A 243,793-nucleotide genomic window follows, 5' to 3' on the forward strand; every position below is an offset into this window, starting at 1 on the left:
ACACTGCATCTCTTGGGTCTCGCAAAAGCTGAGCTGAGGAAGCAGCCTATCTATCAGTCATTACCAGCCGTGCCACTCTCCCTTGGCTGTATGCTCACAAAAACAGCAGAACTCCTTAGCTCTGGGACTTAACTCTGCCCTATGTCCCTGGGAGGAAGGTGGAGAAGTGGAGATGGAAGCCGCAACAAAGCAGGATTCTAAGAAGTCTTGGGTAGAATGAGCTCTAACATTTGTGCAATCACACAAATCAAAGCATTATGTAATAATTACAAATAATTCCATTAACAGGTAGGCATCTGCATCCTGAGCACCAGGTACTCAGCTCCAGAAGACCAGCACGTCCCTGGGACTGACACAGGGGCTATTCTGGCTGGCACAAGGCAAGGATGTAGTCAATGGAGCACTAAGCAATATCATTCATCATAAATGAGGGTCTCTGGGACTCCTGTGGCTGCATTTACTCCAGAGCTTCTTGCTCACAGAGGCAGCACAGTTCATACAGTCATCTGGCCCCTGCCCAGCCCCGCTTCTTTAACAGGAGTACAATATGTATTCTCCCCTTATGTTATTTACTCAAAACTACAGATGTTGACATAACAAAGAGCTAAAGACAGACGGACAAAAGGGGAATAGTGTTGCAGTGCAGACACTAAGGGCTCTATTCTTTAGAAAAGAGCCACTGACTTCCCCACCCAGCTCTGCAATTCATTTCCAAATCATCTGGGCTGTTGAAGCCTGCTTTCCTGTCCTGCAGGATAGAGATGAATGTAAGTGAACATCATCTTCGCTGTTTGTCTCTGTGCTGAACTGAACCCTTATAAATCCACAGCAGAACAGAACCATTGTCTAGAATCAAGTGGGTACAGCTCGTGGCTACACTGGGCAGCATGCAGCTTTGCCTCCTGTTGACCTGTCCCTATCCAGGAGCTGAGCTGAGCTTGTTCCTGACACTGCCTTAACGGAGCCAGATTGAAGGGACAGATTTAAAGGGGGGAACAGCACTCAGCTGTTGTAAAGCTTCCCAACCACATTAAAAAAAAAAAAAAAAAAAAGCTCAAACAGCAAAATAAACATTTTGAAAATACTACCAGGAAAGCTGGGAAAGGGAAGATAAGAGCATAAGAGCAGAGGTCCTGCTCACATCCCACCCTCAGCTGCCAGATATCCACAGCAGGGCTGGAATCTGGGGACAGAACTGGAGAATCCAGAGCCACTTTATGAGCATTTCTCAGTGGATATGAAGCTCTGCATGACATTTTGGAAGTGGCTAGTGGTGGTTTAGCTGCAAGTCCCCAGCATGATGCCTGCATGGCGTTCATAAGGATGGAGACATCCTCAGAAGGCAGACAGAGGGGCCAAACAGATGCTATCAAGGTTGTGCAAAAACCATTCCTCAGCTCCACACTAACTTAAGGGTAATTATGCACCAATGCTCCCCTCTTTCAGCTGACTGTTTGCAAACCAAAATAACAAACAAGCTAGGGAAAAAAAAAAAAAAAAAAAAAGGAAGATTTTTTTTTTTTAAAGAGTTTCTTTTTTTGAGATTCTCATGCAAACTGAAGTTCAGATCTGACACAACTGGTGGGAAAAGATATTATTGCCTGGAACTATGCCCAGAAAAGCCCAGAGCTGAGCTCCCAGCTCCCTCCTGCCTGGTTCAGCAGATGCCATCTGCAGGCTGAGGGCAGTGGGACAGCCAGCTTTCAGCAGGGCAAAACTCAGGGGATGCTCTGCAGTGAACACAGCCCCCAGATCAGCAAACAATAATTCACTGTGTTTGTTCTGCCTGAGGATTAACATCCCCGTTGCACCCAACTGAATCCACATACCTCGATGACTCGTGTTGGACCTCATGGAGGATGCAGGCACCAGTTAAATACTGCTAATTTTGCTACTGGCCCCACTAACTTGGTTCCAGCCACAGCACACAGCCCCCAGCCCAGAGCTGCCCAAAGGGGCTGCAAAGGGCCTTCAAGAAGCAGCTAACTGGGCTGACCTCATAACATTAGGGAGCCAAAAATGAAATAGGACTGAGTACAAAACAGGTCTGCTTGGAAAGACCCAGCGATGGTGCTGTTGTGTGCTGTATTTCCCTAACCAAAAAATAATGAACGCATTTTCCCTAGAAAAGTGATGACTGAGTGTTGATCTCTGGATTCCCTGCAGCTTACATGCATCTCCCAAGGAGCTGAAGCAGGATCAGCATTGCTCTGCCTCTCATGTGGTGTTGTGCACATGGAGTCGTGCATCAGGGCGCAGAGATCTGACCCTTCCCCACCTGGGAAGTTGGGTCTCCCATGGCTGCTCCATTTTCCTATCCCTTCCCAGCATCTGCTGGAGGGATGCAGAACCACAGGCAGGCACACGCTGCTCACCCAGCACCAGGACAGCCAGAAAACACAGGGCTTGAGCAGCCACATTCCCATGGATGTAGGCAGTTCTGCCCTCACCAAAGCAGCAGGAAAGCTGCTCAGCATTCTTATTTCTGGAGGAAACTCTCAAGATTTTTTTTTTCCTGATGTCCCTGAGGATAATCCAGGCCCGCAAATTGATTTACAACAGATAAAACCAGTTTGTCTCCATCAGTACACAGGAAAACATGTTTCCGATAGCCACCTGGGAATACTTGAGCCTAAAGCAAACAACCCCCAAATTTTACTGAAGATATCCACCAGCATGAAGCAAAGTAGACGGCAAAGATTCTCCCCCTTGCATTTACTTCGTTAGAGCCTTTCTAAAACGGAGAAGATGCTCGAGATGCCGGCCCAGCCCGCAGCACAGGACCGAGGGTCTATCTGGAGGCGGAACAACGCGAGCCCGAGTGTTGCGGCTTTCGGGCAGCGTTTTATTTCCTTGTGCACATTGCCACCGTGTGGCTCGCCTCCAGCTTTCCCGTTCCGAGCTACGAACGCCGAGCTCTTCGGAAGCGATTCCGTCCGCTCCATCGCCACCTGCAGACAGAGGAACGCCGGGCTGCGGAGCTGTGCCAGCACCTAACTCCATAGGAACACCCCTCCTGCTGCCAGCTTGCAGCACCGAGCGCTCAGGCAGCAGAAGAAATGAGGGAGCTAAAGAATAAAGCTAAACAGGTATGTTTGCCGCATAATTATTTGTTTGCGGATGAGGTCGACACGGGTTTACAGAGTACAGACAACCATGTAATTCCTCCACAGCGACACAGCAATTATCGCGCTATTATAGAGTAATTAAACATTCAAATAAACATCACAACCAGGATTCCGTATGGGCGCTGCCAGCAACTGCGGGGCAAGAAACCAAATGGTAATTCAAAGTGCAGTGCACCATGGTGGTACCCACTGAAGTGGGCAGTTAAGCATCTATCATCTCCTACACTACCCCTCTGTGCTGGGACTTTCCCAGTCCCTCTCTAACACTGGAGTTCAGCAGTTTGTTTGCTTTGTTGCTTTGTTTGTACTGCTGCCACATTCCCATGGATGTAGGCAGTTCTGCCCTCACCATAGCAGGATCCACAGTAGGCAAAATGGGCTCAGGGTTGAGGAACACCTTGAGTATCAGAGCTCCTACCAAGTGCTATAGGTGGGCACAAATTTGTTCCAGGCACGTTTTGCTTTGTCCTGCACCTGGGTGACTTCAGGATGCAAAAAGTCAAATCAAAGAATCATAGAATCGTAGAATCGTAGAACCACAGAACCACAGAATCATAGAATGGCCTGGGTTGAAAAGGCCCACAATGCTCATCCAGTTCCAACCCCTGCTATGTGCAGGGTCACCAACCAGCAGACCAGGCTGCCCAGAGCCACATCCAGCCTGGCCTTGAATGCCTGCAGGGATGGGGCATCCACAGCCTCCTTGGGCAACCTGTTCCAGTGCATCACCACCGTCTGGGTGAAAAACTTCCTCCTGATATCTAACCAAAATCAGGTTTCATCCAACTCATTGCTGCTGATGGATGAAACCTAAATGCTCCCAACTCACCCCAGAGATATTGCCAACCCGTTCTCAGATTTCAAGACATTCCTGCAATCAGTGTAATGTCGCAATACCTCTGCAGTGGAGCTATTTAAAGGATTTGAAAACAGAGGCACGGAGTAGGAATTTTGCTGTAAGTGGCACTTTTTGTTTGGCACTTTTTGCTTGGCTTTATTTATATTACAAGAAACCTAGCAGTTCTGTGCTTGATGCTGATACCCATCAGCTACAGTGCAGCCTGCATCCATCCTGTGACTTGCCATTGGGAATGTGGTTCATCCAGGACAACTGAGCCATTTCCTTACTTGGCTTGTGATCACCAAGTCCTACAAACAGCCCTAAAATCTCAGCTTCTTTACAGGCAAATCTGCTCATTTGCAATGCGAAATCAGACTGGAGGGGTTGAAACCCATGAAGCCAGCATTCCATTTCACTACTTCCACAGTTATGGGCTCAAAGGTAACTTTCCCCATTGCTCTGCACATCCCTCACTGAATTTTTAAAGCCAGAAACGGATCCCCAGGCCTCTCCTGACCCTCCTTAAAACCAATTCCTTAGGCATGCATTGAACTTGGCCACAAGCAGGGGGTCAAAATGTCTCAGAGACACATGAGCTGGGGTGGGAGGTGAATTACTGCATGGAAAGCCATCCGGTGTGAGCTCCCATGAGCTCATCAACACCCCAGTGCTCTGAAATGCACCCAGTCCAGAGGATCCCTTATTTATTCTGTTCTTCAGGCATCTTCTACAATGTTCTTAAATCATCCCTCTGCCACGGCAGTACTTACTGGCATTATAACACCAACAGGCAGCATGAGCAGTAAGGTAAGTCCTGCATTAAATGCAGGAACCCCAAAAGTCAGGTGGGACTCTTCAGGCATACTGCTGCATCTGTTTGGTGCTCCATCTTTGCAGCTTACCCCGAAACATAAGCAGCAAAGATGCAACCATTTGGTTGAAAAATAGATATATTTCTGGTTCATCACAGCATGGAAAAGTCGTGAACAGATGGCAATTTCTGCTTTGTATTTATGCAAAGATCCTTTTAGGGAGAGAGGTGTGTGTAAGAATGATCCATCCCTTTGGACAAACTTCTCTCAAACAGGTTGCATACAGAAAAAAAAGAAAACTTCAGTGAGCTGTGGAACAGAGGGGTCAGCTATAAGAAGGAAGACAGGGGTAACACAGGAACTGCCTTTGAGAAACAGCATGCACAGAAATGTATTCTCAAGGGGCTGCAGTGCCCAGTGGGACAGATAAGCATCCATAAATAAATGAAAGTAAAGACCCAAGTTTTATCTAAGTTTGCAAAGCAAGTGAGCCAGCCTGCCTCAGCAAGGCCTCCAGCTCCACTCTCCTTTAGCAAGGAGCTGTACTGCACAGCACAGCTACACGAGGAGTTAAGGGAGCTCTCACACATGCAGTACTTTTCCAGCCATAGATTTCAACATTTCATGAAGGCAAACAACACCAAGCCAAAGGTCATACCACAAATCATTTAGGACTGGAACCAAAATGCAGCAGTTCCCATTTCTTTGCTCAGTTTCCTCCAGTGGGCACTTTGCACAGGCTCCAATCCGTGCCTGCCTGAGCTGAGCTCTGCTCCATCTCCAAGGAAATTGGACCAGGTCCCACATATTCAATGTAAAGGGACAGATTAATGAAAGTTTTGACTTGGGCTGCCTGAGAACCCAGCAATTAGCTCTTCCTTTTAAGTTTCCACTCACGTGCTGTTATTACCAAAATGCATGCATCCATTTAAACCTTGCAAAGAAAAGTCTCCTTGCATATTTATAGGGTGAGCAACCTTCCTAGTGACCAACAGGAATTAAAAGATTTCTTTGAACATGGACAGATGATTTCTAACACACATACCAAGGCTCACAGTTCCCTTATTGGAGGTACATACAAGTAAATCCTTGTCACACTGAGAAGCTGCATCATTTTGGAAGTATAATTTCATTACCTTGAATGCATATATTTGTTAGGGTAGCAATAATACTCACAGCTACCGTTATCCTTTCCTTGCCCCCTCACTTAGCAACCAGTCTCAGTGCTGCCAGCATTATTCTTGGCTTGCCAAGGAAACTATTTCTGCTCCTTGAATTCATTTCCTAGCAGAGTTTAATTTATACTTGGTTGTTTTATGGTTGTCATGAAAACCAAGATCCTCCTTCCTCCTGCCATTAATTACCAGGTATGCTGAGATCCCTTCCTCCCACACAGCAGACACCAGCAGTAGAGGGGCTGCCCCCAGCCTGTCATTAGCCTCACGTTGGGAGGACTGCTCACAAGTGCACACAGAAGTATATCCTGCCAGATTTTGTCCCTAGGCATCTTGAAAGACACTTCCCAGCAGAAGGGAATCTTTTTTACCTTTACACTGAAGATGAATTAACTCCCAGAAAGTCCAAACGCCCTGCAGAGGGAGCAGGTTCACCATCCCATCGCATCCAGGATGCTTTAGGAACAGCCACCAGATGTGAATGGGAATATCACCTTTCAGACAAGCCTGTGCCACCGCTCCTCTGGCTTACCTGCTGAACTTGACCATCTCTGCCAAAGCAAACTGCTCTTTGAACAAGAATTATACAACATTTCTGACTCAGTCCTCCAGATTTCCTTATTCAGCACTGCTAGCTGAAAGTAAGCCTGCGGGTGCATCCCAGCACCAAGAATTAAGAAATAACTTTCCCATGTTGTTAAACTGCTGGAACATTGGTCAGGCAACTCTGTACACATGCACAGCTCAGGTCAAGCCACTCTGCAGTGTCAGGCATGCTCACTGTCCCCTGAGGATGACTTTCATAAGGACACACTGCTTCATTTGGATCCCCACAAGAAAACCTTTCCAGCAGCCAGAAGAGAAGGAAAACGCTCTCACAACATGAATTCTGGGCTGAAGAAGCCCTCTGATCATCCTCATGTCTTTCCCCAGTTGAGGTCCCAGGCCTGGACACAGTCCTCCAAATGGGGCCTCATGGGGGCAAAGCAGAGGGGAACATCCCCTCCTTATCCCTGCTGCCACCCCTCTTCTGATGCAGACCAAGACACAGTTGACCTTCCAGGCTGCAAGCACACACTGCTGACTCACACTCAGCTTTTCATCCATCAGAACCCCCAAGACCTTCTCTGCAGGTCTGCTGTCAGTAAGGAGGGCTGTGGTGCTGGTCAGGGCAATCAGGGCTCACCATCAGCTGCAGCAATTTCACACACTGCTTTGAAAGCCCCTGCTTCCTGTTCAGCACAAAGTGCAGATGAAACTGTTGTAAGGCAGAAGGAAAATGAAGCCTTTTCACCTAAACTACAGTTTTCTCTACGTGAGACATGACTAGGAAGTACATGCTAATAATTTGTCAAGCACTGGGCTGAAACTGTGGATAAGGATCATGCTTTTTCTCTAGAAAATCATTTGAAAATGGAATGGTGTCTAAAACTGTACCTATTACACAGTACATTATCTTGAAGGGCTTTGGTATAATATAGATAAAATACCATATCTTGTATTTCAGAAATGTCAACATCATTCTAAATGTGTGCTTTTCCATCTGTGTTCAGGGAAAGCCTTACCACTTTGCAAGCCTTTCTCCCTTGTTCTCTCTATTTTCTTTTTAAATTGGCAAATGAGTATTCCGCCTCTGAAAACTTCTGGTGTATTTTTGTATGTGGGGAAAAACGTGTGTTCAGAGATGTCCCTGAGTGGCTCTATTATATATGTTATCAGCTGCACTACACTGCCAGAAATAACATTTCTACATCTGGATGATGCACAGAAAGGTTAGGTTTAAATGTGAAGTTTTGATTTGATTTTCAAATATCTGTTATTGCTGAGGGAACTGCTTGTGACTGCTCAGAAATGATACTGCCCACTTCTTTGCAAAGCTCTGCTTGGTTTAGGAGGAGACCCTCACCCAGGAGCCTGGGATATCCTCCTCCTTCCTTTCCATCACAACAACTCTCTTCCAACCCTGGGAAGGAGGAAAATGCCCAGACTGGAGTATGAGAGTGTCCATTTAGCCATGAGAACAAACTTCTTTATGGTTGTTCAGTGTTAAAGATGCCCAAATCCAGCTGGGGATTGTCTAGGATGCATGCACTGCAAGGAGGCTGGGATGGGCTCTGTAGAGGTGATGGCAATGCCAGCCCTTCCGTGGGTCTTTGTTTTGTGTAATTAGCATGGATTAGGATGGAAAGCCTCTGGTCAGAATTCAGGCATGTTTCAGACCCACTGCTAATTGCCCTCCAATAGTTTTGTGCTGTTCCCCCAGGAGAAAAACCTCTTCTGCTGGGAAGAGGAAAGCAAGTGCCTGGACAAGGTACTCTATGAGCTGGTAAGGAAGGAGGAAAGGCCACGCAGGCAGCCACCTCAAAATGGTTATACTTCCAGCTACCTCCCTGCAGGCAGCCCTGCCTGCAGCCGTGTATGTAGCACTATTCCAGATCCCAACCAAATCAAACAGCATCGATGTTGACAGCTGCAAGTCTGCAGCTGTAATTTACAAGTTCATTAACAGTGTCCCTGCAATTTCATTCATTTATTTATTTATTTATTTTAACCTGGCACCCTAATTAGCAATGAATTCTCATTATTTTTCATTGAAATCCCCAAGCAGCTTTGGCACGTTCTCTTTGTTCTTTTGAAAAGTGGGAGGTGGAGAAGCCTCGGGGAGATAAAGAAACAGCAGATTACATGCTGGGGGCAGGGTGTTTTACTTCTAGAGCCATTCCTTCCGTTTAATACATTTTGCAGCAATTTGGCTTGTTATTTTTATAAGGTGAAGAAGTAACTGTTTCCATAAAGAAGCCTTAACCTCATCCTGGACCATCTGTCTGTTGGGTATGGGCATGCTGGAGGTCGGGTTCCTTTCTGTTCCATTGGGCAAGCACTTTGCTGGCTTCAAGAGGAAAGTGGCAAGTGCAAGGGCACCAATCCAAGCAGCAGCCATGAGAAAAAGCCCAGGGTCAGCCCGAGAAATAGCAAGCATCCCCCACAATTAGAGTGCAGAGAAGTGTCATCAGTCAAGGCTTCATTAACACCAATGTGAGTGGGACGGTGGTTGATGGCACCAGTAGCTGTGCTCAATGTACAAAATGATGGAGGAAACACTTGGGGCTCCTGGCGGATTCTCAGATATTCTTTTTTCTGAGAGCTGGAAAATCATGACACATTGATTCCCCAGTCCTCCTACAAAATAATTTTGATAATAAAGGCCCACCTGTGACATTAAGTACATTTTAATTACAACATTGTCTGTAATGCATATATCTAATTGCAAATAATTATTTTATCATATTTTGTCAGTATGTCTGTTATATGCATCAGATATTATCTTCTGACTCAGTGGTACAGGTTAATTAAAATTTCGCTTTTAATACTGTTTCAAAGCGAACCACATAATTTCATCTGAACACCAGCTGCGTTATTTTTTATTATTTTTTTGTCATGCTTGTATATGGAGGAAAAATCAAGCCATTTCTGAAGGCTGTAATTATTGCACTGCTCTCCACAGTAATTTACTTGGAAAAGGGAAGGGAAGGGAAGGGAAGGGAAGGGAAGGGAAGGGAAGGGAAGGGAAGGGAAGGGAAGGGAAGGGAAGGGAAGGGAAGGGAAGGGAAGAGGAAAGGGAAGAGGAAAGGAAAGAGGAAAGGAAAGAGGAAAGGAAAGAGGAAAGGAAAGAGGAAAGGAAAAAAAAGAAAAAAAAAGAAAAAAAGGAAGAATCTCTGTAACACCAATGGCTTTTTGTGATTTTGGTTAATTTTGAAGTTTTTTTGTTCTCTTGTGTAAAGAACTCAAGGGCTTGCTTTCAGAAGGAATTAACATGTTATGTAGCCACGATTTAATGGATGTCTCAGTGGTATAAACTGGGGTTAAGGTGATCAGCGTGGTCACTCCTGATGCTAACAAAGCATGTGGATGCCCCATCCCTGGAGGCATTCAAGGCTAGGCTGGATGTGGCTCTGGGCAGCCTGATCTGATGGTGGGCGACCCTGCACATAGCAGGGTTCAAACTGGATGATCATTCTGGTCCTTTTCAATCCAGGCCATTCTATGATTCTATACCTCCAGCTTCTTCTCCTGCTTACAAGCTAAGCAGCACAGAAAGGCTTCTACATGACAATGGGATCTGGATGTTTCCATTTGGGAGGTATCAAGGGACATGCAGTCCATGTTCTTTCTATCTGATTTTTTTTTTCCATCCATAAATTCTTGCCTGTCCCTTTATACAGATTGCAACCCAGACAGAAGGAAACCTGGCATCCTTTTTGGATGGCTTTTTTTTTCCTGACCCCCATTTTTACTATATGAATGATATTTTGATGTCTCGGGTGCTGCAAGAAACTTTGTGTTAGAACCTTTGCGCTAAGGAAATGATTATCTCACCTGTATGTTATTTAGGAGGCAAGTTTCCTTATTTACCTTTCCCCAACCTTTTTTTTCCAGGACCATAATGAAGCGTGGCATTGACACAAGTAAGAGGAGAAGTTCCGTAATTCAATCTGTCATTAAAATTTCAGCCTGCAGAGGAAAAGCAGCCATGCCTGTTCGTCAGGTCTGTGTTGCAGAACTGCCCACCCTCACTGCAGAGAGCCAACGAGCCACACTGGGGCTTGTCATGATTTTCATTACAGCTGTATTCCATGCATTTTGTTACACGTAAGGGTGAGCCCCTGCTCTTTGGCTGTTAGAATGTCATCGGCGTGATGTGAAATTTAGAAAACATGCATGTTCTAAAGATTGTAGAAAGTAGATCCGTAGCTCTCAGCTCCCCTCCAAGGCAGCTCTGTTGGAAAACCAGAGCCTATGGCAGCAGCCTGGCAAAGCTAAAGGCGAGCCGTGAGCCACCTCCACCCACAGCAACAACTTCCAAGCACACAGAGTGATAAGAGATTACTGCTTTGTCTCTTTGTTTGCCTCCTTACACAATTTGCTTTATATAGATTTTACTTCAGATCCTGAAAACTGAATGATCTAATCGTTTTCAGGAAATTCATCTATCTCAGGCACCAACTTTTGGAAATGCATCATCTGGTTTTCTGGGCAACTGCAGCTTGGCGCATGGTGAGAAAAAACATAAGTCATAGGATTTTATGAATGGTTCCCCAGTACAAGCTGACATAATTGCTGCAAGTTTATTGTGATTTCTGTTTTCCATTATTCTACATCAAATCATAAGCAAATCCTTTGAGAAGTTGTGTTTCATGATTTATGCAAGCATTATTGCACATAATCACTGGAACAGGTTGCCCAAGGAGGTTGTGATGCCCCATCCCTGCAGGCATTCAAGGCCAGGCTGGATGTGGCTCTGGGCAGCCTGGTCTGCTGGTTGGTGACCCTGCACATAGCAGGGGTTGGAACTGGATGAGCATTGTGCTCCTTTTCAACCCATTCTATGATTCCATAATCTTGAGTTCCTACAGGTATGTATTATTTGAATCAACTTGCTTACCTAAAACTGAGAGGAGACATTGTTTAACGTTCTTTCTCCTCCATGTTGCACCAACTGCTAGTTCTTTATAGAAGACAAAGGATTTTTACACTGTGAAGATCAGCAAACATGTGGGGATGCAATTACAAGCAGCAAAAATATTGTGCTCATTGTATTCCGTGTGGCACGTGACATGTGGAAGGAAATGGGAGTTATACGATCCAACGTTAAATGCAAAGACCTAAAAAATAACTGGGAAAAATTGTCTGACATCTCAATAGCTTCCAATTCAAAAGAATTTTAATAGCCTGTGTATTTCCAAGTAATATAAATTAGGTTTAGAATCTACTTAGGAGCAGTCTGTCATCACATGCTGTATGGAAGTGCCTTAATTTCTGTGACAGGTTTTCCTTCAGTGAATAATGTGTGTTTGCCTCTTTACCAATCTGCTTATTTCTTATTTCAGAAGAACCCCAGCCATAAAGAGATCAGATTTAGCCCTCACTCAAGCAGAAAACACGCTAACATTTCACTGTAAGAGCAGCTGGTTTGAACTTGGCCCACACGCCCTGAGTGTTCAACACCAAGAAGTGGTCTGCAAACCTCAGCTGGCTGCTCACAACACATCCGTTCAGCACTGTCCCCAGATACAAACTTCACACCCAGCAGTGAAATCACTTCCTGCCACCTACATGCAGCATTAGAGGCACTTTTTCATCTCTTCACTTCACCGGTGCACAAAGACTGAGTTCAAATAACCTTAATTCTATGATGAAAGGACACAATTAAAAACGAAAACAAGCCCCAAACCCTCACTAATTATGATAACGTTAAGCTCTGCTGAATCACAGCTTTTCATGTGACCACGTTTTCCATCTTCTAACAGGGAAAGGAAGGAGTGTCGTCCTGGAGCACTGTGATCCAGGTCATGAAATCTATATTCTGTGGAGCTCGTCAAGAGAGGAATTCCTGGCAAACTGTCCATCAGTGAATGCCTAACGCTCTGCAGTTAGGTGCTAGGCACCAAAATGATTGCATAGCTATCACAAATGTCTCAAACATCAGAGCAGCTACATAGCTGCAGTAGCTTTAAAGTCACAGGTTGTTTTTTTTTTGTTGTTGCTTTTATTTTGTTTTTAATAAAGTAGAAAAAGATGAAAGCACGGAAAGGTCAGAAATTGCCAACAGAGACAACCAGAAAGCTCTTGTTTTAAGTCAGTTAAAGCAAAAGGAAAGAGGGGGAAAAAAAGAAAAAAGAAAAAAAGAAAAGGAAAAAGCGAGCCAAGATTTCAGCCCTGTGCTTCCTTAGCCAACTGCACGTATTGATTTGTGGCAATGAAAGGGAAAAACTGGGATGGCTTCATTCGCTCTTCTCAGGAAGCTGCGGATATTCAACTTGCAGCACATGACAAATAATTTCAGACAGATTTACAGCTGTTCCAGAAGGAGACATTGTGTAACAGCGTAGGGGAAAGATACACACTCTGAATTACTGTAAACCTTAAGTGGGCTCCAAGACAATAGACTCTTGAACAATAATACATTCTCTTTTACTGATGGCAAGGTCATGCTTTCCAACCTTTGTCTTTAATGAGGATTTTTGCTTTGTTTAACGCTTGTTTAAAAAAAATTGCTGAGTTCCCCTTCCTGTACGCCCTTCCCAGCAGCACGCTTTGGTGGCCAAGAAGGCCAATGGTACCTTGGGGTGCGTGACACAGAGCGAGGGCAGCAGGGCGAGGGAGGTGATCCTTCCCCTCTGCTCTGCCCTGGTGAGGCTGCACCTGGAGCACCGTGCCCAGTTCTGGCACGAACGAAGAAAGACGGGGAGATCTGGAGAGAGCCCAGAGGAGGGATAGAGCGATGTGAGGGGCCTGGAGCAGCTCCTGTGCGAGGACAGGCTGACACACGGGGCTGATTAGAACTGAAGGCTGAGAGGGGATCTTACTGCACTCATCGGACGTGCGGGAGTCAGGCGGCTGGGGGCGGATCTTTGCAGTGGAGGACGGGACAAGGGGCAACGGGCACAGCCTGGGGCACAGCAAGTTGCATAGTGACACAAGGAAGAAGTGACAGAGCATAGGAACAGAATGCCCAGAGAGCTGGTGATCTTCTCTGGAGATACTGAAGACCTTCTGGACACACACCCTGCTGTAGGGAACTGCCTTAGCAGAGGGATGGACAGGAGGATCTCCACAGGTCCCTTCCATCCAATTCCGTGATGCTGTGTCACTCTGAGATTTACTAAAGCTCACTTTTCTGATCAGGATATTACTGACAGGCCTTTCACTCAAGCCCTGTTGGGTTCTGATTCTGAGAAAAAAACCACAGTTTTGCTGCTGAACTGCAAATCTGCCCAGCATTTGTCTTTACTTGGACGCCACACACAAGACCCGCCGTGCCCCACACCGCAAACTCACCCCGCGCCGTGCTCCTACACGCGCTCAGCCCCCTCCGCGGCGCGGTGACGTCAGCGTGACGTCACGCAACAGCGCACCGCCGTGCGCGAAGACTACAGCTCCCGGCGTGCCACGCGCGGCGCTCCGCCACGCGCAGAGACCGCTCCCGCGCGATGCACGCCGGGAGTTGTAGTCACCGCGCGCGACGCCAGGCCGCCGCGGCTGCGCAGTGGGGCGGCGCGGGCGGGCGGGAGGCGGCGGGTTCCGCCTCGTCACGCCCACCCACGGCGGCGGCGGAGGGTGGCGAGCCGCGGGGCCGGCGGAGACGCTGCCGTCGCCTCGCTTCGCTTCCCGCTCCGACTCGCTCTCGGCCGGGCCCTCCCGTCCTTCCCGCGGAGCCCACCCGAGGGGCTCGCCATGTTCTCCAGGAAGGGCCACGCCGACGCCAGGAAATCCACGCAGAAAGCTCTAGACCCCAAGCGGGACGTGCTGACCCGCCTCAAGCACCTCCGGGCGCTGCTGGGTGAGTGAGAGCCGCCCCGCCCCGAGGGAAGCGGGCTGCGGGCGGGAGCGGCTGAGGGAACCGTGCGGAGCCCCGAGGGCGGCGGCACCGCGCACAGCCGCAGCTCCGCGCTGCGACGCTTTCAAATCTCCCACCTCACAACAAAGGGCTCGGAGCCGGCGGGGCTGCGGTTCGGCACCGGGGGGAGGGAGGGAGAGAGCTGGTGCGGGGCGGCGCTGCCCGAGATTGCCGAGTTGGCGAGGCGACGAGTGCCTGCGGGTTGCGGAGATGGCTTGTGTCGTTTGGTGGTAAAGCGTTGGGAGCTGATGGCTGTTTGGGGTGCGGAATTGCCAGCAGCCCCGCAGGATGTGTCTTCGGAAGACCGGTGCGTCCGGGCTGTTCTTCACTCATCAGCCTGAGCCCAGCGGGATGAGCCTCACCAACCCAAGCGCCGGGTGCTGCGCTTTGGCCACGGCAGCCCCACGCAGCGCTGCAGCCCTGGGGCAGTGGCTGGCAAGCTGTGCGCAGGTAAAGGCTGCGGGGCCGTTAGCTGACAGCCGGCTGAACGTGAGCCAGCAGTGTGCCCAGGTGGCCAAGGAGGCCAACGGCACCCCGGCGTGTGTCAACAGCAGGAGGTGACCGTCCCTCCGCACTGGCACTGGGGAGGCCGCACCTCGGTGCTGCGCTCCGTGCTGGGCCCTCACTGCAGGAAAGGCACCGAGGGCTGCAGCGTGTGCAGAGAAGGGCAGCGGAGCTGTGAGGGGTCTGGAGCACAAGTGTGATGGGCAGCGGCTGAGGGAAGCGGGGCTGTTCGGTCTGGAGAAGAGGAGGCTCAGGGGAGACCTCGTGGCTCTCTGCAACGACCCGAAAGGAGGCTGTGTGAGGTGGGGTCGGCCTCTGCTCCCAGGGAACGGCCATAGGACGAGAGGGGATGGCTTTAAGCTGTGCCAGGGGAGGCTCAGGTTGGCTGTTAGGAACAATTCCTTCTCCAGAAGTGATTCTGCACTGACACAGCTGCCCAGGGAGTGCTGGGCTCACTGGAGGTGTCCCAGAGCCATGGGGATGTGGCTCTGAGGGATGTGGGCAGTGGGCACGGTGGGATTTGGTTGTGGTTGGTGATCTCAGTGGTCTTTTCCAACCTCTATGTTTCTAATTTGTCTATTTATTTTAACTTTAAGGAGCTTGTAGTGTGGGATATACTTCCCTTGTCTGTTGCAGGGCTGAACCTCTCTTCAGCATCTCCTAGAGCGGAAGTCTTAACGCCTCTCTTTTTATTCAAAACATTGAAACCTGTTGCTGAATTTTGATTGTAATCTAAGTCTTGTAGGGTTTTGGGTGGCCTTATGTTCTGCTGATGAGCAAACAGCAGCAGGAAGTAGCTGTTTTAAACGCTCTTGGGCACTGTCCTGGTTTAGAGAATTAATGGTGGTATTAATACTTGTTAACCTCATTTTGGTTTACTTTTTGAGAAACAAGGAGGAAAAAGTGATGCACAAAATTTCCGTTTCTTGTGTATTCTGCTCATTTTTTGAGTCTGGTGGCCCATCTCAGCCGCAGCTGACCCTGTGTGAGAGCCTAAGAGACACCTTGTTAGCTGCGAGACTTCGGTAACTGGTTGCAGGGAAGAGCACGAGATTAGTGACTTTTCAAGAAAATTAAGTCAGTCACTGTGTCCACATTGCTCTTCTTGGTCACTGCACATGCTGGCTGTCAGCACTGTGGGATGCAAGAGCCACTGGTACCATCTAGGAGGAAGCACAGGCTTTGTGGAGTCCTCCCAGTGCTCTGCCTGCGGCATCAGGCTGCATGGGGGAACCTCACTGTGGTCTGCAGCATGGGTCAGTGGGGCTTGAGGTTAGAAGCCTCTTCCTGCAGCATTTCAGTGACGGGAGAAAATACATAAGAAGCTTTCTTGATGTGCTGTAGCAAAGTGAGCAGCTTTTGTAGTGACAGTGCTGTGTGTGGTTCTGAGTGACAGTGCTGGGTCTCCCTCAGGACATTGCTTTGAGATAGCTGTGCTCCATGAGAGTGCCAAAATGAATGAGTAGAAGTCTCTGATAGGTTAGCAGGTTGTGGACGTACTTGTGTTGGGTGTTTTTTTTTTTCTTATAGGTTTAATCCAACTTCTCTGTGATTTAAACATGATACTTCCCATGCATTTAGCGAGCTTATCTCAAAAGAGATTTTTGGGGGTAGTTAATAAGTGGAAAAAGTGCTGGACAGATGAGTAGGTAGTCTCATATTATGCTCGACAGTTGTTTTGATATGTATGTATTTTTTATCCTCTCTGGAGACCAAGCTTGTGCATTTCTTGGACTAGAGGTGTATAAAATGTTCTGTTTGCTTGGTTTTGTTTGCTTATTTTTAAATCATACCATGTATCTTCATCTGCCTTCCAAAATCCTTAGGCAGTGCATTATGATCATGCACTGCAACTGTACATTTAACTTATTGACCATGTGCTCCACAAGCCATACTAAAATAATTTCAAGTTTTGCTTGAAGTAATCTGGGGAAGTGTTTTCTTTACCAAATGAGGTTTTAGAACATGTTGTGAAACCATCCTAAAGAAAGATAGTTCTAAAAGTCAGGGCTTGGCAGACATTACATTTTTTCCTTTTCCTCTCCCATCACTAAAATAAGCAGGCCTGAAGAAATCCAAAATACGGCAGCTTTCAGTTCGTGTTCCCCTTTCAGCACTTGTGGTTATGTGGATGAAAAGTCCAGAGTTCAGTCAGAAGTTACAGCCCTTCTTGGGTCGTCATTCCCTGCCCTCCTCTGCTTCTCTCTGCCCACAGTGGCACTTGTTCTTGGAGTAACAGATGGATGGAGATGTCATGGTGTTGTTCTTTGTTATTTCACAAATTCAATTCTAAGTGAAATGGATTTACTTTTCTGAGATGCTACTGATGTAGGAGGGTAAAAATAAGAGGAAGGAAGATAATAAGAGAGCTGGGAGGGGAAAGAATGTTTATTTCCTTAAATAAGGAGTTGTGTGAGCAGCAGAAACAATAAAACCCGTTTCTTGATTGATTCAGGTCTCTTAGCTGTCATCCGTGGAAGTTTTTATCAAAGGAAATCTTCCCTTCAAGTGTGTTGCTTATAACATCCCTCAGGTCTCTTGAAGAATTGAGGTCCTGCTTCTGTGAGGTGTGTCCCTGTGTTTGCTGGGTTGTCACTCAGTGGGACGGTTGTTTGTGGACATGACTATGTGATGTCTGGAATGAAAACCTTACTATTGTCAAGTGGGTGGTCACTTGTGTTAGGTGCAATACTAAAGAATTCATTTTTTTAATTGCTGCGTAGATGTTGTAGCCTTCCTGTGGAATTTTCATCTGTCTTCAAGAATAGATGTGTCACAACACAGTATCTTTTATGAATATGGTGCTGTGGGGGCAGTGACCTCTGTTTACCATAGTGCTCTTCATTAATCAACATGGGACCATTATTTGTTGGTGCATACAAGTGGAGGGGATATCACAGGGCACTTGAGCTTTGTTTCATACTGGTGGGGAGCCTCTTCTTTGTGCTGGTGTTATTCTTGCTGATTTCAGGGCATGATTTGCCTGAGGGCTGCAGCACATGCTTGGGTCTTCTTGTTTCTTGTAGGCTGGAAGTTGTCAAGTCAGTGTGTGGGTAGGATGATCTCTGGTGATTTCAGTTGGCTGCCATCCTTCACATAACACTTAGAAAATGAAAACTTTCCCATTGCTGCTTGTGAATGTGCTGCAAGCTGCCCGAGAGGTGGTCACAATAATACTGACTCAAGTGGCTGAACTTCAATTTTTTTTGTACTGACAGATGTAAGAGATGATAACCTTGTGGTTAGGTTGTAATGGCTTAGGTTGTATTGCTCGAATGGTGGGAGCTTGCTAGTAACATTATTTTAGACACATCCAGAAGTTAATGCTTGCAAATGTCTGTGTTTAGAAAAGCTGTTGCTCCTTGGATTACCAGCAACACTTGATGTTAAAATTATTTTAGAAATTGCTCTAATTAGAATTTATTTTTCAGTGATGGCCTTTTAGTAATGGTAACAGTTTCCCTGTGAAATGGGAAAAATGGGAAATTGAAAAAAAGAACAAAACTGATCTTATAGGCTTTTACTTAGCATTTAAAGCTCTAATTTGAAACAATTGTCATTTTTTTTTTTTCCTGAGGCAGTTAGTAAAAATAGCATGAAGTTTGTGGGGTGAGGCTGATCATAAAAGTTTATCATTAACCAGAGCATGACTGCAAAGTCATCTTTTCATCTCCTTTACTTCTTTTTAAGTACTCGAGACAAAGAAAATCCCTGGGGATTGTGAGAGCTATATATAAATAACATAAAACCTCACATAAAACCACCTGACTCTGGAAGTTCATGGAATTAAGGGAGGCTTTCTCACAGCTTAAACAAATGCGGTAACACGTCATTGTTAATACAGAAATAAGAGGAAAACTGGTGTGATAAGGGCACAATTATTTATATATATATGTAAAGAACCAAGAAGAGCACTGAGCATGCAATGCACTCAAATTCCTACTAGATGGTTCCTGGATAGTTAATTTCCTTAAATTTTAAGGTTAAGCTGTAAGAAAAGTGCGGGTGACTTGCCATCATCTAATGAGTTGATTTTTGTGTTTTCTAGAGAAGGATTCTCACATACACCCTCCAGAATGTCCTGCTGTTTCCTCCGTGTTGCTGTGAAAGCTGCAGAGTGCTCGTGGGAAGCATTAGCTAATGAACCACCTGACCTTGCATAGGGAATGGAGTCAGGTTATACGTGTTCTTGGAAAGGCACCAACTGTCTGACGGCTGGTAATGTTTGCCAGCTTGCCTTAGATTTTAGTACTCAGTTGTGAATTCATAAGGTGGTTGTTTTTCACCGGTAGTAATGTGAGAGTTACCTATCAGTCAATATAAATAAAAAAAAAAATAGAAAAACATAACCTAACACCCACAGTTCAGCTTTGCTCTTTAATTTTCCTTCAATGCTTGTGTTTCTTCAGTCAATTCGATGCAGCAAAAGTCAGTATTTAACCTTAGGATCTTTACTGAGAAATAGTAAACGACACTTTCTCAAAAATCATCTTGTGAAGGACTCTTTCTCATCAGCTTTTGTTGTGGTGATGGTCTCTGTGAAAAGGGCAGAAGCAGTGGAACTGGGGAGGAAGGTGGGCAGAGCCCCAGGTGTGCTGTGTGTGCTGCTGCCTGCCCAGAGGGGAGCCTGGAGGGGGGGTTGCTGCTTTGCTCTTATTAGGGGAGCTGAGCAGTGGTGTCAGGATGACAGCTTGCTCACACAATTGCAAGAAAGTCTTACTTTCAGAGCCAATAGCTTGTCCTAAGGTAGCAAATGGAGGTGTTGCTGATGACTTTTGTGGTTCAGAATTCAGAATCTTAAATTTTGAAGTGTAAGGTTTATTCTCCGTATTCTCCCAATTTATTCTCCATATCCTGCAAAGGAGTATAAAGAACAAAGTAGTTCAGTAGGGAAAGGATGTGACTGAGAATGCATGCTTATGTCACAGTAACAGATGAGTCATCTCCGAAATGCCACATTTATAGAATAGAGAATTTACTTTTTTTTTTTTTCTGATTAGGCAGCTCCTTTCTCCTCCTTTCACAATTTAAAGGGAAAGTTTCCTTAATGAACTCATTCTTTCATATGAATGCCTTGTAAATGAAAGCCTTGTTTTCTCCTAGAGTTGTGTTTAACAACGCATTCATAGAGGGGAATAATTGCACTTAACTTGCAAATTCAACACCAGTAGCTTGAAGGAAACCAATAAAACCAATACCATGTAAAAGAGTTTCCATGCACTAATTGTTGCCGTACTGCAAGCATCCAAACAAAGCCTTATTGCAGAAAAGCTATCAATTTATTGTTTTGGGGGATAAAAAACCATGAAACACCAGTGCTGTCCAAGGCTAACATCAATCTTTTGTTGATGTGTGATGTTGTTGGTTCTTCTTGTATTCAGCTTTGTTGGCTTGATTAATGAATGGCTTTCTCGAGAGGCTGTTAACAATTCTTACACTTTCTCTTCTTACTTCTGGGTGGAATTACATCTTTCCTTGGCCAAATCAACTGCAGCAAAGAACAAGCGTAATTAAAGTATGGTTGGCAAATGTCATGTTTAGAAAATGTTAGGGTTTTTTTTTTTTGCTTAAAAAATAATGTTATTTGATATCTTAACTCTACGCTAAGGCCCAAGGTAGTGTTGTGTGCATGGGCTTCCGTTTTATTTTTTTAAAGAAATTGGGAATATGTTGATTTGTTTTATTTGATTAATTACCAGATAAATTTAACAGCTAGATTTGCAATTAACTTCTGGGAATGATTGCTGGCATTTCTTTTTCTCCAGAAATACCTGCTTGTTCTGGTGGTGCAGAAACAACGTAGTCAGATAGCTATGCTGGCATCAAAACATACCTTGTAGAATATTGTAAGTTACTTTGAAATTGGAAGTGGTTTGGAAACAGAATGAAAACTGTAGATAAGATACAGCTCATGTTTTGGAAGTATTTCTTGCGAGCAGTGGGATTTCCAGAAGAGGAGAAGAAATGTGGTAGGAGCAGTCAGTCTTTAGCCCAGTGATCTCTGACCTCTGCTTCTAACATTAGCTGTCTTGTGTGCTCAAAGTACTTTCCTACAGCTATTCTCTAGATTGCTTCAGTTTGGCCTGGGTAGGCTTATTTATTTACTAAATAGTTCTGTGACTCTTTTAATGAAAACTCCAGCTTTTACCCTGCTTCCCATCCTCCCCAGGTAGGATGGTGTGCAGGTGGTGTCCCAGCTGGCACAGGGCTGATGACAGGCTCACCTTCCCTTGGTATCTTTTAATTTGTCAGTATTTGATGTAATTTACAAAACTATATCAATTCCTTTCTGGAGTTGAGTGCTGTTCTGATAGAACTATTTCTAAATGCACATTAAAATCCATGCGAAATCTGATTTCTGGTTGAGCAGTGCTGATGAACATCTTCAGATAGCAATATTTGCTGATGCCACAGCAATGCTTCAGCAGCGTATTTATCTTCCTCCTCCTCCACGTCAGCCTCAGGCTGTGTGTTTGTGAGCATTTAGTTTCTAGATCTTGAAATACGGGACAAGAAATGTCTCTAGCCCCTGCATTGTATATCTTTTAGAATTAGTAGACCTTTCTCTGATGATCTAATTTATTTCATCTTACTGGCAACGGTAATTTAAATCTGCTTGGTTGGACTGCTTGGCACTCAGATTTTTATTTATTGAAACAATTGACTTTGTGATACAGGTTTAACTCCTGAGAGAATCAGATTACTGGATTAAATTCGTAATGAAGGTAAAAATAAGCTTTCTTCTGTCAAGCAGCAACACACTATAAATTTCTACAAACGCTCTTAACTCTTTTTTCTGTAATTAAACTTGAAAATTACAAACAATTATAAATGGTAGAGAAATCTGCAGTTGTTTCATTATAAATGAAAATGTTTCAATTTGACCTTTCTTTTTAACATCCCATTATTGTTTGGTATTCAGGCAGTCACTGTGAATGTATCTTTGGTCTTTTAGAGCTGTGTTTTAGCCTTCACTTGGTCTTGCCCTTTTATTGAAACTTCCTGTGCAGACTTCCTCTACTCAGTGTAAAAGGTTGATTTTACCCCTGGGTGAAGGTTCCATGCAATTATTATTTTTTTTAAAATGAATTGTTTTGAATTCACTGAGGATTCTTAATGACGTCTGGAATCTTTGCAGACAGCTACAGGATGGCTGCTGTGTTGTATAATTTTCCAAAGTAATTTAAAAAATTGTTCATAAATGAACCAGTGGTGCAGTTGGCTATCAGTTGGGCTAAAAGCTAGTCCATGTTAATGGCTAAATCATTTAGCATCTTTGCTATGTTTGGGTTCAGTCATGTTACTTCATGCTTTGGGGCATGTGGAAGAATTTCTAGCAATGTACACTTCTGATGATCCGAAAGGATTGAGTTCAGTGTATACTTAATATAACCCCTATTAGGAGATCTGCTGAATTATTTTGATGACAGACAGCTTTCACATTTGTTAGTAAAAAATATCTCCTGTGGATTAAGAATTGTTATGGAAGTGGTATGTGGGTGCATCCTGTCTTTCTTTTTTAAGATGGAAAACAAACCTAAACAACATGCAAACTTAGAAAAACTAAGTAAAAGCATATATTTTTCTATTTCATTTCTACTGATGGAATCACAATCTAGTATAGAATATTTAATGAAATCACTAAAATTGTTTCATAATGTACTTCATTCTCCAGTTTGCATGAAGAAAAGTGTTTCCAGGTTTCAGATGCTGTGTAATAACTCAGTTTGTTCTTCTTGCTAGATATTGTGGATGGAAGTGACCTGAAGCAGTTTTTTGAGAACAATTATTCTCAAATTTTTTTTATCTTCTATGAAAACTTCATAACACTGGAAAATAGCCTGAAACAAAAAGGTAAGTGTTAGGTTTAGCTGGCATCTTAATTTTACGGTATCAGTAGTGATGATCATAGAATCACAGACCATGGGAAATTGCTGCTTGAAATATTGTAGGTAACTGACAAGTTGTAAATACGTGTTTATGGTTTTAAGCATAATTTCTACACCAAAATTAGCTCTTGTACAATTTCATGCACATCTTCTCATCTTGTTTTGAAATATTGATGGCCTGTATCCTACACTTAAGTATGTGTTTGTTCAACTGAAAAATATCAGAAATCCACAGAGCAAACCTGAACACTGAATGGAATAACTGGTTGCTCCAAGGTGAACCCAATCACGTTGCTTTGCAGATATAGGACTCTTAACTATGCCTAAAGAGGGGAGAGAGACTGAAATTCAGAAACATCCTCCCCTTTTGATACTAGATGAATTAAACCAAGTGCAGCATTGTTGACTTCAGTTGAGTAACAGCAGTGTATTTTCTCCATCCATTTCATCACACTGTGTATTATGTCAAATTATGTTGTTTTCTCTCTTGCAGGGAATAAATCACAGAGGGAGGAGCTGGACTCCATTCTCTTTCTTTTTGAAGTAAGTTTTCCTTATTAGGGAACTATTTCTGTCTAATTGTATACATTCTTGTCATTATGTGCTTGCTGCCACCTTTACAAGGTGAGGTAAAACCTGACATCAGTCAAAATGACAGTAGGTGTCCCTGACTGTAAGAGATAAAAGGCAGAAAAGAACTAGGGTGTGCGCTGTTTTCAGATACAGCAATAATAAAAACAATTATGCCACAGAAATATCTGGCTTGAAAGAGTATCCAGAGTTAGATTTTATCAAAGACAAGTAAACTAATTTAGTTTGCAGAGTAGTCTGAAATGTGGCTCTGGACAGTGTCATATTGTTTAAGTACAGTTATTTTATTAATTGGTACCCTTAGGGTGGTAGACTAGGTTGGTTGAACCAGAAGTAGAGAGGAGGACGTGTGAGGGAAACTTCCTCAAACTTTGAGCCTTGGCAGTAAAATTTTAAAGGAAAAATTAAATTTCATTCATTTTAGATCATAAATATTTTACAGGTATAAAAATGTAGCTGCTCAGTTCTGAGAAATCTTGTGGTGAATTTGAATGCCTTACTGTATTTAGTTTCCCTTGCAGTACTTGAATGAGAATGCATTCAGAATATAAGTAGTACATTGCTTCTTAATTGTAAATCATTCTGATTTGCTGCTCTTAACTTTTTCAAGTTACTGAGCACACTTGATAATGTGGTAGTTCATGATACACAGAAGAGAAATTTTAATTAACATACCCAATCAAAAAAAAGTGTAAATAGGAGTACATCAGAACTTCAAGGTGGATTGCTTCTTGGTGAGAAGGTATGGCTCGAAATCTTGAATAGAGCAACTATTACATCCTTGCATTACTTTTCTGTAACTTAAGGAACAGCTTGAGTATATTTGTCTGTGTATTTGTCAGGTCAACTGCAAGTAATGTCTGTGAAGATGAAAAAATCTCTCGTTGCTAAAACTAGAGTTGTCTTTTGAAATACGTTAGAAGGAAGAATTTAATACACTGCTTTCTTTGGTACCCTTGCAACATGTTCTTTTAGATTTCTTAGATGTGCTACTTCGACTTCAGCTTTCAAAGTTGTGGGGTAGTTTTTCAAATTAGTATTCTCTGTTTTTGAACAATAAATTCTGACATCAAGGAAGTTTGATCCAAATTTGGGATTTCAAAGATGATAAGCTCAGAAAACAGGTGACATGTAGCTAAGTCTTGTTGTGGGGCTTTCTGCATGAATTTGGTAATCACATATGCTAATGGTTTGTTTTCAGGAGTATAAAAGGAAATGTATCCTTCTGGATACCGTAAGATATTGAAAATTGTGTCCACACGAGGCAGACTTAACAGACTGGAAGATGCTTCCCATCACTGTAGAAGTATATGTTATTTCCCAATGTATGATTCTTCCACTAACAAGCTGAGGCAGCAAGTAACTAAGGGATGACAGGAATAAGTGAAGAGGGAAGTATTAATACAATAGTCTCTCTCAGAAAACTTTTTTGATTATATTCAATTTGCAGTCAAAATTCCTTCAAATGTCAAGATCTGTCATCCTATTTCCTTTTGAAGAGTGAAGACTTAATGTGAACAAATCTAAACAATTAGGCAAAGGAATCCTGTCATTCATGTAACACAAGAGATTTTCCTTTTGGGGTAAAACCAGTTACTGAAATGCTGAAGCAATAGTGCAAATGTAATTTTTCTTTAAATCTCATGGCACTTCTTATAGTAAGATTTTTCTCTTCCATTTTACTATACTTTAAAACCCCCAAACCTGAAAGGTGTCATTCTTGTTACATGATAAAAGTAGCGTTGAAATGTAAGAAAATCTTGAAGGAGTCAAGAAGAGCAGCCAGGAATGGGGGAAAAAGAAATGACAAGACAAGGTTCGTTTTCACGTTTCAAGATGAAGCAGTATCTTGGCTATGTCTGTACTTCCTCTCCAAGTGAATTGAAAGCTATGTTTTTGAAGAAACAGGATCAAGTCTCTAAAGATGTCTATTATTCCCTCTCCTTGTCTAAAAAAAAAAGAAAAAAAGACTTTTGACAGCTTTAATTTAATGTTTTTGCTTCTGTAATTCACGGGAAGATTAGTTCAAGGCAACACAGTGGAAGTTGCTCTGAAAGTAATGCCTCCTATTTATTTCCATTGAGACTACAGCAGATAAAAAGAGCACAATAACACTTTGATAGAGCACATTCTCTGCTACAGAACACTATTTTTCAGCATAGTCACCACCGTTAGCTGTGCATTCTTGTCAGCAATGAACAAGACTGCTTACAAGACCAGAACATGGCTGGTCTTTCACATCACTGTTGCCACTTGCTCTTGTCAGACTTTGTGCTGTTAGTGATTGTAATTCATCAAAATGTTGCTGCAAGGCCTCTCTGCCCTTAAAGGAGTTAACATCTCTTCCCAATTTAGTATCATCTGCAAACTTACTGAGTACGCGTTTGAGTCTTGTGTCCAGATTATTTATAGAAACACTGAAGAGAACTGGCCCTAAAATGGAGCCATTTAGAACCCCACTAGTGACTGGCCACCATCCTAAGGCGGTCCCATTTACTGTGACCTTTGAGTCCAACCTGCCAGCAAATTGCTCACTCATCTTCGTAGGTATTTATGGACATTTTGTCCATAAGGATGCAATGAGAAACAACGTTGAAAGCTTTTCCGAAATCCCAAAGGATTACATCTGCTGTCTTTCCTTAGCCATCTTGGCATGTAACCTTGTTATCAAAGGAAATTAGGTCTGTTAAACTGGGCTTTCCCCTTGTGAACCCTTGCTGGTGGCAACAATGACTACATTGTCTTTTAGTTCTTTTTCAATAACTCTCAGAATAATCTTCTCCATAATTTTACCAGGTGCCAAGAGAGACTGACAGGCCTGCAATTACTAGTGTCTTCTTTCTTGCCCTTCTTGAAAATCAGAACGTTTTCTGTCCTCCAGTCAACGCTGGAACTTCTCCAGATTTCCAAGCCCATTTAAAAAAAATAATAATTGAGAGAGGTCTCATGATAACATCAGGATACTGGCTGATAGGAATTCTCTTGGGTCCCCATAGACTTATGTAGCCAGCTGGAATAGCAAATCTCACCCAAGGGTTGTCTGGAAATTTATCATTCCTGCAATCGTGGTCCTCCAGCTCAGGGCTCAGGTGGTACCAGGAACCATCATCAGTGCTGAAGACAGGTGAAGAAGGCATTTAGCATCTCTGCTTTGTCTATATCCCTGTTTGTGAGATGGCTAACTTCATCAAGTAACAGACTAGCATTTTCTTTGGTCCTCCTTTTGTTGTTAACTTATATTAAAAATGCCCTTTTTGTCGTCCTCTGCCAGCTTCAATTCCAACTGAGCTTTGGCTGTATTAATTTTCTTCCTACAATTGTAAACAGCATTGCTGTACTCTCATGCACTCAGTTTCCCTTCTGAAGTCCGTATGTTTTACTTTTCCACCTGAGCTCAAGGAGATCCCTGCTCAGGAAAGCTGACCTTCTGCCCCACCTGCATGACTGCTGATGGTGTGGAATTACTTGCTCTTTGCTCTTAAGAGGCGGGATTTAAAAAGTGACCAGTGGTGATGGACCCCATTGCCTTCAAAAGTACATTCCCAGGGGCCTTGCTAACTAATTGTCTGAGCAGCCAGCAGTTTGCCCTCCCCATATCCAGGGTTCAGGTTTTGCTGGCAGTTTTCCTCCTGTCTGAAGATTTTAAACTTCAGTATGTCATGGTCATTGTGGCCAAGACTGCTACCAAGTGCTACTTCACCTATGAGACCCTCTCTACTTATAAAAAAATTATATCTAGGAGGACACCATTTCTAGTTGGTTCCTTTTTCTGCTTTTATTTCTTTATTCCCAATAAAGCATTAGTAAGAATCTGATGTAGGATTTTGTTTAAGGCAGCATCAAATTACACAGGGTCTTACATGTGCCATGCCTGTATGAGTAGCAGGAGAAATTCTTTTGTTCCTCCCTTCTCACCCCCAAGTGAGAATAGGTATCACCTCATTTACTGAGCAAGGCTGTGCATTTTAATTGCATCTCATTAATACACTTACTCTGTGGCCTTGAATAAGTAATTAAATTTCTGTGTCTATGTTACTGAATAGAAAATAGCTAATGCTTACTCACCCAGTTAAAGTGAATAAATATGTATTCCTGGGTCTTGAAAATGTGTGGCTAAAAACCAACTCAGTGTGGCTTAAAAATATCAGGAAAGTATAATACATGAAAAAAAAAAGAAACAGTTATATATGAACAAAGTACTGCTTTGGTTCCGAGTGAAGAGAATGATATTTTAGCTCAGTGAGGAAACAAAGAAGAAATCATTCCAGATTGGTATGAAATTTGAGGTGATTTCCTTCCTGGTGTTAATGTACGAGAAGTAACTTTGCAATCCATTTATGCCTCTGACACTTAATAACTTAATGCTTTTTAGGAGAACAGCCTTTTCTAGGGCTCTTTAATGCACAGAGCAAGAATATGTCAGTCAGAATACAGGACAAGAAGAGTGTAAATGCCAGGTAATTAAACATTCATATTGTCAGCCATAGGAAACAGAACTAATTGATTGTTAGCTTACCCCATTTAATCTGTTGTCAGCATGAACCAGAGGTTTCCTAGAGTTTTCTTCTAATTAGCTAAGTAGGTAATTACTTAGGATTGAGAAATCCTGAATCCAGGTGGTGGGGGTTAGCTTTTTGAAGAGTCAATAAAAATATTTATGAAATAATTTGACTTATGCCTTTTTCTGGTATAGTTTGGTGACTGTTTTGCTGCTGTTCTTGAGTGACACCTAGTGTGTATGCTAAGCAAAAGTGCCATCTGTTTCCACAAATGCTCTGAAAACTATGTTGACTCTGTTGTAGTTTACTGAAATCTTAATTTTACACATCACCCGTGTAGTTAGGGCTCTCAATGGTACAATAAGCAATGTATGAATCAAAGAAGAAATAATAATCGAAAAGCAGTAATATTAACAGTAATTTTAGTTAATTTAATAGTGCTTTTGCAGTTACTGTTTTCTGTGGTATCAGATACTGATTCCTGTGACGCAGACCCCTTTTGCATCTGTGGCAAAATAGGAGCATACTATTGGTTTTGATGTATTATATAGGTAATTTATTTCCATCCTCTATAATTATACTTAATTAATTAAGAACAGCCACATCTCGTCCTGGTGCAGTCAGCCCTGATTCAGTGTGCTCACTGGATGAAATATTTTATTCTTAGTTTCATGACTTCTCCTTCTAAAGCAGTAAAGCAGATCACTTGATCAGAGTAGCCTTTGTTGAAGTTTTTCATATGCTGCCTGTGTCTGAAGATAAAAAATGTACACACACAGGTGGATTTAAGTGTTAAGTGGATGTAAAATGTAAGGAATGTGCTAATAGATTCTATAGTATGCCTATCTGTGATAGTGTACACCCATATTCATGGTCTGCTTTGGCCTTTGTACAAGAGTAAGCATTTTTCTGGAGGTTATAGTCATAGAATCCTAGAATGGCTTGTGCTGGAAGGGATCTTAAAGATCATCCACTTCCAACCCTATGTATGAGCTGGCTGCCCCCCACCAGCTCAGGCTGCCCAGGGCCCATCCAACCTGGCCTTGGGCACCTCCAGGGATGGGGCATCCGCAGCTCTCTGGGCAGCAGTGCCAGGGCCTCACTGCCCTCCCAGTGAAAGATTTCTGCTTGGCATCTGTTCTGCTCATGAAGAAGCAAAATCACTTCTGAGAGGTTCTGGGCAGTACCAAACAAAGTGTTTGTACGTAGACCAATAGTCATATACAGAAGAAAGAGTCAAGCTCGCCCATCCAGTGGAGGGACTCTCTGGCAGTACAGCACTCCTTCTCAAGAAGCAGCCTACTTTTTAGAGATGCTCTCCCTTCAGTGGCCTTCCTGGCCATGTGGGCACACAGCTGGCTAACATTCAGTTGGCTGTCAGCTAACATTCCCACAGCCTTTACCTCCATGCAGCCAAAGCTGTAGTTACGCATGGGGTAGTTGTGACCAAAGTGCAGGACCTGACACTTGGTCTTGTTAAGCTTTATACCATTGGCTTCAGCCCATCAATCCTGGCTGTCCAGATCCCTCCATAGGGCCTTCCTATTCTCAGGCAGATCAACACTTCCCCTCTACCTGGTGTTGTCTGCAAACTTACTGAGGCTGCACTCAGACCCCTTGTTCAGTTCTTCAATAAAGATATTAAACAGGGCTGGCCCTTGTGACGGACCAGGTGGAGCAGCAGGTCTTTAACAGTTTCCATCTGAATTGTGGGGGTTTGTTCTGCTCCCCATCCCTGTCTTCCAGCTCAGGGGTCTGAGAGCCTTGAGGATAACTGGCCTGACTGTTAAAGACAGGTTGTAAAGAAGGCATCGAGAATGTCAACCTCTTCTTTGTCTTCAGCACCAACATTCCCTACTGTGTCCAATAAGGGTGGGAGATTCTCCTTGGCCTTCCTCTTACTTTTAATATATTTGTAAAAACATTTTTTATTGTCCTTGACAATGCTAGCCAGATGAAGTTCTTGCTGGGCTTTTGCCTTTCTAATTTTCCTTCTGTATACCTTAGTGACATCCTTATATTCTGTGGAATTGCCTGATACTTCTTCAAAGATTGTAACTCTCTTTTTTTCCTGGAGTCTCAGCAAAAGTTTCCTGTTCAGCCACACTGGTCTTCTTCCCACTGCTTTGTCTTACAGCACAGGGGTACAGCCTGCTCCTGCACCTTTAAGATTTCCTTCTTGAGGGATGTCCAGCCTTCCTGGACCATTTTGTCCTTCGTGACTGACTCCCAAGGGATTCTCTCTTCCAGCGAACATTCTAAACAGTCAGAAGTCTGGAAGTCCATAGTGCTTGGGTTCCCAGACCTGGATGCAGTACTCCAGGTGGGGCCTCATGAGAACAGAGGGGGAAAATCACCTCCCTCTCCCTGCTGTTACCCCTCTTTTGATGCAGAATGGGATGCTGTTGCCTTCTGGGCTGCATGCCTGTTAATCCACCAGAACCCTCGAATCAGTTAACTGAGCTTGCCCATACTTTGGGCTGATAATTTTATTGCAGTAGCTTCTGGTTATAATACAGCATTGTTGTTGTCAGAAACATATCTTGGTGTAAACTGCAAGTGGCCACATACTCAGAAGATTAAGATGTGGATTGGTCTGCTGTCAGAATCTGAATGTAATGATTGCAGAAGCAGCTGTATAGCCTAAATTTATTACTGCAGATGTGCACGAGTTACTTGTTCCACAAAGCCTGCTGATAATTCAGCATAGGTTTATAATTGACTGTAGTCTGTTAGCAACCCTTTTGAAAAGTAGATTACAGACAATATGCAGTAAATACACTGCATCTGTCAGAGGAACACCTGCTGCAATGGTGGGTGCCCAGTAGATATCAGCATCACAACCACAGCTTAGGAATAAACCCTTCTTTTTTAGCACTGTCTAGTAATGCAGTCAAATCAGTTAAAAAAAATATGTAACTTTGCTTCCTTCTAGACTAAGAATGCTGTGATTATATTAAGTATTGAGCTCTGTGGTTGCACTGTAGGTCTACTTTAAATGGATTATTGCATGAATTAGCAGTATTGGTTAAGCACCTTAAAACAAAATGGGATTTTTCACAGCTTAGTCTCATAAAAACCTGCATCAGTGAAATGTGCAGTAGTTTTTCATTCATAGCTTTTTTTTTTGGAAGGCTTTAGAGCTGTGTTGTTAATTTTATTGATGTACAAAAATATGTTTTTCTAATATCTCTAACATTTCCTTAGGGTGCTTTGCTTGTTTTAGGATGTTGCTCCTAATGACTTGCTACATTTTGGTTGGAATGAAAAAGTGATTAAAATTGAATTCTGCAGAACTAAATTGTGTAGTGAAGCTGGACAGTATAAAAAGTAATTGTAAAATTGTGTACAGGGAATAATTAAGTTATTATTGAGTTCTTATTGCCATGGACACTGATTTCTAATTTCTTGGGGTTATCCCTTTTCTGCAACTTTATTTTTACTATTTAGATTTTCTTCATGTCTGTACAGGTAAGTGGCTTAATTTTCACCCCTGTAGATTGTCTTACCATTGAGAGTTTCAGCTTTAGATCCAGGTTTTAGGTTCTGTTCCAGCTTTTTACTTGGTTCTCTTGCTGTGGTGACAACTTTCACTGTTTAAAGTTGTCTGTCACCGACTTGGTTGGCTGATTCTCAAGCTCAGTAGATTAAGAAGGGTTTATTTTTTTTATAACAATAAAATTGCTCCTTTCTAACATATATAGCTTTATAACATAATAGCTTTCTGAACAGTCTTCAGTTTATTCTGCTGTAATTATGATTGATTCATCTATTATTGTAATAGCATTAATGTTATTCTTCTAGCATTCTGTTTTAAATCATAAATGTACACGATTGTGTACATTTGGGATGATCTTTTTGTATAGTGTTATGCCTGGGGAAGAATATGTGTCTTGCTTGCTTTGGGCAGATATTTTCCCACTATAAATAATTTATGGATACAATAAATAGGGTCTCCCTTTATGGAGATAGAACTGCTGCAGGCATACTAACTTCATTGAGCTCTTGGCCTCACCTAAATCAGTGAATAAAAGCAGAAAAAATTCAAAATTATTGCAGATTTTAATAGTTGAACCTTCTGAAGCTACTGTACAGATAACACCAAATAGTCTTAAATATAAAGACACAGGAGAGCTGTTCTACATTTGATATGGATTAAAGTAGGTACACCTGCCAGCGGACTAATAGGAACTCCTCATTATGTACAGGCTGTATCAGGAAAGCTATTTTTTTTTCCCTCAGAATCCATTCCCCTGGAATGAACATTATTCTGAACTTGTCATTGACATCGCCTCTGAGAGCACATTCAATCAGCAAGAACACATTTGATTTTGTTGCTGGTTAATAAGATGCTCTGCATAGTGTTTTACAGAGCAGAAATGCTTATCATCTCACTTCTGTGCAAGTGAAGCTGGAAAACATCAGGGCATAGGGATCTTTGGCGTAAGATTTGGTACAGCCTTGGCTTTCTCTGCATTCTCCTTCAGGGCAGTGTGGCACACTGCAATAGATGCAGAGCTACCAATCACAATATTACTCAGCTAAGCTGGCAAAAATAAAAGCCTTTTTAAAAAGAAATTGCAGTTTTAGTATAGTCAGGAGGAATCTGTTTAAATACAAACCTTGGTGTTTCTTATTGTTCTTTGTTAAAATGAAGAGAGAGATCTTGCAAGCATCCTGTGTAAACTAAGATTTAAACTTAACATTATTCCTAGTCATGCAGGAAGTCGGGAAGAAAAAGAACTATGGATAATCAGTTAAAAGAACTGACAGATACCCTGATGTGTTGATCAGTAGTAATACCTAATTTCTATTTCAAGTGTGCTATAATGGATTACCATATAGATGCAGCAAAGCACTAAGCATTAAATAGATCTATGTGTTTTCTGAAAAAGCAATATTATTTCACACTGTGGGGTTTCTTAAAATATTTCTTATTAGTGTACTGAGAAACTACAAGCAAGATGTCAATAGCCAGTTTGGATTCACAGCGGTGTTGCTAAAAGTCTAGGCTGGAGTGCAGGAAACTATCATTTGTTTTATAGAAATGGCAATATGAGTTTTTGAGAACCCCAGGGGTTGGGAGAGTGAAGAATATATTCTTGGAAATAGCAAGTTGAAAGGACAACGACCCGTGCACGTGCATGACAGAATATTATGTCATGCTGTAGCACTATCCTTGTCTTGTGGCTAATGCACATATGTGAAAATTACCAATCAAAAGAGTGTTATAGCCTTAACTTTGAATTTGCTTGTAAGATTCCGAAGTTTTCATTTAGTGGTATAGACCTTTAAACATGCTAATGCATATTTGCACTGCAGGAGCAATTGTGCCCTCTGAATTTAGATGAATTCTGTTCATTTCAGTCTTCTGCAAAGCTCTGATACCTTCCAAAATCACTGTGATGTTAGTAACCTAATTTGATTTTTAAAATGACTTCACCTTACTGTTTGGTCATCCTGTGCAAATGATTAAATGCATCTTTGCATTTTTCCAAAGTGAACACACATTTTTTCCTGGTTTTGAGATTCTGAAATGGAGAAAGGTGTGAGAAACAACTGAATGTCCCAATTTTTGCTGTGTCAGGAGATGTTGGGATACTGACGCTTTCCCCAGGCAGGAACTTCTGTCCTCTTATTATTTTTTTCAAACTTTAAATTGTTTTGATTCAGTCACCTGACAAAGATGCTTTTATTTTGCACTTTATTCTTATTTATTTATTATAGCTACTTTTTTTTTTTTTTTTGAAACCACAGGCATGTTCTTTCCTTCTTCCTCTGTCCTCCCAACACTGTGCAGTTTAAAGTATCATCTAGCTTTTCCTGGTAGTTGTCAGACTCTGCAACAGTATTTTTTGTGACAGAGTTGCTTTCAACAGGGCTTAAAATCAGCTCAGATGCCAGAGTTATTCTTTCTCAAAATAGGTCTGAATTACGCATCTTCGACACATTGTCAGCTTATGCAGCTTACACCTTATTATAGTTAACTTTCCAGAAGTGAATTTCACTCCAGGTTTGGGTGAAATTTTGCAAGATACCAGGTGCTCATGTGCTGCATGCTGTCATGCCTCTGGTCTTTCCCAAATAACAGTTAATGTGCTCTGCAGCTTGAAGAGGTGAGACCTCGCCTGCCTCAGCGTGCTGTTGTGTTCAGGCAACACAAGAGGTGGTTCTTCGGTTCAATTCTCGATCGTATGGGATGTTCAGACTGGAAAAAATGACTCTAAGAACATTGTTAAAGCTATTGGGAAATGGTTATTGTTTCTTTTTGCAGCTAAGGAAAAAGTTTCTATGTCATCACATTATTTCCCCAAATTTTTGCTAATAACAAGTGAGTATGGCGTGCCTGGTGTTCAAGTGTATTTCAGATTTATTCAGTGAAAGAGACATATTTTGCAGGTGTATTTTTTTTATTTATACAGAAATGCTTCATTCTTTAGAAATTTAATCCAGTTGTTTCTCAGTAGTCAGTGTTCTGAAACAAATGAGAGAGAATTTCTATCTGAGGACAAGCTGAAGGTATCTTGCTTAGGGCGGCCTTTGTTGCTGTGATGATTGCTGTACTTCTTATACTGATGTAAAAAAAATAGAAATAAAGTGCATTTATTTATTTGTTTCTGAGATGAATGTGAAGGCCTCCCTGTGGTGTATTGTGGAATTCAGTGAGCCTTTGGTTGCTCCTCTCTGGGAGAGTTTTCCCCTGTGGCCTGGTGAAGGAGCTCTGGGGGTAGTGCTGAAAAAGAGCATGGCAAGGGCATGAGAGGGATGTGCCTGATTTATTTATCTATTCACTTTTAGAAATGCCAAATACTATTTGGGGAACATGTGCTGTGGATGTAAAGGAAGAGCAGTCTGTCTGTATGAGCCGAGGTCTGGTTCCCTAAGTCTGTGAATTGTCATGACTTCCATCTTCTGCCATGGAGAAGGGAATGCTCCATCTTCTAAAGATTGTGACTTTCAGTGTTGTATACAGTTGCTGCAGCACTTTGTTGTGAAAAACAAAAGACTGTCATAATCCATCTCTCAAGCACAGTGTTTTTAACAGCAGTAATGATTCATGTGTAGGCCATCTCTGAAGGATGGCCTAAAACACAAATTGTTGCTTTCTTGGCTGTGACGCTTTATTTCTTCTTGTGAGCTTTTATGTGCAAAAGACCAGCAAATGGGTCACCACTGCTTAAATTACTTGTCATTCATTGTGCATCCTGCATGTGGTTTTTCTGAAGACTTGATGGCATTTCGTTATGCAGAAATTTATTCTGGTGGTTTTGTTTGATGATTAAACCCTGACGGCTAGTCATGTGTGGGATTGTTCAGTTTTATTTTATTTCCTAAAGAAGGTGTCAAAACTATTTTCCCATTTAGATATGACTTCTAAATTTCATATCCTAGTAACTGAAAAGTTGTAAGTTCCAGACATTTTTTCTCTGAAATCTGTACGAAAACACGTGCGTTCTCTTGCCTTTTTGGGAAGCTGAGCATCAGTAAGTTAGCTGTCCTCTACTAATAGTACACCTACTTGCCAAGTCCTAGTGTATTATGCTAACATATACACATATATATATATATGTGTGTCTTGAAACTTGATTTAAACACTAATTAAAAGCCATGTTTACCAAAATTAGACCCCCGGGTAGCTTGAATTTATCCAAATTATTTAATAACATTACCATCCAGTAAGCTGACAAAAAATGTTCGGTAGCCCCAACTGTTCTGTGCAACTGGTATTATAGGACTCCATTCAGGGAGGCACTTAGGCATATGCTTAAATTGCTTAGCTTTGTGGATGCTCTGTTGAGTAACAAAACTGAGGGGAAATGGGCTTGACCAAACCTTTTTCTTTGTTTGATCTGCCTCTGTTAGCATCAGTCGGAGAAAGATCGCCGTGTATTATTCCACATAAGTGCTTTATTAACTGCATGTGCTATGAATTAAATTAGGCTAGCTTTGTGTAATTTGGCTCGGTTTCACTCAGCAGCTGAAAACACAGGTAAATCATCTCACGGTAAAAATAACTGCCCTGCTGCTCATCTCTGCCTTAGCTGGGAGATAGACCCCATTAGCTGATGAAAAGGCAGACCTAAGCCACCCAATCTCAAAATCTGGACTGTATCAATCTAACAGTAGTTATTACCAGACACTTCAGAAAAATGTAACCCAAAGTGAGCCTCTTCGAAGGAAATTCTATCTGTAACGTCTTCATTAGAAATCAGTTTATATTCTGAAATGCTAGGGCATTCCAGGAGAGGGGGAAGGGGAAAGAGGCTTGTGCCAGTGTTATGGCATTTATTTAGAATTATTCCACGCATTTTCCTATGTAGCAAGGGAGTAAGTAATGGTGAAGAGTTCTAATTATTATAGCTATCTGCTTGCTGTTGTGTTTTCTCTCCCTATATACAACCATTTCATTTATGTTTTGTGTATCAGTTTATCTGTATCCTCTGAATGAGCCAGTTTATTATGGAAAATTTGACTCTGTAGTTTTCTTTCCTGCAGAAAATATTGCAACTGCTACCTGAGAGGATTTTTTATCGATGGCATTTTCGCAGTATAGGTAAGAAGGAATGGTTTAAAAATGTTCTAGTAAAACTAAAATCTGTGTTTTCTGTAATCACTTCCCTGGTTCTACAAGTCCTTTAAACCACTGAATAACATAGTTTTGCCCAACACACAGATGGTACTTATATGTGAGATTTGCATCTGAAAATTCTTGAAACATCTGGAAAATCTTTTTACCTGTCAAAATAGCTCTGTGTGTTCTTTGTTTTGTGTGGTTTTGATTGCTTGCTTCACTTTTATTTTTGCATGAAAGCTCCTGGAATTTTTGTATTCTTGGATTTACCATGGTCCTCTTTTTGTCTCTTTCATAGCTTTTAGAGCTTCAAAATGGCAAGGGATCTAAACCAGTACACCTTTTCCTAATTGTGTCTCCATTTGCATTCAGAGACTAAGTCCAAAAATTAATATTGAGAAGAGTTGTGGAATCTGTGTTTGCTCTCTTGCAAATGTGCATTGTGAAGTCTTTCACAAGTGATGACAGACAAGATGTGCACGCAAATTTGTTGTAATAAAAATTGTTCTTTGCCTACGTATAGATACTGTTGAACTTGGTCTCCTTTTGGAAATATATTCTGATACATTTCTGCTTTCCATTGGCGACTGTTGAATAGTTAAGCACAAGTTACACTAAATGTGGATCATTGGGCTGCTACATCACATAAGCATTTAATTTCTTCTGTGGTAGTCCTGTGACATTATTCTCTGTACATTTTAATTCATTAATGTTTGTGAAGCACTCGCTTACCACCAATCCGTGAGAATTAAAAGAGAATTTCTGTTTCAGAGTTGGAATAGTGAAACAAAGAAATAAAGGACAAAAATTGAAACTTTTTAAATAACTTTGAGTGGCCCACAGTCTTGTTGGCCTGTGTATGTGGAATTCTGAATGCACTTCTGCAAGTTTGGCCCCAGCTATCTTTCACGGATTCTTCATTCAGTGTAGGATTTGCCAAGCCAATTGATGCTGGCCATTTCAGGCACAAGAACCAGTGGATGGCATTTGTTTGGTCAAACCAAGAGGCTCTCCATTCTTTATCTGCACTCCATGATATTTGCAATACCACACTGGCTTCTGGAGCAAGGGGGGGATAGGAGGAGCACAGGACAGGAGCTGGTAAAGCTCAGCCTTTTTTCCTTAGCTATCTGTCCATTCTGTCTGTTTGCAAGCAGGTATTTTGCAGAAGTCTTGATAAGCATAGAACTGAACATTGCCTTGCAATTATGCCTAAAAAGAAAATAATAGAGTTGTCAACTTAGAGGGCTTGGCTTCAAACTTGATATTCTTCTGCTAGTTGTTTACCTTAAAGCATTCAGATAACAAGTATCTAATGGTTTGGGTCACTCTTGAATACTGGATTACTGAACTTTTACTGATGAGTTTTTCAGCAGGCAGTATAGGGATTTCAGGTGTACCTTAAAATCAGGTTCTAAAAATGCTATTGAGAAAATTGTTTAGCTGTCTTTATTTTCAAAGAAGTTAACTTTCTAATTATTTAAATATTTCCTTTGACCATCCCTTATAATCATGTGCAGGAGACAAAGAAAACTTTATTTTCCTCATTTGACCAGACTGAATAAATTACAGTCAAGTGAGGGGAAAATACTTCTATTTTGATAGTCCAAACAACTTGCAGTCCACTGAACATCTTTGATTCATTAACAACTGTGAAAATTCTACTTCTGAATGCTTCCAAGGTGGTCACAATATTTTCTTCTGCTGTTTGTTGAAGTAAATTGGACAGTGTATGCTGCTTTGGGAGGGGAGCAAAGGGATGCATTTCTTCGTTATAGTTCTTTTTTATTGGTTGCTTGGTTTGGTTTCCAGCACCATTTCATCAGCTGTAATGTTGTTGTCCCAGCAATGTATTTGCTGCTGCAAAAGAAATAATGAGTGGAAGGTGAAGGTTAAGGAAAGGGCTGTTGTCACATTTCCAGTTAGCACTGAGAAGACTAAAAGGAGATGTCTGCTTGACCACTTTACTTCCATTTCATCTCAATGAGTCCAGAAAAAAATTGCTTTTAGGCAGTTGCTTTAGAGCTAATGTATTTACGTTCTTGCTCCCTTTGAACAGCTGTATTTGGCTAAACTTATAGCTGCGTTCGATAAATGAGCTTCAAGATTTGGTTGCAGTTATTTAAAGTGCACCTCGTACTTTGTTTTTTGCTTGATGTTCATGTGTGCTAATATGCAGGTGTTATATATGTTAATAGCTTCCATCTAAAATTTTGAAATGGAGAAATCTCAAAGGGTCACTTCAAAGCAAGGCTGTAATTCTCAAAACCAGGTGAAATAACAACTGAGTTGTACGTTCCGTTATTTTGTGAGGAATTTGACTAAAAACATCTTTAGCTGAAGAATTTGATATGTATGATCACTCTAATTTTAAGCCAGGCATTTGGAACAAGCAGTTGACCTGGTGTTTTTAAACATGAATCAAAGTATTTTGCAACTTCAGTATCTGGTTGTTTGTTTGTTTGTTTGTTTTCTTAAATAGACATGAGTATCATGTCTGTCATTTTGCTTTTTATCCCCCAGAAATTTTCATCTTTTTTGAAGACCAGTGTAGTGACAGCACAGGAATAGCATCAAAGTAGCCTTTTCTGTAGTGTTTTTTTTAAAAAGCATCTTAACATCTGATACGTGCCTGTTTCATCTTCCTAATCCAGGGTCGATTTTGAAGAAACTTTTGCACACTGGAAACTCTCTCAAGGTATCTCTCTTCCATGATGTATTCTTATTTCTTTTTCATTTAATTTGTATGAAGCAAATTATTTTACAGATTTTCAGTATCGACAGTTTTTCAGATCACTGGGCTTTTCCATTCACCTTTTAATTAAAAGTTTTAACTGTAGGCTATTTTAAAATTCATGTTCCTCAGCTGTGCTGCTCTAATGACCTTTGTAAATCTAGCTAGAGAAGCTAGCAATGTATTTGCTTAATGCTTCATTTTTTCAGATCTCTCTGTCTGAAGTACATTATATTACATGTATAGGTTTCTTGGTTTTGCCAAATAGTTTTAAATCCATTTTTCTTACTCCAACATAATGGCTAAAATCAAACAATTTATGAGAAGCAAGAAGGCAGACTTACAGAATGTTCTGCCTTGGGTGGTTTTGTTGCGTCTCAGTTTTCTTGGGGATCTTCTGCTCCTGCTCACATTGAGGACAGCAGCTTGCATGTGCATGGAGCTGGCATTCTGTAATTGGTAGGACAGAAGCAGGTCAGCTCCTTGTCCTCCAATGGAGGTTGGGGCCATCATACGCACTGTTTTGGTACAGCTCATCTGTACCAGTTAACCAGTTAACCCTGGTTAACTTAGCAGTAGGATTATTTATGCTATGACCAAAAGACTGACTAGCACAGAATTGGAAGTGTACTTGTCTTACACTTTCTTAACTACTCAACTACATTACTATACTTTCAAATTTGTTTTCATATTTTTTTCTACAAAATCATCTCCATGTAGATAAGATGTGAAGGAATCCGACTGTTTCTTCTCTGGCTTCAAGCACTTCAAACTAACTGTACAGAAGAGCAGATATTAATATTTGCATGCCTTGTGCCTGGATTTCCACCCGTTATGTCCTCACGAGGTCCCTGTACACTTGATAACGTCATTAGTCCTCCTAATTCACCAGATGGTGAGTAAACATAATTTCTATGCTGGATGCTTCACCTTTTCCCTTTCCCTCAAGTCACTGTGAACCTGGAAAGCTGCTTGCAGGGACAATGCTGTGTGATTAATACTGTTTGTAGCTCAGAGATGGCCTGCATCTGTCAAGCTATTGACATTTTTTTTGTAGTGTTATGGCCTTCAGGTTTTGTCATTCTGAGTTAAGAACAATTTTGTGGTTATTTTTTTTATACTGAGGTAAAAGTATATGAACACCTTACTGCAAAATAAGTTAGTGTGTAGATTTACAGCTTATTTGTTAACCTGCAGCAACTGCTTGTGTTAATCCTTCCAGACTGCACTAAAGCAAAGGTTGGTCCTGTCCTCAGATATCTGTGAAGATATATGGGAAAACACAGGAAGTCCAAACAGTTTTGGCTTTGCACAACTTAGTAGCACTTTAATAATTATCAGCAAATTGATTTTTTTATAGAGAATATTATTTATTTCAGTATTTTCAGATTTTCTATGTTTAAAGCATTTTCTCTTTATTCTAGCTAAGATTTTTCCAGAAGAAATTACCCCACTTTTGCCAGCTGTCTCTGGAGAGAAAATTGCTGAAGACCAAACCTGCTATTTTCTTCAGTTACTATTAAAATATATGGTAATTCAGGTGCGGAGGAGATGTGTTTTTAACTATTCATATTGGGAGGATTGCGTTCGAATGAGCTTTGTTTCTCTGATATGTTAAAGTCATTCAAGGTAGTATTTCATATTCTTATTGTGCTTTTTAAAAAAGTAAATAAATTTGGGGCCATTGTTTTTTCATCTCTCGTGTTAAAGTGCAGTTGTTTATCTTTCTCATTAAGTTGTCAACAGGGAATGACTATCAGTATAAAACATGATCTCCAAGCTTTTTGTTTCTTCCTTTCTTTTTAATTCTGTGGCAAAGGCTGCAAGCTTGGAGTGGAAGAATAAGGAGAACCAAGACACTGGTTTTAAGTTTCTCTTTACCTTGTTCAGAAAATACTACCTTCCACACTTGTTTCCATCTTTTACAAAACTAACCAACCTCTACAAACCTGTTCTAGGTAAGTAGCAAGTTTTGTCTTCTAAGTTTAAAAAAAAAAAAGTTCTTTCTTCCTTAAACAAAAAAAATAAGCATCAAAAGCCAAATAAAAGAAAACAGAGTTGTAGCTGTGAAATAAACAAGCTAGTTTGTGTTGCTGGAAGCATCTATAGGAAGCACTTCTCAGGAATTAAAAGCACATTATTTTAGTAATGCTCACATTTTCTTTAGACTTTCTTCTAATATTCTACTGAATTATGTATTAGAGTCAATAGGAGCAGGGTTGTTAACACTCACCTGATACACTACAGCCTCTTCTTTGTCACTCCTCTCTTCCTTCCTCTGACTTCTAACTCCTGTCTTTGCAATTTGCTCTTAGTGTCTGAATTCACCTCAGTGCCACTTCAGTCACGTTCACAACTGGAGCACAACCCTTTCCTGTATTTCAGCTGTGTACAAGTGATTTTCTCCCCCAAAATCTAAGCATCTGTGTTAATTGTGACCCAACTTATCTCTGTTTGGCATTCTTCCGCTTTCTTCCCATGTGTGTTCTCTCTTTTATTTCAGCTTCTGCAGTGCTCTTTGCACCTGAGTAACATCTCTTTCCCATATGCTAAGTATCCTTAATCTTTTCACTGAGTGTTCCTGAGTCATCCTCTCTTTCTCATTCTACCTTACTAATAAGACCCAGGGAAATTTATAAACTTAATTTTTGTTGCAGACTCATGTTTGTTTTGGATCTTGTCTTACTCTTTGCAGCTCTTCTCTTTTGCTTTCCTTTCTTTTGCCTAATACAAATCATAGCCTTCGTGAAAGATTTGTGCTCTTGTGTTCTTGCTTTTCTTTAGAAGTAGTAAAGTCATTAATACAAGTGTTAAATAATAAAAGCGGTCAGTCACTGCATCTGTTATTTCACATGGAGAAAATGTTGTTGGTGACACGTTCTATGCATTTAAACAGTCTGGAAGCAAGTACAATTTTTTAAGATTAGATTTTTTCTGTATTTTCTCTTTTTATCTCACCAGATATTCCTGATACAAGACCAAGACCTGTATACATTACTGCAACACGAAACAATGAAAATGTCTATAGCACAAAAATTCCATATATGGCAGCTCGAGTTGTATTTATTAAGTGGCTTGTTACTTTCTTTCTTGAAAAGAAATACTTAACTGCTGTTCAGCATACAAAAAATGGAGGAGAAATGCTCCCTAAAATTATCCAGGTGTGCTTTCAAGTTTACCTTTTTTCTCTTTGGATGTGCTAGAAACTTGCAAGTGATTGCAGCGCGCTGACAGCTGCAGCAAGAAAGAAATGCAATCCCCAAATGATTAACTGATATACTTGTAAATTGATTATTTTTTCTTTTTTGAAGGAGGGAGTCTTCAAGGGAATCTCTTAAGTAATTAACTACATTTTTTTCTTGTATATGTTTGCCTTACTTGCCTTATTTCATTGCTATTATCTTTGGACTTCTAGAATTTAATCTGTAAGCTGTCAAACTTATTTGAGGCACAGACCATCTCCCTGTAGCATCAAAGGCTGTTTTGTTTTCCTCTTGATTATAGCAGCTGTTTATGATGAGATACTAGAAAAATATTTCACTTTTAAATTCTGGTTGAGGTTTCTGTAGAATTAGGGGCTTAACGTGAATTTTGTGGAAATAAAATGTTTTAAGAGACTCTCTAGTTTCCATTAAAAATCTAGGATCAATGTCAATTTTAGATTTTTCTCTTGAATTGTAGGTCAGTGTCAAATCTGGCTTGAGTGGAAAAACATTCACTAGCTATGAAAGTCAAACTGTATATTTTCATGTTAATTAATTTTGAAGTTCTTCACTGAAGAGTTTTAAAGCCTTAGAAGGGCTAAGTGTAGCTTACCTACTGAAAGTGCTTTTTAGTAACCTTTTCATTCTCATTGGAATTTTCACCTTCTGCCTAAATACGTGCTGTGTCGTTGCAACAGGCACTGCTTGGAAAATGAAATCTTTTCATTTAAAACTGAATTTTATAGACTACTGAGACCAATTAAATATTTAGGCTATATAAAGATATTACTGCCTTCAGGATGGAACCTTGTAAAAGTTATCATTTAGCTGAAGCCAAGTGTCAGCTTTTGGCACACATTGACTTCCTAGTTGTTAGAAACCTCAGTGCCTGTAGCCAGTGCCTTGTTAGTATGGCAAAATTTTACAAGTAAGTTTATTATGAGAAGCAGTAGAGACATTATTGCTGCTCTCTTTGTCAAAGAGATGGCAGCCTTGTTGAAGTAAATGTAAAGCCAAACTGCATTTGGGTAATGCTTTCAGTTAGTGTAAGTAGCATTCTTTGTCCAGCAATTCAGATGCAGTTTTATTCACTTTCTTCCAAAGTCTTTGTCCTCTGTCTTCCCTTGACTGAATTATTTTAGCCAGACATGGTTCAGGATGAAATGTTGCAAAATAAATGCAATGCCACGCCAGAACAGTATCTGACAAAGAGCTGTCGGGAATAATAATGCCTAAGAATATGCACCATGTATAGTGATGTGATCCTTCCTTTCTCAAAAATCCAATGGATTTGGAGCTGCTTCTCCCTTGTGCCTGCCAGCTCTCAGTCCCACCACTACACCCCTTGCTCTTTCTTTCTTGGGGAGCAGACAAGTCAGTCAGCTGTTCTGGGCTGCAGGGGACCCATAGGGAGTATGCATCAGATAGCATATAGGACCAAATTCCTTGTTGTTTCAAAAGGTAGATTGAAAATTGCTCGTCCTGACAGCTGAGATGCCTGTGTGCTTTCTGAAAATGAATGCTGCTGTCTTGAGTTCTGAGTAAGTATCACAGATTTTTGGTATGCAGCTCTTCAGTAATTCAATTAGCTGTATCTTTTCTTCTGTATAGACTGTTGGTGTTGTAAACCAAGATAAAAACCCTGAACTGGAAACCAGCATGTCGTATGCAAGCGAGCAAGAGAGAAGCCATTCCAATAGCAGCACTTTGTCTGACCGAAGGCTCAGTAATTCAAGCCTCTGCAGCATTGAGGAGCAGCATCGGACTGTCTATGAGATGGTGCAGCGGATCCTCCTGTCCACCCGAGGATATGTTAACTTTGTTAATGAGGTGTTTCGGCAGGTAAATGTGCTTGTGTGTGTTCAAAGTTGTTATTTATTGCTTCTACTAGTGTTTGTCTTTATCTTGATATCTTTTCAATTGTTTGAGATAAAAATGCATGTGGGCTTACTCTGAATTCCCAGTCGTCTTCTGCTATGTTGTCATGGTAGAAATTGGTTGAAACAACAGTTCCAGGTCACATAAATTTATAGGAGACACCCTCTAGCAGCAGAGTAGCCATGCATGCTTTATTGAGAAATGTTCTGTGTGGCACAGTTAAGGAACTCCCTATACCACTGCTTTTTGTGAGATGGATGTCATTGTGACAGGAAGGAGTGATTTTGTGTGTTGAGAACCACTGTGGTGTGCTGCCCTCTGCTGGTGTATTTTCAGAGCGTATGTAAAGTTATACTGGCTTCTGGGGAACAGAAAGTGACAGAATGCAGCACTTTTATAAAATATGATCGGTGTTCAGTAATTAAAGCAGATTGTGGCACTTGGATCCTGCCTGTTTTTATCTGTCCCTTAGAGGAATCTCACTGGTCACTCTGAATTCCTCTGTATTTTTATTTTTCTTTTCTTCCTACCCTACTTTTCAACCTTCCTGAAAGCATTTTGTGTAGTAGCCATTCATCCCACTGCTTTACTAATAGTCTCACAATTGTCATCAGACTTCCAGTTTCCTCATAACTTGGAGAACAACATGCTTGTTGTGTGGCATATTTAATCTGGCTTATGCTAACTCTTCAATTTCTGCAGACTAGGAGTTGAAACTCCGTCTAGCTGTTGGATATTGTGCTTCATGCTGTCTGGACAAAAGGGAGCATACTATATGGTGCATAGATTTCCCCCAATCTGAACAAGATACCCCTGTAATGTTTTTGCAGCTAAACTGACTATTGGAAGATATGCTATGAATGTTTGTTCTGAAATGCATTTCTACAGCTTCTGTTGCTGTTAATTGTGAAGAGTGAGTAATCTCTTCATAGGCAGAGCAGATTTTTTTAATTTGCAGAATGTATTTTAGTCTTTCTCAGTGAATTTGTAATATAATGCATGCGATACCAAAGCAGGAACTTTTTCTTTCTTGGGAAAACAAGGTGGATATTTTGATACCAGATAAAATTTCTCTACCTTGGTTTCTGTGCCATTTCACTGTTGTCCAAAGATTTTCCAACAGTTGATACTAGTTTGTAGTTAGATTTCATTTTCAGAAGTCTATAAAATGTTCTGTAATAAAACTAACTTCATACCACTGCAAGGGGTAGTACTTAACCATTAAGAATATGGTAGACATCACCTACATTTTAGTGAGCATGCAGTTTCCCAGGATTTATAATACTGCAAGAGTCTAACACACATCACTGTATTTTTTTTAGATGCCCAAGATCTCCAGAAATGTGGGGAAACAGGCAGTTTTGCCTTTGAAGGTTCTCACAGTGAACATCTTTCCAGAATGTTAGAAATACTGACCTGGGGTAGCACGTTGAAAATAAATTCATTATGTTGATTTTTGAAAATGTTGTCAGGAAGAATTGATTGCCAGTCACTGCTACTCTCATCACAGTTTAATGTCTTGCCTTTACCCACACTTGCTAAAATGGCATTTCATATCCTATGCTAGTGATGTAATTTGAAGTCAGCTTCTACAAGAGTAGGGTAGAACCCAAGTTTAAGTCTGCCAGACCTCTGTGCCTAATGATGACTGTGTGATGAATTCACCTTAATTTAGAGAGCTTACAATGAGCAGAAGCACCTCTTTGTGGTTGTCTGAACAAATGCAACGTGGAAATCATTTGGATTTAATAATTACAGAATTGAGAGATCCCACACAGGAGTAGATCTATGGATATATTGTTGTTTAACTTCTTGTACAGATGTAAAACATATGTTTCCTTACTTTATTTTTGATCTGTGCTATTTATGGCTGGTTATGATGCATGTGTATGTTTGTATATGCATGAATTTCTATGCCCCATATATCCAGTAAAATCAGTTAACTTTAAATTTAGGCATTTTTGTTGCCTTCCTCTGATATATCTGCAACACGAAAAGTGGTTAAGGTGTACCGAAAGTGGATACTGCAGGAGAAACCTGTGTTCATGGAGGAGCCAGACAAAAAGGAAAACAGTGAGGATGCTGCTATCAGCTTAGAGGATTCATCAGCGCAAACGGATGGTAAACATGTATGCTATCAGTGTTATTTACATTATTCTGTCTCCCTGCAATATGTTATTTATCTCTTAAACCTGCTTTGAGAGTGAGTAAAAATTTAAATTATATGGGAAATCAGGATTTAAAAGTGCTATATGTAAGGGCCAGAAATATAAATCATTACTGAGTGTTTGGTAGGCCTTACTGAGTGCAAAGAAAGATTGCAGCTCTTTGAAAAATGCAGCTTTCTTCATTATTCTTTGTCTGTAGTGATATGATAGCAAGAACTTAATGGAAGTGGTGGTAATTGCTTAAGAACTTGAAATATCTACTAATTTGCATATACTCTGTCCAAACTTTGGATCTGTAACTCTAGGAACTTAAATTGTAAGTAAAAATTCTGTGATGTCACATCTTTTTTTCATGTTCACTGTAGTAAATATTGACTTAAATGTTCACATTCAAAGCTACTTAAATAGAAATGTTGTTATACCGAGAAAGATGGTTGAGTTGTAAAATCAGAATCTGCAGTTATTCCAGGCATGAATTCAAATGTACTACAAAATGTAAGATAGAATATTTCAAAATACCATAGTTCTTTTAAGTTTTATGAGCCTTTAAATTCCACATACTATCTGTTTGCTCTGAGATATCAATGATAGACATGACTTCCTTGTCAAAATGGACATAGGACACAGTAGTTCCCTCTTCTTGCTTTTGCCATTTTAATTGATTTTGAATAAATATGGACATTTTCCTTTCTCCCTGGTCACTAACTCAGTGATGTTTTTGAAAGCTTTCCTCTGACCACTCAGGACATAAGCGCTCATCCAGCTGGGGAAGAACGTACTCCTTTACCAGTGCTGTTAACAGAGGATGTGTATTAGAAGATGAGGACAAAAATGTTAAAGCTGGTGCTCAAGCTGCATTACAGGTGTGCTGTATTGAAAGGTTACAAGGCTGTAAGAGTCGTGTAACTTATACTACACATTATAGAACACATTAATATAGCCATATTAAATTTTATGTTGATTTCCAGATTAGAAAATTTTGGGAGGGTTCTAGGCTAGCATTACTGAAAATAATACTCTTCTGGCTTACATAAACTATAATTTCCTGTTTTGGTTTAAGAACTTAGATAAAGCCCTTTCTGAAATTAAAACTCTGAAATTAAGGAAAGAAACTAAGGGGAGTTGATGGTTTTCATCAGATATGATTTGAACTTCATTTATAACTATAAAAATGTATGTTAAGCCATGTGCTCATGTCTCAGACCTGGATAACTATTTAAAGGTATGAGGTACCTATTTTTTTTCCCACAGTTGTTACAGTGAGTTAGAACTGTACATATGCTTTTACTGTACCTCATTAATTGGAAATGGTGGTGTTTGCTTAAGCATATAATGTTGGGAAATGAGTAGCTGGAGGAAAGGCACTCCTACCTGACCAAATAGAAGAGGTACCTGCAAGACAATGGACTATGTGATGTATGCCCTTGTTATCATGTAATGTCATCTGACTTTGATTTAGAATGATTTAGAACAATAAAGTGCTAGATGAAATGTGAAGCTTGCTCTAAGGAAAATGAATGATTTAACTAAGAGAGGACAAGTATTCCATTATTCTAAGTCTTGACTTTTTTTTTTCTGGCACTGTGTAAACTGACTGTAAATACCTGTGTCTTTCAGGTGTTCTTGACAAACTCTGCAAATGTTTTTTTATTGGAACCATGCATTGAAGTCCCTGTGCTTCTGAAGGAGCAAGTTGATGCTTGTAAGGCAGTTCTCAGTATTTTTAGGCGCATGATAATGGAACTATCAATGAATAAAAAGACATGGTAAGTTTAATATATTCTATATCTAAGTGAAGAATATTCATATTTAGCTGTTACAGGAGAATTATTAGGAAGGAGAGAGCGAGAGAGAGCACTTACTCTCTCAAGTAATTTGACAAGGGATGGTCCTTGTTACATATGCCACACTTACAACTTGCATCTCAGTTGATTTATGAGGTTATAGGTTCTGCTGTGTCTTCATCAAAGTGCTTTTTGATTTCAAAGTTCTGCTCATTATTTCCATTCTTGAATTTTTCTTCTCAAAAATTAAGTTTTACAGCCCACTGTCAACTGGTGTTATTTTGCAGAAGTTCTGTTGAAATCTCTGTGTGATCACATTCTCAATGTGCAAAGTTTACTGAGAATTAACAGGTTTTTTTGTTGCATGAAAATTAGCATGAATGGTTAATAGAAACTGTGAACAAAAAGTACAATTTTATTTTGGAACCAGGGAGCAGATGTTACAGATACTCCTCAGAATAACAGAAGCAGTGATGCAGAAGCCAAAAGAAAACCAAATAAAGGATACATTTGCTCAGAGCATGTCAGGATTACTTTTCCGAGTGAGTATTTTCTCTGAGTTTGGCACCAGTTTTCCATGCTCATAGTTTTGCTTAAGTACTATTGCACAGTACTATGCAACGTATTTGTAAGAAGTTCTCCTTTGCAGTAATACAATTAATTGTTTTATGAAGACAAATTCCAGGTGTCAGAAGCAGTTATCTGTTTTTCAGGGCTGTGTTGCAAACTGTGCTAGAGCACAGGCAGATAGTCTAATTGTGGGATATCTTCAGTGAATAGCTCTACACTGTAAGCTGTATGCAATTTTTTGTAGAAGTAAGTTCATCTGGCAAGTGAAAACTAAGTCACACTTAAGAAGATGAAAATCTGTGTGCATCTGTTTGTACATGATGTGTTCAGACCTGAATGTTACAGGCATAACTCAAGCTATATAATCAATTGAAAGGCGTTGTGATGATCAGTGCTGTATTCTATTCTATTATTACTGCTGTATGAACAATATATTAGCTTACCAGGAGAAATACAGACCATCTGAAGCATCTGTTTCAGAATTTTTAAATTTCCTTGGTCAGTAACTTTTATGAATATCCACTTTTATGAATGTCCACCAGTTTCTGGGAATGTTTTCTGATGAATAGTAACTATGTATCTGTGTGTCACTGATAATCAACACTAATATGCAAGATGGTGTTGTGTTAATTTCAGCAAAGATGTGTGACTTGTCACTTGTTTATTTCCTCTTAGACCCTCATTGTGGCTTGGATCAGAGCAAACCTGAGTGTCTACATTTCTCGGGAGCTGTGGGATGAGCTGCTTAGCGTTCTGTCTTCCCTGACTGACTGGGAGGAGCTCATAAATGAGTGGGCCAACATCATGGACTCTCTGACAGCAGTGCTAGCAAGAACTGTGTATGGGGTGGAAATGACTAACTTACCCTTGGATAAGCTCAGTGAACAGAAAGAAAAAAAGCAGAGAGGAAAGGGTTAGTCCCCATGCTTCAGTGCTTTTTGTATCAAACAAGTTAAATATTCAAGTTTAAACTTTAAAAGATCTAACATTAAATACCTCTTAATCTTATGTAAGAACCTGATTAATCAAATATGAAGGGCTTTGGATTTTTATGTTCGTTGTGCTAGGAAGGGTAATTGGGGTCAATAGATGGTAGCTGGTTAGTGGCTACCATGTTAATATGTGCTCAAAATGATTTTTTTCTGTGCAGCAGGAACAAATCGTGATTTCTTGTGCTATATTCTGGCATAGTCATCAATGTCAAAATTCTTTTCCATGTAATTTTATTAAACTTTATGAATTACATATTCATAAATATCACAGTGTTTCAGCTGCATTCATATGCTGCTTTGCAATTGATGCACATAGTTGAATTTTTACTATGATTATAAAGCAATTACTACATCAGTGATTTGAAGATGAATTTTTTTTCCATGTTGGAGTGCCTGTAAGTTCATTCAAATCTTAGAAGAATAAATGACAAAGTTAAATACAATACTACATGCTAGAATACTTTTGTTTTTTCTTAGGTGCTGTTTTAGAGCCTCAAAAGACAGCTGTAGTGGGAAGATCTTTTTCATTAAGCTGGAAGAGTCATCCTGAAGTTGTGGAGCCCATGAGATTCAGAAGTGCCACCACCTCTGGAGCTCCTGGAGTTGAGAAAGCAAGAAATATTGTTCGTCAGAGAGCAACAGGTTAGATCTTTACTAGATATCTTAATCCCAAACATCCAGTAACACTCAAGTTTTATATCTGCCTTTGAGTTCTGACTTCCAAAAATAATGCAACTAAACTAAACATAGATGCTTACCTGAGTCTGGATGTCTGCGGGGCTACAAGTATGAATAAAAGATCAAAGTATTTTGGAAAATACTTTGTGCATGCTCTTAAATGCATTATGGTGTATCAGTCATATTTAGTTTCTAAACTTCATTGCTGCTTGCTTTTTACTGTAATCACAAGATAAAGCAGGTATTTAAAAAGCATCCTTTCTTATTTATTTACCTTCTTCTTAATGATGTAACAATATATAGCATCTCATTTTCCTTTTTTTCCTCTCATGTTTAATTCTGGATAGAAGAAGTGTAGTGGGAGACAGAAGGGAGAATGGGGTTTAGGAGTGATGAGGGAATGTCAGAAACTCCAGGTGTTGAAAGAGATACCTAATTTTTTAAGTATATCAGAGGCCTGAATTTGGTCTCTGTTTTATAGTAGTGAGTCTCTGTATTCTAACTCAGTGGGCTATGGATTAAAACTCTCCACTGAAAGTCTTCTCTGTTTTTTTAATAGAAGATGTTTTCCTATACAGAGTTTTTCCTCATTCATAATAGATCAGTTGTGTTTCTTACCAGCAAAATACGAAGGTGAGCCAGTATGTCTTTTCTGGCTACAGAGAAGTTTATTTGGTGGGCAGTAGGTTGGTTGTCAGACTAGAGGATGAACTTCATGTGTAATAATACTCTGGTTTCATTTTGTGTCTTACAATCAGATAAAGCTAGAATTATTCTGGCTTTCATAGGATTTCTGGTCATCAGTGACTCCCAAATCAGCAGATATAAAAACACCTTATATTTGCACATGCAGATATAGCAAATAATGATTTTAAATAGTCTGATGTCTATCTGTTTCCTAAGAGTAGGACTTTCTAGGAGAACGAAACTCAGCTACTAAAATTCCAGACATTAACTTTCAGAAAGAATTGTAGCATCCTTAAAGGAATTAGAGAAATAGCCAGGGAAGAACTTTATGTAGCAGAATGGAGGTTTGGGGAAAGCATCTCCTGCCATGGGGCTTCTATTTTTTTCCCCTCCCTCAGTGAAAAACAACAGGAAAAAGACCCCACACACCTACATCAACATAACAAACACAAGAATGCCTCTTGCTTCCAAGTAAGACTTTATTTTGATCTTCTGCTTGTACTGGGAGTTAAACAGTTAACAGCAGGGTATTAATGCAGCAGCCCACCATCCTGCTTGAATATTTTTTCCTTTTTCCTTTTTTCTTCTCTAAGTATCAGCATTGGTGTTGTTGTGAACAAAAAGGGAAACAGCACAGCAAATGCCTGATTCATTTCTGGTACAGTTGGTGAAAAATTGATGCATTTTTCTAAAGGAGACTTCAAGCTTATGACAACTGGATGTTAAGCATTAATATATTTTAATAACTTGTCTTAATGATGATAGAAATCCTCTAAAGCATTAGCTACCTTGGAAGGTGTTTTTTTTTTTGTGGCCTGAGAGCGTATTTAATGTACAGGTTACAAAAGGGACACTGCTCATCTCTCTTACAGATGATGAGAGAAGCTGCCAGCAAAGTAATACTGGATACAACGTTTAACACTTTACTATCTTTGAGATTATTTTCTCCTTTTGCAAAAGTGCAGAGGTCCAGCAGTATTTTGAGTGCTCCTAGCTTCAATATTGACTGAAGAATCCAAGCCCCATCTCATAACTTGCATGTTTCATCATCCTGTTCATAAGTGGAGAAAGCAAGTATGCCAAAACCAGCATCTACAGAATAATTCAGGATGTAAGCTACTTCAGGTCATGAAGCACCTGCTCAAAGCAGGGTCAGCAGTATTGTCAGACAAGTGCACTCAGCACTTCATCAAGGCTGGAGCAATGATCCCTAGTTGAAAAAAAACAACAGCCTAACAGTGGTAGCTGTATCTTTAGATTGATTTTTAAGAGGCACACTGTCCCACTTCTCAGATCAGAATGCATTGTTTTTAGCCAAGATGAGTGAATGGAAGAGGTAGCTAGTTTTTGGGGCAGGAGAGAGCATTGCTAGCAGAAAGTAAGCTGAATAAGTTTTCCAGTTTTTGTTTTGAGCTGGATGTACTGCTAATGGTACTGCAATGAGAAGAAAAAAGGGTAAGTCAAATAAGCTGGTGCGTAGTAATCAGAGGCTGACAAAATGAAAGATTCCATGTTGTATTTTCAGTGGCTGAGATACATTGTATGTTATTAACTTAGGGATAGCAGGAAATATTGCAGAGCTTGACATTGTAAGATTCTTTCAAAAGCTTTGTTTTTTGTTTGATCATGACATTCCAAATCCAAATATTTTGCTGTTTTCTGACATAATTGTTGCTTTATTTTCTCCTGGAAGCTAAGCGAAGCCAGTCTATCAGCAACTGTGTTCATCTTTATGAGGCTTTGCCAGCTACTAAAAGTGTACCTCTTCTGCTTCACACTGTGAGCTCTCTCTTACCTGGTATCTCTTACACTTCTTGCTCTCACAGACTGTCAGGTACTGTACTTTAAAGTCATCTTTTATATAAATGTTCTTTATATTTTTAAGCTTTTCTGTCTGCTCTCTTTCTGTCCAGTTAATTATTCTTAAGGAGCGTGGAATGAGATGTTTTGCACTGGTTCTATTTCTCTTTCCTGGATCTGTCCCAAGCACAGTGTTGAGTGATGGTGGTTGCCAGTAGGAGTTGAGCAAATTCAGTGGAAATGTACCTTGTTCTTTTTCAAAGCAGGAAAGGGTTAAAAGAAAACATGGTCACTTTTAGTGGTTTTTGTTGTTCTGTCACTGGAACTGTATTCATTATCAATGTAAGCAACCTTTTCAGATGAAAAGAGGACAGGAAGGTCTTCTCAAGGAGCTGCAGTAGAAACTAGTTGTGTACACGAATGTATGAGGTATCACAAGCAAAATGTGCCAAAAAAGAAGTGCGGCTGGTTGAGCTGCTGGTACTTGATTTTAAAAGAAAAAACTCATTCACTCCGTGTCACACTCAGTTACAAATCAGTGCTTACAAATGTGGATCTTTTTTTCTTAAAGAATTTTTCCTGTAAGTATTGATTCTAGAAGCAAATATGAAAGGTTTGTCTGTGCCTCTTAGCTTTCATGTAGTATCTGATTTCTCTCAAAAGTACTGCAAGCAATGCTGGTTTTGTTCATTTAAATATTAAAAGATTAACAAGAATTACAATTTTACTGGGTTTATATTTCCTAATAGTAAAAGTAAAAATTCCTAGAATTACTGAATAAATGATTTTCTCCATGTTTTCATTTTCAAGTACTTCATTTACTGAAAGTTCCCATGCAATGGATACCTAATGTACAAAGAGTTAGGAATGCAGAAACCAAAACTAGAGAAGTTTTGCACGTGGTGCAAATTATGGCTCTCTGGGGATTCCTATTCCATGAAATATCTTGAGTGTTTTTCATCCCATGTTGTTGTTTTTGGTCATAATGTTGAAATTGTTCAAGCTAGTTGATATGGGCATTGACCTGAAAGATGGGCTTTCGTGTATTTGTTGCTTTCAGTAAAGCTTTGATACTGGCAGTGATACTTTAGGGTCAATAAACACCAGAACATTTGGGTTTTGCATGGGTTTGTGAGAAGAAATAGAAATGATGTATATTGTAATATGGGTAGTATCTAAGCTCATTTAGTGTAGATTCAATAAAGGAAACATGCTGTCCTCCTCCTGCATGCTGCTGCTGCAGTCAGTGCAGGTAGGTGTGCAATCTTGTACCCTGGGGGGCTTTGCTTCTTGCTCCTTTCTGCATAAGGATAGCCTCGAAGTCAGTGCATACAGACCAACAAGGAGGTAGGAGGCAGAGCAAAGGAAAGGAGAGGAACAGAATATAGAAAGCTGGTGGGCAGGTCATTTTAGTTTGTTTATTGTGTAGTAATATGCAGAAAGAAATGTGGAGGATTCGATAATTCAGCCCATGATCCTTATTTAAAAAACAGAAATCCAGTGCTTCTCCAAGTCACCATGTTGGTACTGAACCATTTCTTCTAATATTTTGAGAAGGAAAATAGCATTGGATGTGTGGATTGACTGCCCTGAGCAGTCTGGTGGTGGTTCTCCTGGGTCGGTTTGATGGGGGACTTGTGGGCCAACTTTCTGACTGCTTTCCAACAGAAAAGTCAACAGTTAGGGTGGGTGGCATTAACCCACCCAGCTGTGACTGAAAGGGTCGATACCAAAGGGGAGAGTTCTCCTGATCCCAAGTAAGAGTGCCACATTGAAACCCCAAAGTAATATCTCCATTTTTTTCTAGGTCTTTCATGATTTAAACCGTTAATACATCTCTCTCTAAACTTTGCTTTTCTAAGGATACTTTTAACTTCTCTGACTAGGGGTTAAATTCTAGTTTTTGTAATTTGGACTTTGAAGTACTTGAATGGCTCACTTTTTCACTTAGCTTTCATGACTGAGGAGTTAGAATATGTGTTTAATTCAGAGGTCATACAAATATATTTTTTTAATTAAATCAACAGAAGTTGAAGAATCTCAGCAGTCGGAAACTTTGGCAGGAGCAGAAGCTACAGGACTATTTGTAGACCAAGAGCAGCAGCTCACTCGAAGTAGCAGCACTTCAGATATTGCAGATCAATTTCCATCTGATTTTTTTCAAGGTAATTGTGATGAAGCATAGTAACACTACACACATGAAGAAGTGCCAAGACTTCTTGAGCCTCACTGATGCCACCGTTACCTTCTTTGGTTTTCAGCCACAGTTGTAAAATGTTTTGTATCCCATTTTCCCAGTAAATCTGTTTTTAGTAACTTATTGAAAAAGATATTTTTAAGAAGTTCTAGACCAAAAATGGAGAACACAACTTTTAATAAACAAGGGCTTTATTAAATGTGTGCATTTGCACTGTCACTGTTTAAATTTATCAGGTGCGTGCTTATAGTTCATGTTTTCAGATGAACAGTTCTACTTCTGTTTTGATTGTGCAACTATGTTATGCTTACGAAAGATTTGTCAGAGCATCATGTGTTCTATTTTAATAATTAATCTGTGAAAATTTTACAATTTGTTACCTTGCTCTGCTGTAAATATAAGAAATGTATATGTAAATGTAACTGATACTTGCTTGTAATTTGCTATGTAATTTTTCCCCCCACATTTTAATACTGTTTCCCTTCTAAAATTTGTAGGCAAAAAGGCTGGGAGTTCTCATAATTTGACCACTTTAGACTCCAAATCAATTCAGGAAAATAAGGAGTGTATGAAGAAGGAACATGAAGCTGAGCATGTAAGACAAAATAGATAGTGATTATTGACGAGATCTTGTTTTATGTAAAATAAATGCTCCGTTAATAAATAAAATATTTTATTGTGTATCAGATGGCTTTTCCTATTTAAAAACTATCAACTGAAAGAATGAATATTTGTTAGTCACATTTCTAGTGTGGAATCAGGAATTAAGCTTTAGTTGTCCCTTATGCTGTTTGCTATGATCAGTCTGTAACTTCTGATACTGTAAGTTGCCAGTGCACTTTGACATGATTTGCCATGTACTATTCTCATAAAAGACTTCTGTGTTTTTCTGTATTAATAATAAACAAGTCCATCACTTTTTTTTTCTTTTTAAATAATTAATGTTTTTTTTAGAGCTACACTACACTGGAGTAAATGTTTGATGGTTTGAAGTGCTGGGGAAAATACTTCCCTTCAGCAAAATTTGTAGCACCAGCTATTTATTGTGGATTGTTTGCCTAAGTTAACATTTGGACAGGCAAGCTTTGTAAATTTTTAATGCAGTTTTGGAAAAAAGCAATAGAAATAATATATGACTTCATCTTTATGGAAGTATAATGCAATGCTCCATGGAAGACTGCAAGATGAATCTCATCTCTGGTTGTTGGTTCTGCCATATCTCTGGTCTTGCAGTACTGCTATGCTTTGTTCTAGAGACAAGGCTCTTTCTGAGAAGTGCTCTCATTAATCGCTTCAAGAATAACAAGGTGTGGTGAAGGTGGGAGGGAGAGAGATGCAGGCTTTGTAGTTGTGGGGAATTAAAAATTAACCTGGCTCCCTATTCCATTGTCATACGTTCATTTAAATATCTTGAACTGAGTTGCAGTTAATTTATAGTAACTTTCCCTGTGTGCATTTGTGTATCTTGAAACTGCAAGAATATGATGTCCTCAAAGTTATAGTTAATAAACTGAGATTGATGCTTTTTTTTTTTTCCTCTGTAGGTACCAGTACGAAGGAGCAGTAGTACAGCTGAATTGGATTTGAAAGCTGACTTACAGCAAACACATGGAAACCATAGGGAGAGAGAAAAAAGTGAGTTCCAACATGGTAATTTTTTTTTTTAAGTGTAGCAGTTGAAACCAGTGTGATCAGTTTGTCTTGTTAGGTCATGTTACGCTAATGCAATCTTTAAAAATAGGATCCATGATCTTTATTCATCCTCTGCTTGCTTTAGGTGAAAGTGTTAGCAGTGACACATCCATTGGGTATAATAATGAAGTAGAGATTGCTCTCATCCCCTGGCAAGCCTCTGAAGAAGATCAGGAAGTTAATGCATCAACAGATGTCTGTGTGGATCCTGATGCACCTCGCTGGCTTCAGCTTAGTCCTTCAGATAATGCAAATTTAACAGGTATTCTAGTCCAGAAATTATATTTTAGATTTTTATTTCAAAAAGGAGTTCAGTTTGCGTGTTAAAAAAAAACCAAAACAAAAAAACGTTTTTAGGCATGTTGCCAAGCTTTGTTCAGAATGTTCTGTCAAAAACGAGATTTAAATGGACAGAGCTTAAAGAATTAAGATAATGAGAATGAACCTGACATAGATGAAAATAAACTGTAATCCAGGAAGTGATCATATACTTAAAAACGAGTTTCTTACTGTGTCAAAGTAATCAGCTATATGATAGTTGATCACTTGTGCTCTCTTAGCTTGCACTAGCATTCAAGTGAAAGGATTGAATTTAATTTCTGTTAAATTCTGTTTTCTAGATTTTTTTTTGTAGCAGGATATTCTGAGAATGTGCAGTAGGTTCCTTACTGTTTATTTTGACTGATAGCAAGTAACTGGTTAATTCACAGTATCTTAAACTGTTACCCTCCTTATTCCTCCTTATTTGTACTTCAGCATTGCCTGTATGCCAGTAGGAAGTCATGAAGTGTTGTTCTCAGAAGAGTTTATTTGCAAGTAAAAGTCTTTTCCTTTTTCATTTTAATTCTAATATCTTTGACATCTACAAGAATTGCAGTTATTTACTGAAATATTTTGGTTCTCTTCAAGATATCTTCCCATCTAATATGTAATAAGCAAGTTAGGGTGGGTGTTATATCAATAACTTGATACTGTAACGCATGAAACTATTTGCAGCCTTTTTACTGATGAGCTGTATAGTTTCAAGGGTATATTTCTGTGATCACTTTTTCTTTGAATTACTGCTGATTTAAAGATCCAGCACACCCAGTTCCATCCTTCAGATTGCCATTGTACACAAGGCAGTGTGTAGAGCTGTACCCAGCAAGGATTATTATGCGTGATAAACTCAGCACTTTCTTTGCCTGTGATACAAGAAGTTGATCCTATGTGTGTACAAACAGAATGAGTTATATAAAATAACTTCGGAGATTAAAAAGAGAAGTGGAGTAATGAATGCGTGTAAGTTACTCCAGAAATAATGCCTCCTGCATATTTCCACAGAAAAGACAACCAGCATCCACCTCTGATGTCCTGGGTCAGCATAATAAAATAAGAGGCATTACTTTCAAAGCAGTCCTCATATGGCTGCCTAATAGAATTGGCATGTTCCTAATGCATTTACTGGTTCTTGCCAAAGTTGTTTGTCCAATTGTCCACTCACTGCTGTGTGACCTGCATACAGGCCAGAGTGCAGCTCAGAGCTTTCTTCTGTTTGTCGTGTTACAAAACCTCAGTAATCACTGTGGTGAATACAGCCCCATCCATCTGCACGGTAAGAGAACATCTTTGCCCTGTTCCCAGTGGCATACCTGTCAGAGCTGCTTCTGTTTGTTGCACGGTTGTTACATGGAGAACTGCAGAAAGTGTGTTGGAGCCCATGGCTGGTGGAGGCACTTGTGAACAACGTCAGCTGTAGTAGTAAAAATATGTCACAAGCCAAGCCTCTAGGGCTTTGATGTGTCATTTGGTTACTTGCATTAATTTGGATGTTTCAGCTTAATTTTCTTCTTGAACAAAACAAAGATGTGTTTGATCTTAGGATTTGGAGGCTTTCTGAAACAAAACTTTGTTTTTCTTTAGAACCCTGAATGGTGCAGGGCTAAAAATACTGCGTTGTCATCACCCAGACAGCATAGATACATGAATTTCCCCATTGAGAATCTTTCTGATATGCTTAAAAAACAACATTTTAACTCTTCAGAAATTCATAATGCTGCCAGAAACAATACAAAGGAAGCAAAAGGGAAATAAAATCACAAAGTTAAAAAAAAAACAAAACACACTGGATGCTGAGCACTCAAAGGCGCCCTGTGGGACCATAGCCCTGATTCTGCCTGCAGACAGGCTGCTGCATAGCTTTCTCTGCTCTGAAGATAATTGAACAGCTTTTATCATTAACATTTGAGCTTCAGTGTGGAATATTTCATTTACTATTTAGGTATATTAATTCCATTATCATGCCCAACTTCAGAATCACAGAGTCACAGAATCACCAAGTTGGAAAAGACCTACAAGATCATCCAATCCAACCATCCACCTATCATCAGTAGGAAATAGGAGATGCCTGCATTCCTTCTCAGTTTGTATCCAGCTACCTCAGGAATTGCTTCTGTGTATAATGATAGTGGCAGAGCATATTCTTCATCTCTCAGAGTGCATCATATTTAGCTCCATTGTTCAGTTGTATTTTCAGGTCATTTTATACTATGTGATCTTTAAAAAAAAAAAAAAAAAAAAAAAAAAGGCAAGACTCTTAGCAATGAAAATATTACCTGTGAAAGCCAGTTATTGATTGAATACATCTTTTGGAGTACACAAGTTTCAGACATGCACAAAGTACATTTAACTGCATTTGTTTCCCTGCTATAAAACCTTGAGTGAAGGCAGTCTGTCATACCAAACTGACACATAGTTGTGCCATCTCTATATGATAAGCCCTTTAGCCTGTGTTTTCTTGCCATTTTTTTCTTTGAGCCATGTGTTCCCTCGAGCAGTGCAGAAGGAGGAGATGATTTGGTGAAGAGAGTGGTTTTTAGATGGATCGTTTGTATAAAAGTAATTGGTCTTAACAGCCTTATTGGTTTAGTCTGGGAAGGACGTCACTGTGTTCTTCCCCAGTGTGTGGTACTTGGAGGCCACATCTATGCAGGTCCATCATCAGCAAGACAGGCTCCCTGTACTTAGGACTTGTGGGTCTGGGAATATGCCTTCACTATTTTGTTTGGTGTGGATTTTTTTCTTTTCTGGTTTGTGTGTGTGCTAGACCAGGAAGACCAAAGAAGTGTCCATTTATGAATAATTAACATAGCTCCTGTCTTTTTTGCTTAGTAAACTTTCCAGACTTCACAATAAAAACCTTCCTTAAAAGAGTTTCTTTAGAAATAATGTGCGTCAGAACCGAAACTTCATCAGAAGTGAAACAGAACCTTTTAAAATTTACAGACAGCAGTGAGTTCCTTGCTGATGACTGCAGTATAATTGCTGGTGGAAGCCTCATCGGTTGGCATCCTGATTCTGCTTCAGTGTTATGGAGGAGGATCTTGGGAATTCTTGGAGATGTGAACAATATACAATCGCCTAAAATTCATGCAAAAGTTTTTGGGTATCTCTATGAGCTGTGGTATAAACTTGCAAAGGTATTGTATATAATATTTTCATCTAATGATGATGATTAATTTTTTTTAAATTCTGCTTATATTTGATCTAGGATTAGCATCTGCAATATAAGCATGATATATGGAGGATTCTGTCATAAATTTTGTCAAATTTTTGTTTGATTTCCTGTAACTATCCCCTGTTGAAAATATTCCCATTTAATAAGAAGAATTTAATTAATTTAGGTGGCTTCATAAAACAGTAGCAAAGAAAACAGAGGTATAGGATAGAATGCTACAAACACTGTTCTTAGTGCAAAAGCTAATGGTACAACCTAAAATGCTTGAGCTGTATAGCACTGTAGAACACCTTTTCCTGGTAGTGTTGGCTTGAGTAGGAGCTCTCTGTGTAGTGCAGGGTGTAGTGCCTTAAAGTAAAACAAATAAACAAACAAACAAAAAAAACCAAGCAGAGAAGTAATAATGTGAAATAACATTAATAAAGTGAACTATTTTTTTTTTTAATAACTCTCTTCTTTTAAAAACACCAGATAAGGGATAACCTTGCTATAAGCGTGGACAATCAGTCTACTCCTTCTCCTCCTGTCTTAATTCCTCCTCTCAGAATATTTGCATCATGGTTGTTCAAGGTAAGTTATTTCTCAACTTTCTCACGTTAGTTATTTTTTCTTTGTTGATAATAAATGTGTGGATGCTCACTTGCACTATTAAGTTTTGCAATCACTGCAGGCTGAGACAAATATTTGAACTCACGTCTATTTTAAGAAGTACAGTAGATTTGGTTTATGGAAAATCTGCTGAAAATACAGTTTTGCATTAGTGGACTAGTAGAAAAGAAAATATTAATACATGTCTTTTTTCAGGCAACCACCCTGCCAAATGAATATAAGGAAGGCAAACTTCAGGCATACAGGCTGATCTGTGCTATGATGACGAGACGTCAAGATGTTCTGCCGAATTCAGATTTCCTGCTTCATTTTTATTTTGTGATGCACCTTGGTTTAACAAGTGAAGACCAGGTAAAAGCTTTACTTGAGGAAGAACCTCTGTAAGTTGCTGTCTGCTGATGGAATTGTCTGTATTTTCATATTTAAAAAAGCAGAAAGGAAGCAATGCTCTGCAACAAATTATTGTGTATAGTATTATGTAGCATAGTCCATTCCACACTGTACATTACACAGTCTGAACTTTCTCCTTACTCTCCAGTTTTATTTTGTCCTACTAGCAAAGAGCTGCTGTTGAAACATTCTGTGTCTGTAGATTAATGTCATTTCTAGGTCTGTCTGCCATGGTTTGGCCTAATCAATAATGCATTCAGTGGGAGATGATGAAAAGGCTTAATCTGTCAGGATGTAAGAGGATTATTGGACCTCGGAAGTAGCTAAATACTCATAAGTACTGTAAGAAATACACTAAGCAAAAGAGAGGCTACCTAGAAACATGTCTGTGTTTTTATAGCTGTCGCTGTAAGTTTTCATCCTTAACAGAAATACTCTGATGAATACAGTGGTGAGAACTGTGCTGCAGATGCCAGCAGAGGGCACACAGACCTTTTTGTAGAACCCGTGTTGGTTATTTGCTGCTTTGAGGAGTCATTTCTGGTGCCTTACCAATCCAGAGGGAACAGACTTGCACAGATTTTGTTGTGCTAGTTGTTACCAATCTTTGTTATTCTTGCAATCCTTGAGAAGGCCTGTCCTATTGCTTAGCTAGCACTAAGTTGCTGATGTGTTGTTTTTGACCTGGTGAAGCTGCACTTAGCTGCTTTCTGCTGCTTGGACTGTGAATCTGGGTGCCTCACCATGGCTAGCTCAATCCCTCTCTGCGTTAGCCTATGCAACCCTGCACTTGGAAATTTCACGTGTCTCTGTTTTGCAAAAGCAGAAGTAAAACCATCTGCCATGTATTCTCTGCAAACTCTCCACCTGCTATTCCCAGATGCTTTTGCAGGGAAAACGGAAAAGGATTAATGGCACAATATTCTTTGATGTGTGCTTCCTGAAAGCAAAACACAAATATAATGATGTGTGCCAAAACATCTCCCTTTCAAAAACCAAGACATCCAGTTGGGATAACGTGAATTCTTCTTTACACAGTCTCACAGTATTGTCTTTCTAGAAAGCAAACTGATTAGGTCGTTTGACTTCTGTTACTGGTTTCACTTGACTGTGTCTGTGTTACTTGTTTTGTGATCATGGAGAAAAATCCTGGAAAAGTTTCCTAAGTAGAAATTCTGCAATTTTTAAGTGGTGGTTTTGGTTCCTGATGAGCTGCTTTCTCATTCTGTTTGTGTTGTGTTTTGGTGTTAGTAACAATTCCACTGATTTTAAGCCTGTTGCTTTGTTGAATGTCAGATTTCAGTCCTTGTGCAAATTTGTGGTCTAGAAGTTAAAATCAAGAAGTGAAGACTGTCTGGTGAAGGCAGACTCCACATACAAATCATTCCAGGGATTTCCTGATGTTTTGCATGCTCTTGCTGCTCCACCTTGTCTCTCTCTGCTTCTTTTGCCTCTTGGTGGCACACTTGACCATGACTTTTCTCCTGTAACTGTCCTTCCAGTTTTGCTTTCCCTAGCTACGAAGCTGGTTGATGGGAGTTGTGCACTCACCATGCTTTGGAGCTTGAATTCTCATACAATGGATTGATGTAAAGCATGTTCTTTATACTTATTTCCATATTTACAGTTTTATTAGCATCACGTTGCTTGATGGGTGTTTAGACTAGCTCGATGCTGTGCACAGTGAGGGTAGTGTACAATAAATACTAATTCAAGAGTGCATTGTACAGAAGCACAGTAAATCTAGTATTTATTAAGATGGGTCATGGATGAGCTTTTCAATTATTTTGGTGGGGTCAGGGAGTCATTTATGCCAGATCCCATCTGGTACCCTACTGACTGAACGCATAGTCCTTCTTCCACAGGTAGATCAGTGACACAGGCAGAGCATTTCACCAGCCTCTTATCTTGCCGTTAAAAGATGAAAATTCTCAGGTGTGTAGGAAATCTGATCTGGTTTGTGTGAAGCTGCTGGAAATCGGAGATCTTGTAGTGGAAAGAAAGATCGATCAGATTGTCAGATTGTTTTATTTGCTAAGCATGAGCATAACTTTTCAGTTTCATGGAACATTAACAGGAGAAAGAAGAAGGGGATTTTCTCATGGGGGAATTTTGTTCTGTGTATGTGACCAGTACAACTTTCAATTCATTGGGAGAAGCAACAGAAACGTACAACTCCAAGAAATCACGTTCTGTTGATGTAGATGAGCTTTTTTTGTGGCTACATAACTTGGTAAAGTTATAGTCAGAAACCCTTGTAACCTGAATATGATTGTCAGTATTTTTGATAGCATCAAAAATGATCATTTTTAAATATATTTCTCTGTAAATAAAAAAATAAATTAAAAAGTTGAATCTTGTATTACATGAGGAAAGTGCAGTTGTGCAGTTAATGGTGAAGATAAATAACTTGCACTAATTGGACTTGCTGAGTAGACACTAGTTGAACAGAAATGTACCTGTATTTATTTCAGTAGACACAGATACATCCAGCTATCTGGCTGAGAAAAGCTTTCTCCCAGACTGAGGAGAATGCAAACCTTCTGCTCAAATCTGTGGACTGTTTTCATTCCTTTTATCCTACATTCCTCAATTCTATTTTGGCTCCTCCCTTAACAACACGAATATACAAAGTTACTGCTTTCTTGTCTAGCTTTTGGTGTTGGTAGAAAACAAAATAATACATGTTTGAATGCATTCAGTAATTAATACATTGTTATTTATGGCAAGTGTAACCTTTCTGCACAAGCTTGTCTTGTGGAGCGTTTGAAAGAGCAGTGTGAGAGTATATTTTATAAAAAGATCCCATGGCACTCTGAGTTCAAGATTTAGCAATTAGCTCAGCTGGTAAGAAAGGAGATAGTGATGTAACTGAGCTGCATCTCATTGTCAAGTGGCTAACAACAGCACCTCTGTAGGAAGAAGTGAACAATTATCTGTAGCAATTGCATCACCTTTTCAGGTGGGAGAAGCAAGTTTACAGCCTGGCACTGGGAGCTGCTTCCAGTGTGCCATGTGCCCTGGGATCAGGGGACAAATGATTGTGTGATGATAATTCTCTTCCCATACACTTAAGCCAGTGGTCTTAAATTTTACCATCATTTTTTATGAAGTTGACTGGAATTCTGCACCTTCACTTCCTGACAGAGAAAAGTGAATTGATGTTTTGTTTTTTACATGCTGTGTTCACAAGATAGTGAAGGCAGTGATTCTGCTTGCATTCAGAGCTTGACTGAAAATCCTGAGATGATGATGTATCAAGCATCGCTCAGATGGGATGCAGGAAATGGCCTCAGGACTGTTTGTATTAAATTCAGCCCTTTTACCCTTTAAATCACTGAGGTCTGTCAGCCTTGAAACGCCTTCAGGGGCTTTATAGCATCACACCTGTGCAAGCTGGACTGAAGTGTGGTATTTCTTCCAGTAGCTCCTCAGTCAGGCAGCAGTGGCAAAAGGAGCAGTTAGGTCTTTCCCAGCAACAGCCATTGCTTTGCTGTGTCACTCAGTCCACAGCTTCAGGACGCCATCCAGGTCGTACTTACAGTTCTCCCAGTTCCTGGTGTAGGTTGCAGACAATTGTGAAATATTCTTGGGAGGGGAATTTTAGAAGATTCCAAAGGAGAACCTACTGCATTTCAGGCAGTAACTGTGTGTGACGCTGCTGGGTGAGATTAATGGTTGAGAAGCCTCCAGCACTTGTAACCATTAATGTCTTTTGAGTTGGATGATGCATACATACACTTTATAAAAATGTCCAGTATTGCAGTGCACAAATTTTACAAATGCCTGCATGTAGGAAATAAATGCATTTTATTATTGCTGCTGATCACTTACTGTAGCAGAAATTTTTGGCTTCAGGAACTTGCAAAAGTATATAGGTTTCTCCTTGTTTTACAGCTTCCATTTTTTTTTTCCTGGAAGAAGTACTGAAACACTATTCCAAAATTCTACTTATGCTGCTGAACCCCTTTCTCAGAAAAAGAAGCACTGAGAGAATTCTAGTTAATGAATTGCTAATACTTTTGGTAGTTACAATCCTTCCAGTATATCTTTTTTTCCTAAAACTTTGTAGATTTTTCTGCTGACTTCTTTCTGTCTAAATGTACATCTTCAGATGGAGAAGAGCTGCAGTGAAAGTTGAATGCTCACCTGTGCTTACACTGTAGAAGAGGAGGAAATCATCCAAAATCTCACCAGCTTTTCATTTTTGGGAAGAGTCTCATTCTGCTACCAGGGCTTTGGCATCAGTTAACATGCTTGCTGTAATCTGTTGACAACATGTGCCACCACAGTTTTGGTGAGTGGAGGTAGAGGCTGTTATCTGAAAAGCAAGCTAACAGGATAGTTCTAGCCCTGGCTTTTGGAGGGAGCTTTAACGATTAAGTTTAATACATTTACAGGTTAATTGGCTTGCCAGCATATCTTTGGAACAGACTGCTTTGTAAAAAAAATATTAAGGAACACAATTAAAAATACATACTTCAGAGATTTTGCTTGTTTGTTCAGTGATATTAAGTGCAGGACTAACCTTAAATATGGAAGGAAAAGCCCAGATCTGAATAGGCTGACAGATGTCCTTGGTGATTAAATTTCAACACACAGACAGCGAGTTTTCAACCTGTAGAACAGCACGAGCCCTCAGCACACAGCACAGCTGACGATGGAGAAGTTAACAGCCCTGCTTTTAGCTCGATTCCATTCAGTGGTAAAAGGGAGAATACTTTATCAGTAAAGTACTTTATGCTAGTCTATAAGCCTCTTAATTTGTTTAATATATGCTGTTGCTAATTATGGAAAGGAAGCTCCATCATTTCCACAGTGAGCATATGGAGAAACACCGTGTACAGCAAGAAGCATGCTTTGTGTATGATTGCTGATTTAGAATATGAAACATTTTATATTAGAGTTGCTTCTGGAGAAGAATTACCTGCTTATATTAACACTGATTTGAAGTTAAAAAAGAAAAAAAGTCCTTGTAGACTTTTCAGTGTTTCTGTGAAGCTGTTGCTCTGTAATGAGGAGTGGTGTCAGCCTGGTGACTGCAGAGTCTGAGTGCTGTGCACAGGAACATGCCATGTCTGTGTGGCATCATCTTCCAAAGGCACAAGAATTGAGCAGCTTCACTTGTACACAGTGCAGTAAGTGCTTCTTGCCTGGATTTCTGCCTGTGATGTTTCACATGAGAACCTTTGTACAGCATTTCAGAAACCTTAACAATTTTAGATTTCTCTCCAGGCTGCAGTTTTATTTAAAAAAAAAAAAAAAAAAGATAAATCATAATATAGTCTCTATGTCGTAAGACTTAGATTCACATATTTTAGTTTGCTGTGGCTTTCTTCCAGTAGATATCATAATTTTTACCCTCTTGTAATCTCCCTCCCTTTCTGTGGGATGCAGCATATACCCCACTGCTCACCCCCATTAGAGTGCACTGCTGGTATTGGAGCAAAACAGTTGTAGGGATGGACCAGAGGAAAGGCAGACCCAGGTAATGCCCATGTGAGGAGCCATGCTTTCTGCTAACAGAGACACCTCTTCACCTTCCTCTCCTTAATGCACCTTGCCCTAGGTGGCTCACTTCTGCGCTGCTGCCTGGTTTTATTTTTTAAATGTGACTTTAAAAGAGCTTTCTAATGCTGTTCAGAAGAGGAGGAACAATTACCAGCAGGTGATTTACACAGTAATCTGTCATCTGTTTTCTAAATTGAGTTGTTCCGGTTTTTAATCTCTCTTTCTATTGCATCCAGTCACAAGATGTCACCTCTTTGGTGGTCAGATTGATCAGGTTTTTAGACAAGCAATATGCTTTTGGAGTGTGTCAGGTTGCTTCGTAACTTTTTGTTGGAACTTAATTTTTGACAAGTTAACACCTAAAATGTAACATTACTTGGAATAAGTGAATTGAATTGTTTGTTTCTTCAAAATAAAGGAAAATGAAGGATTTGCCACTTTAAGTCCTGTTTAAATGAATAATCTTCCCTGTGCTGTAAATGTCAGCCTCTAATGAGGTGTGTCTCAGGGAAGAACAGAGTGAACTTTAAGAGGAAAATCCATGTTGTTCCTGTTGAGGGACAGCTGGAAACGTGAGGAAGGCAGATGGCAGGCTATTTAGTTACACCTGTAATCTGCAAAACCTTGCACAAAAATTAGGTGAAGAATATTTCTGAAATTGACCTTCTGGTGAACTTGCATCATTTTCTTTCTTCGCTTACTTGCTGGATGTTTATGACCTTACTATTTGGATTACTAGATTAGCCTATATTGAAATACTATGCCTTTTATAGGGTTAATCCATTTGAGAAGGACATGCATGTGATTGCTCCCTTCTCTTCCCTCCTCCTCTTTTTTAACGCTACAGAGCATCGTTTTGAATTGAAATAGTCTATAATGGTCCTTTTTTTCACTTTTCTTTAACAACATGAACACTAAATTATAGCTGTGCAATTATGTAAACAATGGAAATGCTTCCAGAATGAATGCTTCCTTTTAAATTTTCATTTTGTGTAATTGCTGAAAGGTTTGGAGCCATAATAAACCGAAATTATTTTACACATTTATCGTTCTAAAGGTCAATTATGAAAGAAGTAAAGAAACAACGCTGTACAGAATGAGTAAACCAATTTCTATTGCCATCACCATATGTTTTTCTTATTGCTTGTGTTTTTCCAGTTACTGTGTACATAGCATTCAATTAAAGTGATTCATTTACTAGGCTGTACGCTGCTGAACACAGTTTACATTTATAGAACTGCGCTTCGAAGGGAAGGAAGCAACTTGCCTGTGTTTGAATTACCTGATTTTTGCAATATCACTGATAGGACATATGTTCTCACTTGGTTGCTTTCTCATAAACCCGAATCTTTTGATAAGCTTGCAATGCTACTGAATTACTACGTGAAATCACGCTTCTCTTGTTAGCTGTGTTGCACAGGAAAGCGTGCTAATTGGGAAATAGAAGAAAATTTGTCAGATTTTACCAGTAAATGCCTTCCTGGGGTGTGGTATCTTTCCAATCTGTTCTATTTGGAGTAAGCTCAAGTAAGGTACGAGACGTTCAGGACATATTCTGTCCTGTTTGAAAGGAAACAATTGCCATCTTTGTGCGGTGCAGTGAACTCACAGGTATGAAGGTGTTAAAGCGGGGCTTTGACTGACATTTCTTTATCCTCATTTTCTGATATTTCCATTCAGTGCAGTGGCCGGAGCTGACGAAGCAGGGCAGTCGTTACAGCAGTATTTAACAGATGGGATTGATGGAGCGAGGACAGGAGTTAACGCACTTGTTTGCAGCAGCTCTTTGTACTTCCTACGTTTTGTTACCTTTTAAGCCAGGTTAGCCCGGGCTCTTTTATCGTGGCATATGTCAACAGCAGTGTACTCCCATCTGCCGCTCCGTAGTTTGATGCCCAATTATTCAAGAGACCAAACACATCGCAGTACCTGGCTCTGGTCGTAATTACAGGTGTGTTGTGCTGCAAGGAGCGTGGTGCATTAATCAGCCCCTTAATTATGAAAAGGTGGGTCTTTTGTTCTGCTCCGAGCAGGAGTTTACCACCCACTTTATGAGCTGCCGCATCCATCTGCTCTCTCTTTTTGAATGTTTGCGTTGACTGATATTGACTTTAAAATGTATCAAAGGAAGTGATTAAAACTAGTTTAAACATTAACTCGAGTGGCATTCTAGCTAATTCGGGAAAGTGGAAGCATTATGTGGTGCTGCATTAAAAACGAATGATATTTATCTGGTAGCATTTTAGATATGTAACGCTATTATTTCATAGGATGTTGCTGCTGTAAACACTCAGTCAAACCATAGATGCGTTTTGTCCAGGTGTTGAAGTGCTTGCAGAAAACACTGCTGTGGCTAAAGCGTATCTTCAGACAGAAAAATCCGTTTGATTTCTTTAGCTTCCTATGTAGAAGTTTAGCATAAGGACACATTCTGGGGCTAAAATTTAAATCTTCACTGACACACCATGAAAGCAGTAAGGGCAGATACAGAAAATTGTTTTTCCTTTGCAATTTTTCTTTGAAATTTTATCGAGAACAGAAATAATCTGCTAATCGGTATAGAAATAAATTTATTATTACATAATAAATTAAGTAATGCAGCATGTGAAGAAGATACAGCTTTTCTGCCCGATTTCAGATCTCCTAAAAAGAAAATCTCAACTTAAATACGGGACTTGTCTCTGTCTGAAGTGTCTGAAGAATTGAATGAAACCTGGGGAACGATTAAAGCTGAAATGCTTAGCTCTGGGTCTGTGTCATAGGGTGATTATGAGAGTGATCTGTTCCTGGTGGTCAGAGATGAAGTGCAAGCTTTAAAAAGAAAAAAAACAAAAAAAAAACCAAGTAAAAGTAAAAAAGACTTTCATCAAATGTTCCCTCCCCAAGGCTTACCCATGCTTGCTATCTTAATTATTTAGAATAGTGGATTATAACAGTCTAGTTAGCACAGGTTTATCTGTGTTACTGTGCTGAGTGCAGTCGCTCCATGCATCTGACATCACTATTTCTCAACTTAGCCCAGAGGGGCTGAAAAATCCCTGACATGCTAGAGCTGCCAGCAGTTGTAAGCTACCTGCTTTGAGCTCCTTTGGGAAAAGGCAACAGCAGTTTGTGTCATTTCATTATTTTTATGGCCACAGAACTCAGAGTAATGTGATTTTAGGAAAAAAAACACCTCATTTGGAATGGGGCAAAACATCCATCTTAAATTGATTAACAGCGTGGTTGTCTTCAATCCAAAGCCTTGTATCACAAGAGAACAATTGTTTTACACTTAGAAATGGCAAGTGTTTGTTTTAATAGGAATTTCAGACTCTCATTGTCACGGTAATACTGAACACACTTTTTCTACTGAAAGCACTTGTATCATTACTATGGGTGGCTCAGTGAAACATCACTTTGATGAGTGTGGGAACGGTCAGTTACCAACTTAAATCTTCTCCAACTCCTCCTTTAGGGTTTTGGTGGGTTGTTATTTTTAGGCATTTCTTTCTCAAGCAGGTAATTTCTCTTCATTTTTCAGGATATCTTGAATACTGTCATAAAGCATTGCCCACCTTGGTTTTTCTTCCTGGGCTTGCCTGGCTTTACAATGCTGATAGGAGACTTCATCACAGCAGCAGCCAGAGTGCTGAGCACAGACCTGCTGGAGGTGAGCATGGCAATGCCCAGCCTGGGAGCCCGCTTGCTAATGAGCTTGGGATGTCTGCACTCCAACAGGTGTGGGCTCATTAGTGCAATGCCAGCCGGGGCTCTTGGGGCAGATACCATGGCAGCTGATGTGTGAAAGTGAGGGGTAGGGTGACACGCTAGTATTGCAAAGGTGTTTCATCAAAAGGCCAAAGTGTGAGAAATCATATCCTCACCAACGCTGCAGCATGTTTGCATGCTAAAAGCAGGGCTTAGATTTCAGAATCCCATTAGTGTTTTTTACTGAATATTGAAAGCACGGAGCTTGTTTGGCAATGCAGAATGTTTTGCCAAGTATCAACACTAACAGAAATAGGTTTATAAATGATTAAATTAATGAAGGCAAATAAAATAGCAAAGTAAGGACGGAGGCCAAAATAAGGGTAATGACCTGACAATCCTGGAAAAAGCAGGAAAGTATTGGAACTGCACTGGAAGGAGACCTTTCTGTCAGTTTTGATCTCATGTTTTTAGTGCTGCTCTGTGCTGCTGAGCGGATGGCTCAGGGACACAGACCTCTCGGGTTTCAGCAGAAGTGAAGCAGTGAGCCTTGCTACATTGTCCTTCAAAACACTTACAGATGTTCATCTATTGGCATCTCTTTAAAAAAAAAAAAAAAACAACCTCATAACCTGATCACTGAGAAAGCTTAAAGTGCTAACAAGGAATGAAAGCTCCACTTTCCATGGAAAGTGTTCTAAAAAAACCCAAAACACTCAACTTATCCTGCAAGCATAAAGCTTAGTGTGTGATGTATTTTCAGCAGGCCAAAAATGTACAAGTGGTGCCAGATCTATGCTGAAAGAAGAAAATATTTTCATTTACTTTTCCATTTGTTAGGCTCCCCGTTCAGAAGCCCATACCATCCTTGGGTCTCTTGTTTGCTTTCCAAATATCTATCAAGAAATCCCACTATTGCAGCCCATTTCAGAAGCTGGTGAGATCATTGCGGGGAGTGCCGACGTAAAGGTAACTGCTTTATTAGGAGATCTCTGTGTAGCCTAACCCATCTTTCTTATTTAATCACTTTATTTTTACTGCACACTTTTCGTTTAAATAAGAAATCTCTCCTCCAAACCACAACAGCACACGTATGTACTTACTTGATAAGCATTGCTTTGCTTAACATGCACCATAAGATTAACAAAGCTTAGATAGTACAAATTACATTTTACTTTCAAAGAGAGTGAATTGGCTATAATCAAATATTATGTTTTCCAGCCAGATGTCTGCAATGTCAATTCATTAAATGGTGGTGGTGGTATTATTTAAAGTGTCCATTCAGTGCATGTCTGTATATTAGCTTGTCCTCTAAGAAATGTGGGGCATGCATAAGGGGGAAACAATTTCTGCCTCATTGGCATTATAGTAAAAACGTGAAGTAAATTCCCCAATTAGACAGAACCTGTAGCTTTACATGAATTGTCTTTGTCCAATAAGTAATTTCAGTGAGATACCCTGGGATGTTAATTGTCCTACTGGATGGAAAGCTTTGTAATTCACTGACTTTAGCAAAAACAATCTTGAAGGAGAAAAAAATACACACTCTCTCCACCAAAGACCCCGTCAAATACGACCTGGAGCATCATTTGCTGGTGAAACCCGCTCAATTAACCTTGTACTGGCCTCCATAAACTTGAGGCACTTTGCTAATCCACTGCAGAAAATTAGGTAAAGGTAAGGAGGAATCTCTGAATCCCTTTTGTGGCTTTTGAAGGTAAAAATGGAGAGAACACAAAACCTTTAACACATACAGCTCCCACTCTTGATTTCTTCATTAGGCCCCAGACTCTCATCAGAAGAATGTTAAAGCAGCCTAGAGTTTAAAAGTCTCTTTTCTGTATTAGAGAAGACACTGATTTTTTTCAAAATATGGCTTCCTTAATGCTTGAAACCATTTATCATATTAGGAAGTGCTGAATACTCACAGTTAGTAAATACCTGTCGACTCTGAACATGAACTGATTTCCATCTCGCTGCCTGTGCATGATTTTGAGTCGATTAGATTTATCCACAAGGGTCTGGATGCCTGAATTATAATGAGTAAGTAAGTAATTCTCCTTTGACAAATTAAACTTGTTGTGTAAGTACTTTAAAATAGCCTGAGACTTAGAGTTCATTTTGTTTGTAATTACATCAAAATTAAACAATTATAAATAAAGTGGATACACGAAAAAGTCACTTATTCTAATTTATTGTATTGTTTTAGTGCTACCTCATTAATATTTTACTGAAGAATGCTACAGAGGAGCCAAGTGAAGCTGCAAGGTAAAATACTGAGTAAAGTAAAAAATGGGAGTATCAGAGTCTTTCTCCCTGCCTATTTTTCAGTCTTTGTACAGCTGAATTTTTGATACCTGCCTTGTGTTTTGATCTGTTGAGTTCTTCAGCCCTGTTGAGATAAAGTCCATTCTGTGCTGTTTAGATCTTGACCTGGGAGAGGTAAAAGAGATCTTTGTACATTGCTTCCCCCATCTTTGCTCATTGTTTTTGCAGAGTCTGCTTATATTTTGTGTAATTTGAAGAAAAATTGTTTCCCAAAGATGCCATATATTGTGGTTAAAGTGCCTTGCACTTCCAAAGCTCTCTTCTGTTTAAATGTACTTAAAATTGGAAGAAATCATATCTTAGGTGTGCTGGGCTAGTTGATTTGTTTCTATTTTTTTTTTTTTCCGATTGATTGAGGAATAGTGTTTGACAAATTCCTTCAAGATTCTTTGTTAGTAACTATGCAGTGCCAGTGTACAGTGATAGGTATTGTCTGATGGAGGAGTGGTTCATTCCAAAGTGCAAATTTGGAAAGAATGAAGGGTAAAGGAAAACAGGACTCTCTTAAAACTTCTGACAAAAATATTGTCTCTTTCAAAAAAGATGCATAGCCATTTGTGGCCTTGGAATTTGGATGTGTGAAGAACTAACACAGTGCACAAACCACCCTCAAGTGAAGGAAGCAATCAATGTCATAGGTGTGACACTAAAGGTAACACTGCAGCAGTCTCTGTAGTTAATAAACATTTTGTAAAAATGGTACTTGAAGTTTTGAAACAGTTACTGATTGTAGCAGCACAGCATGCTGGTTGGTCTTTGTTGCTTGAAGAAATGTCAGGATGTTACTTGAGACTCTTTGCATAATGTAAGGAATATGACATTGGCCATCATCTAGAAGATGCCTTCTGGTTCTGAAGCTTTGCATATACTTAGTAGTTTATTATCTCTGGTCAGAGTGGTCCAGATTCTTACTGCTCCTTTGAAGTTGCTAAGAAGTAAATGTGCAGTTCTTCAGTGGGGCAATTGTGACATCCTGTATAAAAATGCAAACTTAAAAAAAAGAAAAATGACATGAATATGCAGCAAGAGACTCCTATATATAAAATAAGAGAATATGATTTTATAATCTTAAGACTATGTAGTCAATGTTGTCTGCTGTTTCCTAATGCTGAGTGTGTGATTTTGTATTGTTTGTACGGATGGAGAATTATTTGAGAAGTAGAAAAACAAATAGCATTGTATCGTGCCTACGTATTTATTTTGCTTTTAATTACCTTTTCTTCTCTTCCAGTTTTCTAATAAACTGGTAGCTCAGGTAGCCAATGATGTTCTTCAGCTGCTTGTTTCTTACTGGCAGAAGCTGCAGGAGTATGAATCATCCCTGCCCAGAAAAATTACTGAAGTACGTCAGTTTAAGATATTTGTATGGAAATCATATGTAAAGTTGTCTTAATTCCTCACTTGAGCTACTGGAACCCCAGCTGTCTGTTAACTTTCTATTTCTTCTTCAAGTATTGTTAAGAGTTTTACTTGCTGTAGTTGGAAGAGCAGCATGCATTTCTCATCTTTTATTTTCAAAATGCTTAGCAAAACTGTTTCACCCGTATGTTGATTTACAAGGGCAGCTAAATGCTTCTAAGAGTCTTTAACCTTTTTCATGCCCTGTTCAAATGAAGTTTCTTCTCTGCCTTTATAGTGAAAGAAGTTAAACGTCTTTCTCAAATTCTGCTTCTTTTAACATAGATCCTTGTGGCCACTATTGCTTTTCTTCTGCCAAGTGCTGAATACTCCTGCGTGGAGGCAGATAAAAAGGTATGTCACTGAAGTGAGGAGTCTCTGTTCTTTCTTTGTGCTGTTTGAGCAAATCATTGAGTGAAGTGGCTTTGAACCAAAGTCTTATTTCAACCTCCTAAGCGCAGGCATTTAAGCATGTGTGAATTTGATAGATAATACCTAAATACTGTGCTACGTGTTTCTGTTTAGTTTATAGTTTCATTGCTACTTTGCTTGTTGGATTGGTGTATGGCATTACCTATGAAAATGCTGCTGGAGCCGGTGTCTGCTGGTGTCCTTGAAGATCAGCATGCATCCAAAGCTCCTTTACTGGACTATATTTACAGAGTGAGTATGAGGAATGAGCATGATTTATTATGCCTGAAAGTTTAAAGATGCTTTTTGCAGATCCTCTTAGGCACAGGAGGATTTTCAAGCATGCTGTAGAGAAGCATGAATTCTCAGGGTGTGGGCAAAATCGTACAGGTGGGAAGTCAAGAATTTAAAATACTAAGACAGTAAGATCGATGTGATGGATCTTGTAAAGAAAAGTGGTTTATTTGAGGTAGAGACATGGAACACAGAAAATGATGACAAGAGAAAGGCAAAACACTCAAAGCAGTGATCCAGAGCAAGTATCCAGCAGAAGTATGTGAACAATTTGGAGTGGCCTGTTAAAATGCGTAAGTTATTAAATACAGAAGAAGTCCTGAAGTGAACTATTAATGTACAGAACAAGCAGCAAAAAAGAGAGTTATTGTAAAAGCACCGAATTTAGACATGGATATTTTTGTAGCACATGCTGGCTTTCTTAACGTAAAATTACAGTGGGTCGCTCCTTGCAGTGTAAGTTGGTACTTCTGACTGTTCTTCATCACTCCTTCAATCCCACGCTTGTCTGCTCACAGGTTTTGCACTGCTGTGTGAACGGCTCCAGTACGTACACACAGCAAAGCCATTACGTGCTGAGCCTTGCAGATCTGTCGTCGGCTGACTATGACCCGTTTTTGCATCTGGAGAATGTCACAAGCTGTGAGCCAGCCCAGTGCCACTCTGCCACCGATCTGGGCAACCTGCTCACTGTTGCTGAAGGTAGGAGAGTTCACAGAGCGTGATGAGGACCAGTGTGTCTATGCTAGGATGTCAGAGTCAACAACTGAGATTAGCTCTAAATTGGGCTTCTTTTGGGAGCATGCAGCTTTCTTGAATCTTTTATTAGAAATGGCTCCACGATTTACCTGTTCTGAGCGATTTCAGAATGGCATGTGTGATTTGAACCAAATTCTGCAGCTGCATAAATGCAGTATTCCTGCTAACTCGCAGTGCTACCAGTGTCAAAAGTGAAAAGAGATTTTTTGGATCTGGCTGCGTCGTGTTACACACTCCTTAAAAGCAACTTCAGTATGCATCCAAACATATCAAGCAATTTTTGTTTTAAGTGTTTTATCTTAGAAACCACCTTTATTTCAAAAATTTTTCAAAGCAGTGGCTGTTCAACTATGAATTAAATGTTATCATGTATTAATGTGCTTTAGTTAATTTCTGCAGAAGAATCAAAAGTGAAGATACAGTGTTAAGTAGTACGAGCTATTGTTGGTTTTGAAATGTTGCTTTAAAATAGAGTGTTCAGTTTTTGATACTTCACTATTTTTGAGTCCTTCAGCTTTTTTATTTCTTTTTTTTCTGTATACACGTTTTCAGTTTTAACTAAAAGAAAAAAAAGGAAACACAAAGACCTATTTTACAAAGATTTCTTGCTGAGGTGGGGCATTGTGAATAGCAGGAAGATAAGGGTCCATATCAGGTGTGTTTGTTGTTTTAGTTAGTACAAGATGTTTCTCATCTCAGAGATGTTAGTGCTCTACAATTGTTTTGGTTTAATTGTTTAAAAAGAAAAAATTCAAACTAGAGCAGGCAGAGATTTACTACTGGGGAGTTCAGGGAAAGAATATGGAGCCTGTTTTTCTGAGGGGGAGGCTGAAGAATTTTTGGAGGCCAGCAAAGTGAAAGCTGAAAAGGGATATATATACCTGTTGCCTAGAAGTATATTAGAAGGTATAAACGCTAAAGAAGGAAAAGAAACCACTGTAAACTGAAGAAAAACGAAGTTAAGCTGAATATGAACAAGGTTACCATAAAAAAGAGAAAAAATCTGAATATAAGTGAGATATAACTCTGGAACAGTGCTCCAGTAGAAGAACTGGGGGCACAACACAACTCCAGAGCCCTACTGGTTTGAGATAATTGTGATGTATTTGCCTGTGATGAGGGCCTGTTTGTGGATCCAGAGTGTCTCCTACCTGATGCAATGAACTTTACCACGATGCTCTTTTCAAATGACTGTTGCAAGTGTAGAACCATTGGTTTTTAGTTGCACCTCTCCATTACTTTTGCTTCTTTTCCCCTGTCCCTCTCTTGATCTGACTGCTGTGGTGATGACTGTGGGAATGTGGGAGGTAAGGAGGAGCACCTTAATGTGCCAGGTGAAACTGCAGTGATAGCAGTGTTGTGGGCCCCCTGTGCAGTGCTGTGTGTACTTCTTACAAATTGTATGAAGACCTGGATGTCACAGAAAGCTAAATTTCAAAGAGTGTGTTGAGTAAGGATGTGTGGTGGGTAGAATTGTTTGGGCAGTGGTTGTAAATAGTTTCTTGAAAAGGAATGATTTTGAAAATAACCAAAGCAAACTTCTAAAACAAGTCAGAAATTTGCAGATGCTATTTTTAATTACCTCTTGTTAGTTCTACTAATCTGTTACCTCTATTGATTGTTTTAGAAAAAAGGAGAAGGAACTTAGAACTAATACCTTTAACAGCACGGATGGTTATGACTCATCTGGTGAATCATTTGAGCCACTACCCACTCAGTGGAGGTCCTGCCATCCTCCACAGTCTCCTTAGTGAGAATCATGACAACTCATACGTGGAATCCTCTGAGCTGTCATCAGAAGTCTTCCGGAGCCCCAACCTTCAGCTCTTCGTGTTTAATGACAGTACTCTTATATCATACCTCCAAATTCCTGCAGAAAAGAGGAAAGACACTGAGCCAGCAGTAGCCCCCTCGGATGTAAGGGTAATTGTCAGAGATATCTCAGGGAAGTACTCTTGGGATGGCAGAATATTGTATGGACCTTTGGAAGGCTGCCTTCCACGGCAGAACACAGCAAACTCATGTGTGATTTCAGGCAGCTCTGAGCACTACTTCAGTTCCCAAAAAGACATTTCTCAGGTGGAAGAAGGAGAAGATGCTCTTGACAAATTACTGGAGAAGATTGGTAACAGTAGTCCTGAATGCCTTTTACATCCCCAGCGGAAGCTGAATGAGCCATCGCCACCGCCCTTTGGTATGAGCTGTGACCAAGAGAATGCAATCACTGAAGCCCTGATGAGGCAAAGTACCCAGGAAAATGAGTATATTTTAAAATGCAGCTCAGACTTTAGTATGAAGGTGGCCCGTCAGGAAGAGCCGCGTCCTGCTGAACCTCAAGCATCCTTTTATTTCTGTCGGCTGTTGCTAAATGACTTGGGAATGAACTCCTGGGATAGAAGGTAGGAACAGAGGGCTCAGGACACGTTTACTGTGCTTTTGTAGCTTCTGACCCCCAAAAAATAATCCAGATCCACACACTGTCCTCCCCTGCTGTAGCACTGCTCTTGTGACTTACAGTCATCCCAGGAAGATTTGTTAATCTGAAATTCTATAACTTACTTATGAGTCTGATGATTTTCAAGGTAAATTTTGCTCACTTCTACTCTCAAACGTATGCACACTTAAAAAGGCAAGAATTGTGTAGCTGGTTGGTAGTCAGAGCACAGTTTTGAACTTTTACATATACCTGCATCCATGAATATTTTTAGTAGACAACTGCAGATTATTTAGAGTAGAAAGAAAATGAATTTTCATTAAGTTATGCTAAATTGACTCCCTTCTCTTAGAATTTGAATGAGAAAATAGAGTCTGTACCTTATTGCATTTTCTTTCCTAATTATTTTTTAATATTTACAGGAAGAGCTTCCACCTTCTTAAGAAAAACTCAAAATTACTGAGAGAACTGAAAAATCTGGATTCTCGCCAATGGTAGGTAATGTTTACTAGCTCAGGGTTTCAAAAGAATGAGTAAGTACATCACCAAAACCAATCACTGAAATTGCATATGCTAGCAGTACAAAAACTTGTATGAAAACACAGAATTTTCTAAAGAGTTGCAGCACCTGAATGGACAAGCTGTTTTCAATGGTACTATCTACACAAAATTCAAAATAACAAGCAGTAAGACACAACAGCCTGTTTCCTGCTTTCTTCAGCTGAGAGGGGAGGGAAGAAGTTGCAAAATTTTTGATGACTTTGCATTGACTCACCCAAAGGAATTTTCTGCAGATTGATCCCTCTGTCAAGAGCAGTACTTTAAGGGATAATCTTCATTCCACTCTTTTACAGCCAGGTAGAATAGAGTTCTGAACATTACGTTTCATTTTCATTCCTTGGCACGTTTGCAGAATTGTAGAGTTCTGATTTTCTTGCATTCCAATAATTTTCATACCAGATCAGTTGTAACCATCAGCCTAGTAAAACTCATCCCAGGAGCTAAAAGTCAGTACATGCTTTTTTCTTTCTCATATATCATTACTCCATAATTAAAGTTCTGTTGGTCAGATTTTACTCTCATTAACAGCCGTGCAATATTACTGTCTTCAGCAAGGTTGCACAGATGTAAGTGATTAACCCTGTAATTCGAACTTGATCATCAATTCTTTGGCTGATGCACAGAAAGAAAGGCCCTTGCTCTGCTCTCTGAACAGCAGTGTCTCTGCAGTGTGGTTGTGGGGAAGAAAAAAAAAGGTGAATGTACATAATTCTAAAGTTAAGTGATGTATTTGTGTGCATCAAAGGAACAGGCATAGAGTAAAATATGGTTTTAGAGTGCAGGTGATATAAAGAATAATTTGACCTCTACCACTTTTCATAATTCTCATCTCTCATTTTATCCAATTACAGCCGTGAAACTCACAAGATTGCAGTGTTTTACATTGCAGAAGGACAGGAGGACAAATGTTCAATACTGTCCAATGCCAGTGGAAGCCAGGCATATGAAGATTTTGTTGCTGGACTGGGTTGGGAGGTAAAATCACAAATTTAGGCAAAATCATGATTTGAAGACCTATGAAAATCGAGTGTAAGCCAGTTAAAGTAGGTAAATGGAGAACAAACTGCTTATCTACCTGCTCATTTGTTAATTCTCGAAAAAGAAAAGTAAATTTTAATATACGGTAATATTTAGCAGTACTTTGAAGGTCATTTTATTGGCAGAATTCTGTAAATCCAAATGTTTTGCATGTTCACATCATTTCTACAAGCTGAGATATATTTTAGGTTATTTAAGACTTCTGTTAGCTATCAGAAACGGGGAAACAGGAGAATGTTGAATTACAGAATACAAAGAGAATGCTTTTTAGGCTAATGTGTGACATGGTCACGTGAAGCTGGAAGTAAACATCTTTCCATTCTCCCTGCTATAACAGATGCTGCTTGGAAGGTGAATTTAAATCCTCAGGCCTATGGTGTCCCTGGACTATAGTATTTTAAATGAGTAATGTTTCCCATGTTCCTCAATTTCCAAACTCTTAAACTCTCAAAACCATTACTTATTTTATTCCCCTCCTTGCTTTTTCTCTGCCTTTTGGTCAGATTTTTCTAGCCACCATTAGCTCAGCCAAGAGAACTGGAATGCTTCAGTGAGTTTTCCTAGAGCTTCTCACCAGGTTGCAGTGGAGGTCAGATTGTCCCCTAGCAAAAGTCCTGAGAGCCTTTGTCAGAGTGACTGAAGAAGGAATTCTTCCTTTTCTTTATTCCTTTCCCCAGCAGGGTGTACAGCACTTTTTCTACCTCACTTGTTTGCTGTGCATGCTTAGCAAGTACAAAGTGCAATCCCTTATAATATAATTTCATAATTTATTATCACTGTTGTTGCACATCCTGTTTCTGATGGGCAGGTGGTGCTGCAGTGGTCATTTTAAGAATGCTTTCTGCATTGTTAAAAGCTGTAGCTTAATTTTACCTTATTTGTAGCTCGTTTTAGCTCTTCACGTGGTTGGGTCACTTAGCCGACCAAAGGAGTGCTGCACTAAAGGCAAAAATATTTGAGTTTAGTTTGTTTTGGTCAAATGGTATGTTGGTAACCTAAATGGCATTGACATTTATGCTTTTGGAGGGGAAATACACGGTAGCTGTATTTCACATCTAACAATTTAAGAGAAATAAAGTCTACAAGGAGAGGTAGCATCCTCAACTTGACTGATGCAGATGAGAAAAAATATATTTTAGACACAGAATTGTCTTCAGATGGGCATTTTCTCTGAATAACCTTTTAGAATAATTTCTTCTAGAATGTTTTTTAAGTATGGAATTTCAATTTCTTCTACAGATATCCTTAGTGCTTATGTTTTCTCTGCACTTTTTAATTAGTTCTCGCTGTGTATGCTTTGGGTGGGCTTACTGAGCCACATGTAGCCCTTACTGTTGTTCCATTGCTGATAGGAAGGTAGAATAGCCTTAAAGATAATCACTCGGTACATAGTTAAGAGTTGTTTATCTTTAGTAAATGTCAGATACAAGAATGGGAAACCAACAGATCTAACGCTGAGATGACAAACCTGTACGGAAAGATTTATCTTCCTTTGGGATGGTTACAGTCTCACCAGCTGTTGATTTGTAAATAAGTAGGGTTACTCATCAGTCCTTAAAAAAAGGCAGATATTTCTAATTATGACTGTCAATCATTTAGGTTGATCTCTCCACACATGGTGGGTTTATGGGTGGCCTGCAGCGCAATGGCAGCACTGGACAGACAGCACCCTATTATGCTACCTCTACTGTGGAAATCATTTTTCATGTGTCTACAAGAATGCCATCAGATTCAGATGATTCACTGACTAAAAAGGTAAGTCAGTTGCTGTGTATGTATTTCAAAACATTCGATTTAGTCTCCTTGTGCTTAAATGAAGGTTTACACTCAGAGCAGATTGTGCTGACTCGTCCTAGCAGGCTATCTTTTCTGTGCCACATGGTGCTCTGCAGCTAGATTATCTGAATTAAATGGCATCTAAATTCTGGATTCTGCAACACAATTAACATTTCCATGGTAGCCTTAAATACCACCATTAGTAATAATATTAGCAATAATTTCATTTGTGTGTTGTCTGCCTGCCAAAACTGCTGTAGTGTGGTAGAACAAAACAACCAAATGCAGCATAATAAAACTTTACAGATGAACCGTCTAGTGTGTACCAGAAAAGAAAAGAAGTGAAAGAGAAGTGACATGCATAGTAGTAAAAGCAGCCAGCTGATATTTAAAACCATTATCCAGTTATTCACAATTGTGACAAGCAGACTCTGCTTCAGAGATGGCTAGAAACCAGCCCAAAATTTCATTGGTATCAGTACTTAATGGTTTCTCTTTCCTAATGACTGATTTGAGATTATGGTGCTTGCCAACTGCTGCTTAGTCAAAGATTTTAGGTGCATAGCAAATCTTTGCTATTTTAATTAGGACTGGCACCTTGTCCTACACAGGTTGTTAATGTGCATTAATGCTACTACAGCCATCCAGTATACCACGTGATACTGTTATGCTCTGGAAATTAGCTATAAATACCACCAGATGATCTTTATTTGTTCTTCAGCTAGTTTTGAAATGATCTTTTCCTCGAAATAAAAAAGTGGAATTTCCAATTACCACTCCTGAAAACTTGCCCAGTAAAGATGGAGCTTTTCTTTTCTTCACATACCTCATTAAAAAAAAAAAGTCAAGAAAATTACGTGTTGTTATTTTCATGTATGGATCTTGTTATTTACATATTAGTAGATTTACAGAGTCATCAGAGTGCTGCAGGATAAGGAGGTAGGGCTGTGGTACACATGAAGAGACAGAATAGTCTATCACTGAGCCATGGTAGGGCTGTCCGTACTTCACTGCCTGCACGGGAAGGCTTTATAATTTCCTTCAGCAACGTACTCCAAGGCCTCACTTTTTGCACCATGAAACTATATTTTGTATTATCTGCTTTACTTCGGTTTAAGCCCATTTATTCTTACCCTATCCCACATGGTTCTAGAGAACAGATTACTTTGCAGCAGACTTACTCATGTTTGAGGTCTGCTTCCCTCTCTTCCCCAGTCTTTTTTTTTCCTGGACTAATTGTGTCATTTAGACTTATCTTCCCTTCTAAGTCATATCTTCTGGATGTGATGGATACCTAGCTTAGACAGTGAAATATCTAGTCTAGCTGGTGAGTAATGTATCACCTGGAGAAGGAAGAAGCGCATTCGAGCCCAGGGGAAAAAAATGGGTTTTACTGGAAAATAGTCTGGTTTACTAATTCCTCTAATTTCTGTTCACATTAGTAACTAACCACAGAGCCATGGAGATAGTCTGGTCATTCTATTTAGTTGTCATCCCTAAATTTACTCTAAGAGAGTTTCTTCTTCATGAGAAACAAAAAGTGAAAGCATTTAGTATTTTCCCGTCTTCAAGTCTTGAACTGTTAGGAAACAAGGCCAGCTCCAGTACACGTTATCCAAAAAATACACCTTGAAGTAGTTGCTCTAAAGCTTAATGAGACCTTAAATGTGTTGTAGGAATAGAAATCCTGCTGGGATCCAACTCTATTCCTGTAAGGCAGGACAAAGCTTTGGGCAACCCAGTGGAACCTGGGAGCTGGCCCTGCTGTAAGCAGTGATTTGCTCTGCATGACTTCAGGGTCTTCTTTAATGTGGGATCTTCCATGATTCTTTTGAACAAAACTTTATTTAATTTGCTGTAGCTGTTTGGTAAACTGGAATTCATTTCTGCACAAATTAGCTCAGGCTTCTTAACAACCTTTACTGAAATGCAGCTAAGAGTGGACAGCAATGTGCATTTCAGAGGCACTGTGAAATTTCTGTGGGATTGATAGATCTCTAATTTGTTGGTAGGGCTGATGGATTAAATAGCTCACATTTGAAACTAGTGCTTTAAGCATGATTATGTATCCAGACCATTTCTAAGGACAGTATTAAACATAGTGCAGGTTAAGAGCTCTTACCACCTCAAAGGTAAACTGTGATATCTGTTTCTGAAATTTGACTTGTGAATCTTGGCAGCAAAGAGGCCATATACTGAAGTACTCAAAGGCATATAGTACCTGTTCCATTTTAGTTTTTGCTACAAAAGAGATATGTGGTGTTAGAGACCAGTATTACTGAGAGAAGAAAATGTCATCGTGCTCCCATTTGGGATGCAGTGGGGGGACCATAACCTTTTTCTTGCCTTCCTTGTGCTTCCATCAGATAGCATTGTGTGGATGCTGTTTGGAACCTAACCTCTCTCTTATCTCCTCAATCTTTGTCATTTCTGTGATTTCTTTGCTTATTTTGCCTATAGACAGACAGAAAGAATTCAATACCAGTCAGTTTGCTTGGCTCTTGAGATCTGGAGCTGAACAGAAGGTCCTACCACCTGCTGGCCAAGGAAGTAGTACAGCAGACCACAAGTTTTGCAGGCTAGGGAATAGAGCAGATGCAGTAATTTTGCTTAATACGTTATTCTGGTCCTTTATTTTTATTGAAAATGAGGATAAATTCATTTCTGTTATAAATTCACAGGGATAAGTGCACTTCCACTGAGAATGAATTCAATCCCTTATTTTTGTGCATTAGTAATCTGTGCTTTGTATGCCTTGATATGAAGTATAGGCTGATATATTGTTCATTCAGAAGACTGAACATAAAACAGAAACACCACCAACAACAGAAAATAGAAACCACCCCAAGTCACTCCAAATAAGACAGTCCTGCAAGAAGTAATTTCTTGTACAGTTACAGAACAACAAAAATTCAGCTGCTATCTATTGCTGCTCCTAGGGTTCAACATCACTGTTTCTAAATTTTTTTATCTGGGTTTCTCGTGGTAAGAATGAAAATCAATCACAGTAGCAGCATCCTACAGTCCCCCATCTTGTTCTAACTAAATTGCATCTAACAGTTTAAAGATGGGCTGCAAAATTTTCAAGTGATTTATTCCATCTTCCCCCATTGTCATAGCAGAACTTTTTCAATTCAGAAATCTGCTTGCAACCCCATACTGAACTCTTGCTCCTTCGCTGCAGAAATTTGTTAGCTGGAGCTAGATTAGATTTTTAGCAGCTAATCTAACTGCTGTAGGGGTTTGCAAAGTGGGGACAGAGCTGTGCTATTGGATTTGTCCAATTCATTTGACTCCAGGACTATAATTGCACTTATGTCTTACAAGGCTTTTATAGCCTAGGGCTGGCGAGCAGCAGAAAAACAAATTGGCAGTGATACAGTAAGAGTGAAAGGGAATGAAAGGCACACATTATCAGTCTCCAGGCAGCACTGTTCTGGCAGGAAGTTTCTTGGTTAATTTACAAATAAAACTTAGATTTTAGGATGGGCGCACTGTCGGCCAAACAATGGGGATGTCAGGCCTGACTGTTTCTTAGCGAAAGGAGCAGCCCTGCCTCCCCACAAGCAGGAATTCTTCGGGCAAACAGACGACTCCTCTCTGGAGCCAGCTGGCTGGGTAATGCAATTAGTGGGGAGAGGGGGTCAGGCCGAGGTGTGTGCCGCGACCGGTGCTGGCCCTCGCAGCCACGCGTGGCGGGCTGGGTGCGCGCCGAAACAATCGGGCTGCTTCTCCTCACTGGGGATTGCGTTGGGGTTTTGAGACAGATTCCTTCTTCCTTGACTGCTGTGGGCTGTAAAAGAGCGGGTTCTTTTTTTCCCACCTGCGCGTGCCCCTGCTCCAGTCTGTGTCCCTTTGGCCTTTGGAGCAGCCCTGCGTCGAGGACATGGAGGCGAGCGTACAGCCTGCGCTTGGAGAGAGCCGCCCCAGAACACAGCAGCTGCTGTGCTGCTGCCAGCAGGATCGTCCTAATGGTTTTTATCAACGGAATGATCTCGTGAGAACAAATAGTTTTGATGGGTGCCAGTTTAATGTTTATGTAGACGCAGTGGTTAAGGATGTGTGATTTAAAAACAAAGACGGTAACACGCGCTCTTCTGCATTTGATGGGGATTGCAGCAAAGCCAGTATTTTATTAACATCTCTTCCTGTCCCGTACAAGCACAGATTGAGCTAACTTCTTGTTTACCAAGCTTTGCTTTCCTCGGTGTGATCAAGTTTTAAAGTGTTTGGGGATTTTTTCAGCATGAAATGTTTGATTATTAGCAAAATGGTGAATTAAAAAGCGGCATTTGGATTTATTTTGATTCCTGTTTTGGTAGCTGTGTGTGCCTTGTATAATTCCCAAAGCACTAGGAGGCGAGGCAATACCAACCCTTATCTTCCAGATCTTCTTTTTGGAGTAAAACAGATCTGTCTTCTTTATGAATTTTCCTTTACAGCTAGGTAACATGTTCAGGATGGCCATGGCAGCTGTAGTTCTGGCTAATTTTGTATGTGCAGGAAGCTCTAGCATTACTATTGTTAATGTATCCACATTTCTTACAGGTTCAGATTGCTTGCATTTTCTTCAAACAATTAAAAATGTCATTTATTTATAGCTTCAAATAAAATACAACTGTCTTCTATTTCATTTAAAACAAACTGAGAACCTGAGTCAAGTGTAGCTTTATTCTACTCCTCTAGAGTACTAAGCTGTAAGCAACACTTGTGGCTTTGAATCCCTGTCGTGGTTCATGGGTTTGCACATTTCTCTTACAAGTAGGGTGTGTTTGCCTCTCAGCCTTGTGGGATTGAAATTCTTTACATTAAAAGGCTCTACCTGGTTCTGAAGCAAACAAGTGCTTTGGCATAATATCAGCTAATACAAGGCTTCTGCGGATGATTTACCAATGAAAACTTTGTTCTTGCACAGAGCCAATGCAGAAAGCAGAGTTGTGCTTTGACTTTTTGGTTAGGTGTGTAGTACAGTTTGTTCAGAGCCCTGGCACCAAACTCAGGTAGTGTTCTTCTAAGGTTTAAGTGGGACTTAAATTCTCTTTATGAATTGGGCTGACATTTTGCACATGGATTAAATTTTAACTTTAAAGCTTACAGTTGGAACTATTGTGTATAGCTTGTATGTTATTGCCAAATACTTCTTACCATCTGTTAGGTCAGCTCCACTTCCTCCCATCACAAAGCAAGCACACAGTTCTTTAGATGGATTTGGGGTATGTCCTACTCAAAATTTATCTGCATTTTTTGCAGCTCTGCTCCAAATAAAGTAACTTCCCCAGTATTTCACATCCTTGTGTAGTTTGAGTGGTCCAAAACATCACGCTCACATTTTCAAACAAAAGCCCTCTCTGGACACACAGACAGCAAGAAAATATTTTTTTAATGCAATAAATTGAGAAATAGTCGTTCGTGCTGGGAAGTTTCTTGACATCCAGAGTCAAGGCATTTCTGTCACAGCCACGTTATTTTAACTGACAGTTGTTGTTCTTGTATTTAACGTTTTATTCTAGCAGCTCTGATTCCCATCTTAAATTATTGTATATAATGTACATTTACATATCATTTTAAGGGCCAGCTTGATAATTACTTAATTAAGCCGTCGGGAAACAATGTGTTCTCAATGAAGCGAATTATTTAGCTGATCTCTTGATGAGCAAATGGAGAACAACAATATTTTAACTTTTTTCCTGTAATGAAATATTTCTAGTATTGAACATTCTAATTCAATTTGTAAGCCATGACCCCTCATAAACTGTTGTTATCACTCTGATTAATAAAGAGCCAATTTGCCGTTGCAGCTTCGTCACTTGGGAAATGATGAGGTTCACATCGTCTGGTCTGAACACAACAGGAACTACCGCAGGGGCATTATACCAACAGATTTTGGAGATGTTTTAATTGTTATTTATCCGATGAAGAACCACATGTTTTTCATAGAAATAATGAAGAAACCAGAGGTACGTTTTGAATGCTTTATTGAATCTGTCGTATCTCCTGCACGATTGACTGATAGTTAAAGCTCAGTGTTTTAGAGTTTGTTTTTCTTTCTTCCAAGCCAGAAATGCAAATAGCAATTGAAATATGCAACTAATTTCATTATATTATGCTCAGTGCTTAAAGAACCACTTCGGAGTTCTGATACCATGGAATTTATTGTGCACAGAGGTTTAAATCATGATGAGTTTCCAAAGTGAGCCAGTAGTAGCAAAACAATAAAGATTTAAATTCCACATTTGATATTGATCCACCTCATAAGATGTATGTACTGCTGTACATATAGCACTGTGCATGACCTCACATATTTTCAAGACCCTAACCAGAATCTGAGCCAGTGGGGTAGAGTGGGCATTGAATATTCTTACACCAAACAGAGCATTTGAGTCTGTGTGCCATGTAATTCATTGTTATGCAACCACATTTTAAGATATTTTTTTAAGCAGTGGATTTCGTTTCTTTGGAAAATGTCAAGTGTGTGCAAGTCCATGTCTATAAACATAAAAAAGAACCCTGATCTAATAGCTGCTGGTGTATGTAGTATATACTTTGTGAAGTAACCAATGTGATAAATACTATTTTCCTTATGCGAGGGACGCTGTTTGTCCAAGAAAATAACCAGCTGTGGAAAAGTGCATCCATCAGGTGAAATATTCACCAGCTGTACGCAGTATTTTTTTAGATAGGGCTATTACATGTTAGCAACTAGAGGCTTGCCAGTAGACATTTCAAACATGAAAATCTTTTATACACTGGAATATTGGGTTTCTTTTCTTTGCACTTGATGTTGGGTTCTGCAGTTTACTACTTGGAATTTTTAACTTTGAGTCTTCCATAAGGAAATCCAGAGTTTGGCTCTATGAACATGCTTGAAAATTCTCAGAATCAACCCGAGAAAGGCTGTGTCATCTTGTATATTAGTCAAAAATACCCAACGGGCAGAAAGAATAATAGGTAACTGGAAATTTAGTGTTATCCCTACATTTAAAGTGCAAACCATTACAATGTAATAAAATTAATCCAGACATTTCCAGGGCAAGTGTGGCTGACCTTTTGTTCACCAGCTACTGACCCCAGGGTGAATGAAAGAGGCTTGCAGAGAGAAATGTCTGTTGTTTGGCTTCGGTCCCTGGTATTTAAATTGCATTCCCTAATCAAATGAAAAGGCTGTCCTCTCTATCAGGTTACAGAATCCATGGCAACATTTGGCCTTTTATATACATAATGTTAGCCTTTTTGTTTGCATCTAAGTAGAGACACCTGGAGCAATGTTAACATTAACCGATTTAGCATTAATAGCTTCATTATATAAGAATTTCTGATCAGATAGCTGTTACTTTTGTTATATTGCTTCAGCTTGTATTGTTTTCATTTTTTATCTCCCTGCTTGGCAACGGGGCAATGATTTGCAAATTTTTTTTGTCTTGATTAATTAAGCAATATAATTATCAGGAACCGTGATGCAGTCTTTGCTCGACAAAGCTTCTGAGGGAAGACAATAGTAAGTCTGTTAGTGTGAATGCATTCCACGCGTCACAGATGCATGAGGATATTCTGAACAATGAGACGAAAAGCTGCCTGCAAAAGAGGACAAAGAATGCCAGGCAGACTCTACACACTGCACATACCGCCAGGGACATACTGCGGGTTCCCTGGGACACAGATGCCTTGTTAGATTGCAGCTAGTCATCAGAGATTAATTCTCAGCCATTTGGTACAATAATTTACCCATTCCCCAGTCTTTTAACTAGTGCTGCTTGCTATAGAACTGAAGTCTTTGTGCTCAAAAGGTTTATTTAACCTTGCCTACTTTTACTCTGTGCAACAAAAATAATTTTTTTTTTTATCCTGGAAATTATAATGAAGCAGGTGTTTGCAGTGTGGTGAATATTAATTTCTTGTCCGTGGATGACTTGCTTTGACATTTTTGGTAGCCTAGGAGTGGAAGGATTTTTCAATTGACTTTTTAAAAATATTTCATTCCTTCCTAAGCCTAATGTATGTATTTTTCTGTAACCATTTGAAACAGTTCTTTTCTCAAATATCTGGTTAAAATCTGGCTTGCAGAAAAGCACTGAGTGGGCTGTGTGCTCCCATGCATTGAGTTCAGCTGTCCCCTTTCCCTCGTTACGGTGGGCTCTACGTATGGAGCCTGATGATCCGTGGCATCCCACTGACTTCGATGACCCTGCTCTTGGTTCTGGTTCTGGTTACATCTCGTCTTGCTTTGGCAATCATTCACACTCAATAAAAAGTTGCTTCCATCATCCGCATTGTTGCTCTCTTTTCCCATCAGAAAGCCTACACCAACTCTGCTTCGTGGAGAATTCTTGACAGGGAATGTGCTTGGATCTCAGTTCTTCAAGTAATCTGGCCTGCTTCTTAGAAAAGAAAGTGTGTTTCTTCATTTCCCCAATTTTTATTTCTTTTAAATAATCACATGCAATTAGCCAGGTAGTGGAGTTCACAGCTGTAGTGTGCTCCCATTTTTATTGCTCTTCTGGTGGCAGTGCTGTGGCTGGGGGCCAACCAGGCCAAGCAGGGCTTCTCTGCCCATGTGCCCCACAGGCAGGCAGAGCAACCTGCAAGGTTCAGCAGGGGGTTTGTAGTAGAGAAAAGTGTGGTTTATTGGAGTGTGTCTATTTAACTTGGAGACATCAACTGCCAAACTTTTTGTTTCAAGAATTCTGACACATTGGGGATAATTTTTTCGGAAAAAAAAAAATGCTGGAGAAATTGCTCAGTGAAAGACTTTTAGAAATATGAGCATAGTTAAGTGTTTACACACACACATATACATGATGTACAAAATGAACACACTTCATGTGTATTTTTAGTGTATAAATTCAGTAATCCTGTGTTAAGACAATTAGCTGCACTGCCTAGGCTCCAGGTGTTTCTGAAATACTGTAAGTCCAGCAAGCAAAAATTGCTTACAGTCAAAATGAGAATCAATTCCTCTGTATTGTAGCATATGTAACATTGCTAATCCGACTTAAAACATCCAGCATTCACGTGTGCATATAGTTTTGGTACTAATATGTACTTCACTTGCTTGTTCATACTCACATAAAAATGGAGATTTACGTTTTATCTCCTTCTGTCAATACTTGAAAGGTAGACTGTGTTAAAATGTTACTGCATAAGCTGGAGAAACTTGGTGCTGTGGAACATTATCACTTCCATGGCAAAGATTTTCTTCCTGTCACCTTTCTTTCCAGCTGGCCAATTAATTAGTAATGGTAGCATGATGAAATAAAGCAAAACGCCATGCAAAGATTTTTCATTAATCTTTTTTTTTTTTTTTTTTGGAGGTAGGAGGAGGCAATATTTTAAGTAAAGGAATGACAAAATAACTGTGAGAAGACAGCTGTCATTTGCAGATGTTATATTAAATCCAAATTTCTTCTGTAATTCATTGCCACTTCTAATTAGAGGAATTCCCTAGATGCAGGGGATTTATATTATTCTCTTTGTCCATTTATTGAATGACTGTCACAGTCACCCACGAGCAGTTGCAGAAGAATAATGGAGAGTATTTATTTATGTGATAAGCCTCTGTACAGATGGAAAAAATCCATAGCTTAAGTATTGGTAATTGCTGCTAGCTTCTGCTTAGATTTTTTTTTCATTTTGAGTTTGTGATAGGGAAGTGAGTTTGACTACTTGTCAATAATGAAATTTCCTACGTGGTTAATCATTATGTTTTTCTCTGTTCTTGACATGGCAAAGCATGTTATACCTACCTAATTGCAGGCGTTTTTCACTTTTATAAAGTGTTTGGGCCTTTTTTCTCTTTTTCCTAATGTTGCCTTTGTCTGAAAAGCCATATGCCACCAAATGATGAGAAGTGGTGGGCTCCCCTGGAGGTAACCCTGCAGTAACACAGCTCTCACATCTTGACACTGCCTCTGCCCACTGTACCTATGGGGCACTGCCTCAAAGACATGCTATCTTTTTGCATTTCCTGATCTTGGATCAGCTCAACTTTTTTCTCTTAGAAAAGTCCATGGAAGGAGCTTATGGAATAATATCTGAAGCAAAAGCTTCTGCCAGTGGAGGATTCAGTCAGTGAATCAACATCCTGCTGAGATGCAAGGCAGAAAACCTCGCTGAGTATCTGCTCCAAATGGAGCATTAACTTCCAATTCATAGGCAAATTTTGCTAATGTATATAAATAAGTTCATGTTGAATATACTGTGAAGTGTACAAATACACATCAAGCATACTGGCCATAATTACAAAAGATTAAAAACTTTAAAAAGTAGGAGATAAGTATCATACTACAAATGTCAGTATGTAAAACAGTGTGCTTATAGTGTTTCCTGGCAAAATACTTTAGTAGACTTTTATTGTGGGGCTGATGCTTATTTTTCCAAACGTCAATAATCTGTATTTATATAATGCAAGATGCAACATGTGCTACCAAGTGTGGCACCCAACCTGCCACGCTGACTCAGAGCCTCTTTCTGTCTGTGATTTACAGAGGAGACTGTGCAAACTATTGCTGGTAATGTAGCTGAATATCTGAAGTGCCTCGAGCTGTTCAGGGTGAAGTCTTCCTCTTCTTGCCTCCCTCTCACCTTCATCAAGCGGCAGGTGCCTTGCTGTGAAAATCCCATGGGAATCAGGCATATTGTTTACTGTTTCTGTTTTTCATTTTGGAACTTGCTCCTGTGCTTCCTTTAGCTTCCCTTGGCTCAATTTCACATGTGCTGTTTTTATTTTGGGGTCTGCAGGTGCCATTTTTTGGTCCTCTCTTTGATGGAGCCATCGTGACTGCAAAGCTGCTGCCAAGCCTCATTTGTGCCACGTGCATCAATGCCAGCAGAGCCGTCAAATCGCTTATCCCTCTCTACCAGAGCTTGTATCCTTTCCTATTGATGATGCAAAGTTTCCCTTGGTAGGGTTCTTCTGAATATTCTGCTGCTAGGAGGTAAGCATTAGTGAAAATACTTACTGGAAAAGGTCAGAGCTTTCTGCGTGTCAAGCTCAATTTTAAGAGTCATTCACACCCTGCTGCTTAAAAAAAAAATAAGATCACAAGAATGTTCTCAGCAGCAGGCAAACAAGTGGATTTGGACTTACTGATGCTTTGAACAGTAAGTAGTGATAACATTCCATTTTCTTTCATGGTAATAAAAGTTATCTACAGTGTACATTAAGCTAATACACAGATATCAGTTGTGTTCTTATCTGATATAAGAAGGCAGTCCAGTTTGGTTGGCCCTGTTACATTAGTAAGACAGATGGGATTTGGCTTCCGAGACAGATATTTCGGTTCCCTAATTCCATTTTTAATCAAACACTTTCTGTAATTGGGGATTTTCAGAATGTGTTTTCTTACAGTTGCTGGAAGATAGTTAGATGGTATCTCTTCTCCAGATTGTAAGATAAACTTTTATTCTTACATGATACACATACTAAGTGGATTATTCTTATATGATATGCAGACTAACTGGTTTCACTGTTTTTAGGATTTTGTTATAATGCCATAGCTATGCTAGAAATGTTTTATAGCTCGTTTTGTTAATCATATTAGTTACGTCAGTAACAGCACTCAACTTCACTTAGTTTTCTTTGGGGAAGGTTTTATTTGAGAATGTTTCTACTAGTAGGAGTTTGAGAAAGAGTTTGGAAGTGCTTTGATCTTTGAAACAGTATTGATTAATTACTTTGAGATGCACATTTTAAAAACACAATATTTTCCAAATATTCTTTGTTAAAAAAAATGCTGAGTTTTATCCCATACGTGCTGCAGGAAATTAAAAGTAGCACTGTAGTTAAATAAACTCATTCTGATTAACTCCATTATTTACCCATTTCGTGTGTAAAGCAAAGCCAGTTGGTGGTTGTTGCATAAGCATTTGAATTCAGTACATCAGTTGCAAAGTCGTGGCTGCACTTAACAGATGACTCAAAACTTGCCAGGTTTTCCACTTCTCTTTAATGAGAGAATTCTAGCTAATGACTGAAGTTCTTCTATGCAGAATCCAGCCTAATCCATCTGCTTATATAGGTAATTTGTAATAATGAGATACCATGGTAAAAGTAACATAAGAAACTGCACTCACTAGAATGAAGAGATACTTGTTTGAGTAATCCCACCACCAACCTCTGGTTCCTGCATCCCGCTCGTCTTTTGACTTTTCAGTGTTTTGTCATCAGTTTGCTGTGCTCCCACTTTCCTGCAGGGTCCCCTTCTGGGCCCTTCATTGTCTGCAGTGAAACACGAGCAGCACGAACGTGACAGCACATGCCACTTCTCAGCATATGTTTGAGGAGGTTTATCTGAAACCATATCTGTCCCCAGATTCTTGTTTTCCTTTTTTGTATCTGCTTTTGTACCAATGACATCTGTAGTGGATTGACTGCTACATCTCTATTTGATGGATGAAAGAGAACTGAGGGATTTCTGAAACAGGACAAAGATATTATAGTGGGAAGGTCCCATCAGGATGGCACTGGAGCAGGAGAAAAACCGCATCCACAACTTTAATTACTGAAAAGCTCAATAGTAGTTGTTCCCTATGAGAACAAAGATACACTAAATATTTTTGTGAGCCAGAAGGTATAATGTAAATTTGTACGTGCCATAAAGGAGGTGTTTGAATCTGCAATGCACTAACAGTGCTTTGTAGCTCCCAGAGTGTGCAAGCTCAGTGAATGAGTTTTGCTCCCTGATGTTGCTTTGCTAGCTGTAACTTGCAGAAATGAGAAAAGCAGCCCCAGAAATGTAAAAAGCAACTAAAAGTGTTCAGTGACTTTGTCGTACTGTGAAGGAAAATATCTCAAAGGTGAAATAACTCGCAAAAAATAGTACGGAAGGGAGAAATAAGAAGCAATAATCCTAGCAGAGGTAAGGGTGATGTTTGGCAGCACTTGAGACATAACTTTTGTGGGGTCGCGTGCTGCTGGGTCTGGCAGCATCCTGTCAGTAGTGACAGCTGAAGTCACTTGTAGGGAAGTCCGCAAACTCTGGTTCCAGCTGCCCTTGTCAGAGGCTTTAAGGGAAGTGTAATCAGCCACAGAGATTAATTTGCATTTCAATTAGGAAAGAGTCAGGAGGAAGCGGTGAGGTCTGTTGCTGGAAGGTTGGGGAAGAAATCTCATCAAGCACAAAGGCTCTGAGCTGGGCGCTGCAGTGAGCAATGGACAGCATCTGAATCCAGTTTCCATGGGGACCAGGACCACAGAGCTGCTTTGCACTGTAATCCCTTGGTCACGATGACACGAATTCCAGTGTTGTACCCAAATACATTTTTCTGTTGGAAATACCTTTGAAAATGAGAAAGGTAACTACGGCAGAGCACGCAAGGTTGTTCGGTCTGGTTTGTGTGTGTGGGTTTAGGTGAGTGTTTCTGTTTTACGGAATTCATTAGGGTGAGAGAAATATTCATTAAAAAATAATTAACTATACTTAAACTTTTGTTTAAGGCCGTTCTGGCTACAGGTTCTTTGTGTGTGCCAAATGACGTGTGATGGCATTGCAGGCAGGCAAAAGCAGCGTAGTTACACATAGCTGAGTTGTCTTGAATGCTTAAAGCTCAATTTTCTGTGCCACTGCTGTAATGTTTACATGTTAATGGATGATTGTACATTAGTATATGTTCGAAATGATCATTTTTTCAGGAGCGCATTCATTCTTGGTGCACTGAAGCATTGAGGCTGAGTGGCCGCAGGCCGTACTAATTGGTGCTCTCACTATCCTTAAGTAACTGTTGAGTGCAAGGTAATGTGTTTCAGCAGCTTCACCAGGCTGCTTTTTTAGGCAATAATTGTTATTTTGAATACATTTGTGTATTTTGTGGAAATCACAAACAGTAAGGTGGCTTAAGATTGCTTGGGAACACCAAAAAGTAATACTTAAACTTTCTTAAAATGATAGGGTGAAAATGTGTACATTTGTCTATGTTACTGGCATCTGAGCTGAGCAAATGGTGTGAATAAGCCTTGGCTGCACCAAATGGACCCCTCGAGTTTCTGGTGGAAGCTGGGGGGTGATCTGCAGGACCAGATCATATCATTGCAGCAACATCACAGCATCTGGGGACAGGAGAGAAGCAACAAGTACTGAGGCAGAACACTGAGATTCTGGCACTTGCAGTGCAGTGAGAGTGCATGCCAAGGATGGAAGGCAAACTGCTCAGGCAAATGCAGCTAGAGAAGGTATCACTGATTGCAGCCAAAAGATTGGTCTGTTGAGCATGACCTGCTGAACAAGTGTCCATTCAGGCCCCAGTAACACTGAACGTTTCAAAAAATGATGGAGGTTCTGATTTTTTACTTATAAACTACATCTTTCATTTTTTTTTGGTTTTTTTTTTCATTTAATATAAAATTAGTTGTATGTCAGAAAAGCATTTCTGAACTTTTCTCCATTCTGTACTCCCAGTTGTCCTGAGTTGCACAGTCTGTAGCAGAGTACATCACTGAGAGCTGGTCTTATCTGTAAAGATAAATGCTGGGGAAAAAAAAACAGGGTTTGTACTTAATACTTTATTATGAGTCTGTGCTTTATTATGAGTATAGGTGCTGTTTAAGATGACAGTTACATTTCCACATTTGGAGATTTACTTGCACCTTAGCTTAGAAACTAAACCTGCAACCACTTCAGTGGTTGATCTGTAACTTACTGCTCCAAAAAGATTTTGGCATCAAGGGATAATGGTGTCTGAGCAAAAAGAATGGGAAATTCTGTTAACCTGGGGTCCACACTGTATTTCAAAGGATTTTGTCATTTCCTTGCTCCTTGAATTAAATTGTTCCTGCTGAGAGTTTTATAAATTAGTCTCAGGTTTTACTTACAGAATGTTATAACCAGGATGCTTATTCTTTCCCATCTCACACATTTCTTAGTAACAGTAGTGGTGAAGATCCTACTTTCTTATTTCCTGTTTTCAAAATGATGATAATAACAGTAATAATTGTGCAAACTTATCTTCAAGACAGGACAGCTGTTCTTCAGATCCCATTGGCTAAAAGATTATACAAGACCTGGTTTATCTTAGAAAAAAGTTCTGAGTGCATCCTCACTTGAAAGAAAAGCTTGGCAGAGTTTGAGAAATGGTCACAGCAATACAGAGATGTTGGTGGATTGCTGTCACAGTGGGTGAGGTCTGTGAGGCAGACCTGTGTGCCTGAATGTACATGTGCACATCTTTGTTTTCACTCTTCACTCAAAAAAAAGTTTAATTGAAAAAATAATATTCTTATTCTGCCTTTTGATTCCTATTTTTTTTTCGTATTCTTCTGTAGCATCTTGATTGGGGTATGGTGTTGAGATGCTCTTTGGGGAAGAAGAAATAACTCACGGGAGGGGGGGCATGCAGACTCATCTGCTCGTTTTCTATCAGAACAATGTTTCAGGTAGCTAGAAAAGTGTTCTTGCAGATGTAATCCTTTCAGGAACAGCTAATAATAATAATAATAATAATAAGCTGTGCTGCTTCTACCTTTCTTTCATCAATAGAAATAGAATTCCGTACAGGCTGATCCCAAATACGCTTAGTCTGGCAAGCAGGAAAAAAAGAGAAGACATCATAATTGCAGGCTGAGATATTGTTTCCAAAGTTGTCTGCTTTTTTTTGTTTGTTTGTTTGTTGCTGTTCAGTCGTAGAGGAAAATCAGAAAGTGAGATGTAAATTCTTCCTTAGTTTACCTTGGACGTCCTCAGTGCATTGCTGCAACATAATACATCTGTGCCCTGGTGCATCTGTGCAGCAGACGCTGGCCGTGTCTGTGCACTAGAACAAACAAAAAGCACTAGGAGGATGCATATGCTTTACATAGTATCTGAGCACTGGATGTCAGCATTTCCCTGCTTAAGATTTGCAACCCTATGGGCCAGGAGAAAACAGCCCATACTTTGGAGAGGTAATTTGCTGTGTGAATAACTCGTAAAGGTTTATGAACTGTAGTCAGCATGGCATGCCTGCTTACCCATACCAAATGAGCAGCTCAAGAGGATCAAATCAAAGACCATCTAAAAATGTAATAATAACAAAAATACCCCAACACTTTAACTCCTTACATTGTATCCAGATATGATCATATCTACTATACGTTAATATCTAGAATATCGAGCTTAAGAGAAGATCGTCAGCTTTGACTTCAGAATGAATTGCTTTTGTTGGCTTAAACCAGTTTATGATTAACTTAATGTGGAGTGATTGATCTGAGTGGTCAGGCTAAAGAAGAACTGTTTGCTGTGACTGAGTCAGCTGTGTAAATGACTGTCATTTTTTTAGGCACGTGTTTGTAAGGTGTCTGAAAAGATGTTTTGTGCACTTTTCCAACTGCGTTTTGTTGAGCTTTCCTTGAGAGCTATATTCTGGTTATAAAGAGGTGCTCGATTGCACCATGCAAGTGAAATGGAAAGCCTGTTAATCTTTTTAGAGAGGAGTTCATAATTTGTTCCCCTTCTTCCATCCAAAGAAGTCATGCCCTTGGGCTATGTAGATGCTGTTAGAAATGACTATGAAATTCTAAAGCATGTGTCACGAGAGCTGTGACAATTTATATGACACGGCATCTGACAGTTTTCTGCCCAAATGATGGCTTCTGGCTCGCAGGCAGATCTGTGGCCGCTCCTGCACTGCTTTGTCTGGAGAGCAGCGTGCTTGCCGTGCTGCTGGTCCCCAAGCCTGGGCTGGCAGAAGCGCGCAGACCCCTCGGAGCAGTGCCGATCGATGGCCGACCGCCTCCCTCCTCTGCCTCCCCTGCTCACAGCACAGCCCTTCTCCGGGCAGCGATCGATGCCTCTAATCTGCCGCAGCCCGTAATAAGTCATGCGAGGCAAAGCTTTTAGGTGGCATTACATGGGATTGTGGAGGTGGCTCTTCAGCTCGTATTCATAGTGCTCTTCATAGACTGGCGGAGAAATCTACTGCAGCCCACTTGTGAATATCTAAGGAGTGCATAATGCTTCCACAGGTCTGAACTTTGCACGTTCCGTGGTGACAACGGGTTTAAGTTCCTCTATTTGTGTGTATGCATCTTACATACCCATCCCTGCCCGTGTTCCCTTGTAACGCACACATCTTGCATCCACATCACTGCTAACTGCTTGTTTTCTTCATTTTACAGAAGGGAAGGCAGGCAGTAGTGAAGGTTGCATGGTGTGTAAGTAGTTGATTAAAAAGTGAGTTGAGCTCCGGACGGTGCAAGAGAAGGCAATCTTTTCTTTATTCATGGAACTTGTATTGCAGCAAGAACTCTTGCCGTCCCAGCTCCCTTGGTCCTCGTGTGGGAGATTCCCACTAGAAAAATAATGGTTATCACAATTTGTTATCCACACCCAAACCAAATTCTCTCCTTGCATTGTTCTCAGCTAGTCCATTCCCACCAATCACTGCTGAAACTCTGCTTGGAGTTTCCAAGTATTTTCTCTGCTGAAATATCCCTTACCCTTCCAGAAGGGCATTACCAGACCAGTGCCCCCGAGTCTCCCCACAATTTTGCATGTCTTTGTAATTTCCTCATTAATTTTTGTGCTGTAACACAGAGCATTGTTATTCTTTTACACGTTTACTGCTGCTCCTGCTGGAGCTGGCCTCTGTTCAGTAAAAGTCAGTAAACCCCAACAGGTTTAAAAGCTTTTATCTGCCAAGTGATTTGATGAACAGTCCTAAAAAAGAGCCTGCGATTCAGTGACATCATGAGCATAATGTTCTTTAAAATAAGAAGTGAAATCAGTGTGTCAGAAACACGAAAAGTGAACTTTGGGCATGTTAAATAATGTACTCATACAGTCCTTGAAAGCCACACAGTACACAGCTGTATCCCTGCTAAAGTCTGGAGAGTCAGGGGTCTTTCTGGAGACAGCAGTGTGTGAAATGCAAGCAGCAGGCCAGGGTTTGAATTGGGAATTGGAATCCTAACTCACTGCCATGGAGGAGCTGCTGCTTTGGATGACGCTCTTGTTACTGCCAAAGAAATGAAATAAAGAAAACATTTTATTTGCACATGAATAATTTTGCAGAAGGTGGGGTTTTCAAATGCTTCTTTAAACTCTGTCCTAAATCAATCCAGAGTTGTGCAGAAGGGTTGCTGGCTTCAGTTCAAGTTGCAGTGGCAGATCAGTGTGGTATAGTATTGCTCATAACTGAGAAGCTCCTGTAGTCAGGTGTGAGTTTGAGAGATGGACAGGGCCCTGGGTGCTGCATTCTGTCACACGTCAGCACCTGAGCTGTGGTTAACCAGTGCCTCTTGGGCGAGGGGGAATGGTTTTAAACTGAGACAGAGGAGGTTTAGGTTGGATATTAGGAGGAAGTGTTTCACCCAGAGGGTGGTGAGGCACTGGAACAGGTTGCCCAAGGAGGCTGTGGATGCCCCATCCCTGCAGGCATTCAAGGCCAGGCTGGATGTGGCTCTGGGCAGCCTGGTCTGCTGGTTGGCGACCTGCACATAGGAGGGGTTGGAACTGGATGAGCATTGTGGGCCTTTTCAACCCAGGCCATGATTCTATGATTGTCTTCCTGTGGTGACAGCAGCTGAAATAGATAGATTCAGGCAGACACTTCATTTAAACCTACGTTCTTTTTCCGTGCGTACAGATGAACAGTTTTGGGCTGCGTTTTCAAACTAAGCGGTGCTAATTTGCCTGTTAACATCATTAAGTTGATGAAGATTTGCGCGGCTGAAAATCTCCGCTGCATCTTTCAGTACTTCATTCCCAAACGCTCACCTGCACTTCGGGTTCCTCGGGGTGTCTTTGTTCGCCTTTTGGCCGTTCCATCGGTGTGGCCGGGATCCCTCGGAGGAGCAGAGGGTCCCAAGCCACGCAGGATGCGCGCAGCGGCCGCACGGCTTTGTGCACGCTCATTAGCATGCTGGCTGGGCGCCGGCGCTGCCTTTGCTCGCTCGGCGAGCTCCACTAGCTTACCAGCTGTTCCTGCTGCTCGCGACAATGTCCGGCGTGTCCGGATCACCGGGTTCCTGCGCCCGCCGCCGCGCACAGACAGCCTTTCCGCTGGGGATGCCCACGTGGCCGCCCGGCAGCAGCGGCACCGCATAAAGTAGCAGGGCCCTCGCATGGCATATGGTGTCTGGATTCATACAAGATGCAAAACTATTCTGCCGCTAATGCACAATGACTCATAGCATTGCTAATTTTTCTAACAAAAGCCCACTTCCACACCCACACTTTTAACCCCTCGGGCTAAAAAGCCTCCTCTTTAGTTTCAAAGCTTTGGAAATGTAAGGAGGTGGCTTCTGGATCAATAAATGAAACCCTATATTTATTTAAAGCGTATGCAAGTCCTAACGGTTATTTTAAAATGCTGTAGAATGCTGCTCTCAAAACGCTTCTCTGACATGCAGGGATCTTCTTTTTGTTCCAGAGTGGATTTGTTGTGAGACGTGGGGACTTTTTTATTCTTTGGTACTGACGTAGTAGAATGGTAGCCAGAACTCGGTTCGGATCATAAAAACTCATTCTGAATTCAAAAAGAATCAAACTGGTGTCCAGCAGCTGTGTATTGCAGTGCGAGTTACCTAGCCATTTATTGCAATAGCTTTTAATATCTGGCTGTGTTGCCCTTATACTTTTTGGGAAGAAAAATAACTTGCTTTCCAACTAGAGGGAGCTGCTGGTCCCACTCGTGCTCATTCTTAGCCCTCCAGACTAATTCCTTTGTGCAGAACGTACGGCAATCATTCCTACATTTTAATAAAATTATGTGAAATTACCCTGTGTAATTTAGATTAAGAGAATAGGACTTAATTTTTACAGTGTGATCATCCAGTTAAATCACAAAACTCAGGGAAAACTAAAGCAAGTACTGCTTGCATGACACGTGGGTGCTCTGTGTGAATGTGAAATTATATAGGTCATGAGAAGACTCGTTAGAGGAGACTGAAAAGCTTGGGCTTCTCCACTTTTGTTGCTCAACACAAAGCCTGGCAGAGGCACGTGTGGTGGGGCAGGAAGCCCTGCGCTGCTCCATCACAACAAAAGAACAAAGGGACGCAGGAGGAGGTGTGGAGATGGCCTCATCCCAGCTGGACTAACTCCTTGGGAGCTGGGATTGTGCCTGGAGAAGCCCTGGGTGCTGATCCAGCTCCTGTGCAGGATGCTACTTGTAAGGAGAGTCCTGGCCAAAGCACTCCCACCTGGGAGACACTGGGAGCTACAGGGGGGCAGGGACCACTGCTGGCCTGCTGTGGGCACCTGATGGCCACTCACCACTCCTGAAACCTTGCTACCAACCTTAAATCCTCAGTCTCCATCCCACAGGGCAGTCTGGAGTCTCTGAGATGTGTGTGTGCATCTCCGTGGGTCACAGGGTGCAGACCACCAGCTGGACATGCATCTGTGCATCCTCGTGGACACATACCCAACTGCACAGGAACTTGAAATACTGCAAATATACAATCTTCAAAGTATTTTTGTATTCTTTTTGTCAAACTTCTCCTGTTTTTTCTGAAGAAAACTTGTTTCTTGTGAGCTATGTGTGCTGTAATAATTCATTCAAAAGTTAAGAAATTGCTTTCTCTACAGGAAGAATTTGAAGCGTAGCTTTGAATTTTTTTAATTGGTTGGAATTTTTTTAATGCATCGTTTCCCTCTGACCAAAAGTGAGCTTCAGCATTCAGTGCTGACCACACTGTGAGGAGGTGAGACCAGATCTCCCCCTGGCCTCCCTGCAGCCTGCTGTTCCTATGAACCTGACATTCAGAAAATGGGGTCCATGATGTAAATGGTTATTTTGCAGATGTTATTGTAACGAGCGTCTCTGTAATACTCTATCATTCCTTAAAGGAAGTTTTTCCTTCTACAGGCAGTTGAAAAAGTTGTGAAATATCCTGTTATTGGAGATGTTTTTTTATGTGGGGGGTGAAAGCTTGGAGACAGAACCAGAGAGGAATAGGAGCAAGATGCTTTTTCATTCTGGGCTCATTGGCATATTCATCTTCATGTTTTCTTTCATCAGTATTATCTTTATGTGTGTATTTTAAAGTAACTGTAGTTGTCTTATAATTTTTAATAATTTCTTGAATCCCATACTAAGTGTTTAGTAAGCATACAGCATTTTCTGTTAAAAAAAAAAAAAAAAAAAAAAAAAAAAAAAGAACTTCTAGTTCATTTTCAGTTTTTTAGTCCTGTCTTGCAGTTGACCTGGACCAAGTGTCTTTTAGAAACCCTAACTTCTGCTGCACAGCTGTGTTTATCAGTACCAGTTTAGGATATCCATCTCGTTCTTTGTCACCTGTTTAACAATGAGAATGATGTGCAAAACCTTGCTAGTCTGTAAATTGTTGGCTTTGCTGGCATTCCCCTGCCCACCTTTCAGTAGTATTGTTTCCATAGCAGTGATTTCACTTAGAATTGTTTGCATTATCACTGAACCAAGCCTGGAGTTTGCTCAGCTTTTCGTTGCTATAAAGCTGTGATGCCAGAAGTGCAGCATCATGAAAGTGAAGTCATTAAAATATATCACATAACCTCAAGCATTTTTTTTTTCCCTCAAGCTGAAAGATCTTACCTTAATTCGTGTCATAGCCGTGACTAATGAGCTTCCTGGTATTGGAAGTTGGCTTCTGGAGTGTTTGGGTGCTGTGCCACCCAGAGCAGCACTATTAAGGGGATGGAAGGATAGAAGCACCAAGAAGGTTATCACACAGCTGTGCCTGTTCCTTGGGGGAGTGAGCACTGAAGCTGGTGCTTGGTGGCTTTGCACATCACAAGCAACTCCTCCCCTCGCTCTGAATGTCTGTCCCCATCCCAGCCTTCCTCTCCCCAGCACCTGGCACAGCTGGGACACTGGGCTCTGACATCGCTGCTTCCCAGGGCAGATCCAGGGGTAAGAAACAGAAGGGGCTGCGATCTGTTTTCTGTCCTTAGCTGTTAAATATGATCTGTTTTCTGTCCTTAACTGCTAGATACAACTCCATGTGATTGTAAAGGTTTGGCGCTACAGAAACAGCTGCTGCACTGCACCTAGCAGCTTTGAAGAACCTCACCCCGGTGTTCCAGGTAGCTGCTGATCGTTGTTTCATTGCTCGGGTTTTAGGCAGGCTGTTTACCTGCCTTTTGACATCCTCATTTCACATTAAGATAAAAAGACACATCAGTGCCTTTATTTTCAGTAATGTATTTAATATGTGACAGAAGATTCCTGCTCCCTTCATTTCCTTAGCCAGTTTCAGAGCATTGCCTGGTTTGCTTTCCTTGTGCTAACTCGTTCGGTGCTGTCCTCCCCTGCACTCTGCTCAGCACTTCTCCAGACAAAAGAGAATGATGGTAGAACTCTTCCAGTTAAAGCAACCGACACGTTTGTGGGGTTGGCAGTAGGGAGGAATTGTTCAAATCCATCAGAACTCTTTTAAAGCAGAAACATTTTCCTGATTAGCTTTTGCAGAGCCTGCTGCTTTTTGTGCTCCCGTGTTTTATGACTTGTTGCCATGATAATTCAGCTCATCTTACAGGTTTCTCTAATTGTGATTGATGTGTAATCATTCATTTTATTGAACCTCATTAAGGTCTGCAAACCTCTGTACCAACTTACAGTAATTAGAGCCCAGATAGCCATTCCATCTGTTCACAAGCGCTGTTTAATTAATGAACTTTTAACGTGTTCTTTGCCTTGTAAAAGCTCTTAGTATTCTCAAGTTGTTGAATAGGGTAAGATTTGCATGCCAGCATTTCCTTTTTTTTTTTTTTTTTTAATACCACAGCAATGTGCATTTTGGAATCCCAAAAGTCAACACACAAAGTCCTCGGATCTCAGGAAGAAGAGTAGAGAGATTTTATTGTGGTATAATTTTTTAGGTATCGGTTACAAATCTCTGCAGTACAGGCGCTGCAAACGAAAAGCTCACGTGGACTTTATCATCCTTTTTAATGCCCAGGACAACAGTTTTTAATCTTCCCTGGTATTGTTGAAGAAGGCATACAGAGACCAAGTAAACAAAATATTGTGTTTTTCTTATGTTTAGCACTTAATGGAAGAAAATGAGAAAGACAGCGTGGGCAGACACACATTTTCTTCCCCTTGTGTTTCATCTTTTTGTTGCATTTAAAGCACCAGGACTGAGACAGCTTTGTTACTTTTTTGTACTAGTCAGTATAATGAGATTTTAGGGCTGAGTGGATCTGCCAGTGCTGCTGGAGGTATCACAGGGACTGTGGTAATAATGGTCCAGAGCAGCAAAGAATGAGAAAGCAGTAGGACAGAAATTCCTAAATGCTTGGGGTGTTTCTGCTGCGCTATCTGGCTGTGCAGGACGTGGTGAGGCAGTGATTTATGCAGAAGGAACAAACGGTTTTTAAAGATGGAAGTAAATTTCTTCTCCCTGACCAGAAAGAAAAGGCTGCATTTCAAGTGTGAGGATTTTTAGGAGAAGCAGTGGTAGAAGATTTCTGTGCATGAAGAGAGCGTAGCCAAATAGCTGTACTAAATTGGAACGTCAGATTCCTCTCACGAGTAACTCTGGAGCTCAAGTAATTAATAAGACAGAAAAAAGAATACCTTTTCTTGCATTCCTGGCCCATTGCTGACTCTTCTCTGTCATACAGCATTGTAGTTCTGTGGTTGGGCTTTGCCTCAAATATTCGGGAGGAGAATGAAGTCATACCGCTCAACTCTCAGAATCCCTTTCAGCATCCCAGGGCAGGCCATCTGTCTGGGCCAGGCCCTCTGTTCTCCTGCAGCACGCGTTTCAGCCGGTGCTTTGAGTGAGACCGTGCCCTAGAGAAGGGAAACATGTAGTGAAACAGAAGCCTGGGGCATGGGGCTGCAGCTGCAGTGTTTGGAAAAGCGGGCTGCATCGCCTGCCTTCTGATTTCACGAGTTGGTTTTGTGGTTTATTTGTGGGGGGGCTTTTTTTTGGTTTTCGTTTTTTGTTTGTTTGTTTATGATGATGAATGTCTAAGACGGGGAAAAGGCAACATTTTCTATTTTGCTGGAGTTCCCAGCCCCCACTGATCTTTTACTGCAGGTTTTCTTTGAGTCACCATCCTCTTTTGGACCAGTCTCAGCTGAACACTGAGTGTTTCTGAGGTCCCAAAAGAGAATGCTCCCAAACATTTAGCTTTAAATTCCCTTTAAGACTCAGCTATATGTGTGAGAAGTGTGTGTGTTTTGTTTGGGAATATGTTGATTTGTGCCAAGGATGGGTCTAAGCTCCTCTGGCTCAGCCTTTTCCATTTGTGATGTTTCCTATGTTGAGTGTTGTGATTTATTTGCCTTGTTCTGAGACATCGTTCCAATAGCTGCGATTGAGTCACAACCCAATGAATTAAATTTTTTAGAGAAGGGAGGAACAAATTCACTCATTGTGTGCATTTAGCAAGGCTTGCTTGTAAAGCTGTGGCATTCCTTTACAAGCATCTAGTTAGGAGGATGCAGTTTTGTTTACAGGAAGAAAGCTCTGGGATATAGTCGCCGTGCTCTCTGCAAATGTTTGAGCCCAGCAGTTCAGCCTGTGGTCAGCAGGAAAAAACTGCACAGATGACCTCGGTGAAGTTTCAGCAGTAATCAGAGCATCCTGGTGAAGAAAGGAGCTGAGAAAATCGTGCCTTTGGCTTGTTTTGCTTGTCTCCTTAGTTCCTCTCCAGGCAAGTGCTGATCTGTGTGGCTGTGGGGAGAAGAGTGAAGGGCAGAAATCACTGAGCTGACTGCTGCAGGATGAGTGTGATTAGTGCAAATGTGTGCTGCATACATGTTCTAGCAGTATCGCCTTTTAAACATGTAAACACAAGTCCTGTTCTGCCCTTAGCTAAATAGAAGTGCTAATTAAGTGAATTACATTTAAGGCTGCTCTATGGTGGGTATCTGATGTTAAATAATAGACATTTAGTTGAAGACTGTAATATTGCTTGTATTCCATTCGCTAGAAAATGTCTTAGAGTGTTTTTTAACTCAGCGTATAAGTATTTCTAGCATTCTGTCAGTATGTCTGTCACCTGTGAAAAGTGTTTTTACATGATTTGGGCTTATTAAGAGAGACAAGAAAGAGGCTGTTCTCTCGCTAGTTAAATATTATTGCTTGTTAATCCATATTTTAAAAGTTCAAAGACTGTGCTAGCATGTCCCTCCGTGTTCTTTTTGCTGTTGGTAAAGATGTGCTCGTATCAAGCAATTCACATTTGTGTGAGAAATAGAATTCAGTTCAGTCCGTGCATAGATTGTCAGAAAGATTAAAGTGTGCATCGCGCAATTTTTCTTCTTTCAGCACAGGGCCTTTGATGTGCTAATGTTCACTTTCTCTCTTTTCATTCAGAAGTGCTGGTCATTGTTTTGAGCTGCAGAACAGTATCTGCCTCGTATAGGCGGATTCTAATACCCTGGAAGCCAAACCTTGCTCAAGGTAGCAGAATATAAATATGCAGTAATATTGATGGCATTATACGCTGGGATCAGATAACAGTGTGCCTGCACAGATAAATACCAAGGCAAAGCCAAGGCATTTATCGAAAATAATGTTGCAAAAAGCCCAAATATTTAATTGTAAGTAATCCACGTAGGTGGCTGCGTTACTGCTGTTCTACTGAGTCATATAATCCAGTTTTAAAATAAAAAAAAAGCTTGCTGGTGTCATGTGCACTCTTAAGTCCGTTACAATAACTCTCAAAGACAAGCCCGTCATGTATTTCCAAAGTTAATTAGCAAGTGAAATTATTTGGACGGGCTAATTGTGTTGCAGTGGATATTTTCCAGCAAAGAGCTGCCGTTTTGCAGGCTGCTCGCAGGGCCGACTCGCAGCTCACATAGCAGGGATGGCTGCAGGTCACGGCACAGGCATCCTAGCAAATCTGCATGGAGAGACGTGCTTACAGCTTCTCCCACCTCTGCCAAAATATTGATTCTTCTTCTGTTATTGACTGCTCAGAAATAGTTGGCTGAATCCCCCGTGAGGGTAAATATGGGAAGTGTTAGCGTGCAGTTGTGTGGGAGTGATTTCAGCAGTGACTGCGCTTGGTAGAGGACAACGGAGTGATAAAAATCTTCCTTATTAAAACTGGGGGAAATGTGGTGGTTGAGTTTTGAGGGAGTAAGCTGGATAACCACAAAGTGCCCTCTGCAGATGGATACTGTAGGAAGTGTCACCTATTGCACTCAGCAGCTTCTGCCTCAAAATTCAGAACCGTTGCGTTTCTCAAGCAGTAGAAAATTGTAGCTTTGAAGAAGGTGTGATTATAAAAATAAGATGCAGATCAAGCCATAAACTAGGTAGCATTCAACAGCGTTTCTCATGTAGTTTCTCTTACGTTAATTAAAATTGAAAATTGAATTAAAAGGTGTTAGTTGATGAAGGTTTTGGCTCAGCAGGTCTTTAACCGATAAAATGATGACTTAACAAAAACTGGAAAGCTAAGTTGAGTTAAGATAAATATGACATAAGCCTGCTCTTGAAATATTAAATATTTTCTTGCTGCGCTGTGGCTTTGGCCCTGCATCACTGGCCCTGTTCTCCTTTGCTGTTTACTCCAGCAGCTTTGATGCTTCATTAAAATTTTATCCTCTGCTTTTCCCCTTTCTCGTTGGGATCCCCATCATCTCCTTTTATAGCTGAAATGACTCAGCAGTGAGGGACTTCAAAGTCGTCAGAAAATCAACTTAAAGGATGCTGTCTTGAAGAAATAGCGTTAATATTCAGAAAACAGTGTGGTTTAACGAAAACTGGGAACAAAAAGAAAACCCTGTCAGTGATGAGGGCTGGGGAACCTGAGCACCGCCGAAGGCTTTCCTCTTTGTACCCTGAAAAAAAAAAAAAAAAAAGAAAGGAAAAATACTTTTCTCCAAAAGCAGTGATTCAGCTGGGCGTCCGGCAGCCCTGCACGCTGGTTTGTGTCGCCTCGAGCGAGCTGTGTCCAGAGGGCTGGCAGGAAGCAGATGGACTCGGCTGCGCTGAGCAGAGCTTGGCTCTTTTGCTGGGGCTGCTGTGTGATTTCGGATGGCCTTGGGGGAATGGCTCCGAAGCGGCACGCTTGTCAGCAGCGCTCATCCTGCACGCTGCCAGCTCGCAGAGGAGTCACTTCCCACTCCGTATCGTAGCCTCCTCAGCAGCACTACTAGCTCACTCGTTTGCCTTCTCAAATCAGATTAATTTTCCATTTTAACAAAGTGCTGTCATTGTGGGAATCAGCCTCTAATCTCATCGCGGTAGAAATGCACACTTCATAACCCAGGCACCTTGGTGATGGGCAGGAGCATGAAGCCTCTGTCAGTGCCTCGCTGCCTTTGCAGCAGAATTGCTGACGTTTTCCCCTATATATTTGTGCAATCCCATTCTGAGTTCCTGGGGAGCTTTGCACTGGAGATGATCATCTCTCCTCTGTACCCTGTGATGTGCCTCTTCCGTACCCCACACTTGAATTTAGAATGTGGTTGTTCCAGTGCTCCATCATGCAGTTCAATCATTAATTCCTGGTTTTGCTCCGTAAATAAAGGTGATGGTAAGCCACTCTGGCAGACTACACTTACTTAAAATCCATTGGGAGTGGAAGATGTTCTAGAGACAATAGAACATTTTAGGAGAAATTAGAAGCCGTCTATGGGCTTGCCCCTTTGTGAAGGAGTCCCTTACGTTTTCGGTTTTGCTTCCTCCCCCACACCTCCCACCACTCAAGTGAAAAAGCAGATTTCACAATCATGCACCAGAATTTTAATTTACTCCTTTGGGGAAACCGAGAAACATCCCAGCATGTACACTGGCTGAGCTTTGCACTGAAAGGGGAATCCGTTCTCCCTACTGAGAGGTCACTTCCAGGGAAGAAAAAAAAAAAACCAAAAAACACAACAACATTGGTTTAAATGCTGCCTTAATCATCTGCTTTTGGGAATCACATTTTCACGAAACGAGTGTGCCCACGACAAAGCTGGGTGAGCAAAAAGCAGTGGATGCCGACTGCTGTACCTGTTGCAGTCTGTGCGTTTGAAAGAGTATTTTAATTTAATGGATTTTAAGCAACATTATTCAAAGATCAACAAAAGGCATACTGTGTTATATGAATAAAAGATTTCCTCTGGATCCTTGTTAACCCTACAATGCCTAGCTGATGCAATTGAGGCGCAGCCACCTGGCAGGGAGATTTTGCTGTCAGCTGCCGGGCAGGGCCCCGCACGGCAGGGCCAGGTGCTGCTCAGTGCCTGCCCCACAGTGCTGGGCATAGGGCTGGCACTGCTGCAGGGATGGGGGTATGTGTGCATAAAGCCCCGTGCCCGTGGGTCCCTCATTCCATCCTCAGCTCTGCTCCGCTTGGGACATCTGTAGTGATTGTGAAAAGCCCAGATTATAATGGTAACACATACTTTTTTTTTTTCTCTCTCCTTTTTTTTTTTTTCTAATTTAAAGCCAGGACATCCCTACTAATTTGCCCTTCCTAATGTGCTCTTCCTTCATATCGTCTAAAGCAATTTCCCAGCCTGTATCACTGCAGCAACAAGTCTGTTTAGTGTAGAGCATCTTGCAAATGGTGTTGCTGGTAATGGATGTGATAATAAGCCCCACGGTTACCTATCCCTGTTTGTAATGAATGTAAATTATCAAGTATAATAGAGCTGAAACTGAGCTATTTAGTGTTAGGCCCAGAAATAATGAAAAGATCTGTAATAAACTGGAAGGGGCAAAATTATTTTGTGTAATTACAGTCAAAAGCTGTCTTGCAGCATGCCTATTATTTGACATGAATCCTATAGATAACAACAGTATCGTGACTTGTTGGCATATATGTACCATTTCAGTAACATCTGTAGCATCTTGCTTAGAAATGTGAAATGCAGACTTTTACCAGCAGATCTGTAGTTGAATGTAATCTCAGCTGATTGATGAGACTGCTATTGGGAAAAAAATACCCTGAAGTTTCTATGTGCAAGTGCACAATCAAACATTGACCTTCCCCATTTGACACAGGTTTCTGAGATAATTTTTCCATCGCCTTTTCCCACCATCCTGCAGGGCTGTGTGTTTACCTAGCAGGTACATTAGTAAGCAATGCAGAGCACTGTGGCAGGAGCGTTACACATTAATCATGCCCTGGTCAGATGGTTGCTTGCAGACTTCCTCTGCTTTTCCATGGGTTTGCTGGGCTGTGCACCCATGTGCTGCTGCACCCAGCTAAGTAAACCAGATTCCTCTCTTCAGTTATTTAAACTATTTTGCAAGTATCCTCCTGCCTTTGCACTACTCATCCTATTTAACCTGTCAGTAATTATCCCTTTTTCAACTTTTGAGCCATCCAGATTTCCGAAGTGTTTCTAGAAAATATTCTAGAAAGTATTTTGGTAATTTCTGCAGGCTTTCCTTTATGATTCAGGTGCAATGGTGAGATAAATATTGGCTTCTGATTTACAGAAGCAAAGTTATCTTGCAGGTTACTGAATTGTCTCATAAGCCAGGCAGTAGTTTTGAATGATTAATCGGGCATCATCTTCCTCTTCCCACCTCCGGTTGTTTCATTTTCAAGGCTGAGAACAACTTGGGGAAGTTCAGATGGTCAGCGGTTTGGAGAACACTGTTATCATGGGAGGCTGTTCAGTACGCATTCGCTTTGATGCTGCTGTGATGAAGCTACAAAGTACTGAGTGCAAGGCTGTGCTGTGTCCTGTGTCCTTCCTTGAGCTGCAGAGCAGAGTATTGAAGCTTATGTATTTGAATTAGAAGTGTGTATGTGTTTGTATTTGTGTGTGTGTATTTTCATATATGCAGTGATCAAAAGACAGCATTTTTGAAGATGTCTCCTATCCTTACAGGCTATTCACTTTTTTTTTATTATTAGAAATTTTTGAGATCCAAGCAACTACCAGCAGCATTTTGTCATCGCTGACATGAGTAAACCAAACCCACAGGCCTTGAGGTCCAGACTTCTCTTTTCCTATCAGAACAGGTAAAAGCTGGAAGATTAGGTCCATAGCTGAGTGTCTCCCCACCATCACCTGTGATGTGGGGCTGCCCTCTGGGATGTGCCAGCGCTGGCTGTGGAGTATCCCCATGCAAGGAGCTTGCCTTTGAGCAGCTCCCCACGAGCAGCATCCCTGCATGCATCCCCTTCCAAGGAGCATCCCTGCAAACAGCTCCCAGCAGCAGCAATCGCTGCCGCGCTGCAGCCCGGCGTTTAAGGAGAAGGCGCAAGGCTTTCACTTAGCCCTGCCACCACATTTATTTTCTGGTTACGGCTCCAAGTAAACATTCCAGTGTCTGCTGCGCGTGGTTTGCGACCAAATCGCATTATCTGCCTTGTCCAGAGGAAGTTGCAGCCATATAGTAGAGCCATGTGATAAACAGCACTTGTAATTCCTGCCTGCCTGACTCACTTATCTCCATCAAGATTATTAATATTTCCAGCATGTAAGCAGTTTCCAGCAGCTGTCAAATATAAACAATAGGCTACCAGAAAACCTGCTTCTCCTTCTCCCCCTGAACTCAGTTCCCCACATAACACAAGTACAGGCTCTGAAGCTAAAGGTACTGAAGTCCAGCATTACCAGTGGCTTGGGTTTGGTTGCTGTCAGCTATTGCTGCCAAAAATGTGTGCTTCATCTTAAGAGATTCGTTTCTAGCTTTACAAAAAGGTAGTGTTACTTGATGAAGAATTTAAAACCACAGGATTCCTGATCATAAAAAATTCTGATTTAAGTCACTTTTTTGTTTCTAAAATGCTTCAGTTAGTAGAAGTGTTTTATAAATACACCAGTTAGATTTTTTTTTTTTAATTTTCCAAGCACTTTCTACTGAGAAAGAGGCAAGAAATCTGTTCTCTAGTTTCTTAACCACAAAATCATCCTGTATAACTTCAAAATACATTCTCAATCTCTCCGTACCTCTGCCCCCTGTAAAACGACAATAATCTCTCAATCTGAGAGGTTTTCTCTCTTCTTAAAATGTATCTATCCTGCTTTGGAAAGCAAGAAATGTTAGCAGCACGAATGCAAGGTGCTCTGTACTGAGATAGGTGGAAAGCTAGAGCATTCCTGGGCATATTGAGTTTATTTGTGTGGACACAGCATATTTGTTTCTCACTTAGCACGTCCTGGCCCCTCTGTTTCCATTAGGTCACCCAGGCAAGCAGCGAGGGTCTCGCACTTGGATCAGGCTGAATAATGCCCACATGGCTTGGCCATCTGTAAGTGGTGAATTAATCACAAGCACGGGTGGACAATGTCTTTATGTTGCACGTTCGGGTAAGCTATATTATGCGATAGCGCACACCAGGTTTGACTTTAATTAAATATTTGGTCCACACATGCTGCAAAAAGGAGTGAGTTAGCAATTTTCTGCTTAACCTGACACACACAGTGCAGGCTCTGAGCAGGCACCCGCATTAAGCAGCCGGCAGCAGCACGACAGATACAAGCCCTGCTAGCAGTGTTTTGTGGCTTTCGTTTTTGTCGCTCCAAAACAACACTGCGGTCCCCAAAACAGTCTCTGAAGTGTCCGGGCGCTCGGTCATTCTTTTTTTCCTTTGAAGAAAGAGCATTGCAAACGCCATCCGGTCAATGCAAACAGAGCCGGCTCTTTCTCCGCAAAGTTTTGTGAAGGCTTTTAGTGCAGCACAATGTCAGCCTTCTGAAGCCGTCATTTCTGCAGCCACTTGAATGATACCTCTGAAATGATTACGTGTTTGGAAGGACATTGGTTCGTAGGCTTGCATCTGTCGGTCGGTCTTTATTGCTGTTATAACGGAGTGGAAGTTTGCAAAAGTTCTCCCGATTTGCCTGATAAAAGCTGTCAGGAGGTTTGCCATCCCTCCCACAGGGCAGCCTGGGCAGCTCTCAACTGCTGTGAAAACCCTGTGGCTGTTCTTCCCCAGCAAAAATTACTAGAATGCTGTTTCAGTGCAAAAATACTCATGCTTTCCAAAAAAGCCTCCCCGTCCCTGCAATGTGTGTCTGCTATAACACAGATGCTAATAACAACAGAAGGGAATAGTATTGCTGCTATGCACTTAACAGCAGTAGACCGAAGGTGGTATATTGTGTCTGTGTGTTCAAGCAGCCAATTTGAAGGAACTGGAAGGCATAAGGAAATGACAAATAATTGAACCTTTGTACCTTTGCTCTTTTTCTACGATACCCAAAAGTAACAGCTCATTAGCAGAGTTACTGAAATAGGTGCATTTTGTTAGTGTTTGAATAAAATTAAGACTGCAACAAAGCACAGGGGAAGCATTGCTCGGTAACATGTGACCTTTCCTGCAGTTATTTATCCCTTGATGATCACCCGGTTTGTGGAACAAGACAGATAATTGCAGGACACGAGCATCGGCAGCTGTACATACACTGATAAAGTGGGACAGCCACTGTGTTATAATGATCTCTGTGCAAATCCAAGCTAGGGATTTGTCCTCTGCCACCACTGGGCAGCTTTCCTTCTAGACCTGTACAATAAAGCTGCATGGGCAAAGGGAATGCCATTCCCAAATGGCAAAGCTGACCGAATGGCTGGGTTCTGCTCCCTGTGAGATTCCTCTGGAGGTTCCTCTCCTGAACAGGTCTCCTGTGCTCTCTGTGCCTCTCACATCCTTATTATTGCCAGCTTATTTCCCTAGTACCATACCAGGGGAAGTGGCTGGATGATAGCTCACCCAGAGCCCTCAGGAGAGAGAACCTTTGCATCTCCCTGCTTGGAGACATGGGGAAGGTAGCTTCCAATCTTTTAAGGTATTTCTTAGAATGGGGTAGGGAACTATATGGGAGCTTCCAGAGAAAACGTATTATGCCTCACTGATGGGTTGGCCATAAACTTGCGTGACGGAGCTCATCTCAGCCCTTGCAGGATAGGTGTTTTTCAGAGAGAGCACCTTAGTGGTTAAATCTTTGTGTGCTCTGCAGTTAGGCCTTCTGCTGCAGTAACTGATACAGGCAGTTGTGGCATCATTTTAATCAACTGAAATATTGCAGTCATTCTAACCAGTGTGGTGGTGCCTGGAGCACAGCTGCTAAGTGGACTTTGGCTATGCAGAGAACTGAGTATACAGTACAGAACTCACCACGTGTGTTTGGTGGTTTGCCACTGTTTTGTGCATCGCTGCAGGATTGCCTTTCTTCTGTCTTAAGAATGATGTGAATTAAAGCAAAGCTGATAAAGGAGACATTGTGCCTTTCTAACAATTTCTTTCAACAGAGCAGGTATCTGCACAAACAGAATACCTGATAGGACATCATTACAAGTACTCTACATTAGCATAAATGAAGCTTAAGATATGGATAAGCATGAGTTTAAGTATAGAATTGTGTCATGTTGGGAAAGCAACCCATTGCTTATTCACTCCTACCATTACATGATTGGTCTATAATGGCAAGATGTATCTGGTCCCAAGGGCTTGCTGTGAGGAAGAGTAGTAGTAAATTAAGATGAAAGCTTGTTTTCCGCCTTATTCATAATAAATGCAAAAGTCTCCCCTGCAGCACTTGCCATGACTAATGTGCCACAGATCACTGACATCCCAGGCCTGAAGCTCACAGCACAAGTTGGGCAGCGCCCTGCCATCGGCTTTTGCTGCGACATGACTTCATTTCCAAGGAGCTGGTGTCAAGCAACGTGAAACACAACCTTGGCGTTGTTCAGTTTCACCTTCCTTTGGAAGGTAGGGATCATCTTTGGGGAAACAACTGTGTCAGCACATTTTGGAAGTGCTGTGGAAGTCTGCTGTGCGACCGAGCAGCTGCAGGTAATTTGTTGTTCTGTACTGTGGTTGAAGGCCCATCTCCATCAGTGCTTTGTAAGTCCCCACATCCTCAGGGCTGGCGTGGGGCACGGGGCCAACTCACTCGCAGCTGTTGCTTCGAGTTGGACAGTTCCATAGAGGCAGCCTCTCCTGATGGTCTCCCATGTTATGCTAACAGTTCTTAAAAGTGCATCACTCTCTAATTAGCTTTAATCTTAGCTACTTTGGTTGAAAAAGAAAAAAGAAAGTAAATCTACAGTTGCTGACAGGTACATTTTAATTGCACCTGTTCAATGAAGGATATATGTTACTAAAAATCCCCCAAAAGTTTTCAGTTAAATTTATGCAGTGGTGACAGCCAGTAGCCCGTAAGTGACTGAAGAGTATTGAGTTTCACACTGCAATTACCCATCACAGCACATTAAAAGCATGGTAGCTCTGTAGTATCCAGAGCTGTGAGGAGAACAATTAGGCATATAAAGGTCATCTTACCACCACATTTGTTAGCTTCAATTTTATGGCCCCTCTTCTGTTCTGCCTTGGTAAGTCCCAAACATTTATATTGGTGCTTGTTTTTCAAACTGCTGTCATTGTGGCAGGAAGAAAACCTTTTTATGAAACCATATTTGGTTCTCATGGTGCAAATTAAGAGGATATTGAAATAAAAGTGACAGTGAGAAATACTTATCTGTAGTTCTTTGGTACTGAAATCTTAAAAGGATGGACAGTAAAACAGAAGCTTACTCCAGCACCTTCCTCAGCCTTAGAAAACTATTTGCAAAATGGATTTTCTGAGTGTTGCCTGCACAATACCTGTGTAGTCACCTGTATGAGCATCCGTGAAGCTGGAAGCTCCTGGGGAGATTTGAGAAATGTACTTCTTGCATTTAAGAAGAACATTCCAAGAATTTCTCTTTCCTTCAAGTCTCCCTGTGTGGTTGGAAGTAGGAATTGACGTGTAGTCATGCATGTAGTCTTGATGGGCTGGAAAGAGCTGTCTGCTTCTATCCTTCCAGCTTCTCCACTGGCCAGATGCCCTGAAAGCCCTTCTCGGGGTAGGATTTGCATCACAGATGGGAATTGCAATCAGTTCATGCCAATAGTCGGCATTAACAATCCCTCTGGAGCCAGAGGAACAGTCGTGTTAGCATGTGCTCCTCGTGCAGCCGTTGGGTCCTGGTGTGGGATGGAGCCCCTTGGCACTGGCACACCACAAAACAGCAAGCTGTGAAGGGTCGCCCAGCAGTTCTCACTTTGCCTGTTCAGAACCCACTAAGCATTTTGGCTTTTGTTTGCATGAAAAGAGTGCTATGACAACAAAATACGTGATTCTTCCCATAGATTAGCAATATGAGAATGTTACCAAAATGATTTTGTTCTCCAAAAATGGTGTAAAGAAGGAATTGCTGGCCACTGCTGTCAGTAGTGATCAGTACCTCATATTTTTCCTTGAGGTCAGCACAGAGTTTAGGTTTTTGTATTTTCAGGATCTATTTGAGTAATTATTTTCTGCATTCCTTGTTTCTAAATGCACCTTTATGATACAACAGGACGTGTGTGTCCAGAGAAAGAGATGTTGGACAGGTCTGGACCTCAAGTTGGCTCTGTTCATCTACTGAACATAGACAACAAGGACTGTGGAGGTTCTTCTGTCACACAGCTTGCATTATACGCCTGAATGGTTAAAATAACTGATCCAGTGATAAAATATTTATAAAAACTCATAATGGTCAAATACTGAGATTTGCCATATTCAAATTGGAGATAAATTCCTGCTGTCACGCATTCATATATATTTATGGCCATGTGTGCCTTCTTGTGGCTCTCTGTGCCATTCAGTGTATGGATATAAATAAATGGAAGTGTTTGTGCCTATTGAAAGCATTTTGCTCTGGAGTTTGTCGTGGTAGAAGTAAAATGTAAAATAATGCAATTGTGTAAGAGATGGGTCAAATTGCCATACATATTAAAAGAGGCTGCTTTTGATCAGCTTCTTTGAATGTCTGGTATAACCCCATTTATCTGGAGATCTCAAGGGACACCCAAAACCTTCAGATAAATGGGGGCTTAGTTAATCAGGGAAGCCAGCTGTCCAGCTCCTTCAGCGGTGTAGGGTTCAAGATCATAACCCATCTCTGCAGCCAGGCCATCCCCAGAAATGATTTGCATGCTTCACTTCAGCAGTCTGGCCTTGAGGCTTTTGCAGCACCGCCAGCCAGGCACTTTAGGCTTTCTCTTGGCCCCGCTCAACCCGTGGCATAGCAATGAGCTGTGAAGGTTGGGTTGCTGATACATGCAAAGCATTTTTTTTAGTAAATAGTAGTTTATACAGCACTGTGCAAGCATTGGTTTCATCTGAATAATATGGCCGGGCTTCATGTTGGGGGGCAGCTTTACATCATGTGCACACTGCAAAGCTGTGACATGAATTTCGCGTTAAACAGATCTGGTTTAATCTTCCAGTGTGTTTAAGTAAGTAAAATCAGGTCCCTGGTCCTTCAGGGTGAAGGTGCAACAAAAGTGCAGTGGCTGCAATCTTAGCAGCACGGTGCTAGCAGTTACCACAAGGGAGTCAGGCTTACATGGTGATGGAGAGGAAGCTTCTTGAGACTGATGTTTTAGGGACTGTTTCAGACTGTTGTGGTACAAACAGCCACAGATTGCTGATCTCCAAGCCTTCTTCTCCTCATCCACCTTGTACTGGCATTCTTCGGATGCTCTTGGATTCCCAGAATGCATTAGAATCATAGAATTGCTCAGGTTGGAAAAGACCTTAAAGATCATCGAGCAACCTAACCAAACTACCCTAACTCTTAATGTCTGTCTGCTAAATGATGTCCCTGAGCACCACATCCAAATGGTTTTTAAGCACGTCCAGGGATGGTGACTCAACCACCTCCCTGTGGAGCCTGTTCCATTGCTTAACAAGGAATTTCCAGGTACTATGGAGCTCCATCCTTTGGAGCTCCAGTGTATCTGACAGCCACCTAATGTAATGACGCTGAAATAGTGAAGTAGCAATTTTCCTTTCAGAGCTTGTGATGTCCCTGACGAAAACTCCTGAAGTTAGGTAAAATTAGAGCTGGCTGCTGTCCTGCTTGGTCACCTGGAGGATGCTGAGCTGCGAGGGATGGTGATGAGGGGGTGCATTGAGTCTGTATGGCTGTGGGTGCTGGTGTACCCAGCTCCCAGCAGTGAGTTTGAGTGCTTCTCTTGCGGTTGCCCATCTGAATGGCTACGGTCCTTTGCTTTTTATGGGCTCTAAGAGACATGCCCCGAGCATCACCGAAACCCTCTGTTTTTCCACACGGTATTCAGGGAAACCGGTACAAAGTCGCGGTGTGTCAGCAGTTGTTCGGCGCATTGCCGGCTTATGTGCTCGACGTGCGAGGCCTTTCATTAGGCAGCGGGACGTCATTAGGCGCAGCGCAGAGAGCCTTCCCGTCCTCCCCTCCCGGCTGGAAGCGCGGCCCGGAGCAGGCCGCAGGGCGCACGGCAGGCCGGGCGTTGCGGACGGCGGGGCGGCGGGCTCAGGTGGCCGGCAGCCGTCGGTTTGGCCGGAGCCTTTCAGCGATTTGTCACGCCTCGCTCCCTCCCCGCTGCGCCCGCACGTGCCAGCTCCGCGGCGGAGGGGCTGCTGGCCAGACGGCCGTGCGGCCTGCGCGTCCCGCTGACAGCCCGAGCGTGCGCCGCACGGCCCTGGCAACAGCCGAGCGCGCCGCGGAATAAGCATCTTCGTAATGAGAAGTGAATGGCATCCGTCAGTCCCTTTAGAATAGGGCCCAGGCGTGTGCCTCCTCTCCGAGGAAGTTTGGCAGCCTATTCATTAACAAGAGTCATCAGGAGTTCAGCCCATAATAGGGAGGCAGCCCCGAATGCAGGCGGGCTAATGCTTGCGCTATCAGGAATGCGTTCTCCTGGGCTTAGGGGAGAAAAGGGAGCACCGCTAAACAAATAACGCTGTCAGCAGGTGCACGCTCTGAAACGGCATCTATTGATTCTCTTTCTCCGGGCTTCCACGGGAAGTTTGTAAGAAGATTTATCGCATATCTGCCCTTCTCCACTAGCATGAGAGCCAGCGCTGCCGTTGTTTCCTTTTTTTGCCGTCGCAGCGGCTCTATCAACTGGCACGCCATCGCTCCCCCCAGTGAGGCACAACACTACGGCCACCGCCTCCCATTTCTAAGTGCTCCGATTTTATTTATTTTTTTTAAAGCCATTTCAAAGCATTTTTGTTAACACAATGAAAGTCGCAAATGGCACTTCAGTATTAATTAGTAATGCTTTTCAGTTCTAAATACCCTCACCTGCGTTATGTTGTCGCTGGCGTTCCACTGTACGCTCCTCGTTTCTAAATTTAAATTGCCCTTTTCTCCCCCCGTAGCAGCCCTTGCAAACTCGTAATGCATTTCCACACAACAGAAACACAATGGGGATCTGAAAACTTTTGTTTTAAATGAGGAAACGGAGAATGAGATGTCATACGGGCGCCTGCGAGCGCTAATTCATAAAGTCATACGTGAGGTTCTTCAGCCCATTGTAGGTTTGTTTCAGGCGTTATCCCGTTATTGGAAGTGTATGATTCACCTTCTGAGAAAACAGAAGCTGCACACAAAAGGAAAAGATTTGCTTTCTCCGCTCTGAAAAGCTGCCGCAAGCAGGGGTCCTATTAAGACAGCTGGAAAGTTGCTTCAGCTTGTTACGCTTGTAAGTTTTATTGGTGACTGGTTTTTGATTACACATTTGAATGCTGTGTGTTCCAGGTTGCCGAGTTTTAATTAAAAGGCAATAGTCTTGATTTTAGATTGCTTTGTGGTCTGCATTATGCAGACAATAACGCGTGCAAGTTTTTTTTGTGTGTGGTTGTTTTGTGTTTTTTTTTTTTCAATCCGTGTCGTTCATTTAGGATACATAATACTACATCTGCCTTAAATATCAACTTCGCGCCCCGGGGATTTGTGTCGCTTACTGTTAATTTCTTTTAAACGCATAATGATCGAATAAACATGGGGTTTTTTTTCTCCTCTATCCTGCAGCTTTCCTCCCCTTCTGATCATTTCTTCTAGTCTGACAGGGTTATTTTAACAGGAATACGAACTTCCAGTACGCCTAATTTCTCTTAAAGTTGGGTTGTGGTTTCAAAAAGCCTGCACTGGGGAAGCTGAGGTTTCACCCTTTGGTAACTGCAGCATCTCACCGGACCTACCAAGCTGCTCCTTTTCACTGATGAAGCTAAAAGTATCGTCTGTAATTTCAAGCAAGGAGGCTGCTTGCGTTTAGCAGCGTTAAGCAGTGTAGTGCAGCTCGGGTCCTCTATGCCAGTGTGTGGCTTTGTTAGTGTTTCAGTGGGTTTGCACGTCACGTAACAGCATTTTATTCTGTGCACACAGTTCCTTAACCTGGCTGTTGCAGCTACGAGGAAAGAGCTCTGTATCTTGAAGCAATAATCCAGAACCACAAAGAAGTAATGACATTTGAGGATTTTGCCGCTCAGGTCTTTTCTCCCTCTCCCAGCTACTCCCTGGGTGGAACTGGTGAGTCTCTACACGTTATTCTTCTCTTTCGCACTAAGAAGCACTTGAGCAGCAGATGTACACCTGTTTTTTGTAGATAAATGCTTGCAAATTTAAGAACACCATTCTTCCCCTGAATCAACTAATGAATATCAAAAGGAATGATGACATTCATTTTAATTTGTTTTGCATCAGAGCTATTCACTCTGTTCCTTTCTTCAGCTATCCTGTTAACCCTCGAATCTAGCAAGGTTAATGAACTTTCTCTCAGTAATGTGCTCCGGTTCATTCAGGAGTGCAGGTTTCTTGCTGAGCTGGGAATATGCTGTTCAAAAGCTTTGCCTGAATCGGTGCTTACTTATCGAAAAATAGTTCCTCGCAGTAGAAGCCGTTGCTACTAATGCTAAATGGGGATTATGCTGCTGAGATACCAGGGTCAGGGATTAATGAAAAAGAAATGTAAGAATGGTGTTCCGTTGGAAAATCATAGCCGTGTGCGGAACGCTAGCATTTGCCTTCAATACATATGAGCAAATTGCAGGCTTTCTTCCAGCACCTGGCCTGGAACCTGTTCAGTTCTTTCATTTTAATATGTTAGGTATGGATAATTCCGCATGTGTGTGTATACACACCTTTATGCTGGCAACCATTCATCAGCCCCATTGAAAGATGAACGTTTAATGCCTGTGTGAATTTATTCCTTACATGTCCCATTGAGATCTTAAGTTAGCATGCAAAATCCAAAGAGCCAAACTTCGCTGTTTTAATTAAGTTTAAATAAATGTGTCTTCAAAGGAAACATTGATTCTAAAATGCAGATTTCCAGTGCCCTCAAGATTTGCTTTTCCAACCTCAAGATGTGTATGGTCACTGCCTGTTGGATTCTTGAACAAAGATTCCTTAATCCTCTTTTTACACTCCTTGGGTGAAACTGGCACTTGCTAATTATTTCCCACTACACTTTCGGGTTGTTTAATAGATTATTTCAGACCTGTATAAATGTTGAAGAACATCTGCTCTATTTCTCTCTCGCCTGACTTGTTAGCAAATATCTCCCATCTAAACTGAAAAAAAATTGAAGGAAGAAATTAGATTTCCTAAAATAAATCAGTTACCAATAAAATCAGCCGTGCATCATTGTTTAACATTACTGGCTCCAATCCGTGCGTTTTCAGAGCTTTGTTGGGAGATAAGAGGTATATGCATGTCCTTGCATTGGTCGCCAGTAGCAGCAGGCAGAAGGCTTTGGAGATAAGCAAGCTGGCAGAAGTAAAGGGGAGCCAGTGCTATTTACATAATCGCGCCTCTGCTTCCTGGAGAGGCGTCAAGAAACACAGGAATGGCCTCTATTGATCTTTGTTGAACTGGAATACTAAACAACATTAGAAAAGCTTATAACTTAAAGCTTTGATTAATGTTTTCTACATTAAAAAGTAGAACAGCTGTGAATTAAATTCTTTTATACGCTGTGCCAAAAGTCTGAGACAAAAAGAAATTATCAGTTTCAATAGAAATGTAGATTTCGTGCCCAGTGTTGTTAGCACTTTGAATCATTTGTCTGTTGACGCATCAGGAAAAGAAGTAGACACCTCAGTATATTTTAGGTGCGTTGCTCTGTTTCTCACTTTCTCTCACAGCACGCAGAGATCTTTCTCTGGTGAAATTTAGTTGGGCAGGCAAGGACAGATTCATTTGATAATGCAGTAGTCACGCTTTCTGAATTAGGTGATGTATCTGATATGCAAAATTACTTTGCTGATGTCCGCTTACGTTTCTCAGAACACTGTTAGATAATTAGTACTTGGACATCAGTTTATGATGTCATGAGTTTATGTTTTTATGACCTGCCACTCTCGGGTCCTGATATACAGGCTCCAAATGTTAGGGTTTTCTTCCCATTGGAGAAGCCAGAGTCTGGTTGTGATTTTTGGGGTCAAAATCTCCACCTGGTGCCAGGTTATCGGTCTCCTAATTCCTTCTTGGCCAGTGATGGGCAAGGATAAACAGCCACAGTCCAGGCTGCAGCCAGGGACCGTGCAGGAAGCTTCACACAGCAACCCAGTGTTCCTCTCCTATGGGCTCTGTAAGTGATTGTGGGGCAAGAATGAGTCCAGAATAGCTCCACTGGTGTGTAAAAATAGTGTTTTCGTAATGGGACGAGTCCTGGCAAGGATGTGAATCCATGCCTCAGGGTGTGCTCTCTTTGAAGGAGTCTGCCCAAATTGTCTGCTCGTTTACATGCATATTTAGTTGAGTGTCACTAAGAGTTGTGTTGGTAGCTGCCCTGAAGATAGTTACATAGTGCATAGTTACACCAAGCACTGACCATGACACACTTCAGTCAGCCTGGAGGCAGCGGAGGCTCCCCATGGGCAGGACACCCAGCCAGGCGTGTTCTTTGTGGGTGCTAACAGGTGTGCCACCAGCATCCAGAGGAGGGTAACCTGTAGCTTGCTGACTCTCAGTATGGCCCTGGCACTCTCAGAGCTGGGAAACACCTGAGAACAGAGCCCCAGCAGCACCCTGTAATACTGAGTACTTTCTGCTTTGTTTCCCACTCTGAGCTCCACGCACAAGGCTGACACTTTGTCTAGCAGAGGACGAGGCATGCTTTGATCTTTCCTTAAACCACGGTATGTTTCCTTTGAAATCCAGAAGCAACCCAGGTGAAGTCTGGATACATTTGCAGCCAACTCTTCACCCCGTCAGTGATCAGACAGGGCTGCAAAGCGACGTGCTGGTGGGATGGCCGAGGGGAATGGCTGTGCAAGTGAAGTGAGGGAAGAGGGAAGAAGTGGCTGGTGGAGGAGTGTGTGTATGGAGCTGGCACAGGGCTGGATTTGCTCTCTTTCTCCCAGCTGAAACTGCCAGCCCTGCCTAGCTTTTAAACTTTTAGGGTCAATTTTAAGGTTATTTCTTCTCTGATCTCATTCTGAGTGCCACTTCTTTCTAATCCTGCCATCACTGCCTGTACTCCTGCACGATAAAAAGGGTCAGCAAGTACACGTTTATTAAAATTAAAATTGGTTTAAGCAGTCAGTGCAGTACAAGAAGGAAACCAAAGCGATTATATGAATTGAATATGTGGCTGTTAATGCCACGTGTTTTTGTAGTGTTCCTTGACTGAGCTGTTTTTCTGTTTCCTGAGGCTGTCTCCAGGGATGCCTCCCCTAGGTTCAGACGGGACGCGGGCTTCTTAAAACACGCCTTTGCTTAGCCTCCCATATCACACATAATCCTGCAGGTGCTTGGCTGTATGCACGAAAATAGCTCCCTTGCTGTTTTCAGGAACAGAGCTTTAAAGTCCCTCTACGTATCACAGATAGCCCTGTCCTTCTTATACGCTGCACATGCAGGCTGGTGGGCAGAACGGGCGTCCCTGAACTCATTTAGGGGATGTGCAGATTAGGAACAAAAGATGAGAATACAGTCCTTTGTTGTTAAACTGGTACATTACATGCTGTATTTTAATTAGGCTGGGTATGAGAGGCAGCCCAGGAAATCCTCAGTAATCCAACACTACTGAATTATTCTTATCCTTTCCCTCTGCAGATTTCTCTCCTTTTAAAGGATGGGTTTTTAAGCTGCTATCTTTTTCTGTTCTTGCTCCCTCAGCCAAAAAAAAAAGGAAAACAATTATTCAGCGAAATGCTTGCGTATGCTTTAAAAAGGAATAAAAACTGAACAGGTGCAAACAGATACAAAACGTTCCAACTTCAATTACCTCTGGTGGCTAAAAAGCAGTGGCTTTGTTCATTTGAGACTGGGATCCAGAACTGTGTTAACTCTTAGAAAATGGAAATAGGTGGACGTTCTGGAAAGGAAAAGAAATAGCCCTTTGACCAGAGAAACCCTCATACTCAGCATTGTTAGGCTCGCAAGGGCAGATTTCTGTTTTGGAGAGAACCTCCAGCCCTGCTTTTCAGCACCGTGGGCTTGCAGTTGGTGCTTCAAAGGGTTAATTGAAATGGGCACACTTGACTGCTGAGAGGACTGATCTAATCACTGCCATATCCAAGTGCATCTGTTCACCATGAGGTCATTCTTGTGCATGCTAATGATTTGGAAAATAAAGCATAACGCTCAACGTTATCAGAAAGGATATAGTGTAAATCTTTACTTTTTTAGTTGCTAATCACTACTGTGGGGCCAAACAGCAGGCAAAAGAATCCCGGATTATCGCTTTCCATTTCAGGTTTTGTCTCTTAAGCATCATTTTCAGAGCAGTGTCAGGAAGCCGTGCTGGAAAACTCTGACATGTGGTATCTGTTGATAAATGAGTTCTTTAATGAATATTATAGTATTGCCCAGGAGCAACACTTGAGTTGAGGAACTATAGACGTTTTCAGCATTCCCCGGTTTTAAAGCCCTGGGAGCAGCGTGTGCTTATTTACATAAAACTGAGATTTTGCAGCCTTTTTGTTGAGAAGGTGACACATGCTTCCCTTTTGTCTCTGGGCTTTTATAGGCACCAAATTCTTGCAGAAAACACAGGAGAATACAACAGAAAAGATTTGTTTTTTAATGCTTTTTGCTCAGTGCGGAGCTTTACGTTTCCCACTTTAAAACAACAGGGATATTCCAAACGTGGTAGAAAACACATTTTTGACAGAGGCAAAAGAAAACCCAGTAGGGTGACTCTGAGCATGCAACCAGGTACGTACTGGGGTTATTTTTGAAGCTAGTTGAGCAGCGACTCTTTCTGACGAGGTTGGGCTTTGCTGTTTTTTTCATTCTGACTCGTGGAATCAGACTCCACAACCCAGAGTTTGATTATGAAGCAGGTATGTTTTAATCAGTGCTGCGCAGGAACCGGGTTCAAGGGGGATATTTCTGCCTATCTTGCCCAATGTAGGGCAAAAGCTTGGTACAGATATAGGCCTAATCTGTACCAAGAACTAATACATAACCAATGATTTTCCCAGAATTCCTATCCTTCTGGTGCTCATGGGATGAAGGCTCATTGTCTTCACCAGAAGTAATCCCATCCTGACCCATTCCTTGTGTAATGTTTCTTCAAGTTCACAATAGAGTTTTGAGATGTTCTTTTCTTATCTGGCCTCACATCCTGCTTACCTGCATTCCTATACAGTAGTTAACCCTTATCTTGTCCTCTCCTTACTCACATTCCTATACAGTGGTTAACCCTTATCTTGTCCTCTCCTTACTCACATTCCTATACAATTGTTAACCCTCAGTTTGTCCTCTCCTAACTCAGTCCCCCCTTTTTCCTGAACCTAGCAAATTCTTTTGCTAGATTACTCCATTCGGGAAAAGGGAAGTTTTGAAATAACTCCCACTTTCTACTTTCTGCCTTAGCTTGTGCTTTTTCCATTCTCATAACTATCCCCAGAAGTATTGCATATCCATAATACACATCTCATTGCAATACACATTAAAATGAGCAAGATGATTATAATAATATAAGCCAGAAAGAGTTGCTTTAGCCATGCAAAATTAGGTAACCAGCTGGTAAGTTTTTCCCACAATTCTGTGAATCCGAATGAGGTATTGTCCATCATTACCTGATGAATTAATTTAGTGTTTTCCCATATTGCCTGTAGATCAGTCTCTATCCTTTGAGTCTTGTCTACGTAAGCACAACAGCTCTGATTAATTATCACACAAACCCCTCCCTCTTCGGCTGTTAGGAGATCCAACGCCATTCTATTTTGTAATACAACCTTACTAAGCATTGAAATCTCAACTTGTAATGCTTTGATTGCATCAGCAGTAGCGTTCTCCATTCTCTCTAGAGTGGCCAAAATATTAACGATTCCAGCTCACTTACTCCCAGAGATGGGATGAGCCATCTCACAAAGCTGTGGAAATCAGTTGGTTTTTCTACCAAGGGATTTATTACTCTTCTCACCCATCTCCAAAGGATTCTCAAGAGTCCCCATGGTATTTCCTCATGCACCATGGTCTGAGGTACCAAGTATCCTGAAGTGCATGTTCCCATCCAATTTGGACGCAGTGCCTTTCGCACCTGTCCATCCCCACATAACCACCAGTATCTATAAGGTAATCTGCATGGATTAGACATACCCTCTTGTTGGGTAAAAGATGTTCGCATTCCCACAATCCCAAATACATTCTTATCTATAGGCCAAGATGAATTTTTACTTGTTCTAGGATCGCACCCTATGCCCTACTTCCACCTTGTAGTCTCACTGAGTCCTGATACTGTCCCCGAATTCCCATATTCCCAACTACATCCTATACCTGTTAAATTTCGCCACCCGACTTTCACACTAATTTCACTATCATTTTCCCTATCCACAAAGATCGACTTAGAAGAATTAATAATCAACTGATCGAACTTCAGGCCCTTTTGTAATTTATCCTCTATTCCATACTTACATTCCCCATGTTCCACCCAATTTGGAATTGTCCAATTAAGTGCTACTAACCCGTAGACTGACACCCCCCCCCCTCTGGGGAGGGCCGTACATATCCAACAACTTGTTAGGTTAAAATTTTGGGCTACTACCTGAGTAACATTTAGGTAGCTATTACCTTCCCAGGCTAAAGCAAATCTTATAAGGTTAATTACAACGCATAATTTATACATTTTTCTTAATTGTTAGTCAGAGGGGTCCTTTTTCCCTCACAGTCCACTGCAGTCAGACAGTCTTCTTTAGGCAGGTGTAATGTATCCATGGTATCAATCCTTCCACCTTGATTGCCCTGTGCATGGTTAGGAGTACTTGATAAGGTCCTTCCCACCTTGGTTCTAGAGGAGGATCTCAGAGGGATTTAACATACACATAATCTCCAGGCAATACATTATGTACCAGACCATCCAGGCCTCGTGCCCTGCTATTAAACACCACCTTCTCAATATCCTTTAATTGTTTTTGCAACTTAATTACATATCTGCTCAAAAGTTCCTCCCCTATTTGTGCAGAAGTTCCTTTTTGTACTGGGTGAGGTCTCCCATAAAGGATCTCAAGTGGACTTAGTCCTTCCTTGGTTTGGGATTTTGTTCGAATCCTTAATAAAGCCAAAGGCAGCACTTGGGGCCAGGGTATTCCTGCCTCCTGGCCAAGCTTGATTATCTGTAATTTTAACAAATGATTCATTTTCTCTACTTGTCCACCTGACTGAGGTCGATAAGGTGTATGTAATTGCCAATCAATCCCCAATATCATGCTCACTTGTACTATTCTGGCCACAAAGTAGGGGCCTCAGTCCAGGAATTCTGAGGGGGTTTCTTTTGGACCCTGCCTAATAGCATATAAGGCAGACCAATTGGTTGTTTTAGGAATAGCCCTTTCCATCTCTTTTACCACCCATCCTCGGTAGGCTTCTAAAAGATCTCGTTCTGCTCCTCTGTGTGGGTCCCAATGAGAGTCCTGCAGAGGGAAATGATCTTTTATGTCCACATTTCCACCCCGCAAAGTATCCCCAGCCAAATTCTGGGCTGTTTTCAAAATTAGATCATTTTCTGTCTCTGTCATGGAGACTAGTAACAACTGGATATCACTCCAGTCGGGATTGTGTTGCTTAATCAAATACTGAAACTGCCGTGTTACTCCCTCCGAGTCACTTTGATATTCCTTAGCCACTTTTTTCCAGGTTTCCAGATCAAAAGAAGAGAATGGGACCTTTATTAAGATACGTGTCCCATCCGGTCCCACCGCCTCCCTCAGATGGGGCTAAAAGAACACTTTATTGCCTCCTAGTTCTAGAGGCTATAGGGAAGTCTGGGAGAGTTTCAGGGGAAGAGTCCTCCCTTTTGGAATGCTCCCTTTGTCCAGTGGTAGGACTCCCTGCCCCTGATGCCTGATAATGGTCCAATAAATAAGCAGAAGTCTTAACTTCAGTTAATCTAGTACACTGTTGTCCTGTACTGCATGTGGAGCAACGGTGTTTTATCCCTCTACTTCCTGCTGCCCACTGATCCTTTTCTAATGCTAACACTAGAGGATCTCGTGGTGCCCCCATCCCACATTCTCTTTGCCACTCAGGATGATTCCTGAGGGTAAAAAACATACAGCGTATGCTGCCTCATCCCATTTACCTTCCCGTCTCAGAAACAGCATCAGTTGCAGAATGGTATTGTAGTTCAGCGTCCCGTTCAGGGGACACTTTTCCCCATCATCCAATTTATACAGTAACCACCATTGATTACAATATTTTATCAGTTTTCTTACTTAGAGTGCCCCCACGTCCCCCTGCAATATTTTGCCACTGTGCCAGAATACCTCTGAGGGGTGTTCTTTTAGGTATTTCCTTTCCCCATGAGCCTCCCATGATGCTGTCTCACTGGTTTGTTATTGCCATAAGGTTAACCCAAGTAACTCTTCGTACTCTAAAATTTCCCCACTCTAAAATTTCTGGACACGAATGACACCACCAACCCCGATATATTTCTTCACACGCTAGACAGCACATAATATAAATGGGGCAACACTCATTTTCCAGATGGAACACACACCTTTTCTCAGGCCCCTCTTCCCAATTTATAAATTCCCATCACTGTCCCAATCTATAAACTTCATACAAACAGACAAACACGTATGGACCGACAAATGACACAGAGAACAACTTTTTGCTTCATCCATCTCTGGCCGTTTCCCTGGTGGGAGCACGGAACCACAGATCAGGACTCCTCTCTCACTGCGTGGCTTAGCTTCATCTCACCACACCACATTCACACAACGCCGGCTTAATCAAAATACGAGTTTGAAATTCCTTAGCTCTAATTTCCCCAGAGTAAAACTCAAATATTTTAATGGTATTGATTCGGATACACGGTACCGAACATTTACAACAGATGGTAATAGCAATTATACAACCTATGACTACTGCTGTTACTATTACAAAAATCCACGTTACCATTTGACCGTTATGGGCCCCCTTTGTAGGAACTTCTCCAAGTTTTCCTACCCCAGCCGGCAACCTAAGCTGTGAGCTCACCTCCCAAGGGGCAGCACGAGCAGCTGTACCCTGCGTAGGACGTCTCACGACTTACAGGCTCCCCTTATTCCCATTCACATACCTGGTCCGCCAATGCTCCTTGTCTGCTCCCGCAGTGATCGGATGAGGAAGGGGAGTCCTTCCAGTAAATCTCTGGGCGTGCCAAAGGCATTCCTGTTCTCAGCCAGTCCAGCAGCTGAGCAGAGGATGTCCCATCTGGGGTGCCAGATTGACCCATGGAATCAGACTCCACAACCCAAAGTTAGGTTATGAAGCAGGTATGTTTTAATCAGTGCTGCGCAGACACCGGGTGCAAGGGGGATATTTCTATCTATCTTGCCCAACATAGGGCAAAAGCTTGGTACAGATATAGGCTGAACTAATACATAACCAATGATTTTCCCAGAATTCCTATCCATATTCATTGCATTTCCGAGAACCATCAGCATATGGTCCCTCCCTCTTGCACTTGCGCCCTGGGCAGTGGGGGTCTCCTTCTGGTGCTCACTGGATGAAGGCTCATTGTCTTCAATAGAAGTAATCCCATCCTGACCTATTCCTTGTGTAATGTTTCTTCAGGTTCACAATAGAGCTTTGAGATGTTCTTTTCTTATCTGGCCTCACATCTTGCTTACCTGCATTCCTATAGAATAGTTAGCCCTTATCTTGTCCTCTCCTTACTCACATTCCTATACAGTGGTTAACCCTTATCTTGTCCTCTCCTTGCTCACATTCCTATACAATGGTTAACCCTCAGGTTGTCCTTCCCTAATTCAACACATGCTTCCCTTTTGTCTCTGGGCTTTTATAGGCACCAAATTCTTGCAGAAAACACAGGAGAATACAACAAAAAAGATTTGTTTTTTAATGCTTTTTGCTCAGTGCGGAGCTTTACGTTTCCCACTTTAAAACAACAGGGATATTCCAAACGTGGTCAGAAAACACATTTTTGACAGAGGCAAAAGAAAACCCAGTAGGGTGACTCTGAGCATGCAACCAGGTACGTACTGGGGTTATTTTTGAAGCTAGTTGAGCAGCAACTCTTTCTGACGAGGTTGGCTTTGCTGTTTTTTTCATTCCTTGTCTTTGCATTTTGCCTGAAGATCTGTAGGATGTTGAGGCAGTTCTGCCTGCTGGGCAGAATAAAAATCTCTCTGAGTTCTCTCTAACTCTTGTGCATCATTTTAGGGAATATTTTTAGAGCTGAATATTTGGAAATACACATCTGAAAGCAAATAGCCGTGCCATGATACTGCTTACAGCAAGCATGGTGTGTGCCAGGCATTGAGTTCCAGCAATACGAGCATGCTGCCTGAAATTGAGCAAAGGAGGCATGGCTGCAATCAAGATGTCACAGAGGATGCTGGGATGCTGAGATCTTGCCTCCCATCATCTCCAGTTACAGACTTTGAGTTTGGATTGGACCATTCCCTGCTTGGCCACTTGTAAATGGCTTCTTGTGTGCTCTAACAAAACATGTTTCACACCTCTGGAGCCCACAGACACTGAAGCATCATCCTTCCTTTGGGTAAAATGCTCTCCTGCTGCTTGATAGCAGAGAATCAAAAGATGCCAGGTGAAATTCCCAGTTGAACCAACCTAACTTAATCTTGGGGGGTTCTGCAGAACTTCACAAGTACTGTTTCTCCCCAGAGGTGCCTGTCAGCAAGGCATGGGGGGAAAATCCATCCTACATACAGCACTCCCTCCCTTCTTCTCACATGCTGTCACCCAGGCTGCAGGGCAGGGGAACTCCACAACCTCAGCACACCACTGCTGCTCCCATGGCAGCTCAGACCCTCCGCGTTTTGCAGGATGTGAACTGTGTGTCTCTTGGCAGCGTATGCTCATGAAAGAGAAATACTCTGTCTGGTGGTACTCTCTCTTTGCAGAGGCATCCCATCACCCATTAGTGTGCATGGTGTGTGTGTGCAGGGGATGGGTTTGTACATAGAAGTTACTTTTCACTTGTATGGCCCGGTGGTATGTATGTTGTTCACACTGTGATTTTTTAACCAGGCCACAGTGTAATAGCAGTTCAGCCCTCCAAGAAGCCTCAAATCTTACCTGGTTTGAGATTTCATCTACTAACAATGTTGCTGAAATAAGAGGAGGCTGAATGCCTGGGCTGCCACATCTGCACGTTTGGCAGAAGCTGAAAAGGACTCATTTTGGGCACCATTTCCTCCCCATACCTGACCAGCAGCACACCTCGGTCACCCTCTGTCCCCATGTCCCCCCAGTTGGCTCCTGGCCCCATGTGCACCGTGGGTACACTGCTCCTATATTGATACCATTTTGTGTTCTCTCCCTTTAGATTAGAGTATGTAACGGTCTCGTTACGCTAATTGCCGCAGGTAAGAGCCATGCTTCCCGCAGGCCATGCGTCGCGCTCCATCACTAACGCTCTCCTCCTCCTCCTCCTCCTTGTGCTCTGCCCTTGGGTTCGGGCTTTGTCTCTGCCTCTCACTAAGGCTGCCCGCTGCCCACAGCAGGGCTGCACATCTCACCTGGCTCCTCGTGCTTTGAGACCCCCCTGCTTGCTTGAGTTGTGAATTTGGAAGGGATCAAGCCCTCCGGTGACCCACCTGCGAGCCAAAAGGAAATCCATTTTAGCTAACAACCAGCAAAGCTGCTTGTTGCTTCTTACAACTTCTAATTCCATACTGCCTGTGTACCCTCTGGAGCAAACACAGCCTCAGAAGGGTCAAAAAAAAAAAAAAAAGGGTGAATCCTTCAAAAAGGCCCTTAGCAGCACCTCGCCCTCCAAACAAACTTGCAGGCTTCCCCTGCGAGGAGGCGAAGCAATTAGAGTTCGTGCCAGACGGCTTGCAAGTGGAATTATAATATTTGTATGAAAGCCTTTATCTTTTGTGGTTAACTCTCGCTCACTCTGCAGCTGCTGTCTCCCTATCAATCACAGCCAGAGGCCGCACGCGCAGCTCAGGACTCGCCGGGGGAAGGCTGGGACTGCAGGAATGTGCGGGGCTGTGGGCTGCGGGGCTGCGGGATGGACGTGGGGCTGTGGGGATGGGAGCTCCTGACCCAAACCCTGCCTGCAGCCTTTCACTCACAGCGAGGCATTGTGGGGAGCGTGCATGAATATTGCTCCAGCTCGTCCTTTTGGGGGAAACTGTATTATTTTGACCATCTGCCATGCCGCTTGACTGCAGGAATGTAAAGTGTGACACCTCCCTCGCACCCCCTCCTCCCCACGCTGTGAACAACACCGCAGGTTTTCTTTTGAATCCTGAACTGACAGCTCCACATTTTTCACAGAAAATGCCTTTGCACATTAAGTCATGTTTTTCACCTTTTTTTTTTTTTTTTTTTTTAATGTGGTATTTCCCTTTCAGTCAGTTGTCTTGAAATATAAATCTGGGACTGAAAGGTTCCATTTGAAATGCCGACGTCAGGTTGTAAACCAGCTATGGGATTTCAAAGGAGCAGAGTGGGCTTTGGCCCTCAGCATTACGGGGTTGAGTGCCTATTCGCCAAAATACCCACAGTCAGATAGAGCAGGGCCCTAAGATTTAATCCTTTTAGTAAGGAAGCAAAACAAAGCTCAGCCTGTGCTGGACACTGTTGAATTTCCAAGCCCTGAGTAGTTCCAAGATTCATGCAGGCTGTCCCATTATACTGCTGCACTTCCAACACAGCCAGAAAACCCGGCTGGGAGCTGGTAGACAGAAGGCAGAGCCCACTGCTGAGCTGGAAATAGGTTTGTGCTGCAGCACACGGCCATCAGAGCGCAGAGGTGCTCGGCCACAGCCATGAGGTTGGGCTCCGAGCACTGCTCCAGGCTTGCAAGCACCGGGACACAGCACTGTACCTCCCCCTCCAGGAAAAAACACAAAGAGACTTAGTTACAACAAGATTTAAAAATACTGCAGCCCAGGGGAGCTAATGAAATAACACTGACACCGAGAAATGCCTTGGGATGGGTGGAAACCCCAGCAGCAAGAGCAGCGCTGTGTTGCAGCATGCGTCGGTATTCCCCGTGCGCGTCTGCACCAGAGCCAGGCAGGAGCTGCACACACTCCAGCTTTATCCACTGCCCCATAGCCGTGATAGCTGTCCCCTCAGCTGTTCTCATTCAGACAAGCCATTAGCCCTGACCTGCAGCCATAACCGCCTCTGGGGAGGTGCTGAACAAGGAAGCCCGTGAGCATGGTTCTTGATGGGCATCCGTTGTCCGCTTGCAGTAGTCAGAAAGAGCCGAGGTTCTGTATCTGCAGAGCGGCTGTTGGGATGCGGACATGCACAGCTTGTCCCTGTCCTCAGCCCGCCTTCCCCTGCCCGCTGTCTTTTCCAGGCTGCCTCACCGCCAGCACCAGCGCCGACCTCGCCGTCCCCGCAGGAGCAGAGCCAGCAGAGCTGACCTCAGCGCCGCGCAGCGCCGGGAGCAAAGCCTGCGGGAGGCTCCGCCGCTCCGCCAGCGCGCTCAGCAAGGCTCCCAGCTGACACCCAGCACCCACCGGGGAACCCCTCGCCACGCACCAGGCTCTGCTCCTCTCCTAAAGGACCCCCACTTGGGATGGGCGCTTGTTGGAGGGGGTGGGCAGCAAGCACTTTTCCCCCCACCTCATCATCGCACGAGGGCACGGAGCAGCGCTGATGCCCGTTGCCTCACGTCGTCTCAGAGCACTGATTTCAGTCATTCCGTCCAACGAATTGCGAACCAGGGAGTTGTGACAAAGCAGAACTGACTTTTGTCATGATGAGGCACGTGCTGAATGTCCTCCTCTGAAGCATGGGCAAGTGATTGGGTGCTGCTCAGCATCTGTTCCACCTCTGCTTCCGTCCCGTTTTCAGCAGCCATCCGAGGCAGTTGTTGTGCACGGAGCAAAGAATTAGTGATAATCAGAGAGACACATTTATCTGAAATTCAGGAGGCTGCTGCCAATTTCATAGAATGGCAGCACCTGCTCTGAAATCGCTCCGTTTACCCGTGCTATCTTGTTCAGGGTCATCCATCACCACCTTTGTGGAGCATCCATCCCCACACTGAGGATGCTGTGGCAGTGCACAAGCTGGGCTGGAGCTTGGAGCATGGAGAGCACCATGCTGCTGCACCAGTGCAGGGTGAGCTGTCCCCTGCCTCTGTGTGGTTTGGAAAGGAGTCCTCTCCTCAGCCCTGCCCCCAGGGCTGCTTCATCCTTCACAGCAATGCTTGCAGTGGCTGTGCAATGTGAACTGCTGTCCACATGTGGAGAAATACCCAGCCACGTTTCTTTCAGAAGATGAAATGCTGCACATCTGCACATCACCAGGGTGTGACTCACTGCGGGACGGCGCACTCCCCACGTCACCACTTTGCCTTTTCACAACACTGGGGCAATAATCTGCAAGGGGAAGCATCTCTGATGAGCTAGGATTCAACATATCTGAACGCTCCCAAGGAAATGTAACGTCCTGATGGCACTTTGTGTAGTGAGCAAATCTTTTGGACGGGAAATGTATTTCACTCTGCATGTATCGCAGGTTTCCAGGGTGAAAACTCATAACTCCTGCTCTAGCTTTGGGTTATGGATGTTGTGGACACTGGCGTGTCTGCCCAGTTCCTGGATGTTGCATCAGATACCTCTGGCCTTCCTCGTCCTCCTCAGGTCTCACTCCTGTTGCTTTTTTGTTCAACTGTTGTTCAATTTTTGTGTTTTTGGATTGTTTTTGTTTTTGTTTTTTTTAAATGCCACTTAGCCTTGAAGCGCACACCTCTGAACTCAATGTGATGTATCCAAGTGATGGGAACTGAAACAAAATGCTCCGTTGTGTCGTCTGGTTTTGCACTTCCCACACGTTAACACGAAGGTCTGCTGTCGTGCCACCACTCCATGCTGCTGCCGGGTAGATGCAGAAGAGCACTCCAGGCACTGATGGTGGCAGCCCTTCCACGTGGCTCCATGCAGCAGTAAGGTGGTGAGGCACACAGCTGGGGTTGGGGTGAGCTTGGAGTGCCGCTCCGCCTGCCTGCCTCACCCTTTGCTTTTGTTCTCTGCTGATCGAGGGGGGAAGTTGGAAAATAAAATGTGTATTTTAATTTATTTTGTTTTTCGCAGCGGAATACGCGAGGCTGTCTTGTTCTTTAGTTATCCAGTGGTCTGAGATCATTTCAAAGGCGTTCTGAGTAAAATGAGCCGTTTCTCTTTGGAGCAATACTCATCCCTCTTTAGGGAAGAATTAATAATATTTTCCTGATGTCAAAACGACGTTGACTTGTGAAAATTCAGCCTTGGTTGCATACTGTGCAGTCAGACATGGAGCTGCTCCCTTCTCCCCTCAGTGCCCTGAGCAGAGTGAAGCCACACCGTGATGCTGCACCGTGATGCTGGAGCTGCCATCCCAGCCAGGGCAACTGGGGGAGAACAGGGAGAGCTTTGCTGGGCTGAGACCTGCAGAGCTGCTACTGAACGTTACTTCTGTATGGCTTAGGGACAGCTAACTCAGAGGATTCTCACCTCTTCTAGCGAATAAAAATTGATCACAGAAATGTGTTTGTCTGTTTCTGTCACCACCTAAAGGAGAGGTTTTGTTTCTCATAGGATCACAGAACGGTGAGAAGGGACCTCAGCATCAGTGACAGCACCATCGCTGGCTTCTTCAGAAGGGGCTTGGAAGCTCTCACTAATAGTAATTACAGAGCATTACCAAGCCCCAGAAGACATTACTTCTATACCATTCATTGCAGGAGACGGGCGATGACAAGGCTGCCCTTCCTAAACCGTGTAATGCCTCATTGCTGGGAATTTGCATGGGCATTAGAAACAAAACCTTTCTAACGGCGATTTCCTGCTCTGCGGAGACATCGCTTCAGAAAATGAAGGGGGTTTGTGTGCTCAGTCATAATTATGTCAGGGGTGCTTAGGCATTAACACCCGCTTATGCCAGCGGGAATGATACGGGATTATTTGGCAGTGGGAAAAGCTGCTTTGAGATATCTCTCTCTTTTTCTGAAGTTCTCACTTAAATTATTCTCTCTGAAATAGAGAATTAATCCTAAGGGCTCCAGAGAGAGTCTGCACTGGTCCCATTTGCACACCTTACCGTGTCCATCAGCTGGGCAGTGGGAGCACAGCATCGCCCCAGTGCTGCACCCAGCATCACGCTGCCAGCGCCGGGAGGGACAGCCTATGGGATGTCATAGAGCACATCAGCTTTGTCATGATACACATCAATTACACATGAAAATATCATCAATTGTATATGTAACATATATATTGTGTGTACCATGTAACAGATAAGCAACCTGATCTAGTGGGTGGCAACCATGGCCACAGCAGGGGGTTGGAACCAGGTGACCCCACCATTAACACTGACCCCAAGTCCTAATCCTAAACCTCACTCATAACCCTAACCCTAACCCGGACCTATGTTTCAACACCCGATGCCAAGCTGTGACATTCAGTCTCAGGTTTTGATGCCTGCTCCCACATCACGACTCCCCATGCACAGGGCCATGCATTGCCAGCACTGCAGGATGCTGCCATAACAGCAGGAATGTCCGACAGCCCCGCAGCTGCTTTTCCACTCATTTATTATCAGCAGGTTGAGGGGGAGGAAAGGAAATCCGAAGGCAAAGTTCTGTGGGCCCACTTATGGATGATTTTCTGCTTCCCATCTCCCTCCTTTCAGCAACCCATTGCACCCAGTGCTGCTCCCAGTGAGCCTCCCGGCGGGGCAGCCGACGGCTGTGGGAACGGCTGCTGGTCCCAGCACTGCTAAAAGAAACACACTGAGCAGTGGCACAGCAGAGAATCTCAGCTATTCCCCCATCAGCCGCCCGCGCTGACGGCGCCGTGGGGAGAGCTGCGCGGCGCATCGCCCACACAACACTGATGGTGTTGGAGCTGCGTTTCTCAGCACCCTGAAGGTTCCCATAATTAACCTCCCCGCTTCTTTTCAGTTTGCAAACAGTCCATTTCAGACCATGTGTTCAGCTCTTTGTGCGCTCCGACAGGGGCCGGATCCAGCCTTCTGCACAACAGGCAAACAGATCGGGCCGTGCACACAGCACAGCCTCCGTACCTGCGCTCCCACTGCCTCAAAAATGGGAAATTGCCTTTCAGGTGGGATCAGCATTTTCTGATGCGCCCAAACCTGTTCTCTCCAGCTGAGCTGCGAGCCCTCAGCAGATTGATTTGTTAGCTGACAGGAGGCTTTGTTTGCACAGCGCCGGCCGCTCCTGGCTGCCGGGTGGTGAAGAGATGGCACCGGGAAGGAAACACCTGGTGCTCCCCGGGGCTGCGGGGCCACATCGCGTGGGGCTCACAAGGGGCAAACCCCGGTTTTGGGGGGGATCTGTGGCAGAAACTCGCTTCCCCAAACCCTAAAGTTGCCCCTCTCCGTGCTGCTCCCCAAACACCAGCCCCTACCAGCACATCCCCCTGCATCCAGCACAGCAGCTGAGCTTTACCTCGACATTTCCCTACCAACCACAGCAGTTGATCTGATTTTATCTCTCTCCTACCAAACGAGGAACATGTTTTCTTGGCTATTGGGAAGCCAGCAGCAGAACGAAGCAGCTATTTTGGTTGGATGGTGCCGCAGGATGGGATGCTGCCCCAAGATGGGTGGCCTTCAGGCCTCACCGAGGGGCCTCAGTGCCCAGCAGGGCTTCGGCACGGGGTCAGCTCCTTCTCCTCGAGAGCTCCAGGATCGTGGCTGCCCAAGGGAAGCAGCACAGGGCGGGCAGCCCCAGAGCAAAGCAAAACTCGCCAGCCCCATCCCGCCGCCCGCACTTTGGGTGCTGCTGGGCCACGTTCTCCTCTGCAGATCATCAGCTATGACAGCTTCGCCCAGACCTGACGTCAGCCCCTCGGTTTCCTAGGAAGCACAGCACGGCAGCCCGCTGCTTTCGGTGCTTTTTAGCACTTTTTGGCCCAACCCTACAAGGAAACCCAAACCAGAAAGCAACGACGGCAACTCTTTTTTGCCCGCACAGCTGCTGCACACAAACTCCACTCTCCCCAACAGCCACAGCAAAGCTCAGTGAGGGCATCCCTGCCCCACACCGTGGGACACAACAGCACCAGGCACCTCCAAGCTGAGCAGCCCTGCGCTCCTTCCTTCTCCCACCCTCCATCACTCCGTAAGGCAGGCAGCCGAGCGCAGCGGGCAGGCAGAAGGCAGGTGTGAATTGGAAAATACTTTTATTTGAATAGTAAATAATTATACAGTCGAAACAGTCCTATCGAAGCAACTCTATAAATAGCTAACAGGTACGAAAATAATGTGTGTAGAAAAAGAGATTGCATCTAGGAGTGAGAGCTGTCGGCGGCGCGGGCGGACGGGTTAAGGTCACGTGGTTTATTTCCAGGTATAAAAGTTAAAACCTTTATAGAAAAAAAAGAAAGAAAAAAAAAAGAAAAAAAAAAAAAAGAGATCACAGTGAGATGGTGGAGCCGGGGGAGGGAGGTGGGGGGGGGGGGGAATAAAAAAAGCGCGTTAGAGCATCTGCGATCAAATAATATCCATCTTCATCATTAATATAAATAAATAAGGAATAAATAATAACGCGAGGACTCGACCCAACATATACAGACGGCGCGGCGCGGGCACGGCACGAGTTAAGGCAGTTCTACGCGTCCCGGAGCGGAGCGAAGGCGCCGGCGCTGCGCCGACCGAAGCCTCGCCTCTCCTTCGTCCTCGAGCGGAGCGGAGCGCAACCCAAGCGGCCGGGGCGGGGCGGGGGGGGCGACGCGGGGCGCAGTCCGCGGCTCAGCAGTGCGGCCGCAGCGGCACCTGCAGCAGCACCACCTGCCTGTTCTCGGACGGGTGGCACTTGTTGATGTGCCGCGTGAGGCCGGGCGAGCTGTAGAAGGTGGCGGGGCAGTACTTGCAGGGGAAGAGCTGCGCGGCGTGCAGCAGCCGCAGGTGCCGCTCCTGGCTGCTCTTGCTGGGGAAGCTCTCCCCGCACACCGGGCACGGCCGGGGCTCGGCGGGCTCCGCCGCGGGTTCGGGCGCCGGGCCGGGCGCGGCGGGGTGGCCCAGCAGGTGCTTCCTTAGGTAGGCCTGCCGCCGGAACCGGCGGGCGCAGCGCGGGCACTCGAACAGCCCCTCCTCGGAGCCGGCCTCCGAAGCGCCGCCGGGGCTCGGCGTGTCCCGCTCCGCCGCCGCCGCCGCCGCCTCCTTGGGGGGCTCCGCCGCCTCGGGGCCGCTCTTGGCGGGGGGCCGCGGTTTGTGCCAGCGGCGGTGCGAGGCGAGGTTGGCGGGGCAGGAGAAGACCTTGTCGCACTCGGGGCAGCGGTACTCCACGCGGACGATGCGCGAGCAGCGGTGCTGCGCCAGCGCGAAGGGATCCCCGTACTCCTCCTTGCAGAGCTGGCAGATGAACTCGCCCAGCGGCCGCGCGCAGCCCCCGCGCCGCGCCGGCGCCTCCACCGGGCCCTCCTTGATGCGCAGCCCCAGCACCGGGGACGTGGTCACCTCGTCCTCGAAGGTCAGCTTGCGGATCGCCTTCGCCTTCTTGCCGGCCGCGGCCTTCTGCCGGCCGGGCTCGGCGGGACGCTTGGCGGCCGGAGCGCCGCCGCCGCCGGCGCCGCTGGGGTTGGGGGGCGGCCGGGCGGCCCAGAGCTTGAGCTCGGCGGGGCCGAGCAGCAGCGGGTCCATGCTGCTGGGCACGGCGGGCGCGGGGAACGACTCGGCCGAGACGGGCGAGCCCAGGCTGAAGCCGCGCTCCAGCAGCGCGTCGCGGCTGACGGGCCGCGTGGGGCTGCGCAGCGCCTGCACGGGGCCATCGGGCGTCCCGAAGGGCACGGGAGGAGGAGGCGGCGGCGGCGGGGGAGGAGGGGGAGGCGGCGGCGGAGCGGCGGGCGGAGGGGCGCGGACCCGGTAGGACACGGGCGTGGGCCGCCGGCTGCGCTTCACCAGGAAACCGCGGGGCATCTTCGGGCGGGCGGTCCGCGCCCGGCGGCGGCGAGCGGCGCTCCCTCCCTCCTCCTGCCCGCCGCCGCCGCCGCCTTTAAGAGGGCCGGGGCCATTGTTCGGCCCGGCGGCGGCGGGCGCGGCCAATCAGCGGCGGCGGCGGGCGGGGCGGCGGCACCTGAGCCCCGCGGCCGGCACACGCCCGGCCCGCCCCCGGCACGCGTGGCCCTTTGTGCGCGCGGGGCCGCTGCGGGCGCCGGCCGCGCTCTTTCTTTCCCCGCTCGCGGCTCGAAGGCGCGGGGCCGCGGCCGCTGGGCCGCGGGCGTCGCCGAGCGGGAGGCCGGGCCGCCACCTGTTAGCGCCGCGCCCGCTCCCCCGCCGCCGCCGGTGCCCGCCCCGCGCCCCTTTGTCCCCCGGCCCCGCAGGTGGCGGCGCGGCGGGGGAGCGGCGAGCAGCCGGCGGGGACCCCCCCCTCCCCACCTCCCACCCCCTGTTCCCCCCCTCTCCCTTCTCCTCCCCCTCCCCTCCCCGTCCCCCCGAGGGAGGCACGCGGGCGGCACGCGCTCGGCCCCCCCGAGCCCCCCGCGGCCGCCTTTGTGCCGGGCATTAGCATAAAGCTGCGCGGAGCCGGCACAAAGGGGCGGCGGGGGGGGCGGGGGGAGGAAGGAGGGGACAAAGAGAGGGGAGGGGGGCCGGGGGTCGGGAGCGCGGGGCGGGGCGACCATTAGCATACAGCTGCGGGCACGCGCCGCCGCGCCCCCCCCCCATCCCCCCCCCCGCCGCGCCCCACGCGCGGACCCCCGACCCCCCCCCCCAACCCCAACCCCCACCGCAGTCCCGGGTCGGAGCGGCCGCGGCCGCCAGGCGGAGCTCAGCGCCCCGCTCCACGCTCACCTGCCGGCCGGCCGCGGGCGTACATGGGCAGCTGCGCGCCGTGCCGCAGCAGGTAGCGCACGGCCGGGACCGCGAGCGGCGGCGGGACGGGGCTGTCCTCGGTCTGTCGCTCCGGGGGAACCTGCGGGGATAAGCGAGTCGGGGGTCGTTCGGGTGCGTCCGCGGGAGCGCTGCGCTTCCCTCCCGTCCCCTCCCGTCCCCCGGGCTCCTTCCGAGGAGCCGGCGGAGCAGCGCGGCGCTTCGGGTGGGCGCCTTTCACATAGCGGCCCTCCTCCGGTCACCCGCGGCCGGGAGTTCCGTGGGGTGTCAGCCACAGCCCGTGGTTCGATATGGTGGTTTGGGTTCGGAGGGGAGCTGTGGGACTGTGTGGCTCTGCCTGCGGTGTAAGGCTGCAGGCAGCATCAGCGAGCATTTGGTCCGTCCTTACTCAGGAAATTCACCGACGGCTGTGAAAAATCAGTGGCTTCACTCTTTCATCTACGAAAGCCATTCGTTCCCTATGGGGAGGTGCTGAGAAACCCGCTGCCCGCAGGCTCGCCTGAGACAGGTTCGGGTTGGCATTCGGTGTGTTCCGATTAGGAAACACCAGGAAGGTGGTAAGTGAAGAAATGAGGAGGGGATTTCTTGTGCTGCGTGGGAAAACAGAGCGACTTGGTGGGAAGTTGGCAAATCTGAAAACGTGGCAAAGACCGAGAGGCACCGACAGGGCAGTGGGGGTGGGATCTGTGCGGGAAATAGCTCAACAGCAGCACAGAGCTTTGGGAGAAAGATGGGAGAAGGAACTGAAGTGAACAACATCGCCAGATTACCCGAATGATAACGTGGCATTTCTCTCACCTGCTCTGACAGCAGGATCTGGCGCAGCTCCTTCTGGAGATCGATAAAGCGGTCGTGATAGATGGCCATGGACCACGGCTCCCTGAAGTAGCTGGTTAAAAAAGAAGAAATTCAGTTATCTCGTGAACCTCTCATTAACCGCTAATAAAGTATTTACCTGCTTTTTCGCCTTTATAAATGACAGTTCTGGACCCATCAGGATCGTTTGTTCGTGAAATGCCTCTCGCAACAGCATGGCCAATCAATTCTTTTAATGGATGTTCCTGATGTACAGCCAGCTCCAGTAATTACATTTAAAGTGGCTTAATTCAGAGCTGTGGCAAGACCCAGTGAAGAATCCTGATTTTATCAGAATTTAAAAGCCCGAAGACCTGTAAAGAACGGTGTCTCCATTATCTGTCCTCATTTGAGAAAAGCAGATTGCAGGATTAACTGAACTGCTGCATAAACAAATTAAATTTGTGTAGACAATGACACAAATGTTGTTCATCATTAAGGTTTCTGGATTAATAAAGGCCAGAAAAACAGGCCACCGCAGTGTTGCAATATGTTCCTTGCAGCAGTGTGCTGAGGCTCACTGGTAGTTACTGATGCTGTTACAAACGCTGTAAGGTTGGATGTGAGATTTGCTCGAGCTGAGCCCTGCTCCAGGTACCTTTCTTTGAAGCATGACATGCCTGTAAGGCGTGGGAAGCAGGAGAAGAGGATATTCCCCAAATATTTAATCAAAGTTCCGTTTCGGGAGAAAAATCCCATCCAACCCAACCCTTCAGCTCAATGTTAGCATTAGGATGATCACGCTGTGTTGTGTTTATGTTGTTTACTGTGTTGCTGCTACCATCACCGGCACAGCACAGCCAAAAAAAGTGCTTTTTTTTGTGCATGTCAGCATGCCCACGTGTTGTGGAGCTCCTTCCCTTCACCTGAAGAAATGTGACCATCCAAGTGCTTGATGGAAACAATTCTCACTTCCTTCGCTGGCCCTGCATTTTCTTTCTTCCCGGTTGGAATCACCTTTCTAAAGGAACACATGGTGCTTTGGAGGAAGCAGATCTGCATATGGCCCTTCAGGTCTGTAATAATGAGAAAAGCCCATCTGAAGCCAAACCAACAAGTCGACTTTGGGAGGCTCGTTCTGAGTTTTATTGCCACTTCAGCAGCAGTCCCTCAGGGCAAGCCGGAGAAAGCTTGAAAGTATAATGCTCTTCAGTATACAAGCTGGAGCTGGCATGCTACCAACAGAGGCTCAAAGGCTCCTGGGCTATCATGAGAACGGCATCTGCCACATGTGTTTGCACCATTTAGTCTTTCATAACTTGCCAGAGTGATCAGGCTAAATATGTACAAGATGACAATGTTTGCCAGGAGCATAACGGGTTTTCAGACTCCTGGTCACTTCCTAACGGGGATCCCCTGCTGGCAGACTTTTGTATCGGCGGAGGAGATCAGGGGAAGGAATTTGTAAGGAGATGGGATGAAATGGTCTCCTTTTGAAGACAATAAGTGACATCCTTTTTGTTGCTAGGAAGCTCCTCTTGCCTTTCACTGACAATCAGCGTTTAAAGTCTGTTCTGCCTCATTTGTGATGTATAGCCTATATGAGATGAAAGGGAAGGAGAAAAACATTTAGTGGCATCCTTTACAAAAGACAGGGGATCTTCCTCTCGCGAAGAGATACAGCAGAACAAAAAATGGATCAAGTTGGCCATTGCTAGCAAGCAGAAACGGAGTATGCGTGGAAATGCTTTCAGTCTGAAAGCTCCATTCTCCATTTCATTTGCAGCTGCACACCTTTTGTCTGCTTCATTCTGAAGCTGCCACACTCCGCTGATGGGGGAACCGGTGATGGGGGAACCGGCCCCAGCCTCCGGCCGTGCTCCCATCCTAAGGCAGGTGCAGCAGAGGGAGGACACATACGAAGAGCAGGGAATTCCAATGCCAGGGAGTGTGGAGAGGAAACTACTGAGATGGGCTGGGATGGAGCAGGCTAGAAGAACTGTCCCGTTTTGCCAAGAAAAGAGAAGATGCATCAATCTAGGGCTGGAAATTGGTGATGTTTCCTAATTTTGCTAGCTTGCAGCTGTTGTTGAGTTCTCACCAAGCTGCTCTTTACACTTTCGAAACTCTGTGCTGTTAAAAAAAGCGTTGCATTCTGCTCTGAGAGAAAATTATTGCTGACCCCGAGGAAAGGTTTATTGCATTTCTGCACACAGGACTATCCCACGTGTAATGCATGATGAAAAACAATTAAAAGGAAATTAAACCTGACTCACATCAGCAAATACGCTGCGTAGAATGGTACAATCACTTCTCTATAATTACTTGTTTATGACTTCAGAGCTCAGTCATTCATAATGGCTTGTGTAATTATTAATATGAATCAGCAGTGTTGGACCACAGATCGGTGTGGTAGAATTCAGCTGACCAGCCTTTACTTACTGATTTGGATGTGGGGTTTCTTGTTGCCAAGTCAGCTGCACCTTAGAAACTGTATTAATATATAAAAAAGGAAAGACATCTAAAGGGTTCTACCATTTACACTGATTTGCTATCAAAGCACAGCTTTACCAGGGTATCTTGGGGTCAGCATTTAATTCCAATATGAAAAATAGCTGTTGGTGCTTTGATATCCCTTCACGTGTTCCTTTCTCCTTACGCTGTCCCTCTTTTCATAAAAAGCACACGTTTTTTCCTCTAATTAGGCTGCCAAGTGTACTGAGCAGCATTAGCCCCTCTCAGCCCTGCTCGCTACCTGCCACATTTTCTCTCTGCTTTTTTTCATCCCTGCAGAAAATAAGTCTCACTGCCTGCGGGATGAACAAAAGCCTAAGGTGGAATCCCTTCAATGTGATCGCGGTGTGCTAATGGTGTGGGACGTGGCCAACCCCACACACAGCACTGCGTTGTAGTATTTCTCTTAATGAACAATCGCCCTTCATTTTTTGAAAGCCCTTTTTAAAGCCAGCCTATGTATGGAGCATGTATTTCATGCTTAATCGCTCACCTCGTCCTTTGAAAAATTGTACTGCACACATCAAATGCTCTTTTTCCTATTTCTTCAGTTATGTTGTGAGGTTTATTAGAGTTGAGTCATTAAACGGCGTGGTTGCTTCTGCTTAAGCTCTCATTAATGACAGTGATCAGTAAACCACTAAAACTTTTAGCTTCGTGTAAAGAGGGCTATGATATGTGAATGGAACTTAAGCAGAAAAAGCCAGGTGGGGATGTGGCACTGAGGGATGTGGTCAATGGGCACGGTGGGGATGGGTTGGTGGTTGGACTGGATGATCCTAGGGGTCTTTTCCACCTTAATGATTCTATCATTCTACACATTAGGAAACATTACAGGCTGCCCAAAGAGGTTGTGGATGCCCCGTCCCTGCAGGTGTTCAAGGCCAGATTGGATGAGGCCCTGGGCAGCCTGGTCTAGCATTAAATGAGGAGGTTGGTGGCCCTGCATGTGGCAGGGGGGTTGGAGATTCATGATCCTTGAGGTCCCTTCCAACCCTGGCCATTCTGTGATTCTGTGATTTCAGATAGCAGGAGTGGACGGACACCATCACTAGATGTGTTTCAGGTTGTTTTTTTGCTGATCTCACTTGGACCACCTCTCACATGGGCCCACAGACAGGACACCAGAGTGCTGCTGGGCTTCATCTGAAAGACACTCAGCCTGTGTATGCTGAGATGGCTCTGGGATGCAGATTAAAGCAGAGTGAGTGCAGATGGCTAAAACACATTTCTGGTAAGAACTAAATATAAATGCAATATCAGTAGAGCACTTTGTACCCTGTGTTTTGTGTTACTCAAAGCACTTTGCCACATTGTGCATTAGTCTACGCTTTGCAATCTGGTGAATACCAGAAGTGCTTAATATACAGCAGTTTACTAACTTCAGCATTACATGTAGGGTAAACGTGGTGAATAGAATCATCACAGAGTGGCTGGGTTGGAAGGGACCTCAAAGCCCACCCAGTTCCAACCCCTGCCATGGGCTGGTTGCCCAGGGCCCATCCATCCTGGCCTTGAGCAGCTACAAGAAAAAACTTCTGAAAAAGGATGGCTAAGCAACACAGCACTTCAGAGGGTGCCTTTTAGAAACTGATCAGCTTAATCGTGCTGCCTCTACCAGGATTATTTATCACTGCCAGCCCAAACACATGCTGTTTCCTTCAGCACTGCGGCCTTTGCTTCACTCTCTATCATGCAGTCGTGGTGCTCCTTTCCTCAGCAGCACTGTCCCATCCTTGTTAACCAGCATTTTCTGCAGGTCATAACTAAAGACAAGTTCATTAATACAGTATTACAAATTTGGCTCTCATTAATGCCAAATGAAGCCTATACGAAGCGCTTCTATCTCATGCTAAAGGCACCATGCCAGTTGAGCATCCATTTGGAGCCCCTCCAATGATCTGTTTTGTACTCCAGATGCAGTAGAGGGATATTCCACTGCTCCAAGACACGTTCCATAACTCAGCAACTGCCTTACAGGAGAATACAAAAGGGTATGACTGGTTGGTTGCATTCCCCTTTTGGGAAGCAAGTGTGGAGCACTGGTGACCAAAACCAAACCCACAAGCTTGAAATTAAAGAATATTTTGGAAGTTTCTCAGGTCTCCTTCTTTTATCTGCTGCTGTGGTGGTGGAAGGGATTGGAAGGCTTTCAGTGAGTGTGGTGCAGGGAACACTGGTATTAAACCTACTGGAATTTATGTTCTTTTCCACTCAAGAAAAATCTTCCCTATCAGGAAAGAGCCTCGCTCTCAGGTGCTTAAATTCCACCTGAGCCTTTTCAAGATGCAATCTTATAGGAAATCAATAAAAACTACAGAAACTCCTTCCTGAAGTGGATTCCAAATCTAGGAAGTAAAGCTGTTAAACAGTCAAGGACATAAAAGGTCCGTACACAGAACTCTCAGCTTGAGAATACACTGCATCTTCGGTTCCTATGGCTGTGCCTGCCCTGATAAGGGCATCTTAGCACTTCCCTGCTCAGGAATGCTGGGCTGCAACCTTCTGATAGTGCAGGGACCAGGGAGGAGACTTCTTTTGCTGCCCTACCCCTGCCAACTTGCCCAGCAGACATTGGCATCCCATGAAGCAGCCAGGGGGCTGAAGTGCATCCCCCCGTGATGCGGTCGGTACAGCCAGCTGTCTGACTGCTTGTGATCATCTTCTGGCTTAATGGCCTATTTCCTCAGCTGCTCTTTGCACAGCTACAAACGAAAACATTGGCTCTTAATCTCATGTTTAGCTAAGGAATGGTTTGGGCAGCTCAGATACTCCTCTACACGAAGCTGTGGTACCTAACACATGGTAGAGTCAGGCTGCAGGAGCTTAGCTATAGGCAATTGCTATGTCCCTGGTAGCATGTTTCTTAGCCAAGTGACTATGGAACTACAGTCAGATGATTTTATGCTGTTTTTCCACTTATTTCTTGCTAGGTTCCTAAATTCACAACCTTAGTTTTTAAGGGTGGCAGTCTGTGGACCCACACAAGCAATATTGGGACCGGGGACAGCAGTGGCCTTACAGATTAGGGGGTCTGGCATGAGATGGGTATGGGGCAGCATCACTGCAGGACCCTCCAGCAGGGGGAATGGAGAAGTGATTTTCATTGTTCATGGGGCACATTCTGCAGCTTTTAACAAGTGTTGAAGTCCTACTGAAATCAATGGAACTTTTCTCTCAACACAAGGAAATGTTATTTCTCTCCTTATTACCATTAGCGCCAGGCACGCATCCGGAAGGGGTCACTCCTTGAAGTTAGCTGAATCTTGAGGGCCTGGTGTTAATGCTAATTTGAGAATGGCAACTGGCCCATTATGGTCAGGAAATCCGGTATCATGGGGTTAACCTTCAGCCTTTATACCGAACACAAATCAGTGAGGAAATGCTCTGCTAGGCGCAGTTTCTAATTATTTAAAAGACAATTTGCATGCTACACAGAAATAAATTGGCTCCCAGGTGACAGCTGTTGCACAGTGTCTTTCCCCAAAATACAGGCAGAAAGGTGGGAGGAGGGAATGAATGTTTCAAACTAGCAAGTTCATAAGCTTAACTACCAAACTGCAACATTTTCAGTCCTTTTTTTTTTTTTTCTTCACTAAGGGCACTTTAAATTTTGATGGAAAATACTGCGAGTACAGGTGTAACATGTAGTAGGATGTCGTCGTTTCTTTTTCTCCCCAAAGAGAGAAATTCAGCCTTTGCATCACGTTTGCAGTCGGTGATGTCAGGTCATTACAGACCATGAGAATATCATCACCCAAAATGCTTTTTCTTATTGCACGCAGAGAAATCACTGAATGCATTTTTTACTGCTCCATGCCAAAGGAACACCAGACACCACTTCCCAAGAAGCATCAAGACGATCTCACAAGAGATGCCCAAACATTTTTCAGTGTAATGACTTTCGAATGGACAGTCTTCCAACTGCTACATTTCACATTCTGTATTTTTGCATATTGTACATATTATGTGTACACTACATTGTATGGAATATAGTGCTGTATTACACAGGATCCTCACCTTGCCCAGCTCCAGGTCCTGCTGCGCTCCCAGGACTTTTTTGGCCACTAAACAGTGCTGGCCAAGAGCAGAGAAGATTCAACCAGCCTTCTTCAGGAGATGATGGCCACTCCATTGAGCATCTAGGGCATCTGCTAAAGCTGCCCTTCTTGTTACTATCATATAGACCAGGCTGCCTCATCCTTTTAGCAGATCATCACTGGAATCTCCATCTCTCTTGAGATTTTTTAAGAATCTTTGTGGATGTTTAGAAATTGATCTTACTTGTAATCCCCAATGAGCATGCATGCTCTGCAGGGATCCCATCACCATCACGGCAGCAAGGGAGGATGATAAACTCCTAATTGCTCTCACGAAAAACTAAGCTGTTCATTCAGATGTCTCCTTTGTTCAAAATCTGTGTGACTATCGTGTAGGCAAGTGCAGCTGCACTGAGGCACATACAGCAACAAAGTGTGAGGGAGCAAATGGTGCTTTGGTCAAGGTCTGGAAAATACTGGCACTGGGGAGGCCGCACCTCGGTGCTGCGCTCAGTGCTGGGCCCTCACTGCAGGAAAGGCACCGAGGGCTGCAGCGTGTGCAGAGAAGGGCAGCGGAGCTGTGAGGGGTCTGGAGCACAAGTGTGATGGGCAGCAGCTGAGGGAAGCGGGGCTGTTCGGTCTGGAGAAGAGGAGGCTCAGGGGAGACCTCGTGGCTCTCTGCAACGACCCGAAAGGAGGCTGTGTGAGGTGGGGTCGGCCTCTGCTCCCAGGGAACGGCCATAGGACGAGAGGGGATGGCTGTAAGCTGTGCCAGGGGAGGTTCAATTAGGAACAATTCCTCCTCCAGAAGTGATTCTGCACTGACACAGCTGCCCAGGGAGTGCTGGGGTCACTGGAGGTGTCCCAGAGCCGTGGGGATGTGGCACTGAGGGATGTGGGCAGTGCTGGTGGTAGGTGGACAGTTGGACTGGATGATCTTAGTGGTCTTTTCAAGTGTTAACGATTCTGTGATTCTAAATCTCTGACAACGTTTGTGGTTCATTTTAAATATTAGCTCACAGATGTGCTTGCATATTGTAATAGCGTGAGAAAGACTGATACCTTGCCACAACCTGAATATTGAGTTTCTTCCAGTGCTCAAAATATATTAGCTGATCAGCACCAGCTGTGACAAGAAAATTATCTGCCATCTTAGCCCATATGTCATACAATTGTGTCACCTCCCTTCAATTTCTATTTAACACCTACTGACAGTAATACTGTTTCTGTGAACTTTACGTTTGCTCTGTGCCGTTCCTCCCTCGTAAAACAAAATCAACATTTTCTGTAAATCATTGTGCCTCTCAGCAGAGGCATATTGGATTTCCTGAAGTGAGATCTGTAAAGCAGCATTTTTGTCCAAGAAAATTTTAAACCGCATAGTTTGCATTCGTCCCGTCTTCCTATACGAGATGAGGAATAAAAAGAAATGGAGAGATAGGAAACATTTACAATGAAGAGAGATGGCAGGGATAGGGCTGTAAAACATCAGCTCGCCCAGCCTCGGTGACGTACCACGTCCTTTTCAGGAGAGCTCGCCCTTTGAGCCGACAGCTGATACCACTGTTCTCAAAACACAGCATACAAACCAATCCTTTGTCATTAAGTGAAAGGCTTGATAGGATTCCCTCCCTCCCCCTGTTTCAGCAGACATTCTCATTTCTCTGTCCTCAAGCACATACAATGCCTTATCCATATTCTGGCAGAGCTTTTTGACACTGAACCAGCAGAAGGGCAAAATCTAGAGAAAGAGGCACGGGAATTTTGAGGCTCCTAACTCACTGTCTCAAGGTACCAGCTTCTTCATTCCTACAGAGGCATGTAACTATCAGCACATCAATGCAACTTAAACCTTCGGAGGAGTTTGATATCAATCTACAAATTCCCCCTTTTTTTCAGATTAGCAAAGTGCTATGATCATGCTTTTTTTTTTTTTTTTTTTTCTTGGACCACAACACATCCTTTACATCATAACTAAACATGAACTAAATGATATTGTTCAATCTGAAAATTGTAGCACCTTTCTTCAAATCAGCTATAACCAAATCAAGCCCAGAGACTTTTAAGGCAGCTTTTGATCAGTTTTGTATCATGATGAAAATTTCCTGTTTGGTTTTCTCCCTCTAAAGCAGTTTATGGAATGCAGTGCTTCACTTTTCTATCTGATAATTCATGCTCCCAAGTCAACATTTGTGAGGGATTTTTTTTCAAATGAAAATCAGACTAAGATGCATCAGCAGGTTCTCTACCACCTACTTCAATTACATGCTCAAAGAATTCTATCACATGAATGAAACTCAGAAGGGTTTTTTTGCCAAGCCTGAATTCGGAAGCACTGATTTTATCTAAGGAATATTATATAAGGAATAAACCAAGTTTGAGTTTTCAGGCCACGTATCTTTTAAGGTATGAAATTCTGCAGAAGTAGCAGAAGATTAAAGTTAAGAGGCAAGCTAAAGAGTGCGACTGACATCATCTGTGATTTAGAACCTCCCTGGAAACATTTGGCTTAAAAATCTGATGTAAAGTCATTAACACGCTGACTTTGGAAAGTGACTTCTGAATATGAGTTCTTAGTAAATTAATCAATTAAAAAAAAAAAGATTCTTCAAACTCAGCTTAATGAATTAAGCCTGCTGACTATGCTAAGCAAAAGTTACAATGATACTGAAACGTTCTTTCAGATGAAAGCTATTCAAGCAAATCACATCTCATTTTCTAAACAAATCTCAGAGACACAGTTCTTTCTAGGAAGGTCTTCAGGACTTGCATCATCAGTGATAATTTTACCAAATAATTGAAAAGATGTTTTAAAATCTATCTTGAGTTCCAAGGGAAAATAGCTAGAAGATAAAGCATAGTAAAAGAAAACTAGATTTTTTTTTTTTTGCACAATGCTAAACTTATCTTACCTGTAAAGGTCTGTGATCTGCCCTTCATCCCAGCGATAAGAGAGGTCATTAAGAAGACGCTCATGCTGTCCATACAAGCAAATATAGTTGGAAGCAGGAAGGGGCTCCTTTGAAAAGCAGGTGATGCTATCTACCATACTGTATTTGTTGATGTGCATTCTGAAATAATTCCCATCTCTTGCTTTTCCAGTTACAATCTCTGTTCCCTGGAACAGGAAATAAAAGGAAAGCAGGAGAGATGGAGTTAACACCTGGCATATGGCCAGCACCAGCTAAGGTTTTCTTTCTGATATTTGCCATTTCTCAAAATCCCAAACCTTTCAAACCAAGAATATCCATTCCTTGTAATAAAGTTTATACAAAGAGCTCCCATGGTTTGGACACAAAAGTTTTCTGTATGGTTTAGATCTTGGTTAGCTGCATAGAAACTGTGAAGCATACAACTGAGAGGACAGCACAGGCTTTGGTTGCCCATGCCTGTGTGGCATTTGAGGCACCTGTGGATATCTGGGACATTCAAACAACACTGGCAGTTATGACACAGGACACATGGAAGACTTGTGACCTTATGGAGCAGCAGCTGGAGGTCAGGAGAGACAACACTTAGATGCCTTCAGGCAACTGAATGGAACCCTGTTCATCCTCATTTATTATATGGTGTCTATATGATTGCATACACGTGGCTTATCATAACTTAGTCTAAGATGCCATGCTAATGAGCAAAGAACACACTGCTATACTCTCTCCAGATTTAAAAGTATAGCCATATATATGTGTGTATACAGGCAGTATATGTGCAGAGTCCAAATTTATGGCACACTGTGGAAGCTCTATGACTGCAGTTGATAGTAACACATTAATCAGTTACAAGCAAGCTTCAGTGTTATACACAGTGTTGTAGAGAAGTGTTTGAGTAGTCCAAGGTGTGATGTATTGGAACAGTCTGCCAGCAATAAAAATTACCACTGAGATAGACACTGTCCCGTTCTAAAACAGAACTTTAAATTTTATAAATGGCCACCCACTAGCAGGGCTCCATCTCTTCAGGCGTTTCCCTCAGGCCCGTGTTTTACACTTTTTGCTTCTGTTTGGAGTTGTTTCCAGTGACTCCTTCTTGCCAGTTTAAAGAGGGTTGCTGACTGTTGCTAACACTGTCATTAGAATAGTGGCACTGAGTGACAGTTTATGGGCACGGTGGTGATGGGTTGACGGTTGGACTGGATGATCTTAGAGGTCTTTTCCAACCTTAGTGATTCTATGACACTATCCAGAAAAGAACAGTAGTGTTGGATGGTTATGGTCAAACAGCAGCATTTCGTTTCAGCGAGTTAAATCAATTACTTAATAAAAGACAAAAATATAAAAATGTGTCTCAAACCAAACATTGCAGTGGGATGATAAAATAGCTTGAGGCTATTTTCTAATGCTGTATTCATGTTTCAGTTTTATTCATCTTTTAAAACCTGTTGCTAGGCTGCAGTAACCTTTGTTATTTCCGTATCTCTCAGCTAATCCATTTCACTAGCTTCTCTTACTACTTTCCTAGGAAATTATTTTAGGATTTACATGCAGGAGTAGCTTTAAAGGTATTCCATTTTCAGACAACGGGAAATGGAAGGTACAGCAAGAGAATCCTTATCACATTCTAGCAATTTGGCGTGACAAAATCAGTGTTTCCTCTCTCTTATAGTTCTATTTGCCTCCTAATATGAGCTGCTTTGGACAGCTCATGTTGGATCTGCAAAGCTGGAAAACAAAGTGAGCCATGCTTTGATCTCCACCCCCTCAACCACCCAAAAGCATGGACTTCATTATAAAATATTTCTTTCTATGGACCACTGCTATCTAAGTTTTAAAATGAACATCAGCCTAGTCTTTTAAAAGACACACTGTACTACATACAAGAATGGCCTTGGGGTGGAAATCTCTGAGGAAAAAGGTATAAATCTGTATGAAATAGAGGCTTGACTAGGTGCATGGCCCTTTCTGGTTTTAAAATATGTGAATCTAGACTTCTTGTTTCATTCCCCAGTAAGAAAAGCATCTCTGCATTTGTGTCACAGGAGAATCTCCTGTGTAACTTAAGTATGTCAAGTGCTTCCCTCTTTTCTGCTCAGAGAACGAAGACTCTTATTGTACACTGTCTGTTTTCTAGCAGCAAAGTACAGAGCATCCCTTCTGGAAATTATTCTTTTCCTACTAATCTAGAAATCAACAGAGTTCCACTGATAGACTGTGGTGTTTCGTTGTCTGTATGCACTCACGGCATCCTACTGTAGGGAGGAAAGAGTGAGATTTCAGTGATGCTCCTGCTATTCTATCTCCTGTTTATAAAAATGATGTACCTCTTGAGAAAGCCAAATATCTGAAAGGATGGAAATGAACATCTCAGAGGTTCAGCTTTGTGCTGTTCACCAGCTGTTCACCTGATTTATACGATACACCCTGGCTTAGCAGACTCCAGATTTGTTCTTACGCAAATATCACCACTATCTTGATACATGTTAACTATATACTAAGAATTTCAGAAGCAATGTATTCCATCAAGAAAAATCAAGAGAAAAAAAAAACCATCCTGTTGTGGATGCTCCATCCATGAAGGCATTCAAGGCCAGGCTGGATGTGGCTCTGGGCAGCCTGGTCTGCTGGTTGGCGACCCTGCACACAGCAGGGGGTTGGAACTGGATGAGCATTGTGGGCCTTTTCAACCCAGGTCATTCTATGATTCTATGAGAAAGTCAGCACTGAAGAAAAACAAATATTGTAGCATCCCAACAGTGTGCTGAGAGAATTGAGTCTGGAGCCAGATGGGCTCCATACTGAGCCACCAATTCTGACAAAGGTGTCAAGGAGTTGAGCTGCAGTGCCACATCAGGGAGCTGTCTGAATCTGAACTGCTCCAAATAGTAAGAAAGAGCTCAGAGCATTAAGGCTCAATGACTACTTCTGCCTTCAAGGACAAATAAACCCTTAGGTTTTGGTTGATTTCACGGCAAAAGAAGTAGGAACTGAAGTAAAACTGATCAGATATTCATATTCTACGTCTAAAACATTTACATTGAAATAAATACAATTTACATTGAAATAAATTAATAATTGAATTAAATAATCACAGATTGTGGTTTGTTACATTATAGACTTTTTTGATGACTCCCAGCTCCAGGAGTTCTCTAATTACATACTTAAACCCATCCTTACTCTATTTATTTATTCTTAATATACGTGGTACTTTATGAATGTTCCTGAATAGGAGCATTTTTCCAACAAAGATAAAAGGAAGAAAAAAAAGAAGGATAACATAAATAACATAACTTACATGATCAGACAGTGCCAGTACTAAGTCCAAGCGGATGGGGACTTCTGGTTTGGAAATGTGCAAGTAATTATAGCCTCTGGGAAGAACACCTCCTGCCATAAATGAAAAGATGAGGGTTTACTCAGTTGTAAACAAAACCAAAGTATTTCTCGCTCTTCTAAATATATATTTTAACTAAGTGGCTAAAGAGGAAAAATTATTTTGTTTTGTGGCCTCACGTTCTGTAGTACTGTTATACGTAGTGGTGCAGCAGCCACACCTTGAAAAGTTCTGATCATGACTGCAATATAAATGAAAGCATAACTTTGTGTATTATTAGAAAAAAAACCCTTCAGCATAAGTCTTTTGTTGTTTTTTTTTTTTTTCTCCTCAACTCCTAGACAAGACTATGGAGCTAAAGACAGGTGAAGAATGGTAAGTATTGGGGTATATTTAATATTTAATATACAACTCTTGTAAATAGTTCATCCCACCTGAGATACCTCTCAACAGAGAGCATCAGTCATTTTTTCAGGATGCTGCTGTTCCCCTCACTTGAAAATAGAAGAAGTCTAGCACAGATCAGGCAGAGCTCTTAAATGTCTTGAGCTGGGACAAGGAGAAATGGATCCTTCCATGAATGCAGGCAGAGTTACTCACTGATGTCACCTCTCCACAAACTATAAAGGGAGCTTTGATGACTTCACTGCCATTAGGAGGCTACTGAAGTGAAATGGACCTACCTGCACTACATAACAGCAAAAAGACCAGCGAGGGTATGGAAGTATGACTGAGCTCCATTTTCACATACCTTGAATTTTACAACCCTTATACATGGGGATGAGGCTATCCGTGTCTTCTGGTGGCTTCGAAAAGGGCTGAAGGGTTGGATCAAAGAGACTCAACATAGATGCAGCAAGTTCAAAGCCAATCTGTTTTGAATTGAAGTTGCTGTGTGTCCATTCATCTGCATAATATCTCCTGGAGTACTTTGTTAAAGGACCTGCAGCCCTGATACTGACATCATTAGTGCGGAATTCAGTATCAATCACAAGCTTTCCATCAAAAACAAGGCAAGCATCATTAACTGCCTTGAAGGTTTCATAATCCACTCTCTTGTAGGCAAAGCTGAAAAATGCCTAAGAAGAAATGTAAGCAAGCACAGGTTATTAAGCATTAGTTACCGACTAATTTCATAAATAAAACCCTATTCTGAATGTTATTTATTTCAGAAAACAAGAACATGAAATACAGTTTGATTTTATACAGACAGATAAATCCTTCTGATCCAATATTTATAGCTACTAGAATGAGAGCTATAAATATTGGATTAGAAGGGGAGAATTACAAAACCAGACTCATTTACTTCTGGTTAAGTAGATGAATTTTATTTTAAAACTCTAATGTTACGTTATGTCCAATAGTCGGAGTGGATGCGCACATTTTAGAGTTGAATTCTTTATAAAGTTGTTTTTCTTCTTTCAAGTGCTGAAGCTAAATTGAAAAACTCAGTAATAGAAAAAGTACAACATGCTTTGTATGTTAGCAGGATAACCATATGTTGCAAATATTTTTCAAAGTGTTATGCCTAACTGTTTACCAGCAAACTATGCTATCACAGCTACTGGCACAGAGATATTCAATGAAATTGAAAGATACGACATTCAGATTGTTCAGAAGAGATGTCATGCTCATCCAAAATATTGAATTGAAGCCAGTGGAAGCAGTGGAGGCCAAGAAGATTGTGAGAGGTATTAAGAAACTGAGTGTTTACATGAAAAGGAAAGCATTCACATTTATTATACTTCAAATTCTGTAGAGTGCATTCAAACTCTGCCAGATCTCTTAACTATTCCAGACCTGGATGATGCTTGCTTTAGGAGGCAGATTGCTCAGCACATCCTTACTGCTCTCAGACATATGGCACAGGTGTGGATGGACATCAGACAGACCCATGGATCAGCTGGGACAGCCCAGAGGAGACTGTGTCTAAATTAAATCCTTGGTCCATTTGGCAGGTCATTTCTGAAGCTGGTCATAAGCAGAGCTGATGGATATTCAGCACATTTTAGTTTGTGGAACGAAAAGAGACACGACTTCCATTCTTTGTAAACACCAGCTCGGCTGTCCTACTGCTCAGCTTAAAGAAGTGGCCCTGAGGTAGGGATTTATCCTGAGCAGCAGCTACCGAGGCCGTGAGCTCGCCTTCCCCACAGGAGATTTCAAGGGCATTGAAAGAAAATAGCCCTAAATCCCTAAATTCCTCCTCTAGGTCTCAAAGAAAAAGCTAGTGATAATTCCCTCCTTTTGTCCTCCTGTGGCATCTGCCTGCACCCTCTCCTGGGACGCCAGCGAGCAGATGAGCCCTCCAGTCCCCAAAATGGGAGCTGAGGCAGCACTGCTATGTCAGGCAGCACAAAGCAGGCATGCTGGAAGCAGTCTCATCTGAGGCGTGAGGTGCTGGCATGGAGCAGATGTGCACGCAGCACGTCCTGCAAAATCTACTGGATGCCCAAGGAGCTGCTTTGAAACCCAACGTGGGGTGAGAGAGAAGGCTGGGGGGTGTGCTAGGCTCCCCCCCCCCCTTCAGTCTGCACGTTCTTTCCAGGCTCTCTGCATTAATAACAGCAGGTTTCAAACCCAGCTAAAATTGTGCACCAGTGCTGGAGCAGAAGGGATGAGGTGCAGGGAAGCAAGGCTGGGTCACTACAGCTGGAGCTGGGGCACGAATCCAACCAAGCTCTACCCCATGCCTCCACCTCTGGCACAAAGCATCAGAGGCAACAGAAGTGCAAGAAGCTGCAAGCAGATCTTCACAGGTGGCTCTTACAAAGGATAAACCGATAGCTGGCCGGTCCCCAAAATAGTATAAAAGAAGGGCAGAGAGTGGGTACTGAGGGTTAAAAGTGGTAAGAATGACAAGATATGCTTTGAACAAGATCAGATAGTGTGCAAAGGGAACAGATGAAGACTGACCATCTTGTTGCTGCAATATATATTGTGGAGCTCCAGAGCCTTTAAAAGGAGCTTTCCCCTTCATCAGTGCCCTCAGCTTTTAAAATGATTACATGACAACAAATGCTCCCGTCCACCACCAAGAAATATTACTGCACAAGCTGAGAAAAGGGTGAAAGAAGTCATCAGATGAGCGTGCGTTACCTTACTGCCTTCATCTTGAACAGCCTGGGATATACATCAGAGTAAGCAGTGTCAGTAATCTGTCTGTTGTTTATAGGCAGCCTCGGGGAGGCTGCGACTGTGACCCAGGTAAAGGTATTACCCAATTAGACCACCAAGGAGCTGTGGACTGAATGCAAGCATCAGATGCTCATGGCCGGGAGGAAAGGCACAGGAGAGGGAAGCCAAGAATCACAGAATCATTAAGATAAGAAAAAAAACACTAAGACCATCTAGTCCAAACCATCCCCACCATGCCCACTAAGCCACTGGCGAGGCAGGCAGGAGCAGAGGAGCCATAGGCTCTGTGCTTTTTTGTATATAAACCAGGTAATGAGCACTGCATAGTTAATACCTAACCATCTAGTAGATCCCAAAGCAGGGAAGCTCTGCCTGGTGTCCTGCCTGCTGACAGGGAGGGGAGGGAGGGGACTGCTGCAGCCTCCAGGCTGGGAGCCATCTGTCAGCCTAGGAGGGGAGGGAGGGAGGGAGGCTGCTGCCTTCAGGAAAGAGATTTTCTCCTGTTGTTTTTCTCCTGCAGGACCCAACAAATTAAGACCCTAAGAACTGCCAATCAACAGTTGATATTGGCTCAAATCCCAAAAGGTCCAGCGTGGCTGTAGGGCCGATTCCTGCACAGCCTGCTTTCTGTGGAGGCTGTTCTGGACCTCCTGTCCTCCTCGGAGCCCATCTTTCCAGGTGGCTGGGAGCCTTGCAAGGCAGCTGAGCTGGATTTGTAGAACAGAGGGATGCTGGCATCAGAAGGGACTACACGTCCCTCATCTTTGAGGCCATTAAGGATAGGCAAGCAGCACAAAAGAGCAAGAGAAACAAACCAGAAGATAATGAGAGTCTTGAAGGAATGGCACAGGCCACATGGGAAAGGTGATGGAGCAGAGAAGAGGTATAGGTTTGTGAATGGGTATTAAAGTTACAAAAAGCAGATTCTCATATCCATAAAAGAATAAAAATAGAGGGATTTCAGGGAAGGAAGGGACAAAATGAAGTGCTGCATACGAGGGCAGAGCAAAAGGAATGTCACTGCTGTCACGTGTCAGGTGAGCCAGTGGATGCAAGGTCTTCACCTCTTTCAGGAAGGGCTTAGCTATCTGCATGTTGAAAAGAAAAGGACTAGGAAAAAAAACAAAACTACAGTGTGTGGCTTTCCAGCTCAGGGGAGCTGTCTGGGAGTAGCACATGGTCCTTCATTCCCAGATCTACAGCCCTTATTGCACAAAGGAGCAGCCAGTGCAGTGAGGATGTGCTACGAGGGCTGCAGGGCTTCTCACGGACACACATTTTGAAATGACTCTACCAGAAGCTCACTCACACAGATCAGCCCAGTGATGAAAACCAGCACTAGTTTTCCCATTAGGAAAGGTTAAAAACTGTCCCATATCTCACAGGAGCACCATATGTGTGAGTGTGTGTGCACTGTACCTAGATAAGCTATCTATACTGTAGATGGACAAAAATGCAATCAGTAATGCAGAGGGAGAAAAATCTGTTTAAAACGTATTTTGATAAATATGTAGTAGGCCTCTATCCTAAAATTCTTGGCTGCTAGTATGACTTAATGAAATCTTAATCATATGCACATAACTATAGACAGGAGTTACTGTACGCATTTAAATAATAAAAGGATTTCTAGAATGATGTAGAAAATGAATTGAGAGCATTTGTCACTCAACAGCAAGCAACTACTGGTGAGTCGGCTGACTAAAAGACATTTAAATCCAAATCAGTCGGGGAATTAACAGTAGTATTATTTGGATTTTTGCACAAAACAATCCTTCAGACTAACAATCGAATGTTAATTCTTCTGGAGACAATGAGAAAATAGATAAACCGGCAAGGGACTATCAGGATTTGACGGCCTTTGTCTTAAAAAGCAGACTGAAGGAAATACAATGAAAGCATATACTTACTGAGCACTGCAATTGGAACGGTTTTCTATTAGTAGTGAAAGCAGCGCGTGTGATGAGGTCTGGGTCGTCGCCTTTGCTCCACTGTGCCAGGATACTGTCATAATAAACAGACACGCCAGCCTCTGACAGAGCCTCCTGAACAGCACTTTCGATTTCGTTGTTGTTAAGGCAAGTAACGTTTGAGCTGAGTGGAGGCTGCACGAGATGGATGCGAGAACCATCGATTCCCAGAGATAAGAAGGTTTCTACCGTGGTGTAAATGTCAATTGTATTCCCGTAGACAATGATGTTCCCTAAGGGGGAAAAAAAAAAAAAAAGGGAAAAATTTCTAAGATGCACAATGAAAACCTTATTAGTGTAACTCAGATGATAATAACACGAAATTGCTCTCTTTGACCCTCTTATTTCTCTGATGCTATGAAGCAAACAATGTTACCTAGCAACAGTAGCTAAGATAATTTAGTGAAGAATCTGTACAAAACATCCCACAAAGTAGGCAAGTACTTAACACAGAAGTATGACATTCATTCTGACCCTGTAATTTGAAATTATTCTGATTGAAAATCCTCTGGGGCCAAAAAAAAAAAGAAAAAAAAAGAAAAAAAACACCGCATTCTATTTTGTTCTCTTCTTCCTCCTCAATTTTGCTTATATTCAAAGCACTTACTGGGCAGGCAGGGGAACAGGAGCAAATTAAATACATTGTGCAAAAAAAGGGTAGTGGAACTGGGAAAGAGCAAGTTGGATGAGACAAGCTGTTGTGCAGTGCAGGAGATTGCTGGCACTGTTGCTTCCTTTTGCAAAAGCTCAGTCTGCAAACAAGGGACCTGGCATACACTGGAGGGCCTGTGTGCTTTATGTAAGGATGTTTAATATAAAACACATCAATATTCCTCTGTGCAGGGCCTGCAAACTGCTCCTTTCCTTCCTGTTCTCTCCCTTGCTCCATAGAGAAAGCGTCTTTCTGCCCTCTGATCCACTCTGCCTTCAAGTAAGCCATGCAAAAAACCACAGCTCTTGCAGGATGGACTGAGAATTCCTTTCCTGGTGGGAATGAGAAGTGCTTACCAAAGGCCCAGCCTAGCGAAGGGTTACTCTGACTGTAAGCTATGTGAGCCTGGCCAGCACAGAGATCATCACCATTTGGCAGAGCCGCTCTCTTCAGGGAGGAGTTTGGTGGTTGCATTACACGTTGGCATTTCTGTATATACGAGATCAGATTCAAGCCCGGCATTTCTCAAGGAAAATTAAAATTCTGTTTTATATGGTAATATTAAATACAATTACATTACATTAAGGAAAGCAATGTTCCTTCGCTGACCTCTTGTAAATCAACAATTTGCAGTTTCTGCTTATGACAATATTAGGGGCTTTTTAGATTACAGCACTGGTAGTCTAGGAACTACCGATATTCATTATGGACTGAAATTATGTTCGCTGGACAGATAGCGATTCCTCAGGATGCTTTTATTATTTAACTACATACAAATGTATCTATCGGTGAGTAAACATAATCATCTTCCATGGAAAAAAGCAGCCATAAATAAAGATCGTTAGCGTGGTTTTATCATTTATTACTCGAATGTCAGAGTTCTACTGCAGAGCAGGCTCGTTCATTTTCCACAAGTGGAAGGACAAGATTTCAGTGATCCCAGGATGACCTGAATCTTTTTAGTTTGTAGAAGCTAAAGAAGAAAACGTTATGTTTGCCAAAGCATCGGCAGCTCTGGTTGTTGATTCGAATGCTGGAATTTTAATTTGATAGTATTCCTACAAACATGCTTTTAATAAGGCAGTAAACTGTGTTTAGGTAAAGAGGAAAAATAATTGCTCCATTTTGGGCCATTAAAGCGGTTTTGTTTCTTTCTTTACTCCCATCCTACTTTTTATTTTTGTGGAGAGTGCAGCGCTAATAGGAGATGATTTCAATTAGTTACAATTACAGTTTTAATAGGTTACACGCATGAGACAGCTGGGTTTCATCAGGGAAGCCACAGCCCCAGGACTGAGGCTGGTGCTCACCCTGCTCCAGCCCCAGGCAGCAGGAGCCACCAGGCACCTCTCTGCTCCCGTGAGGAGCCCATGGTGGAAGGAAGGTGGCAGTGCCATGGAGACTGCAAACTGCTTTTGGTAAAAGTAACAGATGAGTGAAAGGAGGATGCAGCAAGAGAAAGGTATATGGAAAGAAACTAGCTATCCAGCAGCCCTGTGGACTGGGCTCATTGGGAGCTGTGGGTTTAGCATATTGCTAAAGACAGGATAGTGCCTAATTAAGATATCCACCTTTACATCACACCAAAAGCCAGCAGCAGTGCTGAAATTATTAATACTAATTTAGTATTAGTAAAGGTGCCTCGGTCCCAAAGGAGATGAAGTGCCAGACCTCCCTTTCACCTGAGCAGTGATTGTCCCACTCAGATGTGTGCAAGCACATTCCAGGACTGGGCAACACACAGTTTTATAAGAAGGATGAGCAGTAACAAACAGGGAAAACTAACCACCTCATCTGTTTCTACAAAGGCAGCTGTGCCTGTCAGCTGGACACCACGTAAAGCCACGCAGACTGCTCTAGTGACATGCTTGAGGCTGGGAAGCTGTCTGAAGAAAACGTCAGCTGAGACATCACCATGTTTAACTGCCTCCCATCCTGATCACAGCAAGACTGGGAAGGTGATAAAGAAACTTCTAGTATCTCAAGAACTTCTTTAAAAGCCTTCCAAGCAGGACATGAACATGGCAGACCACAGCTATCCATGTTCATTGGTCTGCTCTGTGCTGAGGAAGCCAGTTCAGCTCTATTTTCAGGTTTTGCTTCCAAGAGCTTTTCTGCTCTCAACTCTTCCCTGACTCCAGTCTGGCACCAAGAAGACATGATGGGTGAATTCATTTACTGTTTGATCTCCTTTCAGTTGTGGAAAGGATTTAACTTGGAATTCTGGATGACTCTAGGTATTTTCTACAGCATGCACATTCAATGAATATATATGATCAGTGTGCACATGAACAGATATAATGCACAAAAATGTGACCTGAAGAGTTAAAAAGACAATACAGAGAGACTGCAGTTCTATGTGAAAAGCTGTAAACTGATGTAATGGAACACAAAGATGACAGAAAAGGAAAAAAAAAAACCATCATCTGATTTAGATCTGTTTTCTTTGTGTTACGCCTCAAATCTAAATGTTCATCTATAAGAGAAAAACACGCTCACTAATTAAATTATTATTTAATTGTCTAATTAATGACTCCAACCAGATTTGCATGTGGGACTCATTTTGTTTTATATAATAATTACAGATGATTAATCTATCTCAAGATTTTTTTTTTTCCTAGATAAATATGCTGGGTATCAAAAATGACAACAAATTGTAAATTAATCTGGAAAACAAAGCACAGCAGATGAAAGACTTTGTTCTCATTAATTGAGCATCAATTATACCATGGAGTTAAGGAAACAATAAGCTTAAAGAATATTTCTGCAAGTGTGTGTGCCCAAAACCCTTACCTTCTGAGTTGATAAAATTTTCCTTCAGCCATTCCATTGCCTTTAAGCAATCCTGATCATCATTGAGAGTAAAATGATTGGAAGGAATTTTCCCTGTGTATCTTTGTGGCCGTTTACTGGTAACTTCTTTATTAGTTGCAAATGTACTGATATCTGCTTCAGTAGGGGACAGGACCTGGAACAAATGGATGAATAGATATATATGACATATATCTTCAACTACTATTAAGATTTGTTTTTGAAATAATCTCTTTGTAATAAAAAAAACCACACGATTAAAATAATTCCTTTTTTTTTTTTTTAAGAGCTTGAAGGTGAGAATAGATGATATTTTCTTCTTGAAAGCAGATAAAAGCTAAGTCTTCCCATGCTTCCCTTATCTCTTCCTCTACTGTAGTTATTTCCCACAACTTATTTTACAAGTCGGGGTTGCATTTGAATATCTTTTTTCCTAGGAGCACTTAATCACAATTACACTTACAGTACAACACTGGAAGCAGCTTTTGTAGTACAGGAAGCTCTGATTCTACAGCAGGACGGAGCACTTGGTTCCTCTCTGCATAGCTTCGTGTTACACACACTATTCAGAGGTCTGTGCTGCTGCTGTAAGCTAGGGGAATGGCAACACTGCTTCAGCAATCAAGGCAAAAACAAAGAACCTCAGCTGGAAAATCAGTCCTTTTCACTTCTGTCCTCCCACATACTGTGAGGCTGCACTGAGTATCATAGGCCACCTGACCTCACCTGAAGCTTTACCACGTGCTACAGCAATACATAGCACCATGTATGTGCCCAGGAGAGCTCATCACGTGAATCAAGTAATTAATTTGAAAAGAAATTCCCTCCACGGCCAAAACTAGGTCAAATGGTGTTGCACCAGCTGGAGTTAAGTCTCAGTGGCTGGGGCCACGTGTCAGTTGGATCAACTCTTCAGCAGGTTTGCTGGTCACAGTGGCAAAAATACTGGCAGCTCTGCTTAACATCTGATCCTGAGGTGATCCATTGCTGGGAGAAAAGTTTGTAAAACCTCCCTCTCCTCTGCTGCGAGCTGTAGAGATGCACGAGGCAGTACGGCCTGCTGGCTGCAGGCCGCAAACATTGGTTAGACAACAGCTAAGGAGCATTCTACTCCTTTGCTAATTGCAGAGACCCCGTTTACTGTAAAAAATGATAAAAGAAGAGAGGATTTTTTCACACTGCACACAATCTTACCTGATAGTTCTGTCCTGTGCAGAGAACAAGGTAGTCGTACGGTACTTTCCTCTCCTTGGAAACAACTACATATTTGGCAGAGCGATTTATGCCAGTCATTTTACCAACCACAACGTTAACCCAGGAACAAAGTGACATCTGTGCATAATCTTCATCATTAAAACAGTGGCTGTGAAGAAAGAATATCTGTAAGTGACATTTCAGCAGCTGACAGCAGGCATTAATTAGACATCTGGTGAGTTAGCCAAAGTCCCCTAGTGGTTCAAGTCTGTTCTCTTGCTGTGAGTTTACTGCAGCCTATAGTAAAAGATTAGTCATTATGAAATACTCAGTTACAAATTGACAACTTTTTGCTAAAACCAAATAATCCCTCCCAGTGCTGGGCCATATAACCACATAATTTAAAAATGAAGTCAGGGGGGAAGAAAAAAAAAAAGCAAAAAAAAAAAGCTTTCCTCTGCTTTTTGTTTGTTTGCAGGTTGATGCAGGGAGGAGACTTTTGCACCTGCAAAGAAAATGTTTTGATCTTTTTTGTCTGATAAAAGATTCCTTTTTATTATTTTGTGCAATTGAATTACTCTGCAAAATTAAGTGAATATTAACAGAAGCAATGGAGGAGTTATCATGTTGGCTATCCAAAAGAAAACAAAATTAGCAAGCATAGGAGAGAAAGGGAGAGAAATAGTGCAGGTATGAAAAATAGGAATGTTCATTGAGAGCTCCAGAAAGGGAACCACCACCACCCATGTATTTTGCTTCTAGTACCAGGATATACATTCTAACACACCAGAACTGACTGCTACACATTAATTGCTGTTCGTGAGTTCCCAAAACTGTCCTAGAGGATGATAACAATAACAAATAGGAAAAAAAAGAAAGAAAGAAAGAAAAAAAAAGGTTGTTGCTGCTGTGGCCTGTGAAGAATTTTAGAACTGAATGTTCGGGCTCTCTGAGGTGCTCTGCATCCTCTGTACTCACAAATACCAGAGGGAAATAAAGAACGGAAGGCACCCACTGTCAATTCTAAACTGTAATCATGCAGAAATCTATAAATAAAATGGACATCAAGGAGAGATTAGGGTTTTCAAAAGCACCTTTATAATTGAGGTGCACAGCTCCCGGGAGACTGACACTCCAAAATCACAGGGATGCTTTCAAAACCCATATCCTGCAGAGTTCCATTTTCACTCTTAATTTGCTTTCAGATTTTAACAGCTAATTCTGGCGAGGCAGCTATGAACAGCAACTTTCCATCAGGGTGGATATTTTGTTATTGTAAGTCTTTTCTTACAGTATACTTACGAAAAAGTGCACATGCTTTTGTGTGAGTAGAGAACCCCTCCATTTTCTAGACCTGTACTTAAAAACATCCCTTTCTACAATAGAAAAAATAATTCCCTAACTATTTATCAAAAAATTCCCTGATAGGGCAAAATTCAGAATATGGTAAGACAGTTTTAAACAGGTCAACATTGCACTATTTTCAGGTCTCTGTAGACATTTCTGGTTTAAAGTTCAGCAAGTAGACAATGAGTTGTTTTGTGATTTAAAGAGCTGGCTCTTCAGGGCATTACTGAAGTTACCACTTTATTAATACTTTGTGACACCTCCCTAATAATAGGAATATTGAACTCATTTACAAGCCATATGGATTGGATTGTTTTGAGACTATGTTCATGTGTTTCGAGAAAAAAATTTAGGACCAATTCACAGAAAATCACAACGTCGAAGTTATTGAAGTGTTTATATATTAAATCGAACCTGTGAATTAAAAATCTTCTATGCTTGGATCCTGGTAGGTCTTTTCCTGGAAGGCCATGAGTTGAAATCAAGGTCAGATTGCTGAATTTCAGGTGTGGACTATGGAAAGAAAAACAAAATGCCATAGTAAAACCAGCACGAGTTTGCTGAGGGTTCTGTCTGGTACAGCTGCAACATGAGTGCACTTTAACATATAGCAGTGTTGACAGATAACTGATTCTCCCCATCCGTTCCTGTGGCTTTAATTGAGGTGTAGCACAAGGTTGTCTCAATCCTGACACACGTATTTAAATTCTTTCGTGTCACTGACAAACTCTTTCCTAAGAGCTTATGCAGGACTAAGCTTCCCTGACTACAGTAGTTACTGCAAGACCACCAAGTCTTTGCTCAAATGCCAGCATACGGTGTCCCAGGAACAAAACATACCAGACAGACTCAAATCACATCCCTCCTTGCACGTGTTTGGTTAGGAAGCAAGTAGGAAAAGCCTTGTCGACAACCACAGTGTTAACCACGCAGAGAAGGGACTGTGATTCTGTGATGCTATTTAAGTGTCCTCAGTGGTCCCAGGTGATGTAGAAACAACATTTTTGAATCGTAGAATCGTAAAGGTTGGAAAAGAGCACTAAGATCACCCAGTCCAACCCCAGCCCACCGTGCCCACTGCCCACGTCCTGCAGTGCCACATCCCCACGGCTCTGGGACACCTCCAGGTGAGCCCAGCACTCCCTGGGCAGCTGTGCCAATGTCTCACCAGCTTCACTTCTGTTGAGCACCCAGAGTTTCAAATAGATACAGCTGAGTGCCACTCTGAGATTACTGGGTTGTTCCTCACTACCTGCAGACTTCTGTCCCTACCCATCAGCTTTACTGACTTGTACAGGACAAGGATAGAGCCCTTGCCACTTTCATTTTCCTCTGCCTTCCCTCTAAACACACCTGCTCAGGAAGTCTCTTGCTCTTCCCCTCACGCCTGAACCCAAGGAAAATAGGCAATGGGTAAAATAAACTTTCAATAAAGAAAAATGAAATCCATTGCTGGTGAGCATCACTAATTCCAAACGTTTTGCTTAACAAGACTGGATTAAGAACATGCTTTGGAACCCTGCAGAAGTACAGTCAGGAAGCACGTACAAAAACATACAAGCCATGATGGAAACCTGCAGTTACTCAGACATCTGGTAAGAAACTCTGTGCCATGATCATTTTCATGTCATTTATTATGTGCTACGAGATGTTAATTTAATCCTTTAGGAGGACATAGGAAGTAACTTCTTTACACAGGCCAGGTACAAAGTGTTTTGCCATTTTGCTAAGATTCACACATCTTTGGACAGAAAAATAAGAATTTCCAACATAGTTTCATTAACACCAAAGGGTGGGGGGTGGGGGTGGGGTGGGAGCAAGACTGACAGTATGTTGAACTAAATGTGATCTGACATTTAAAAACAAATAAATATTATGAGTGATTAAGCCTTCTAATCTTCCAGGCTTTGTGTAAGTTAAGTATGGATTGATGCAAATGGTACAAAGGAATCAGAATGTTTTTTATCAACCAGTGTTAATTTGTTATTCATACACTTAAAAAATATATTCAAACAAAGTTAAAGGTCATACTTAAACCAAGGAATTTTGAGGTTATGGCTGCCACTCTCAAAATGCATATTAATAGTTTAATTCTGGATTATGGATTATCTATGGTAAATCTCCATGCATACCCAGGCCAAGTGCAATGTAATAAATAACCTTAATGTAACAGAGTGCATATATTTATACAGATTATGGGCCTGATTCTCGTTTAAATTAAGGTCACTCTGCAGAGGTGGGTGTAAATAGAATCTGCTCTTCATTTATGGCCACATTATGTTGGCTGCGTGATACAAAGTGGTCTTAACGTAAACAGAAGTTTACACTGAGCTGGATTTGAAGTGTGCAGCATGCCATTTGCACTTATGGAACACTTCTGGTTGGTTGCAAATGCTAGCAATTGCAGTTCAATGTACACACCAAAATAGTGTGACTGCTTGGTGTTTAGTTTACATGGAATCGTGAGGAAAAGGGCTGCAACAGTGCACAAACATCCCAGACATTCTTCTATCACTAAAGGTTCCTTCCAGCTCACAGCTGAACCTGTTCATTTACTGCATGCCCTCTTGCCAATAGGTCTCCAAATCCACCTGCTATAATAACATTAAGTTTAAATTCTATGAACAGTATTTAGGATGAAAATGTTGCAAGCAAGCGTCAGAAAAATGGTAGAATAAAAGGTTCCATGCAACAATAACGTGCCTCTTTTGCATGACTGCACTGTGATGCACTTCACTGATCTGATCACATACTATTTTCTTCTCTAGAAGCTCTACCTTTATCTAGTCCATATGCAGTCATCCATTATTTCCACAGTCATATGGTGTTTGGTCAGTTCTTCCCCACCAAGTGGGAGGCTTTAATTTTGAGCTTTCACTCTGTATAATTTACTATTTACTGCTATTTCAGCACTCCCACAAGCATTCCCATATGCCCCAAACATTAATGAATTGGAAACTAGAACTAAATCAAAATGTTGATTAGCAACTCATTAGAATACTACGATGACATGAGTAATATCTTTGATTCCTCATTTACACTGAAAAAAATCAAGACACAAAGCAAATTGGATTAAAGCTATCCAAAGGATGTGCTGATGTCAGAAGCTGAACAGAAGAACCCAGAGCTGGTATCTGATGCTGCCTGTGCTCCAAGAACAGGCACATGCCCTTCTGGGACCAGGATCTCAGCTTGGAATCACCACAAGTGATCCACGAGCAGCTGCAGAACCAAGCTTGCTGCATTTCAAGAAGCATCTGGACAACACAAACACCACAGTATTTGAATTTGGGGTGTGTGGAGCCAGGAGTTGGATGATCTTTGCAGGTCTCTTCCAGCTCAGAGTGTTCTGTGATCCTGGCTTTGTCACCAGCCCTGTGGCACTGCAATGCAGATCCTCCACACGTATGTGTGCATGGACCAGGGCACACAGTCAAGCAGCTCTGTGGCCACTAATCTCACTGCAGTTCACACTGCAAATGGCACAAACAGTATTTCTTCTGCAAAGAAAAAATCAAGGTAAGCTGTTATCTGAGCAACAGTGGAGATCAGAGGCGAGCAGAGTGGAAAAGTTGGGATGGCAGCAAACTTGTGAGCAGAAGGTGGGAGCCAAACTGATTTTTTCAAGTGACTTCCACAAAAAGATGAACATCAAAGCCTTTACATTAGGAGACAATCCTCCCCCAATATTTGGGCTCCCTGCAACACTTGCCAGAGCAAGGAGCTCTGATGCACACAGCAGTTCATCACCCCACAGTGCTGCTGATGGCTGCAGGAGGACGCTTTTCCTCAGCGTGTTCTTAGGCTATCAACTTGTTGCATCTGTGCAGGAATGAAAGACTTCACAGTGGGAAGACATTCCTGCAGAATTAGCAGTTCTAAAACTTACTGCAGTGATAGCTTCAATCACTGCCTTCAGCTTGAAGGACTGAAACGTAGGATTAGGTGCTTGTGATATTCTGAAAATATGACAACTTAGAATCATAGAATCATAGAATCATTTCAGTTGGAAGTGATCCTTAAAGGCCATCCTTTCCAACCCCCTGCACTGCACAGGGACACCCACAGCCCCAGCAGTGCTCACAGCCCCATTCAGCCTGACCTTGGCTGTCTGTCTGCAGGGATGGGGGCATCACCACCTGTCTGTGCAGCCTGTGCCACTGCCTCACTGCCCTTATGCTAAAAAATGTCAAAACCTTCAAAAAAAAAAAAGCAAAAAAAACCCACGTCAGGTAATAGATCATCATTTCTGTCAATGCGTTCTGTCAGTGCAAGCAATTTTGGTCACATTTGCAAACAGCGAGGTAAAATTCCTCATCAGCTAAGATCAAAATTTGTTGGGTTTAAACAAACTGGCATTGGTGAAAATTATCAGAAACTTTAAATGTGAAAATAGAAGCAAAAAGTAGCCTCGTATATGACCAAGGTTGATTTGAGAACTGAAGTAGCTATGCCTCAGGTTAGGATTTTAAACCTGTATACAAGCATTTAAATACGAGCCTGAAAAACACAGGCAAGCTGTAGATGCTTAGCCATGGTTACTACTGGCACAGAGAGGGGAGATAACAGTGCTGAGCATGTTGTCAGTGTCTGCTGGGCACCTTACCACATCATCCACCACTTCTCTCCACACAGCACTATTATTTCCAGGCCAACAAAAGGATGGTTTTATTTATGACGGCTGTCGGTTCCCTACTGCTGCCTAAAAGCTCTTAATAATATGAAAACAAAGTAGGCTCTAAGAAATGGGTAGTGCATATAAAGGAAAATGGCTTCCCTGCCTCTAACTTATATATTGATATGAAGTATGGTAAAAGCACATGTTCCCATTTGGTGAAAAAGTCTTCAAGAGAAGAGCCTGAGCCAGTGCAACATTAAACAACTGCACCTACATTATCAAAGTAAGCAGTTCCAGCAGGGATTCATGTTGCTGTGGATACAAAGGGAAGAACAGCTCAAAGATACTGGTAAAGCAGGGAGGGATTAGAGTATCTAGGGAAATAAGTAAAAGGTATTGAGTTTCATTGCACAGTTCTAGAGGACGGCTACAAAAGCAAGTCTAAACACCTTCGTCCTTGAAATAAAACTGCATCGCCAGTTTGTTGTGAGCACAGCCAAAGGAAGAAACAAACAAAAAGTTTTATACCAAATTTAGATATGTATCATTTTTATACGTATCTGCTAGCATTTGCAAATTGGTTCCAATATTCCTGCCTCGTTTTTCTGAATTTTTTGCCTGCTGGGTTTGCTTTTTTTGAGTGCATGGTGCAACAGCAAAGGTTTAAGTGGTTAAAAACTGCCTGGACAAATTATGTAATTAACTGCTTTCATTAACCTCCTCATTATCACAAATAATCAGTCATAATTATGCTATAGCCTCAACTTTCCTGCAGCACAGAACTTCATACTGCACCTCTGAACAACTCTAAAAATAATAAAAAGTCATCTGTTTTCAGCACTACAAATAATTAGGTTGAGAAATTCTTGCATGAGCAGAAATTTGAATCAGAGTTTTCCCATGTTGCTCTGCAACCAGAAATGAGCCATTTGAATTTTAGGGGAACAGAGGAACCCCAAATGGGAGGTGATGCTAAAACCCAGAGGCAATACTGTTCAGGGCACAGAAACTCAAGTGCCCAGCTATACGTCTCATGCTAGAAGGCAGGTAGAGGCAAAACCTTAATAATAATAATACCACGATTTATCCAAGTTAGGTTCTGTTTATTTTTAAAGGGAAGATCAGCGCCCCACACATTTCGAGAACAAAGTAATCAGGATGTGACTTGGAGTGCAGACATCTCCAAAACAAAATGATCTGCTAACACATTTTGCAAGACTACAAATAAAAAATGTCAGCTTAGTGCAAACAAAAACCAAAATCGCATGCTCATGCACATTTTAAGTGATGAATATATTGCTTAGTACTACAGAATTCCTTTATGAGGAACTTTTTAAGAGTAAAGTGTTTCCACACTGCTTCCTTGGGCAGAACTAAAGCAGTCTCTCCCTTTCTACTTTCACTCTTTAGGCACCTACATTTAATTCACAGAATCACAGAATTGCCAGGGTTGGAAGGGACCTCAAGGATCATGAATGAGGAAGATATATGAAAATAAAGATGGCAAAAGAGTTTCCCTGTATGGTGCTACATGATGACATCCTAGTATTACGAAGGCTCTGCTGCCTATATTACACTACTGGTTGGTCAGTAAGAGGAGCAGCAAGGGGTTACTGTTTGCAGCCACAATCACCAAAAGCCTCTGTTCTCAAGAACCAATTACAAACCTCCAAACGTGGTTTTAGCTTAACTGCTGCCCAACAGATGTCCATCTAGAAGTTATCCCTCTTTAATTACAAGTAAACAAAGATGAGCCAGTTCTCCATTGGATCAGCCCTAGGAAAAAGTGTTAAGATTGTGAATGAATTTGCTGAATGAAAGAAGTGTCCTTGCTGGGGCACCTTTCAATGCAAGAGTCCAGAAAGCGGCTTTTCACATTTTTGTTTCCCTATAAGCTGTGCTTGTGATAAGCCTTCCTCCAAAGACCGGTGGCAGACGTGTCAAGAAGAGCACTGGTAAAAATAAAGCAGTGAATCCCACTGCCATTAGCTCACATTTAATGTGATCAACTCTTTTGCATACGGGGAAAGATAAGTCAGTTGATTGCTTCAGTAGGAAAATCCCCAACTTTTTCTTGCCAGAACAGGACTGTTTCTATTCTGGGATGGACCACAATACTGGAAATACACCATCCACTTCAGCTTCAGAAAATACTCTTTAAAATATTTAAAGCAGAGAGAAAGAGGAATATTGTATGGATTTATGAAATATGAAATATTTCAAGATGAAATTTATTTATTTTAAAAGTTTTTTTTTTTTTTTTTTTTCCTAATGACACTTCAACAAAATGTTTTCTCATGTCTCCCGATACTCCTGATATCAACATAACATTCTCCTTGGGGGAAAAAAAAAAAAAAGCAACCTAAAATTGAACAGAGCAGTTCTTTTCAATAATATACAGACTTTGCTTTTTAGCTTTAGTGATGACTGACTGTGTCAGAGTCAGTATTCTAAAGTAAAGCAACCTACAAGGCCAAGCTGTGAAAACCATGACCACCGATTCTTACATCTGCTGCAAGAAACACTTTAAAAAGCCAAATTATTTTTACTTTGACCCATGAGCACCGTCCTTCAATGGCACTGTGAGCATTTCTGGCTGCTTTTCCTCATCAGGTCTCTCCCTGCAAACTTTGCATCTGATTAATTCCACCAGGATTCGAAGCACCTCCTTATTTTTGGAGTCTAGTGCCCGCTATCACAAAGCCAAAACACTTTCCATAAAATTTGCAAGCATCATCTTGGAGACAAACACCATTTTTGCCCCCTCCATGCTTCTTTTTCAGAGTGATAATTTTCTCTAACGTCTGGTCCAAATTCACTGGGGGACAATATTTATCCACCTGGACTGCATAAGGATGTTAATCATGAGCTTAAGCAGAGGTGGGTGTTTTTACCTTCACATTGAAGTCTTATGCTGTAATGCTTCTCTCCCCTGGGATTGCCAGTTCACCTCCTTTTGTTCAGTAAATACTTTCTGCTTCTTCCTTAGCTTTCACTAAACCTGCACTGCTGCTCTGACCCCAGCTCATGTGCCAGCTCTCACAAGGAGTGATCACCCTTCTTCAACATCCTGCCTCTAAAATTGTTCTTTGGTTAAATCTCACATTCCTCTGCTGGGGTAGATGAACCAGTCTTCTTTTTTTATCTTAATCATTCCCCCTCTGAATTGCTATTCCTAGATTCTCTCCAATTGTCTAATTTTAATACCTGCATTTCTTATCCCCTCTGTGCCGGCCTTCTTCCTAGACAATACGATTAAAAACATGCACAACTCTGCTGCATTTCAATTCTCCCATTAATTTCTCGTATTTACGCATCTCTAAATCATCTTGATTTCTCCCTGAATGTTACCAAACATGATTTCTCCTGAATGTTACCAAACATGCCCTTTTCCACTCTCTTCTTTCAAACTCCCACCCATACCATAACTCATTCTCCAAAGCAACCCAGCCAACCTTTTCCTGTCCCCGCTTTTATCTTCCTAACCACCTCCCACCTCTCCAGCAGTGCTTTTGCTTTCCTCACCTGCGTCAGCTCAGCTTTTCCTATTCTTTTTTGCACTATTCTTCTCTATTGATTGTGGCTCTCAACTGTAATTCAGTTGAGTCTTTTTCCCTTTGTTAGACTAATTCTTTCCCGTACTTTGCTTCTCAACCCAGACTGACCCTTGCAATTTTACAGCTGAGCTCTGCTCCATCCTTTAACCACTTCTTGTTAAACTCTTCTCTCACTGACAGCATCTTGCCAGCACTTGCAAGGAAATACACCAGGCTTGAAATATGCACGCCAATTAAAACAGGTAACATTCAACACTGAGTGGTGGGCACTTGATTACTTACATACTTAGTGCACAAATTGCATTTTTCCAGCAAGTACAAGCTAAATGAAGACTGGTCAGAACCCCCAACTACAGATTTTTTTAGTAAGCCCTCCAGAAAACCATCATTCACACAACATGCGTTGTGTTTCCAGAATGCTGTCTATTAGATAAAGGATGGCAAAGCCCCAATGCTATCAACTGTTATATGGCAGAACAGAAGAATCTGAAGAGCTCTTTTCTTGTCCCATACAAGATGCATACCTGAATCAGACACATGCACACACCTATGCAGGAACAGCCTCAGCTACAAAGTTTACACCATTCGTGCCATCATCCCAAATGCACACTGGTTTTGAATTACATCTGCTAGACAATTTCCTAAATAAAAATTCAATTTTCATTCCTTAAACGTTTCAGCATTGTTCGAAGCATAAAACGAGGCAATCATCTTTCTAGACAGAAAATAAGGGATATCCAATGATGGCCCTGGTAGTTAGAGTTTCTAGTTATTTAAATATATCCAGGTGAGATATCAACACACTGTCCACAACAATACCATAAAATGGGATGCAAAATGTGGCTAAGGTGAGGCTGTTTTGTGTGAGTATTTCAGCAGATTTCCTATAGTGCAAATTCCAACTCGTTAATAAAACAATTTTAATATTACTGGACAATAATTAAAAGCAAAAATAAGTTGTTTTTATTTGTGTAGCTTGTACTTATCCCATGTTAGTCCATGTAATTGCCAAGGTGATTAAAATTTTAACCCAGTGACATTGCTAGGTGCAGATTTGGCAATGCTGCCTTCACCTACAAGAGCTGCTCCAGAGGTAACGCCTCCCATTTTAATGGTGGTGACTGTGTTGAAAAGTAGTGTTTTGTAGCTGAGAGTTTGTTCTATCATTTGTTGTTGTGCTCTTTGTACCTTGTCGCTTTCATGGAAACAAATACAAGGCATTACTTTTGGAGCGACCTACATAGTTGAAAAAGCATGCCCAAGTCTGCCAAAAGAGAGATGCCCCTTGAATTTGACGGGCTCGAGATCTGCACCAACGTTTCTCCTCCTGGCAGCAAGAACATGCAGAGAGAGAAGCAGCTCATAAAAAGCACCGCATTCTGTTGACAGAAAGCTGGCAGTGTGCGAAGGATCGGGACACAAATTTCCTGGTCTCTAACATCTGCATGTAGCAGCTGAGGACCTGGGCCCTGCAGCACCTCCTGGCAGCCTGGTGAGCACAGCTGCCTCTCTGAGATGGCAGCCCATGCAAAACCAGCTCAGGGAGAGACAGCTGTGAAGTGCCCATCTCTAGCAGGGCGGCGTGATGCTTCTCCAGCAGATCCTTCCCAAATGACCTGTGCCCTGTGGCACACAACAATCCAAAACTGTGCTCGGTTAATGCAGATACCAGCTCACAGAATCATTAAGGTTGGAAAAGAGCACTGAGATCATCCAGTCCAACCCCAGCCCACCGTGCCCACATCCAGCAGTGCCACATCCCCACAGCTCTGGGACACCTCCAGGTGACCCCAGCACTCCTTGGGCAGCTGTGCCACTGCCTCACCGCTCTATAGGAGGAGGAATTGCTCCTAACAGCCAACATGAAGGTTTGGGTAGTTCCACCTCTGCAACAACCCTGGGAAACAAACTTGAAAACCGTGAAAAATAATACGAGCAGAACGGAAAGTACATCGTCTCTATCAACAGCAAATAGCTGAGAAATGTAAATGCGGTGTTTGCGCTCGCAAGGCTTCTTTATTTGCTTTGAGTGCATTGATGAGAGAGCTGCCAGAGCTGCTCCAGGTAGTCAGGTTACCAGGCTCCACACGGAGTTGGTGACACAGCCACGCTCATGTCACACTCAGTCACCAGGCAGAGCCCAGTAAATAGAACTGCATAAACATTCTTCTGGCTCACAGCAATTTTGAAGCATCCCTTTTATGAGGAAAGCACTGATCCCAAGATCAGTTTTAATATACAAAAAGAAGTGATGAATATTCACATATGAATATTCACAAAATGAAATGCACAGATATTGCAAAGCTGGAAGAGTGAAAGAACATTTGGGGCTCAGACACGTCTTTACACACGTTTAAAGAACAAGTACGGAAAGTTGAAATAATCTTATCAAAAATTGAAAACCGTCTCTAAAGTAAGAATATAAAATGCAAAATAATGGAATATCAGTCCCATCCAGCATCGCTTTTTGGCAGAAGCATGTCAGATAGCTGTTAGGAAGTGGACCCATATCCTCTCCCCTAGTTTTTGTATCAGTCACCGACCGCTCGCTGTGTTGCTGCCTGCCCAACAAGGCAAGATATGACCCACTGGATTCATCCCTGCCCCATCTTGATCTCTATTCAGCAGAGATGATGAAAGGCAGCAACATCTGAAGGATGCGGGGCCAGTGACACCGAACACATGGTCGACTGCAACATTGTTCAGTGTTTGCCTCGGTATGAAAAAACAGCAGTCAAAAGGAAGCCCATGTATATCAATTCATGTGGCAAAGATAGATAGTATGAAACAATGAAGATCACTAAACCATTCATTCCGTGTTAGCTCTGTGATCAGCAAGTAAGCACTAACTATTTAATTAGTCAACTAATTAGTGACAGGCAACATGGAAGGCTTCAGATGTTCTCAGACAAATGCAAAGATAAAAAGCCTAATTAAACAGCAAGCATTATGCTAACTATTGCCAAGCAGGACAGATGTGCAGGATATTGTATAATACTGCGCTGCCAGATAACGGCAGTTGTAGCTGTTCTGTCAGAAACTGTGCTTTCAAAACCATCTCTATGCTAATCTGAGATAAACCCCTGCGCTGGGTTCTAACTTTACTTAAAGAGAAAACTCAGGGCTTTGACAAAACCCGCTGTAACACATTTGCTTTTTAACGCGACAACCGCTTTTAATGCATCCAAATTGAAAGAGAAATACTTCACATTTTCATACAAAGCACCGTGGTCTTAGCTGCCATTCATTTATTCCTGTTTTGTGCAATACATTATGTATATTTGCGATGTCCTCGGAGAGTAAGCCATTGTTTACACCAGAGGTTGGATTAAGAAGGTTTTCGAAATCATGGATTAAAAAGGGTTTTCCCTATAATCACAAGACAATAACGCTTTCCACAGCTATATGCAAAGAGGTGGATAAAAAGCTAATTGGTTCACTGCGCCGGGGCCAATGACAAGATAGTCCTGAGCAAGGCTTTTGGCGTTCCTGCAGCCCAACTTCAATCACCTGCTGTCAGAGAGCACTAGTTAGCACGTTGCTCTGTGAATCCTGCACCGCAATTACCTACAAATGCTGTTTGCAGAACTTTTTTCAAGCGTCTCAGGATTCGTGAATAGGAAAAGATTAAAGTGTTGGGCTGAAACTGCCATTCTTCAGAACCGACATGTAGAGAATTTAACTGAGATCTGTTCAGCTTGGTATTTCGGATTCAGGCAGTGTTTGACATCAGCTATTTCACTGCATTTGCTCTTCTTCCTGCTGAAACTCACCTCCAAGAACAGAACCCTGATTGGAACCCACCTCCCGTTCTGATACACACAGGTACTGACGTTCTGTATTCACAAAAACAGATTTTACAGTTCCAAATCATTTTCAGATGTGATTTTCATTTAATGTTTGCAAGCTGAACGTTTGAGACAGCTTTTTCACCTATAAATTAAGGATAGGTGCAGTTGATCTGCACGAGGACGACAGAAATGTAACTTTAAAAACTTCCATTAGTCTTAAATCAGACTCCCTGTTAGGGTCATTATTCATGGTAATTTGACAGCACTACTGAATCAGCATCACCAATTTGAGTGAAGGCCACGTTTTTGCTGCAGTGTCTCATAAAAAATCTTCTTGTTATAAATATATAAAGTTTTTTTAAAGCCCAAGTCACTCAAGGGAAACTACAAAAAGAAGAAAGCCTGTTTTCAGCCTAGCCTTCCTTTGGATTCACTCCAGGGCTCAACTGCCTTTCTCTCCACATCCACAACAAAGGAGAGGCAGCAACAACAGTTTGGAGGGCAGGGAACAATAGAGGCAAAGAGAGACTGTGTGTTGCTGGGCTGAACTGCCTTCTCACAATGGGAATATTCCTTCAGTTGCTACTTTGCTTTTAGGACTGGCCAGCACTCTGAACTTACATTGCTTCCACATACGGTTGGATGGTGCAGCAATTTGTGTGAGCTTTGTCTTAGCGCTGGAGAGTGACCTAAGTCCTGGCTTTGTGCAAGGGGAAGCATATAATTGCACTGCCCAGGAGGAGCCTCATGCAGGAATTGTGGGAATTACAATTCCTTGCCTGCTTGCCACGCTCCTGCGGGGAAGTTAATTACTGCAGCAATTTATGATGCAACGTGCTGCCCTCCTCCTAGCGCCTCAGATCCGCTGCCCGGCGTGCTGCAGATCCTCATGTGCCCGCCAGCTGCAGCAGAGGTGCAGCCCGAGATCGTTGCCACCTGTACCTCCTGGCATGAGACGGGCAGGCTCAAGGCTGCGGAACTGCCTGATGCTCCTCCTGCACTTGGCCATTCCTAGAATATGAAATCCTATCGAATGCATCCTAAAGAAAAGCAGCACTATAGCTTATGGCACGTCTGAATGCGATTACACTCGTGAAAAAAGAAATCAGCAGGAGATATTTATGTGAATGGTGACACATGACTAATGAGCTCACCTTCACTGACCTAGCATTACATTAAGCACAACGGAGGCAATTCTCCAGGGCTCAGGGTACCCCGAGCACAAGAAAGAATCCTCCCCTACTAGATGGTCATTCCGTACACTCACTTGCAGCAAGTTTTCCTCTGCCCTTTGAAATAACCAGCACTGATTTGGCCACGCCAGCACTCTGACCTCGACTAGACGATCTCAGCGGTCTTTTCCAATCTTAATGATTCTATGACCTCTTCAACAAACTCTCCATGCAAACTAAGGAGCCAGAGTGAAGGACTTGCAGAAGCGTTTTGTAAAACAGCAGTTCACCGCCGCTCCGTTGCAGCAGGGTTTATAAAGTTCCTTCTCTGCCCTGGTGGAGAAGCCTGGTGCCCACAGGCAGACTGGCCATGAGCTACGGTGCTGCTGGCACAGAACAATGGGACCAGGGCAGCTGTCTGCACAGCTCCAGGGAGAAGACAGTTCTTATTGTTATTTCTCTGTCCATTGAAAAATCTATATTTATTCAGTCTCAAACAGGTTGAAAACACTTGTAAAATCTAGTCCTAATAATTGTTAGGTAGGTAAGTGAATTACATTTGTGTGTTTCCATGGTGACTGATAATGTAAAATAATTAAGTATGAAGAATAATGAGGAGAAAACCACTTCCTCTTTTTAAGGATTAGGGGCTTACAAATTGATTCAATCTAGCTATTTTTAGTGCATGTAACCTTTGCAAAGAGTATTAGAAAATTATGAGTAAATCAAACTAAATTGTATTAAAAGGTCTTCACATCGATCAGGAGATTTTCTTTAACTGCTGCTGCTGAGAAAGTTAAAAAATATTTCCTAAACTTATACGTATGTTAAGACAAATTCTGTGACATTTGGACTAAGTACTGCTTGCTTTTTGCATTCTCAGAGCAATACTCAATTTTTCATAAGCATTCCAATTGTGCAGTGCTGAAGATGAGTGCTCTCTGGTGTACAAGAAGGACTTGTTCTGCACAAACTCTTACTTAGAATACGGTTCAAATAAAACTTCTGGCTGAGGTGTATCAGAGGTAGAGAGGATTTCCCAACAATATTGGTTCTACCTGTGTGTCCTGTTCACAACAGGAGGAGAGCTTCTGGCTGAGGGGGACAGATTTGGTTGGTTCACATATTTTGTAATGCTCTCAGACATTTCTACCATGTATTTGAATCTACTTGGAGAAGAACAAGTGAGTAAGAATTGCATTCTTGCACACACAGACCAACCTTCTGAGAGCCCCAGACAGAGGGGTAAGTGGTGAGATAGCAGAGAGGGTCTCCCCTTCCTCACTTTGGAAAGCCTGTAGAACAGACCTTTCCCACCAGTTTCTCTCTGGTTAGAGACTGGGAGGTATAAAAACAGCTGCATACATTTATTCCCCTTCAAAAACAGTTTATACAGTTTTTTTACTCCAGTTTGGATAACTCAAGGTAAACGGAACAATTTAATTGATGGTTTTACTGCTAAAAAATTCTGTAATGTGGGCATTCAGCCTACCCTCTTGGTGGATCATTGGGCAGGTTTGTGACTGCTGGAAAGTCCTCTCCTAGCCCCTTCTCACACTCTACAATAAAAATGGCAAAGGAGCCAGAAATAGCAATGCTGTGGTTCCCAAGCACTCCCCAGTACCAATATCAGAAGCAGAAAGATGCTGCTTCTCCTTACAGGCAGCACAGAGAAATGACAACTCCAGAAGCTCACATGGGATGTTCCTACACAGCTCTGGAAACAGCACCACAAAGAGGTAGAAGAACGGAGGAATTCAGACAGTGATCTGTGATTCTAATAGGCAAAACTAGCTTTAAAGATCAGCAGTGCTTTGCACACCATCCAAAAGGCTATGGACTTAATCTTTACTTACAGTATTTACGTATAAGAACAAAGGTCAAAGACACGAGGTATGTGGAATTCTCATTTTCTCCTGGCCTTCATTTTGAGGATCTACAAGGAACCTTGACAGCACTTTTGAAAATCAGAGCCTGTTAGGAGACACCAATCTTACTACATCTGCAAATTAGACACTCAGTTTTAATGGTTCATACTTGGACATGGATCCAAAGCGTGTCTTTTTTTAATTATTATCTTCTGTGCTAAAGGAAGAGTCCGAGATGATTTTTATATGGAGGAAGTAAGCGCCTTCAAATAAAGGTAATGTATTTTCTCAGTAAAGGAAATCAAATAAAAACCTTACCAAAAAACAAGTGTTTCCAGAAATGAGATCCCAACATCAGATGCACCGACCACCACAATTCTACTGTTGACAGACACTTTAGATTCCATTATCAGCTTTCGATTTATGTGGTTCAGAGAATACCTTGGCTGAAATAAATAGGTAAATTAATTAATTGAATGAGTGAATGAATAAAGTTCAAAATGACATAAATATACCTGAAAAATAAGTGGAAGGTCTGCTAAGAATCATTGCACTATCAGCCATGCATTACCTTGCATTCATGCAAAACTTATTACAGGTCACTGACATGACTAACTTTATGATTTTTCCATGCACACGAGTTAACACAGAAGACAAAGAATACGAAAATGGTGAAATATATGCATGCTTAAAAATTCACAAAATAATTAGCAACGTTAAAAATTAACAACAACAGCAAATTAACGTTCTAGCTTCTCTTGAAAAAGACACCACAGGAGAGACACTAATAGGAATGAGGATGTTAATAAAGTTAAGTCCTCTAAACTCATCCTATACCATTACAGGGGAAACATTCTCTACATATGAATTGACAGAGTGCAACAGATGAAGAACAAGCACTTTATTTTAGAGCTATGCTACTGACGTTGACCCGCTCAAGAAGAACATGACGTACTGAGAGCCCCAAACAACGTCATCAGTGATGGAGACCTCCAGCTGAGATTTCAACAGTCCCACTACCAAAGCTGTGTACCACACGACAGCACTTTCCCACACCTTAAGGAAGGATTAGGGCTCAATTATTCGCACGCTGTCATCGTCACGTAGCAAACAATTATAAATGTGGCAAATAAATGCGTTCGTTGGTCATGTTATATATATTTTTTTTCTGCCAGATAAATGATCTTCTGACTGCAGTTCTACACAGTGCAAGGATGACATCCAGTGGTAAGTGAGATTCATCTCAGGGGCTGGATGCCACTAAGAAAATTCCAGAAGATATCTTCAAAAGTATACCAGCCTATGGTGGCTGCTTAGTGGAGAAGGCAAACGTGTGAGGCTCAGTTATGTGCCTGCAGTCTCACAGTCACCAAGGAGCTCTTGCCAGGAGCAGCTGCAGCGCTGCTCGGATTGTCATTATATAAGACATCTCCAGATTTCTGTGAACAAGTGGAACGATCTAATCCAAAGCCAGTGCTTTTTAACCTGCTAAAACACCTCCTACAGCAAGATCTGCCACTAAGAAGAGCATGATTGTGAATGAAACGTTTCAGAAACTGAAAAAAAACTTCTGTATCTCACTGAACACGAACGTGTGCTGATGTGCAAATCATTGAAAAGGATTTTAGGAAACGGGAAGAGCAGATGAAGATTATTGAAGTCACCCCTCCACCTAAAAGTGCTGCTCAACATAAAGCTTGCACTCCTGCTTTCATAGCACACTAACTGGGTAAGCTCTACCTGCAGTACTTGGCATGGTTCTGGGAGGGCTGACACGGCTTTTAACAAAACTAATAATATGGTAATAAGGACATGAAGAGAATCTTCTTCTAATGCATCTAATCAACCAAAATAACCAGACAGGAGCGTCAGTCGCTAATAGGATAAACTCAATAGTCCTCACAGCAATGCCAAGTTCAAACATCTCCTTCCACTGCAGTGCTTTTATTTTTTACTTTTTAATGTACTCCAGCAAAGAAATATAAGGCAGTAATACAATTTTATAGGGAAGAGTTGTATCTAATTTATGAAATGGCTTCTGTACCAATGACACAAAGGCAGCATATGAGCAGAATATAACTGTTTTTGTACACCACACAATGGCCTCAACACCAACAGCTGTCATGCTTCAGAAATCACCTTTCTAGCAGCTAAGTACACTAAATGGCCCCAGGGAGTAAGGAATTAGGTGGATTGGTCCCATAATACCACCTTATTTTAACAAAATGTCAGGACAAATGACTACATATGTTCCCCAGAGGAGTAATCAGACATCATAATTGATAGGTCAATAGCAAGCTCTAACTTGTTTATTTTCTATCCAATTTATTAAATAAAACTGCAATCATTAACTAATATAAGGCAGAAAACAATTATTGCCATTGTTAGAACAGGTACACGTAGCTCAGTGAAAAATCCTTTTGTTGATCATCAAAATGAGGGGTTTTTTTTAATTTCTTTTCCTCTGTTTTCCTCTCCTATCTGCCAGCCTTTGCCACCGCACCACCTGTCACATTGCTTCCACCTGGGAGGGCAGAGGGCCCACCTACAGCTTCCATTCCAGCTGCTGACAGAGACAGCTTCTCTTGATTAAACCTTGGGGGATGTTTGTTCACGTGGTCATTGCCATTCACTTAAAGGCCTCAGACTTCACCTTTGATACTTCGGGATTTCTAATAGAAACACAAATCCTGCACATAAATCATGTCTCACCCATCATCTCATAGCACAATATGCACAGCATTACGATTTCGTGCATCCTTCTACACCAAGTGAGCAGCTGGGGAAAAAAAAAAAATGAAATAATGGCTTGGTTTTAGCAAACACGTTTGAATGCACATCTTCCTTTTTACTTTCAAAGCAGGTGAGGGAATATCACACATCCATTGGGCATGCCCAGATCCACCCACTCCGTCTGCATACTGCCTGGGAATGTATTGGTTGTGTATTTACTGACAACATACATTGATAAACAGCAATGCAGTGTTTTCTAGCTCCTGTTAGATTTGTTTGTAAGCAATGGGCCCTGGAGCTATGGGACTCTTTGTAGGATATCTAAATGCATTTGCTGCAATTGTTTCTAAAATAGGACTGGTCTTATATCAAATTCTATGTTTGTTTAAACAGAAATGATGAAAACAAAAAACAAAACAAAAAAAAAATCCCAAAATGAAAAATGAGTTGGACTGAGGATTTTAGCTTTGACAGAAAGAAGCAGTGGGATGTTCTGAATTGAGTACTGGTAAATGCATCCCAGTAAAGCGTTCAAAGTGTGTCAAGGAGAGTTGCTACAGCCATCGCTATAGCTGGTCATGTAAAGGCTCTATAAAGCCAAGGCTTCATAGAATCCTCATAGAATGGCCTGGGTTGAAAAGGCCCACAATGCTCATCCAGTTCCAACCCCCTGCTGTGTGCAGGGTCACCAACCAGCAGACCAGGCTGCCCAGAGCCACATCCAGCCTGGCCTTGAATGCCTGCAGGGATGGGGCATCCACAACCTCCTTGGGCAACCTGTTCCAGGCTTGGGCTTGATTTTATCACATGCTGAGTGCCTAAGCCCTATTCAGCCAAAACCAATCAAGTGTTTGCTAAATGTGGAAATGCCACTGAATTCAGAAGGGCTGAACTTTGAATTAAGGGCAATAACAGATGAACATGGAACCAATTCACCTGTGTAAATGGCATCTTGGCAGATCCTTTACTGCTTCTAGAAGGAACAGGAGAACCTCCGCTCAGCAGCACCTTCCCAGTCCTGTTTTCTGTGATTCCATGCATCCCTGCAATGCTTTTAACTGAGCACTTGCTCAGAGAAATCTGAATAATAGCTATTGCCATACAGGATCTACATAATTTGGGCTCTGCTACTTTAAAAACCATCAGGAGTGAAAACAATCAGCAGATCTGTTCCTAGGCTAGTGCCGAGATTAGCAATAGTGGTAGGCAAACAAGAAAGTGAACAAACAGACCTGTTTTAATTTCAAGCTCCATTAGATTCATAGGAAAAAAAACCCACCACCACAAAAAAGGCAGCCTAAATAACTTTAATTCTTTGTCAAAGAAACCTTCTTTAGAGCAACTTGGCTCTATAAAATGGTTTCTGGAAGTAAAGATACTTAGCTTTTCCATAACATTTTTCATCCATAGATCTCAAAGGCCTTTATGAATCAAGTCATTCTTATTATTCCCCTTGTTTTCTGGGTGAGAAAATGCTGATCTTCAGCTTCTGGATAAACCACAAACTGTACATTCCTGACAATCCCTGCAAAATCAGGGATTTCCTATCAAACTCCAGAAAGCAGAGCGTGGACACATACTTAATTTCCCTGCAGAACCACTATTACCATGGTAAGAAATTGTTCCCTTTTCTTATTATTTCAGCATTAACATTTGTCTTCCCAGCCCAGCTGGACAGTTCCCACTTGCATGAAGCTCTCATGGTTGCTCTGCTTAAAAGAACATTTGTTCCTTTATGCATTTAGCTAAACTCTAAACGTTGCTATTTTCAAAGAGAATTCATTTTTTCCCATTTTTAGGGGAAGTGATGTGTAGGAAGGCACGGGAACTTCAGCAAAGCCACTTAAGTCTATAAAGTGGGTTGGAAAGTGGGTAGAGCACATAGCAGGCTCTCAGGGTGATCTCCCCCAGATGTTAAGATGAAGAAATCAGCTTTATAGAGGTCAATGCTGACCCGTTGTTTTAAGAAAGCTGGCAGTCCTTGATTCCCATTTCACTTTTGTCTATTTATTTCTATTCTACGAGATGCTTGGGGTGGGAAGCAATAAATAGAAACTTTTTTTTTTTTTACAAGATTAAAAAAAAAAATACAAAGAGCAACATCTAGGAACCTCAGCCTGAAATAACTTCCAGATATTATCCATCTAGACTCTCAGCATCAGTGTGAAAATACGGGAGAGCTCGGACTGGATGGCTTTCAATTCTGTACTCCTAATTTACATAGACAGGTCTATTCCACATGACATCAAGAAACTACACTGATCTCCTCCAAGGAAAGCTCTAGCTGGGCCTGAGGGTGCAACAGAAAACAGGAGCTGCCAACAAGCATCCAGACTCTGCTGATGCTGTGCTGAAAGTCTCCTCGTCCTGCTCTTGCACAGAACTGCTCCCAGTAAGCTCCAAGCTTGTATCACAGAGAAAGCAGCCAGGCACTGGATAAAAGGCACCAAGGAGCCACAACAGAAACAACGTGCTGAGTGAAAAATCCTAGCACTTGGAATCACTCTGAAAATAGCAACTAGAATGGATACTGAGCAGACAAAGCTGTGCACATTGCTCACCAGTGCTGTTAGCTGATCCCAAAGTCTATTAGATAATGCTATCAATAATCCCTCAGTCATCTGACTGGAAGATGCCTCCATCTCACACACAAACCCAGCATCCAGAAAGGCTCCACGTGCTGCCAGCAGCCCAACAGACAGTGCTTCTAACTGACAGCACTGCTGAGAGCGGTGGCTCAGGTGGCCCCATCCTATGCCAAACTGCTCCCGGGGAGCATCCTGTAGGCGGGCCACGGTGCCAGGCTGCTATGAGTGAGTGGTCGCAGCCTGGCCCTGCTGAGGAGGCCGGGGCTGGCGCTGAGCCCTCGCCTACCCATGCCCGTCCGCATGGAGATGGATCTGCTTTGCAGGGGCAGAGGTGCTCCAGGGAAGCTGGCACAGAAAGCATTCCGCTGGGTTCCTCTCTGGCGCTCGCACTGCGCTGGCAGCTGCAGCAGGGATCAGCAGCTTCCTGGTGTGCGTCTTTGTGCCGTGTTCTGTGGCATTGGTAAGAAGCAGGGGGCTGCAGGCTCGAGGAACCAAGCTCTCCCTTGTGTTTTCCCCGTGGCCTGCATGCTTCCTGGCACGCTGGCTGTGCAGTTCTGCTCCTCCGCATGTCGGCCGTATAAATAATGCCAGCTCCCTGCAATGACATGCCTTCCCCCAGAGAACACAATTCACCCGTAACCAGTAACAGCTTCCTTGCCTTCTCAGCAAGAATAGCCATAGTTTCTCTATTTGAATAATTTAGTGTACCAGCTGCCCCAGGCAAAACTGCAGGCAAGCCAAGCAAGTTCTTCAGATTTGTTCGTGACTGTACCAACAAAATTCAAATTGCCTCGGAAGCTGAGCACCCAGCAGCTCCTGGATTCTATTCCTTTAAAGCAGACAGATGCTGAATCGTGAAGATTTTCTTTAACAGCCTAACACTGCCATAAAATGCTAATGAGACAATGTGAAAAAAACATGGGCCAAATAATTTAGAAGTTGAAAAGCAACAACCACATGACTTAATTCATTTTAGTAAATCTCACCTTTAAACAAGTTATTTGAACAGACTTCTAAGACATCGGAACACTAGATGAATAGCCAACTACACAGCCTTCCACTTCCATGCATATTTTTCACTGTGTATTTCCAGAGGGCAGAAGCAGAAGGTTCCTTCCAAATCCTGGTCCCACATGCAGGACCCTGAGGCTTGGTCCCAAGCACTGCTTTGCCCTAAAAGCAGAGCCATGGTGCTCTGTCCTCTTGCACAGATAAGACTGAAGCTTCAGTTCTTCAAATCCTGCTCTTAGTGGCATAATTTCTGAAACTCTACTATGCTGCTCCAACTCCAAAGTGAAAAAAGTAGATTGCAAATGTAGTCATTTTGAATTAAAGCTCTGATCTGATCACAAGAGAAGCTGGGGTCTAACAGTCTGAACTGCAGCCATTCAAAATTAATGGGAAAACACTCATTTGTTCAAACCAGCACTAAAGGTGAATGGTTATGGAACAATACTTTCCTTCAGTAAGGGCCAAGGTCTCATTACTGACTTAAAAAATGTTTCCTTAACTTCTCACGCTTAATTACAGATCTCTTGTGATGCTAGAATACACACTGAGTACATTGCCTTGGAGTGGAATAAAAAAAATAAAATAAGGAATTACTTACAAACAGCAATATTACAGATAATGGATAATCTCACTAGCATTTCCAGACTTGAAATTACTTTTTCCACAAAGACAGGAACACCTCGTTAGGCATTGATTTTAAGCAAGTCCTGCCTCACCTCTGTTTCAGCCCCAGAAAGTTCTGTGAAGAATCTGAACATCCCTGTCAGGGATTAAGTGGAAAATTCAATCTACACTGGCTAGCTTGGAAAGGTTTCTTTCTGGAGACTTCTCTTGAGAAAAGTAATGCTACATCTGCAAATAACAGATACCACCATAGAACAGCACCACAGCATGTCACAACTTCCCCAGTACCATTTCAGAACAGGCCTGTGTATGCTTCTGGAAGGGGAGAAGGAAGAAGCATCTCTGTCCACTGCACCTGTTCAACATACATACTCATATCAGCAAAAGTATCACTTTCCTAAATTACTGAATTCGTTGAAGAATGTAAGAAATGTATAGAATTAAGAACCTTAAAAAAAATAAGATTTAAGAGACAGATAATCATCAGACTTCATATCAAAAATAATTAAAACAACTGCTAAACAGTGTGAGGGTACAAGAGGAGATTGAGCTCAGCTTACTGTAGGAGTCACTTTGGTGACTGCAGCTGCTGTCACCACTTCAATAATCAGCATTACCTTTCTTTGAAAAAAAAACATCCACTCTCTCCTTGCAATCTGAAATCATACCACTTCCAAGGTCTGTCTTTAGAAATGCTTTGAAAATGCTTTAAAACAAGTCTGACATGTTTTTAAGCAGAAATGACTGTTTCAGTTTGCTGCAAATGTCATTAACACCTGTATGGCACTGACATCATGCTTTCAAAATAAAGATAGGTCATCTTACTTTTAATTTCACACATGCACATAAGTGGTAAACATTCAGAGCATTCCTGTTAATGATGCCATCTGGTGCCTCCCATAATTGTGTAATATTCAGCCTTCCAAACAAGATGTAATGGCAGCAACACACAAAACCCACTGACATTTACAGTAAGGAAATTTATTATCAGCCATCAGTTCAGAATGACTGTGTTTGCATGACTACTGGTGCTATAAAATCATCACCTTCACCGAGCAAGTGGAGGTACAATAAATAATGGATTTTAATCCATGCACATACTACAAAAGCATTAAAAATTCATTACTCAGGCACAATAGCATCTTAAGCAACAGTTACGTCTTTAAAAATTAATAATACTTTACTGGTTAAATGAAAACTACATGCCAAGCCTTTGTTTATAATACCAATGTGTTCATACACAAATTGTAACACGTAGGAATGCTTCTGTTTTTGATGCATCAGTCTTTATATTTAAAAAGCTGGGAATTCTCTTGCCCATTCTACTTCATGCTTTTTTTTGTTACAGTCATTCTCCACTATCAGAATAGAGGCTTACAATCAGAAAACAAAACAGAAAACAAAACACAAAAACCTTCCATGTTTTAGTTATTTTTCAAATATTCCATTGCCTCACTTCCATCCAATAGAATGAGCTGAGCCAGAATAAAAGCTCCTATTACTACAGATTTTCAACAAAGTCAGAATACACTCCGGGGCAGAGCAGACAGATCTAAAGTAAAATAGCATCAATGGCTTTTCTCTTAGTAATTCAACTTTTATGACTGAATAACTTTGGAGAGAAGGCATGTACAGCAGTGCTACCTCTATGGTAGGAGGCAGCATCAAGCAATATTCCCCTCTGTCATTTCCTGAACAACTGCCTGGCCATCCTGGCAATGCTCAACTCTTGAACAAGTGTAAAGTAGACTGGTTCAGCCAACTTGAGACTGAGTTTAGCATCTCCCTCTGGGTTCTCACCCATCCCTCCTTTGCTCACTTCCTCTTGTCCCAATTCAGACACTTCCTCTACTGCACCTGTAGCGTGACGTCAGAAGTACAAAATTACTTGAGACAGGTTTTGTTGTTTTGTTTGTTTGTTTGTTTTTTAAATACAACGTTGCATGGACTTACAACAAATTTTAATTGTTCAGCCTTCTTTCTTGTTCAAAAAACAGTTTTGAACCGTACAGTGTAACCTGACATCTTGAATATGACCATGACACAAAAATATATATAACTCCAACAGCATGAATAATAATGAAAGGGCAGAAACAATAATTTGACAGATGTGTGACATTTTTGTTCTTCGTTGTGGATCAGTTATTCTTGTTAATTATATCCCTTTTATTGATAATTACATGAAGCAGATGGATAACAGAATGCTCCCAGATGGTGAGAAAGCAAACAAGTTTACAAATTGTTTATTTATGAAGATATCATTAAAAATTATTTCATTATCTACAGTTTTCTACTCCACCAATAATTATAGGCACCTTAAAGGCCAGCAGCACTTCATACAACATTTAGCATTCTATTTAGTATTAGTTGTAACCAACTGTTTTCTAACACAACACGACTGAAGCGACTGACAGATGTGCAAAACACAATAATAATCTAATCTGTTTTAACACTGTGGGAATTAAGATTTTGAATCTTTGGATCTCCTGCCAGTTGGCTTTTCAATACTGTTTACTGACTCAGAATACAAAAATCAGAGATTTCCTTTTGATTTTGAACAGCTGTAGAAAGTGTTTGATCTAATGAGCAGACAGGAGTTTTTTTGTGCGTCTGTGTCACGAAACGCTGTAGCATGGCAGATGTGCGGCCTGATGCAATTTTGAGCTCATATGTTGGGCCTCTGATATGCCTGCTGCAAAAGAGCAGGCTGAGCAGGCATCCCAAAGGCTGGGCACTTCCAGGACTAACTGCAAATAAGGCCGTGAGCATCAGTGCCATTCCAGAAGGCTGCAGTGAGAGACTGGGGAGTTTAAGGCTACTCCCTCTGTGCCTTCTTGATAAATCCTCACTGATTTATCCCAATCTCCTCAGTAAAGGGATGAGAGTTTTGTAGAAACAAAGAAAATCAGCAGTGAAATATCTTTTCTGTCTCAAGGAGAGGAGTAAAAACATACTCTGTCATTACTGACTGTTACAGGAGGGTTACTACGGTCATCAGAATTTGCAGCCCTTTGGGAAATGGATGGCCTGTGCTTGGGAAGAGACAGGACTTCTGAAGCACAAGGCGAAGCAGCACAGAGTTGTGGTTTAAGAGCAGCCTTGGGGTTGCCTTAAAACCAAGGCAAAGCTTTAATAACAAGGCCAGGCAACAGAGAGGAAGAACCGATTGAGTGCCTAAACTCTGTTTCTTTGGAGTCATAGTCATCTTAACCAGGAGCAGAGAGATCAGAAGCCTGGCTAAAACACTGAAAGAAGAGAAATAGGATAAGAAGAGGGAGAGACAAGGGTGGTTGCATAACTGCAGTCAAATAGTTGCTTGGTTTATGGTAAGTTATGTTTCTCTATGATGCATTTCTGCATTAAAAGTGAGTATCTTAACCTTATGCTCAGCTCTCCCAGAGAAACCACAAAAAGAAGAACTCATGCTATCTTAGGCACCATGAAACTCAGTTCATGGAACCACGGAATCAGAATCCTCAGATTTGGAAGGGACCTTTACAGGCCATCTAGTTCAACTCCCCCAACACAAATAAATCAGGTTGCCTAGGGCCTGATCCAGCCTTGAAAGCATCCAGGAATGGGGCATCAACCACATCTCTAGGCAGTTTGTTCCAGTGCCTCACCATCCTCACTGTAGAAGACTTTTTCCTTATATCCAACCTAAATCTCCCCTCTTTGAGCGTGAAGCCATTTTCCCTTGTTCTGTCACCACAGATCCTGCTAAAGAGTCTGTCCCCTTCTTTCTTATACCCCTCTTTAGATACTGAAAGACTGCTATAAAGTCACCTTGGAGCCTTCCCTTCTCCAGGCTGCACAGCCCAGCTGTCAGTCTGTCCTCACAGGGAGGTGTTCCATCCCCGGGCTCATTTTTGCAGCCCTCCTCTGCACATCTCCAGCAGCTCCATGTCTCTCCTGTACTGAGCACTGCCCATCTGGACGCAGTGCTCCAGGTGAGGTCTCACAGCACAGAGCAGAGGGGCAGATCCCCTCCCTCACCCTGCTGGCCACGCTTCTTTTGATGCAGCCCAGGATGCGGTTGGCTCTCTGGGCTGTGAGGGCACAGTGCTGGCTCGTGTCCAGCTGCCATCCATCAGTACCCCAGGTCTTTTTCAGCAGGGCTGTACTCAATCCTTTCATCCCCCAGCTTGTATTGGTAGAAGCAGGAGTGAGCAGGCCAGGAATTCATGCAGAGTGGCACATGGGTTTTCCTCTTTTTTTCTTTTTCCAGACGCTTTATTAGATTAGAGAGTTTTGACAGAGGGCTGAGAAGAACAAGTTACCACAGACAAACAAACAATTTCTGGTGCTCATCTGTCTTCAACAACTGATCCAGACCTGCAGGAAAACCACCTCTCATCTGCACAGCCAGGATCCACCTGGACTGGTAACAAGTGGGAATTAGCTGAGGGCAAAGCTTTCCTGATTTAGATCACTGCTTCAGCTTCTGGCTTTGCAGGAAGGAAACAGAAGAGAGTCATTCTGGGTCCCGTTTACCTGTACTGGGTCACTATTTACGAATGAATCTCTTCATGCTCACAAGCAGGCTGCAAAGTATTAAAGAGGGATGCAAATTGATTGAGCCCCCAGGCTCCCACTGTGCACTCTATGATACTAAGCCACTAATGGCCTATAGAGATAACGTATGCACAAATCAAGAACTGTGCTCAGACACTGAATGGCTGAGCTGCTGAGCCCCAAGCTGTTACTGGTGAAAAATAAATTTTGCAGCAAGAAAAGGAGACAACTCAAAAAAAAAAAAAAAAGGCTGGGACAAGAGGAAGGCAAAAAGCTGCTAGAGCAGTAGATGAGCAGCAGATGTTGATGGCTAGATATCAAGGGGCATCTTGAGGGTATCAAAGCAAGAATTTCATTACAATCATCTCCATCATAAGAGAGAGATACTCAAGCAATTACTTAAGGATGGCAATGAAATGAAAATTATCTATTTCCAAACTTGAGATACATTACAATAAAAAGATTGTAAATGCATGTGAAAAAACTGCCACCACTGCAGAGCTACTTAAAATGAGAATTACAATAATAACCAATCTTCCTGCTTTCAGAAACAAAGCAGGGATGGGCTAAGGTTAGAAAGAAATGCTGTGGATTTTTATATGTAAGAAAGAAAAGTCCTCTCTGTTGAAATAAGCTTGGTGAGCCAGAAGAGACATGGTAGAGAAGGGAGGAGTTGTCTCAAATACTTGGAATCCCTGTTTGCCCCAAAGTTTTAAGACTTTGCAAGGTATAGCCTCTATCTACACAACAGCTTGGGAAACAGCATGTTTAACCACCCTAACAAAGAAGTAATGGACATTTTCTCCTTATTGCTGCTCAGGTGCTTGCCTCAGACAGCTTCCCACACTACTTCCTATGCCAGCTTATTCTTCTGCCTTTTGCCCTTCCCTCTCTTCTCCACACTTAAATTCCACAATTCTTTTCCATTTTTCCTTTTACCTCACTTTCTAACCTGCTAGCATCTCCACCCATGACCAAAATCCGTCTCTTTTTCGAGGTGACAATTCTCAACCTTTCCATTTGGCAGAATTATCATATTTAACCCCTTGCTAGGATATCGTGGTCTTTGAAAAAGGGATTGGGCCTTTCTGTTTACAGAGTGTCTGAGCAGGCCTTACGATTGCCACAGTAATGCAGAGGTGTGGTAACTCTGTGCCTACTGAAAGCTGATTATACTTATTTTATAAAAAACACCTCGTTTTATTTGCAGCTTAGCTGCAGCATTTTGTAGGAAAGAGCGAGACTATTGATTTGCATCAATCTTCCTTTCTGCAACTTGAAAGAGAGGGCAAATGCCTCATGCCTGGCTGCTGGCCAGAGCTTACGAAACATCCGAGATCTGAAAGTAGCAACAGCTTCTTCCTTTTACTCACATATGCAGCCCCTCGTGGTAGCTTACCTCTTAAACTAAAAAGCTTTCCCAACCTATGCTGGCCAAAGGTCATTTCATTCACTCAGCAGAAGAGTCAGTTCATCTTTGTATGGTTTCAAATTCTTGGTATTTCAGAAAACTATAGGCAGCAGTATGGGACTAGCTTTATCCTCAAGTTACTGCCTAGGGATCAAGCCCAGATGTCAGTTTTGACAGAACACAGTCTGTCAAAAATACATAATTAATGCTGGTGCATATGCAGAGATACTTATAGAGTGACTACCTATTTTCTTTTCAAATCAGCAAAACTTTGTTAGTGAAAATGTGTGAATTTTATTCAGTAGAAACTCATTAAACTCTGGAGATGTAAGACAATTATCTCACTACCTGCAGCTCTCAAGAAATCTGTAGAAAGAACTCAGGAATGGAGCAGACACCAGATGAGCAAATCTCTCAGAAACTGGAGGTCTGTGATCTTCTGACAAAAACACTACAGTGAGCTCTTCTACTAAGATGGTAACAGTGCATTTTGAAAATAGTAGCTTAAAGAAAAGGCTTAGAGAGCTTATTCTGTAAAGAAGAAGAATGTAGGGATGTACATACTGAGAGAAAGACTTCAACAAAGCCAAACTCACTTCAGTGGCCTCAGCCATGTTCTGGATTTTGCTTTGCCAATTGCTGCCAAGTATAGGGTTTTGGAAGTCAAAAATTACTGACATCACTAAGAACATTATATGGAAACCTATCTCAGCTGTCTGGAAGTTACTAGACACACATAAAACTCTCTAATAACATTTCTTCAGTAAATTACAGCTATCTACCAAGAGTATCTATCACTAATTGGGTTTTATTTTCTAGTATTTCAGCTTCACATTTGAGTGATAATATGAGATGTAGTATAAGTTGTTTAACAAACAAAATAGTAAGACACCAACATATTACCATTGCATGAGTGTTATATAATAAATTCCTGCATTAAAAGTGGGTATCTGTTTGATACTGCTTGGTAGTGAAAACAGTGTGGGTTCTTTTGCTGTTAAATTATTCCTGGTATTTTTACTGATTTTTGAAGGTATCTTATGCACTGAAGAAACCTGACTTCAGGACTGAAAACAAAAAATAAATTGATCTAAGTAATTTCTACAGAAAAGGTCAGAATCATGAAATTGTATTTTTTCACTTGAAGAGCATAATACTCACATAACTCGTAACATTTAAAATGTTTTGTGAGTTTGAAAGTACCATTATGGAAAAAAAAATATTGTTAAAACATGAACATATATTAGTAGGTAAATGTTACAGCTTAGTGATTGACGTTTGTAATATGTTTGAAATTCAAGCTTAGAAAAAAAAAAGTGGTTGTATAGAAGAAAAGCTTGGATCGTAAGGGTATGGACACCATGTTCAATGTAATTAAGAAGCAACCTATCAACACTAAGTTGGTAATGCCATCCCATCTGCCAAACCCTGCATTAGCTGGCAGTCTGCCCCTCTGGCAGCCTGCTGCTGCTTCTGTTACCCACCTGATCCTTGGAGACCTGCTCTGATGGAGCGTTTATGCCAAGCTCTTCCAGAGGATAGACAATCTGTCGTCTTGGTCGCACGGGAACCATGTAATGAAGGGCAGATGTCAGGGAATGGGCAAAGGGATTCTGAAACTGAAAGACAGTGATCTATATTTCAGCAGAGAGAATGTCAGAACAGTGCATCACAGATGTCTGTTGTATGCCTCTGCAAATACAGAATTCTTAGCTCTGTTGGCTAAATCTGAGAGAAAAATCAGTAAATAAACAAACATACTCAGAGCAGAGGAATGAATTGCAGATAATTCCTGACACTAATGAAGATAATTATGAGTGTAATTACATTACTATCTCTGTGGGAATGACAGATAAACAAGTGGTTTGGTTTATAGGATTTTTCAGCACAAGTATTTTCCCCGGGAGGATATTTTTCTCCATAGTGATCATGAATCAGCTTGATTTGACCTCATTAAGCTATGTTATCTGCTTACTGCTAACCTTTGCTTGTTTGGCAGAGAATGGTTATGAATTTATGTAAAAATACTATACCGACTAAAATGTCAATTTAATCCAAGTGATAAATGTTAATAAACTGGCATAAACTTGAAGTGAATGAAAACCTGAATGTTAATAAGACCAGCATGGACCGTAAGAAGTAGCTTTATTCCATTTATTACAGCATGGCTGGCTCCATCATAACTTATGACATGAAAAGGAAAAAAAAAATAGGAGAATTACAGGAAATAGAGAATGAGCATTAATGCAAACTAAATTACATTGAAGTACCATTCCATCCAGAAACATTGAAAAGAAAAGGAGTGTCACACCATGGAGAACTGAGTAAAATATCACTTTTACCCATTTATTATAAAGCAACAGTGAGCTAAAGTAAATTAGAGAAACTCTAATCTAGAAGTAGACCAAATTGGAATTATTAGTAAGATTTAAGTTCTCTTCCATCCACTGCCATTAAACTGCATTTTTGTAAGTACCTTTGAAGAACCTGAGAACCTAATGCTACACAAGGACCTTAGCTTCTCAAGAGAACACTCCATAAAACTCCACAAAATGCACACTGGAAAAGCAGGAAAATACACCCTTCTGAAAATGGACCTGCTCAATCTGTCAAAATTCCTACGTTAAAAAGGGAGGCGATTTCAAAAACACATAAGTCACCATCTAAAAGATAGGAGCTTAATCTAGCTAGCCATGCAGACACCTCCCCAGAGCTGAAGAGGTGAGCATCTCCAGAGGGCAATACTTCCTGCCCTAAGATGGGTCGTTATGATTGATGAACTGCCCTCTGGATGCACTGTGTTTTCTCCATTAACTCTGGCAGGAGCTGAGGTGACCAGGTCAGATACTAGCTGTATATGGCTATGGATATTTTTTAAATCATCTTTTCTTTTGCTTCTACAACTTACATTACTGGAAATGAATCTTCTCACACACACAGCATCAGGTGTTTATAGTTTTTAGGTGGCCCTTGCAGAAGTACAAGTTAAATTTTCACTAACGATGAGATGCCCAGATCCCCCTGACTTTTGTTAAAAACCAGTCTGAAGTACCTAAATCATTTCTGAAGTGTTCTTACAAACCAGCTGGATGTGTTTTTAATATGCTCATGTTGTACTGTGCAAAGTGAAATCAGTCTATTCTCTTCCCTGCCCTCCAGTTTATTCTGAATCTAAACAAATAGGGGTACTTCTCAAAATTTATTATGTGAGACAGCACAACTTGATTAGGTTCTGGTAATAAACTATGAGAAGAAATAGAGGTAGTTAAATAAAAAGGTGTTATACGTGCATTGTCCCTTCTCATTTTATACATGCTTGATAACTGATTTGAATTGAAAGCAATTAAAGAAAACCATGATGTTGGTCTTCTCAGATGATGAGTTATGACAGTTCTTTGGTATTTTTTCAACTATGCATCCAACAGGGGCAAGAAATGAAGTCACACAACTACGACTTTCAACTCAGACACAGGGTCCTACTTAGGCAGGACTAGAAATACTGAAAGCTTTCTACCCCATCCTGGAACAGATCTATTGGGAAACTTGCTTATCAGTACTACAGAACATTTATAGAGGGTCTGACAACACACGAGGCAACAGCAACATGAGAAGGTATGTGGGTAAGAAGTATATGTACTTCACCTAGAAACAAGTGAGGAGATACCAAATACATTATTCCTCTACTGTGCTGCTCCCAGGGCAACATACTAACGTGTGTAACTTAAGATATCTAACTATATTTAGAGAACAGATGCCCTAAGGATCTTCTAAATTCAACCAAAAAACAGACACTTGTAAAGAGTGATTCAGCTCAGAAGAAGCCATCCCCCAAAGGAGAGCTTTTCTCTCTTCACAGTCTAGGCAAAGAAAGGGCCAAAGCCAAGGCCATTCAAACTTCTGCTCCTCCAAATGCTTTCTGAAGGTATTGAGTAAGTTTTGACTTGTATGCACTGCTGACAGCACTATGGACTAAACCTTCTAAGGAACAGCTGTATCTATGAATGCAGATTACATGATGCAAGAAGAAAAAAAAAAGCACAGTTTGCTTCAGGTTACCAAGAAAATTCCTTTTTTCCATCAGTCATAGAAGCAAAAAGAACAAATGAGCAAAGGTGATAATATTCAATATATAGAATAGAAATAACTTCATTCTTACCTTGCCCTTTGCATACTGTGGATAAACAGGGTAGAAAAGAGAAGATTTGTGGGCCAAGCGAAGAATTTCCTTTAGAAAGTGTTTGGTATAGTGACGAAATATTGGATTTAGGACAAAGTGGTAAAGCTCTCCATGTTCCTCTTGCTGGTAGTAATTAAAATGAATAAAGTCTTCGATGTTGTAATGTGTTTGAATATACACAATGTCCTGGAAAACAAGAATCTGGAAATGAGCAGTGATTAAAAATCTATACCTATGATATTTTAGCAAGTGTGCCAGTGAGGTAATTTTATATCAATTATCTATTGATATAAGAAAGAAGACTGAAATGAAGTGCCATTGAGGATTATTCTCAACTAAAGCAGACTGACTGAACACTTTTTTCTCACAAATCTTTTCATTGTATCAAAATCTATTCTTCTGTATGCCAACCTTTATTTACATGGAATGCATATGTGACTCCTTCACAACAATACCTGATACAGATTAATGGGCATTCGTGAAAAAAGAAAGAGAACACCTCTGTTTTGCTGACTTAAGCCAGAAGTTAGGCTGTCTCCTCACAAAACTTAAACCAAAAAAGGAAAACTTTACAGAAAAGATCTGTGAAATGCCTTCCAAGAAATTTCCCATATTGAAGTGAGAAGTTGAGAATTTTGTACACTTATACACTCAAAAAATTGCAGCATCCTTTTAACTCAAGGCCCTTAGTATAAGTAAGTTACTTTTGTAAATAGAAGCAACAACTCCTCAGTTTAAGAACTAAGCACTACAGCTGCTGAAAGATTTTAAATCTGTCTTTTCAACAGCAGAAGGCCATAAGACAAAGAACTGAAGAGCACTACTTTCCAAGAATAATGTGAAACTTTTTTTGGTACTCCATTAGAGCATGTTTTTTGTTTGTACGTTTTGAAGTTAAGTTCAATATATAATCACTGAAAAGCCACTGGTGGGGAAAAAGGCAAAGAAAGTAAATCTAAAAGGAAAGCTGCTACTCTTCACATTAGGCTTAGCAAAACCACTTTGGAAATCAGGGGGCAAAATAAGTGATTCTTAACAGCTAGAGGCAGAATGGCTTTGTACTAAAGAACAAAACATGGATGTAGGATGTCTGTACTTCCAAAACCCATCAAGAAACTTCTTGCAACTATCAGGATGATTTTTTGTGTGTGTGTGTCAATCACTGTCTATGAGAATTAAAGTGATACTGTCTACATAGCAAAGAGACAAAGAACCAGTGGCTTTTACATATATTTTCTGTTAGGTATTTGTATAGTGGCAAGCACAGAACTCAGCCTTTGGTGCTAAGGGCTAATTGTTAGCATTTTCATACGATTCAGATATAACAAATGGGGAAAACATAAGTAGAATTTACCATTTCATCTCTAACGACAGAAATGCCAACTATTTGATCCAAAACTTCTGCTACAAATGCCTGTACTGGGGTCCCATCCTGTAAGGCAACAGCATCATAAGCACAGTTCTTATTTTATTACTGATCTTGTCATTTTATCTTAAATGTGTATTTCACCACATAAGCACAGTTAAAATATTTCCCCAGTATATATTTATGCACTACACCAATTCAGTCCTTCTCTCTTGCCTTAAGGTATAATGTTCAAACAGTATATAATATAAAACAATATGTATATATATATAAATATACATGCATAGTTGCAACCATACTGGACTAAAGCTTAGTTTAGCATCTAGCTAAACCACTAGCTCAGCCACTGATTTAGTCCTGGGTTAAGGTCAGATCTTAGGAAATAATATTCATTAATATACAGATAAAGTTTTCATCAGTTGTAGCATAAAATGGATTTTTCTACAATTGCACGATTAGTAATGTTAACAGTATTTTGCATGTTCCACTATGAAACAAAAATGGATGTTTCTTAGTGTTTGATGGGCATGTATCTGGTTGCATTAAAGGAAGGAAAAAGAAGCCCCTATCATATAACAAAGTACATGTACATGTTCATCATGCAATCAGATTTATGTGCAGGAAAAGAAACTGTCAGACTGTCAATGGCCAAAAAAAATGCATCCAGCCTGTTTGTGTCTCTGTATTTGAGGAGTTGGCAATGAAAGGATTAATTGGTGTAGGCCACAAACAGGCTGAACCATCTAGTCAAGCTGAATGCAGCCTATACCAATTGTTGGTACCAACTGGTTACATAGATAGAGTTCACCAGTTTAGAGAAACATAACAAATTATAAATGTATTTATCAGTATGCATCCACTGTATTCTAAATATATTTACAGCAAATACTCACTGGATCCCTGCGAGCCAAAATAAATGTATTTAAGTCACTCAATATACTTTCATTCAAAGTCAGTGTTTTAATGAGCGTTTTGACTCCAAGTATATCACTGGTTGTTGCTCTTCTTACATTAAAAGACCTATTCAAAAAAAAGGAAGAAAGGTTTGCTTTATGACAGATTAAACACTGCATTTCCTGTGTGTGTGAAGATGTGTCTTACAGAAGCACCAAATATGTCTTTTAGAAGCTGGAGTTGATTGCTATGACTGTTGTTCCAAATGTATATTTTATTGTTCAGTGGCAGAGATCATACACCTCCTTAAACCAACTGAAGAATGCTGCTTTAAAAGCTACTAAACACTTAGTGCTTAAGCACCTACAGCCCAATCCCATACAGCAAACACTTGCCATACCTGGAATCACAAAATTCCCATGCCCATGAGAATAAAAGTAGAGACAGGAAGCAAAAAATCTGTAAGAACAAAATCCATTACTGTGCACTGACACATAAGGAGAAAACGAAAGAAAAGAAAGAGAGGAAATAAGAAACAAAACAAGAGGAAGAAAAGAAAAAAGAAAAAAAAAAAAAAGCAGAGCCAACTATCATTCCCAGATAATGAGCAAAGAAAGGCAGGAATATCAATGCTGCACAAGAATTTTTCCAATAAAAAATGAATTACTAATATTGATTCTTCAAAGAGTTATGAACAAAGATAAATTGGCTTGAATAAAATGCTACTACTAAATGCAGGAGTGTCAATTAGTAATCACATTACAGTGACATGCTATAAAAACGTGCAGTATATACAACCAACACCATGTTATACCAGCATGTAACCAGTTCAGTTAGAAAACATGTTCCTACCCAATGCTTATGAAAAAAAAAATTACTTCAGTGACCATCTACAGCAGCTGAGGAATTATTCTGTTGCCTGATAAAGACACTGACCATTCTTGGTTGAACAAGGCTTATACTATCAAGACTGATGAGCGCTGTCAAGGAACTCAACTGTAACTTCATTTCCAAGAATTAAGATCTTTCAACCACAATTTACAAAACCTGCAGTTCGTGTAGTATAACTCCTATTCCTATGATTTCCTTGTTTTAAATTTCAACTTCTGTGTGCAGTTTTTCAGCCTAAGTTACAATTAAATTGATTTTGTAAAACATGGTTCTAATGAGTATTACAGAATCACTGAATTGTAGGGGGTGGAAGGGACCTGGAAAGATCATCTAGTCCAACCCCTCGGCCAAAGCAGGCTCCTTATACCAGGTTGCACAGGTAGAGACTTAACTATAATCTATAATATATCTATTTAGTAATGCATAAGTACCAGCTACTTTAAAATAATATATAACCACCAAATATATGATATGTATGGGAAATTTTACAGCTCAATCTTATCAAATACTTTCAACTCAACTATCTGAGTGCTCAAGAATGTACATTTGATTACTAATTTCTGCAAGAAACCCTGCATCTGGCATCCAAACGACAATCTAATCCTCAATTTCTAAGTGAGCTTTGGCTCAGTTTCCACACTTGTTAAGACATTTCCACAGACAGTTAATTACAAGATCAAACAAGTGATGAGGATGAAGGCCAGCAAAACTAACAATATGGTTAACTTTGCAACTTGTAAGCATTCCATCTTCCTGCCACTCTATTGCGCCCATTGATTTGAGTTCTCCTCCCCACGTGTCCAAGAGAAAGCAACTGGACCACTAATGAAGCACATTTCTAGTGCTAGAAAAACACTATGTCATATTACATTATGTAAATAACATAAACATTTTAAAATAAATAAATGGACAGTTAAAACAACCAGATCCATTGTGAGTATGAAAGAGTAGGAAGAACCATCCAAGGCCTGGGTTCATTTTTCTTCCAGCAAAGAATTAACTCACTTCAGATGCCCAGTTCCTTTGACTGCCCAGAAGCCAGGACACTGTTATTATTATTATGCCTTTTAGTGAAAATTGAAGGAAAGTACCCATTAAGCAGTTCAGCCTATGCCTTCTCATCTGTTATTTTTTCTCCTTCACTGTTAAGTAGCAGACCTATACTTCCATTTGCTGCACTCTTGCTTTTTGTGTACTTAACACTTTTTCTTACTCCTTCTCCAACCTTTGCTAATCAGTATCTCATTTTGTGCCTGTGCCTCTTCTGATTTTGCCCTTTCATGTCTTCAGATTCCCACCTTCTTACCCCTGTTTTCCTTTTAATCCATTTTATGTGATGTCCTTTTCACTCACATGCCTTTTGAAAGCTCTTGGTGCAAGTACAATATATTGATCTTTTACTTTTTCATACTTTTTTTCTAAGCGAGTTATCTGCTGTTGTGCACTGAGTTGTGCATAGAAATTTTCTAAAAGCTTCACCCGGTTTCTTATACATCTTTTTTGAAGGCTATTTTTTTCTTCCTTTCCAGCACAGCTGCAAAGGGTCTGGAAAATGCAACTAATAATCCTATTTTGTTGCCACAGAAAGGCTCGGGTATTGCTTGGAATATGCGCAATTCAATCAGAATTTTAAGGTCTTTTAAAAAAAAACCTTGATAACAAGTTTAATTTTTATCAAAATTGCAAAAGGACTCAGGACTACCAATCCTACTGCTCTGTTACTGAACAGCTGTGACTGAGATTAACAGGAATTACTCCAGTGGCTTTATCTTTGGCCAGCTGGATTCTTACATAATACACAGAAGCTCAATTCCATCCCATGGTAAAAAAGCTTCTGCATAGGTCCAAGAATAGCTGGCCAGTTCCTGCACAAGCTATTTGTATACCATCAATGGTGATTAAGTATGCAATTAAAACAGAAGTATTTCTCTGAAATCAAGTAGTATTTAGCTACATTCATAAGAAACATAAGGGAAGATCCCCAGTTGTGCCAAAAATTTAAGATTGGTGTTTTGTCCAGCTTGGCATACAAACAAAGCACTGGAAAACTTATATGCAATGTAACAAGAATGATAACCAGAGAGGTTCTGTATCCCAGTTTGCCAGTATTTCAGACTGTAGAAACATACAGAGTAGCACAGAATTTGAAAGAAATGAAATACATGATTCAACACCAAAAATAACCTAGAGATAACTTAGGTAAAATACTCAACAACGAGGTTATTGCTGTGTGTGTATGTTCCAGATGTACATTACTACAGATCTCTCTTGCAAGAGAGCTATTTTATGCTTCCAAGAACTAAATCTACACCTGGCTTTCAAATATTAATGTTATTCAAGCTGATCTAAGTCCAAAGAGTCAAATGGTTTGCATTTCTCTGTTGGCCTTGTTCTACAATGAGGTAGCTTGGATAAGATACACAGATACAAGTTTTAAATGAGTCCTCTTATTGCTCTTTTTTTTTTTCTTTCTTCTGTAAAGAAGAATTGCTGGCAGTCAGAAGATCACTTGCTTTTACGTTTCTAATTACCTCATTTTTTGTTTAATTAAAATTTATGTCACTAATTAATTTCTTTTACTAACATTATAACCGTATTTCTACTCTGTCGATTGTACCGTTATGTGGAGGTGGAGATACACCTCAGTAGGCTTAGAATTCACTCCAGAACAAGAAGTGAGACAGTTACAGTAATGTTGCTGAAGCCTAATTGTTCCAGGCACAGACCTGTGCTATTCAACCATATAGTTCTGGGGTTCAGGCTACCAATCTGTAAGATGCTACACTGTACCATGCACATTTGTAAGAGCAAGCGGGAATAAACATCTGATGTTAGGTTGGATGATGCAATAATAGAAGTAATTCAGAGTACTTCATTTGTTGCTGTGAGGCACATGACTCACTTGAGCAATCCTGCACGGTGGAACACGTAAAGCTCGTGACCAAACTGGGAAGTACAGGAAGGGGCAACTCGAACAAAACTCTGGATCAGGTAGAACTCTGGTACACAGTGTGGCACAAGGATGATACAGAAGTCTTTGTCCTGAAAATAGATGCGGAGAACATAGACTCTCAGTGATCTCAATGCCAGCTTTACACAGAAGCTTCTGACTACAGGGGATAAAAAGAAAATAAACTGAATGCTTTGCTTAAATGTATGTACACTCAAATTTTGCTTTACCTAGATGGCTTGATGCACAGGCAGCACAAAGGAACTGATAAGCCCAAGATTAACTCAGCTTACAGAAATGAGTCTTTTAGCTCCAGTAGTAAAGTCTTGCCCTGGCATTCTCTAAAAGTCCTTCTTCTCCCCATTTTTCTTTTCTTCCTCATTACTCCTTATGCCCAGATCGTTAGAGCCAACCTATTTTCCTCTATAAATTTTTTTTCTACCCTGGAATTCTGTTGCACTGGAATTTTAAGACAATGTATGTCTCTCTGGATCTTCTGCACATTTGTAGCTAAGTTAGATCAACAACTAGAGCAGCATGCCCTAAAATCCTCAACAAATAGTCAGCATGCAAGCTCAGACTGACCTTGCATTTATCAGTTTTATGCGGTGCAAATTTGATGTCCAGCCTGTCCTGAATTTGGTATTTCTGGTACATACATGTTACAGGGTACATACACATCACAAGCACACACTCTATATGCAGACAGTTTAAGGATATCATGTGGTTAATTTTTCTTGCTACATCTGGTGATTTTATTGAGACATTTTGTCTCAAGAAACTACAGATGGCAGGTATATTGTTGGATGGATAAATTACTATGAAATTTGAGATCCTACTCTGTGTTCACTTTCTTTGGGAACTTTCTTTGGAAGTGAAAAGCATTTCTGTACATGCTGATAGCTAGTGCCTCTTCTGCATCAGCTGTCTCTAAAGGATGCTACCACGCATTAATTTGTAGAGGGAATTTACAATATTACAGCGTGCATTAAGGATGCCTTGGAAAATATACTCTGTTGCCTCGGATACAGATTGATTACACAGAGAGTTAATGTGAAATAGCTACTGCACTGTTAATTCACTATCTTCTTTGCCTCACATTAGCTTTAACACAAACATTCCTGGTTTAGCACATAGGCAAACAGTACAGATTTCATTAATAGTGTCGTTTTCTAGACACTAAACAAAAAAAACAAAAATAAACCACTGTGAAACATACCTACAAAACATGAACAAAGAACTTATGCACACAATACATAAAGCCCAAAAGCAGCCAAGAAGAGAAGTCAGAGTCCTCAGGGTAACTCAGCACAGGATAGCAACCCATTGTGCACTCTTGTGAGTCCCTGACTTACTCAGGTGTTGTATGTATGTACTATTGCTGTCAGCTGCATTATTGTCCCTCCAAGCATAAACATGTGAGCAAACTTTAAAACTTTAAGGTATACGTACTGGAAAAAGCTTGAAAACATAATGCAAAAAATCCAGTGATCTGTAACCAAGAGCAAACATAGTTAGATAACGTGCATAACAAGCAGATCCTAAACATTTCAATATTTACTTCCTCATAAGTGTAAGAAATACTTAATTCCTTTCCACTTCTCCCCCACTGGTTTAGAGCACTTCTACACTCTGTTCCACACTGACAGTGAAAAGTGACATTTGGGTTTTAAAAGACTTAATAAGTTACCAAATTAATCCATATTCTCCTCTGTGTATGGATACCAAGGCCTATCAAATAGAGTTATAATGAAGCTTTATGTAATATTACTCCATAATACAAAATGTGACTTCTGAAGATATTCTATACGGATATCTATTACCTAAAAGTACTGGCAAAACCTCTCCCCATCAAACATGTAATTAAAGTAACTAAGTTCCCTTTAATTTCTATGGCAACATCATCACTGGATGGAAGGAGAAATCATTTTTAATTAAAATAGTTGTGATTGAGTGAACAATTTGAAAACTAACAATGTATAAACAGTCATCTGATTAGAGTATTATATGAGGGCTGCTCCAAAAGTAATGCTTCCACTTTATTATGTTGACCCACAACATCAGAGGCAGATATTGGTGGTATGGCAGTAGAGACTGAACCTTCCCATTAACATTCCATTACATTTTGTTGCCATGCAGCAGATGGCAGCCGAGGGGCAGTCTGACAAAATGGCGTCTGACAAGGAAGTGTGTATGAAGCCAAGGTGTGTCACTGAATTGCTCAGTGCAGAAAAAATGCACCCACTGACATTCACTGATGCTTACTGAAGATTTATGAAGGGCAGTCGGTGGATATGAGCACAGTGAGGTGATGCATCTCTGCAGTGGTAACTGTGGAGTGTGAAAGACAAGCCATGTTCCAGACAGCACAGCTGTCACCTCTGCTCGTACAGATTTGGATGAGTGTAGCATGCAGGCTCTTGTTCACTGCTGGTAAAAATGCACGACTAATGGTGGTGACTTTGTTGAAAAACAGAGCTTTGTAGCTGAGAATTTGCCTTACCAAACTGTGTTATTGTGCCCTTTGTATGTGTTGCAGTTTTCATGGAAATTAATACAAAACGTTGGAGTGGCCAACATGTATATAATACATAATTAAGACTAGTTAAGCAAATAGTTAAGTAGAGGAAAGGAAAACACTACAGCAATGTATGTTTATATTCTCTGGTGTCCAGCAATTTCTTGGCATCAAGGAACTCAAGAATGGAGATAGAAGAATTTTCAAGGAGTTAAGAAGGTATCAAGTATCTGTAGGTAGAAAATAGCAGTTCAGTTCCTTCACGTTTCACTTTATATGTACTAGCAAGCCACATAACAGCTCTAGATGTAAGAGATGGAAACATTTAGCAACTTTACTGGATAACATAAATTCCTCAGCAGCAGATTATATTCCTTAGCCCTCAAGGGCTAAGATATAATCATACTGACATTACAACCAAATTACTATTTCTGGATCCATGCTATGAAGGGTCAGCAGTACCTCCTTCATGGCAAAATTCTGAGCTACAGTCAGGATTACTTCATATCATCATCTCAGACATATTTGCTTTTCTAATGGTCAGATTCTTTCATAAACAGGTGGATCATGTCAGTGAAAGGTAGGGAAACATACATGGAAAATACCGTAAAATAACGATCTAGAGAATCCTCAGCTCTGAGGAGAAGATTCTGTATGACTGTTGATCTCAGGGAAACACTGCAAAGGAATGCTATCTTCTTGAAGATATTCATCTTGGAATCTGAGATGTCTCCAGGGAAAGAAGAAAGGGACTGCAGTGCTCAGTGATAAACATAGTCAACATATCTTGAACAGAAACAGCAGCGGTTCTTATGGTAGTTAGAATGTCAAAAGTGGACAAAGAAATGGCAGATCCTTATCCTAAGAAGGATGCTCTGAGCAAAGAACTCAACCAGCCTACAGAGAGATTATTTCCTAACACAGTTACAGAAGATCACTGTTTTGTTTTTCTATTTCAGCATATTTGATCATTTCAGAGTAAGTTCCTCACCACAGTGTAACTTTAGAAAGTTATTTTATTCTGCAATAATTACCCTGCATCATTTTTTGTTGTTGTTGTCCATAAATTAACCATTCTTGAACAGAATTCCTGCACCATGATTGATTGGTGACATCAGAATTGGAGGCTGCCTGGGCTGTAGTGACCAATGTGGAGTTCATACTCCTGAGGGATATGGGAGAGACAAAGAGTAAAATCAGATGTTAAATTTTAGGAAAGTCAAACTCCAGCTCCTCAGGGAGTTGGTCAACAAAACCTCTGGGAATCTGCCCTCAAGGACAGAGAACACAGCAGAGCTGGCAGATCTTTAAGGAATCTTTCCCTAGGGCACAAGAGCTCTCCACACCAGGTGTAGAAAGTCAGGACAGGAAAGCAAGAGACCGGCATGGTTGAACTGGGACCTGCTGGTCAAACTGGAAAGCAAGAAGAAAATATACAGGCAGTGGAAGCAGGGATAGGTGCCCTGGGAGAAGCATAGGGATGCTACTAGGCTGTGTAGGGATGGGGTCAGGAAGGCCAAGATCCAACTAGAACTGGACTTGACAAAGGGTGCAAAGAAGATCAAGAAAGGCTTTGACAGGTACATCATAAAGAAAAGGAAAGTTCAAGAAGGCATACCCTCCCTGTTGTGAGCAATATAAGCAAGCTGATAACAACAGAAGGGGAGAAGGCTAAGGTTCTCAACAACATTTTTGTTTCAATCTTCACTGGCAACTGTTCTTCACACACCCCTTGAGCTGATGGGTTGGAAGAAATAAGCCCTTCCCACTGTAAGGTTTGCAACCTCCTGAGGAACGTGAACATCCATAAGTCTATGGGTCCTCATGAGATGCATCTCAAAGTCCTGAGGGAACTGGCTGATTTTCTTGCCAAGTAAATGATATTTGAAAAGTCATGGCAGTGAGGTGAAGTCCCTGGTTACTGGAAAAAAAGGCACTGTCACACCTATTTTTAAAAGTAGTAGGAGGGATGAGGCATTGTCACACCTATTTTTACAAAGGGGATGAAACAGGCAACTACAGATATGTCAGCCTTAGCTCTGTGCTGAGGAAGATCATGGAGCAGATCTTCCTGGAAGCTATGCTAAGACACACGGGAAAGAGGGATGGGATATGGGACAACCTGCATGGCTTCACCAAGAGCAGGTCCTGCCTGACCAACCTAATGGCCTTCTACTGCGGTGTAACCGCATCAGTAAACAAGGGAAGAGACGCTGATGTCATCCAGCTGGACTTCAGCAAGGCCATGAACATGGTCCCCCACAATATTCTTCTCTCCAAATTGGAAAGATACAGACTTGATAGGTGAACTGTTTGATAGATGAGGAACTGGTTGCAAGGTTGTACCCAGAGAGTGATGGTTAGTGGCTCAATGTCCAGATGGGAATCAGCAACAACTGGTATCCCTCAGGTGTCAGTACTGCTCTTCAACCACTTTAAAAGTTGTTACTAAGATTAGAAAAGCAGTAACCAGTCATCCATGCTTACCTGGTTTCATACTTCTCATCAATACAAAATAGACGAATACAGAAAGCATTTGAAGCTCCTCTATATATTGGATGAAAAGTATCTTTTTCTTCAGCCTCAAGGAAGGAAGGCGAGGCATGAAAATCCGTGTGTATGGCATCATCTAAGGGCAGTTTAGTATGGGAAACAGCAATCACTCCATCTTTCTGCAATAATAGAAGTAACGATCACATAAAACATTCCACAAAATATTCTCATTTTTTTTAAATTAAGGTCTTGCATCATTCCTATTTTACAGCATTTTAAGCAGAATTTTACCTGTCACTTTGACAAACACAAAAGTCTGAGGAGGTATTTTTAACATGCTGTTTTTGAAACACTAAACAAAAATGGTCTTTAAAAATACGTAAGTTGGTGCTGCAGAGCAAAACATTCATAAATGAATAGTTATTGTTAGAATTCCTTTGTGAGGCAATAAATGTCTCTGATGCAAAACTACATGAAAATTAAAACGTTGTTATCTATACTGCGTATCTGTACTGATCTATACTGATCTATACTACATCAATACATTTCATATTAATGCTCTTTTATCAAGTTGAGCTTCATCATCAGAAACAGCAGAAGATACACAGCCAGAACAAGGGCCCTGTGAGTTCCACAAATTATGGGAGAAAAGTGAAGCTATACTGCTGCTTTTAACAGCTTCGGTAGCTTTCTGTCAGTAAGAGATTTGAAGCTGGGTAACACAGTGAGTTAGAACCTCAATACTCACACACCTTTCTATGCAAGCAGACTCCCACCTGTTACAGAAAAGCTCTCCTTTCAACTTCATCAGAGGCCTCTTGAAGCCACGAACCCCCATATATGCAGGTGAGGGCAGGCCCCATCCCTTTCCTCCCTCAGTGTCACTTGTTCCAATTCCCATATTGACCACTGTTCAAACAGAACCAGATGGATAACTCTTCTGGTTAATCATAACTACTACCTCCACGCAGACCCTAGCTAAAGCAATTCTGATCTGTGGGTGTGGGTACCAGCATTGGGCAGTGCAAGAGCAGAAACACTGCTTGTCCCAACAGCCTCCACCTCTGCTTCAAATTAGTTTTGAAATCACCAGCACTGCTGTGTGTTACCTGCACAGCTGCATCTTCATCACTAATGTCTTCCAAGCTTTGAGATGAAATGGTTTCTGCTTCCTGACTTTTTTGATTCCTTTTATCTTCATCTGAGTAATGTAAAAGGATAAACAAATCAGGTCTAAAAATGCAAGCTTAACCATCAGAGTCACAGTGATAACTGATGAGGAGGTGTGCCAGACTGCTTCTGTTGAAAGGTTGGTTTTATTTATTTGTAATAAACCATGTTTAAAACAGGTTCTCCTGTATTTACGTGGCTAGAACTTCATTAGACAATCCGATCTTGAGGAAAAATCAGATAATTGGCTTTAAGACAGACATTGAATAAGACAGATTTTGGAAGCAACTTCTAACTCTTACATTATATGTAATAAATTGTAATTCTATCTGAAGGGAAAAATAGAAGTGAGTAGTGTATTGACCAGTACCTTTAAAGCTACGTCTGTTGCTACCTTGCTTTCTAATGACCATAAGAATGAGCAGGGGTGCTCAATGCTCAGATTATTTCTCCTGTCAGAATAAAACCTAGGCAAGCCAGAAGCCTTACCTAATGGAGCAAACAGAGATGAGAAACAGGCATTTAAATTTCCTTCTCATTTGGTAATTTTAACTAGCTCTCTAACCCTTATTTCATTTCTTACAAAAAGCATTAGCCATTTGACTGGTCCTCCACAGTTTGCCAATTTTTTGCCTTGTCTAAAAAATGCCCTTATCTAAGAAATGCTCTCCTCTGCTGCTTTTCCTGGATGCTGAAGTAACTGCTTCAAAGCACTTTGCCAGCCAACTGCCAATTGCAATTTTTGTGTGTATGATTTTTTCAGCCAAAAATCAGACTCAGATTGAACTGCACGTGGAATGCCCATAGTAGCAATGATCACAGCCTTGGTAGCCTGTTAGATGTCAGCAGCATAAAGAAGGAATAAAAGGGCCCCATGGAAAGGAAAGGTAATTGACAATCAAATTAACAGAAACCAGGTCTTATATCTACACGATGGATCATGGAGTCCTGGAGTCCATTGAGGATAACTGCCTGGGTTTTAGGCAGACCAACCAGAGATGAAGTGTTACCAGACCTGGTGCTCATCAGTGCAGAGGAGATCATTAAAGAGGTTAAGATCAGAGGCAGTCTGGGCTGTAGGGACCGTGACCTGGTGAAATTTGGGATCTTGAGGAACAAGGGCCTAGCAAAGAGTGTAGTCATGACCATTCAGGAGAGCAAATTTTTGGCTGTTTAAGGAATTATTGGATGAGATCTCCTGGAAAAGCATCCTTGGGAACATAGGAATGGAACAGAGCTGGCAGCTCTTTAAGGACATCTTTGTGAGGGCACAAGAGCTCTCCATCCCCCAGCACGAGAAGGAAGCAGAGGAGACAGTAAAAAGGCATGGCTGAGCAAGAATGTGCTGGCCACATTGAGGGAAAAAAAAGAAAAGTACAAGCAGAAGAAGCAGGAATGAGTGTTTTGAGATGAATATAGGGATGCTGTCTCGTCTCTCAGAGATGGGATCAGGAAAGGCAAGGGACAGGTGGAACTAAACTTGGCAAAGGATGTGAAAAATAACAAGAAGGGATTCTATAGGTGCATGTACACTGGTTAGAAAAGACAGGCAGAGGAAACCCCTCTGAAAAATGAGAACGGAGCTTTAGCAGACATGGAGAAGACTGAGGTACTCAACCAGCTCTTAATCTCAGTCTTCAATGGCAGTTGGGCTTCCCACGATTCTTACATCCCTGAAGCTAGAGACAGAGTTCAGGGGAACAAAATTCCTCCCATTGTGAGCAAAGAGCAAATCCAAAACTGCCTCACGAGGCTGAATGCATACAAGTCCGTGGGGTCAGACAACATACATCTCAGGAACCTGAAGGAACTGGTTGATGTGGTTGCCAAGCCATTCTCAATCATATTTGAAAAGTCATGTTTGTCAGGCAAAGTCCCTGGTGATTGGAAAAAGGGAAACATCACTGTCAGATTCAGGAAAGAGAGAAAAAAAACTACAGGATGACTACAGGCTGGTGAGTGTCACATTTGTACCTGGGAATACCATGGAGCAGATCCTATTCCATCAAATAACCACCAAAATTACTAAAGCTAAGTGTCAGCTGCTATATCTAAGCCCCTGAAAATCTGTCTTCAATAGTTTTACCATTCCTTATATTGTCACCTCTCTAATTTTACAGATACAATCTCTTAAAAATTGAGCCTGAAAACAACTTTTAACTAACAAACTCTCCAGGTTTAGGTATCATGGCTGTATAAAACAGATTAGGTCAGCACATCCCTGCACTAGAAAGCATTAGGAACATAGGAATGACAAAGTTTTTGAGTTTTTGAGCTGCAGGAGGAGTAGAAAAACCATCAAAAGTCAGCACTACAACATTCTTCTCTCTGCTCGCTGAGCTTTACCACGGCAAATCCATCTAAGCTGTATTCATTGTCATAAATCTTTTTCTTCATACGGTAATGAGGTTTAAATTCAAAGGTTTAAAATAATTAAGCTCTAAGTCTTTTAAAAAATCTGCTATCTGAAAATCTATTTGTCTGTTAGGAGAAGAGAATGCAGGGCAAGAAGAAACACAGGGGTTAGAAATGAAGGTTTCTCCAGGGGTATCACAGATGTGAGACTGCACCGAAATGATCAAATGTCATCTTGATTAACCCAGCTACACTTCTCATTATGAACAGCCTTGCAGGTGTCAGAAGTTAATTAATACAAGCTTCTTGTTGTCATGTAAATATTGATATGTTGTTTCTGACTTTACATTAAAATGAAATCCCTTTATGGCTTCACCATCCGCTGCTGTCAAATGTAGCTACATCGCTGTTTACATGCATGCTGAACACAAGTGACTGTGAAGAGCATTAAATATAGCTGCATTAAATGAAGCAAGGAAAATGAACAAAAAAAAATAATAATAATAATTCTGTGATTGCTGGGTTGTTAGCAGAGGTAACAGTCAGCAGGATTCAGAAGACAGTTCAACATGAAGCCTGATGAAAAGCCCTTGAATCATTCCCACGGCATCATGTTTTCTAGCTGCTAATTCCTGACACCATATAGAGTAACAACCAAATTACTGTAATTACCCTGAAATGTAAGTGGCATATCAATATTATGTTAAACACTGATTTTTGTAAACTCTTTCATTATTATTCAGTGTTTTGAAAGGAAAACAAAAAAATAGTATCAACCTGTGGTCTCTGTTTGGAAGCTGAAGAGCTTGGAAAAAATATCCCCGTTGGGTCTTGCTGTTGTTGTTTTCATATGGGAACATAAAATGACTCTATAAAGGAATGTGGCTTGCATTTTAAATACTCAGACAATTCATTCAATAAAAGAAAATCCACATCTTCTATTGACATAAGATGATATAAAGGCAGTGAAGCTTCCCTAGACAATTTGGCAGCAGATTTCCAATACAGTGGACTACAGAAATGGTGCAATTGTTGCAAGAGCATTTATATGATCATGCATATGTTATGCAAATAATCAAATGTGAGCTTAGCAAGGGACTACCAAGATGGAACTCTTGTAATAGTTCATATTCTTAAATGCACAGAGCTGCCACCATAGTTCTATCATTATTCAGTGAGAATAGAATTAATATTCCAATATATTGCTATGAGCCACCTTCAGTTTTACTATTAATTTCTATTGGCACTCTCTCTAAGAATGGTATCAATCAGGTTCTTTGCTGAGAAGTTCCTTCTCAGTTGTAGACCTCTGACACCCTCAGTGATGGTCTCAATGGTCCACACAAGAGATGTGGCACACGAGATCTGAAAAAGCCCACCAATAAATCTCTTTTCCTAAGGCTGCTCTTGAACAAAAGCAGCTTGAAATTTGTGGCTCTAGATCTAACAGCTGCAAATGCAAGTGGCATCTTCAGGCTGCCTGCTCAGCAGGAAGAAGGCAGAAGCAGAAGGGTGGTAGCAGCTCCTGATGCCACTCTGTTCTGGAGACAGAAGTTAGGAATTGGCTCCATGCTGTAGGCTGGTATTTCACAGGACCCGTGATAAAACCTTACTTGCCATTCCAAATAGAAGGATACCAATACATTAATGTGTGTATATATTTCTTAAGAAGTAAACATCACAAATGAACATTAACCACCAAAATTACGTAGGCCACTCTGAAAGTAATGCCTCCTATTTATTTCCATGAAAGCAATAGATAAAAAGAGCACAATAGCACTGTTTGACAGAGAAATTTCTCAGCTACTCAACACCAATTTTCAACCATTCCCATTGCATTCCTACCAGCAATGAACAAGAGCTTGCATACTGTGCTCTTAAAAACCTGCACCAGCTGAAGCAACCCACTGTTCCACAGCTGCTATGATGGTGTTGCTAGGAAAATGTTGCCCACACAGTCCATCTTTCCTCAACCCAAACAGAGAGAAGTCAGAAGGCAAACTATATGGTGGGTATGGTAGGACAGTCCAGCCAAGACTGACAGTGGACTCCGTGGTCTTCAAACTGGTGTGAGGCCTGGTGTTCCTGTGTAGCAGGAGAAAAGTTGACTTTTTTGCTGGCCTGACTCTGGAAGTTTGAGCCTTCAGCTCAGCCAGTGTTGCTGTGTAGCAGTCAGAGTTTACAGTTTGTCCGGGTTCAAGGAAATTCCAAAGGATCACCCTTTTCCCACCCCAAAAGAAAGTACAACACTTCACCCACTGAGGGCTGCATCTTTTTTCTTCAATGGGGAATTCATATGTCACCTCTCCATGGCCCCAGCTTGTAGTGGGGCCATACATCTCCTAGTAATGATGCAATCCAGGAGGCTGTCTCATTCAGCCTCTTATTGGTTCAGTAGGTCCTGACCAACTTGCATATGGCATTCTTTCTGTCCCTGTGTGAGCATCTGGGGGACCAAGCTAGTGCAAACTTCATAATATTTCAATGTTTCAGCTCCAATATTCAGCTCCAAACACAGTTCCATGGTTATAATCTGCTGATTTTCGTGGATGAGCTGATCAAGACGCTCTTCATTTCATGGTGTGACAGCTGTATGTGGCCATTTGGAACTTGGCTTATCTTTCACATTGCTGTCACAATTGCTGAAACGCATCACCCTCTGGCTCACTGAGCACACATCCACTGTTCAGTCTCTATACACGTTCAGCAAGCATCAGTCAATGTCAGTGGTGCAATTTTTGCCACGTGAAGGAATTCAGCGGCACACCTTTGCTTCACGTGCACTTCCATGTCAGACACCATTCTGTCAGACTGCCCCTCTGCTGCCATCTGTTGCACAGCAACAAAATGGAATGGAATACTGATGGGAAGGTTCAGCCGCCACTGCCATCCCTCCAACATCTGCTTCTGAAGTAGTGGGCCAATGTAATAAAATAGAAGGCATTACTTTTGGAACAGCCCTCAAATATTAGTGCCTGGAGTTTTTACTCCCCAGGTGCAAGACTTCTGCTTGTTGATTTTCATGAGGTTCCTGCCAGCCCATTTCTCCAGCTTATCCAAACCCCCTGGAAAGCAGCACAGCCCTCTGGTGTACCAGCTAATGCCTCCAGTTTTAGATCATCAGCAAATCTGCTGAACTGAGAGTTTAGATCAAAATAGTTGTCTAGACTTCTTGCTGATATAGTAGTAGGACAGAAGTCAAAGTGAAATCAACACCACTCATATCTACCAGGTACTTAAAATACGGAGATAATATTTACAGTTTTAAAGTGAAGTACATTTCATACCTTTCAGCACGTTTTTATACAGCTTACTGAAGAACTAATCCTGAGCCAACTTTGCATGACTTTGCAGGGAGGGTAAGTTCTTTCAAACTTAGTTTGTTCCTGACCAAACAGTGCAAGGAAGGCAGGCCCACTACAGCAGGAAAAGAGTGAAAGGTCTGCTTTTCAAAAGAGACTCCCATAAACAATCTTCCTTCTTCCTTCAGTCCTATCTATACATCCACATATGTCTGTCACCTATTTTGAAATAATACTCTTGAAGCTCCAGGAGTGTGGACCAACACATTATGTAGCTGGGTTTCTTCATTTCCTATTAGCAAGGTTCTTACCTTTGTAGGGCAGGGGGAGGGGGAAATGCATAGGTGTGCCTGGAAGGCAGTCTTTTTTCTTTCACTTTTTTCTCTCACAGCTGCCAGCTCTGAGATACCAGCTGGTGACTGCTCTGAAGCTGCCTAGTTGTATTTTTTGCCTGGTGTTTAGTATTCAAACAAGCAGATATGTAACAACCTAACGGTGTTTATTTTAATTCCATTACTAATAGTAGATAGCATAACGTTGCCCTTCTGGAAAAAAAAGCTCTTAAATACTGAAAAATAAAGACAACAACCATAAATTATTTCTGTTCTACAAATAGGTGACATTCATGTTACTGGTATTTATTATTTGCAGTAAGGTGGCTCATAGCTGCTTTGTCACATCGTGCCCAACACAAAAACAGAACAAAAATAATCCCTGATGCCCCAAAATCTTGTAACCTAAAAGACTGCAAACAAGAAGAGAAAACAGAAAAGGGACAACGGGGAAAGGAGACAAATCAACAAAACAACATAACAGCCACAGTTAACCAGCTGCTTAGCTGCTGACAGACATGAGAACCAAGTTTGAAAATGAAATCTTCAATTAATAGCACAAGTGCAGCTAATTGGAAATACACCCTATTCTTTAGCCTTTCAGAATTTGAAACCTACGTCCCACACACCTGTTTCAAAGAGAGCCTCCAAGGTGCCAACAGCATACAGTCCAAGGTGCTAACAGCATACAGTCCAGCTCTCCTGAATCAAAAAACACCAGCCACCCATCTCCAAAGCTTTTTCTTTTCATTCTTTTGTTTTTTCTTACCAATATAAACCTACGTTCTCTTCCAACCTTTTTGAAAGCTGCTCAGAAGCTAGAAATAAATGCAATTTGAATCTAGCTAGAATTTTAGAATATGGATACCTTCTGGAATGCTTGGCTCCTTTGGTACTTCGAGAACATCTTCAGGATGTGGTTTACAGAGTCCATGGAAAAGCCGTAGATCAAAAGACTCACGTAACAAGGAAATGTCTACTTGAGAGCATAAGCTCATGAATCCCACTACAGTGCCACCATCCTGAAATATAACAGCAGTATCACACGCATGCACAAGATGACCAGGTACTTTTAGATCAAGTAAAAAAAAAACAAAAAAACAGTGATTTGCAGAGGGATTGGGATTATTTATATGGACAAAATTATGATCTATCGTTTCAATAAAACACCTTTTAACAAGAAATCTCCAAAAAGAGTGTAATTTTTCTTTAACTTAAAGCGCAGCTAAAGTAAAATCTGGATTTAGCTAACCAGAGTGTTTGACTTATTACCAAATGTTATTCTGTAGATAAAATCGTGCTTACACTGAAAAGTATATTTTATTTTCCCATGGAAATAATTAAAAAAAACAATTGTACTGTATATAAACAGTTCTTTTACAATATATCATACGTATGCTATAGAGGAATTAAAAGCACTGAATATTTTCAAGTCCTGAAAATATCTTAAAACCAGCCTTTAGAAAAAGTAAATCCTGTCAAGTATGAAAACGAACCTCGCAATGCTGAAACAGCATCACTCTCTACATTTGATTATATTACAGAAAGTTTCCAGAAAGTTGTACTGTTGAGAAACAAAATGACTGTGGGAAATCAGAACTAGAATGTTGGTGGGTTTTGGCTTAAGCTAAGACCAGTCTAAAAGTAGGAAGCTATTCAATTTTTTAGTACCATATTCAACTTTCCCATAAAACAATCAAAATATTTTTTCCTTAATACACATAATGAAGGCATCTTTTATAAATGTAAAGAAAACTCACAGGTTGGATCTGTATGACCATTCTATTCCACCATAAGCACTCCAATAAAAATAATAATAATTAAAAAATCGAGTTCAATTTTTTTCCCAAACAACAAGTGATTGTTTGTTTGCCTTGTTTGCGTAACTGAACAAAAGCTGGGTTGCTGCAGTTGTCTGGCTGCTGTGTAATTTTAGGCCCAAGGCTCAGCAGAGGCTGATTAACCAATCCATCTACCATATGTGCAAAAAGAGGTTGCCAGCTTCATTCTCTGCAGGGAAAATTGGCATCTATCTTGGTTCGCATGGAGGTGCCTTTCCAATCTGCAGCAGCAGCAGCAAGTATAAACCATGAGGGTCTGAAATACCTTTTGCTGGTATCATATTGAGCTATAAATGTACAATTGAAATGTATTATTTATAAAGATAGCCATCTGTAATGTGCTATTACACTAATGGCTTATTGTTTCCTATTTGGCTTCCAATGGCAGTGATTACATGTTAAGGTTTTATAAAATCATTTGCTATAGAAAGCAGACTTCTGGAATTAAGTAGGTTATGCTGCCTATCAGCTTAAAATACCACATACAATTACTAACTCATGAAAGTATTAAGAGGAATTTTCAGTGTGATAACTTTTACCACCTCTATTTGTTATTTAAATTAATTCCTGAGTTTCTGCCCTCAATTCATCAAAAGATCTGACTGCCCGAGCCAAGAGATGGAAGAAGAAAAACAAAACAGCACTTTCCACTGTGAAAACATTACTGGCTGCAAGTTCTCAGACGCAATATTAGTTTTTACACAGAATAAAAATTGGTCATCCATAATGCAAAACATCAAAAACAGCAAGTTGCTTTTTTCAGAATGGCCTGTTTCAATCACTTGGAAAGAATCCATGCAATTACTGGGAACTGCTCCTTCATTTACTTAACAGTAGATACCACTCCTAAAGAACTGACATACACAAAGAAAGTGGCAGAGGGCATTGTGTGCGTGCAGATTGTGAATGGTACCTTCCAAAAGTGAGCTTGTTCTTTTTATTCACTGAGCTGCAGCATGAGCTGTCACTCACATATGACTTCACTAACATGATGATTAGATCCATCTAGAGCACGTGACAGACTGACCTCACAGACAACAGCTTGATTTTCTTCATCTTGACACGCTATGATATCAGCAAGGAAATATTCACTATGGGTTTCTTTCAGAATCTCATTCTGACGCGTCCAGATTGGCATGAGATCATCAAAATCTTCCAACCTATGAAAAAGAGATCATGTAATGTCCTAACAGCTCTCGTATTAACAGGTGCTGATACTTCTGTTCTCCTCTGTTAGCACACTGACAAATATTAAGAAAATCTCATCCAAAGCACCTACCTGTGAAGAAATAATTTCGCCTCTGACAGATACTACTTCTGGAGCCTCAAAACCAGAGGCACTTTCAAAATGCCACCCACCTCAGATCTGGATTGCCCTATGGAGATGCCTATCTATTTCTAAAAAATAACCAAGAGAGCAGCCCTGTTCAAAATTATCTCACCCAAGGCATCTCAGGCTGAGTGGACATGGGCTTTTGGCCTCATTTAAAATAATTACATTCTGTGAGCTCAATCAGTTAGAGCTGGCAGTGACCTCAGAAAGCTACATCAATGCAATTTGGAAAATCTCCATTTTTCTTTCCTTTTCCTTTCTTCTTTCCCTTCCTTTCCCTTTTTGTTCATTTCCTTTTCTTTCTCTTTCCCTTTCCCTTTCCCTTTCTTTCCCTTTCCTTCTCTTTCCCTTTCCCTTTCTTTCCTTTTCCTTCTCTTTCCCTTTCCCTTTCTTTCCTTTTCCCTTTCCCTTTCTCTTTCCCTTTCCCTTTTTATTTTCCTTTCCCTTTCTCTTTCCCTTTCCCTTTTTATTTTCCTTTCCCTTTCTCTTTCCCTTTCCCTTTCTTTCTCTTTCTCTTTCTTTCCCTTTCCCTTTCCCTTTCTTTCCCTTTCCTTCTCTTTCCCTTTCCCTATCTTTCTCTTTCCCTTTCCCTTTTTCTTTCCCTTTCCCTTTCTCTTTCCCTTTCTTTCTTTTTCCCTTTCCCTTTCTTTCCCTTTCCCTTTCCCTTTCCTTCTCTTTCCCTTTCTCTCCCTTCTTCTTTCCCTTTCCCTTCCTTTCTCTTTCTTTCTTTCTCCCTTTCCCTTCCTTTCTCTTTCCCTCTCCCTTCTCTTTCCCTTTCCTTTTTCCTTCCCTGCCTTCCCCTCCCTTTTCTCTTCCCTTTCCAAAAAGACCCAACCAAATAATGCCTTTTTATGCGGGAGAAATAGTGCTGTATATTGACTAGATTACTGTTATTACACACAACAGTGTGGGGGTCAACTGGCAGAAATCAAGCTATTATGCCTTTGCAAGGCATTTGTTAATGCTCCATCACTGAAAAAGACACAAAGGCCAAAGTGCAATTACTCCATCCCTCTGCCTGCTGAAAAGCCTTCTGCACAGGCGTGATCCTGCAGCATCAAGGCTGTGTGTAGAAACATCTAACCTCAACCTCCCCTCTTTCAGTTTGAAACCATTCCCCCCTGCCCTACCGCTGTCACACCGTGTACGAAATCTGCCTCCCTCCTGTTTACAACCTCGGTGAGCCCCGGGCCGCCCGGCCGGGTCTCGGCTGCCCTCTGGCGGCTCGGAGCGCCAGGCGCGGGGGCTGCAGCTCCATCCCAGCCTTACGGGGGGCCTCCCTAAAGTAAGATGACACTAGAAAAATATTTTCAAACAGCACTGTTCTTTCGAAGCGTTACACACTGTAGAAACACGTTTCTGAAGATCGTTATCGGGAACGATTATTAACAATTCCCTGGGTTTTAGGAAGAGTCGTATTTTGCTTCAGGCTCCCCTTGCTCTCGTCTGTGCGTGCTTGTACCGAATTCTAGGCACAGAATTTGGAACCCTGGCCTCTGCAGTTCAGTGACACAAAATAAACCCATCCTAACTGTCACTCGTGGTACTTCACAGCAGCCTTATAGTGAGCCAAAACTTCAGTTTCTAATTTGATGCAGTAAGGTGCCCCAGTGCTGACAGACCGACATCGGAACGATGGAGATGGGCAGCGGTGCCTGAGTGCCCTCACTGCTCCTATGCACCACAATGAATGTGACCTTCTGAGCCAGCTTACCTCTCTACCAGTGACCCCTTTCATTTGGACATTTTTTCTTCAGTTTTATTCTCCGGCCATCTGCCTGAAAGCTCTCTTTTACTCCCATTGCTCAGAGATAAGAACCTCTCCATCTCTGATCCAGTTGCTCTGACCTCTTTCTGCTTAGGTCAGCCAAGTGGCTTCTTGGGGCTGCATGGACAGTAAGAGAGCTGTTCCAGCCTGCCAAGAGTATCTGTTACATATGCCTTCCTAACTGCCTTTTTAGCAGGGTGAATAAATGCTTAACTTGTGACCTTTAGGATGCCCCGACTCGTAGCGCTGTTCCATCTGCCAGGAGTTTTTATAATTTAATTCTCCTTCCGAAGGGTAACCACCAGATTCTCTCATTCAGTTTCTAAACTGAGAAAGCCAGCTTGAGGAACCAAGGGAGATGAATATTGTGACTGTTCACTCTAAATTGAAGACAGATAGCAAGATGACAAATGTTCAAGCCACGTGGTTTTTCATTCATTTGCTCAGTTAAGACACTATAAATCACTCGTCCATAGTATTCATTCAAAAGCTGCAAGTAAAATGAAGCTCTATAACACTGGAAACAAACATTATTAATTCATATTCTTTATATTTCGAACTCAAATAGCAGTTTTTCTCTTCTTCCCAGACAATATCTCAAGGGAAAAATAGCAGAAAAGTTTTCTACTGTCAGAGTTTTACTATTTCCACATAATAACGAGGACCATTCCAAAAAGAAATGCCTTCTATTTTATGATGATGGCCCACAACATCAGAAGTGGATGTTGGCAGTATGGCAGCAGAGGCTGAACCTTCCCAACAGTGCTCACCTCCACTCATGCAGATATTTACAAGCATGGCATGCAGGCTCTTGTTCATTGCTGGCAAAAATTCATAGCTGATGGTGGTGGCTATGCTGAAAAATAGTGGTTTGTAGCTGAGGATGTGCTCTATCTGGACTGGGCGATCCTTGAGTCTTTTCTAACCTTGGTGAGTCTATGATCCTATGATTCTGTGATTCTATCAAATAATGCTACTGAGCTCTTTGTGAATTTTGTCATTTCCATGTAAACAAATAGAAGGCATCACTTTTCATTTACTTGTCATCTCCAGGTGCAGATGACAATTCTGCAGACTTGTGGTACTTAGGGAGGCTGCAATACAAAGCCAAAGGCATTCAGTGGGCTCTGCATAAGCCTCATCATCTCCCAGCATACTAAGAGTTGTAGGAACAAAACTAGCTTTGATTTCTGCAGTCCCCCACCAGCACCTCAGATGTTGTTTTTTTTTTTAAACAAGCAAACATAAAAAGAAAATAAGAAAAAAGACCACACTACTTGCCTTAATATAAAAATATTATGAAATTCCTAGACAGAGAACAAGCACAATAAAGATCTCCATAGAGCTGCAAATTTGTGCTGCCTTACGTGGATAGCACAAAACAAGAAAGAGGATCTAAAGATGAGGTATCAGCAAGAAACTTAAATGCAAAAGCTTACTGGAGTGGGTTCAGACACACTGCAGTTTTATTATGAAGGTCAGATAGAGAACAACATGAAAATTAATGGTTAAGCAAAGTATCAGTTTACAGCTTCCTCTCGCAGTAAGAAAGGGAAGAGGGAACACAGATTGCCTTAATCTCCTATCATTGACCCAGAACATGTTGCTAAGCAGGTGTCTGTGGACAACTTCCATAGATGAATCTCTAAAGGGCTCTACTGAATGTTACTATGGATGCCAGTGAAGTACAAAGGTGAATAGAAAGGAAAAGGAAAGACAAAACATCTTCTGCAAATATAGATTCTCTGAGTAAGACAAATTGTGTTATCCATACATCTGTATTTGTATGAATATTACATAACTAGGTACTGTGTAATTAAAAAGAATGAAGCTGTTTCCTGGTTAGTTTTCTAGGTTTTGTTTTTCATAAAAGTAAATTGGTTTTATTATTCACAAACAACTGCAGGGAAGATGGTATCTTTATGTGTTACACTGGTACAGCTCGCTTCCCACTTCCAGTCATGGCAAAAATAGTTTCTACTGGCAATGTCTGACAGTCATAAAAAAAACAAAAAACGTGTTTCAAATTAAATGGAAAACATAATAGTCAGAATCAAGGGGTGGGGAAAAACTTTAAAGCCTTAGAAATTAATTCACTTACTGATAATGTGTTAGTATCAGTGGTTCATTTGCATAATGACAGCTGATAGATGTCTCAAGGTAAAAACTTTTTAAAAGCCTGAAAAGTTCAAGTTAGTATGCAAATGATTTTGTGACACCGAAATATCCTCACCAACAGCAAAATGCTTTGAAGTGGTCGTGGTCTAGTCTCTGCCCATTACCTTAAAATGTTCAAAAGCCAAGTTACTGGACATTGCAAACACTGAATAAAATAAAACTGTAGGATAAAGAGCACTGTTTCAGTCCTATCTGGTAAAATGATAGATTTGTAAAATATCTCTCTGTGAGATCTATTAGCATTCAGTCCAAGATGCTAGCACAAACTAATCCACAAATAGGTGTAGATTTACTAAGCAGACAGAGGTTCCTAATGAGGCAGTACCTTCCATTAGCACAGGTCAGTATGGACCACACATTACATGATAGAGCCTCCCAGGGACATGCTTGTCCCTAAATTTCAATTGCTATTACAAGGATCAGAAACACTTCTTAAATCATGGTACTGCTACACAAGCACAAAGCAGCACTTACTAGCACAAAGAGAAACAACTCCAGAAAGAATCAAAATTATTACCTCATTAAACATTACCCTGCATGTGCCCTTAGCAACATGAAGAAGAAAACAACTGAATCAATGTGAAAGATGCTAGTTTTACTGTGACCATGGTACCAAGAAGGTACACAGTGCTGACAGCATATGTAATCCAGCAATACATACAGAAAAATGCCCTAATTGGGGCTGAATCTGCATTTCTCACTTACTGTACTCAGTGCTGGCACAAGCCCAGAAAATTGTGATTTGGCATAAACAGCAGTGGCAGGAAAAAACGCAGTGGTAAGGTCAACATACAGGTAGACATCAATAGATTGATGACATCAGCTAGAGAAACTTGCAGCTGTGCCTGCTGTACACTGTTGACAGCAGAGCAGATAGACTAGTTTTTTCTTCTTCAATTTTTAAAGACCTTTATGGCTTGAATCCCAAAACAACAGCAAAGCTGTTGATATGTGATATGTGCAAGCATATCATAAAAGAAAAAAAAAAAAAAAAAAACCCCAAACCCCAAAACTCATTGCACCAGGCTGCAGGTATTGAAATATGCAACACTGTTAAAATTTAAAAAAATAATAAATTACTCCATTATTTTCTTAAACTCTCTCAACAACACTGATGAGGCAAGCTCCCCTGGAATATAGTGACAGTAAATGTATGAAGTGCCTATACAGAAAAACTGCATGAAAGCAGAAGGAGAATTTCTGGGTCTGATAGAGTAGTGGAACCAGGGAGTCTCTACTTTTCTTTAATTCCTTTATATGATAAACCCTCCTCTTCAGTCTTTGCTCCACTGGCCAGAACATAATACAACAACAAAAATAGTCTGAATCTGTTCCAAAAGACCTGGAAATTCTATGCAAGGCAGTAAAGCAAATATTCACAGAATAAACACAGCTAACCAAAAAAGTATTAATTTGATTTCTATAATATTGAGAAACCTGATCTATGAAAAAAATACAATTGGTCTCACGATAAAGAAGGAAAAAACAGCATAATCACAAAACAACTACTTAATAAGGCTTTCAAGCAGCAAAATCATGGCCATTGAGCTCATGCTTAATGGAATAGGAATTTTTTTAATTAATTCAGACAAAAAAGTAGATGTGAGAAAACTGCACTACCTTGCTTTGCGAACATGCAGCTGTGGGTGATGCTGATGTCTGGGACATACAAGCAAAGTGAAGGTTTTATCCACTGCTGAACCTGGAGCAGTCATCATCTTTTCAAAGACACCATCCAAGCCTGGCCCTGTGAATGACAAAAATCCATTAGGAGCAATAGTGAAGTTTCATTATTTAAACTTTTAAATTATCAGGGGAGTTATTAGAGGAAAATGAATTTTTGAACTTAAACAGTAATGCTCTTAATCTTTTAAGTAGTGAAATGGTAATGTCAGTAGCATGTTAAAGAATTGTTACTGGATTAATTTGAGGATTATTCTGCCAGTTCTACTTCCTCTACATAACCAATGTCTTTTTCTACAGTACCTTGTAGTAGACAGAGGTGGGAGCCAGCCATTAAGTGATGCTTAGCTTAACAGTCTGAATTCAGGACTGAAATTCCAAGTCAGATGCTGCTCTCAGATGCTGAGCAAGATGTGCATCTTCTCTTCTTTTGTACCTCTGCTCTAAAAGAATCCTACCATCCTTCCACACCTCCAGCATGCCTTCTGTCCCTTACCAGTGAATCCTCTCCTCTTGCTGGACTCAGCTAAGTGAGAGAAAGTACCTGATGGGACTGGCTCAGACATATAGGTATGACACCTGACAGACAAATGCAGCTCATTCATTCATATATATATGTATGAATACATGTACACATGACTTGTTAGTCATTGCCTGCATGCACCAAGTGGTAAATATCAGTGACTGCCTGCTACAGAGCAAGCACTGATCTCAATCTCTTGACTGCACTCAGCCTAAGTATTTGCTGAACTTGTGGGAATGTATTTCTACAATCAGTTTGACACCCCATCCATTTCTGGCAGAATTAAAGACTGATGAATGAAACATGTAGCTACTACATAAACCACTTTTACAAGGAAGGCCCATTAGAGGATACTTTAAGGTTATGGTTAATGGTTATACCATTTAGAAAATGGTAACTGCTTTCAATATATATTTTTAAAAAATTAACACAGTGTAATATTGGTAATTAGTTGTCATTTTTTTAAGTCTAAAATAGTATTAAATTCTTACCTAAATTCTCATCAGCTGGTATGAAGAGAAGTATAAACTGCAGTTCTGGTATTGCAATAAAAGCTCTCCTGGACAAATAACATAACTATTTAGACTTTCATAGCTACATCAACTCATCAGCTCGTCTTTTAACGCATTAAATTTATTCTCCAGTGTCTCTAATCTTCCCCTCATGAGCCCACGTGGCTCAAAAATCAAAGCATTTCATTTAACACAAGTAATATGACAAGAAAATCACCTGAGCATTTTTACTGCTTCTTTCTACCCTATTTCTCTATTTCCTAATATTCAGATTTCAAATACCCTCCTTTTTATATCAGTTCCACCATAGTGAAAACAAATACAGATGCCAGGTCTCTGCTGGCAGATCTCTGAATGGCACCAGGATGAGCTGCCTTGACACGACAAAGTTTCTAAATTCCACAGCAGCAGCACCAAATGCAATTCACTCCAGTTATGTAAGTAGATTCTAAGCTATACCAAATAACCTAATCACTGAGTATTGAGCTAACACATCGTATATTGTGCTGTTTGAACCAAATAGTTTGTAAATTCACTGTGTAATTGGTGGCTAGCAAATGAGCTAAAGATGATCTGGGAGCAACCATACTCCAGAAACATTTATAGCTTTTGAAGCTTCGTGCTCAATCATGGAAGTTTAGAGTGGAAATTTAGAAAAGAAAAAAAAAAAGTAAATTCAATGTGTCTTGCAACTGCAATACTGATAGCAAACAATGGGATCAGATTGCACATGCTTCACTACAGGAAGTTATATATTAACTCACCTGATGATTTCTTTGGAACACCCAGCTGCATATTCCTCTTTTGCCACAAACAGATGCATGAACAGAGTGTTCAAAGGCTACAATATGAAGAATAAGAACCTAAACACCATGCATTTCATATTTATTGTCTGCCCAGGTGTTAATATGTACATTTCCAATATCTCAGACCTGCCCTCAAAGTGCATGTATGAGTAATTCATTGCCTTCAAAGCATGTGCTCTACAAATAAAGGATGGTTTCAATATTATGATTTTTGCTTATGCAAAATTTTAAAATCTGATTCATGCTCAAGCTTACTGTTAGAATATATTTCAGATACATCTTTTAAAAAACTTTTTTTGTGTGTGTGCGTGTCAACTAATAACATTTTACATTAACCACAACAATCAACAACTAAATCTTAATGTTTATTTAATAAAGACATTCTTTCGTTTCTTGCCAGGTTTAAGGAAAGAAAAGAGAGAAAGACCTCACAACTAAAATTGTTTTTCCCTTAAAGGATATGGGAGAATTACAAAATCTTTGGAGTGCATATTTGAATATCCAGGCAGAAACAGAACTGACTAAAAGATGCTTTTTTCCTTCTTGCCAGTTAGCCTGCAAAACACATTGCAGAAAGGGAATCTCATCAGAACACATACAGTTGTTTTGCCAGTGCTTAAGCATAAAATATCCATTGAATCTTCTGCATAGATTTTAGAAAATCTGTATTCTAGAAAAACAAGGGTTGTTCTGCTCCTCATCAGTATTCTGAAGCATCTTCCACTTCTGTTTATAAGCAGCAACTGCTAACATGCCAAAGGTTTTTGTTTGTTTGTTTCCTTTTCTCATTGTACACCTCTGCATTCTGAAGTCAGCTGCAGTTTTCCTACAAGAGATATTATCAAGTAGGCAGCCTGAGGAAGGGTTTGCAGAGCCAGCAGCGCAGTGTAACACAACAGGGGCAGCTGTGCAGTGAATGAAGTGGTTGTGTCTGCAAAAAACAGTACACAAAGTACTGTTCAAATGACAAAGAAAACAGATTACAAGAAAATTGTGTGGTTCTTTTTTTCCTTTACTCCTATATAAGATGTAATAATTGTTTCTTTTAACAGCAAATGCAGCAGTTTTAAATATAATCACTGTATTTGTCAGTTTTTTCTGCAAGCCATATTGCTTAATAATGCCCAGAACAACACTGGAAAACTGATGAACTGTCTGGAGATGATTTCAGCACTGTGAGTACTGGCTGCTAGCTTTTTGAATGTTTATAATCAACATTTTCTACCATTTCTCAGCAATCACAGGATGATCCAATTCCTAGATGGACTGAATGATGGACAACGTTCAAATGCAGAACTTCTAAGCACCTATTTCTAGTTGTACTAAGGGTAATTCACAAACTTGACTGAGGAGCCTGTGTGAAAACTGGCACCACATGGAACAGAGTGCAGCCATCTCCACACCAACAGTAAACAAGGTCACTCCACAATCAAGTCTCTCATGTCAGCATGGTCCTGTACTCAGTGTGATTAACCATCCTTCAAAGGGCAGTGTGCTCCCCATCCCTTATTCTCTCTGAATCCATTAAATTTGGATTCCATCTTGTAAAACAGCAAAACTTGATTCCAAAAGGTAAGAAATGAGAACTGCAGTTCAGGAAGGGAACATCACAGCAAGGCCTCCACCTCCTGCACAAATGCTCTGCTAGACAACACCAGAGCTGGGTAGGTTTTTGAATGAAAAATGATCACAACAGCAATAGCTCATGGTGCTCCCATTGACTGTGCAGTACATTAGAGATGTTTTGCTCTTGTCTAGCAAAGAACTTGCATTCCCTAATGGCCTCTGCCAGGATGACAGTTATCTTATGTCACTATAATGGCATAAGCACAGGTACTCATGAACTTCCTGATGGTTTACTAAGGAACCTGACAATCACCTTCCTCAGCCTGAATGCATCAACTCCACCAGAAGGAGATTTTAGATGCCTATGCATATTTTTCATAGATGAACTTTAGCTGGAAAAAAAGAAAACCAACTAAAATAATACAATTTACTTACAGTGCATTTGTTGTTAACATAGTTTTTATTTAAGAATGACTCCCAGTTGGACTGATCAGTGATATTCCAATTTGGATAGTCAAGAAAGATGGCGTGGGCTATAGCCTCATTCTTCTCATTGCAGAGTGTCAGAGCAAAAGTTGATTTTTCTCTGTAAAAACAATTTCGTTTTGCAGATTTTGAAGAAAGCACATGGGAGATTTACACTTAACCATCAGGTTTTGTAGATTTAACTATTTAACAAAAGTGAGAGGGTTTTTTGTTTGTTGTTTTGTTTTTCATACAAGAGACAAGCCTCTTGCATGTCTCAGCTCTTGAAATACATATGCAATTAACAAAATTCTTCAGTATTTCTATGGAGTGTTTACAAATGTTTGAGGTTTGTGCCTTCGCATCACTGGCATGTGAGCTTCTTATAAAGCAAGTTTTGTATTATTTTCTCCTTCTCTTCAAATTTTCATCCCCTTCCCTCCCCAGTAAATTATTGTTTAGAAATGGAAAAAGGAAAAATCACGAGAAATATTACTGAAGAGCTTCAGTCATCTTTCTTTCTCAGTTTTCAAGTTTTCCAGACCCAAACTCTACATGTGCATGTACTCACCTACGATGAGTAACACTACTGATAACTCAGCTTCTTAGAATGTCACCATCCTTCAAAGCGCTGCAAGGTCAGGTTCAATCAAACTTTATTACCCACAGCCTACCTTGACATTATTGTTTCAATTCCAAACAGTTATTTGATTCTGTTACTATAAGAGCTCATATGGTTTTTCAATCCTGAATTTAATGGCTGTTTACAAAGGTGGACAATGATAGGATAAGGGGGAATGGTTTTAACCTGAGACATGGGAGGTTTAGGTTAGAAATTAGGAGGAAGTTTTTCACACAGAGGGTGGTGAGGCACTGGAACAGGTTGCCCAAGGAAGCTGTGGATGCCCCATCCCTGCAGGCGTTCAAGGCCAGGCTGGATGTGGCTCTGGGCAGCCTGGTCTGCTGGTTGGTGACCCTGCACATAGCAGGGGGTTGGAACTGGATGAGCACTGTGGGCCTTTTCAACCCAACCCATTCTATGATTCATTCTATGATTCTATTACTACATATTTAGCATCTAAGTGTTTTGTCTTCATATTTTTCTACATACATCTGTTTTTCCTCAGGTAGTTGGTATCTGAGCTATTTGGACAAGTGGAAAAAGCCTACATGACCTAGTGGTAGTTCACACAGTTTGTCTCTATCTGTCATTCGTCACTTCATAGAAAGATGAAATGATCAACACTTTCTGTGTTTACTCCAGTAACAAAAGACTTCTGCCACCAGCCACTTCTCTGAAGGTTTTGCCATGGAAGCAGCCAGGATACAGATACATAATATCTTCCATCCATGTGTTGGCAGCTGGCGGGCAGGAAAGGTTCCCTTTCAGTAGTGAAAAAAAAAGACAAAAATTTAGATATATACACAAGAAAAGAAAAGAGAAAAACTGTGACCAAAAAGTGATTAAAATCCCTAATCCATGCCCTCTGTCCTACCACTCTGCAGTGGACAAAAAGGAATCCATTAGATGGAGCCAGGTGCTGACATCTGCTGCTGGATCCTCCTGGTTTCACCTGATAGTAGCCAAGAATATTTCATCCTAACTTTAATAAAGAGGAAGTTGTGTGAAGCCAAATCCTCCCCATTTTACCGACTGCAGTGATTCAAGCTTGCACAAAGTCTTGCACGTGTGAAGCAGAAAAGAGGTGAAAGCAGATTTCCTTCCCCTTTTTGTGCAGTGTGTGAGCAGTCATTACGCCACAGCACATCAAAGCTCAGAGTGTTTTCTGGCATCTTAAATAGAACGGAATTCCTTCAAGTTTCCTGCAAGAACGGCAAGACAAGCCCCAAAAGCACGGTACTTACAAAAGGTACGCTACGTCAATCCTTCCAAAAACGTCTTCTGTAAAACGGGTGAAGAGGCTGGCAAAAGCAGAAGCATCGCGTGCCTCTGTCCTTCTGGGACGGACCGTTTCTGTACGTCCTATAGAAGAGGTTATCGTCGTCATCTCGGCAACTGCAACAGAAAAGAAGGAAAACACTGCTGGCTCTGGCAGACCCTGCCGCAATCGCACAGTGCCGGAATCGTTAAGGGCTGGAAAAGACCCCAAAGATCAACAGGTCCAACCGCCAGCCCACCCGCACCGCTCCGTCCGCGTCCTCCGGGCCGCAAGGGGGCGCCATTCGCGACGAAGCGGGAAGCAACGAGGGGCGTGAGGGCCTGCAGGCCGCGCCCGGCACTCACCGCTCCCTTAACCGGCAGCGCGGAGCGGCGACGGTCGGCGCTCAGCTTCCCTCAGCCCCGCTCAGCACCGCCGCTACCGGGACGCGCCGCCGTTACTCCGGCAACCGCGCGCGCCGGCGCTACGTGAGGTCACAGGTCGCGGGGCGGAGCCGGCGCGGAGAGACGACAAGATGGCGTCTACGGCGGCCGGCAAGCAGCGCATCCCCAAAGTGGCCAAGGTGGGCGGCGGCGGCGGTTGTGGCGGCTGTCTGGGTGCTGCGGGGTTGGGTGAGGGTGGGGTGAGGAGCGCGGCCGGAGCGGCTGGCTGCGCCGGACCCTGCGCTTCTCTGGGTCCTGGAGCGGCCTGGTGGGGCGGCTCCCAGTGAGGGGTCTGGAGCACAAGTGTGATGGGCAGCGGCTGAGGGAAGCGGGGCTGTTCGGTCTGGAGAAGAGGAGGCTCAGGGGAGACCTCGTGGCTCTCTGCAACGACCCGAAAGGAGGCTGTGTGAGGTGGGGTCGGCCTCTGCTCCCAGGGAACGGCCATAGGATGAGAAGTGAATGGCTTTAAGCTGTGCCAGGGGAGGTTCAGGTTGGCCGTTAGGAACAATTCCTTCTCCAGAAGTGATTCTGCACTGACACAGCTGCCCAGGGAGTGCTGGGGTCACCTGGAGGTGTCCCAGAGCCGTGGGGATGTGGCACTGCGGGACGTGGGCACTATGGGGATGGGTTGATGGTTAAGCTTGATTATCTTATTGTTTTTTTCCAACCTTAATGATTGTATGACTCTCAGAGAGCTTCTTGATCCCCACCTGCTAGGCGGTGGTTGTGTTGCCTGTCCCTTCTCTCAGCAGCCTCCAAGTCATTCTTTAGTAGATGCTTCCCATAGGAAGCCACTGGGCCAAATTCATCCTGGTGGGTTTTTTTAGTTTTGCATTGGAAGGGTTTCCACTTCAAACCAAATGCCCTCGCTTTACAGGTGAAAAACAAAGCGCCCGCAGAAGTTCAGATCACAGCAGAGCAGCTTTTAAGAGAAGCAAAGGAGAGAGAACTTGAACTTCTTCCACCACCTCCTCAGCAGAAGATCACAGATGTTGAAGAGCTAAATGACTATAAACTACGGAAGAGGAAGGTAAAGGAAAAAAGAAACCAACAAGTTTTACCCTTCTATAAAGTGCTGAAATTCAATATTTTCTAATATAAACAAGGTGTTATTACTTGCTCAGTTTTTAGATTAATAACTATTAAAAAACAAAACAAACTTTTTGTAGAAAATGTGTTATTTTTCGTGCAAAAAGTAAGTTATAAAAGTATGTTGTTTAACAAAACTTGGTAATACACATGATATCAGATCTCTGCACTCAATATGTTTGGAGCATTGCAAAGGTAATTACATACATGATTTATATGCAGTTTCTTATTCACCACTAATATCATGCAGTATGACATAACATCAGCAGTCTTTGCTGATGCTGGTAGTTTTTTCCATCTCAACTTTTTGTAATTAAGAAGGCATAGAACCATACTGATTTTGCAAATGTTATTTCTATCCTTGTAGTTATGCTATTATGAGCACACGTTAGAACAAATTTCTACACTAGTTGTGTTTATGGTTTGATTATTGTCTAGGAAAAAAAAATTCTACTTGTGAGATTTCAGATATTCGTATTTTCCTTTCTTCTTTAAATAAGAGCTGCTTTATTTGTGCAAACTTAACTATAGTTTTCTTCATTTTTCTTCAATAATTTCTTCTCTGGATCAAAAGAAAGTAAAGCAAGTGTATTCTTAACAGTGAACTTGGTATGTTTTCAAGTGGAATTACTCAGTTATTTTTCAGATACAGCCAATGTCTACAGATTTTTGTTGTTGTTCTGTAACAAGTCACTGCGTGTTAACTGTGTTAAACCATGTTTGACTGTGGTTTATATAATGGTAGTATTGATCCTGACAGTAGCCAAATGCAACACTGGAAATACTGTCACCATTGCACTGAACTGTGGAAATTGCTTAGGACATTTGATGCCAGAATAGTAAATCCAGGGAATAATCATAAGATTAAAGAAAACCCTAGAATGTTGCACAGACGTCAGAGTAAACTCATGCTGGTGCAAATAGAGATATTTAGGATTGTACAATGATTGGATTCCATCTTTTCAGCTATTGCTATTGAAACAGTTAATCAGGAGACTGGAAAAAAGTTAAGAAAGTAGTTTTAGTATAATTGGTGGTTATCCTATCAGTGTTCCGGGTATCCACCTGCAGAAACTCGAATGTAGACCTTATCCATATGACAATCAACATTTCTAGCTGTTCTGCTATGCAGTTTTTAGAAAGTGTTGTATTGAATAGCTATTGTTACTACTATGTGTAACACATAATTATTCTAATAATAATAATCTGTAAATCTTTTATGAAAAGATTAGTCTGCGCCGAGGATGTTTTTACTTACAGAAATAACTTTCTCCTCAGACTTTCGAAGATAACATAAGAAAAAACAGAACTGTTATCAGTAACTGGATCAAGTACGCACAATGGGAAGAAAGCTTGAAAGAAATACAGAGGTAATTATGGTATAGCTGTAGATCTCTTGTAAACCTCTTAAGACACAGGCTCACTAACACTGTCAGTGTTTTGGAGGCACATTATAAGCTCAGCTTCTCTTTGCTTTCCAGAGCCCGTTCCATTTACGAGCGTGCTTTAGATGTAGACTACAGAAATGTCACCCTTTGGCTGAAATATGCAGAAATGGAAATGAAGAACCGCCAGGTTAATCATGCCCGAAACATTTGGGATCGAGCTATTACCACCCTCCCCAGGGTGAACCAATTCTGGTATGTTTACAGAGAATGGAGCGTTGCTTTTACCCCAGAGAGGGTGGATCGTTTTTATATCTCTACATAATGCAAAAGTATACTGTATTCTCTTTCTGCAGTTCTTTAGACTGAAGTAAAAGCTTAATTTTTGAAAGGTTGTGTAGTTACGGAATGGTAAGGCTGTTGCTCTCATCCTTACCTGAGAAGGATGTTTGTGTATGTGCATGCTGCCAGTCACAGCAGTATCTACAGGCATTTCTGGAGTGCAAGTGGGGAATACATGGTAGAAGTGCCAGTGATGCTCTTATTAAGCACTTGAAAAATCATTGTAATTTGTATTTACTAAGTGCTTGTAAACACTAGATCTTGTTTTCTAAGGTATAAGTACACTTACATGGAAGAGATGCTGGGGAATGTTGCTGGATCACGTCAGGTGTTTGAGCGCTGGATGGAATGGCAACCAGAGGAGCAAGCTTGGCATTCCTATATTAACTTCGAGCTGAGATACAAGGAGGTGGATAGGGCACGTACCATTTATGAAAGATATATCCTTTTTAGTGTGTTGTGACTCCTATTCAAATTTAGGCGTGAACTCTTCCTTTTGTCCCTACTCTACACCAGCTCCTTTTTACTGTGATGTGCTGGGAGTAAGCCACCATACTGAGAGCCTGCAGTAGGTCTTAAACACGTGTTTAAATAAATGTCTCCAAATGTAGTTAAATGTACAGATCCTGCTACAACAGGGAACACTTAACAGCACCCGCACCTCTAGATTATTTTGTAGGCATAATTTGTTCCATTTTTCTCCTTCCTAGCCTTCTCCCTGACTCTTGCCTGACTTTTTATTCCTTTTATTAAGATTCGGGTTTACAGTACCCGATGTGGTACCTTTGCATGGTTGGAGCTGCTTAATGGCTTCTTCCCAGTTGTGTTACTTGCATATGTCATTCTTAGGAGTTGTTCTCTCTGTGCTCACTGGGAAGGATGCAATTTGAGAGATTCAATTCAACTGCTACTGTTTCTTTAACATAGCTCTACTCGTTATTGTCCATCCTGATGTGAAAAACTGGATCAAGTATGCCCGCTTTGAAGAGAAGCACTGTTATTTTGCTCATGCAAGGAAAGTATACGAGAGGGCAGTGGAGTTCTTTGGAGAAGAGCATATGGATGAGCACTTATATGTGGCTTTTGCGAAGTTTGAAGAGAACCAGAAAGAAGTAAGGCTTTCTTACATCAGGCTGATACTAGCCACCTCCACAAGATTTCTTTCTGAGTATCAAACTCAAGGTCCCTTAAGCAATTCAAAACATTCTGTGAACCCCAAACTACAGACTCTTAAAAATACTTTCCAAACCTGTAAATGAGTAAGTGATAGAAAATTTTGGTATTAACAGATTTTTCTTCTTTGTTTTTCTTCAGTATTACCCTCCAGGGAGATCTGTGTTAGTCCTCTCCTAAAAAGATCATTTGCATTAAACATTGTTAAAAGATCAGTGAGATACTAAAACATTATGAGATAGGAGAGTAGTTGCATTCCAAATACAATTCAAATGACATTTAATATTTTCAGTTTGAAAGAGTAAGGGTGATCTACAAGTATGCCTTGGATAGAATTCCAAAACAGGATGCCCAGAATCTCTTCAAAAATTACACCATCTTTGAGAAGAAGTTTGGAGATAGAAGAGGTATTGAAGATATCATTGTCAGCAAGAGAAGATTCCAGTATGAAGAAGAAGTGAAGGTACATATTACAAATATTTTCTGGGCTCATCATGGAAGTGAAGACACTTTAACCCACCTCCCTTCCATAGCTCTAGCTTAAGCATACTTGAGACAGTTTTTCTGGTATTGCAGTGACTAGTTTTAAAGGGGAAATTCTGAATAAAAACTAAAACAAAGGAAAAAGTTTTGTTATTTGCAGTTAATTAAGTTTCTTTCCCGTTTCTCTACTCCCATCTTTCTGGAAGGCAAATCCACATAATTATGATGCCTGGTTTGACTACTTGAGGTTAGTTGAAAGTGATGCTGATGCAGAGACTGTCCGAGAAGTGTATGAAAGAGCCATTGCTAACGTCCCCCCAATCCAAGAGAAGAGATACTGGAAGAGATACATCTACCTTTGGATCAACTATGCATTATATGAAGAGCTGGAGGCAAAGGCAAGTAGTAAGAACTCACTTTGTGTAAGAAAAGTAGTTCAGAAAGAAAAAAAGTAGCTACAGGTACTTGTAGAGATCTAAGAGCAACAACAACAATCTGATTTGTTTTATGTTAGCTACAGGGTTTGCTATTTAAGCATTTACACCCTATACATATGGTTTGATTTATGTGAAATAGTCCTTCCCTTCTATGAGGAGAAAAGCATTTGTTTTGCCCTGATGCATGCAGAAACTGACTGATAAAAGCAAAAACAGCTCTTTCTAGCCCCATCAGAATTTCCTTTTCCAGACTGTTGCCTGAACTTGTGCCAATACTGGTACAAATGGTATATAATAAATAGTGTAGGTATTTCTTCTGTTTTTTTATCAGTTAGGTAGCATAGTATTACAAATACAGCAATATTTCAAATAGCATAACAGAACTATTTAAGTTGTTCTGTGAAGCAGTCAAGTTATTGGTACATTTACCTTCTGAGGCTTTGTCTATGGTGTTACCAGTCCTGTCACACAGCTGCATTTGATTTCATAAAGTCATAGTTCAGTATAGCTGTTCAGTGTCCTGTAAAAGAAAAAATATTTTTTTCCCCTAACTGACAGCACTGATGGTTTTATTGGCTCATTCTTAATGAGGTGTTTTTCTTTAAGACACTTACTGATCCTTAGAATTTACCATCTTTGAGTTGTGCATACACGTACATAGATACATATTAAGTATACATGATTCTAAACTCCTGTACTTAAAAAATACTGTTCTACAGTTCGACAATCATTGTGTGATTCAAAATGGTGTAATTACTGTAATGTAATCTGAGTAGTGAATGAAGAACTTAACTTTTTGTTTAATTTTGCCTTTTCTTTCAGGATCCAGATCGAACCAGACAAGTTTATCAGGCATGTATTGAGCTCCTTCCACACAAGAAGGTATGGCTCCTCCAACAGTTCATATAAAGGCTTATGTTGTAAACTGTAAGATTGAGATTCTTTAATTTCTCTCTCAAATTACTGGTTCAGAAGCCCCTTCAATTGTCTTTAGATAAGTGCAGTGAGGGCTGTGAGGCTGAGATGCGTAAGCCTCTCCAAAAAGCTGCTAATGCATTTTTGCACAGCCTGCTCACAAACAAGGGAGTTGTTTATCCAAGATCCTCTGTGGACTCCCTTCTACTTTTGCAAAGTTGATCTTCTAAAATTGATAGTATTTCCCCTGTAAGTTAAGGAGTTAGAGAACTGCAACTTGCGTAGTCAGTGGGAAACAGCAGGCCACGCATCTGTGTCAGATTTCCTCATACAGACATGAAGCCAGTGTTTGATCAGCATTTTAAAATCACCAGGAGTGCTATAAAAAGCTGAAATACCACCTACATAGAGAATAGTTTAGTACTGTTTAATAGTAGTAGAGAATATCTTCTCTCTTCTTTCCCTCATTTGTTTTCCTTAGAAAGGCTGATCCTTTCCTAGCTGCTCTCAGCCTAGTTGCCTGTTGTCTCTACAAAATATTTGTTACTCAATTTTACATAAGGTTACTGCCTTTTGTAGTAACTTTGTAGTTGGTGGTGCCCACCGAGGAAGGTGCATTTCATAAACTGTCATGAAGGTGTATCCCCCATCGCTGATGTAGTTAGTCAATCAGTTGATTGATAAAATACTTTATTTGCCTGAAAAGATTTCTGTCCTGGCTATTTTTATTTCACATCTATAGAGGGATAAATTACCTTGATGTAGAGGTGGTTTTGGGTCACAAATTCTCACTTTTCCAACAGAAAAACACTGAAGTCAAACGCAACTAACTGCAGTATTGATAATGTGAGTTCATATAGATGTAGATGGTGGTGTTCTGTAAAGAACGCATGCAGAATTATTTACTGAGCTTCCAATCCATGCATCACGTTGTTCTTTTTCTTTCAGTTTACATTTGCCAAAATATGGCTGCTGTATGCACAGTTTGAAATACGACAGAAAAATCTTCCACTTGCTAGAAGAGCTTTGGTAAGCTTTGGTTAATTCTGTAATTGATTTCCCTAACTAATAGTAACTAAGGAATGGCATTAAAAGTCTTAAAAATTGTCCTTTGTAAATTGCTGTTTTTAATCCTAGAAATCTGCAGGGGCCAGCATTTACTGTCATGTATGACTTAAGAAGCAGTATAGCTCAGTATGATGAATTAGCCACAGACTGAGATGAATGTAGCTTTCCTGGCAAAAGATGCATCTAAATACAAGAGTACAAATCAGCTTAGTGCACTTAGAAGAATTCTAACTACTGCTGGTTTGTTTAAATGATACCTGTATTAGCAGTTGCTTTTTAAAAACCTAAATAAATAGGAGTATTTGATTCTTAAACATTCAGACTTGCATAATAACACTTGCGTCCCAGCTACTTGGTTGTTGATAGAAGCAATCATGGGGGCTTTGTACAGGTGCAGGAGCTTCTGTACAAACTTCCCTGCCATGTCAGAGAATGATGGAATATGTTTTGGCAGCAAAAAAATTTGAAATGAAAAAATTGTTTTCCCTTCAGTTCAAATACTTTGAATAAGCTGACAGCAGTGGACTAAGTTTACCCTCCAACATGTTAGTAAATCTGTGTTTGTTGAGCTGGACTCCTGCCCTTGCCCAGGAAAAAAAACAAAGCAGAGGGATTAAATGAGACTTAAAATCTCCCTACAGGAGAAGGCAGCTATCTGTCTTGAAACATGCTGTAGTTTTAGCTTGATTTGGAATACCCTCCTTCCGTTCCAGAAAGGCTACCTTGGTCTCTGTTGAAATAGTTCCTTCAGTTTATTTTAGACTTCTCTTTTGCTGGTCTTTTCTCTATTGTTGTTTGATTTGGCAGGTTTTTGTAGTTTGTTACTTTCACTTATTTTTGAAACTAGATTTTGTAGATGAAGCCATATTCTTTCTATGAATTGGACCTAGAATTGGCAGGCAGTTACCCTTGCTTTTGCAGTAAGTTCACTCTGAACCACCTCTTTGGCAAGAAGTTGTGCTTCCTTCCTGAGGGAGGGGTGTCTAGGCAGTACGCTGTCGTCATGCAAAAGAGGAAAGCTAGGTTACCTTGATGATCTTAGAGATCTCTTCAAATCTAAACGATTCTGTCATTCTCTATTGCAGATGTGCCCAGTCTTAACTATCACTTTGAAAGCTTTCCAAATTAGAAATCATGAATAGCTTTCTCCTGGCTCGGCACTTGTGGCTGAGGACAGGTAGTTTTCTTCAGATGTTGAAGTGTATCAAAACAGAAATATTTTTCATATTCTTCTCTGTCCATCCTTTACTGTAAATCAGCAAGCAGGTAGTGTGGATAATTCTCCAGAAGGCAGTTTCTTCTGGCTTTGTTTAACATCATGTTTGGTAACTCCCCAATTGGAAGACTGGTATAGACTGGTAGTGTGTTTTCTTCATCTTTTGATGCAAGATGAAGGTGTGTGTTTGTTGAGCCATGGTGATTCCCAACTGATACCTCATGAGGAATTATTGTTATTTAAAAGTATAAAATATATTTACATAAAAGTATAATAAATTAGAAAGTTTTCTGCTTCAGAGTTCTCGTTGATGTTTTATGGATGCTTTCCTCATTTGCAGACATTGATTGGATTTCATACTGGCCCAAGCTCTCCTCAAAAACGCATTTTAATTCAAATATTGAACAACCAAGTTATTTAGAAATAGTGTTGGTTTTTTGTTTCTTTTGCAAGATCTGTAAGTGGCTATTGGTTTTCTTGTTTCTTAACAGGGAACATCCATAGGTAAATGTCCGAAAAACAAACTTTTCAAAGGTTATATTGAACTGGAGTTACAGTTGCGAGAATTTGATCGTTGTCGAAAGCTGTATGAAAAATTCCTGGAGTTTGCACCAGAAAACTGCACATCATGGATTAAATTTGCTGAACTAGAGACCATTCTTGGTGACATCGATAGAGCCCGTGCAATTTATGAACTGGCTATTAGCCAACCACGACTAGACATGCCAGAGGTAAGGGGGAAGATGCATTTCGCACCTTATCGTAATTTTAAGATATTCTTTACATTGTTTGACTAATTAAAGTGTAAATAATCTAACAGCCCAAAAAGATCTGCTTACAATAGTGGCCTAATCTGTCTCATTAATTTAGCACCTGTTCCTTAGCAGGATACGCAGGACTATAAAACCCATGATAAAACGTGGCAGGAGATGCACGCTTCCAAGTGTAAGCTAAATGCATTATGTGGACAAGATTTCACATGACTTGGTCTTAATTAATATTCAGATAGCTGAAGTTCATTTTTACAAAGTTCATATTTATCTATGCTCCTCTGTTAAAGAACTTCTTTGGCACTATCTCAGTGTTAAATACAGAGCTGTTGGAGGCTGTGAATGTATGGAGGGACTTCTGTTTTACAGGTTCTTTGGAAATCCTACATTGACTTTGAAATAGAACAAGAAGAGTATGAGAAAACAAGAAACCTTTACCGCAGACTGCTTCAGAGGACACAACATGTCAAGGTATGGATGGGTAGCCAGAACACAAAACAGGGCTTGAATTGGATCCCTGGTGGCAGAAAGATTTGACTGCTTTGATTGCCTGGCTTTGTGAAATTGATTGAAAACCTGAATTCAGTCCCATGTTTTTGACCTTTTAGTAACGCAGGCATTTTTTAACTTATGTATAACAGGTGTGTCATATTTAAGAAAGGAAAGCTTTGTAGAAGCCTTGCAAAGCAGCCCTCTTCTTGCTGTGCAGCTTTGGGTTTTAATTTGCTAAAACATTGCGAAGAAATACTCATTGTGATTATTTTTCCAGTGTAATTTGATGCTGTAATTTGACTAAGTTCAGATAGGTCTATCATAACCCAAAACAAGCAGTAGAAATTTGTTGAGATTGGTAACAGAAATAGTCTTTCCACTTAAAATGAGGCAAATCTCACATACTTGAAACAAACATGAATTTTCTAAGCATTTGCTTATAAAAGCATGCTTTTGGTTTGTGGGTTTTTTTTTTCTTTTTAGCTGCTTTGTTTTCTTTATCACTTACCTATTCAGGGTGGAAGTTTCAGCTTGGTTTTTGATTGTTTTTAACATAGGTATGGATTAGCTTTGCACAGTTTGAGCTATCTGCAGGAAAAGAGGAGAGCTTGTCAAGATGCCGGCAGATTTACGAAGAGGCTAATAAGGCAATGAGAAACTGTGAGGAGAAAGAGGAGAGAGTCATGCTTCTGGAATCTTGGAAGACCTTTGAAGAGGAGTTTGGAACTGATAGCACTAAAGAGAGGATAGAAAAACTTATGCCTGAAAAAATAAAGAAGAGGAGAAAACTACAGGCTGAAGATGGGGTAAGAAGAAAAAAATATACAAGTAATCTTTCTGAAACCTTGGTGGCTCTCCACTGGTATCTAGAACTCAAAACCAGCTGTGATGGGTGCTGTAACTGTGTACTGATATTACTGCTGTAATTGAAGGAATGTATTAGCAGAAGGCACATCCTGCTGAATTCCTTGCCCTTCAGTAGGGTCGGTGGGCAGTTGATTCAGAATGAAATACCAGTGCTCAAGGTAGTTTAATCTAAAACTTTTATTACCATATTGCACCCATTCAGCTTGTTGGTTTTAACTGCTCTGGATGTTCTAACAAACACTGATTTTAATTTTATCTCATTTTTATGCTTATTAGAAAAACCTGCTAATAGCTAACATTAACATGCAAATTAAACCTGCTTTGTGGTGGTGTTTTTTTTTCTCCCTGTAGTCTGATGCTGGCTGGGAGGAATATTATGATTATATTTTCCCAGAAGATACTGCCAATCAGCCTAATCTCAAACTACTTGCTATGGCTAAACTCTGGAAGAAACAGCAACAGGAGAGTGAAGCTGCAGAAATGGATCCAGACAAAGACATTGATGAGAGCCAGTCTTAAGGTGTTGCCTTCCCCTGCTCCTTTTCTTGGGTGTTGTACACTATTTTCAGTGGTGACGAATAAACATTCTTGAAAGGTTTTGCTATTTTTGACTTAAGATACCTTTGGTTTGAGAAACAGCACCATATTGGAGGTGATTCTCTTTAATAGACTCTTGATTGCCATCAACTGAAAGGAAACATCACACAGCAATCCTGGAATCCATACCAGTAGTCTGAGAACTGTAAGAAGTGAATGGCAGCTCTTGTTTTTAGGGCAAGACCATCTGTTGTAAGGCTTCTGGAAAGCTTCACAGTACTGCTTAGTTAGTAAGTGCTTAGTTAAGAGAACAGATCTACTTTCTTCAATAAGAAAGATGTCTTCAACCATTCCTGATTGATATTTTTCCAGTAATTCTGTAAAATATGTATTGTTCTTGAGGATAGTTGAAAAGAAAAACTGGTTGACTGCAACCTGTTCAACTTCCAACCAAAGTAAGCATTTATCCCAGGAATCTGGTCAGGATGGACAAGAATAGAAGCTGAATACGCTGAAACTAACCCATGAAAGACAAATTTGCAGAAATTGGTACCACACAGCTTGTCTATATTTTAGTATTTAAATATATTGGCACCATATTTTATAGCAAATAATCTGTCGGGAAATAAAGTAGAAGTGTAAACAGGCTTCTTGTTCTGCTTCTTGTACTTTATAGGGCAAAAAAACATTGAGGGGAAGTTTTGTCATTCATATGTTCTTTTTTTCCTTTTTTTTTTTTTTCATTGTAATTTAAAAAATGCTCTTGTTCCACTGCAGCTGCTGCCAGGAGAGACCCAGAAAAGCCATGCAGGACTGTGTGGCTCTGGGTGGTGGTCAGAGGCACAAGGGAGAGGAAAGAAAGAGCATATTTACCTGCAGGCTGATCATTGTGGTGAGGAATGGAAGAGGCAGCAGCTGGTGTGGCTGGAGTTAGGTGGAGAAACAATGGGGTGAATACATCGAGCAAGGGGATGGGAATAAGAGACCTCAAAATGAAGGCAGAAGAATGCATTTGCTGGGGGTATGCCCATAATTATGGGAGTGCCAAGAGAACGGAGTTGTGGGAAAGCTCTTTCAGTTTTCTTGGGTCATTTGTTGGGCTGGGTGCCTATCTGAATTGCCTGCAGGACAAGCTCTATCTGTGCAATCCTCTGTTTAATCTGGAAAGGCCTTTTTGTCCTGTGTTTATTGATCTCGTTAACTATTTAGCTGGCTGACAGAACAAAAAAGTTGTTTATTGAGGGGTTTTATCCTTGGGTTATTTGTTAATCTTTATTATTCTGAATTAAAAATTAGAAATTTGTGTTTTCTAAACAGCCGTGTAAGTTTATGCATTCTCTCTTAAAGCCTGATTATTTTATGTGAATTTTGTTGTTTTATTTGTTTCCTTTGATAGCTGCAATGCAACTGATGGTCTGATGCTGAAGTCTGCTGTATGTTTGCACCAGTTTTTCCCTTAAATCTTCTTAAAAGCTTGTCTGGTAACACAGTGCTGATTCTTTATGACAACTGATTATATCATGTTGACGTACAAGATAAAAATCTACCTTATCTAAATTTTAGCTTAATTTATATGGCTTCCTATGCCTTCTGGGCTTAAATTTTGCAAGCGTTTTGGTTTTTAATTCTTT

General features: G+C 41.6%; 5 protein-coding genes across 10 annotated transcripts; 2 read left to right on the forward strand and 3 right to left on the reverse strand.

Moving 5' to 3' along the window:
• The first annotated feature begins 14,028 nt into the window (after positions 1-14,028).
• On the forward strand, positions 14,029-136,253 carry RALGAPA2 (Ral GTPase activating protein catalytic subunit alpha 2). Of its 5 annotated transcripts, none has more exons than XM_090134602.1 (40): positions 14,029-14,297; positions 22,602-22,712; positions 23,241-23,290; positions 36,334-36,391; positions 39,064-39,107; positions 39,864-40,038; positions 40,568-40,683; positions 40,963-41,101; positions 42,105-42,304; positions 43,958-44,188; positions 46,180-46,353; positions 47,118-47,255; positions 48,010-48,158; positions 48,607-48,718; positions 49,422-49,659; positions 50,216-50,380; positions 52,797-52,937; positions 54,931-55,068; positions 55,598-55,695; positions 56,645-56,735; positions 56,878-57,054; positions 60,057-60,250; positions 60,760-60,858; positions 61,093-61,248; positions 70,322-70,450; positions 71,329-71,457; positions 72,698-72,756; positions 73,360-73,468; positions 74,048-74,158; positions 74,500-74,568; positions 74,740-74,877; positions 75,438-75,621; positions 77,306-78,077; positions 78,535-78,606; positions 79,525-79,648; positions 81,311-81,466; positions 87,286-87,444; positions 92,222-92,349; positions 120,508-120,629; positions 133,849-136,253. In XM_090134602.1, exons 1-40 carry the CDS (start codon positions 14,192-14,194, stop codon positions 133,995-133,997), a joined length of 5,910 nt encoding a protein of 1,969 aa, XP_089990728.1. In that variant the 5' UTR covers positions 14,029-14,191; the 3' UTR covers positions 133,998-136,253. The 5 variants fall into 5 exon arrangements, with proteins under 5 accessions (XP_089990728.1, XP_089990726.1, XP_031459214.2 ...); XM_090134600.1 differs by lacking the exon at positions 52,797-52,937 and adding an exon at positions 18,907-19,076 and having other exon boundaries at positions 133,849-136,249; XM_031603354.2 differs by lacking the exon at positions 52,797-52,937 and adding an exon at positions 131,851-131,890 and having other exon boundaries at positions 133,849-133,987.
• On the reverse strand, positions 125,214-126,902 carry LOC149918824 (endogenous retroviral envelope protein HEMO-like). Its single transcript, XM_090134604.1, is given in 2 exon segments — positions 125,214-126,384; positions 126,387-126,902. Coding segments are annotated over 2 exon segments (759 nt in total). The 5' UTR covers positions 126,685-126,902; the 3' UTR covers positions 125,214-125,923.
• Positions 136,254-138,665: 2,412 nt separating the features above from the next.
• Positions 138,666-231,402, reverse strand: CFAP61 (cilia and flagella associated protein 61). 2 transcript variants are annotated; one of them, XM_090134606.1, is made up of 27 exons: positions 231,311-231,402; positions 230,932-231,082; positions 229,036-229,186; positions 226,993-227,069; positions 226,208-226,275; positions 225,131-225,257; positions 219,259-219,391; positions 217,259-217,412; positions 210,341-210,432; positions 209,226-209,410; positions 205,673-205,712; positions 204,173-204,312; positions 200,379-200,505; positions 199,474-199,551; positions 198,099-198,305; positions 195,427-195,561; positions 181,379-181,506; positions 166,469-166,567; positions 164,708-164,876; positions 163,496-163,670; positions 159,991-160,283; positions 155,697-156,024; positions 154,907-154,998; positions 151,591-151,796; positions 142,128-142,218; positions 141,291-141,411; positions 138,666-138,865 (listed from the first exon to the last, which is right to left on the reverse strand). In XM_090134606.1, the coding sequence occupies exons 2-27, from the start codon at positions 231,072-231,074 to the stop codon at positions 138,840-138,842; spliced, it is 3,585 nt and encodes a 1,194-aa protein (XP_089990732.1). In that variant the 5' UTR covers positions 231,075-231,082; positions 231,311-231,402; the 3' UTR covers positions 138,666-138,839. The 2 variants fall into 2 exon arrangements, with proteins under 2 accessions (XP_089990732.1, XP_089990733.1); XM_090134607.1 differs by lacking the exons at positions 138,666-138,865; positions 141,291-141,411; positions 142,128-142,218 and adding an exon at positions 143,636-143,721.
• On the reverse strand, positions 138,897-140,514 carry INSM1 (INSM transcriptional repressor 1). The gene has a single exon (XM_031603357.2). The coding sequence runs from the start codon at positions 140,415-140,417 to the stop codon at positions 139,251-139,253; it is 1,167 nt and encodes a 388-aa protein (XP_031459217.2). The 5' UTR covers positions 140,418-140,514; the 3' UTR covers positions 138,897-139,250.
• A 9-nt stretch (positions 231,403-231,411) lies between the features above and the next one.
• CRNKL1 (crooked neck pre-mRNA splicing factor 1) lies at positions 231,412-242,810 on the forward strand. The gene is made up of 14 exons (XM_031603356.2): positions 231,412-231,528; positions 232,266-232,418; positions 233,756-233,847; positions 233,959-234,117; positions 234,478-234,644; positions 235,138-235,316; positions 235,670-235,840; positions 236,067-236,258; positions 237,120-237,179; positions 238,161-238,241; positions 239,988-240,227; positions 240,636-240,737; positions 241,316-241,564; positions 241,977-242,810. Exons 1-14 carry the CDS (start codon positions 231,481-231,483, stop codon positions 242,142-242,144), a joined length of 2,061 nt encoding a protein of 686 aa, XP_031459216.2. The 5' UTR covers positions 231,412-231,480; the 3' UTR covers positions 242,145-242,810.
• Positions 242,811-243,793: the final 983 nt, after the last annotated feature.

Source organism: Phasianus colchicus, chromosome 2 (assembly GCF_987193195.1).
Source record: "Phasianus colchicus chromosome 2, bPhaCol1.hap1.1, whole genome shotgun sequence".
Taxonomy (NCBI): Eukaryota; Metazoa; Chordata; class Aves; order Galliformes; family Phasianidae; genus Phasianus; species Phasianus colchicus.

What these genes read in the sequence shown, in the direction of transcription:
- CRNKL1 (XM_031603356.2), top strand. Translation starts at nt 231,481, where the DNA reads ATGGCGTCTACGGCGGCCGGCAAGCAGCGCATCCCCAAAGTGGCCAAG. An exon ending in TTGAAGAGAACCAGAAAGAA is followed by an intron (nt 235,317 to 235,669) that starts GTAAGGCTTTCT and finishes TAATATTTTCAG; the next exon opens with TTTGAAAGAGTAAGGGTGAT. An exon ending in AACTACAGGCTGAAGATGGG is followed by an intron (nt 241,565 to 241,976) that starts GTAAGAAGAAAA and finishes TTCTCCCTGTAG; the next exon opens with TCTGATGCTGGCTGGGAGGA.
- CFAP61 (XM_090134606.1), bottom strand. Translation starts at nt 231,074, where the DNA reads ATGACGACGATAACCTCTTCTATAGGACGTACAGAAACGGTCCGTCCC. An exon ending in ATCAAGCTGTTGTCTGTGAG is followed by an intron (nt 217,413 to 219,258) that starts GTCAGTCTGTCA and finishes GTTATATTTCAG; the next exon opens with GATGGTGGCACTGTAGTGGG. An exon ending in TTTTGGCTCGCAGGGATCCA is followed by an intron (nt 199,552 to 200,378) that starts GTGAGTATTTGC and finishes GTTGCCTTACAG; the next exon opens with GATGGGACCCCAGTACAGGC.
- RALGAPA2 (XM_090134602.1), top strand. Translation starts at nt 14,192, where the DNA reads ATGTTCTCCAGGAAGGGCCACGCCGACGCCAGGAAATCCACGCAGAAA. An exon ending in TCCATCTGATTTTTTTCAAG is followed by an intron (nt 55,069 to 55,597) that starts GTAATTGTGATG and finishes TAAAATTTGTAG; the next exon opens with GCAAAAAGGCTGGGAGTTCT. An exon ending in TACTGGACTATATTTACAGA is followed by an intron (nt 74,878 to 75,437) that starts GTGAGTATGAGG and finishes GTCTGCTCACAG; the next exon opens with GTTTTGCACTGCTGTGTGAA.
- INSM1 (XM_031603357.2), bottom strand. Translation starts at nt 140,417, where the DNA reads ATGCCCCGCGGTTTCCTGGTGAAGCGCAGCCGGCGGCCCACGCCCGTG.